General features: G+C 52.8%; 3 protein-coding genes, 1 non-coding gene and 1 pseudogene across 7 annotated transcripts; 3 read left to right on the top strand and 2 right to left on the bottom strand.

Moving 5' to 3' along the window:
• The first annotated feature begins 26,668 nt into the window (after positions 1 to 26,668).
• TRNAR-CCU lies at positions 26,669 to 26,741 on the top strand. The gene has a single exon. It is a non-coding gene; the product is annotated as a tRNA-Arg (tRNA).
• Positions 26,742 to 50,221: 23,480 nt separating this feature from the next.
• CHGA (chromogranin A) lies at positions 50,222 to 63,496 on the top strand. Its single transcript, XM_043434468.1, has 8 exons — positions 50,222 to 50,474; positions 51,257 to 51,303; positions 53,858 to 53,951; positions 54,799 to 54,867; positions 57,365 to 57,463; positions 59,203 to 59,643; positions 60,384 to 60,862; positions 63,017 to 63,496. The coding sequence occupies exons 1-8, from the start codon at positions 50,429 to 50,431 to the stop codon at positions 63,098 to 63,100; spliced, it is 1,359 nt and encodes a 452-aa protein (XP_043290403.1). The 5' UTR covers positions 50,222 to 50,428; the 3' UTR covers positions 63,101 to 63,496.
• A 4,243-nt stretch (positions 63,497 to 67,739) lies between these two features.
• Positions 67,740 to 223,082, bottom strand: ITPK1 (inositol-tetrakisphosphate 1-kinase). 4 transcript variants are annotated; one of them, XM_043489523.1, is made up of 11 exons: positions 222,927 to 223,074; positions 222,212 to 222,443; positions 184,605 to 184,629; positions 132,455 to 132,580; positions 109,949 to 110,066; positions 89,936 to 90,034; positions 89,602 to 89,642; positions 85,570 to 85,735; positions 79,960 to 80,027; positions 74,747 to 74,909; positions 67,740 to 69,892 (listed from the first exon to the last, which is right to left on the bottom strand). In XM_043489523.1, exons 2-11 carry the CDS (start codon positions 222,304 to 222,306, stop codon positions 69,543 to 69,545), a joined length of 1,251 nt encoding a protein of 416 aa, XP_043345458.1. In that variant the 5' UTR covers positions 222,307 to 222,443; positions 222,927 to 223,074; the 3' UTR covers positions 67,740 to 69,542. The 4 variants fall into 4 exon arrangements, with proteins under 4 accessions (XP_043345458.1, XP_043345459.1, XP_043345461.1 ...); XM_043489524.1 differs by lacking the exon at positions 222,212 to 222,443 and having other exon boundaries at positions 222,927 to 223,082; XM_043489526.1 differs by lacking the exons at positions 222,212 to 222,443; positions 222,927 to 223,074 and adding an exon at positions 199,678 to 199,682.
• A 13,495-nt stretch (positions 223,083 to 236,577) lies between these two features.
• Positions 236,578 to 237,580, bottom strand: LOC122419702 (complement component 1 Q subcomponent-binding protein, mitochondrial). The gene has a single exon (XM_043434489.1). The coding sequence runs from the start codon at positions 237,520 to 237,522 to the stop codon at positions 236,686 to 236,688; it is 837 nt and encodes a 278-aa protein (XP_043290424.1). The 5' UTR covers positions 237,523 to 237,580; the 3' UTR covers positions 236,578 to 236,685.
• An 8,122-nt stretch (positions 237,581 to 245,702) lies between these two features.
• LOC122419836 lies at positions 245,703 to 245,800 on the top strand (annotated as a pseudogene).
• The last annotated feature ends 4,331 nt before the right edge of the window (positions 245,801 to 250,131 follow it).

The following is a 250,131-nucleotide window of genomic DNA, read 5'->3' as shown; positions in this document are numbered from 1 at the left end:
ATTGCAGTTATTTAAGTTCTGAATAGATAATACAGTCACAACATTAAAATGTATGAAAAGACCAACTGCAGAAACCTTCTTCCCCCTGACCCCCATCTGCCCAGTTTCCACCCATCCACAGCCAAGGGTGACACTGGTCTCTACTGATCTTAGGATTCTGATCCTAGGATTTCTTTTCCAATGTGGAGCTTTGCATGTATAAGCGAATCCAAATATGTACCGTCTTACCACTTGAAAACACCTTAGCATATAAATATATTATTGTTTTGATTCTTGCTTTTTTTTTTTTAACACTAAAACTTTTCGTTGGGGCAGTGAAAGAAACTGCTCTGTGTGACATTATAATGGTGGATAGGTGTCACTAGAAACATGTCCAAACCATGGAATGTACAAGAGTGAACCCTAATGTCAACTATAGACTCTGGTTAATGATGATGTATCAGTGCAAGTTCATCAGCTGTAATAAACATACCGCTCTGTGTGGGCACTGATGGTGGAGGAGACTGTGGTCTATAGGAAATATCTGTCCCTTTGGCACAATTTTGCTGTGAACCAAAAATGTTCTAAAATATAGTCTATTACATTTTTTTTACTGCATTTTTTTTTTAAGTTGCATGGAATTCTACTGGACAGATATATCTCCCTTTTTTAACTATTTCCTCCTAGTGGACATTTAGGCTGTTCCCAGTCTTCTGCTCTGACAAATAACACCCCAGTGAATAACATCGAAGGGACAATGACTATTGTAGTCTTTCTGTGGGCGTCCCACAGCAGGCCAAATGCTGTGACACAGAGACTTTGGCTGGAAGGACAGGATGGTCCACTCTCTCTTGGGCTACTGTGCTGTGCTCCGTTTGCCAGGAGGAGAGAGAGAAACCCCGGGTAACCCAGCCCTTTAAACAGTTGTGTGGATCACTTCTGTGCCCATTCCACGGGTGAGGACGTAGTAACACAGCCACAGCTGGCTGCTGGGAACTGTGTCCAGTTGGAAGCATGCCCAGAAGAAGGGGGCACAGGGCTGGGCAGACCGCCAGCAATCAACCCCAAGGGAAATCCCCGGACCAGGGCATGCTGGATCAAAGCATTGGTTGTTGTTCAATTGCTAAGTTGTATCCAACTCTTTGTGACCCCACCTCCCCCAAGACTGCAGCACACAAGTCTTCCATGTCCTTCACTATCTCCCAGAGTTTGCTCAAACTCATGTCCACTGAGTCAAGGATGTCATCCAACCATCTCATCTGTTGCTACCTTCTCCTCCTGCCTTCAATCTTTCCCAGCATCTTTTCTAATGAGTCGGCTCTTCACTTCAGGTAGCCAAAGCACTGGATCTTTGTGCTTTGATCAGCATCAGTCCTCCCAATGAATGTTCAGGGTTGATTTCCTCTAGGATTGACAGGTTTGTTATCCAGGAGACTCTCAAGAGTCTTCTCCAGCACCACAGTTTGAAAGCATCAATTCTTTGATGCTCAGCCTTCTTTTTTTTTTTTTTTAATTAATTAATTTATTTTTTTCAGTGGGTTTTGTCATACATTGACATGAATCAGCAATAGATTTACACGTATTCCCCATCCCGATCCCCCCTCCCCCCTCCCTCTCCACCCGATTCCTCTGGGTCTTCCCAGTGTACCAGGCCCGAGCACTTGTCTCATGCATCCCACCTGGGCTCGTGACCTGTTTCACCATAGATAATATACATGCTGTTCTTTCGCAACATCCCACCCTCACCTTCTCCCACAGAGTTCAAAAGTCTGTTCTGTACTTCTGTGTCTCTTTTTCTGTTTTGCATATAGGGTTGTCGTTACCATCTTTCTAAATTCCATATATATGTGTTAGTATGCTGTAATGTTCTTTATCTTTCTGGCTTACTTCACTCTGTATAATGGGCTCCAGTTTCATCCATCTCATTAGAACTGATTCAAATGAATTCTTTTTAATGGCTGAGTAATATTCCATGGTGTATATGTACCACAGCTTCCTTATCCATTCATCTGCTGATGGGCATCTAGGTTGCTTCCATGTCCTGGCTATTATAAACAGTGCTGTGATGAACATTGGGGTGCACGTGTCTCTTTCAGATCTGGTTTCCTCAGTGTGTATGCCCAGAAGTGGTATTGCTGGGTCATATGGCAGTTCTATTTCCAGTTTTTTAAGAAATCTCCACACTGTTCTCCATAGTGGCTGTACTAGTTTGCATTCCCACCAACAGTGTAAGAGGGTTCCCTTTTCTCCACACCCTCTCCAGCATTTATTGCTTGTAGACTTTTGGATAGCAGCCATCCTGACTGGCGTGTAATGGTACCTCATTGTGGTTTTGATTTGCATTTCTCTGATAATGAGTGATGTTGGATGCTCAGCCTTCTTTATGCTCCAACTTTCACATCCATACATGACTACTGGAGAAACCATAGCTTTGACTATACAGACCTTTGTCAGCAAAGTGACATCTCTGCTTTTTAGTATACTGTCTAGGTGTGTCACAGCTTTTCTTCCAAGGAGCAAGTGTCTTTTAATTTCACGGTTGCAGTCACTACCCACAGTGATTTGCAGACTGTGACTGCAGACATGAAAGCACCGCAGGATAGAGACGGGAACATAGCAAGTTCTTGGTGAAATGTACTGGAGAGACAAGTATCTCTTGAAGCATGAGTTCAAAAGAAAGGCATGAAATTTGGGAACCTGTAACCAGATTCCAGCTCTTAAAGAGAAATCTCAAAAACAAAGCAAAACAAAAAAACCCCACAAAACACAAAACAACCCAGGAAAACACCAAGCATTGGCAAGGATGTAGAGAAATCAGAATATTTTGTGCACTGTTGGTAGGATTTTAAATGGTCCTATTGCTACTAAAATAGATGACTGTATGATCCAACAATCCCACTTCAGGTATATATTCAAAAGAATTGAAAGCAGGGACTCAGATATTGTTTGTATGTTCTTTGCTGTATGTTCCCAGCAGTATTATTCACAATAGCTAAGAAATGGATGCAACCCAGATGTCCATCAGTGCGTGAATGGATAAGCAAAATGTGGTGTAAAAATACAAGTAATATTATTCAGCCTTAAAGAAGAAACTCTGACATGTGCCACAGCTTGGATGATTATTTAAATAAAACAAGCCAGTCACAAAAGATAAATACTGTATGATTCTACTTACTTATGCTATCTTAAATAATCAAATTCTTTTTTTTCCATTTGTTTTTATTAGTTGGAGGCTAATTACTTTACAATACTGTTGTGGTTTTTGCCATACATTGACATGAATCAGCCATGGATTTACATGTGTTCCCCATCCTGAGCCCCCCTCCCACCTCCCTCCCTATCCCATCCCTCTTAAATAATCAAATTCTTAAAAACAGAAAGTAGAATGATGGTTGCCAAGGGCTGGGGGAGGAGGGAAATGAGCGAGGAATGGTGAGTTGATGTTCAATGGATACAGATTTAGATTTGCAGGATGAAAAAGTTCTGGAGATCTACTTCATAACAATGTGAATATACTTAATACTACTGAATTGTGCATTTAGAAACAGTTAAGATGGTAAAATTTACATATTTTTACCACAATAAAATTGTATTAATGTACACTTGAAACTAACACAACATTATAAATCAACTATACTTCAATAAAAAGTTAGTTTTGAAAAAAGTTTTTAATGCATTAAAAAAGAAAGAGAGAAGTGTCTGTGATATCTTTAAAACATTCAGTCTCTTTAAATTAAGGCTTCCCAGGTGGTGCTAGTGGGAAAATATCTGCCTGCCAATGCAGAAGACAAAAGAGATGCGGGTTCAATCCCTGAGTCAGGAAGATCCCCTTGAGAAGGGAATGGCAACCCGCTCCATCATTCTTCCCTGGAGAATCCCATGGACAGAGGAGCCTGGAGATCTATAGTCCATGGAGTCGCAAAGAGTTGGACATGACTGAGCAACTGAACACACACATTCCTCTCTAACTTAGCTGCTCCGTTTCTTAGCAAGTGGGAGGAGGACCTATACAATTATTAAAGGGTCAACAGTTCAAGGAAGGCTGTATTTATATTAGCATAAAATTGAAAACAACTCCAATGTGAGAAATGAAGGCACAGTTAAGGAATGGTGACATTCCCAATCAATGGAAAAATACTACAGACTTTTAAAACAATGCACAAGAAAAAATGCTTACAGAGAATCTATGAACATGAACAAAGCAAAGTCACAACTAATTAAAAAAAGAGGAATCAAAGTGTTATGTACCATGCTATGTCAAACCAAAAATGATGGTGGTGCAGTGGGAAAGAATCTGCCTGCCAATACAAGAGACGCAGGTTTGATCCCTGGATCAGGAAGATCCCCTGGAGGAGGAAATAGCAACCCATTCAGTATTCTTGCCTGGAGAATCCCACGGACAGAGGAGCCTGGTGGGCTACAACCCATAAGGTTGCAAAGAATCGGACACGACTGGGTGACTGAGCACGCTTGCACACCCACAGTCACACACGCACGCACACACACACACGTGCACAAACATGGGAAATGACAGCAGAATGCACACAGCATAATCCCCATAAAGGGTAACAGGGGAATGCTTTTCTTCTTTTTCTCTTGGCTTCCCTCAGTTTCCAAAAGTTGGTATACAATTTTTTGTCATGACTAACTCCCCATTTGTGGATAAACAAACTGCAGTACCTTCAGACGATGGAATGTTATTCATCACTAATATGAAATGCCCCATTAAGCCCTCAGATGACAAGGAGGAGTCTGAAAGTCAGATGCTGAGTGAAAGGAGCCAGTCTGAAAAGGTCACAACTTTTTTACTTGTATGATTCCAACTAGACAACTTTCTGGAAAGGGCAAAAAATGATGGAGACAGTAAAAAAAAAAAAATGAGCGGTTGCCAGGGGTTAGGAAGGCAGGGGAGCAGGACTAGATGGGGGGCCCGGGATATGTTTAGGGCAGCGAAACTATTCTATATAATCCTGTGATGGTGGCTCCACGTCATTATACATTTGTCCAAAACCCCAGAATGTGCAGCAGGAGTCAGCTCTGCGGGGAGGTGCTATTGAACAGGTACAGAGTTTCAGTTTGGGAGACGGATGGTAGGGATGGTTGCACAAGAATGTGAAAGTCCTTTATGTCACGGGACTGTGCACTTGAAAATGGTTAGAATGCTCAGGGCTTCCCTGCTGGTCCAGCGGTTAGGACTCAGCCTCCACTGCAGTGGACACAGGTTTGATTCCTGGTCAGGGAACTGAGATCCCACATGCTGTGCAATGTGGCCAAAATAAATACTTTTTTTTTTTTTTAAGGAACAGTAAATTCTATGTTGTGTGTATTTTACCACAATTGAAGAAAAATTGTGAACTCTGCAAACTCTGGACGTTAGGAATAGTAACTCACCAATTGTAACACACATGTCACACGAAAGAAGAGGTGTGTAGGGGAGCCTGTGGGGTCCGGAGGCGGGGGCTTAAAAGGGACTGTCTGCACTTTCTGCTCAATTTTTCTGTAAACTGCAAATTGCTCTTAAAAAAAAAAACAAAAAAAACAACTATCCATTAAAAAAAAAAAAAAATCCTCTCTTCGCTTTAGCCTGGATTTTGTCAACAGCCGTCTCGCAGGCTGTGTGTCTTCCCAGTGAGTCTGGACAGGCTCGTGCCGGGAGAGCGGGGTCAGCAATGAATCACTCCTTGGGTCAGAGAGGCGACTAGTCTCAGCCTGGCCTTGAGAGCAGACATTTGTCATCCTGGCGGGATGCTGCTATCTCCAGGGGCACTCAAGGGTTGGGGGACACTCGTGAGCGTCACCCGCCCTGGGGAGGTCAGCGCTCAGACAGTGTCAGAGCTGAGCTGGCGGGGTGGGGGGATGTTCCTGGATATCGGGCCCAGGGGTGGAGGGACAGAGACCATGAACCCACCACACCCCTCACTGAGGTTCCAATTCCAGCCTCCAGACCTCCAACACCTCACCTGCAAATGGGATAATAACCTTCTTTTCGGGACAATAACCTTCTTTTGCTCTCGACCCTGTCAAATCTCTCACGGTCTGTGGGGTGCTTGGAGGGGTCCAACCCTGTGTTGGATGCTACATACGTCCTGTCCCTGCTCCACAGGGGAGAAGGCAGGGGCCACAGAGAGGGCTAACGCTCTGCTTCAGGGCACAACTCTCTCCTGATTCGGTGAGACTGGGCATCGGAGCCCTGATGCACTCTGAGGATTGGCTGGAGTAATTTCCAGAGGTTTAAGGTCACCCTGAACCTTCTTCCAGAAAGATCCTGTATCCAACGGCCCTGAGGTTAAGGCTGATTTTTTTTTTCTTGCTCTGTATTTATTGTTTTTAAATAATTTACCATGGTTTAAGTAATTGCATTTATTGTTGTAAATAATTTACAAGAAAACGAATCAATGTTCTGGGTGGAACATTTAGACTATACAGATACACAGGAGAGAAGGAAATTAACTCGAGTCACACCACCCAGAAATTCTGCTCTGTACATTGTGAAGGACACCTTTTATGAACCTTTACATCATTTGGCTCTTTACTCACTCATTAAATAAACTCTTATTACCATGTTCTGGTTGTCAGGTAGTGTCCTAGGCTCTGGGAACACAGTATAACAAATAAAATTGGGGGACTTCCCTGATGGTCTAGTGGTTAAGAATCCGCCTGCTAATCCAGGGGATGTGGGGTTCAAGCCCTGGTCTGGGAGGATCCCACATGCCTTGGGGGCAACTAAGGCCGCGAGCTGCAGATACTAAAGCCCCCGAGCCTACAGCCTGTGCTTTGCAACGGGGAAGCCATTGAGAACAGAAGGCCTCGCATCACTGTTACCCAGGCCAAGCTCACTCTGCTCGCTTCACGACAGGCCAGTGAATCCAAGAGACAAGGTGCTGAGCCAAGGAAGAGGCTTTAATGGGGGAGCCGGCAGACCGAGAAGATGGTAGGCTAGCGCCTCAAAATAACCATCTTTTGGGGGTCTGGATGCCAGGTTCTTTTATAGAGCAGAGAGAAAGAGGCAATGAGGAAGTAAAGTCAAAAGGCAGAATAGAGAGGGAGATACAGTGGGGAATAAAGTGAAAGGGTCTTCAGTCTGGTGACATATCTCCAAGGGAATGTCCAACCTTCAGAAGGGGTGTGTGAATCTCTTCTATTCACAGCTGGGCAGGGACAAGCACTCTCTCCATGAGCTGAACAAAGGTACTTTAGTTTACAGTCAAGCAGAGGGGCAGGGTCCCCAGGCAAGCCACTGAGTATGATTATAATAATAAAAGCAAGTCAAAGAATCAGTTTCCAACGTGGAGTCAGAATTGGCTTCCGCCCTGCAACACCACAACTAGAGTGTAGCCCCCACTTGCCCCGACTAGAAAAAGGCCATGCTCAGCAACAAAGACCCAGTGCAGCTGAAAATAAGTTGAGAAAAGAAATTTAAACCATAAAATAAACTTTGGTTCCTGACCTCAAGGAGATTTAAATGAAGACACACCACACACACACACACACACATGTACACACACAGTCAGTTTGGTTTGGCTTTGACTAGTTTTCAACACAATGATCATCAAGAACAGGATGTCTTGGGACATTCCCCCCCACCCCGGCCCCCAACTTAATGTATTATGAAAATTCCCATGTGATTAAATATAGTTTCACAGAATCATCTAAATGGCTACACAGTGTTCCATTCTGCAAATGTTGCCATCATTAATTTCACCAATCTATTGTTGAACATTTAGTGCTTCAGTGAAATCTTGATCACCGCATCTTTGTGTGTTCTTTCTTTAGGCTAACTACATAGAAGAGGACTAGCTGGGGCAAAAGTCATGTCATTATTTATTACCTAAGTCTCCTCCAGAACACAGAACAGCCTTCCTCTCTTTTGGTAGGACAAATGTCCTCCTGCAGCACTGAGCACCGTCAAGTACTCTGAGTTGTTTTTTTTTTTTCCACTTTTTGATGTAAGTTTAAATTTACAGAAAGACTGAAAGAATGGTGCAAAGAAATTCCCCCTTACCCAGATTTACCCCATTTGTTCATCTTCTCCCTTTTTTCTGAACAATTTGAGAGTAGGTTGCATGTATCATGACCATTTACCCCCATATATTTCACTGTGTGTTTCCTAATAACCTCTTACATAACCACTGGACAATGATAAAAATCAGTAAGTTAGCCTTGATACAATGCGGTGCTGTGCTTAGTCGCTCAGTCGTGTCTGACTCTTTGTGACCCCATGGACCGTAGCCCGCCAGGCTCCTCTGTCCACGGGGATTCTCCAGGCAAGAACACTGCGGTGGGTTGCCATGCTCTCCTCCAGGGGAATCTCCCCAACCCAAAGATAGAACCCAGGTCTCCCACACTGCAGGCAGATTCTTTACCATCTGAGCCATTTCTAACCCATAACCCATATTCAAAAGTTACCAATTATTCTAATAATATCCCTCCCATCCAGGATCGATCCAAATGCAGGATTGATTATACATTGGGTCTAGTTGTCATATCTCTGGTCACCTGTTATCTGGAGCACTCTACGTTTAAAAAAAAAAAATCAGTCAATTCATTCTTGTATATATATAATTTTTTGGTTGCTGTAAGCGGGGCTACTTTTTGTTGCAGTGCAAGGGCGTCTCACCGAGGTGGCTTCTCTTGCTGTGGAACACAGGCTCTAGCATGTGGGCTCAGTGTTATGGCTCACGGGCTTAGTTGCCCCAAGGCACAGTGGATCTTCCCAGACCAGGGATCAAGCCCAGGTCCCCCACACTGGCAGGCAGATTCCTAACCCCTGGACCACCAGGGAAGCACACATGACACATTTTTAATACTTTTGCCAACGTGACAGGTCCCACCAGTCTCCTGTTGTAATTTTCACGAACTTGATATCTGGTGACGCTGCACACTTCTTCTGGTCTGAGTTGTTTATCCTTTTCCTTTCATGCACTGCATGGTGCTGTCTCTATGCCTAGGGGTGTCCTCTCTCTCTCATGGATTTATTTGAATGCTTTAGGAATCAGACATGGTCTTTCACAAGCAGCCCCTGGCCTGGAGAAAGAGTAGACCTGCCACCTCCGGCTCCTCCCAGCGCCCTATCCCTGGATGAGACTTTGGCCAGGGTTTTGAAATAGTGCAGTTGTCTGATTGGAGCGAGGACACTCCATCCATCCTTCTAAACTCTGGGGAGGACGAATGTGATTCCTGTTTGGGTTTGACATTTCCTGTGGGATCTGACCCTCCGCCAGGCTGGGCTCTGTTTCCGAGCGGCCACCTGCTAAGCGTCAGCAGCCCCCAGGGTTACAATTGATCAATGGTTCCTGGAAACCCAGGCTGCTCTTTGTCCTGGGAAGAACTGTGCGCAATGGAAAGCCCCCCAGGGCGTGCGGCAGGGACTGGACTCTGACCAGCACCAGGCTGCCCCTGCCCAAGATACACAAGCCCTTAACCCAGCTAAGCCCTTTCCTCTTCTGGGAAGAGGGTGAATGCCAAGGCTCATGACCTCTGAGACATCAGCCAGGGCATCACTGCCCGTGCCAGCACCTCTCCAGGGTACCTCATCACTTACAAATGTTACTTTGTATATGTGTTGTATGTGTGCTGTGCTAAGTCGTTTTCATCGTGTCTGACTCTTTGCGACCCCACGGACTGTTAGCCCGCCAGACTCCTCTGTCCATGGCATTCTCCAGGCAAGAATACTGGAGTGAGTTACCATGCCCTCCTCCAGGGGATCCTCCCAACCCAGGGATCGAATCCTAGTTTCTTATGTCTCCTGCCCTGGCAGATGGGTTCTTTATCACTAGTGCCACCTGGGAAGCCCTACTTTATATACAGATTTTATTAAATCAGTTATCTCTCTTTTGAGGAGTCATAAAAAATAAACAATAAGAAAAAGAAACTTCAGTATTCATGATCTGACTCTTCTGAATCACATTGTCCCCCTTCTTTCATGCAGTGATTTTTTTAATAAGGGAAATTTTAAACACATAAAAGTTTGAGGAAATAAGATAATGAATCCCCAGGCAATTGTCATCATCTCTGGTCTCACCCACAGCCCCGTCCTGGATTAGTACACAATTGAATTCAAGACATCATATAATTTCCTCTGTGAACAGTTCAGTTTTTGTCTGCAGAAGATAAGGCCCTTTTGTTTTCAACATCATCCTAATATCATATCATACTTAAAAAATAACAATGACTTCTTAATGCCTTGAATATATCAAGTCAGTGATAAATGTTATTTTTCTATCATTGGCTTGTTCAAATCAGGACCCAAAAGAAGCTTATACATTCATGTCTCTATTTTGTTGATACATCTCTTAGAAGTCTCTCTGTTATCCCATCCTCATTTTCCCCCTTACATTTGTTTGTGGAAGAAACTAGGTCATCTGTTCTGCTGAGATTTTGCATTTTGTACTTTTCTGATTACATTTTACAGTGTCATTTAACATCCCCCTCTCCCCTATATTTCCAGAAAATTGATAGAGGTTTTTTTTTTTAACACTCCAGAGAAAGACTGTCTCTCAGATGCCTCTCTTGGTCAATGTGAATTTCTTTTAAAGGGGCTTTGGAAAGCATTAGAAATGACTAAGATGTTGGGATGGTGGGGTGAAGACTCCCCCGGGGTAAAGCCGTTTGGGGTGGACAGGTCCCCCTCTGGCCTCACTGCTCCTCCCTGGTGCTGACTTTCTGGAATCATCTGGGTCAGAAGGCCTCCAGGGTGCATCTCTGATTGGCGGCGATGAGCTTGACCCGGGCTCCTCCAGCCTGACCCCGGCTCCTCCAGCCTGAGACCTGAAGGCAGTGATTCACCTGGTACGAGGTGATCCCAGCCCCCTGCGAAGCTGCTGCCACGCCCTGAACACGGTGCCCAGGGGTGGCGGCTGGGAAGCCTGCCTCTTTGCAGATGTCCCAGTAGTGTTTAGAGCCACCTGCCTCCTGGTAACGTTTACTGGAACATTTATTCCCAAGACCCTGAGTATTGCTCCTTCCTTAACTAACCCAAAGAGGGCACCAGTAGGTCTTCTCATGCACAAGTCACAGCTCCTAGAAACAGTTCTAGAAGGTTCCAAAGGTTTCTTCCCTTTCATTTTCCTTTTTCCCTTCCTTCTCGCTTCCCACCTTCTTGCTATTCTGTTTTTTCTCTCCTCTTTTTAAAAATTAATTTTTGTTGGAGCACAGTTGGTTTACAACATGCTAGAGTCTGCTTACAGCAAAGTGAATCAGTTATGCACACGTGTACATTGTTTTACACTCTTTTCCCAAACAGGCCATTACAGAGTATTGAGTAGAGGCCCCTGTGCTGTACAGTAAGTCCTCATTAGCTATCTAGCCCCTATTTTATATATAATAGTATGTGTAAATTAATCCCAACCTCCCAGTTTATTGCTCCCCCCATCCCCCTTTAATAATCAACTCAGCCGTTTTTCAGTGCACTAGAGGGAGCTGCTATTTAACAAAGCCTGCAGTGCGGGGCGATCACGTGAAGCTGAGCTGCATGAAGCAGAGCTGCCTCCATGGGATCGACCTTAGTGCCCACAGAACACAGATAAGCGAGGGATAGGTTCAAGGCCTGCTTCTGTCATCGTGTAGAAGACCTCCCTTTCATCCTCCAGCGGTCCTACATCCTGACTGCCACTCAGCCCCTGTGTGAACTTGGGCAAGTGGCCCGGCCTCCCTGAGCTTTCCTCATGAGTACTGTGTGTTAGTCACTCAGCTGTGTGAAACTCTTGCGACCCCATGGAATGTAGCCCACCAGGCTCCTCTGTCCATGGGATTCTCCAGGCAAGAATACTGGAGTGGGTTGCCATGCCCTTCTCCAGGGCATCTTCCCGACCCAAGGATTGAACCCAGTTCTCCTGTACTGCAGGCAGATTCTTCACCTTCTGAGCTGCCAGAGAAGCCCCAGGAGTACTGTAAGGCAGGTAGCAGATCCCTACATCACAAGATTAAATAAGGTAACGCTCTGAGCACAGAGTCCGACGTAAAGAAAATGCTCCACAGCTTTATGATTTATGAAGACAGAAACGGGCTCAGAAACTGTTTTCCCTCTGGGGTCTGAGTATCTGGGAAACGCTAGTCTATTCATGCTTACAACCTGTGAGCGTTCACGGTTGGGGGTGTAGCTTTATTGTGGGTTGAAGCTGTATTTCCCCCGTAAAGCGACCTCCTCCTCCCCTGGTGACGCAGACCTAACGGGCCCCTGGGAGGTGGCGCTGATGTTCTGCTGGAGGCAGGAGTATCTCAGGGCCTGCTCTCCTCGTGGTCCACAGGCCACGCTGGGTCCCCCCTTCCCCCCACACCTGCACTCCAGCCCTTTCAGCAGCGGAGGGAGGGCTTCTCCGTCGAGGCCCCAACCCAAGTGTCTGAAGGACCCTGGGGGTTTCCAGGCAGGCTCAGAGCACCTGGGTGCGGGGTCTTCATGGGTTCCTGTGGGTGGGGAGGAGGGCACGAGTTGGGGCAACAGACGTGACAGCAAACAGGCCTGAGAGCCCAGCCCAGACTTGAATAAAGCGAGAGGAACCGGTCTCTGTGGCAGGATCGCCGCTAGTGGGTTCGGATGTCTTCATTAGAGTAGGGGGAACAGGGCTGAGAACGCCCTTGTCATGCCTTCAGAGGAACCCCTCCCCCAGTCTCTGTTGGGGCAGGGACCATCTGAGCCCACCCGGTAGGTGAGGTTTGAGGCAGCTTGGAAGGAAGGGTCTTAACTCCAGCTTCCGGAGTCTCCCGTAAACCCGGAGCAGCCTGTCCACAGGATTCCGGCTTCTCAGGTACTGGTGACCGACCAGCTAGGGCTGGGCTTGGAGAGACTTCACCCTGCTTGAGGCGGGTAGCTAGGGAAGGTGGTTGGGGCGCAGGAAGGATGCTCATCTTTATACAACGGGAATATCTTCTCCCTTAGAAAAAGATGGCAATAGAGGAGAAGTCATCCTCCCTTCTTCCTTCCAATGGAAGAAACAGTGGCTGAGAATTTTCCATCACAGAGGAAAGCTCTAAATCCTTAAGTTGAGGAAGCATCGCGAGTCTTGAGCAGGGTTAAAATAAATGATCCTACAACTGGAAACGCTGCAGACAAACTTCGGGACCCTAAAGTAGAAGAAAAGAGCTTAGAAGCTCAGAGAGAAAAGACAAACTGCTTACAAAGGAACAACAGCCTGTTAACCATAACAACGGAGTCTAGAAGATAATGAAATGCTATTTTAACAATAGTTTGAAGTGCTGGGGGAAATACAAGCATTAATTTAAGAATGAGAGAGATATAGAGACTGAGAAAGCTATAAGAAGGAATCTAGATCAAATCAGTTGAGAAACCTGGATACGTTTAAACAAATATTCACTGTAGAAAACAACAATCACAAAAATGACTAATTTGAGGAAGCTAAAAAATAGAGATATGGATCAATGAAGACACTTAAGACAACACCTAGGGCAGAATTGGAGGGAAAACACTTGAAGGTCTTTTTATTATTTGGAATAAAAGATAAATTCTGGCTAACCTTAGACTTTATTAAATCAAGTGGGTTAAAACTTTAAGAGTAACCACTAGGGAAGGAAAATACGATGCATAACTTCGCACCAGTAGAAGAACAAAGGGGAAAAAGAAAATTTGATCAATTCAATGAAAGACACAAAGGAAAGAAAAAAGATGAAATAGCCAGGTAAATAGAACATTGGTAATAAAGGATTATATATAAATTTAAACCAACACTAGTCTCAATAAATGTAAATGAACTAAATTGCTGTTTAAAAGGTAAGGACTGCATTTCAGAAAACTCCACTGCCTGCTGATAACAAGAACTTAGACTCCTCTTAACCTCACAGACTCAGACCCTGACTCCAAGATACTTGTCATTTGTCACGAACATTTTTTTCTTTTTCACCATTTAAAGTGCTTTTGTCATCTTCCAACAGTCAGATCTGATTAGCTCATTTATACAGATGAGGAAATCAAGTCTGTGATAAATTGCATAACATCCCAGTTTCCTCAGCTAGAGTGTGATAGGATTTCAACCCAGGTCAAGAGGACTCCAAGTTTAATGGCCCTTTAAAGCCCTAAATCTGCACTCCCTTCTTCTTTACCTTGTTCAAATGTCTCCCTTGGGACCCTTATGGCTAAGGGTCATAATGGATGGGTCAGACCATCCATTAGAGTTACTTCAGTAATGTCTGTACAGGCCACTAACCTGCTTAGTCCCATGCACTAGAACAACATTGTCTTAATTCTTGTCCTTTTATATTTTCACACTAGGTAAGACTCATTTTTCTTTTCAACTGTTTAAACTGTATTTTTACATTTATTTTCCCATGTTAACTTTAAAATGATTATGCCAAAATTTAAAGACACAGAACTCTACTGGTATTTCATTCAATTCATTCAGTACTCACACTTTTAAAATAATTTCCCTCATTCAGTATTCTTAAATGACATTTATTCTCCACAGATTCTGCAATAACCTTCCCATCCTCACAGAGTTTCACTGAACTTGGGTTCTCTAAGTAATTAAATTGTATGTTCTTCAGATAATGCTACTGTGTCTATTCCTTTCTGGGGATTATACCTCTTATTACTGTTTATGTTTTTTTGCATTGGTCAGAACCTCCAAAACACTATCAAATAATAACAGTGACTGCAGTAGACCCTGCTGAATCACTTACCCCAACCTCCATTCTCTCCTTCCTATTTGATACAGAACCCTAACTTTTAGCTGAATACCTTGCTTCTCAGCATTCTTTGCAGCTACATGGGACTGTGTGTCTAAATTCTCATCAATGAGATGCCAGCATAAGTGTTGTGTGTAACTTCTTCACAGTCCCTGTCTTCTGCTCCCTTCTATCTGCTGTTGACTGGAAAGGTTGATGTGATGGCTGGGACTCTGGCTGCCATCTTGGACCACTTGGTAGACAGAATAATGACCCTTAAAGATGTCCATGTCCTAATCCTTAGAACTTGTGAATTTGTTAGTTACATGGCAGAAAGAGTTCTGCTGGTATGATTAAGTTAAAGATCTTGAGATGAGAAGATTATTCTGGCTTATCAAGATGGATTTAATTGTAATCACCAGGGTCCTTATGAAGAAAAGAGGAAGGCAGGAGGGTCAGAATGAGAAAGAGCAGTGTGACGATGGCAAGTTGGAATGATGCAACTATGATCCAAGTGCCTCTAGAAGCTGGAAGAGGCAAGGAAATGGGTTCTCACATAAAGGCTTCAGAGGGAATGTAGCCCTGCTGACACATTGCTTTGTGCCCAGTGAGACCTGCTAGGACTTTTGACCTCCAGAACTACAAAGTCATAAATTTGTGTTGATTTAAGCCTCTGAGTTTGTGGCAATTTGTTAAAGCAGCAATAAGAGACTCGTGCAGACCTAAGGCTGGAAGGCAAGGAGTTGGAAAATATAGCAAGATGCTGGAAAATATAGCAGAAATTTTGTCCCCTAATCCCAAGGGAGTTGCCCTGGATTGCCTACCTCCAGGTTTCTTTTGCCTGGCAGAAAAATTCTTTTCTTGTATAAGACGTTATTTTTCAGGTCTTTGTTAATTCACAAGAACAATACTTGATAGAGGGATAGAGACCACCTCATTTTAATCTTGATTTTAATGAGAATTACTCTAGTCTATCATCATAAAATATGATACAAACATGTAAGTTAAACTGCTTATTCTTTATTGTGTTAAGAAAATCTCCTTATACTTTTAATTTTTAGTTTCTAAAATAAAGACTAATTTTTATTGAATGCGCTTGGAGTATCTACTAAAATATTGTACAGTATGCTTTTTCTTGTATGTATTTAATACTGATATACTTTATTTATAGATTTCAATTCTTGAGATAAATCCTACTTGGTTATGTCATAATATTTTTTTACTGTATAACTGAATCCTAACTACTGAGAAATGTAGACATTTATTCCAGACATCAATGTTGTTTTTGTTGTTTAGTCGATAAGTTGTGTCCAACTATTTTGTGACCCCATGGACTGTAGTCCACCAGACTCCCTGTCCAGGGGATTTCCCAGGCAAGAATACTGGAGTGAGTTGCCATTTCCTCCTCTGGGGGATCTTCCCAACTGAGGAATCAAACTTGCTTTCCTGAATGGCAGGTGGATTCTTTAGCACTGAGCACCAGGGAAACCCCCCAGACATCAATATGATCAGCTAAAAAAATCTACTATAAAGAGGGGAGGAAAAGTGAATATATTTCTCTATATTATTGATCAGTCTATAGATTTTGCTTTGTGTACTTCAGATATCACCTAGGGTTATGTTAGCCTTGTAAAATAAATTGGGTAGCTCTCTATTTTTCTATGTTTCCAGCAAGTGTACATATTCCTTGGAATTTTGTTCTTTGACAGTTTGGAAGAACTCATCCATGAGAACATCTGCAATGAAAGAATTTTTAAAATAATAACTTCTCCAGTTTCTTTCCTCTCCACTAGTCCACTCAGGTTTCCTTTTTCTTGAGTGAAGTCCTGAATTTGGGTATAAGCTTTATCACTGATTGCCTGTGTTTGTTCATGCATTCATTCATTCATGCCATTACCGCCTTTTAACACTCATGGGGCGTCCCAGTTGGCACTAGTGGTAAAGAACCCACCTGCCAATGCAGGAGGTGTAAGAGAGGCAGGTTCAACCCCTGGGTCAGGAAGATCCCTGGAGGAGGGCATGGCAACCCACTCCGGGATTCTTGCTTGGAGAATCCCGTGGACAGGGGAGCCTGGCAGGCTACGGTCCATGGGGTTGCAAAGAGTTGGACATGACTGAAGTGACTTCACACATGCATGCATGCACATGCTGAGCGCATGGAGATAGAATGATGGACAAAATAAAGAGAATCTCTGCCCTCAAGGCCCTCACAGTCTTCAGGGGGTGAGAGACCACAAACAGGCCAAGAAACAAGACAAGAAAATGCAAGTGAAGGCAGTTCCCTGGTGGTTCAGTGGTTAGGAATCTGTGCTTCCATTGCAGGGGGCCTGGGTTCCGTCTCCGGTTGGGGGACTAATGCCGGGAGCCAATACACGAGACCCTACCCATGCCAAGGCCATAAGGGAGAAAACCCGACGGGCAAGGCGGGTCAGGTTTTCAGGGGTTTCGAAAAGGCCAGCTCACGAGATCCCACCCATGACAAGGTCACGAAGAGAAAGCCTGACAGGCAAGGCAGATCAGGTTTTCAGGGATTTCGAAAAGCTGCCCCTGGCGCTCACCTTAAAGATGATATCTGTCTTTCTGATGCCTGCCTCAGTGGACTACTCCCTAATTTCTGTGACACAGGCAGAAGGCCTTCCCCGATCTCTTCCCAAATAAGAATCAATTTAGAACTTTAATCAATAAGTTTCCCAGGTGGTGGTATTTTATGAGATTATCCAGGGTGAAAGGAGTGTTTTAACTTAAACTCCTTTGCTGGTAGTTTGTTAGCCAAATGCATTTATGCCCTTGGTACTAATATGCATGATTGCTTATAATATCCTAATCATAAAATAGCATAAAGAACCTGATTATATAAAAGCCCTAATAGACATAGAGCCTTTTTAAGGGGTAAAGGAGTCCTATTAGAAAACATAAGAAAAATTATTCCATAGGTGGTTATTGGGTTGAGAATTGCTTGCTGTGTTTTGCTTGCTGTGTTTTTGCTTTTAATGTGCTAAGGTTGCATTATAGAAACCATTGTTAATATAGTTAAAGATCTAGAGAAATAAGGACTTAGCCCTAGTGTGGTAACTACGAGATGGTTGTTAATTGTCAGCCAGGAGTGCTAGGCAGAAGCTGCCTCACCAAAGTTGCAGAGTCAGTATGGGGTAAACTTCTTAGATAAACGCAACTGACAACTTTTACAGAAGGATTAATTTTTGTATTAACAAGAATATAATTCTACTCTGTACTATTTCCCTATGAGACTGTTACCTTTCAGTTAAGGTCACCATAAAAACGGAAAATAGGTTTACATTCACCTGACCTGCATAAAATGTTAATAGCCCCAAGGCCAGAAGATCATGTGCTAAGAATTACTATAGAATTAGAAAGCAAAAAACATCCTGCTTTTCCTAAAAAACAAAATGATGTAATACTAATCCTGTGTAATCATGAGTAAGCATCTTGTACCTTGAAAACGTTCTGTAAAAGGGTATAAAACCAGTTGTCAAAAAGTAAAAGACAGACTTGGCCCTATCAAGGCTAGTCTCAAGTGTCTTCTCTCTCTCTCTCGCCGACGCCGTTCATCCTGAGGGTACCCCCTGGATCCTGCCGAGGCTGGACCCCGGCAGACTAAGATCCTATAACCCACATAGTGAGGCCAAAAAACGAAGAAGAAAGAAAGAAATGCAAGTGGTTATTAAAAAGAAGGAACGAAAGAAAGAGAGAGAGAGAAAGGAAGGAAGGAGAGAAGAAAGAAAGAAGTTAAGAAGGGGCTGAGACTATGAATAGGGGAAGGTCTGTTTCTGGATGGGAGTTGAGGATAACCTCTTGGGCAAACACTGTGCCCAGATACCCTCAGATCCCATCAGCTCATCCTTGTGCATGGACACTGCTTCTCAGGGCTTCCACAAGCTTTCCTTGGGTTATTGGAGTGGAAAGGGCCTGGGGTTTACGTCCGTCCCCCAGGGGACTCGGCCTCAGACTGTAGGAGTACAAAGCCAAACCCCTTGCCTGGCATCAAGGAAAACTCCAAGCTGTGATTTACTCTCCAGGGGCCCCTGTGGGGTCAGGACTGAGATCACACACTTGCTCAGGGTCTCCCCTTTGCCTGGCCTGTATCCCCAGCTCCATTCAGTCTCCTTTCCCCACTCCAGCATTGCTTAATTAATCGCTCACCCATGCCTTCCCATCTCAGGGTTTGCTCTCTGTGAAACTGAACTATGACAGTCTCTGTGAGCAGATGATTCTGAAACCAAGACATAAGGTGTGAGAAGTAGCTGATCCCAGCAAGACAGCAGTGAGTGGTGGCCTGAATCGAGATCTTAATTCCCTGCCCGGGAATTGAAACTGGGTGGCCTGGATGAGATGGGTAGCCAGGAATCCTAGCCACCAGACCAGCAAGGGCTAGAGGCTAGAAGCGATTTTTCCCTGGATCTTTGCCCCCAGTGAAGAATGCATGTATCATGGAGGCAGAAACTAAATGCAGGTACAAAGTTTATTTTTAGAGACACAGCGTAACAACAAGTGGGAGCACACACAGAGAAATGGTTTCTTAGGTAAGATAGAAGCAAGGCAGAGACGCACACCTGGAGAGAAAGGGTATGGGTGTTGCCCCTAGTGAGGAGGAGCTCAGTAAAGGGGTGGTTGCGTCATTTACATGTCAGTTCTTCCAGATCTTTGTTTACTTTCAGGCCAGTTTTCTTTTAGGCCTAAAAGTGGGCCAATTTCTTTTCCCACACCTGACCTACCTTGGGACCCTCCGCTAAGATGGATCTTGAAGTGAAGGCTTCTGGGAGGAGCAAGACTCATTATTGTTGCAGTGAAAAGGAAAAAAGAGGAATGAATTTTTTTTCTTTCCCTTTCCTGAGAACAAAGACAGCAAAGAGAACAGTGAGGAGGCCTGATCATTCCTAGTTTTTATTTTAACTGTTCCTGATCTGTAGTTTGTAACTAAGTTTGCCTTTCTGCCCCCTAACTCTGCACAAGCTACATTTTGTACCTATTGTCCTTTGACTCTATGTTAATTACAGCCCGTATCTGGTGCTCACCTTTCATGTACTCTCTTTGCAGATCACCCCTTGTAGTTTTTCTCTTTTTGCTCTATAGAAAGAAGACCCCAGGGCTACCAAACTGCCCGACTCAACTACTGGGTTATCTGACGCCAGCCTTTGACTGTTTTTGAAACAATGCAAGAGGAATAAGAATACAAGACCCCTCATGGAAGTGGGGTACAGTTCTTGAGGCACAATCCTCTCCCCTCCGTGGGCTGAGGATTAAAGCCACCTTTCTATTTCCTCCAAAGTCTGTATTTTTCTATTCTGCTTTAGGGAGCAGAGAATGCCAAGATTTTGGCCAACAACATTATGGCCTGGCGTCATTCCTTGACTTTTGACCCACAAGGAGCATTTCTGTGCCTGTGTAGCATTGCCCTTGTCCCAAAAGAAGGGGGAGCAGAGATCTCTTGATCTTTTACTGAAACAGGGTTTTGCCCCCTCTTTGTCCTTGCCATGACTATTACCTTGACTAATCACCATGACTATAAACCTTAAGGTGTTTACAAGAGACAAACACTGGCTACCTACCCTGTTTCTGTTGTTACGTCCATTTCGGAGGGCAAACAGGAAGCTGATTGTAAATGCCTTAACTGGAGCCTACCTATCTCTTGTCTCAGGAAATGTTACAGTCATAGGTATCCAGCCTGAAGCCCACTTCTTTGTGCCCCATAAAATGCAAATAGGAGACCAGTTTATAACCTGGAACCCATCTATCTCCTGTCTTATAGCCAGTTAGGGAAAGAAACCAGAGAGGGTTGGGATGAGAAAGGCTGAATTGGGAGAGGGGGAAGGGACTAGCATGTGCAAAGGCCCTGAGGTAGGAAGAGGTTTGCTAAATCTGGGGCTTGAAAATGAGATTTGTTTGAGAAATGGTGAGTGGGTGGGAGGGAAGACAGGGCAGCGTCCTGTACCAGCATCCTTAGATATTATCTTGTAGGTAGTGGGGTCCGAGGAAAAATTCTGAGCCAAGGAGAGGCAGGATGAGGGTGGTGTGCTATGCTGTGAACCTGAGAGCCGAACAGTGCATCAGAAGCGTAGAGGATATCAAGATTGGGGATAGAGAGATCATAGGGGCAAGTGGGGGTGGCAATGATTTTGGCACAAAGTTATGTGGGCCTTGGTGGCTGGGGGGAGGAGAGGGGAGAAAATTACGGAGAGTGATTAGGAGATAAACTGGAAGAGGCCCAGTAGCCTGAGTGGTATAATGGAAAATTTTGCAGTTGCAAAAAAAGATGCAGTTTTGCAGAAATGACTCCAATGAACAGGAAGTGAAGACTTGGGAATAAGGCATTCTTGGATTTGAACTCAGGTGGGGAGGTTCACCTCTTTGGGCAACAGTTTCAGCATCTGTGAGAGGAAGGTGTACCTGGGCCCTGAGGATTGTTGGGAGGAATAGATGAGAAACATAGGATTCATCATGTTTCTGCTCTCTCATCCTTTCAAAATGGAAGGGCAGAACCAGAAAGACTTTCCTGGAGCTGCCTTTCAGCACCAACATTCTGTAGCTTTTATAATCTGACAAACCAGGGGCTGAGAGTACAAAAGCCATGTGTTTAAAGAAGTGTGCTTTCCAGGTAAGAAGAGCACAATTGCTGTCAAAGGCGTTAAGTGGCTTCTGAACAGCTGCAGTGTGATTAAATTCACCACTTAACCAAATTGCTTTCTCTTGCCTTGATGGATGCAATTGCTCGGAGATGAAGGGGTTTAATGTGCAAAGCTCCGCTTGCCTGCATGACTAATGAATTAACTGTTCCTCTTCCTGCAGCCTCCTGCCTGCTGGCACCCAGCCTGTTTGCCTGACCCTAGCCGGTCCCCTGGACAGAGATCTCTGGTGTCGTAGATCACCACGAGGATGGCCAGTAAGGTGTTCTCATTACGTGAAGTCTTGGCCCCCCCGTTAGCATGTTCTCCCCAGAGCTGACAGTGTTCAGGGAAGTCTTTCAGGAAAGAGGCAGCAAGGTAGGGTAAGAAGAAATCTTAGGGTTGAGCTCTGGAGCCAGTTCCCCCACTTACTAGTGTGGGACCTCCAGCAAGTGACTTAATCATAGGGAGAGCTCCAAGTTCTAAGCATGTACGTGCACCAAGAGCCTTGCTGGGTGCATTCCCACATTTTCATATTACACTTCTTTCTCAAGGCTATCAGCAGCTCCAAAGGTAGATGGTCTGTTGATCTCCATCCAGTGTTAGTGCAACACCAGAGCCTCAGGAAATGATCTGTGTAAAATGATGACTGAAAGAAACAATGAATAATAGTTGAGGAGATGATTGGGTTCATGGCTTTCCTGGTGGTTAAGAAGGTAAAGAATCCACCTTCAATGCAGGAGATTCAGATTCTATCCTTGGGTTGGGAAGATCCCCTGGAGAAGGGAATGGCTAGCCACTCCAGTATTCTTGTCTGGAGAATTCTATGGACAGAGGAACCTGGTGGGCTACAGTCCCTGGGATCGCAAAGAGTCAGACATGACTGAACAGCTAACACTTTCACTTTTTTCACTTTGGGTGGATAGATGGATAAATGAAGGGATGGAGGATAAATAGATGAGTGGAAAGATGAATGGATTTGACAGATGGTAAGAAGAAAGATGAATGGGTGGAGAGTGAAAGGATGGATGGGTAGATGGATAGAAGGATACATGATGGTTGGTTAGAAGGATGGATGAAAGGAAGGAAGAATGAAAGGATGGGTGGAAGAATGAAAGGATGGATGGAAGGAGAAAAGAACTGAAAGGTGGATGGATGCCTGCAGGCTGGTCCTCATAGGGAGGTACCAATCTGAGAGGTCAGTCCCCAATTTTTTTGCCCAGAGACATTCAACATGTGTCTAGAAGTTACCAGGAGTCCTGAACTTCTCTCCCTGGAAAATAATGGGTTAGACTAGTTGATCTCTGAGTTCTTCATTTTAGTTCTTTCCCTTGTAACATGAATTCTTAAGAGAAGAAGGGAAATGATAATAGTCAACACAGTTTGAAAGCTTACTCAAAAACATCATTTCATATGATCCTCAAACAACCCATAGCAACTTCAGGGCAGCTGTATTTTTATCTTCCCCACGTGACAGATGGAAACACTGAGGCTCAGAATAGTCACACCTGGTATTTAGAATGTATTTTCTAGTCAGGTGGCCAAAATTATTAATTAACTTCTCTGTGCTTCTGCTTCCTCATTCAAAAAATAAGGCGAAGTGCATGGCAAGATGGAAGGCAAGAGGAGACGGAGACAATTGAGGATGAGATGGTTGGATGGCATCACTGACTCAATGGACTTAAGTTTGAGAAAACTCTGGGAGATAGTGAAGGACAGGGAAGCCCGATGTGCTGCAGTTCATGGGGTTGCAAAGAGTCAAACATGACTTAGCAACTGAACAACATCAGTGGCAAAGATTCATAAAGTCATTTATTCATTCATACCCGCTTATAAGGAAACTACCAGGCACTGTTGCTCTAGGCACCAAAGATGCAGCAGGGAACAAAAATTTCCAACCTCTACCCTAATGGAGCTAGTATGCTAATGGAGGGAGAAAACAACATATGATAAAGGAGAGTAAGTTACTGAGGATTATAGAAGCAAAAATGTTTGGAATCCCTGGAGTATTTAGAAGGCTTCACAGTGGAGGCTGTTGACCTTTGGGCTGGGTCTTAAAGGAAAAATAGGATTTTATCATGTAGACAAAGGAAAGGTAGCTTTGTAGACACACAGAGAGGAACTCCAGGCATAGAAGTGGGGAGGGCTTTTGGATTGGAGCCAGATTTGAAGGGCCTTGCATCCCTTCTCGGCAGACACAAGGAAGCCCATGAAAGACCTTAGCGAGGGAGTGACAAGATAAGGCATAGCTTTCAGGAAGAGGGGCAGCCTGGAGGGTGGACTCGGGTGTGGAGAAGATGACATGGTCCCTGGCCAGGAGGGGGTTGAAGGCACAGGTATGAATGAGACCATCCAGAAGGGCATCAACTGCAAAGCTAAGAGGGACCCGAGGCAATGTCAGCCTGGAGAGAGCATGAGGCGGACGAGTGGTCAAAGGAGGTGGATCCTTTGCTACCCCCAGCCCTGGTCCCACTGGTCTCAGCCTGGGGTCCACACCCTGCCTGTCACTCCTTCTCGGTGAGTCAGTTAAACCTTCCCCTCTTCCTGGAACCCAAGAAGCATCTGGCTTAGCCTCCATCACTGCAGAGACCCCCCCCTCTCCCCAATCCCCCATCATCCAGCTTCAGCCGGACCACCGGGAGACCAGAGAGGGGAACTCACTACCAGGAAGGGTCTCATCACCCTGGTGGGGTGCATCCATCTCCTTCCCCCTCCTGCTGGCCTGCCCCGCCCAGGCCCTGCCCTTGCTAAGCAAGGCATCTCAATCAACCCCCCTGGGCCTCTGAGAGTTCCTGAGCCCCAGAGTCGGAATTCTCCACTTTCAAAAAGAAATGAGATTCATTTTTTTATTTGCAGTTTGAAAAAGTCAAAAAGTGCTTGTCTTATTTTTTAAATCAGATAATCCAGAAAGATAGAAAGGAAATTTAAATTCTTTACAGTCCTATTCCCCGGAAAGTCACAGTTACCATCTTGCTGTGTATTCTTCCAGAATGTTTTCATTGATAGGCCCATGTGGACGCCCACACACACCTTTTTTGGTGTGTGTGGAACAATAACAGCAGCTCACCATACACTCTGTTCTGTGAACTGCTTGTTATTTTTCAGTTACATCGTGAAACTACTCAGCACACCTAGATCTCCAGCAGCGTTTTTTCTCAAGGGAAGAATATTCTGTGTTGAGAAAGGGCCTTGACGGAATCTCATCCCCTCTGACAGATATTTAGGGTCACCGCCCCCCCCAAGACACTTTTCCTGTTTAAGTAATGTTCTGTGTACATCCTTGTTCATAAAGCTTTGAGCAATAAAACGGGACTGTTCAAACTTGGGGGTTAATATGGCCTCTCTGACTCAGGTCATGAAGGAAATTGATTTTGATTTTCAAAGTCGGTAGGGATTAAATGAACAATGGTTGCCAGGCAACCGGTGAGAGGGGGGCCTCAGAGAGGAGGCCAGAGCAAATGGTAGCCTCCACCCCCACCCCCGGGGACCCAGAGCCTCGCAGGCTGTGTTTCTAGGTAATAAGTCCCCTCTCACGCTGCCCAGGGAATCCTTGGTGGCTCAGTGGTAAAGAATCCATCTGTTAATGCAGGAGACGCCAGAGATATGGGTTTGATCTCTGAATTGAGATGATTTCCTGGAGAAGGAAATGACTACCCCCTCCAGCGTTCTTGCCTGGAACAATCCCATGGACAGAGGAGCCTGGTGCGCTACAGTCCATGGGGTCGCAAAAGTTGGATATGACTTAGTGACTAAACCACCACCCACCACCCACACTGCCTGGAGCCCCCAGCTCCAGCCATAGTCCCTTCCCCACCTTTCCCTCCCGTTGCCATGGTGTTAACCTTGGACCTGAAGCTATTATCAGGGTCCTCCTGGCTGTGGTTCTGGGGGAAGGGGTGGAGCAGCCACCTGCAGGGGTGGGAGAGATGGTGCTACTTCCTTCTGGATGAGACTCACTCACGCAGGGTAAGGTGGGGCTGGTCTTTCTCTCCAGAATGGTAGGGGCGCTAGAAAGGTGGCCTAGTCACAGCCACCAGGTGGCCTGGTTCTGCACCCCTCAAGAAAAAGTTAGTCGCATAGTTGTGTTCAACTCTTCAATCCCATGGACTGTAGCCTGCCAGGCTCCTCTGTCCATGGAATTCTCCAGGCAAGAGTACTGGAGTGGGTCGCCATTTCCTTCTCCAGGGTACTCCCTGACCCAGGGATAGAACCTGGGTCTCCTGCATTGCAGGCAGATTCTTTACCTACTGAGCTATTAGGGAAGTACATACCCCTCAAAATGGCCCCTAATAATTCTCACCCACATGTGTAGACCTCCCTAGGCTGAATAAGCCAAACTGTACAAACCATAGGACATTGCAAAAGGTACAGTGAATGGCTTCTGAGGCCAGGTCAAAATTAGAAGCCAGCTGCATGTCAGGAGGACATTCAAGCAGCTCTATGAGAAGCCTATGGAGTGAGGAACTGAGGCCTCCCGCCAACGAGCGTGCATGTGTGGTAAGTCACGTTAATCATGTCCGACCCTTTGCAACCCTATGGACCGCAGCCCGTCAAGATCCCCTGTCCATGGGGATTTTTCAGGCAAGAATATTGGAGTGGGTTGCTGTGCCCTCCTTCAGGGGATCTCCCCAACCCAGGGGTTGAACCCACATCTCTTGTGTCTCCTGCATTGGCAAGCGGGTTCTTTACCACTAGTGACACCTAGGAAACTCCTCCTACCAACAGCTATCATCAATTTTCTGTGTGCAGGAGCCACCTCAGAAGCAGATCCTCCAGCTGTTGGATAAGTCTTCTGACCTGGTTGCCATCTCATCTGCAACCTCAAGAGAGACCCTGGGCCAGAACTATTCTGGGATTCCTAACCCTTAGACACTGTGAGACAATAAATGTTTATTATTGTTTGAAGCCACTACATGTTGAGCTAATTAGTTACACAGTAATAAATGACTAATACTAGCAAATCAGTCAATCCTAAAGGAAATCAACCCTGAATATTCTTTGGAACGACTAACGCTGAAGCTGAAGCTCCAATACTTTGGTCACCTAATGCAAAGAGCTGACTCATTGGAAAAGACCCTGATGCTGGGAGAGATAGAAGGCAAAAGGAGGCGGGGGCAACAGAGGATGAGCTGGTTAGAGAGTGTCACTGACTCAATGGACATGAACTTCAGCAAACTCCAGGAGATAGTGGAAGACAGAGGAGCCTGGAGTGCCACAGCTCATAGGGTTGCAAAGAGTTGGACATGACTTTGTGACTGAACAACAAAAATGCTAACAGAATTCCTTAGGGAAACCTGCTGCAGTCCAGGGACTGTAAGTGTCTGGGTGATCCTGGAAAAATTCTTTAAAACAAAGTTTTCATGTCAGAATTCAAGAATGGCGGCCCAAGAGACACTAACCTTGGTAGATGTATTAGTGAAAATTCTTTCTGTTACAAAAGACAGAAACTTCGGACTTCCCTGGTGGTTCAGTGGGTAAGACTCTGTGTTCCTAATGCAGGGGTCCTGGGTTCAATCCCTGGCCAGGGAGCTAGATCCCAAAAGATTCCATGTGCTGCTACTAAGAACCAACACAGTCACATAAATAAATATTCCTTTAATATAGAAAATTAATTAATGAGTTTACGCAAATAGAAAATGTAAGTGAGGACTTATCATTAGATGGTGTGATTTGGAAGAATGGAGTAGAGTTAGCCGTAGGCATGGTGGGATTGGGGTTTACACAGGTCCAGGCTCCCGAAAGTGCAAGGGCGTGAGTGGAGAGTGGGCCGACGGTCAGGGAACCAGAAACTCCAGTCAGCATCCTCTGGACTCTGAAAAGGATGGCACATTGGTGTCAGAGGTGTCTCTCTAAGGTCAGGAGAGTGGAGGGTTCCAACATACCTGTAGGCCATCCCCACCTGTTCCTTAAATCTCCATGTTCTCAAGCTTCGCTCTCCATCCTCCCGGCCTCACTCCACCTCTCCCCCTCAGCATCAGTACCTCCTGTGTCCAGCACCTCTGGACATCCCCACCCAGCCCAGGGCCACTGGCCCTCACCCTTGCCACGGCCAACACTGCCCTCATTTACCCCAAGCCTTCTGGATTGCAGCAACAGGCAGCACCGTCCACCTGGCCATCTGAGTCTGAATCCTCACTTCTTCCCCGCCTCCTCCCTCTGCCTCCATCCCCACCCCACCCAGATCTGTCCACACGCTGTCCCTCTGCCTCCATCCTGCTCCAAGCCATCACTTCTCTCCCGGATTACCGGAACCACCTCCCAACTGGCCTCCCCGCTGCCAGTCTTACCTCCCTGCCTCTCCCCTGTCCCTACCACACAGCACTCCGCCGCCTCCTACTTCTGCCTCCATCACTTGGCCGGAGCTATGCACTCCACCTGAAATTTATTTATTTTGGGTGGGCTGGGTCTTCATTGCTGCATGGGCTTTTCTCTAGTTGCATCAAGCGTGGGCTACTCTCTAGTTGTGATGTGTGGGCTTCTCATTGCGGTGGCTTTTCTTATTGTAGAGCATGGGCTCTAGGGTACTCAGGCTTCAGTAGTTGTGACTTCTGGGCTTGAGAGCATAGGCTTAAATAGTTGTGGCATGCATGGGCTTAGTTGCTCCATGGCATGTGGGATCCTCCCAGACCAGGGATTGAACCTGTGTCTCCTGCATTGGCCGGGCTTCCCAGGTGGTGCTAGTGGTAAAGAACCCGCCTGCCAGTGCAGGAGACACAGAAGATGTGGGTTCGATCCCTGGGTCAGGAAGATCCCCTGGAGATGGGAATAGCAACCCACTCCAGTATTCTTGCCTGGAGAATCCCATGGACATAGAAGCCTGGCAAGCTACAGTCCTTTGGATCACAAAGAGTCAGCCATGACTAAAGCAACTTAGCACACTCCCGCATTGGCAAGCAGATTCTTTACCATTGAGCCACTAGGGAAGCCTCTATTTATTTTTAAAATATTTTTTATCTATGTGGCTGCATCAGGTCTTAGTTGTGGCGTGTGGGATCTTTAGTTGTGGCATTCAACTCTTGGTGGCAGCATGTGATATCTAGTTCCCTGAACAGGGATAGAACCCAGGCCCACTGAATTGAGAACTTGGAGTCTTAGCCGCTGGACCGCCAAGGAAACCCCTCCACCTGAAATTTAATTCTCCACTCTCATCTGTCAACTGCACTCCCCTTTATTCTTTAGATCTCTGCTCTGGAGTCCCCTCCTCCAAGAAGTCCTCCTGGATGCCCAGAGCTCATCATTCCCTCCTAGGTGCTGTTGCTGAACCTACCACAGGCTGGTTTGTAGAGTGGTTATGAACGCAGTGTCCTGAGTCAGAAATGGGATGTTAGCCCCACTACTCAGCAGCTGTAGGACAGTCTGGGCAGGGACAGAGTGGGGCTGGCAGCAGGGGAAGCCCTGGTGATGGGAAAAGATGGCGTTACCCACTTTAGGCAACCAAGAGGGAGAGAAGTGCAGGCAGGGTGTGGGTGGAGAGTAAGCCCTGCCCAGAGTGGAGGCGTGGGGAACGGAACTGATATTTGTGGGGCATCTGCCTGTGCCAGGCACTGGGCTACACTGTTTACATTATCTCCCTTAATCTTTGCAATAGGAGGTGAGTATTATTACGCACATTATTTACATTTAGAAAGTGAAGCTCAGAAAGTTTTTGACTTGATGGAGACAGAATCCAAACTCCACATCTGTTGAACTCCAAAAGATTTCAGCTCTGACACACGAAGTCTGTGTAGACCCAGTTGAAGGGTCCTGGGTTTCTCAGGAGGGGAGCGAAGTGAGAATTTAATCAGCCTGGCCCACTGTGAGATATCCCTTCCCCTGTGTTTGGTGATAGGCTTCTAGTAATACAACCCAAGATGGTCTTGACTTTGAGGTTTCCTCTTCCCAGCTGTGGAATCAATTCAATCCCACTTACCTCTAGGTCAGAACAGGACAGCTTTCCCCATCCAGAACCTAGTCTCCATATCATACTTTGAAGTTATCTTGTAATTGCAATGTTAAGTCCCAATTTATCCTGCCATCCCCCCCGCCCCCACCTCCAGCTGGTGCAACATAAGCATTGTCATGGCCAACAGCTCACAGCTCCTGGTGTTGAGTGAAGGGTGTGACATGGGGTGGGGTGTACTCTTCCCTTTCTGGGGATAATTTCCTTCTGTTTCTCTGCTCAGCTCAACAACCAGCCACCTTTAGCCTCCCCAGCTAATTAACCCTGCACTTTTCATCAGCCCTGATTAGATTCATCTAAGCCAGTCCAAGCAACAGGAAGTCTGCTTTGGACTCCAGCTGAGAGGAAGTGGCTGACTCAAGGGGGTGCAGGGCAGAGGAAGAAGGGACTCAGAGTTATCAGCAGCGAGGGAGGCAGAGAGAAATCAATGGACTCCCTAGGAAGCCACATGGGACAAATTTAATCATTTAATAAATATTTAGTGAACACCTACCGTGTACCACCTCTGTTCTTGACATGACAGCAAACAAGACACATGAGGTCCCCACCTGTCCTCATGGAGCTGACAGTCTAGATAAACAAGTAGAAAACATTTTTTTGGTGCTGATAATTGCTATGATGAAAAACAATGTCTGACCCGCCTTCCTGTTAAAGTCTCATGGAGCTTTGAAGCCTGCTCTCACCCCCTCTCTGACTTCTCCTGCAGGCAAAAGCCCTCAACCTTCCGTTTTTCACTTCTCTTGACCATGGCCCGTCACCTGCTTAGCATGGTGCTGACTCTTTGTTATTATTCTTTTACAGAAAAGGAAGCTGAGCTGCACAGTGAGAGAGTAATGGAGCTGGGATTAGAGACCAGATCTCCAGGCCACCCCCAGTTCCATCTGCTTCACCCTGCCCACAGAGAGGAGGTAAAGCTAACAGGTGAAGGGGAGGCTCTGTGTTTGGCTGAGACAGCAGGAACCATGCAGGTATCTGGTGGCCCACACACCCTGGACACACAGGTCATGTCCACAGGAAGTGCCCTTATTGTACTGTTCTCACTGGGGACCTGAGGGTGACTGGGAGTCAGGGATGTGGGCCCCAGAATTTCACATTTGTACCGAGTTGGGTGGAATAGGTGAATTCAGGTGTCTTCAGGTCAAATGCCCTCATCTTGAAGAAGTCACAGGTCCTCCAGCCTGCATTTATCAAACTGCTATCAGTGGATGTTCTCTAGTGTGAAAACCTCCAAATACAAAACAGACACCAGAGGAGATGCTTTGTTCAAAGCATGGCCACTGTCCACCAACCCAGACCCACGATACTTCTGTGCAGCCAGGGCCTCGATAGAGTACAGTTTTAGAACCACTGAGCTCATCCAAATTCTTCTTTGGGGAAATGGATAACTCGAGGCCAGACAGTGGACTAGGGACAGAACCTTTAAGGAGCTCACTTGAGATTGGCCCCAAGGGATAGGATGAGAATGGCTTCCCTTTGGGCCACACTGCCCTGCTTCTAAACATGGGGAAGTGAGTAGAGGCTTCTATCAGGGACAAGAGTTACCTGGATGAGAAGAAACGCCTGGGTTTCAGGCTCCCAGGCCAATTCACTTTGGGTTTGGTTTGTGTACCTGTCAGGATGAGCCAGGTTATGCTGCAGTAACAAGCATCCCCCAAATCTCTGCTCAAAACATCAAAAGTTTATTTCTCTCTAATACACAGAAATCCACTGCCAGTCTGGGCAAATCTGGGGTCACTGTCCCCTGTGAAGTGACTCAGCAATCAAGCTGCTTTAATCTTCGGGCGCTTCCTTCTCAACACTTGACTGCAGGGTTGGTCGGGGCAGGGAAGAAAATAGGGAGACTGGCCCTGAACTGCTTTCATTCAGAAGTAAAACCTATCACTTCTGCTCACATTTCGTCGGCCAAAGAAAGTCACATGGTCACACAATTCAAGATGATAGTGTACATCCAGAAATGGTTGGTGAGCCCTAAACCTGCCAACCACTGTTTCCAGATCAGCAAAATAGGCAAAATAACATCTACCATAATTCCTTCACTCATTCGTACATCTATGTGTTCAATCCACTGATTTTTATTGTGCAAAGTGCTGGTGAAACAGAGATACAAGAGTGGAACTCGGGTCTCCTGGCTCCTAAGCCAGGGCTTCACCCTCCTCCTATTCATACTCTCTGCCAGCCTGGCTCATATTTTGGTCTCAGCTTGTCTTCTCCCTAAAGCAGAGCCTGAGACAAGGATTTGGGAAGAGGAAATTTACTTGAGAAGTGAGCCTGGGAGGCTACAGTGAGGGAGTGAGAGAGAGAGACAAGGCAGGAGGGATGCCAACACATGTGCACGCGACAGCCAGTCATCGGCGTGGGCTCCGTCCCACCAGCGATTCTCTGAGGGCCTGTGTAAAGTGCGCCTCGGAACAGTCCTGAGTTGGGGGAGGCTGGGGCTTGGTCTTACTGACTGCCATCCCCCCCGAGAGGGGGGGATGTTTCTGGGGAAGTGAATCCCCAATTCACTGGGGACAGTGCTGCTGCTGTGGTCTGATCGGGGCTGCAGGAACAAGGTTCAAGGCACCAATAGCAGCCACTATAGATGCTGACGGAAAAGCCATGCCTATCGCGAAGCCATATGGAAACCCAACACAAACAGCCCTGCATTGGCCAAACAATGGGGGAGAGCACAGCTCGGGCCAGCTGCTGAGATATTTTCTTCTAACCTCCTTTCCCAATTTGGAAGGAGGTAACTCCTCCACATGAAAACAACCAGGAGAAACAGCAGCACAGTGATGCCAACTGGCTCGGGCACAGGGACAAGATGGCGGCAGCTACAGGTGCCCTGGGCTAGGTTTCAGGCTGGCTTGACACAGCCTGTCCAGAAGTCAGGAAGATGTGAATAGGACACACAAGGACCGAGAAACAGGTCTATTAGCGCACCTCCTGTGGTCAGCATGTCTGGGAGTCAGAAGATACCACCCCTGTGTTTGAAGCCTCCAGCTTCTTCGAGAGCCTTCTACGGTAAGAGTCTGTGTGGTCCAGGCAGAAGAGTGCCAGCCTTGGGAGGAGATGCTCTAGGTTTAAGTCTTGAGACCACCATAAACCACACACTCACCAAGACGGATGGACAGATCAGAAGATTGCGTGTGAAGCACACAGTTGAGAACAACAATGGGAGTTGCCATTGATCCTTGCCAGAAGAAGGCTCAGCCTCTACTCTACAGAGGAGGCGCCTGAGATCAGAGACAAGTCCCAGGTGTTGTCCTTCAGAGCAAGCACCCCTGAATCCCTCTGAATTCAAAGTTCTTCTGATCCTGTGGTTCTGAAACAAATTCAAAGGCAGCTCTCTGGGTGGGGACATCACAGAAAGACCCCTGCACTGGCAGCATGACCCCAGGGTAAGGTTGGGCAGGCGTGGTGATCACATGACCAGGCCGTGTTCCTAGAAAAGTGCAGAAGACTAAGGGGTCTCAGAAAGAGCCAGGGAGTGAAGGTCAGGGTCACGGATGGCACAAGGAGTCTTGTTCTTGGGCTGGTTTTGGTTTTCCCATCAAGGTGGTCTTTGGAGTCCATGGGAGTCCATGATCTTATTGTTGACGAGGTCTGAGGTCAGTAGGGTGGGAGAGTCAGCGGAGGCTCCAAGGGGAGCTGACCTTTGGATTTGATGGGTAGGGGGAGGGAAGACGTCATTGTGCCCAGGGCTCCAGAGAAACTAGAGGAAATGGAAAGAGCCCAGGCCCATTTCAGCAGCGCGGACCTGCCAGCTCTGTCCTCTCACTTCCACCACATCTGGATTTCGAGAAGCGGGCTTTCCTGGCATGCCATCCTGCTCACATCCTACAACCCTCTCACCCAGCTCAGTGCCCACCTTCCATACAAAGTGTAGGAGGGAAGGGGTGTGCTGTGTGGTGGGATAAGGCTGGCGGAGAATGGAGCCACAGGTCCACACTGAATGTTTCTCAGAGACCTCCACCTGTCCTGGGGCTGCTGGGCGGGTCCCCCAAACCCACATACCTCAATCCTGAGCATCTAATCCTGTGCTTTGGAGCCAGCCAGCAGGCCCCAGGTCTATGGACCCATGCTTGTTTTTGTGGTTGCTGTTGCTCTTGCTTAGTCGCTTCAGTCGTGTCCAACTCTGTGCAATCCTATGGATTGTAGTCCACCAGGCTCCTCTGTCCATGGGATTTTCCAGGCAAGAATACTGGAGTGGGTTTCCATTTCCTTCTCTAGGGGATCTTCCCAACCCAGGGATTGAAACCATGTCTCCTGCATTGCACGCAGATTCTTTACCACTGAGCCACCAGGCAATGTTTTTGTGGAGCCTTATACAAAAGGCATAAAGTTGTGAAAGACTGATGCTGGAGTCAGGGACCAGGGAAAGGAAGCGGTGACCTTCCCTGGGGAAGGGTCTTAACTCTCAGATCAAGTCGTATTTGGATGAGCCAGAGATCCAGTGATGACTCACAGCTGTCCAATACGACCCCTAGCACACAAAATCCTCATCCTTTCTCTGTCTTCTTTTCCTCATCCTGTACAGAGAATAATGACAGTACCTTCCTCAAAAGGCTGTTGTGGGATGAATGAACGAATACATGTGACCTGCTTAGAACAGCGTTTGGCATGTAATAAATTCTCAATGGATGTTAGTTGTTTTTTGATGGCTGTTATGATGATGATTAATAACGCATTCATTCAAGTCCAGAGCCTTATAGGTATTTGGTTTGTGTTGGATGAATGATTGAAATAAATGTAAGTGGATAAAATGTTAGCAGCAAATGACATCAAAGATTGAAACAGACACTGATTTGGTCTGATTACTTATTATGATCTGGTATCCATGGAAACTGCTGAATAGTGAGGCTCAGAATAGAGGGTTTTCCTCTGTACTGAATACACCAAGGTACACGTGTGGCTTCTGCACTTTGCAAGCCACAAAAGGGGCAGATTCCTTACCCACCTTGCTCATCTCTCTCCTTGCCAAACAGTAAACTCTTCCATGGCAAGGACCACAACTCACGGGCACTCCAAAACCAAGTGCTGGCATGGTTGCTGGAACACAGTACGTGCTTATGAATTTATGTTAAGTGAATGAATGAATGTTACCTGATTAACTCAGAAAATGACAGGACTAAACCTTGAACAAAGGATTTCAGAACCTGGCCCTAGAAGGGACTGGGAAAGGTAGGGGTTAATTATCACCCCTTGAATTGTATTAGATTAGATGTTAGAATGATTCCGGTTACTGAAATTGGGGTAGGCTGTGTCTGAGTTCAGTTCCAAAGTGGTGAAGAGCTTGGACTTCAGAGTCCATCAAATCTAGGAGGAAATACTGTCTTGGCCATGCCCCAGTTTTGTAAAACTTAAGCAAGTTATTTAATTTCTCTGGGACTCAGTTTCACTATCTATAAACTAGGCTTGAAGATACTTGCTTCTCAAGGATACTGTGCAAAGCCATTGGTCCCTTTGGGAAGGGAATCGTATCTTTTTTTCCTCCCCTTTAAATTATTTTATTCAATATAAATTATGTCAGTAGTATAAGTGGTTAAAAGAAGCAAGCTTTGAGTGAATTGGCCAATTTGCCCAATAGGCTATTCGGCAAAATGATTCTTAGCAAGTTGGTTTTTGGCAAAGCAGACCTGGTGTTCTCATACCCCTATGACCATCTCTGCCAGGGGTGGGGGTGATGACCCTTGATTAAGGATTCCGTGAAGGAGAAAGCAAATCTGCTTTCTCAAGGGATTTGGAACCACTTGTGGTGTGTGTGATGGCAGAATTCTTTGCGGAGTGCAGTGCACACCTGAGGACTGTAAGGATGGCTGGAGTAGCAGAGAGAACCCAAGGCTGAAGCAAGTTTCCCAGCAACAGCGACAGGATTCAGCAAAGGAAAGACCCAGAACCCCAGCGGGAGTTTCATCCGCAAGGCCATGACCTCAGGAGTCGGACAGCCTGGGTTCAAGGCCTGCCTCTGCCTCTCTCTACCATCTGAGATCCTGGCAGTGACTTCACCTCGCAAGGCCCCAGGGCCCTTCCCTGGTTGGTGAGGTGGTGTGACAGCGAGCACTGGGTGGGGTTGGGGTTGGGACAAGCCTGTGAAGCGCCCAGTCCACCCTGCCCTGGGGCTCAGCAGCACCCAGCAAATGTGGCTCCCCCCTGCCCAGTTGTCCACAACCTCTCCCACTCCCACCTGGTCTCAGGGGGCAGTGAGTCCTCCTGCCTCAGCCGGTCCCGTCTTGATTTGCAGAGTGTGCAGAGAGAACACACCAGAAGGACAGCAAGGGAAGGGGGAGCAGGGTGACCCCCTTACCGGGGAGGTCGTTATCGCGGGAGGCAGCAGCCATCATGACACCCATTTCACAGTGGGGGTCACGGAGGCCCTGTTGGCACCGGGCTTCACATCCAGGCCTGTTTGTGCTCAAAGCCGGTGCTCGTTCAGTTCAACCAGGATCCCTCTTTGGTTCTGCCTCCAAATGCAGTGTGGGTCCCCCTGGGCCTGGAGGAGAACACACAGACAGAAACCAAGTGGGTGCTCAGCCCAGGCTGGTACCCCCATCCCCACCCTCACCCTGACTCATCCCCGGTTCCTTCCACCCCCCGACAATGACCTCTTGCCCTGGGGTGCTCTCCTGGGCTGGTGTTCCTGTCAGCCTCTCCAGGACACTGGGACAGGGGGCAGGAATCACCAGCTTGGCCTGTGTCTTCTCAGCCACAGATAACAGCGACATTAGATAATTGCATTTGGCCCTTATCTCCGTCTCACCCTTTATTACTTCCCCAGGGAGGTGCTGTAACCATGGCCTCTCTGCCAATTAAGCCAGTCTCCAGGCTGCAAGTACAAGCCGAGGGACCACTGTCGGGGAGGGGAGATGACATCTTCAGGTGGCAGGGACACCCTGTCCCTCGGCTCAGGACGTGCTGACAGGCCCTGGGTGACTCCTGGGAGCATGGCCAGAGCCCTGCCAAAGAAGGGCTGGATCCAGAGGAGGAAGTGTGGATCGTGCCGTGGGTTCTGCCCTAGGGTTTGCTATGTGACTTCAAGCATAGCACTTAACCTCTCTGGGTTCTAGGTTTTTCATGGGTCGGATGGGGACAATAGCTCTTTCCTGCATAATAATCGAGCCATCTGGAACTGGAAGACATCATGTATTCCATGTATTCTCGGTGTGTTCCGGATTCTTGTGGCAGCTTCTTTCTTTAAAACAGCTTTATTGATGTGCATATTTAAACTGTACAATTTGGTAAGTTTTGACATGTGTGTACCCCCGGGAAGCCATCACTGTAGCAAGATAATGAACACATCCATTCCCTCCCCGCATCTCCTCTCGGCCCTTTTGTGACCCCTCCTTCCCCCCACCCCCACCTCCACATCCCCGGCAACCCACCACTCATCTGCCTCTTATCACTAGAGATTCATTTGCATGTCCTAGAATTTTATAGAAACGGAATTATACACTATGTACTTTTTCTGGTCTGACTTCTATTTTGAGATTCATCCATATTGTGTATTTCAACAGTTCATTTCTTTTTATTGCTAAGTCATACCCCATTAATGGATCTGCTACGACGCTTTTGTTCATTTATCTGTTGATAGATACTTGAGTTGTTTCCAGTTTGGGGCGATTACAAATAGAGCTGCTATGAATATTCATGTAAGAGCGTTGGATGCTTTCGTTCCTCTTGGGTAAATACCTAGAAGTGGAATGGCTAGTCATATGGTAGGTGTTTGTTTAATTTTTCAAGAAATGACAAATTGTTTTCCAAAGCCGTCGTACCATTTTACATTCCCAACAGCAGTGTATGGGTTCAAGTTCTTCGACATCTTCACAAACACTTGGCGCAATCAGTCTTTTTAATTTTAATTTAATCCAGGAGGCGTGTGGTGGTATCTTATTGCAGTGCTGCTCCCAGAGAAACACCCGGGTTCCCAGGCCCCCTGCCCAAGGCCAAGTTCTCTTTCTTAGTTAGGAGGTGAGGCATGGCATGGAGACCCTGGGAGTTCTCTGCATCTTTCGTTTTTCCCTTCTGCTAGTGGAGAGGCTGTGGGGGATGTTAGGTGACCTCCCAAGTACCTTGGGATCCTGGAAAAATGCATTTGAGATCAAACTCTCATCTTTGATAAAAATTCTCTGGCCTCTCAGTATCATTGCCCTGTGTCCAGTTGGGCATTTATTATTAATTGGCATTCAATGCCTCAGGAATAAGATCTCTTGCTGGGATTCCAGGTTGAGGTGGTGGAGTAGCTTGAACCACCTGGCCTGGAGCCAAGAGGTCTGGGTTTGGGGTGGGCTTGTGGCTTCTTCAGAGCACCCTCGTCATGGGTATGACAGCAGCTGAAGGCCTCTGACGTTCTCCAAGCGGGGAGGCTCCCTGGTTTGAGGCCAAGTCAGTAGGCTTTTGCCCCTGAAACGTGTCCAGGTACAGATCTTCTCCAGAAGAGTTGGCATGCGTGGAACAAAATTCATTGTTTACATTTCGGCCCAAATGCTTCTCACCAAGAGCATTCCACTTGAAAGACAGCTGAGATGTTGTTAAAGTCACCTGGAAATAAGAGTCGAAGAATGGGAGGTTTCAGATGTCCTCCTAAGATGCAGTGGGACATAGAGAACAGATTTGTGGACACAGAGGGGGAAGGAAAGGGTGGGATGAATTGAGAGAGTAGCATGGAAACATATACATCACCCTACGTCAAATTAGATAGCTGGGGGGAATTTGCTATATGACTCAGGGGACTCAAACCGGGGCTCTGTGACAACCTAGAGGGGTGGGATGGGGTGGCAGGTGGGAGGGAGCTTCAGGGAGGAGGGGACATATGTATATCTATGACTGATTTGTGTTGATGTATGGCAGAAACCAACACAATATTGTAAAGCAATTATCCTCCAATTAAAAATAAATAAATGTAAAAAATATGATACAGTGGGTATCATAGACTGAACCCTCCCATTATTCTTAGCAATCGGAAGTGAGGCCACCTACAAAGAAACTGTCTTGAGTTTCATGTGGGAAATGTCCTAGATTTTCTTGGTTATTTTAAAGAGCTTGGGAGGAAGGATTCATGGAGACATGGGAGACATAGCCAGTGACTCAGGAGCCACCATTTCAGCAAAGAAAGAGATTGCTTAGAAAATCAAGCCCAAACATTTGGGCTTGAGATTGCTTAGAAAATCAAGCCCAGACATCATCATTTCAACCATTTATAGAGGAAAAATGGAGGCCCAGACAGGTGGATGGACCTTCCTCATCCAGTCATTATGAGGAAGAGCTTGGACAATGTCTCTTAAAATGAGGCAAGATGTAGGAGTCTAGTCCCTTGAAGTAAGGAGGGCCCTTAACCACAAAAATATCATTGCCAGGGACTTGATGGAGTATGCACATGACTCCCCTACCATCCAAGTTCTCAGAGCTGGAAAAGGTCTGACTATTCAGAAATAAGACTCCATGAGATAAACCAACTACATCAATTAAGAAAGAAAACAGAAATTCTAGTTATTCCATGGTTATCTAAAAATTTCAAAAGTTTGAACAAGATTGGTGGGGGGGGGGTGTTAAGTTTAAAAACTATGACCCCCTGAGGCCTGTCAAACAAAAATCTTCAAGCAGTGTCCTGGGTTCCCTGGAAGGCGGTCATTGTTCAGTACCATAGACAGCGGCCAGGAAGCTGCTCTCGTTAACATGCGTTCCTCTAAGAGAACACCTCCTTCATTCACAGCAGCAGCACAAATCAGAGAGCTTGTGGAGCATCATTTGAACTCAACTGCCTCTACATGAAGAATCGGGACAAGCATATTCCCAGGGTGGCATAACACCTACGGGGTTCCTAAAGCTCCCAGATCACCTAGACATCCCCCCAACCAATATCCCACCTTATGAGGAATTCCACCATCATCCTGGTATTTGAGTTAAGCTATTTTTCATCTCCATAAACACACACACACACAGAAATCATGTTCCTATGACTGTAAGGTTGAGGGTGATTTGAAGCAATGTCTTTCTCCTCCAAAGGCTTGAGATCCAGTTGAGCAGAGAGAATATTTGCCTATGAAGTTAATTCTCTGGCTAATGTGGTAGCTGATAATGGTCAAATAGTGGTGCCTACAGTAAGGGCTAAAAGATCTTCCTGGAGTGGAAGGTGTTGAGAGGAGGTGATCTGAGCCTGAAAGTCTGGGAAAAACAAGCAAGAGCAGAAGGCATTCTTGGCAGGAGCACGTGATAAAGGTCTGGAGGCAGGAGAGTCTGACAATACATGTGACACAGGGGAGGTGGAGAGGCGTCAGGACAGTATTAGGGCAGTGTGGCCGACAGGGGTGGGAGCAGAATAATAAAAAAGAAGCCAAAGAAATATGAGGGGACCTTTCTGAGGGTGCAAATTCCTTCCTTTTCTAGAAGATGAACTTCAGCACACCCTCATATTCTTAGTTCCTCTCTTCCTTGAGTGATACATCCTCACTGCCCTGGGGGTGTCCCATCACCCCACTTCCATGCATCCCCCATACTGTAGAGTATGCTCAGCTGCTGGAGCCTAGTTTTTGGCACCTCCTCTTGGGGAGTGAAGGTCAGGGAGCAGAGCTTTGAGTGCAGGGGAAAAAGCACAGAGGTGAAATCCAGGTGGAGAAGGACTGGAGAAGTGTTCTGAGGCAGGCAGACAAAGTTGAGGACGCCAGGGTGACACCTGGACTTCGGTCTTGGTTGGAGGGAAGGTCCGTGATTAAACCCCACCTGGTCCAGAATTCCCTACTGTCTCCTCCAGGGTGGGGATGCAGGAGGAGAAGGGTAGCCCTGATGGCTCGGGGTCTCTGAGCCTGGGGGGCTGGAGGACTGAACAGCTTCTGCTAATTGGATCTGAAAAAGCTTTGGGCAGCAGAGAAGTGGCTCGAGTGGCCTGCAGGCCCCAGCCAGCTAGGTGCCCCCTGTGCATCCGTCCAGGCCGGTGCTCCCAGGAGCCCCTCTGCCGGAGCCCCCGATCCCCAGCTGGGCTGCCTGGGGAGGAGCAGGGCCTGATTGCTGGGGCGTCCACTCACCACCTGCTTGTCTCTGGAGGGCAGAATCAGTACCACTCAGGGCTCCAGTGCCCCCACTTCCAACACTCCTTTTCTGGGCCCCCACTTTGTAGAGCCCTAGATGCAGCTGTGGGGAGGTTGAGAAACTTGGTCACCTGACGAGAGACTTCCCAAAGTTACAACAACGACAGTCTGAGTGACTTGGCACTCATTGCGGGCAGACCCTGTGTCAAAACACCCAGGACATAGCCACTCTGTGAGCCTCTCAAGAGCCCCAGGAGGTAGAAACAGTCATCAATGCGCCCATTTTACAGATAAGAAGACGGAGGCACTCCAGACATTGAGTTGCCCAGCCCTGCTGATGCCGAAGCTTGAAGGACGTGGCTCGTTTAGTTAGTCAAATACAAAATGGAACCACACGAGCCAAGTGCTCCCCCAGAGGACAGAGCCTCAGGCCGAGAGCTATGACAGCCACCTGGGGCCCCCAGGAACTGTGCTGGGGCTTTCTCTCCTGTTATCAGCACCCCAAGACACCCCAGATCCAATTAGCACTGAGAGATGTTGGTGGCTGAATTCTCCCCATTCGTTTCAGAGGAATCATGCCAAAAATTATTTTGGCCATTTTGTAGAATAGGAACAAGAGCCCAGCAAGGTTAAGTGACTTTTGTAAGGTGACACAGGAGAACCATGCGAGCCAGGATTCAAACCCAGGCAGGACTCTGAAGTACAGTCCTTTCCACCATCCTAAGCAGCTTCTGGAAGTTGATCAGGAGCTCTGGGGACAAGGATCATCCCCAAATCCCCTGAAGACTCTTTCCTGAGAAGCCCTAGAGGTCAACCTTTTTGGGGGGGGGGGGCTATAGAATTGAGAAGTTGGGCATCTCTGATCTCGAGGCATCACCCTAAAAAAGCATCCTGCTTGGAGTCAGGTGCCGCAGTGGCTCCCTGAGGCAGCATGGCTGCAGAAAGGAGGCAGGTTATGGGCAAGCCCTCTAGGGTGTCAGTCTGGCCCAGGCCAGGTCCTTCTTTTCAACTTCCTCTTTGTGCCTCGAGCCCCCAGGGCTTGGCCCCCATGGCACCCCCCCTCTGCCTTGCCCACCACCCTCTTGGGCTGGAGCCCACCAAACCCCTCGTTCACCCATGAGGCCTGTAAACCACTTTATTAGATCAAAACAAACATCTGCCACAGAAGAAAAGCAAAACCTTAATTAGAGGCTGCTGGGGATGTTTGCAGAGACAGATGGGAGAGGATCTAATGAAATCACCTTGTACCGGCCTCTGTGCAGACCTCACAGATAAAACACCACTGCCCAGCAACGGAGCTTCGCTACCTGGAGGCCTGATAAGGGGCTTGGAGAAGCTGCGTGTTTGGAAAATATGATTTTGTAAGCAGGGCCCAGGGTATGTTGACTCTGCCCGAGGCCCCGCACCCCCCATCAGATGAGCAGCTGCCACTTTCCCTGGGGTGCAGGCAGGAAGCTGCTCCTAAGGACCCCCTGGCAGGGACGCCCAGGTGCACACGTCCTGAGCCCCAGCCAGAGGAGCAGTCGGTCACTCCCTGGGATCTGGTGTGTAACAAAGGGGACATTTCGGAGCACCTGGGGCACCTAGTGGCAACAGCTTTCTCTTCTCTCCCTGGTGCCTGGTTCAGAAGCATCTCTGTAGGCACCTTGGAACGAAGTGGGGGGTTAGGGCTGCCAGGAGCCTACGAGGCTTGGTAGGCACATCTGCACAATGCCTTGTAGCCTCTGGGTGACCCCACCTTCTGCTGTGCATCTTCTCCCAGGGACTCCCACTTTCTCCCAAGTAAAAATCAAAATCTTCACCAAGGCCCCCTAGGCCCTAAATGATCTGGCTCAACACTCTTGTCTCATCCTTGACTACTCTCTGCCTCACTCACTCTCTTCCAGCTGCCTTGGCCTCTTTGATCTGCCTCAAACCTCCCAGGTATAATCCTGCCCCAGGGCACTGGCTATTCATTCTGCCCAGAATGTTCTCCCAGATATCCACAAGGCTCTCTCCCTTGAAGTCCTCACTCAAATTACACTGAAGTCCTCACCCAAGTTACCATCTCAATGGGGCCTACCCTGACCACCCATTTGATGAGGCCACACCCTCCCACCCTGCTTTTCCCAAGCCCCTTACTCTCCTGCTTCTTCATTTCCCCCAGCATCACTACTTTCTAACCTACTGTATAAAGTGCTTATTATGTTTTATTGTTTTTTAACCATTTGTTAAAATTGAAGTATAGTTGATTTACAATGCTGTGTTAGTTCAGGTGTATAGAAAAATGATTCAATTATTCATCAATCTATATCTGTTTATTTTTAGATTATTTTCCATTATAGGCTACTATAAGACATTGAATATAACTCCTAGTGCTATACAGTGGTTCCTTGCTGTTAATTTATTTTATATAGAATGGGAAACACTAGAGATCTCTTCAAGAAAATTAGAGATATCAAGGGAACATTTCATGCAAGGATGGGCACAGTAAAGGACAGAAACAGTAAGGACCTAATAGAAGCAGAAGAGATTAGGAAGAGGTGGCAAGAATACACAGAAGAACTATACAAAAAATGACCCAGGTAACCACGGTGGTCACTTACCTAGAGCCAAACATCCTGGAGTGTGAAGCCAAGTGGGCTTTAGGAAGCATTACTACAAATAAAGCTAGTGGAGGTGATAGAGTTCCAGCTGAGCTATTTAAAATCCTAAGAGATGACACTGTGAAAGTGCTGCACTCAATATGCCAGCAAATTTAGAAAACTCAGCAGTGGCCACAGGACTGGAAAAGGTCAGTTTTCATTCCAATCCCAAAGAAGGGCAATGCCAAAGAATGTCCAAACTACCGTACAACTATCGTGTTCATTTCACATGCTAGCAAGGTAATGTCCCAAATCCTTCAAACTAGGCTTCAGCAGTAATTGAACCGAGAATTTCCAGATGTACAAGCTGGGTTTATAAAAGGCAGAGGAACCAGAAATCAAACTGCCATCATTCATGGATCATGGAGAAAGCAAGAGAGTTCCAGAAAAGCATCTGTTTCTGATTCATTGACTACACTATAACCTTTCACTGTGTGGATCACAACAAACTGTGGAAAATTCTTAAAGAGATGGGCGTACTAGACCACTTTACCTATCTCCTGAGAAATCTGTATGTGGGTCAAGAAGCAACAGTTAGAACCAGACATGGAAGAACTGATTGGTTCCAAATTGGAAAAGGAGTACAACAAGGCTGTATATTGTCACCCTGCTTATAAATTATAACTTATATGCAGAGTACATCATGCAAAATTCTGGACTAGATGAATCCCAAGCCAGAATCAAGATTGCCGGGAGAAATATCAACAGCCTCAGATAGGAAGATGATACCATTCTAACAGCAGAAAGCAAAGAGGAACTAAAGAGCCTCTTGATGAGGGTGAAGGAAGAGAGTGAAAAAGTTGGCTTAAAACTCAACACTCAAGAAACTAAGATCATGACATCCAATCCCATCACTTCACTGCAAATGGGGGAAAAATGTAAGCAGTGACAGATTTTATTTTCTTGGATTCCAAAATCACTGCAGACAGTGACCACAGTCATGAAATTAAAAGACGCTTGATCCTTGGAAGAAAAGCTATGACAAATCTAGACAGTGTATTAAAAGCAGAGACATCACTTTGCCAATAAAAGTCCACATAGTCAAAGCTATGGTTTATTCCAGGAGTCACATATGAATGTGAGAGTCAGCCCATAAAGAAGGCTGAAAGCCAAAGAACTGATGCTTTCAAATTGTGTGCTGGAGACAACTTTTGAGAGTCTCTTGGCCAGCAAAGAGATCAAACTAGGCAATCCTAAAGAAAATCAACCCTGAATATTCATTGGAAGGACCGATGCTGAAGCTGAAGCTCAAGTACTTTGGCCACCTGATGTGAAGAACTGACTCATTGGAGAAGACCCTGATGCTGGGAAAGACTGAAGGCAAAAGAAGGGAATGGCAGAGGATGAGATGGTTAGATAGCATCACCGACTCAATGGACATGAGTTTGAGCAAATTCCAGAAGATAGTGGAGGACAGAGGAGCCTGGCGTGCTCCATGGGGTTGCAACCAGTCAGACACGACTTAACGAATGAACAAGTCACATCCAGGTCCTTAGCTGCAAGGGGACCTGGGAAATGTAGTTTTTAGTTTTCCTACCTCTGCCCCTCAACCCCTAGCTGAGAGGGTTGGAATGGAAGTTGAACAATCTAATCCACAGTGCTCTCCATATGCTCACAAGGTAAAGAGTTCCTGACTTTGCTTTGCCCCCTGCCTCTTGCTATCAGTGAGCTATACTACAGCTCCCGCCACCCACTCAGCTCACTGCTTCATCTAACATACAAAACCAAGGCAGTATATATACTTAGCTATAATCATAACACATTCTGTGCGTGGATCAAAATTTGGCAGCAAATCTGGGAAACTGTCATGGGGAGCCACAAGCAGTGGGTAGATTGAGAAATACTGGTTCCCTGGTGCTCCAACATGGGCCTAAGATGGGCTGCTAAGCCCACCTTCAGAGCAGATCCTCCTCCTCTCTGATTCCCTCTTACTGCATATTTGATGGAGAGTTACCACATCTTGGCTTTCTGTCCCAGGTCTTTGCATTTCAGCAGGAGTGATTCACAGAGAGAAGATTTGTCTGGGGGAAAAGACGAAAACTTGACCATGGGCATCAGATGAGAGGTATTCGCTTTAACCAGAAGCAGCTCCAGAATATCAAGATAAGAGGCACTCAGGAGCAGCGATCTGATTAGAAATCAGATTGCTGGCTAGAGAACTTGTTCGAAGATTTATATATAAAGCCATGACCTGCTTTTTATGGAGATCGCATGTATAGACTTGGAGCAATAAAAAGAGCCTTCCTCCACGCTTCGTCCTTTACCTAAAGCTGAAAAAACATCAATCGTCTCTCTCTAATGTGAGAAACCTTAGAAAGCCTGAAGGCAGTAGTTTGGGATGGGAGTTGTTGGTAAAGACCAGTTAAATATAAGGCTGCTAGAGGGCATAAGGCATGGCAGAAGGAGGGTGGGGTGGCACAAGACAGATGGCTGGTCCCCACACGCCACCATTTCCTAGCTGTGTGACCTTGGAAGAGTTCCTCTATCTCTCTGAGCTTCAGCTTCTGCATATGAAAAGCAGAGATGTTGATATCTTAGCCACGGGTTTATTGTAAAGATGAAATAAAATGACATGCATAAACCTATAGCAGATGTCAGTGTCCCACCTCTGAGCAACTTTGGAGGTTACCAGTATACAGTTCCCATACGTGCCAACAGCTTCCAATGTTTCTCTGCCTGAAGGTATTTTCTGGCAGTGACAGTTTGCTTGGCCCTTTCTTAGAGCAGACAGGAAGTCAGCATCTCCAGGAGAGGCCCTCAGTGAGGAAAGGGATTCAACAGGTAATATCCCAGCGTCCTCGCCCCAGCGGAAAAATCCTCGGTATGCCCTAGACAGTTTCTCAAGAAGTCCCAGCTGGACTGAGTCTCCAGTACACTCAGTAGTAACTTGCTTATCAATACTCAATTCATTGTCTTTGGTTTTTTTTTTTTTTTTCCTTTTCCTTGTCTCACTTTCCTTCTCCCTTATTGCTAAAATCACTTCCAAATGATGCATTCTCAGATTGTGGTCTTAGGGTCTGCTTTTGGGGAAATCCAAACAAAGACGAGCGTCAAACCCAGTGCCTGGCTCCTTAAAAGGGACCCAACCAGCACCACACAGGGTTCCTCCTAAGAACCACAGCCCAGAAATTATTTGAGTGGTTATTTTCTCAATCCTCCCAACAGAAGTGCATAATTTATATCATGCTAGATGCATGCAAGAGACACTCATTCATGAGGAATGCCTTAGGGTGTTTGGGCTCCATTTTCTTGTTCAAACTCCATCTGTAAGCAAGTATGATAATGGCACCTACTCCATAGGGCTGCTGCGTAAAACACTTAGAACAGTGCCTGGTTCTAAGTTTTCAGCAACGGTTAGCTGTTGGCATCACCCCCAAGGGTTAGTTGGAGGGAATACACACTGTCCTCCAGTATCCCAGCTTCCTTTAGTAATCAGAACCTGTGGCTGCTCAGTCTCCCCAAAAACTAGGTGTGTCCATGTGCCCAAGTCCTAGCCAATGGGTTGTGAGAAGTGATAGAGGCAAGGTCTGCATCAGAACCTTACAAAGAAGCTGCTTGGCCTCCATCTACCCTTTGCCCACTTTGAGACGGTTGAGAAATAACGGCAACTGGAACAGCTGGCTTGATATCAAAATATATGTTGAGGATAACAGAGCCACCCCGCAAATCCTACTTGTTCACTTTGGGGCTGTTGTGGGAGGGATAAATAAGACCCCATCTTATTTCATAGAATTTTAGAGTTTTTCCTTCCAGTCACTTCTCCTCACTTAACCAGTCCAGCCCAAAGACAAATATGGGGTCAACGGATGTGAGTTTTTGTCTTCTTTCACTTATCCATTGTGTTGACCACGTGCCCAGCACTGTGCCAGAAACTAAAATCAAAAGATGAGCAGGATGCAGACCAAACCCCAAGGAACTCAATGTGTAATGAGATAGAAGGATCGAGAGGCAAAAAACGCCAGCCTTCTGTGATAAATGCTCACACAAGTGTTGTGGAGGCAGAGAGGAGGGAGCAATTAGCTCAGGTCCTAAAAAGGATGGAAGCATTTGCCAGGCTATAGGGGAGGGAGTGGGATGGTGATGGGAGGCATTCCAGGGAGTGGTAACAGCACGTGAGAAATCATGAGAGATGGGGGTGATGCGGGGAAACATGGACATCTGAGCAAAACGAGCTCTAGGTCCAACTTTACCACTCACTGGCCTTATAGCGCCCTGCAGGCTCATGCTAGTATCCTGGGTCAGTTTCCATATCTGCAAAGTAGAATAAAAAAGTCCTGCTCTAATTTAGGCTTAGGGTTACTGTAAGAGCTCAATGATGGAACGTTTAGAAGAGCTTATAAAGAATGTGCAAATGCTAATCGCTGGCATCGTCACTTGTGAAGCTTAGTTTGGGACATTTTTGCATGTTGGTTACACTCAGCTTCAGGGAGGCAAATAGGCTCTGGGAGAAGAACTAGTGCTCCAAGGAAGGTGGCAGGGGCTCTGAAACTTCCCAGGAGAAAAACCCACTTAGCTTGGAAAGTGGTTCAACTTTCTTCATGGCTTTTGGGCAATGCACATCAAGTGTCCTAAAATGTCCATTTTCTTTGACCAAGAAGTTCACCCTCTGTTACATGAAATGATACAAAAGAATTGCAAATGCTGCAGAGGTTCGTGCACAAGGTTGCATGCTGCAAACCTCTGCACCACGTTCAGGATGACCTACATCCGAAGGGCCTGAGGTCCTTAGGCTTTCAGTGTGTTCAGCTGAAGTTTTCCACTGGGAACCGTCCTTCACCAATGGAGCAGCCTAAATACAGACTACAGAACATACACTTTGTCTATTTTTGGCATTATTTGATTATTTTTAATGACTGAATAACATTCTATTATGTAAACATACCACATCTTCTTTATCCATTCGTCTGTCAGTGGACCGTTTATTTCCATGTCTCGGCTATTTTAAATAGTGCTGCTATGAACACAGGGATATATGTATCTTTTCAAATTACATAATTTTGCCTGGGTATATGCCTAGGAGTTGGGTTGCTGGATCATATGGTAACGCTATGTTTTAGTTTTTTGAAGAACTCTCCATAGTGGCTGCACCAATTTACATTCCCACCAGCAGTCATAGATCAAAAGTTTGTTAAAATTGATTTTTATTGGAGTATAGTTGCTTTACAATGTTGCATTAGTTTCTGCTGCACACCGAAGTGAATCAGTCATACATATGCACATATTGCCTCTTTTTTTAGTTTTCCCTCCCATTTAGGTGACCACAGAGCACTGAGCAGAAGTCCCTGTGATATACAGTAGGTTCTTATTAGCTATATATTTTATACACAGTAGTGTATAGAACCCTGGAGAAGGCAATGGCAACCCACTCCAGTATTCTTGCCTGGAGAATTCCATAGACAGAGGAGCCTGGTAGGCTACAGTCAATGGGATCGCAAAGAGGTGGACACAATTGAGTGACTAACACTTACTTATTTAGTGTAGAGAACATATACTTTAAAATGATCAATACTGTCTGGGTCGTGGGAGCACGGGTGATGTTCTGTATTTCTGTGCATTTCCAAGTTTTTGAGACAGACTCCATGTTACTGCTCAGCGCTAGTTTTCAGACCATTTTCCCTCTGTCTCCCTCCGATTCCTCCCTCTGGGCATTTGGACTTGTGGTCCTTCTACCTGGAGCCCTCTGCCCCTGGAACACACAACACCTCCCCCACCAACTTCAGGGCTTTGCTGAAATGTCACTTCTTTGGTGAGGCCTCCTTAGATCCACCTGATTTAAAATATAAGCCAACTCCTCCCCCAGCTCACAGTCCCCCCTTCCCTGCTTCATTTTTGTCCACAGCATTTGTTCCCACCTGACATACTTCGCATACCTACAACAGCTGAGCGCTGCTCTAAGGTGTTCTAAGCACATGTGTGCTATTCTCTGTGTATGTGTGCTCAGTCTTTGCAACCCCACGGACTGTAGCTCACCAGGCTCTAAGTATGTAGTAGGTGACTAACAAGTAGTAGTTAAATGGATGACTAAATGCATGAACAGGACCATTTCAGTTTCTTCTGGCTTCTGCCAGGTTCTCCTTTGGGGTGGGAGTGGGCACAGGCGTGGGGCAGGTGGTGGGAAGTAGCAGCAGCAGATGGGAGGGGAGGGTTACAGGAAGAAGGTGGGGCTCTAAATGATGCCACACCAAAGGCCAGATACCAGCTTCTCTATGTTGGGGGGCCACGTGGCAAAGGGCTCTCAATGTGGCCCCCAGGTTGAGAGCAATACTTGTGACCAGAACATAAGGGCCCAGGGCAAAGAGAAATAAACCAGGAAACCAGCCTTACACACAAAGCACCCAGGTTTTGAGAACACTCAAGAGAAGGGAGAGGCTTCCCCGGTGGCCCAGTGGTAAAGCATCTGCCTGCAATGCAAGGAGACACAGGAGACTCAGGTTCAATCCCTGGGTCGGGAAGATCCCCTGGAGGAGGAAACGGCAACCCACTCCAGTATTCTTGCCTGAAGAATCCCATGGACAGAGGAACCTGGTGGGCTGTAGCCCATGGGGTTGCAAAGAGTTGGGCACGACTGAGCATGGACACATACATACCTACAAGAGAAGGTAAGAGCTGTTCTCAAACACACACATGGGTAACCAGCCACAAGAAGGTGAGCCTAAGAGGTTGCACTAGGTCTCCTGAGTAGAAGTTACAAGGGCTCTTATTTTGGTTTGGGGTCAAGAACTGTTCCCTTCTCCTCCCTTGCCACCCTCCATGAGTGCTGTCCAACATCGGCCAGAGTCCAGGCTTCACTTGTTCGTGGGTTGAACTTTTAATCAGTGCATTCAACAGTTATCAATTAAGTGGATTTACTCTGTGTCAAGGGTCCTGCTCGGGACTTTGAAAGCAATGAAGACTAAACATGATTCTAATAAATAAATACATATACAACTAGAAACTGTGAAAGCACAAAACTGGGTTGCCACAGAGAGATCTAATTCAGACAAGGGGTCAGGGACCTCTAGGGGACCTCCTAGATTTTTGAGGGAGACCAGAATGGTGAGCACGCCTCCAGCCAGTGAGATGGAGGAAGGGAGCCCCCTTCCAAAGGCCCTCAGAAATAAGGAGTGACATGTTAGAATTGGCGGGGACCTCAGCGCACTTTGGAGGAACAGGAGGTCCAGAGACTGGAAGTGACTTGCCCACAGACACACAGCAGGTCGGTGGAGCCGTCGAGAGTTGGACGATCAGCTGAGTCCCCTGTGCCGCCACCTGAAGTCATATGTCCGCCTGGCTGCCTCACCCAAGAACTGTGTGCTGTGGGGGCCACCCGCAACAGGGACGGGGTAGGGGGTGAAGCTGGGGGGGGCGGGGCGAGCTGCTGCCAGACCCCTGGAGGGATGGGGAAAGGGGTAGGGGCGGATCCGATGACGTCATTTCCGGGGTCCGGGGTATATTAGCGGGGCGCGAGCATGCCCCACTGCTGCAGTGCCCGAGCCCAGTGCGGAGGGCTGTTCGACAGGCAGACGCACACGGAGACCTTGCGCCACCATCCACCCCCCATCCCGCTCCAGCGTCGCCGCAGCCGGCCCGGAGCGAGCAGTCCAGCCGTCCTTCGCCCGAGCGCGCTCCGTGGCCGGCTTCAGACCGCCAGCTGCTCGGCGCCCCGGCTTCGCCATGCGCTCCGCCGCGGTCCTGGCGCTTCTGCTCTGCGCGGGGCAAGGTGAGCGAGTGCGGGCCCTTGGGGGAGAGGTTCCTGGACGCCCCTGACTGCCCTGAGGTCCAGGCACCGCGCAGCGCCGCGTGCCCCTCCATGCCTTCCCTCCGGCGCGGCGAGTTTTCAGCGCCACGGACAGCGCCCCGCCTCCCACCTGACCCCGCAGAGTGGCCTCGGCGCAGAACCCGCAGACCTGACTCTTTGACTCCGACTCCCGACCCCGCGGGACAGGGCTCCCTGTCGCCCCCACCCCACGTCTGGGCTGCTTCGGGGCCAGCGCCGGCTCTGAGCCGTGGCTGGCCAAGGTCATTTGGGGAGATGGGAGGACCGCTGTTGGCTCCCCTGTTCTCCCTTCTTCCTCCTGCTCCCCACCGTCTGTCTGCCCTTGACTTCTACCTCTCCCAATCCTCCTCCTTCATCTCTGCCGCTCACCTCACCCTCTTTTCCATCACCTCTGGGGGCTCTCTGCCTCTCCCTCATCCTCCCCTACCTCAGTCCCACCCAGCCACTGGCCTGTTTTCATAGCTCTTGGCTTCTGCTCCCACACTCCCTCCAGAGCATAGCTTTCCCAAAGGGAAGGATTAAGGCTCTCAGTGCAGCCTGTGGGAGCCACCCCCATGAGGGTAGCAGTTGGGAAGGGAAATAAAATCAGCTCCACATCTCATTTGAGTGGGGGTGGTGTTAGGGAGGAGCGTTGGGGTGAACGGGCCCCTGATGAACTCGGTCTGGAAGGACTGGGTTCTCCCCTCAGAGCAGAGGAGTGACCCCCGCTCTCTTTTTCTTCCTAGTCATTGCCCTGCCTGTGAACAGCCCCATGAATAAAGGGGACACTGAGGTAAGAAGGGGCGTGGGTTTGCACTGGGATGGGGGGGCAGAAGACCCCAGTGGACCCCTCAAAGCCAGATCTTGGGCAGCTGCAGGAGTCTGGCATCAAGCCAGGGGCCAGCACTGCGGCTGCTGAGCCTGGGGACAGCTTGCAAAAGAAGATGTCAAAGTCTGCTAGATTTCCCTGCTTGCCTGCTGTGGGGCCTTCCCCGGCTTCCTCTGAGCTGGGTGTGCAACCCAGCGGGAGCTGTGTCTTACCCACTGGGCCCAGGGGCCAGGCCCACTGTCTTGAACACTCCAAATCTTGTAGGCCCGCCATGGGCTGGTGGGGGTGACTTCTCTGAGGTTTTGGTTGTCCACTGTCCTGCGAGAACAGTCTTCATCTGCCTGGCTCCAGCCTCCCCGTTTGCTCTTCCCCAAGGCTCTGCCAGCAATACACCCACCCCATCCCACAGTTGCTAAAAAGCCCTGGCTCTCTCAAAGGACCACAACAAAAACATTCTTGATCATGGCTCCTGCACCCAGGCCAGTTGGGGCTTCTGGTGGAGGTCACCCAGGAAAGGACTTGGAAGACATTGATGGGGGCTTCTGTGGCCAGCAAGAGACACTGTGTGTTGGGCATATTCCCAAAATTGATTCACGTCTGAGTTGGGACTGTTTTTCCAGCTTCTGATGTTCACAGATATCTCCACTTGTGAATTAGAGAAATTCTACTCCCTGCCTTTTCAGGAACTATTTTCTTTAGAGAGGCTATAGTTGAAACCCAAAGCATCAAAGAGATTTCAACCTCAATGTGCTCATTTAAAATTTCCTATTCACTAGTTACAGACAGGCCTAAATTGAAAAAACCGCTGCCACTCATTGTACCTGTGTCCTCTTAGGAAAAATCCCTTGAATTCTCTGAGCTTTCCCTTTTCTCACTATAGTGATATTTCCTTTGAGGGAAGTTGTAAGGAATGAAAAAAAAAAAAGAAAGAAAAGTAGCTCAGTCATGTCTGACTCTTTGTGACCCCGTGGACTATACAGTCCATAGAATTCTCCAGGCCAGAATACTGGAGTGGGTAGCCTTTCCCTTCTCCAGGGGATCTTCCCAACCCAGGGATCGAACCCAGGTCTCCCGCATTGCAGGCAGATTCTTTACCAGCTGAGCCACCAGGGAAGCCCTGGTAAGTAAGGAATAGGACTCCTGCGAATTGCTGACATATAGTTGGTCCTCAGTAAATAGGCATTTTTATTCATAGCCTAGAGCTTCCTTTCCTGACCTCCCCATCATTCTTGGGACCTATACCCAATTTGTCTCTCCCAGAATCTGTCCTCATGGACTGGTGATATTATCTGATTATCTGATATTCCGAGTGCAAGGTTTGTGGTTGCAGGAAGGGTGCAAGCTATAAGCCTTTCCTTGCCAGATTCCTTATGGGAGACACTTTGGCCATCATATTTTCAGCGGCCTGGGTCAGAGACACCAGAGCAGCTGGTGAAGACCTGCATGTTCTATCTAGGATGCCATGACTACTATAGAGCCTGTCTGCCAGTTTGCTATCCTGGATCCTTGAACGGGTTGCCTTGGCATCCCATAGACACAGCCTTCCACCCCCTCACTCCTCACTGTGTTGCCTGATGCTTGTCTGACACTTCCTGCTCCTCTGCCCAGCTCTAGGCAGCTGAAGCAGGCTGGAAATTGCGAATCCCTCCCTGACTGTGTCTGGCACTCCATGCATTACAGAGTATTTCCCCATCTGTGCCCCATCACCTTGGGAGGGGAGTCAGAAGGTCTTCTCACTCACATTTTACAGAGGTGGAAATTGAGGCTCAGAGAGGTCAAGTCACTTGCCCAAGATCACACAGCTAGGATGCCACACTACAGTTGGCACCATCTTCAAATATCATCCATTTATCAGCTGTCTGATTATCCATAGCACCTGCTGGCCACTGGACAAGACTTTCAGAGAAATGGCTGCTGTTGGCCTGGGATGGGCACCCGTATATAGTAGATGTATGCCCACATCCAGCCAGGGAATTCACCCAGTGGGTGAATATGGAGCCAGGCTGTGAGGCTACCACTCCTTGCATGTGACAACCCCATAGATATTTAGAGACAATTTTCCAAGTCTTGTTTCCAGGCAGGAAAGAGCCAAGAAAGGTCTTTGTTCTCCTCTGGGTGGTCCACAAAGGCTTCCTGGAGATAGCTGACCTTTGGGGCATCTGCAAGACTAAAGTACTTTTGCAGGGCTACACCTCTAATGTCCAGGAGCAGCTTCCCCATCTGTAGAGAAACACTTGGGATGAGAGGGTGCAGGGTACCCACCCCCACTTTAGAGGGGCTCCTGCTGGCCAGGTAGTTGGAGTGCCTGGCACTTGGTAAGCACTGTATGTGGATTTTTAGTATTAGTGCTATTATTGTCTGGCTTAGAAAGGACAGCTGTGCCCCTGAGCTAGGTATCCATGGACTCCTGAAGACAAAAGTGAGCATCATTATGTCCTCCTTAGAAATTTGCCTTGGAACTTCCAGGGGCTGAGCTCCATGCCCAGACCAGCCCCAACTGGCCCCATTCTGTTCCCAGGTGATGAAGTGCATCGTCGAGGTCATTTCAGACACGCTGTCCAAGCCCAGTCCCATGCCGGTCAGCAAGGAGTGTTTTGAAACACTTCGAGGAGGTACGGGCCAGGCTCGGGGTGAGGGGCTGCTGCCTGCAGGGCTGGGAGGCAAGGACATGAGTGTGTGGTTTTTGATGGAAATCAACAATTTAATTAAGTAGTCACTGACCATGTGCCTACCTTAGCCAGGTCTGGGCTGAGGTCTGAGTGGTACAGAGAGATGAAGAGCTAACAGCCCCTGTGTGCCTGGAGCTTACAGTCTAGCAGAGGGGAGTGATATGAACACAGTTAACTAGAATTCTGGGCAGAATGAAACCAGGGCTGGGAACAGCAAGCCCGCAGAATGTGAGCTCCCTGTGGAGGAAGATTTTGTGTGCTAAATCCCCAGGGTTGAGGACAACCACTGGCACCTGGATACCCTGTAGATGTGTGATGAATAAAGGAACACCAAGGGTGGGTGAGCATGATAATGGCAAAGCTTTTGCAAGGAGGCAGTCAGTGTTGGCTGGATCCAACATTAGCATTAGGATTGGGATTTAAGAGAAAAGTGGGAAATCAGTAGTTAGCAAAATGAAAAAGAGGGTACTCCAGGTGAAGTAGACAGCACTAGCAAAGGCATGGAGATGCAAAAACAGGTTGTGTTTGGAGACATTCCTGTATCACTGCAGGAGATGCCATCTCTTGGCAGAAGTCTGGGTGCAGGGACAGTGGCTGACCTTCCTGATATGATAGCAAACTTGGAAAGGAAGTCATTTCAGAAGTGTTATCTCCAGACCCAATCTTGCTGCTACTACCAGGGTTTTGAGTTTCCAGAATAAATTCCTTGTGCTCAGCTGAAAATATTGATGGCAATCTCTTTCTCGGCTGTCTTCTGGAAACCACCCGTAACGACTCCCCTTCATTGCAGATGAACGGATCCTCTCAATCCTGCGACATCAGAATTTGCTGAAAGAGCTCCAAGACCTCGCTCTCCAAGGTATTTTCCAACCACTGCACATGATTCTGGGTGAATTCCAGTACCTAAGAGTCAGAAAAATCATGGTGGAAGGTTGAGCAAGGTCTTCTTTCTGATCCTCACTTACCACCTTTTTGTTATAGAGTGGCAAGGTGGGGTCCTCTGTGCCACTTGGCCCAGTCTATCATTCATACACTTAAAGAGATCAAGGCCCAGAGAGGTTGAGTAGCCTGTCCAAGGTCACACAATAAGTTAAGGACATCCCAAGACCAGACGCAGCTCTTCTAAAACCCTGTGGTCTCTGGAGTTCAGCCATGTTAGAGGGGGCACTTTCAAGACTCGGTTACAGAGAGGACTTCTTTTCTCTGTTTAATGGGAAAGAAATTGGTCTCCAGGAGAGAGCAGGGGTCCCTTTGCCCTTGTGAGCTTCTGCTCAAAGCGGAGATGGGAGAAGCAGGATCTTGCTTGCCCCGAAACACAGCCCAGACATCCATTGTGCTTTCAGAGTGAGGTGTGTCTTTCTCCAGGAGGTTAACAAAAATCTACTGATGCTGTTGGTGATGGAGTGGTTTTGTGAGGTAGTGAGCTCCTTGTCACTGAGGATATTCAAGCAGAGCCCAGGTAGGATACTGGGAATGGAGAGTTAGGCTGATGTCATCCCACGGAGTTAGCTACTCTGCTCAGCCCCAGGCTCCTTCCTGGGTTCCTGTGAGGAACAGAAGGCCTCCCTGGAAAGAAATGGGTCCTGGGTTCTGGCCCTCCACCTCCCTGTGGGAAGGGGCTATTTACTTGGGGGTGGGAACATGGGCATTCTCCTGCCTCTCTCTGAGAATGGGCCCTCGAGCAGGAGTCTCATATCTCCCTGCAAAGAAAGTAAAGGCTCATCTTCAGGGCTTGGCTTGGGTGGGGTGGGCTGGGGTGGAGGGCGCAAAGGCTGCCTGGGCTCAGGGAAGACCCCTACTCTGAGGCCTCTGGGGCAGACTGGGCCACATGTACGAATGGAGAGTGATTTGGGGGAAGAGGCGAGTGAAAATAACCACAGCTGGAAGGTTCCCTGAGGCCCTCCCCAAGTTAGCACACCGTTTTTCCTCTCGCAGACTTGTCCTGGAAGACAGACATCCACTGCACGTGGTTGCTAGGATACAATATGGTAATTTTTAAATTAATTACTGAATGATTGGCGTTATATTTAAATAATTAAATGTAGTGTCAATGAAGACTATGATAGGAAGATGTGTTCTGAAACATCTGTTTACACACATATACACATGTGTGTGTGTTCAATATAAACAGTGTCCAATATACAGGTACATTGTTGTTTTATGTTAAAAGAGGATGAGATAAATCTACATGTCTGTCCATCCGTCCATCCATCCATCCATCTAGCTATCCACCGACTCCCTCTTCTGTATTCTCATAATGTCTTCTGCACATCTCTATCCTAGCATTTACGATGCAGCCACTCTGTTTTATAGATGAGCACCCAAGTCTTGGATTGCCCAGGTCACCCAAGGTCATAGAGCAAAGAATTAACCGGGAGGTGTGAACCTTGGTTGGCCAGGGTCCAGATCTGGGCATAATCCCTGGTTCACAGCCACCATGTCAGGCACCTCTGGCCACCCCAGAAATTCCCATCATAGGAAAACCAGCATTGGCTGCAGAGTTGGCCTGGCCAGGGCCACCGTCAAGAAGCAGGGGTGGGTGGAGACGGTCAGAGGAGGCAGCGCAGCCTGGGCTGATGCAGGAAGAAGGGTCTTATGCTGACCTTGGGCTTGGATGCAGACAGGTGTTCGGCCTGGGCTTATGGGGGCCCATGGGGACAGGTGTTGCCTGAATCAGGAGCCCCCACGAGGGGACAAGCAGTCACTGTTGCCTCCTGATGCAGGGTCCCCTAGCCCAGGGGTCCCCAGTCTCTGGGCTGCACAGCTGGAAGTGAGAGCAGGCAAGCGAGTGAAGCATCATCTGTATTTACAGCCGCTCCCTATAGCTCACATTACTGTCCGAGCTCCGCCTCCTGTCAGATCAGCGGCGGCATTAGATTCTCTTCAGAGCGCGAACCCTACTGAGCTTGAATCATCCCCAAACCCTTCTCCCGTCGACCCGATCTATGGAAACATTGTCTTCCACGAAATCAATCCTTGGTGCCGAAAAGGTTGGAGACCACTGACCTAGCTGCCAGCCAGGTTCTGAGGGCCCCCCACTCCCTGCTCCTGCTCCTGGAGCCCTCCACTCTGAGTCTTCACTACTCCGTGAGGCAGCAGGCAGGGAGCATTCTTACTTCGCAGGTGAGGAGTGGAGTCTGGAGAGGTGATGGGGTCGTGTGATGGGCCCTAGCTGGGAGGGGGCGGCCAGCCCTCCCCTCCCGCCCCCCCCGCCCCAGCTCCTGCCCCCTCATCTCTCACTGGCTAGGCCCAGAACAGGCCCAGTTTTACAGATGAGGAAAGAGAGGCCTCCATTCTCACGGCCACACATGCGGGGCTTAGACCAAACGGGACACTTTTCTCGTTTTCTTATCCAGGAGCCAAGGAGCGGACACATCAGCAGAAGCAGCACAGCAGTTACGAGGCTGAACTCTCAGAGGTGCTTGAGAAGCCGAACGACCAGGCCGAGCCGAAAGGTCAGTGCCGACCCGTCTGGCCAGAGACCAGGGGAAGGAGAATGAAGAGAACAGTGGTTACAATAGACCGAGGGTCCCAAGGAGTCAGAAGCCCCTCCTTTGGGTCCTGGAAGGAAGCTCTTATTTCCTTCTCTTTCCAAATGGGGAAACTTGAGTCCCAGGGAGGTTGAAGCACCTTTCCAAGGCATAACTGGAGATGGAACGTCTCACTCCGCAGCCCTTGATGGGTCGTATCTGCCCACCCCAGGCGCTGGCACTCGGTCAGGCAGGAGGCCTGGCAGGTGGGCGGCTTCGACTCTTCCGAGTGGCCGAGGCAGTGCCTGTCCTCCCGGGAATTTAGCGGTGCCCTGGCATAGCCTAGGGGCAGCAAGATCCCAGAGGAGCAGGTGTGAAATACTAAATGAATCTGGATCATCTTTTTTTTTTTTTTTTAATTTTTTTTTTTGGACTGCTTTGGATTTTGGTTGCAGCATGTGGGCTTTCTCTAGTTAGGGTGAATGGGGGCTACTCTCGAGTTGCGGTGTGCAGTAGTTTTAGCACACAGACTTAGTTGCCTCACAGAATGTGGGATCTTCTCAGACCAGGGATTGAACCCATATCCCCGCACTGGCAGGAGGTTGCTTAACCACTGGACCACCAGGAAAGTCCTGGATCATCCTTCTTGAAAACAGAGAGCTTTTAGGGGTCACAGAGATCATGGCTTAGGTCAGAGGGATGCTCTATTAAACTCACTTTTCTGGCTAGAAACAGTCACACGCTTGTCCTTGCAGCCCTGCTCTTTGCACCTGGAAGGTGAGTGAACAGGGCCAGTTCCTAGAAGCAGGGACCTCAGCGGTCATCCGTCGGGGCTGAGAGGGGAAACCTGCCGGCGTGCCCTCACGTGGGCCAGGGCTCTCACCCTGGTGGCTGCTTGAGGCACGGCAGGGGCTCACATGTTCTGGTTCCATGGAAACGAGTGTCTGGCTGACCCTGGTTCTCTGCCATGGGCGGTAGGAAGAGGAACAGGGTAGCATTCATTGGGGAGACAGCCATATGTCAGTGCAAAGGGCACCCTGTACTTGGCATTTGGAGGTTTGGGTTCAAGGCTTAGCTCTGCCATCTGAGCACAGACATGTCACCTTACCTTTCTAAGGGTTGGTTTGAGTTTCTGTAAAGTGGGCATGGGACCACTTCCACCTGCAGTCCTGGAGTCAAATGGTGGAATGGACTTGGTAGTGACTTGTTTGACAGTAATCATTTCTAGCAATGGGAGGGATTTTTACTAGATGAAAAGCTGTCTTCAAAGCAGGTACAGGTAAATACCTTTTAATGAAAGTTGACAAATACTGAGGAATTGAATACTTTCACAGGACGCTCAAGATAGAATGCTTGCAGAAGGGAGAAGGACGTCACAGTAATGGTGCCCATTACACAGAGAGGTTAAGGAACTTGCCCAAAATCACACAGCAGTTCATCTGCTGTCTTAATTTTAAATTCAGGGCTCTAGCTTCTGGGGTCATTTTCAAGGGGTCATCACATCCTTCTTTGAGAGGCAGAATTACAAAGAAAGAAACACAGTCCTGTTGTGCTGAGGTCAAACCCAGACTTGGAGAGGGCAACCCTAATTCTCTCATGTGTGTGTTGGGTTGGGCTTGCTGGAAGCCTAGAGATACAGTGACTAAGATCTGAAATTGGGCCCGGGGGAGATTCGATGTGCAGCCTGGTCCTCAGGGCCTGACTTTGCTCTGTTGTTTCTGTAGAGGGGACAGAAGAGGTGTCCTCCAAGGATGCTGCAGAAAAAAGAGACGATTCTAAAGAGGTGGAGAAGAGTGATGAAGACTCGGACGGAGACAGGCCTCAGGCCTCCCCAGAGCTTGGACCTGGGTCCAAGGTTGAGGAGGACAACCAGGCCCCTGGGGAGGAGGAGGAGGCCCCCTCCAACACCCACCCCCAAGCCAGCCTCCCCAACCCAAAACACGCAGGCCCACAGGCCGAGGAGGACAGTGAGGGCCCCTCCCAGGGTCCAGCCAGCAGGGAGAAGGGCCTGAGTGCAGAGCAAGGGAGGCAGGCAGAGAGAGAAGAGGAGCAGGAGGAGAAGGGGGAGGAGGCCGAGGCTGGAGAGGCCGTCCCAGAGGAAGAAAGCCCCCCCACCGCAGCATTTAAACCCCACCCCAACCTCGGCGGCAAGGAGACGCAGAGGGGTGAGACTGTGTTTGATGTCTGAGACGTCAGCAGATATGTTGGGGAGAGGGGGATGAGTGGGAGGGCGGTGCCCTGATCCATAATCTCATTCCACCTTCTCAACAACCCTGAAAGGTAGGTATTATTCCCATTTGCCAGATGGGAAACCAAGGCTCAGAGAGGTTAAGTAATTTGCCTGTGGTCACACAGCTGATATGTAGTAAACACAGAGATTCCATCCCAGGTTTATCTGGTTCCAAAACCCTGCATCTCTCGATAGTCCACATAGGCCCTCTCCACCCCCAGGAGGGGAGAGGGGCTTTGCAGGGTGACTGGGTGGGATTTGGGAACCGAGGGGCAGCATGATGGGAGGGAAAAGGCTGGTCTGGGGACACCGTTAGCCTCAACCAGGGATTAGGAAAAGGTCCTGGCTCCCCTTGAGGGCCTGGTCAGGGCCTTTCCTTCCTCCCCAGCCGGTTGATCCCTGGGTCGGGTCTTCTGGGATGACAGGGCTAAAGGAAGAGGTGACTTGGCACTTTAGGGGGTCTTGTAAAGTGTGGTGTCGAGGTGGCCTTTCCGTCCAAGGGGAGTCTGTTGTGAGAGGCTGAGCTGGACCTGGTGGACAGGGTCTGTGGTCACAACAGCGGCTACAGAGAGACCTCAGGGAGCAGCAGGGGCCCGGAGAGGTCATTTGGGGTCCCCATTTGCTGCTGGGGTCATTTGGCAGCCACTCCCTTATTCTCCCACTCTTGTCTACCAGCTGCTCCAGGTTGGCCCGAGGCTCTGGCCGTGGATGGAGCCGGGAAGACGGGGGCTGAGGAGGCCAAGCCCCCTGAGGGGAAGGGGGAGCGGGCACACTCCCGGCAGGAGGAAGAGGAGATGGCAGGGGCCCCTCAAGGCCTCTTCCGTGGTGGAAAGAGCAGGGAGCCCGAGCAGGAGGAGCAGCTCTCCAAGGAGTGGGAGGACGCCAAGCGATGGAGCAAGATGGACCAGCTAGCCAAGGAGCTGACGGCCGAGAAGCGGCTGGAGGGGGAGGAGGAGGAGGAGGACCCCGACCGCTCCATGAGGCTCTCCTTCCGGGCCCAAGGCTATGGCTTCAGGGGTCCTGGGCTGCAACTGCGGCGAGGCTGGAGGCCGAGCTTCCGGGAGGACAGCGTGGAGGCCGGCCTGCCCCTCCAGGTGCGCGGCTACCCGGAGGAGAAGAAGGAGGAGGAGGGCAGCGCCAACCGCAGACCAGAGGTTGGTACGGGGTGGGAGCCGACCCCGGGCCCCGCTGTGGGGCAGCTGCATCCAGACGTGCTGCCCCGCATCCCCGAGGGGACACTGTCCCCTTGGAGTCAGGACTAGAGAGGCGCCTGGATAGGGGGCGCTCAGGAGACTGGGAAGGCACGGGAGAAAGGGCGTGTGGTGGTGGGGGGCACCCAGCAAAGCTGGCGGACAGGCAGACAGAAACATTCAGATCAGCACACAGAAGCTGAAGAGCTGGTGAGTGAAGCGGATCCTAGAGTCGCTGGGAGGGGCCTTTGTCCTAAAGGCAGTAGGGAGCCTCTGCAGGTTTGGAAGCAGGACAAGGATGGATGGTGTTTGGAGCTTTGAATGGAGAGAGCTTGGGAAACTAAAGGACCTGGCAGGGGCTAGCCTGGGAGGGCCACTTGCTGCCTGGGGGAATCCAGGCTCGGGGCATCACTGGCCTTGAGAGCTGGGAGGGCAGGACAGGAGGGGACACTTAGGGACAGGTGGTGTCTGGGGAGGCCCTTCCATTGGCCCAGCTGTACCCTCTCCTGACTTCCAGGCAGTTCAACCGCACCCTCCTCCCAGGTTCAGACCCTGCCTCCCGTCCTGATGGCAGAGTGGGGAGGATCTGGTGGTGACGGGTGGGAGAGGCATGGGCATGTGCCCGAAGACCGGGGGTCTACCTCCTCCTAGGCTGGGTGACCTTGGGCAGGTCACTCCCCTTCTCTGAGCCTCATCGGTTCCCTCATTTGTGAAATGGGGGTAAGAAGTCCTTTCTGCCCACCTCATTATCATGATCAGAATGCACACAAGCTTTGAAACCCTGGGCATGCCCAGGGCTACTTGGGAAGCTCAGAGGGGTGTGGAGACATGATACCATGGGAGGGGATGGGTTGGGACTTTGGGGCAGGCTGGCAACACCAGCTTGGAGCTGGGGGAGGCCTTCGGGGTGGGGGGGCAGTCCATGGTTCAGGCTTTAGTTCTCAGGGGGGCATCAGGGCCTTTTGGGGGCTGGGGTGTGTCCGAGGCCGTGGCCCCAGTGTTCTTCTCTGCCCACCCGGAAGACAATACGGCCCTTTCCTCGGGTCCCCAAACCAAGGGGCCTGGGCCTGGGTCCCAGCAGTCTGAGAGGGAGAAGACTCCTCCTTGGCAGCTGCTGCCGAGTGGTCATCTGCCTGTGTCCCCAGGGACTGAGGGGACAGGGCTTCAGGAAGCAGCCACTTGCCCCCCACCCCTCCCCAAGGCTGGGCACCTTTCATCACTGCCTTCCCCACCCTCAGAAGCTGGGGAGAGCCAGGGGCTCTGAGGGACTGGCTGGCTTCCCTTCTCCACGGGCAGAGGGGCCCTTGGACTACAGGCAGGAGAAATGGGGACCCGAGTCCTAAGGATTGGACAGGACAGGGCCCCCCGACTCAGCCCAAAGATCTTAGAAAAAATGACCCCAGAATCACAGAACTCCTGCCTGGGGGGTTACTCCAAGATGGGGGCCACTAGGGTCCCCATTTCATTGGCAACCATTGTCCGTCTCTTCTCACTGGGGCCCAGGTAGGGACTCCTGGAAAACCAGCCCTCTCGGTCAAAGCTGGGGTATGGCTGACTCCTGCTGTGAATCTGAGGGCATGCTCTTGTGGGTGTCAGTCCCAGAGGGTCCTCGCCTGCCCTGGACCGGCCTGGCAGCCAGAGCTTGGGGACCCAGTGACAGGGACGGAGGCTGGAGGTCCCGTCCAGGCAGTGCTCATGTCCTCAAGCCTGTGTGCTAGCCCCCTGCTCCTTGGGTAGGGAGGCCTGCAGCAGACAGGACACCCAGGCACGGCCTCCCCTTGGAAGCCACTATCACAGCCTTAGCCTCGGGCTGGGGGGCTCGAAGCAGCTCTGAAAGGCACCAGAGGCTTGGTTTCCCACATGCCTGCCCAGAGCCACTGAGGAGGAGGTGGGCCTGAATAAGAGTCCACCGGGGAAAGTATGAGGTCGGGGCACACACTCTCGCACGCTGGCTTCTCAGAGCAGCGCAGCAGGGCAGCTTCACTGTCCCCATGAAATAGATGAGGCTCAGAGAGGCAAAGCCACCCGTCCGAGGTCACACAGCTAAGCCGGGAGCCAACAGGCTGACTGTGCGCTCCACGCTCCAGCGCCCGGGTGACTCTGGGTGTTCTCTCCTAGGACCAGGAGCTGGAGAGCTTGTCGGCCATCGAGGCGGAGCTGGAGAAGGTGGCCCACCAGCTGCAGGAGCTGCGGCGGGGCTGAGGCGCCGACTGGCCCCACCAGCCAGGGCCCCGAGACACCCCGTGGGCCCGGCTCTGTTGTCCCTCCTGCAGGTCCCGGCCAGATGGCCCCGGGTGCTGCTTCTGGGAGGGAGGCCGCCCCCAGCCTGCCCAGCCCACCCTGTTGCCCCCACGCTCTTTTCCTCCTGCTCCTGACCCCTGCCCCAGTGCGCCCCTCTGCAAGGCAGACCCCCTGCCTTTCAATGATTGTCCTGTCTCTGAACACAGACAGGCTTCTCAAAGTTTCCCTTCCACCATTAGAGCCACTGGGCCTAACTGCAATAAGTACTGATCTTTAGGCGAAAGCTGAGGACTCCTGACTATATTGTGTATGAAATTTATCTAAGGAAAATAAATCTGCTCTGGGCTCTTTCCTGTTTCTCTGAACTTCCCCCATCTTGGCTCCAAGTGGGGTGGGATGGATGGATTCAGGCAGAAGGACAAGGGGAGGTTCAGTCCCCCTGGGGTGACTCAGCCATGGGGCGACTCGGCCGCTTTTCAATCCTGGGATTGGAGGGCAAGTGATACTGCTGCTCAAAACATCTGTTTCCTCATCTGTGAAGTGGGGGTGCTGACACCTGCCCCAAAGTGCGTGTGGGATTAAATAACACTTCCCCCATCTGCCAGCCATACGTGAGCTGGGTCAGGCAAGGACGGGGCTGGTTTGAGAAACAGCCTCTGCTCTGTGCAGGGTAGAGGCCCTGACAGCCCCAGGATAGTACCTGCCACCAAGGCCACAGGCCCAGCCAGCTCTGGACTTCCTGACTCAGGCCTCTGAGCTGCAGACCCCTCCCTCGGCACAAATCTGTCATCTCCTCTGACCTGATACATGCATAGGGCTCTGGGGCATTTGAAGTTCAATGGTTCACTATAGCGCGGTAGTCTTAGTCTCAACTTTGAGAATGATGAAACTGAGGCTCAGAGGATGAGATGACTCATCAAACTCTCAGGCAAGAGTGATGCCCCATACATGTAACCACAGGGGCTGCAGGATTATGAATCAGAACAGACAGGCTGATCTGCTGGACTGGAGTGGACCAGCTGATTATCAGGGCCAATCATTCAGTCATTCATCAAACGCTTGTGAGCCGCTGCCTTGAGCCTGGCAGGCCTGGGCACACAGAAATGGCCTGGACAAGCCCTGACTTCAAGAAATCTACCGCCTGCAGAACGTGGGTTTTGACATCAGACTGCAGTTGGAATCCCCAGCCCAGCTAGAGAGTTTGGGTGAGCATTTCTTGTGTGCCTGCAGCCTCAGTTTCCTCATCTATAAAATGGGGATACTTTTTAGCTTCTCACCAGATCATGGCAAGGATTCGAGGGGTCTAAACAGCCTGGACTAGAAAACCATTGCAGTGATGACACAAGTCGTTTGAGGGGTCTTGGCAAGTCTGGGCCTCTCCTAACCTGGAGAGCGGGCCCACTGCTGTTGACGCCTGTCCGTGAAGCACAGAGGGACTCTCAACGAGCTGGTGCCATGAGGTGTTTATTCACATTTCAATGAGACAAGTTTATAACCCCCCCCCCCACAACCCTGACAGTTATCGAAATAACAAACATGACACTAACTGTATTCCTCTAGTCAACTGTCAGCACATCCACCTCCAGGAACAATTAACAAATAAAGAGAACATGGGACACCTCGTCCCTGAAATACCCCTTCCAGGAGATGGGCCACCTGTTGCTATCATCACATGGAGCAAATATGCAACAGAATCAAAACAGCCAGTGGTTCTTGGTTTTTACAGAAGTGATGATTTTATAGACAGTATGTATAGATTCATATAAACATTATATACATACATGTGTACACAAATGAAGTACAAGTCAGCTTGGGGTTCTGACAAGCATGGCTCGTGAACGGGATCAAAACACGTAGCATTTGTCAAAAGCACAGGTGTCAGGACTGAAACTGGAGCTGCCAGCATCTTGGGAGCAGCTTTCCCAAAGAGAAAGCCTGCTGCAGAGGACTGGGATCCACACCGGACGCCGAGGTGGGTTCGGCTGTGGGAAGGAGACAGTCCCTTCCAAGTCACCAGATTGTGGATAACTGGATGTAGAGCAAAAATGCAACCATTTCCGGAAAAGGCCCCAGGGGGCCTTGGATGGGACCTGGTGGTGAGAACCAGAAGGAAGAGGGCCTGGTGCTTCCACGCCAACAGGCAGCTCTCCAGTGAACAGCGTGTCGGGGGAGGGCCATTCCGAGGCAGGGGCACCGAGCCTGTGTCGCAGAAGGTACGATCAACGACCAACGGGAGAACCACCTGTCTGGAGGCCTCTGCAGCAGCATCTCAGACTCAGGCTCTGGCAACGGTAGGACTATGCCTACAGCACAGGGCGTGGCCAGGCTCCCCGCGGGTGTGACCAGGCTTCCTGAGGGCGTGGCCAGGCTCCTTCAAGGCTGGATGCACTCCTCTGTCTCGTGGTAAGCCACGTTCAGGGGGTGTGTTCCTTCAGGACACTCTGCTCAGGATCTCTGGAGCACGGGGGCCCTTGAGCCGTGGCCCAGGAAGGGAGAGGAGCTATCGGGGGTCCCACTGGGTGAAGGGTCAGTCTCTAGGGCGAGAGGACAGGGCAGATGCAAACCCCGAGGATATCAGAGGAGCCATTCAGTGGGTTCTCTGTGGACAATGATTCCCTGAGCCAAGGCCCAGTCCCCCTCGCAAGGACAATGCATACAGTCTCCCTTGGTCTCAGAGGGGCCGCCTGGCAGACAACAGCTGCTCTTCCCAGCTGGCTTGAAAACTACAGCTTCCTGCCAGGATCCTTCAATCTGCCATAAACCATATTTGGCAGTCCTCTGGATAGAGAAGAATCCTCTCTTCAAGGTTGTTTTCTCCCTCACTGATGGGATTAACTTAAACAATACCCCCACATAACTCCTCAGGAGACAAACCTAGACAGCATATTAAAAAGCAGAGGCATTACTTTGCCAACAGAGGTCTGTATAGTCAAAGCTGTGGTTTTTCCGGTAGTTATGTATGGATGTGAGAGTTGGACCATAAAGAAGGCTGAGCGCAGAACTGATGCTTTTGAACTGTGGTGTTGGAGAAGACTCTTGAGAGTCCCTTGGACTGCAAGATCAAACCAGTCCATCCTAAAGGAAATCAGTCCTGAATATTCATTGGAAGGACTGATGCTGAAGCTAAAGAAAGCTCCAAATACTTTGGCCATCTGATGCGAAGAACGAACTCCTTGCAAAAGACCCTGATGCTGGGAAAGATTGAAAGCAGGAGGAGAAGGGACAACAGAGGATGAGATGGTTGGATGGCATCACCAATTCGATGGACATGAGAGTTTGAGCAAGCTCCGGGAGATGGTGAAGGACAGGGGAGCCTGGCGTGCTACAGTCCATGGGATCGCGGAGAGTTGGACACGACCGAGTGACTGAACAACACACTTCTTGGGACCTCCGTCTGTGTCTGCCTCCTGCGGGTGATACTGAGGAACCTCTCGCCCAACCCTACTCACCCCCCACCCCCCGCAAACTCAGACACCTTCATGCCAATGGCAACTCCTGCCACCAGGCTCTCTTGGGGAAGACAGACATCCAGCACCCACACTCAGTCGGGGCTTGAGTGCGTGTGAAACCACATTACACTGTAACCTGCAAGTAGAACTCGGCCTGTGGCCACTGCTCCAGGCTGCGCAGGGCAGAGACCTTGCAAGGGACCCTTTGAACCGACCCGAGGCCTCAGGCAAAACGTGGTCCTGCACTTGCTCCTGGGGCCCTTTGAGTCAAGAGGGCCTTCAGCAGCCCCAGCCACAGACCACAGCCAGAGATGCCACAGGGCCAAGGCCCCAACAAGCCCACCAACTAGCAAACAGAAGCTGGGGAAGGAGTCCCAACACCCCTGCCCCCGACCCCCAGTTTACCAGCAGCTCACCAGAGCAGTCCCTCCCTATGGGCCCTCGAAGGTTCTGAGACTGATCAGAGGTGGCAGCACCAAGCCCTAGTGAAGAAAAGGCTGCAACGGCAGAGAGCATTCCAGGCAGGTCTGTCTTCCCCTGGCAGGAGGCCCCAAGGCCAGGGACACTGAGGCCTAGGGGGAGACCAACTTCCTGGCTTGTGTCCTGGGACCCGGTCAGTGCGCCCAGTAACACTGAAGGGGGAGTCGCTTGGTGATGCCTCATGCTGCCCACAGCCTTGTCTACCTGACACAGCTTCCTTCACCCCTGCAGCGTCAGCTACTCTTTGTTAGATGGGGTTCACCAGCTGGGGAGAGGCCCACACACGCTCTCGAGTGGACCGGTCCCTTCCCCACTGCTCTGCAGTTCCTGGGCCGTTATGAAGCCGACCCTCATCCTTGGTTTCCACTCCTGGGAGAGGCAGTCACCCTGCTGGCCACCCGCATCGAGGCTGGTGGAAAGCGCCACGTCACTGGGAAAGTTCCTCAATATCTGGGCCCTGGATGCTAACATGTGAGACCCCGTGGGGGAGGCAGCAATTAATCTGGACATGACATGACCAGGGGCCCCACCAGGCGCGGGAGTCACCCTGCACTCCTGATCTGTCCTAAGGCGATCAGGACTGGAATTTTATTCCAGAAGGTAAAGCTGTTTTATTAAAAGACGGCAGGAGGACAGAAACGTTCAGCAACGTTTTGTAAACACGTGTGAAATGCAGTTTGATTTCAGTAGTTTATTTTGGAGACAAAGCAGTGCAAGAGGCCGGCCACGCTTTCCTGCTTCCCCTGGAGCTCGGGGGTCAGACGAGGAAAGGTGACGTACAGACATTATAATCGGGGTTCAACACTCAAGTCGTGTAAACACGGTTGTCGGCGGGCCCTTGGTTTCTAGGACAAGCCGGCCAGTTCGGAGGGCAGCACCCCTCACCCCAGCCCTTCCTCTCCTAGAGGCAGGCGACCCCCGTGTCCCTGCTGACCAGGCCTGAAGGTGCCTCCGAACGCCCGGCTCAGCAGCTTCTTTCGTGGCACCCTCCCTGGACCTCGCACGACGGCCCAGAGGCCTGTTCCCCTCCCTCTGACTGCCTGATATCTGAAGACACACGCTCATGCTTCAGGGGGTCTGCTGTTTCCCACCGGGTGGGCATACTGACAGAGGACTGATCAAGCCCCTCACTGGTCCCCTTCTCTGCCAAGGGGGCTGCCTGCCCACCTGGACTGTGGAACTGGACTGATTAGCCGGTGGTCGGCTGGTCTGCTGCCATCAGGGGCTGGGGGCTCGGACGGGAGAAGCAGGGAACGTTTTCTCACCTCTGGGGCTGCAGCCTGCTCGCCCCTGGCTGGCTCAGTGCTGGGGGTGGGCAGTGAACACGGGAGGGGTATGGATCAGGCCTTCCGGGCAGGCGTGGAACAACTGGCAGCCTCGTCCGGCCTGGGAAGAGGACCCCCGCCGATCGCCTGGGTGCCAAGGGGAGGCTCATCTGGGTGGACTTCACAGAAGGACAGGCTGCGTCGCAGGGGTAGGGCGTTGAGCCTGCCCTTGAGTTCTCTGGTCGTGAGTGCCCAGCAACTCTTGGAATGATTTGCCCAAAGTCACAGCACAAATCCTTGGCACAGGCAGGATCAGCCCAGAGGCTCTCGGCCGGGCAGCCTCCTCCCAGGTCCGGGGAGCAGCGGCCCCTGGTTAGGGAAGGGCGGACCCTTCGCACGGCCGCACAGGACATGTGTTGACGGGCCCAGTGGACTCCGGGGAGTGGGACATGGAGAGAGGCAGCCAGCCTGGGGCTGTGGCCTTCCCGGAGAAGCGTCCTCCTCCTTGGCTTTCACGAGTGGCAGCAGGTGGATCACAGCTCAGACCTGCTGCATGGACTTCCCCAAGGAAAGGGAAGCTGAGGCCTCTGGTTTCCTTGGGGTCACGCTTTTGGGAGGGGCAGCTGCACACCTGGTGGGGCTTGAGGCCATCGGTAAGAGAAATGGGCCGGGCCGGGGTGTAGGGGCCGGGCGGGAAGAGACGGGGAAACGTTTACTCGCTCTGCTCAGCCACCGACGGCCTGACCCGGGACAGCCTGCTCCAGGGTCCCCAAGGACCAGCCCACAGCAGCCATTGAGAAGGACAGATGTGGGCGTACCCAGGCACTCACACACACACACACACACACACACACACACACACACACACACACACACGCACGCACGCAAGCCCCACCTCACATTCAGACCTAGTGTTGAAAACACAAGCGTGTGTAAACTCGGTGAAGACATCTGCACAGCAGGAACCAGGCGGGATCATCCCTTTGCCGCGAGGCTGGACTACTTGGGGTTCCTTTCCATCCCCACCCCCACCCCTCATTTAGATCATGACATCAGAAAATCAGGTTAAAAATTAAGGAAAAAAAAGAAGTAGAAGAAGAATCAGATCGTTGGGAATCCTTAGTAGTAGCGTCACCGTCGTTGGGAGCTGCTCGCCCAGCGGCCGCGCTCTGCGGCCCACGCCGTCTCTCTGGGTCCCGGGCTCCGAGGCTACTGGGAGGAGGCCTTAGTGGCCAGCGAGGCCACGCAGTGCTGCTGGAAGCTGGGCGACACGGCGGCGGTACAGCCGAGTCTCTGGTGCGGCAGCTTGGCGGTGCTGCCGGCGCCCACGTCAGCCTCGGGCGTCCAGGGCGGCTCCTGGCCCATCATGCTGCTGCAGCAGCCGGGGCTGGCGCTGCACGTCCGCTCGGCCGCCAGGCCGCCCGCCTGCTCCGCCAGGAGCCTGCTGTGCCTCAGTGGGGCCACGTCGCCCGTGCCCGCCGCGCCCGCGCTCTGGCCCTGCAGCACACTGGCGATGTGGTTCAGGAGGTCGGTGAAGAACTCACTCACACCCTCGTAGCCTGCAGATGGGAGAGACAGACGGCAGGCTTAGCCGGGTGGGTGGGTGAGTGGGGCGCTCAGGGGCAGCTGGTGGAGCACACACAGCCCAGACGCCAAGTGTGTGTGGCCCCAAGGGCCAGTCCTTGAATTCTGGCTGCACCCCTGGGGTATGAGCATCTAGAGACAGGAGGATGATGAGAAAGGGCCCTGCACCCTGTCCCTCTCGGGCAAAGCTTCAGCTCATTTGATGACCCTCCACGTGGTTTGGTGGGCTTCCCAGATGGCACATGCGGTCAAGAATCCAAGTGCCAATGCAGGAGACACAAGACACGTGAGTTCGATCCCTGGGTTGGGAAGATCCCCTGGAGAAGGAAATGGCAACCCGTTCCGGTATTGTTGCCTGGGAAATCCCGTGGACAGAGGACCCTGGTGGGCTACAGTCCAGGGGGTTGCAAAAGAGTCAGACACGACTGCGTGGCGGAGCACTGTGGTTTGATGCCCTTATGTGGGGATGTGGCTCAGGGGGCGGGACCGAAGGCCCACTCCTCCAGGTCTGAATCAAACACCTCTCATCTCCACGTGGCCTGGCCCCAGCTTCCTCGTGTGTAAGTGGAAGATTCGGGTTTGGGGGCTCCTGCGGGCAGGGCCAGGAGGGGCTGGAACATGAGTGAGGCCTGATCAACAGCATCTGCTCCTGGAACTGAGTCTGTTCCACTTCCCCTCCCCCAAGCACCTGCAAGGAGGCCCCCAGGGCTGCATCCTGACCTGCAAAGCCGAGGGACAGAGATTGGGCAGCCCGGACAAGGCCATCGCACGGACACCGCCTCCCTCACACGCGGGCCTGGGTCTCCTGAACAGAAACCGCCAGGGGCCTGCGTTTCCCATCACAGACTCGATTGTGATTGTCAGCAAACAGTCCTCGGAGCCTCCCACAGAGCAAGTTTCAGATCTAGGGCGAGGATTTTGCTGACTTTTGAAAACGGCTTCAAAAGAAATTCAACAAGGGGTGGGTGCCCCACCCCCTGCCTGCCTGAATCAATTCGCAGGGATGCGAACTGGGCACACAGCTGCAAGAACAATGATCACGACAGGAAGCATGTCCCCAAAAGGGACGGTGTGCCTGCATCGGGAGGGGCTGCAGGGACCACCCCCTGGATGTGACCCCATCGCTGACACCAGGCCTGGTGCTGAGAAGGACTGACCCCTCCCTCGCACGGCCTCTGGGATGGTCTTCACAGCCATCCGAACAAGCAGCGGGGGGAATGAAGGTTCAGACACGGGCAGGTGCACTATCGCATACAGAAAAGGCTGCCCAGGGGCCGGTCGGATGGGAATGCCTCCCTGTCCACGTTCTTTGTGTTCAGCAAACAACGGTTTGCTGTTTTTGTGGTTTTGAGGGAGCCCAAGGCTGAGAGGGACAAGCAGAGGTGCCCAGAGTAAAAACAAGAGTGGGCAAGATAGCTGGCATGCACCATACTTGCTCTGCTCGACATGGTCTCACTTAATCATCACAACCCTCTGTCCCCATTTTACAGATGAGGAAATGGAGGCACAGAGTTAAGTAACCAGCCCCAAACACCCAAGAGCCATCAGCAGGTGGATACGTGCCCACTGGAGGGTGAGTGGGATGACAGTGTCCACGGCTGGGGTCCATCCAGGCTGAGTGCTGCCCCTGGCTACGTGCTTCACAATCCTCCCTCGTGGCATCCTGGGAAGGGTATGTCCTGGGGAGCGGGGCCCGAGGGTTGGCCCCATTCTACAGACGGGGATATTCAACGGAGGGACTGATGCTGAAGCTGAAGCTCCAGTACTTTGCCACCTGATGGGAAGAGCCAACTCATTGGAAAAGACCCTGATGCTAGGAAAGACTGAAGGTGGGAGGAGAAGGGGGTGACAGAGGATGAGATGGTTGGATGACATCACCGACTTGATGGATGTGAGTTTGAGCAAGCTCCGGGAGTTGGTGATGGACAGGGAAGACTGGCATGCTGCAGTCCATGGGGTCACAAAGAGTCGGACACGACTGAGCGACTGACTGAACAACAATAGGTGAGGACAACACGCAGCGCTGGGATCTGACAGGCCCTTTGGTGCCGTTTGTGCCGTGAACACACGTGGTGCTGGGCGCTCCACCCTAGCCCTGGCGGCTTCCTCGGCCCTGGGGCTGGGGTGATCGGCAGGGTAGCCCGTAGCCCCGCGGGGGCCATCAGCAGGTATGCTGCTGCGTTTCCAGGGTCGGGATGCAAGCAGGGAGGAGAGCTGAGACCCGCTGACAGGTCGCCAGGGAATATCAGCTGATCCCTCAGCAATGGCTCTGCCGTCCCCAGACGAGGCCTGGCGCACAGCCCCATGCAGCCTGGGGAGGGTGGGCTGAGGCGTGAAGAGTGCTGTGCACACATCATCTCCCCTGCGAGGAGGGGAGTGTTCTTCCCACTGCACACAAGCGAACACTGAGGTTGCCTGGGCAGGAGGTTCGTCTTGTCAGGGGACAGAGTCGGGATTTGCACCCACGACTCAAGCGGAGAAAGCACGAAGCCTCAGGTCAGGCCCCCAGACCCAGCCCTGCTACGGGGACGTGACCTTGGATGTGGCGCCCAGCCCCCTGGCTCCATGCATGTCAGTAAATGGAGATCCCAACAGTCCTTTGCACGTTGTGTGGCTGTGAGGATGAGATGAGGTGCTGGGGACAAAGGTCCCCAGGCAGGCTGGGCACGACTGCCCAGCATGCGGGCTGGCTGGGCACGACTGCCCAGCATGCGGGCTGGCTGGCGGGGGCGCTGCCGGACACCCACGATCCGAGGCACAGGGTGAAGGGCTCCAGACCAACGGGCACCCTAGATCCAGGCTCATAAATCAAGCCGGTAGAGAGCCGGGCCCCAGGCGGCCGTCTCCTGGACACTGCCTCCCTGGGGCCCTGGGCTGCACGCCCTCCCCGGAGCCTTCCTCCGTGTGGGCCAGGCGCCCTTACACAGTCTCTGGGGGGCTCAGCCTTGTCACTCAGGCCTGGCCCGTTGGGGGGCGGGGGGGGGGCGGGCTCATGGCTTCCTCTGTCCATGCTAGTTCACTGTCACTGTCCCTCCTCTGAACACCCAGGACGCCCGGCCCGAGTCGCACAGGTCCCGGCGGGGTGGACAGACTCAGGACGCGGCACGACCCACAGCTCAGTGGTTTGTGAGTTCTTCTCTCTCCCTCCTTCTAGAACCTCCACCCCAACAGCCCGGTGCTGCCTTGCCCTGCCCCCAAGTCTGTTAACCCGGCGACCTTCTTGCCTTCATCCCCTCCCTCTCCTCCCTGGTTTAGATCCTCCGATTTGTTGTAACTGTTGCCCTGACGCAGCCCCAATTCCCTCATGCTCTCTCATTCCCTCACCCGCATCCATCAGAAACCTACCTCTCCCTCCAGGCTGCGCCGAGGGTGACTACCGAGAAACAGGCCACTGTCCCACAGGGTCTCAACTTCTGATCACAAGCACAGCCCTCAGATGGCCGCCCCATCTTGCTCAGAGAGAATGGCCATGTGCTGGGCTCCCCTCTGGCCTCTGGCCTCCCCACTGCACAGGAAGCCTCGGGCCACAGGGCCCCTCTGCAGGCCCTTGCGTGGCTCCCTCCCTCCCTGCCAGGCCCTGCCCCCATGCCTGCTTCCCAGAGGAGCCCCTGTCCTCCGAGGGCAGGACCCCAGCCGCTGTGCGCACGCCACCCCAGTGTCTGCAGCAGCTGGGACACGCAGCGGGCCCTGGATAAACCGCGTGGCTGAGGGAGCCAGGGGCCTCCTCCAAGCCTGGGCTTCCCTGGCTGTGAACAGCGGGGCTGGCTGGGCCCGACCCGCGTGCCCTCCATGCAGGGGACACACATCAAGCACCCAACCTAGTGGCCCGTGAGCACTCCCCACGCACAGGGGCTCTTGGCCCCTGCAAACCCAGGGGAGCATTCTCCTCCGGCAAGCCAGGCTCTCACGCGCAGGAATGGCTTCCTGTCTTCTTGGCCACTGAGCAGGGCTGCTGCTCTACCTCCAGGGCGGGTGCTTGACACAGGTGAGAGCCGAGGTCTCGAGACAGGGACGACCGCTGAGAAGTACCTGCCCAAGCTGCTCCAGGCTGAGGGGGTGCCAAGTGTCACTCTGTCCCTGACCTGCTGTAAGGACAGGGAGCCGCCCAGCCTCAGCACACGTCTCGGTGAAGGAGCCCAGCCCAGGACTGCCCCCCACCCCACAGTCATCACTGTGGCTAACAGTCCCGCTGAGGGGTCTCTGTGATGTCTCCTACGGAGCCATCGCTGAGTGGGGATCTGAGGGGTGCTGGGCAGAGCCTGGTCATGCCAGCAGGCCCAGAGGGCCTGGCACGTGCTTCCCGCCTTAGGGCTGCAGCAGACAGCATGGAGCAGGCCCCCCAGCCGGCCAGATCTGAGTGTGTCCCCCACACAGTGGCTCAGGGCGGAGAAGGAGCAAGGCCTTGCCACCACCCTGCAGTGTGACCTGGGACAGTTTCTCCCTCCCTCCTTTCGTGGAAACTGGGCTTTGTATTCCCTCCAGAATCCTCTCAGCTCTTTAAGTAAATCTACAAGGGCCTGAGAGGTCAGCTGAGATTTGGCCAAGAAAGGCTACTGCTGATGGCACAGGGTCAGGAGAGTTCAGTCGCTCAGTCGTATCCGACTCTTTGGGTCAGGAGAAGCGGGGTAAAGGACACACATTCAGGAGCGGGCCCACTGTGAGCCCTGAATATCTGCTGGCAGGTGGGCAAAGGCTTAGCGGGTGCTGCTCTGACCCCAGGCCCCAGACAGTGAGGGATGGAGTGGTCAGGCCTGCTCTCCTGCCCCGTCACCCACCCACGGCCACCAGCCTCCAGGCAGGTGAAGGCAGCCCCCGGCCCTGCGGCTCACCGGGGAAGGCGTTGATGTCGATGACAGCATGCTGCCCCGTCTGGTTGTTGATGATGATGTCGATCCCGAAGAGAGACACGCCCAGTGCCTGCCGCAGGGCCCGGGACAGCTCCCGGATGACCTCGTCACTCGGCCGCTCGAACACGCCCTCAATCTTGTCCAGCTGCCAACACACATACACGACACACAGACACACGGGAGTCAGACCTCGGGCAGGGAGACGCGATACTAAACCATAGAGACCCCCACTGCGGCGCCACGAGGCCGGCTCTTACCTCCAGGCAATAGGCAGGACAGACCCTCTAGGATCAGCCCAAGGATGGCCATTTCCAAGTCCTGCCACGGGCTGGGCAGGCATGGCATCTGTGACCTCTAGTCCTCATGCCCAGCGGGCAGGTGAGCGTCATTACCAGCATTTTACACAGAAGAGGCGCTGACGCTCAAGGTCAGGGCTGATTCATAGCCACACAGCTTAGGGTTGCATTTGGACCCAGGTATTTAGCCCATGGAAAATCCCATGGACTGAGGAGCCTGGTGGGCTACAGTCCATGGGGTCGCAAAGAGTTGGACATGACTGAGCGACTTCACTTATTTAGCCTGCAAAAGCCATGGGCTTCCCAGGTGGCACTAGTGGTAAAGAACCCACCTGCCAATGCAGGAGACATGAGAGACATGTGTTTGATCCCAGGGTTGGGAAGATCCCCTGGAGGAGGGCATGGCAACCCACTCCAGTATGCTTGCCTGGAGAATCCCCATGGACAGAGGAGCCTGGTGGGCTACGGTCCATGGGGTCACAAAGAGTCAGACACGACTGAAGTGACTTAGCGCACACACACTGAGCCTGTAAAAGACAAGGTTCTTAGCAGGAAGGAAGGAGGAGAGTCTGCTGTGACCCCATGGGGATCAGGGCACCTAAGAGCTGCACCCTGAAGAGGGGAAGACTGGAGTGGCTGGGCCAAGGGACCCAGGTGAGAGCACGGTGGAAGCAAAAGTGCAAGGCAACCACCCACAGAACAGAGTTGGGAGCGGCTGGAAAAGTCGGGGAGGATGTGGGCAGCAGGGGGAGTTTTTGTCAGCATCACCGCACTGGCCCATCATTGTCAGAGCCTCAAGGCTGTGAGGCGGTAGGTTCTGTGGACCAGCCTTCATTTACTGGCTGGTACTGGGTGGGGGGAGGTTTGGACACAGGGCTCCTTGTCATTCTCCCCTTCCAGACAAGTTGCTAACCTTGGTGTTTCCACCCTAACTCCCCATGCTCAGTAAGCTTCCCCAGAGTCTACTCGGCCACTCCTGCCCAGCTGCTGGGTCTGAGCTCAGCTTTTGGCGATGCTTCCACAGGGCCGGGGAGCTGGCCCCGGGACACCACCGTGACGCCACTCATGTTCTGCTCTAATCACAGCTGGCCTGGGGCAGGCAAGTCTTCATAGGCTCAAGCTTGGCCCCTGGAAGGAAGCAGCACATCACCCTGGGAAGGACTGGAGCAGACGGCTCTGGATTTGAATCCGGACCATGACTTCCTAGTTCTGCAGTCTTAGAGAGAAGTACTTGGCTTCTCTGCACCTCGGTCTGCTCATCTGCCAATCTGGGCCATCGAGGCCTCTACCCCAGACAGCTGGGAGGAGTCACAAGGTCATTTAAGCAGTGGGGACAGCACAGGTCTGGCTGCAGGAGCTGCCCCACCTGCATTTTAGGGCACAGATGGCAGCGTGTCACCCCTAAGTCAGCCAGAATAGGGCTCACGCGTGGTGCTCAGTAGATACCAGAGTCCTAAGGTTGCTGGGATGGGGTCAAAGGGGAAGCACAGGGGCTGATCCAGCAGAAATAAAAAAAAAAGTTGGGTCAAAAAGTTAAATGGAGAATTATCACGTGGCCCAGCAGTTCTACCCCAGATGTGTAACTTGTATGCCAATGTTCAGAGCTGCATTATTCGCAACAGGCAAAAGGCAGCAACAACCCCAATGACTATCAACAGATGACTGGATAAACGGAATGGGTTACCCAGACAATGGAATACTGTTCTGCCACCCTTTGCTACAGTGTGGATGAACCTTGAAAATATTAGGCCAGGTGAAAAAAGCTGGACGCAGTAGGTCACCTACTGCATGATTCCCTTAAAATGAAAAGTCCAGAAGAGGTAAATCCATAGAGATGAAAAGCAGATTAGTAGTTGTCAGGGGCCAGGAGTGGGCAGTGAGGAGGACTGCTTAGTGGGTACAGGATTCTCTTTCGGGTGATGAAAATGCCCAAAATGAAAATGTTCTCTGGAACAAGACAGAGGTGGTGGTTGTACAACACTGTGAATGTACTTAATACCACTGAATTGTTCATGCTAAAATAACTAATCAGAGAAAACTTTCCTGGCGGTCCAGTGGTTAAGACTCCATGCTCCCAATTTCAGGGAGCCCAGGTGTGATCCCTTGTCAGGGAACTAGATTCCACATCCTGCAATGAAGATCTGATGCAGCCAAGTAAATATTTTAAAAAAACCCACAAACAATTGTATGTTATGTGACTTTCACCTGGATTTAGAAAAAAGAAGTGAGGCTGGGTCAGCCGGGCTGGGACAGAGCCCGGGCAGCACCCGCAGGACACGTGGCCCTCACCCCCGGCACAGGAAGCCAAGTGGCCGATGGGGAGCTTCCAGACACGCACAGAGCAGGGAGCCCACCCCTGGGCACCGTGATGCTCTGCAGGCAGGGCCCCCCTGCCCATGGCCCCGCTGCCTCGGCGTCCCACCCTGGGGAGCCACTGTCTGGGGGGCAGCGTCAGCCTGGCTGGGATGGGTACTTGTCCACTTGGCACCTGCTGAGCCCACCCCGTGCCCGCCTCCCACTCACACCCAGCGGTGCGGGCTCAGCAGCTCGGCCACTGGTCCCGCAGCCCCGGGGGACGCCCGGCACTGCCCAGTCTCCGCCGTGTGCCATGAGCTGTAATGGGCCCCGCCGGGCCCTGCTTTCTCGCGTCGGGAAACGGAATACTAAAAACACTGCCACCAAGGGACTGTGGCGAGGATCCACAAAGCTCCTGAGTCAGGCCCGCGGCGCCGGCCCGGCGGCAAGGGGACCCATGGCTGCTGCTCTGTCACAAAGCCTCGTGACCCGCTGTTTATAAAAGCGCTTTCTCAGCTCAGCGAAGGGACCTCAGACATCCTTCTGCAGCCCTCTGCCTGTCTGCAAAGAGGTGGCGATGGAGGTGCTGAGGTGAACCCCCGGGCCCCTCCGTCACTGACAGACCGAGCACCTACTGAGCGCCTGACACGGTTGTGGGCGCTTCATCTAGGGACCCCCGGAGTCCCAGGACCATTCGAGGGGCAGGGTGGGGACACTGAGGCTCAGAGGGACGACTCGACTCGCCACACAGCTGGAAGGCTGTGGAGCTTCTGATTCCGGGCCGTCTCGTTCAGTGTCGCACTCAACTAATACCCGGTCCTGGTGTGGGGGCCTGCCAGTCAGCTGGGAGCGGCGTCCACTCTCGGGGGCATCCGACCAGGGAGGGAGGCAGGGCTCCCTGCACCTGCACGAGGCCACGATGGGGACTGGAGGGACCCCATGGGTGGGAGGATGCTAAAGGCTCGTCTGGACACCTGCACCTGGGAACGGACGTGGCTGTGCAGGAGGGCCTGACATCCCGAATGGAAAGGGGACGGCCGACTGCCTTTCCCGTTCCTTGTTTATGTGTTACCAGCCCTGGAGGACCCCCGCACAGCAGTCATGAGCTGAGGGGAAGGGCAGGGCTGGGCGGTGGAGAGACAGTCTTGCGATGTCTGCAGGCTGACCTTTCCCATGTAGCAGATGGAGACATGGGCTGAGTCACAGGCAGGTGATAAACCGGGAAGGTGACTTTGCTTCCAGCCCTCACGGTGACCCTCTGGCCTCTGTTAACAGCCCAGTGGTGACAAGAGCCACACTGTGCCGGGGGGGGGGCGGCAGGGACACCTTCTCCTTAAGGTCATGGAATGCGGACCCCCTCCGAGAGTCACTCGCCAAATAAGGTCTGGGAGCCTCGCAGGGACGCTCTGAGATTTCTGAGCCTTCATGAGACCAGAACATTCCCTAGCACAGAACACCTATCTCAGTCTTACAATGTGCATGGCCAGGTGCCGAGGAGTTCTCTTTAGAATCTGGTTGTTCTCCAAGCGTCCCTGACCACAGAACTTGTTCCCGGGTTATGTCTGTCAACATCCCGAGGGAGGCTGGTGCTCACTCCAGGTCCCTGCCGTGCCTGGGCTCCGTTGAACCCTCGGCAAATGGCCGGCTCCTCAAAGGAACCAGGAACAAACGAGAAATGGGACCGGCGGCCTGGGTCGGGAGACAGCGGGTCGTGGGCAAGCACAGGCCCTAGCCTGGAACGGAGGGGAATGAAGCCCGGAGGTGGGGGTCCGCTGCAGAGGGGACATGGCTGAACCCTCCCAGAACGGCCAGGAGGGCTCTGGCATACGGGAGCTGGAGACCTGGCAGAAGGCTCGGTTCAGAGGCAGGGGCAACAGAGGCCACGGGCTCTGGAGACACGGCGGAACAGCAGGGCGTGCCACAGCACTGATTTCTAACTGCTCGGCGAGTGCCAGGGAGGTAAGAAACCCTAAATTCCTGCAAGACCCAGCTTTGGAATCAGACTAATCTGGGGTCAGCTCTCATCTCTGTCCCTGCGTGAGAGCCCTGTGGGTTTAGACAAGTTATTTAACCTGGTTGAGCACAGCTCTCCCCTCGGGAAAGCAGGGACGTCTGTCCACCCCTGCAAGGCTGTTTCGGGCCGAAGGATGGAGCCTGATGCCCACTGACTGAACAGCAGCCCCGAGCCCACTCCCCACCGTGAGCCACCCCAGCAGCCGCAGAAGTACACAGCAGGAGCTCCACAAACGCTTACTGGACTCCCATGGACAAGGAAAGAAAAAAGGAAAACTGAGGTGGTGCTGTTTCTTGCCTCCTTTTTTTAGTAAACCAGGAAAAGGCAGCTTAGAAAGCAGGTCTTCAAATTCCTCACAACTGGGGGATTTCCTCACGTGGGAGAAGTTAGACAACCATCCACCTGAGTAACCAAATGGTGAACGGGCCTGGCTGTGATGGCCGTTGCCATGGAGGCGCAAAGCGAGCAAGGAAGAGGCGGTCTCTGGAACCCCTCCCTGGGGTCCCCGGCCTGGCGGGGAAGGTCCTGCCACCCTGCCCTGCTGGGGAGCCAACGTCACCCCACCCCCAGGCTCGGCGGGAGGGACATACCGCGGTCAGGACCGACGAGGACTCTGGCTTCGACACGTTGTGGCTGTTGAAGAAGATGGACTCGCGGTCTGAAAAGCAAAGACGGGAAGGAGCCAGAGTTAGAAGCTCCAGGCAGAGACGGCGATTCCACCACCAGACACCAGGGGGCAGCACCACCCGGCCACAGGGCTCAGGGTCCGGCAGCAGCCACCTGGGCTCCCTCCCACCCCAGAGAGACACGACACCATGGAGGGACACACGCCGAGTCGGGGCTCCTGTTTCAATTTTTCTTCCCATATAAACATGAATGGCTTGACGAGCCTACCTCCCCTCCACTCTCATCTCATACCTGGTTTACCCGATACCTAGGCCCCTTCCCCAAAGTGTGTCCAGCGTGTCTAATGAACGTGGCACCAGAAAGCGGGGCTGAGTGAGAAAGGGGAAATGCTGCATATGGGAACATCAAAGGCCCAGAGGAAAGAGGTCAACTGATGCCACTTCATCCCGCATCCCCAACCCCTCCTGGTTCTGCCCATGGAATGCCTTTTCAGGCACATTTAGGCTGCCACGGGGCACGTGAATGTTTAAAACACAAAGGGTTCTGCTGTTTCCCAGTTATTTAGGGGAAAAAAAATAGGAAATCAGAACATGGGCTTTTGTAGGATCCATCCAAGAAAGCATAGAGAATAATTTCTGTCTGGCTTTGGAAATGGGCACAGCCGCCTGAAGTACCCTCCACATCTTCCCACACCATCTCTCCCAGCTCCCACTGCCCCCAGGCCCCCTCAGTCCCATGGAGAGGCAGATTAATAATCTCAATCCCAAGATTATTAGAGTGATGAGCAGTCGGTTTGTTCATTCATGCCCTGCAGAGGAAAGGCACGTCCGTTGGTCAGAAACATGCTCTCCAGTACTTGGAAGTATGCAAATGCATGGATCACAAAACCAGGAGCCTCAGGATTGAGAGATCTGGTAAAGACCCTCATCACACTAGGACCCCACCCCCCCTCACCCCGAGAAGGACACAGGCCACGAGCCCCCACGTGGCCCGGCAGCCTCTGCTTTAGTCCTTCTGGGTGAGGTGTTGTGGCTCCCGTCCCCCAGGACACATTGCTCAGCCCTGAAACTCAGGACAGGAAGGGCCCCGCCGGGCACCGCTGTGTGCCGGGGGCTGAACCACGGGGGCACCTGCTCTGATTGCCAATGTTCCCCACCCCCCCACCCCCGGCAGCTCCAGGGTTACAGCGCCGCAACAATCATGCATGAGGAAGTGATTCGGGCGGAGGCCAAGCAGGCAGGCGCTGAGATGTACCTGGCGTCTTTCCCGCTAGCGGGGCACGCAGGCCCCTTGCCGCCCCGGTGTGCCCGACAGTCCTCCTACCGCTCCGACCAGAGCCAGTCCAGACGGGGGGCACGAGAGACGGTCCTGGGGAGGAGCCTGGGGAAAATAAACACCCTGCGGGACTTGTGCCAAGCAGCCCCACTGACCTCTACTCTTGCGCGCCGACAAGCAAGAAGACTGAGCCTTCGGGGGTAGCAAGCCCCGTGGGCCAGAGGTCAGAGCAGGGCTTGAGCAGCTGGGGTGGGCCTTCCAGACTCTGCAGGCACTGCCCACGTTCTCATCCTGTAGCCCAGCCTGGCCCCGCTGAGCTCAGGGCACCTCCCACCCAACCAGTGGGACCCAAGGGCAATGGCCCATGTGGCAGAGTAGGCCTGGGGAGAGAAAGGCCACCCAGGGCAAGTGGACACAGCCAAGTTCAGGGAGGCTGAGAAGCCACAGAGAACAATGTGGATGCTTAGCTATGCAAGGAAGGGAAAGAACTGGGTGCTCAGAGGGGTGTACCCAGCGCCCATTGAACTGGACAGACCATGTCACCCGGCAGCTTCTTGGGGCAAGATCCAAAGTGTGGCCCATTTCAAAGGCGACTTGTTTCTCCTCCTGGCTAACTCTGACCTGGGGGCTCTAGCCAGAGGACTGTTCAGCAGGGCGATGGGAGCTGCCCTTCGCTCAGAACCCTCCCCACGTGCAGCTTGAGCAGGCCCAGATGGAGAGGGAGCAGCTTTCAGCCAATTGGTGATCCAGGAAGGTTGTGGAAGCCAAGACAGGTCAGGCAGGATTGGAGCATCCCCTGGCACCAGCTTCTTGGGCAGCTTCAAGATCCCCTGCTGATAAACCTGGCAGGGCCCTTGTACCTTGATCACAGGAGCACCCTAGACGGGGGGAGCTCGTCCCTTCTCTATTCCCGGGCTAGTCCCACAAGACACATGGAGCCCAGTGAAGAACCACCATGAATGCCCACAGGAGACGGGAGACAATAAAAAAGAGGAATATGGGTGTGTTTGTGCCCAATTTACAGATGAGGAAAACAGGTTCAAAAGAGGAAGAGCAGGGCACACGTTTAGCCCCCAAATATCCCCGTGACTCTGTAGTGCAGCTGTGAACTGCGGCCACACCTTCTTAGCTTCATTTGCTTCATCTTCACATGTCTTCTTGGGGGAGGGGGTGGGCAGCATGTCACAGCGCTACAGACAGTGGTCCGCGTCTCCTCCCAGACCTCTGGCCCCAGCTGCCCTGTTCGAGTGGTCCCCTCACCCAGCGGTGTCCCAGGACCCCCCGCTTCCTCTGGGGCCCCTCATCTGTGCACAGTTCATCCTTTCATGACTTCCCTGTGCAGTTTCTCCCACTAGAATCTGAGCACACGAGGGCAGGACACCTGGCTGACTATCCAGTGCCCTCTGGATCCTAGCCCCGGCACAGGGCTGGGCACGTGGCAAGTTCAAGGGTAATAAGGCCTCTGTTACACCCACAGGGCTCTCAGTGATGCAAGATCACCAGATCTGGCCCCGCCATCTGCAACTGTAAATAGAGGTTTATTGGAACGCAGCCCCGCCCATTCACTTACATGTTGTCTGCAGGGGCTCTTAGGCAACGTTAATTATGACGGAGCTAGAAATACTTATTCTGGACTTTTCCAGCAAAAAAGCCTGTTGACCCCTGCCCTATGTCGTCATTGGTATCATTTCTTTATGTACATACCCCTAAGGGAAAAAAGGCCCAGGATGCAGAGACAACAAAGGCGCTGTGTCTGCAGGGGAAAAGAAATGGAAATATTTCTCCCACTGTATTGAGGGGAGGGGGAGGGGGAGGGGGGCGGAGCCAGGGGTTGCCACAGGCCAGCCTCAACCCTCTCCGTAAAATAACTTTGGTTCCAGCCAAGGCAACCGCAAGACGTTGGCTATTAAGACACTCCTGACTTCAGAGGTGCTGACAGGTGCAAACCAAAAGGACACCGGAAAACCAAAAGAACACAGCAACTGTGGAGGGGGAGGTGGGTCCTCATAATCACTGCAGGTCAAAAGAATCCCACTCAAGGAGCCCCCACCTCCCTGTGTGGACAGGGGAGCCTGGAGGGCTTGCCATGCAGGACTGCAGGGACCAGAGAGATGGGAGGAGGCTGAAACAGCCAGAGGCCCAAAGCCCCCTGCTCAACTGGTCCAGTTTAAAGGGCCACTGTCACGCTGTGCTTTTCATCTGTTAAGAGCACACACGTGTGAAAAGGACAAAACCCAGGCCAGCAGACTGCCTGATGCCCTGAAGACAGTGGCCACGGAAACAGCTTTGGGGAAGGAGGGATGGACACATGGAAAGTCACTCAGCTTCCCTGAGCATAATAAACACTCCTCCATCAGCCCTGTGTTTGTCCACTATCTGCTCAGTCCCGGTCAACACATTTGGGCTTTCCCGGGGGCTCAGTGGTAAAGAACCAGCCTGCAATGCAGAAGTCACAGGAGATGCAGGTTTGATCCCTGGGTCAGGAAGATCCCTGGACAGGGAAATGGCAACCCACTCCAATATTCTTGCCTAGGAAATCCCTTGGACAGAGGAGCCTGGCTACAACCCATAGGGTCACAAAGAGTCGGACACGACTGAGCAAGCAGCCTGCATATTACAGTAAACTCGCAACCAGAATGGCCACAAGAAGAAACAGATGTGGAGCCCTTGTCCTGAGACGGGACATAGAGCCCACGCCCTGCCACTGGTGGTTCCCAGATGGAAACTAGCCAGCCCTTTGCAACCAGGGGAAAGGGTGGGACAATTGTTGTGTGGAAAGGAAGGGAACCAGGTGGTATGTTTCTTTAAGAGATGGAGTGATTTAGGGTAAAACAAGAAAAAAGGAACATGACTGTATAAGGTATACTTTTTCTTCCCTTAATACATTTGCTGTAGATTTAAACATATTCTTAAATACCAGGAAACAATATAGAGAGGATTAAAAAATACTGGCCTTACCCTGCCCACAACTGCTAAGAATGTTTCTTGCTAACATACAGTCACATACAAAAAGACCCTTCCCGACATTGGTCCCCCACCGCCAGTCACTCCATCACCCCAGTGGGTGGCGGCAGGGAGTGGTATGTGGACCAGTCCCGCCCGGGAGGGTGGGCCGCCCGGCACTCAGAAGGTCAGGGGAGAGAGACACACGTTTCCAAAGTGTCTGCTCTCTGGGCTGTGTTAACGGGAAGAATGGCTGAGAGAGGACGGGAACAGCTGGACTTGGTCCAAGAGGAGTGGCTTGCAGCCACGAGGAGTGGACGGTGACAGGCAGTCCCGGGATTTTAGGCGGACACGTCTGTCTGCTCAGCGGCCTGGCACTGCGTCTGCTGATGGCGGGTTTCCCGTGCAGAGAGAAACGCACCACGAGTGAGACCAAGCCAGGCCAGGGCGACCCACGTCCTCCAGCTGAGGGGACACCATGCGTATTCCAGAGACACTGCCCCTGTCCCAAAGACTCCTGGAACTGACCTTGAAGAAGCCTCCAGAACCACTAAAGCAATCTTTTGAGCAGCCCCGATAACACCAAACCCTTGTCTTAAGTGTCAGTTTTTGCGATAGCCAAGGGTCACCGGGAGCTGGAGAGCAGCTGAAGAAAAGCTGAGGGCCTGGAGCCCCTCAGCCTCCCGGGAGGACACCCTCAGATGGGGCAGCTCCCCGCAAATGCCACCACCGTGTGACAGCTGAGGGACCCTTAGGGCCATCATTCACTGGTCCAGAACATGCTCACCGACATGGTCCTCACCCCTGAGTCCACTCCTGACCCACCTGGGGCCCCACAGCTGGCAAGTCCTGTGCCCCGAGCGTAACTCCTAACAGAGCTCGCGTCCACCTCAGGGGCTGCAGAGGCAGCAGCTGACTCAGTGTTTCCCAGTTGGAAAAAGGAGCCACGATAAAGCAGCCAGCGCTCTGGCCCTCAAAATACCAGGGGCCCCTCCCTTCCTGGCTTCCGTGAAAAGCCCATCACCCAGTCCAGCATGTTCTTGGTAATCCTCCTTATCACGACGGGCCCCGGGAAGCAGCCTGGGTGCAGAAAGCTTTCAAGTTCTTCCCGGAGTTTATGGTAGCTGAGATGCACGGAGCCCTTTCGGCGGACCTGGTTGGGACAGGGGTTTCCCACTCATGCTCCAAGACCTCTTCACCTACTGGACACAACTCTGCCAACCTTCAGATCACCTCTCCTCCCTCCAGAAACAACCTGGGGTGACCAGGGTCAGTGCCGAAGGACAGGCGGCCGGTGCCGTGTCCTAGCCACGCCCCTGAGCGCGGGCATCCGTGACAGTGTGAGGCCCACTTACCTGACGTGCCCGCGGAGAAGTTCTTCAGCGAGGGCCTCTGGACCACAGTGTAGGACTCGCCAACCACAAACACCTTGTACAGGACAGCGTTGTGGTTGATGAAATTCTGGACCACGCAGGGCGGCTGGATGGCGCTCAGGCCCTCCTGGTTGAACACGATGGCCATCTGGGGAGACAGGGGGCCAAGGGCTTGGTCAGCGTCTTACCACCTCCTCAGCCTTATCACTGTCCCGAGCACTGCCACCAAGGGCCATCCCTGGCCCGGTGGCACGAGGCCTCCCCAGGAAGAGTCTCAAGCCAGAGTGAGTGGGGTGGGCCTCGAGCAGAACACCTGGGTATCCATCCACTGCTGCTGCGGGGGGGTTGGAAATCCTGCACTGTCAGGCCTGCCATGTAGGGTTGAGCTGGTTGCGCACTGCACAGTCTCACTACTCACAGTGTACCCATGGAACGGGCCCCCCTGGGGTTGTGTACTACTCACCCCTTAGGACCTCTTTGTAGAGGTTCCTCTACAAGGACTTTGGCGGTGGGAGGTGGGGCACCAAGGGGGTGGGGGCAAGGAGTGGAGGACAAGGGATCAGGAATTGGGAGGCCTTGCGTTCAAAGCCTGTACAATGACAACGGCTGCCTCTTGAGAACTCATGACACGCCTGGCCCTGGTGTGACCACTTCACCTGAGTCACCTGGTGTCATTCTCACACCCTGACCCGAGCTGGGCACGGACATCATGCCCCTTTTACAGATGAGCAAACTGAGGCCCTGAGGCACTTAGAGGCTGCTGGCAAGTGACAGAGCCCAGAAAGGGATGGGGTCCAGCAGCCCCCAGCCCCGCCACGTTATACACTTTACACACAAGTGCTTACGGAATGGGAACATTCCACTCCTGGGTCCTGACTCCTCTGGGGACAAAGGCCTCCAAAAGGAGGACCTGGCAGGGGACAGAAGTCGAGGCGGGAAGCGGGGCGGGGTGGAGGGGGCGACTGGAAAAAACCTCCCCGCGTTGGCTGAGGCTGGGTCTGCCCAGGGCCCACCAGAGCCAGCAGCCAGTGCTGGGGCCCTGATGAATGTTCCTTCCAGTCCTCAGGGCCACAGAAAGGAGCCATCAGCTGCCCAGGGCTCCTGCCCAGGGAGGGGATAACAGGGCTGGACAGCTGGCTGCCCACACTAGCTGTCGTCTCTCAACGAACCATCACAGAGCACCACCCCAATGTATCTGGGGCCCAGCTGGGTGGGGCAGAGGTAGAGACCCAGGCCACATGGGGAAACAAAATGTGCATGTGTGTGTATACCACAAATGTGAAACAAATGTGTATGTATATACCATAGGGAAACAAGTGTGCATGTGTGTGCATGTGTGTGTGTGTGTGCACGCGTGCGCACGTACATACCACAGTGAATAGCTCCTTAACCTGCCGATTAAAGTAACAGAGCCAGACATGAGTTCAAGTCCCACCCCTGGCACTTGCTGCATAAGCCCTGTTTAAACTCCATTTTCATCAGCTATAAAACAGCATCAGCCTCATGGGGTAGCTTTGGGGGGTCCTCTGTGCTTTTGGCTCAATTTTTTTTTAAGGAGGGGTGGTATTTCACTGTGGAACAAACTCAAGGGCTTACACCAAAACAAGAAATCAAATCATAAACATAAAATAAAAACAAACAAGTCCTGATTTTGGGTGACTGAGCTAGGGACTGAGGAATCAGAAGCAAGGCTCAGCAGGCTGGGGTCCGGGTGAGGACCCCAATCAGAAAGCCCCCTTTCCTGCGTAAAGCTAACCATGTACACAGAGGTGTCCTCCGTCCTCACTGCACTCAACATCCCCAGGCACCCCTGAGGTGGGATGGAGCCTGGCCCCCCTGGGCTCATGCCATGGAGGGCACCCCACCAGAGGAGGCACTCCTCTGATGCAATCAGCCTCCCAGAAGGCAGGTGGCCTGGAGCACAGAAGCCCCCCCGGGAACCTGCGACACTCCAGACCCCAATCTTGGAGCTCTGTTCTTGACGCCCACCAGAGGAACCCCTCCCAGAAACAGCACACAGTGGGTTGGGGAGCCCCAGGGATGAGGAAGGGGAAGAGGGGCCATGGCACACATGTGTACATCTACGAGCCAAAGTCCGGAGAGCTGGACTGAGGGGTGAAACACCTTAAGTCAAGCTGACCCCAAGGAGTCAAGACTCTCCCGGAGGAAGCAGGTCACCTCAACCCAGAACCCTTGCCCCTTCTGCAATGACCCAGCACGCTGCAGGGCAACTGGCTACACCTCTTCAGTCGCTTCAGTCATGTGTGACTCTTGGACTGTAGCCTGCCAGGCTCCTCTGTCCATGGGATTTTTTCAGGCAAGAGTACTGGAGTGGGCTGCCATTTCCTCCTCCAGGAGATCTTCCCTAAGCAGGGATGGAACTCATGTCTCCTGCATGGCAGGCGGATTCTTTACTACTGAGCCACCGGGGAAGCCACTACAACGTATCAAATGTTCCCTGGCCCAGAGCCCACAGCAGCACAGCAGTACGGGCACCTCCCTCACCCTCCACATCAGCCGTCATACCGCCAGTGACAAGTGTGGGACAGAAACTCAGAGAGGCTGGGTCACCTGCCCACAGTCACGCAGCGGGCAGCGCACACAGCCAGATCTGGTCCCAGGCGGGAGTGACTCTAAAGCTGATGTGTCCACAGCAGAAGCAGCTCCCTCCCAGCAGGCTGACCTGCTCTGCGTCTGAATGGTCTACTCACACTCCTGACTGCAGTCGCCCTTCTGTCCTGAAAAACCCCAAGGCGCTGACCAGCAGAGGAACGGTTCGGTGGTGTAATGGGTCAGGTGGAAGGTCGGGGGTCCGGTGCTGGTGAGGGGACCGTGAGTTCCAGGGCCGTGGTCTGGCTGCTCTGAAGCCTTCCGGTCCCCCCACCCCCGGGTCTGGCCCAGGAGCACACCCCAGGCATGGAGCCCAGGCAGACCCAGACGGGGAGGCTCCACGAGGGCTCCAGACCTCAGGAGACAGCTGACCTCCGCCGCAGGCCGGGATTTCCTGCCCCCACCTTCCCGCCCGCAAGCAGTGGGACCCCTCAGCTTCATCACAACATATTCCACACCACGCGGACACATCATCTGTTTAGAGACATTTCCCCATAGGTACGCACCAGGGACAAAGACACTACCTAAATCTACAGGGTGCCGCTGCTGGGCTTGGCCACGTTTAGTCATGAGGTCGTGGGGGAGCACTTCTGATGGTGGGGCTGCCCAGGACAGGCTTGCCCACAGGGCTTTCCAGGAGGGTCAAACCTCTAACACCCAGGGTGTCCTCCCACGCAGCTCATGAGGGGGTCACCAGGCTGGGCTGTGCCCCTGGAGGCAACGTCCCAGACGTGATTCCCCAAGATGGTGACAGACCCAGCTGAGCCCCTGCCTGGCCACCGGCTCCTCTTGCCCCCAGAAGGCCTCTTCCGCCTGGCCTCCCACAACACGCCTGCTGGCGCTCTCTGCCTCTGGGACCCCGTTTTCCCCACTGGGGCAGCGCTCTCATCTCAGGCATCCTTCCCTCAGCACCCAAGGTGAACGGTCACTGGCTGAGTACAAGAATGAACACGAGGTGGGGGGGGATCACGTGCACAGCAGTGCACACACAGAGAAGGGTGCCCCTTCCTCCTCCCACCCCCTTCCCCGATTCAGCAGGACCTGCAGACTTGTGGGCAGTGACGGGATCTTTGCAGGAGGGCGGCCAGGCCTGTGCCCGGCCCAGAGCAGGAAGTGACCGACGCTGACGGGCCAGAGGAAGGTCAGATGGTGGTGTGGCTCGCATGGGCTCAAAGGGGACAGGCACGCCCATCCCAGCCTTGGGCAGAGGAGAGGCCCAAGGTGCAGGTGGAGATGGGGTACCAAGCCACCAGCAGGTGCGGTGGGACCCAGCAGCAGGGCTGTCAAGCTCCCAGAGAGACACTGTGAGCTGAAAGGATGGCGGTGGAGGTGGGGAGGCAGGGGCAGGGAAGCGGGGGGGCTGGAGGGGGACAGGGCTGTCAAGTCATCAACTCCTCCACTCACCTCGTGAGAGTTGGTGCCATGAGCCACTCTGGTTTTGCAAACTGTGGGTGGGGGAGAGAAAAACAGGAGTTAGCAAGGTTACTCACCTACAAAGCCCAGCCTGGCAGATACGGAGAGAAACTCTCAAAACCTCCTGCGGCCCCTGGGGTGGGGAGGGGGGTCATGGGGAGCTGGGGGAGACAGGCTGACTTCACCAGGGCCAGCATCTGCCCTCAGGGGCGCCAGATGGTCACCATCAGGCCAGGCCCTTACCACCCAGGGACCCAGGGACCGGGGCTGTGCCCTCCCCGGATGGCTGAGGCCTCCCTCCACCCCCAGGGGTTCGGGTGCTCACTGAACGGGAAGGCCAGGCCGTTCTCCTCCAGGAGTCGCATGGTGTCGTCCCCGCACAGGCTCGTGAGCTCCATGAAGGGCGGAGAGCAGATCCTGTCGTCTGGGGATGGAGGAGGAGCCCGCGTCAGCACTGCCTGCTCCACGGGGCCCCTCAGCACCCCTGCCCGCCTCATCCAGCAGCCCACACCCTGAAGTCACCCGTGGGCGTGCAGACACACACGCTCACACGTGCCCCGGGAACGAGGGCACAGTCATTAACTATTGTCAATAGCATTCCCGTAAGGACCGGCCTGATAACGGCAAAGCCTGAAGATCAAAGAAAAGTGAAAACGAGACCCAGGCAGGCTCTGACTCAATCCCACCTCCTCAGCCCGCACTTGGGCTTATGACGTGCACACACACAGCACTTGACATCGGGATGCTGTTTTGTGACTCGAATTTGCACTCAATCAACTATGAACACTTTCCATGGGCAGTGACGACGCCCCTCCATACAAGGTACTGGTTTAGTGATTGATCATCGGAGGATGACGCCAGCCCTTCAGCTCTTAGCCTGAGGCCCACACTGCTGAAGGCTTTGCATACATCACATCTGAAGTCTGCAAATAATCCTATGGGGACAGGGTGGGGGGCGTGGAGGAGTCGCTGAGGAGGGGTAGGGATTAAAGAGGGGCTCACTGTCACACAGGGACCCCTCTACTGGAGCCTCTCATGCCTAACAGAGGGGCTTCTGCCACCGCCGTCACGTGGATGGGCCACAGTCAGGCACACACTCCCGACCTCCTCTGGCTGCCAGACTCCAGCCCTGCCCAGCCCCCACCCAGCCCCCCTGCCTCGGCTTTGCTAAGTCCTCAGTCTCAGGGGGCTGCCGGCCTTCTCTGTACACCCAAAAAGTGGGTTCCTGGCATGTTCGGTTTTCTGAAAAGCTCTGGAAGCTGGGTGTGCTGTTTGTCAGGATGATCCTGGAGATCAAGTGAAGGCAGAAAAAATCATTCATGGGGAAACCAAATGCATTCTGAATCTCTCTGCGGATTGCTGAATTGCACCACTAGCTTGTTATTACTACTTTGTCTACCTCCATCTCCAGTCAGGGCACCGGCTTCTCAGGAGGTAAGACCTCCCTGTATTTCTGGGCACAGGGGCCGGGAAAGGCTGAGCGTTAGTGGGATGGGGATGACTCCCCTCCACACACACCCACAAACTTGGAAACCAAACCAAAAGCAAACAATAAAGCAGCTTGTCTCCAACAGCTTCTAGCTACTTGGCTGGCTAGGAGGTCAGTACATTAAAACATTAAAACCAAGGTAAGATCCAGCTTCACATATCTCATAAAAAGCAAGTGCCAAGAATTACACAGGGTATATTAAAAGTGCTTTCATTTCCCTCCTCACCCCCCACCAGCAAAGTCCAAAGTCCAAACAGGCTCAGAGTGATGGCAGATGCTGGGGTGGGCAGAGTTTCTCGGGGACCCAGGGAGGGAGGAGCCCTGGTGGGCGGCGAGGCAGGCCCTCTGCTTGGAGCATTCATATTCCTCACAGACAGAGGCTGCAACAGAGGCAGTCCTTGCCCAAGGTCACTGGACAGTCACATCCAGGGGAGGACAAGGAGCCGGGCTCACATGGCAGGTCAGGAAGAGAGAAACCAGGGAAATCAGAGCACCAAGGGAGGGAGCGAGCGGGTGGGGTGTCCTGGCTCTCAGCTGTAAGCCGTTATCTAAATGGGGCCCCATTTCTGCACCCCCTGCCCAGAGTCAGAGCTGGGGTGGAAACACTGGTGAGGGGCTGGCAGGCCATGGAGGGAGGCGGTGGTCTGTGCAAAGACTTCCTGCTGTAGCCCCTCCAGCCAGGCCCTAACGGGGTGTGAGACTCCAGGCCAAACAAACTAAAGGGTGTGGCAGCGGGCGGGCGTGCCGCAGCACCCACCTGGTCTGGCAGGGGACCCATCCTGGCCCCAGCCCTCCCACGGGAAGACTCAGAGATCCCTGGAGGCAAACAGACGGGCTCCTGTTAAGAGCTTCCAGATTTTTTTGGAGCAGGTGAATAATCTGCCTGGCTTTTATCATTTGTTGTTCAGTCACTAAGTCATGTATGACTCTTTGCAACCCCATGGACTGCAGCACACCAGGCTTCCCTGTCCTTCACCATTTCCCAGAGTTTGCTCAAATTCATGTCCATTGAGTCAGGGATGCCATGTAACAATCTCATCCTTTCTCGCTCCCTTCTCCTCTTGCTCTCAATCTTTCCCAGCATCAGGATCTTTTCCAATGAATCAGCTCTTCACATCAGGTGGCCAAAGTATTGGAGCTTCAGCTTCAGCATCAGTCCTTTCAATGAACAGTCGGGGTTGACTTCCTTTAGGATGGACTGGTTGGATCTCCTTGCTGTCTAAGGGACTCTCAAGTCTTCTCCAGCACCACAGTTCAAAAGCATCAATTCTTCAGTGCTCAGCCTCCTTTATGGTCCAACTCTCACATCCATACATGACTACTGGAAAAACCATAGCTTTGACTATATGAACCTTTGTTGGCAAAGTGATGTCTCTGCTTTTTAGTACACTGTCTAGACTTTTACTATAGATTCGCTTTCAATGCCCTCCCCACCCCAGGCCATCAAAGCTTTCCACCTAATGTCATGGCTAATGACCAACAGTCAAGAAACCCCACTTGTTTACATGGCAGACACTGTTCCATGTAGTCTGCAAAACAATCATTTACCCTCACGAGAGCCCCATAAGGAGGTGCTGTCACCCCCATTTTACAGATACGGGGAATGAGGCACAGAGAGGGGAAGTTCCCTGTCCAAGGTCACACGGTTGAGTAAGAGGTGCAGTTGGGGGGCTTATCCCCAGGCAGCTGGATCCCAAGTTCAGGCTACTGACCATAGCCTCCCTAGCAGAAAAGTGCCTGCTCCTATTAACAGAATAAAAGGACTAAACTCACACAATCCTAGCAATAGATGTAGCGAAAGCATTTCAGCTAAAACAATAAAACGTTTGGAAGAACACACAGGTGTAGGTCTTTATGACCTTGGATTAGACATGGTTTCTTAGACACCAGAAGCACAAGCAATCGAAATAAAAATGGACATATTTGACATTGTCAAAATTTAAAACCTCTGTTCTTCAAAGGATACTATCAAGAAAAGACAACCCAAAGAATGGGGGGGAATATTTGCAAATCATATATCTGGTAAGAGTCTAGTATCCAAAATACATGAAGAACTATTAACAACCAAACAATAAACAAGACCAGTAACCCAAGTTAAAAACGGGCAAAGGGCCCAAAATGGACAGTTCTCAAAACAAGACACACAAATGGCCAGTAAACACAGGGAGGAGTGCTCAACATCATGAAGCATCAGAGAAACGAAGATTAAAACCACACGTGTGAGGCTGGCTACAACCAAATCAGACAGACAATAACGAGTGTCCTGACACTTGCTGGTGGGCACGTGAAATGGTCCAGCTCCTCTGAGAAACGCTCTGGCAGTTCTTCACACAGTTAAACACAGTCCCAGTGTGACCCAGCGGTCCACACCTAGGTGTTTCCAAGGGGACGGAAACACACGTCCACACAAAAGCCTGTCCAGGAATATTCACAGCAGTGTTATTCATAACAGCCAGAAAGTGGCAGCAACCCAAATGTCCATCAACTGATGAGCCGGTAAACAAGAGGTGATATAGCCACACAATGGAATATTATTCAGGCATAAAAAGGAATGAAGTTCGCATGCGTGCTACAACATAGATGAATCTTGAAAACATCATGCTGAATTGAAGGAAGCCAGTTAGAAAAGCCACAGAATATATGACTTCATTTATCTGAAATGTTCAGAACAGGCAGCTCCATTGAGATGGAAAGGAGACGGGTGGTTGCCAAGTCCTGGGGGGCAGGTGGAATGGGGAGTGACTGCAGGCGGGTCCATTTCTTTTTGGGGTGATGAAAATGTTCTGGGATTAGATAGTTGTGATGGTTGCACAACTTTCTGAATATATTCAAAACTAATGAACTGTATCTACACTTTAAGAAGGTGGATTTTATGGTACGTGAATTATATCAATTCAAAAAAAAAGGGAAAAAACCCCAGCAGCAGCAGTTGAGATTCATCAAGCACAAGCACTTGACCTGTGCAGGAAACTGGGCTAAAGAAATGCAACAGGTACAGCGTCTCCTTCAGTTCTCCAGCAAACCTGCAGAGTCCCGTCCCCCACCACCGCCCCTGCCAAGTCTCAGGTGAATCAGAGAAGGACGAGGGCAGTGTTCCCCCAGAGATGTTTGGGGTCCCGGTGAAATGCAGAGACGAGATATTCCTAATGAGCGGGCCACAGTGAGCATTAGACCAGACACCCCCACCTTTCTGGAGTCTCGGGCTCTGGCGTCAGAAGTGGTACCCTGGGTGGTAGCAGGACCCAGCAGAGATGTCAAACGACCGAGTGCATCAAGAAAGAGGGGCCACGCGCAGTGTCGCATTCTTCTTCCTTTATCCTAACTTAAAGCTGGCTGACCACACCCTGAGCAGCAGGCATGACCAGCTGCCGACCCTGCACCCTCTCCAGGGTGGGCCCAGGACTGGAGACCATCCAGGTCACGCTGCCTGAAAGGCCCACAGTTCAAGCTCGGTCACCCCCCCCCAATGGGCCAGGCTTGAGGGAAGGCAGTCCTGAGCCCCACAGGGCAGAGGCTGGAAGGGACCCATGTCCCTCGCTGGGCTGCCGGCTGCTCCACGCCCGGGGCTTATCCCAACTCTAGACTCAAGGACTGTAGACCATGATGACTGTAGCTTGCCTCAATTTCTGGCAGCTTGTAGCTAAAACCATCCTGCAACGCCTGTGAGATCACAGTAAATTAGAAACTACTACTGTTCCTATTTTGGTTTTTCAACCACCAGTCACCAACGACAACAACAAAAAAAATATGTTGCATCCTAGGAGCCCGAGATCCAGCAGTGAAGGAACACGAGCCACGCTGCCTCGAGGAGCCCACGCTCCAGGTGCAGGGACCAGGCCGCAGCCAGACGGAGGAGCAAAACGGACAGCCCGACGGGGGCGGCGGGTGACCTGGGGCTCGCGAGGGGGTGCCAGTGGAGGTGGGGTGCGCCCAGGAAGTGCCTTGTGGAGCCAAGACACTGGAAGACGAGCAGGCAGGCCGGGCATCTGGGGCACGCGTACTCGTGGCAGACAGAACGGCCGCTGCAGAGGCCCTGCTTGAGGACACGGCGCCGCCCGGGCGCACACACTGACCCAGCCTTGGAGAGGAGGATGCTGACATTGGTCTAGCCTGTGGACTCAGAGGTCACCTGAGTGGGAGGCGTCTTGGTGGCACGAGACACGTCAGCCCCGTCCCACGGGAGGGACAGTGACAGCAGCAGTCCCTGCAGCTGCCCCCCGCCCCCAACCCCGGGAAAATCCCAACAGTGCCAGCTCTTCTCCCCCAAATAGTATAAAGACTCTTCCTATCAGCCAGCACTGGAGCCCAGGAGGCTGTTTCTGCTCCCCCGAAAAAGGCTACTTCTTTATCTGTCATTGTATTTCTGGATGGGAGTTGGAAAGGAAGCTTTTTTTAGTTAGGTGGTGGGTTGTGCTCTGCTAAGAGCTGAAACAGCAGCCCCTGGGAACCTGAAACACCCCCCTCTTCCCTGTCTGCTGGCCTCGTCTGAGAATGTGAAGTCAGAGGTCCTGGGAGACGGCAAGTCCCATCACGTCCAGAAAGGGGAAGAGAAGAGTTCAAGGTCACGCACAAGTCATGGGCAGGCCCAGGGTGAGAAGTCAGGTGTCCGAGTCACACGCCTGCCTTGTCCAATGTGCCAGGTGGCCACGCTCCCATGCCACGGGGGACAGATGCCACAGAACTAGCAAGAGGACCAAAGACAATGACGAACAGGTGCCCCACGTGCCAGCTGGGGGAGGCGGAGAGGGCACTTTGAAGGTGCAGCTCTGAAGCCTGACTCTGAACCTAGCTGTAACTTTTGGCAAATGACTGATCAATGCTGGGCCTCACTCTTCTCATCTCTAAAATGGGAACAAGGCCTCCCGAGAGGGTTGTTGGGAGGCCTGGCACATAATAGCAGTGGTGATTTCTCTTACTACACTAAGCGAGCCCAGCTGGGCGGCCCACAGGAGAGCACGTAGATTCTAAATCGTAGCTACCGGCCCACGTCCAGTTTCTGGGGATGACAGAGCTGGGTCTCCCCCTCCGTGGCTTCCTGGCTGCGTCCAGCAAGGTGCCGGCACCAGGCTGTGAAGGAGGCCTTGGCGGGGCTCCGGCAGGGCAGGCAGGGCCTGGTGACAGCCGTGACAAGACCCTGCCTCAGTTCATTTCTTCCAGACGACACTCGAGAGAAACAAAACCTGGGGGCAGCGACGGTCCCCAAGGACACACAAAGGCTGGAATCCTCTGAAGTTTCCGTGCAGGGTGGCACCCCAGAGAACGACACTCGTGAGTGAGGGCTGTGCTGAGGCGAGAGGAGCTGAAGACAGGCCAGCGAAAGAGCCCGCGGGGCCTGGAGCTGGCTGTGTGGTCCTGGGCAGCAGGGAGGACCCACCTGGCACGTGTTGGGAGAGAAGTCACTATATTCTCCCTCTCTAGAACGGTCCCATGAGGGCAGGGACCGGTGTGTTTTTTCAGTCCTGTGGGCCCAGCGCCTAGAACACTGCCGGCACACAGTAGGTACTCAACAGGGGCTTGTTGAGTGAACGGACTGACCTTTGACGGCGCCCTGTGCACAAGGCCGGCTCCTCGAGCATCTCGGCCACATCTGGTCGGATGCAGAGTGCGTGGTTGGCGTGCCTGGGCGCCGCTGACCCACATTCCGGGCCAGCCTGCCTGCCTGCCATTGGGCCCTCTGGTCACTGCCGGGTCCTCAGGCTCCGCTCCCCCCGAGGCTCGCCCCACCCCACCCCGCCGCTAGTTGTTCCATCTGAAAACACAACAGCCCTCACAGGCCCTCAGTCTGGCCACTGGCTTTTCTGGAGGACTTTCCCCTGCAGAGGCACCTTGTTTATCTGCTTTGCTATAACCGTGACTGGACTTTCCTTTTTAATTGTTTTCCACTGGACGCTGCTGCCACCAGTATTTTCCCATGATTCTGCATTTCCTGGTCACCCAACTGCTGACATTTCCCCTCAGGTCAGACATTTATGTTTGTGCCAATTTTCCTCCACCGTAGACAGGGCTGAACATCTCTCATGCATGATAAGGCTTGGGGCTTGAAATAAATCATTTTCTGCAGTCACGTGCCCAGGAGCTGGGGGCCCGGGGCCCCCTGGAATCAGCATTTCTATGGTTCTTGCCACAGAGTCATGTTGTTCCCCAGAGCGACCACAGGAGTTTCCTGGGGAACCAGCAATGAGGGGTCTTGACCATGCTTTTCCAGCCCTAGGGAGCACCGTTTTCAGAAACTTGGGCAGAACTTTCATGAGGGAGGGTGACATAGTGAGTGGTCCCACCCCCTACACAGGTCACTCTGGGGCCTGCAGATCCCATGGCAGAGGGAGCGAGGCACAGAGACCCAGGCTAGCTGGGGGAGCCCCAGGGCAAGGCCCGTGCATGACCCAGGGAGCAAAAGCCTGGGACGGGGGGCCTAGAGACCTGCATGCAAGTTCCAGCAGCTCTCCCCTGAGCCTGGGCAAGACCCAACCGTTCGAGTTATGGGTTCCTGATCAGTAGTAGACTGGCGGTCATGATTAATGACTCCTGTCTACTTCCTGGAGTTGCAAGGAAGAGGAGAAAGCACTGTGGAATCTGTACCCACTAAAGACACCAGCTCCTGCACTTTCATGGTGGTCCAGTGATTAAGAATCCACCTGCCAATGCCGGGGACACAGGTTCGATCCCTGGTCCAGGAAGAAGATTCCAATGCTGAGTGGCAACTAACTAAGCCTAACACAGTGATTTCACAGGCCCTGGAGCCTCTGCACACACCGGACCCTCAGCCCTGCAAGCACCTTTGAGCCCCTTCTCGGCATGAGATGCTCTGGCTTGTCCTCCAAGCCTTGGGTCAGGCCACCTCCCTCCTCTAAGCATCACCTTCCCCACACCTGGTAGGAGCCGTCCCGCTGCCCCCCAGTGCATTCACAGGCCCCTGTGTGCCTGGGGTTTGAATCTTGGCTCCAACCCGTATCAGCCGCGTGACCCCAGCCAAGTAACTCTACTTCTGCCTCAGCTTCCTCACTGAAAAGAGGACAAGGGCAATAGTATCTACCGGTGACTCAGTGGTAAAGAATATGCTTTCAATGCAGAAGATGTGGGTTTGATCCCTGGGTTGGGAACAAACCCTGGAGAAGAAAATGGCAACCCACTCCAGTATTCTCGCCTAGGAAATCTCATGGACAGAGGAGCCTGGTGGGCTACAGTTCATGGGGTTGCAAGAGTCGGACATGACTTAGTAACTAAATAACAACAGATATTTAAATGATGAAATAGTTCCTTAACACAGTTTCCTCTGGGAGGAGCAGTCCCATCCCAAGGGTCTGGGTAGCTGTATCGGCTTCAGCTGTATCACCCAACACAACACATCCCAGGATCAAAGCTGGATGATCCCCTGGGACAGACAGAACAAAATCGGTAGCCCAGTGCCGGGGTTTCTTCCTGGCTGCTGGAGTTTGTTAACCAAGGAGCCCCCTTCTTGACACCCTCCCCCCTGAACCATCTTCTCCCCACTGCGGCTGCTCTAACCACACACCGCTGGATTCCTGGTGTTCTGCCCACCTCACCTCCAGAGCCCACCAAGCCGGCACCGTGCACAGCGGCGGGATCCTGGATTGTCTTCTTAAAGTTCCCACCTACATACTGAGCAGCCCTCAGCTCGATAATCATCCAAGTCAGATGTGAGTGAAGGTTCGAAGCCTTTTCGGGTCCCGGCAACCTGTTCCCGTTACAGGCTGCATGCTTAGTCACTGCAGCTTGGCTGACTCTTTGTGACCCCAGGGACTGTAGCCCCCCAGGCTCCTCTGTCCATGGGATTTTCCAGGCAAGAATACTGGAGTGGGTTGCCATTCCCTCCCCCAGGGGATCTTCCTGACCCAGGGATCAAACTCGCATTTCCTGTGTTGCAGGCAGATTCTTTCCCACTGAGCCACCTGGGAAGCCCGTGGGCTGCACACCGCGTCCCCGTAAATCCACATGCTGAAGGCCTGACTCTCAGGATCTCAGGACGTGCCTCTGGATTCGCAGACAGGACCTTCCAAGAAGTGATTAAATGAAAATGAGGTCATGCGGGTGACTAACGTCCTTGACAAGAGGAGACAGGACACAGATGGAAGACTATGAGAAGACGGAGGAGGGCACCTACAAGTCAAGGAGAGAGGCCGCAGAGGAAACCAGCCCTGCCAGCACCCTGACCTTGGACTCCAGCCTCCAGAACTGTGAGAAAATTAACTTCTGTAATTTAATTGCCCAGTCCGTGGTGCTCCGTTGAAGAAGCCCCGGCAATTACACTTCCCGCCTCCTCTCAGAAGGCACAAAGAAGTTCACTCCCAGCCAAACCACAGCACCAAGCAGAGTGGTCTCCCCGTCATCCCCCGGCACACCCCTGGGACTCTCCTCCCCCCGCCCCCACCAGTTGGCAACAACCTACCCTGCCAGCATCGCCCAACCCCTTGAGGACAAGCTGTCTCATCACGATGACGCCTCCCAGCAGACACCCCCCAGCATCTTCCACCCACAGTCCTGCCTGTTCCACCATCATCTCTCTCCTGCGCGGCTACCTTGTTCGGTCGCTCATCTCTGGTACCCTACTAAATGCCCACATGTTTGGGTTCTGACTCTGCAGCCAGATGGTACATTCCTTGGGGTCGGGACCTGGCCTGACCTCCCGCCCAGTGCTGTGCAGAGGAGGCAACCCTCAAAAAGAACTCTCTGACAAGTGCACGTGTCAGATGAACTGAAGATGGAATAAAAGTGAGCTGAGCCTGGAAACGAAAGGAGAAGGGGAGCGCGGAGGAGCACAACTGACCAGCACAGGGAAAGAAAGGCGGCGGTGGCCTGCAACTCCTCAACCGGCCGCCATGTGGCGCTGTCGGTCTGGCACAGCCCTGGTGACCGTGGCCGCGGGACCTGCGGGCTGGGCCTGGCCTGCCAACCTGCAGACCCCAGTGTCGATGACTCATCCAGTGCCAGATCATCCAAAGTCACCCTCCCCCCGCCGTTATGCTGCTAGAGGGCAGGAGCCCCGTGTTCTTGAATCCTGATGGGGAAAGACACTCTCTGTACATTCTGGGAGAACCAAGTTTCAGCCTGACAGCAGCTCTGAAAACAACTGGATGGCTTTTTGGCCTGTGGCGATGGCAGCCTCAGTAATTCAGGACAGTCAGGTGGGAGGTGGGAAAGCACCACAGGCCTGGGCCAGGAGGAGGCAGTCAGGAAGGGCAGGACTGACAGGCCCACATACGAGAGGAGACAGAAGTGAGAACTGGCCTCTGTGATGTGGAGCCAGGCCTGGGCATCAAGACGGCACTGCCTTCCTGACCTCGATTCTCCTGTTCCCGCTGTCCACTTATGTCTCGTCCACCGGCCCGGCCAGGAAGGGCTTTAGTGTCCAGTCACTGCACCCCGCATGCCTCCCCCAGGCAGTGCTCCATCCTCACCTCCTTGCTCTCTTCAGGAGGCATGCTTCCTGGGATGACCCCCATGACCCCCCCCTCACCCCCCAATAAACCAATCTCCGCTGATTCCCTCCAGGGACACTCAGGAACTATTCCCTGCTCTGACCCAGCACGTCCCCTAGCACCTGCTTCCAGTTCACTCTGCATTCCCTTTACCAAAGGTGACTCAGCTCTGCCTGCAGCCCCAGGGGCCCTGGAGGCGCAGGGGCCTGGATCTGTGTGGGGATTTGTGTCAGGCTTCAAAAGGCTGGAAATACCTGGACGATGGTGACATCATCACGCCTCTTCAGACCCATCCATAGCCCCAGGTGAGATGAGACTGAAATAACATGTTTTAAGACAGTAAAGTTCCAGCCGCGTGCCCTGGGGATGCGGGGACTGGGGAGCCTGACTCACGGGAACCATGTGGAAATCTGCCAGGGCTTTGGGCTGGATCCCAGGAGAGGCCCACCCTCGTCCATAGAGCCCCTCGCAGGTCATGGGTATACGCAGTGGTGAGCAGGGTGCCTGGGTCCCGATCATGGGTCTACTCTCTCTCCCTGGGCTGGCCACCTCTTTGTGCCTCTGTTTCCACAGCTCCAAGAATTGGGCGGGGGGGGGGGTGGGGGGGTGAAAAACATTGGTAACTACTCCCTAGGCTGCTGGTGAAGACGTGAGGACCCCTGAGTCACCGTGAGTGGTCGTGCAGGGAGACGCGCCATGTAAGGCTTGACTGCCGTGAGTTGGCATTGGTCTGCTCCTCCTTGGGCAGAGGTCCAGCCTGGGCGTCCCTTCTGAACCCATGATGGGGTCAAGGGCCCCTCTGGAGCAAGGGCTGTCTCAGGTGCCACTTGCGGTACCCACTCTGGTAAAAGGGAGGAGAGGGGCCCTGTCCACTGCTCAGGCCCCGAGGGGCTCAGACAGAGCTGGAGGGTGAGCGAGGCTCACGGCCAGCCTTGCAAGGGAGCTGGGTCCCGAGGCAGCCGGGGCGGGCCTTCCCCAGGCACAACTGGGCACGGCTCACTGTCCAGTTCACCTGGCGTGTCTGCGGGGAAGCAGGGCCTGACACCTCGGAGGGTCACGTGAGGACAGTGCATGTGAGGAAGGGCCCGGGCTCCGTCCACTCGGGCCCCTGGCCACACAGATCAGGCAGTGACCCGGGGGCCTCAGGGCCCGGAACCAGCTCCGACGGTGCCCCTCCCCAGAGCCCTCTAAGGGGAGGCAGAGAGAGGCGGCATGTCCCAGGTGTAGACAGGCTCACGCTGTCTCCGTGCCCCTTACAAAGGGCAGGGGGCGAGGGGATGAGAGGGGGCCCGGGAGGACTGCTGTGCGGGGGCCCCGCCTGGGGCTGCCTGAGGCACCAGGAGGGCTGGACACACGCCGAGGCCGCTTGAAGGTGGGGGGGGACCGTGAGACGGAATAGGGGGGGCCTGTACTCTCTCAGAGAGCGCCCCCTGCTGACAGCCCACAGGGACACTGCACCTCAGTCCTACAGCCGCAAGGAACTGGGTGCTCGCCGCCAACAAGCGCAAGCCCGGGCGCGGGTTCTTCCTCAGGGCGTTCGGATGAGAACTCAGCCCTGCTGACACCTTGATTCCCATCTGTGACTTCCTGAGACCAGAGACCAACCATGCCAGGTAGAATTCTCACCTACCAAACTGTGAGATAACAAGAGGCAGGCCTGGGGGTGGGGGGGAAGGCGGGGGCGAAGCTGCTAAAAGTCACTCAGCTTGTAGTGACCCATCATGCAGCAATAGGAAACTCATAGACTTGGTTACTGAGAGTCTTCAAAGAGGGACCTTCACTGTGCTATTTGGAGACACCAGGTAGCAGGGTGGGGGCATTTCAGTAATGCCTACTGTCCCTACCCTGCTTCCTGGAGGCTTCTGAAGGGCCTCCCTTAGGCCCAGCTGCAGCTTCCACCTCCCTGCTAGCAGCCTGATCCTTGGCTCGCCAGCTACAGGCTTGCTGTGGGGAACCAGATTGAAATTATTGGAGGGGGTGGCTTCTGGGCACAGACAGAGGGGAACAAAGGCCACAGGTCTGACAGGCCCCGTCTGACACGGTCCTGGTCAGCTGGACAAGCAGTCTCCCTCCCGTCTGACTCAGCTAATGACCTGTTTCATCTTGAGGGGACACAGTGCTACTTGCGCCGGGCATGCTCGAGGCCAGGATCGAGTAAGCCAGACACGGGCTGGCGGAGACAGGGACATTCCTGAGTCCTGTTCCAGCTTATGGAAACGGCTGCTGGAAACGCGGATTAACTCTGTGGCAGCTGTTTGCGCTGATTTATGGCCCCTTCCGGACCCAAAGGCTTGCTGCCCCACTCAGCTCTGACTCCCAAAACGCAGCAGCCTTTTTCATTTTCAAAACGTTTTTAAAAATATTTGAAGTGCTCTCTCTGGCCGTACACATTCTAAAAGCTGAACAGAAAATGTTAGCTTGGCCCAGTGCAAAGATGAAGCTGCCAGCAACAAAACAGTCCATATTTTAAAACAATGACACATGGGACTTCCCCGGTGGTCCACTAGTTAAGGCTTCACCTTCCAATACAGGAGGTGCAGGTTCGATCCTTGGCTGGGGAGTTAAGATCTCACATACCTCCTAGCCAAAAACCCAAAACATAACACAGAAGCGATATTGTAACAAATTCAATAAAGACTTTATATATGGTCCACATAAAAAAAAAATCTTAAAGAAAAAATGAGACAACATCCTTAATCCCAAAAGTGGCTCTAACCAATCAATAAGAAAAAGACCACCAACCCAAGAGAAAATGGGCAACTAACATGAAAAGATTCATACACAGAAGAAACGCAAAGGGCCAACAGACACATGAAGAAATGTGCGATCTTGTCAATAACAGAAGAAATGTAAATGAAAGTCAGACAGCTATCATTTCTCCAGCAGCCGTGTACAATGGGGCGAAAAATTTGTTCAGGCTTTTTGAAGAACAATCCAGCAATATCCACAAGGTGAGAGATGTTTACAGTAGTCTTTGGGAAATTCCACTTCTAGGGATTAATTTTACAGAACTCTGCAGAGACCTGTGTTGACTATAGCTCAGTCAGTTAGAAAAAAAAGTCCAAATCAAACTGGAATGACTCAATGAGGTCAATATAATTGAATAAACTATAATTTTTTTTCCCCATTCACGTGCTGAAATATGATGTTGCCATCAAAAAGGGCAGACCAGACCTACTCCTCTTCATCTTTGTGGGCTGACATGGAAAGAAGCCAAAACATATATTCAGTGGAAAAAGGAAGTTATATGAGAACATAAGTATTAGGATGCCCTTTCTTTCTTTCTTTTTTAAGCACACACATATTTGCACATGTATGAGAAGGGCCTAGAAGGATGGATTCCATACTTAAGACGGGCAGCCTCTGGGAAGAAAGGAGTGGGCTCAACAGGTGTGAGAATCACCAAGAATCAGGGCCCTGCCTGCTGACAGAGGGTATTCAGGACCAGTTACCGTGCAGGCCTGGGGGAGAGCAGCCTTCCAGTCCAGCAATTCCTGGGGTGTGCTGGGTGGAGCAGGCCTCTTCTCAGAAGCACGATAAAAACAAGGAGGGGGACCCATAACCCATGAGGTGGAAAGGGCTAAACACTGGAGGTGTGGCTCCCCCAGAAAGAGCCCTGGACTGAGCTGGAGACCAGACCCCGGTCCTGCGGGGTGGGCAGGCCGACACCTGGGGGGCAGGGCAGGTGGCTGTCTCAGGGGTCAGCTCCTCACAAGCCCACTTGCAAGGTGTGTGTGAAGCATCTTCCTGTTGGGTTCATCCAAAACTTCAGCCTCCTGCACAAAAGCAGGGCTGGAAGCGGATCCTAAGTCAGGAGCGACGGTCCGTGGGGGCTACACCACTCTCCTCTCTGTCCTCCAAGACTCCAGGCCCTTCTACTAACCACCAGTTCTGCCGCGTGCTTCCCACCCGAGCCCCAGGCGCCCCGTGGGACCCAGGAGAGGAGCTGAGGGCACCTGGGCGCCCAGCTCTGGGCTGCGGCCCCTGCAGAGGGCAGGGCCAGGCCTTCCCCACGCTTCCCCGCTGCCACCCCCCAGCTTGAAGGGAAGGCAACCTCTGCATCACAGATGAGCGAACGACTCAGAGAGGCCCAGTGACTGCCCAGGCCACACGGGCAGGGCTGAGATTTGAGCCCAGGCTTGTCAGGGCCAAACCCTGTTCTTTTCCACTACCATGTGTCACTAACCTCAAAAAAGGACAGCACTTTCGTTTCCTCAATAAACTGTAGGAGGCAGAGACTCCGTGATGGAAGCCGGGCCCCTGTCTGGACAATGCCATCGCCTGGACACCAGGGGGCGCCCAGGAGCAGAGCCAGAGCCCCCAGCGCGTCCACCGTGTCCTCAGTCCGAGCGCAGGTGAGGAGAGGCCGTCCACGCAGGGGCCAGGAGCTGGATTCAGGAAGCACTGGCCAAGAGGATACCCGGAGGGATTGGTTCAGATTCCAGCTCTGCACACAGTAGCTCTGTGGCCTGAACCAATTAGACTCAAGGGACATCAGTAACCTCACCGCTCCGGGGGGTAACCATAGTGCCTTTCTCACGGGGGTCACCGTGAGGATTAAATTAGCTAATATAGTGCCTGGCATGCAGCCAGTGAAGCCAGGGTCAGCTTCTTGAGCGCTGACAAAACGGCCCCGGAGACCTGCAAACCGCACAACACAGGGGCTGCAGGCAGACCCGGGCCTGGGCCTCGAATCCAAGGCCTCTCTCGCTGTCTCCTCTCCAACCAACAGCCCTTGCAGCTCCCCAAGGGTGGACAGCTGGCCCCCACCCCTGAGTGAGAGCCCCCTGGCTTGACCACACACACCCACCCGAGGCAGCTGCTCTGCGGGGATCATTTCTCCCAGGCTCTTCGGCAAGTTATTTTCTCTTTGCTTGGGGTCTGGATTATTCCAATTTAACCCGGCCTCCAAACGGCCTCCAAGATGAGTCCTGATTAAATTCCCACAAAACCCACGGGCAGAGATGCTCGATCTGCAGAGGGCACCCCTCTTCCCCGGGGAGGCCCAGCATCCGATGGCCATCTGTTACCACCCAGAGTAAGCGTGTGCGGGAGCTGCCGGGGGAGCTGCCTCGCGCCCACAGCCGTCTCGGAAAGGCCTCTGCGCCTTCCACTCGGTGGTCTGAGACCCTTCACCAGCTGCTGCCCCCAGGGCCAAGGACACACACCCACATCATCTGGTAACAGCCCAGCTTTCTCAGCCATCACTCCAGCCAGTTTAAGAGCTGGCTAGAGCCTCGCCTGGGATTGCGTGGCCTGGGGCAGCAGGGCCAGGCCTTGGGCTCTGGACTTCCGCCTCAAAACCCCAGCCCCGGGCAGCAAAGCAGGTGCCCGTGAGACGAGGCCTGCAGATGCGTGTCTAGCAATCTTGGCTGGTGACGCAGCCTCCCCACCTCCCCTCAGGCCTGCAGCAGGCAATGTTCAACCTCCGGGAAGCTCCTGTCCTCGGCTTGAACTGGATCCAAGTTCAGGGCCATCTGTGCCTCTGGTAAAGGGTGTGGGTGCAGCCCCACCCAGAAGGCATCATCCATGTGGGAAACCTGTGGCCCAAGAACCCTGGGGTGGGTCCCTCTGTACGCCTACTGACCTCATGCTCTATGTTAGCTGGGCACACGGTTGCCCAGAATAAAGACCATAGTCCCCAATTCCCTTGCACCTCAGAAGGTAACTCAGTTTTGGCCACTGAACAGAGAATCCCTGTAGCTTCCAGAACTTTTCCTTAAAAGATAGCCTGGGCTGTTTCCCTTTGCTTCCTCTTTCTTAGGCCCTCTCTATCCTAACATCTAGATTGTGGGTGTGGCAGGTGGAGTTTCAGCACCACCCTGGACCAGGAGGGGCCACACCAGAAGAACAAGGAGCTGGGGAAACTTGGGTTTTTATGTGAGAGAGAAATGAAGCCCCTCTCATTTAATACACCCTCCCCCAGGTCTCTGCTGTGGCAGCAACTATCTATGGGTTTGGGACAGACAGGTCTGAGACAAGAAGGAGCCAGTCTCCCACGGCCAGCTCTGAATTAGAAACGATGAACTCTAGGAGCACGGAACTGAGATGGTGCCAACCACGCCGAGGTCCTCAGACAGGTGAGGCTGGGAGCTCCCCGCAGCTGATGCTCTGCAGGGAGATGGATGGCCCGCCTCAGTCCAAGGGCTCTGCCTGCTCTCCCCGGGGGCCCTCCCACATGTCACAGCCCACCGGGCCACCCCCACTGCAGAGCAGGGGGCCTTGGTCCCTCCCTGCAGCGCCTCCTCCATACCGCCCTGGCTTCTGTGCAGCCATCCGGGCTCTCTGAGGACAGGGACAGCCACCTTGGCACAGGGGTGGCGACAACTCCCAGGAGCCTCTGCCAAGCCCCTTCTCCCAACACAAAAGCGGTGTTGCTTGGACGGCTGTAATTGAGGAACTTAGAGGGTAATTACGGCCCTTTACTGCAGGGCCTCCAGGAATAGCGGGAGCGGGGTGGGGGCGGCCAGGGATGCGCTCCCCAGAGAAGGTGCTCTGCGACTCACAGATGCAGCCTCACCTCGGAGGACGGGACGTGGGAGCCAGCAGTGAACTGCCCTGGGTGAGCAGGAAAAGGCTCCAGGAAGCCCCAGCCTCTGCCTGCCCTCCTGGAAGAACACTAGCCCGGCTCGGCGTACACGATAAGGAAAACCCCGGGCGCAGCAGTCACGGCCCACCCACACAATTCCTGCTGGCCCAGGACCAAGCCGGTCTGGAGACTTGGGTCAACAAGTTCTTGCTGGGCCCTCTAGCGGGACACCCCCGCGCTGACCTCTCTTGCATTTGAGCTGAGTGGGGTCTGTCCTGTGTCCCCACTGGGGGCCAATCACCTGCCCCTCACACCTGTGCACTTTCCACAACAGGATAGAGGTGATGGCCATCAAGATCCATCCCTAGGCCATGTCTGCACTGCCTATCTAAAATGAATTCTCGTCTCACTCACCAGCTCACACACTTTCAAAGGCTGCTCACGAATGGGGTCCCCCAACCGTCCGAGGTGTTCCAAGTCTCCCCACCCCTGACCGGTGGTCCACAAGTTGACGCAAGTACCCAGTTCAGCTCCCTCCCCACTTTGCTCAGACCCCTGCCCTGTCTGGGAGGCCCAAGCTGTCACCCCCTCAATACTCGCCCTCCCGAGAGTTAGTCCTGCTTCCTGTGTGCCCTTTAAGGGGTGAGCCTTTTGGGGGTGAGCATGTGAGTCTTGCCCCCAAACTCACGTGCTCACACACTAGACCCGGGCTCACCTTTGACCCCCAGCTCTGTTTGTCTGCTCATAAAAACGGAGACAGACTCTTAACAGCCAATCCGGACACCTCAGCCCTTTCCAGTGTAACAGGAGCAGGAAGAGTAGACCCCGTTGCTGGGTGACCCCATGGGCCAAGGCCCAAACTAAGAGCACTTCAGACATTATCCCAGGTACCCCGACTCCGGGCCCTGTGAATAAACCACTTTTTATCCATCTTACAGAAAACAGGCAAGGTCAGGTCAAGTGACTTGGCCAAGACCACAAGGCAGCAAGATTTGGAACCAAACTTAGTCTGTCTCCTCCTCAAAGTCTGAGCCTTTTGCTCTACAAAAGCCCTCTCGGCGGTACCCTCCCTAATCCCATCAGAAAGCATCACTCCTCTAATGGATTTGTTGCCTCTGCTGACCTGCAACTCTGCCCATTTACTGGGCCTTCTCATCTTTTACGGTCATCTCCTGTCCCTTCACAAATAGTTGGTATCCAACGCACACTCTTCCTAGGAAGAGGCAGATTTCCATTCTAGAAGCATCGTTCGGCCAAAACATCATCACAGATCTTCCTTCTGCTCTAGGAGTACTGGTTGGACCCAGGAAGGAACGCAAAGAGACCAGAAGTTGAGATGGTCACCGATCACTCCAGACCCAAGGATGGAAGGATGCTAGCTAGCATGCTGAAGAAGCCTGCCTGCTTCGGGGCCTTTCAGGAAGTCACGTCCATGCTCTTTGTTGCTGTTGTTCAGTCACCCAGCTGTGTCCGACTCTTCACAACCCCATGGACTGCAGCAACGCCAGGTCACCCTGTCCCTCACCATCTCCCAGAGTTTGCCCAAGCTCATGCCCATGCTCTGTGCTTCCTGGTAAAGGCCAGCCACCCACAGCAAAGGGCCTTAAGACCTCCTCCAGGATGGCCAGGTCCAGCACCCAGCTCTTGTGCAGAGCAGGTTCCTTAGAGAACCAAACGGGCATCGATTCCCCTGGCCAGGGTCCACAACTGCACCCGTGCCAGGGGCTTGCTAGATCCAGGGCCCTCTGACTACAGACACGGAAGTCAAACTTAGGTGTTAGGAGCCAGGGAGCCTGAGGGGGAGAGACCTGGCTAGATTCTGGCAGTTTCCAGGCTGTGTGATGCTGGTACATCAGTGAACCTCTCAGGACCTCCTCTGCCACCCAGGGAGGATGACCTGGCCCACCCTGATGAGCACCAGCAGGGAGAAGGTAAGAGGAAGGCTAAGCCCAGTGCTGGGCACTCAGCAAGTACCCAATAAACGCTGCTCCTATCTCCCATGCTGGTGCTGTGAGCCAAGGCACCCAGCATCACCTGAACAACACACGCCTGGGGCCAAGTCACCACCCTGGTCAGGGTTCAAGGCAGCCCCCTGAGGCCACACACACACGACCTGGATAGCAGGAACAGGGGTGCCTCTCCCGCCTCAGAGATGAATCCTCACCCATCCCCAGGGCCCAGGAAAAGCACTTTAAAAAAAAAAAATTTTTTTTTAAAGAACTCTATGCAGGGACTGTGTGGACCAGGCGGAGAATTAAGAGCTTACTGAGCATGAATCTTTCTGAAACGCCCTTCTCGTATAAACAGACACCTTGGGAAGGCAGTCTGACTTCTCTGGCGCTGCCCTGCCCGGGGATGCAGGGAGCATGAGTCCTCTAGGGCAGAAGCCGGCAGCTGGCAGGAGACACTCCCGCAGCTAAGACGGAGGTTCCGGCCTGCGAGAACAACACGTACCCCCGCGAGGTCCAGCCACCACATGACATATCTCCACACATTTGATTAAAGGCCTCTAATTTCTCTGTTTGTCTCTTTTGCCCGGTTACATAACTCCCCTCGCCTGCCTGCCGCTGAGCTGTTCACACACTTCTGCTCTCTAACCACTGTGTTATCTGGATATTTCATCACATGCATGGGTTTAAGACAACAAAACAAAACCGTCTTGAAGTGGCGGGAGCTACTCTCACAAAAAGCACCCTGGGGCTTTCACTGTCTAACTCTGCCGGTCACGGAGGGAGAAGAAAAGGCCCTCCCCAGAAAGTACAGCTGCTTTCCTGTGTCAAAGTGCTTAAAACGACCAGACCCCATCTCCCACCCAAGCAAGGACCACCTTAGGTTCACGAGGTGGGCCAACTGCCATTGGGGCCAAGCCACTCAAGTCCGTACCTTTCATGTAGGCCTCGATCTTCCGGATGAGCTCGTAGGACTTGGACCGGTCAAGCAGGGTCCTGATGGCAGGAAGAGGGTCCAGGACAATGGTCTCCGGGTGGGCATCGATGTATTCCTGGAAGGAAAACACACTCCTGGTTAGAGAAGGGAGACCGATGCTGAAACGGGGGGTGACAAGCAAGATTTCATCCCGTGTGTGCCCTCCCTGCATCCATCCCTGCGTTCTCTGTCCCCTCACCAGCCCTGACTTCTGGCTGAGGCATCACCTGGTCTCAGGACACAGGCTCCATCCTTAGCTCCACTGGGATCACATGACTTTGATTAGCCCAATCAGCGCCTTCCACTTCCTGGGGCAGCTGTCTCAGGAGAGGACATGTGACCAGAGTTCGTCCAATCAGAGGCAGGCTCAGCACTCTTGCAGGGAATGCTGGGACACTCTCCCTCCTGGAGGACAAGAGGAAGCTGGGAGACTGGGCAGCTGCGAGCAGTCATCCTAAGATCTGAAGGAGACAGGCCTGATGGAGCCTAGCTCAAAATAGAGCCCAAACTGAGAAACCAGAGCTGAGAAAAGGAGAACCACTGGGTTCTCATCAGCTGTTCAACTCCTGGATGGAGCCCCACCGGAAACCAGACCTGCTCCCGGGGTGGGTTACATTCAATGAGAGTGGTCAGGACCCTGCCCTCATAAGGCTTCTGAGGCAAGGCTGGGGAGAGTGGGACGCCAGGATTCTGTAGGTCTGTGAGAAGTTGATGAGACATGTGACATGGGCCAGCCACCTGACCCTCGGGTGCCCACTCCAACAAGTGCTTGTTAATACCCACTAGCTTCACAGTAGGCCATGGACAGGCGAGCAGAACTGTGATAAGATGAGCCTTTACAGCCTTTATTAGTCTTTACAGTCTTCTTGGGGAAATAACATTAAAGCACATGAGGAACAAGAAACCATTATCTGTTAACAAGAATTCAACAAAAGACACAGGAAGATGTTTTCAGGAAAAAAAAAAAACACAGGGATCGTGGCCCTGCCATGGCGCTCCTCAGTGACTCGAGGATCCCTAAGCCAGTGGGCGAGAGCGGTCTGTCAGGCAGGCAAAGTAGAGAAGACCATCCCTCTGGCCCTAACACTCTATGATGCTAAGGACAAAAGTGGGGGATGCTGGCGTGACAGGAAATGGGCTCAGAGAGGAGGCTGGGTATAAGGAAGGCCATTCACCAGCTGTTGTTGTTACTGTGGGTTGAACTGTGCACACCCAGCCCGAAATCTGTTCAAGTCCTAACCCCCGGTCCCTGTAAACGTGACCATGTTTGGACAGAATGTCTTCAGAGATCGAATCAAGTTAGTGAAAGTGAAAAAGTCACTCAGTCGTGTCCGACTCTGCGACCCCACGGACTATACAGTCCATGGAATTTTCCAGGCCAGAATACTGCAGTGGGCAGCCTTTCCCTTCTCCAGGGGATCTTCCCAACCCAGGGATCGAACCCAGGTCTCCTGCACTGTAGGCGACTTCTTTACCAGCTGAGCCACAAGGGAATCAAGTTAACGTGAGGTCATACTGGATTCAGATGGACCCTCATCCATCGACTGGTATCTTCAAGATGAGGAAAATGGGGACACAGAGACACACAGGGAGAGGGCCGTGTGACGATGGAGACCGTGAGTGAGGTCAGCTGCAAGGCAAGGATGGTCACAGCCACCACGACCCTCCCCCTCAGGACCTTCGGGAGGAACCAACTCCATAGACACCTGACTTCAGACTTCCAGCCTCCTTAACTGAGAGAATGACCTTCTGTTGTTTTAGGCCACTCTGGTACTTTGTTGTGGGAGCCCCAGGGAATAAACACACCAGCTTAATTCACCCTCCCCTCCAACTCCACAAGCTCCGTCTGTGAGGTCAGCAGAGGCCAGGGGGAAAAGCCATAATGCTTCTTTTCTAGCAAACCTTATCAGCAAAAAGAGTGCACCATTTGGATTATTCTTTTTTTTATCCCAGTGAACCTGTTTTGGTTCCTAGGAATCATTTTTTAAGAGCTCTCAACACAAAAGCCAGAGATTCATATCTCCCTCTCTGAAATCTGCTCCCGCCTGGCGTTCCATACCAGAGTATCTGGTGATGGGCTCATTGGTGTCTTTGATTTTTTTTTTTTTTAATGTCTCTGCTCCCGAGGGGTGGCCAGTACACACATCTGAGGAGGCCGTCTTCCTGTCCTCACACCTGTGAGGTCCACGGGACCTACACGCTCTCGCCCCGAGAATGTCCTCTCCAGCACACGTCTGCAGACCCAAGTACAGAAGAGAAGCTGCCTTCATGCCTTCTCCTCCTGAGAGCCTGGCCCGCTGCCCGGCTCATACAGACGGGCCAGTGGCTGGTAAGGCAAAGCCTGCATCTGGACCCAGAGGGGACGTGGGGATGAGCTCAGAGGAGTCCTTCAGGAAGGTCTATTCAGGGCTGTCCTCAGGCCAAGGAGCCGTTCTCTCTGCTACGGCCGCAGCCTCACCTGTGTGCCTGTACCTCTCTGCTGCCGGATCCCCAGAGACAACTCTCCCTGTCGGTACGGTTCCTTCCCCAGAGTGTGTTTCTCAGAACTAGGCCTACACTGACATCAGGGCCTGTCACTCATGAGACACCAAGACTGACATATATGATAGCAATCAGACCAATGTCCTCATGATAAAGGTCATCCACTCAAGTAAAGCAACTACATATACTCCAATACAAATTAATTATAAAAATAAACAAAAATGAAATGCTAAAATATTTTTTTTAAATACAGTTTGAAAAAAAATAAAAATAAAAATACAGTTTGAAGGGTGAATCTAAAAGAATAACGTAGGTAAACTTTGAGAGATTACTTGGAATTAGATTATGATGAACTTTATGATCAGGGCTTCCCAGGTGGCGCTAGTGGTAAAGAACCTGCCTGCCAACGCAAGGAGACATGAGAGACGCTGGTTCAATCCCTGGGTGGGGAAGATCCCCTAGAGGAGGGCATGGCAACCCACTCCAGTATTCCTGTCTGGAGAATCCCATGGACAGAGGAGCCTGGATGGCAACGGTCCCTAGGGTCACAAAGAGTCAGAGATGACTGAAGCGACTTAACAGGCACACACATGAATTTTATGATTCAGTTAAAGCAGATTAAACTCTACACTAAGGATTAAAGAAAAAGAAAAGGTTATCCACTCAAGAAACTTCACATCACCCACAGTGCATCATGTATAGGGTGCAAACAACAATGGACAAATGACAGCCTTTGAGGGTTTCCCCTACTCAATCTGGCTGATGTATTCACGTTCTGAGTTATGAACTAAAAGTTCGTGATGCCCTCACCACCACTGCCCACCCCCTCACCCCTGAACCCGCAGGGAGCAGCCTGGCACAGAGGGAAGAGCGAGGGACCGAGAAACCCTGGCCCCTGGTTGCAGCCATCTTCCACTGTCACCCTGGATGAGCCACTTGGCATCTCTCGTCTGGATTTCCTTATCTGTGAATTACGAGTCTAAGCTGGAGAAGCCTAGGAACGGTGTTTATGCAGCATGCTTCAAGGCCATACATGAGGCTGTTCTGGAACAAAACGGGCAGCCACGTGGTAGAGACACTACAGGTAACGGCAGGGACACACACGCTCCCTGCCTTCCTTCAAAGGGGAGGCAGCATCGGAGACGTTGCTTCCGCCAGGCTGGCCCACTTCTCCCCCAACCAAACGGTCCAGCAAACCATGACCTCCTCTCCCCTCAAATGTCCCCACTGCAGTACTGAGAAGACTATCTGCAGAGTTGCCAGATAACACAAAGCTTGTTCTGGTCCCACTTTTGTTCATTTAGGGCAGTGGCCTCTATAGAGAGAACTCGGGCTCATTAAGACGTGAACCGAAGCCAAAGATGCTAGAAGAAACCAAAGTGGGAAAGATCTGACAAGCAGGCGCCAACAAGCTTTGGACCTGGGATGAAAGCATCAGGATTACCAGAAGAATTATTCCTGAACACGATCTCTTTCAGGACAAAGAAGGAGTTTTTTCCAATCACCCCACTATCCACAAGCGGATTTTCTTCCAAGCCTTTCAGTTTATCTATTGTATCGCGGGCCTCATGCATTTTTCACAAGTCTCTTAGAATTACCAAACACACTGCTGGAAGGGTGAGCGCCCAGTATCATTTTATCACCACTTGGAGGAATAAAGGCCCAAACCATCTCCATGGCAAATGGTAAACACATTTCTGTTAGAAAGCCTGTCTTGAACACCTAGAAAGGGATTCTGGAAGTTAACTAGGAGGAGCCTGGCTTTGAGAAGCCAAGGCAAAAGAAATGCAGAAATACACAGCCTGGGGTCAGCAGGGCCAGGAGGAGGTTTAGATAATACTGACAAAGGGGCGCAGACCAGCCAGATGCCCCCCAAGGCCCAAGGGGTTGTGAACCTGAGAGGGGGGCTGGGGAGGAGGCAGGCTGGGGTCAAGGTTTCCCCGCAGAGAATCTGAGCTGAACGAGAGGACTGAGATGAACACAGGAGATCCTGTTTCCTCTGCATTTACAGCCTGGCAAGGAGCAGGAATGCAACATGAGGATTAGCTCTCCTCTGAAGACAAAATGCAGGTGGGGTCCCGGGTTCAAATCCCGCCTCTGTCACCCTATGTCCGTGAAGAAGAACCTGGAATTAAATCTCTGGTGTTCCGTTTCCTGTGGGTAAATGTACATTCTGAATAAAACCTCTCTCAGGAAGCTGTGTGGACAATGAGGAGAGGATAGATATGAAAAGGGTAGGGGGAGTTCCCTGGTGTCTAATCGTTAGGACATGGTCCTTTCGCCGCCGTGGCCCAGGTTCAGTCCCTGGTGGGGGAACTGAGATCCTGCAAGCTACACAGTGCAACCAAAATAAATAAAAAATTTAAAAAAGAGTTGGCAGATATAAAACAAAAAGAATGCTCATGACTCTGTGGCATAGGGACCCTTAGGGCCCCACCTGACTGGAGGGTTGTGAGATGCTGTGCCCTGACCCATCCAGCAGACAGAGGGGCCAGGCCAGCTCCGCACTTAGGGCTGAGCAACTGGGCTGCCCTGCCCCAGGCTGGCCCCGCGGACACCCGGGGCACGACACGGTCCCCCGTCCACGGCAGCCACCCTCCACGGGCAGCTTGGGTCCTGACGGAGCCCAGCTGCCTGCTCCTCACAGGGCAGCAGGCGAGGCACCCAGTACCCGCCCCCTGGATCCTCAGGGGGTAACAGGGCTCTGGCCCACTTCTCCCAAACGCCACAGGTCTCTTTAGAGAGTGGTGGCACAGGGAACTGGGGCTTCCCTGGAGGCTCGGATGATAAAGAATCTGCCTACAATGCAGGAGACCCAGGTTCGATTCCTGGATCAGGACGGTCCCCTGGAGAAGGGAATGGCAACTCACTCCAGTTTTTTTGCCTGGAGAATCCCATGGACAGAGGAGCCTGGTGGGCGAATCAGACACGACTGAAGTGACTTAGCAGGAGTGGCACAGGAAACTATATTCAATCTCCTGTGATAAGCCATAATGGAAAAAAATATTTAAAAGGAATATATATGTATAACATCATACACACATGCTCTACATTGTGCTGTAGAGCAGAAATCAACACATTGTAAATCAACTCTGGTTCAAATAAAAAAAGAGAAAGTGGTGACTCACATTTTAGAGATGTGTACTAAAGCAATTTACAGGTTAAACACAACGTCTGGGATTTGCTTCACAAGGATCAGGTGCACGGGGTTGGGGAGGGAAGTAGGTGAGACAGAGGTGAGAGGAATGCGCCTGTAAGCTGCTGACCAGTGAGGCCAGTGATGGACGGGGGAGGACACTGCCACATCCTCTCAAGCATTTTTAAATTTTCCAAAACAAAATGTCTAGGGGTGGGGAGGGAGGTGGGAGGGAGGTTCAAGGGGGAGGGGACATGTGTACACATGGCTGATTCATGTTGAGGTATGGCAGAAACCAGCACAATACTGTGAAGCAATTATCCTCCAATTAAAAATAAGTCAACTTGAAAAAAAGGAAAAAAAAAAAAGTTTGGGGGGAAATGGGGGGAGTGGGGGAAGTAATGAAATCCTCCATCTTCAACTCCCCATCCCCCTAGCTGTGCCAGAAATGAGTTCAAACAGCAATGTGAACTTTCAGGAAGGAGCAGGAGGAGGCCACCCAGATGGGAAACACAATGAGAGATGACAGGGTGAAGGTGATAATCAATAACAATAGTTGATCATAATTCGAAATACTAGCAGCTCCTATTTGCCCAGGACTGGCTACATGCAGGTCACTGGATAAAAGTGGTTCACAAGAACCATTATTAAGAAATCCCATGAGGTAAGAGCTAAAACTATAAATCTCTTTGAAGAACACATTTGTGTAAATCTTCGGGACCTTGGATGAGACAATGGTTTCCGAGATATGACACAAAAAGTACAGGCAAAAACAAAAACAATAACTAAACTGGACATCATCCACATCAGGAGCTTCTGTGTCCAGGATGCCACCTGCCTCGGACCTGGTGCTCTGGATCGAGGGAGGGCCTGGGCACGGCCTCACCTCATCACGCTCAGGACCCAGGAAGGCGAAGCCTGCTCACGGGGTCCTCTAACCCCGACAGGAGGACTCGGGATTCACACGTGAGGGACAGGTGGAAATCAACGCCTCTGAGGGTTGGGGGAGCTGGGATGGAAGAAGGACCACTGCACAGCAAGTTGGGCATCCCGGCTCTTCCCTGGGCCTCAGCTTCCTGCTCCATCAAGCAAAGGTCACTGCTGGGAAGAGGTTACACGTGTTAAGAGAGCTGAAGCCACCAGACTCGGTACAGTCCTGCCTTCCCCACTTTCGAGGCTGGGCTTCCGTGAGCCTCAGTCCTCACCTGTGCACAGCTAAGCCGGGCAGGTCTAGAACAGCAAACAGAAGACGGAAGCCTGGGGCCAGCAAGGGGGAGGAGCATGAAGAGCCTGGGAGCGGCCCAGACCTCCCACGAACGAGCAGTCTCCTACTGGGTCTCCGGGTGGCCGGCTGTATGAAAGATGGTTTCCTGGGCAGTCACATCCAGCAGACATTTAGGCAAGCCCCACAGCAGGAGGAGCCGAAGGCCCCGTCCTCGGGGTGCTCTCAACCTCCACGGAGGCTGGACAGGGAACAGCACGTGGATGCTAAGAGGGGAGCACGTGCAGGGCTGAGTGAGCTAAGTGCCCGCTCCTCAGCAAGCATTCTGCATGTTAACCTGCAGCCTGGAGGGAGAGGCAGAGGAGTTTTTGGAAGAATTTCAGAAAAATTCCTGCTGGCCAGGTTGGAAGCCATTCCTGAAACAAGGGATTTGATAGCACTTAGTTGGCTGGAGAAAGTCCATCTCTTGGTTTAGTAACCAGCCTCCTTCCCTCCAGCGGCCTGTCCCCCACCCCGGGAAGAGGATGTCACATGGGAGGACAGGAGCTCTGCACCCTGAGCAGGAGGGGAGCTCACTGCCCGAGGCTGAGGACAGAGAGGGGCGGGGCAGGGCAGGGCAGAGCGGGCAGGGCTGGGCAGGACCAGGCTCAGGGGAGTGGCACTGCTCCTCTGCTTGATGGGGTGCTAGGTACACGGCCTATCTCTGTGGCAAAAAGTCATCAAGCTGCACACAACATGTGCACTTTCCCCTATGTATGTTATACTTCAGTTTTTAAGGGGGCGCGGGCGACGTGGGAAGTAAGCATTGGACTAAACAGCAAGGCTCTGGTTGCAGTTCCTGCTCTGCACTATGGCCTGCCTGGTGCTCACCCTGTCTAGGACTCCACTTCCCACGTAAAGTGGATCAACAAGGGAAAATGGGACCCAATTCCACCATGCACCGCACCCCCCTCCCCACCATGGCCCTGGCAGCCATCAACGGATAGTGGCGGTGACCCCTTGGGAGTGACAACAACCTTCTGTGCTGACCCCAGGGGGATTTCGGAATCTGGGTCATCACGTGGTTCTAGAAGCAGATAAGCATCGGCATCAGATAGATTCCACATGCCACACACAGAACACACTCTCCAGGCAGACTCCCAGGATCCCAGGAATCAAGGTCTGCGTTTCAGTTAACAGCCACCAAACGAACACTGAGGAAGAACTGAAATTACTTCCTTGTGGCTGTTAAAAATTACTTGCGGGGGTTTTTTACGGGAACGGAGGTGACCTTGGGCTTACTCAGCATAATCTCACTCCTTCTGGCTCTTCCTGAGAGCATGACCCGAGCCCGGATGGTTGAGCTGATGCCACAAAGCCTGACCATTTAGCGGGCTCCTCCCACACCAAGTGGTGGGTGAAAGCCAGGAAGCTTCTGGTTCCTGAGGTCTTGATATCACGATGGGGGTCCTGGCAGGATGCTCGGATGTGTGACTACTATTGACAGTTACAACAGTAATCATGATAGCAGCTAAGTTTTCCTAAACACTCAGCAAGCGCAGGACAATGTCCTACACCTTGCAGGAACTGACCTTTTATTCGTCACAACAACCCTATGCAGTAGGTCCTATGAGCAGCCCCATTGGACAGACAGAGAAACTGAGGCTCAGAGACCCTCAGTACCTTGCCCAGGCTCTCCCAGCTAGGAAGTAGACAAGCTAGGATCTGAATCCACGCCCTTCGGCTCCAAAGCCCTCCAGCCTGTGAAACAAGGTGCGGCAAACCCGGCTAAACAAAAAGAAGCATCTCAGTTTTAGCTGCAAGCCCAGGTCACTCAGGTTCATTCATTTTTCTAGAATTTTCCATTATTTATTTATTTATTTACATAAAACAGAAAAGACTGGGCACTCTTAACACGGGCCCACAGATAACCATGCGGTGAGGTGGAACCTTTCCTTAAGCATCAAGTCATGATGGTTTAGTGGAAAGAAAACTATACTGGGAATCGAGGGCCCCAGGGTCTTCGACTCTTGGTGTCATGAACTAATTTTGTGACTTGCAAAAAAAATTACATTTTCTCAGATATGAAAACTTTAAAATTTATGTTAAAAGGAAAAAAGCAATAAGCCTTTCTCATGTTCTGCCAAGCCAAGCTGAGGCCTTTAGCCTGGTGGTTCTGCTGTGAGGCCGGGCACCTGCAAGTGGGGTCAGCTCAGGGAAACGATAAAAGAAGAGGAAAGGCTGTGGGCTTACCTGCTCCTCCTACCACCCCAGGGACTGCACCCTGGTTCACCCTGCTTCCAAAGGCCCCCAGGGACCTGGGGCAGTCTGCATCTCTCCCCAACCCTGGGTCCAGACAAACTGGAAGACAGACACTTCCTGGAGGAGCAGGCAAACGACATGGCCGGACGCCAGAGTCCACAGCGGCCTCTGTGAGGAGAAGCCACATGGCACCGAGGGAAGGACACATGCTGGGCACACAGGCGGGTGGCCGTGGGCGCTGCAGGCTGAGGGAATGGGCCCCCGGAGGGAGGTCTAAGACTGCGGCAGCGGCAGCAGCAACGCCCCCTTCAGAGGCACACACGTGCTTCTGCAGAGAGTGAGACTTGTCACTGAGAGGGCGGCTCCAGGTGACGATGAGATCATAAGGCGGGCTGAGCAGAGCTTTCTGGAAAACCACCAACCAATCCTCTGGGCAAACCACTGATACCTGTCATCAGCTGAGGCCAGGACCCGAGGTCTCCCCAGGCAAAGCCTTCTGACACCACTCCAAATACCTGCCTGTTCATTAGAGCTTACAGAAAACCACATATCAAACATACTCCTGAAGAATCCACGTTAGGCCCCAGTGCCATGAGGTCACACAATGTGCCAGGCAGCCATGGCCCTAGCTAAACCCTAGCAGGCAAAGCTGCTCAACACTCATACGCTGAGGGTCTAAAGAGGTAGTGGGATTTGGGACAAGGCTGGGTCTGACTCCTGCAGCTAAGCCTTGAGAGTAGGCTCCCAGGAGCCAAGAGAAGGTTGTGGCAGCATCCAGAATATACCAGAATATATATATTCACGTATACCAGAATATACAATGGACTGCCAAGTCCAGCCACACAGAGTGTCATCTGCAGTTTACTGACCTGTGCATGCAGTGTACAACCTGCGTGACTGTCCCTGACAGTCAGCCAAGGTTTCAACCTTCCAATCACTGGCAGACCACTTCTATCAGGCCAGCCACAGCACTGGGACAGTCCTGATCTCAGCACCAGGACTCTGAGACACTGTGAAAGGTCAGGTACAGGCAGAGTCTAGAAATTTGGGTTCAAGTCCTAGAATCGCCAGTAACTTCACGTGTGCTTCCGAAGGTCACAAGCTATTTGGACCTCAGTGTTCTTATCCATAAACCAAAGAGTCAGCATAACATTTATAATATCCATTCTGACTCTTAAATTCTAGGATTCATTGGTTCCACGATGTGATAAACAAAGAAGACAGCTCTTCAGGTACCGAATGGAGCCAGACCAGTACACAGGGGCCCCGGGCCTGCTGCCCTTGAGCGCGGGCACAGCATGGTGACCGCAACGGACGACCTCGCCGGGGCGGTAGGATGGAGCAGAGGGAAGAAAGCCAGAAGGACGGCACATGAGCGACAGACAGACGACGGCTCCAGGTCGGGGACAGATGCCCACCTGCTAGCTCGACTAAGCCCACACGCACCCCGAGACTTTTCTCTGCCATCACCAGATGCCTCTCCATCCCCCCTCAAACGAGCCGGGCATCTAGACGACACCCCGCACTCACTGCTGCCTCTCTAACTCTTCCCGAATGGCTCCCGGGGAGAGCAGGGCCTCCCACCAGCAGGCGCCTCCGTCTTAATGAAACCTCGTTTGTATTCCAGAGAGCTCTCAAGTGTCTGAGCGCCCAGCCTGAGGCCTCCCAGACAGCCTGAGGCCTCCCAGACAGCACGAGACCAGGGAGAGTGACAGCCCGTGTGTGTGTGTGTGACGGCGTGTGTGTGTGTGTGTGTGTGTGTGTGTGTGTGTGTGAGAGTGACCAGGGAGAGTGATAGCCCATGTGTGTGTGTGTGACGGCGTGTGTGTGTGTCTGTGTGTGTGTGACCAGGGAGAGTGACAGCCCGTGTGTGTGTGTGTGTGTGTGTGAGACCAGGGAGAGTGACAGCCCGTGTGTGTGTGTGACGGCGTGTGTGTGTGTGTGTGTGTGTGTGAGAGTGACCAGGGAGAGTGATAGCCCATGTGTGTGTGTGTGACGGCGTGTGTGTGTGTCTGTGTGTGTGTCTGTGTGTGTGTGACCAGGGAGAGTGACAGCCCGTGTGTGTGTGTGTGTGTGTGTGTGTGTGTGTGTGTGTGTGAGACCAGGGAAAGTGACAGCCCGTGTGTGTGGTTTGTGTGTCTGTGTCTGTGTGTCTGTGAGTGTCTGTGTCTGTGTGTGTCTGTGTGTGTGTGTGTGAGACCAGGGAGAGTGACAGCCGTGTGTGTGTGTGTGTGTGTGTGTGTGTGTGTGAGGACCGGGAAAGTGACAAGACCGTGTGTGTGTGCTGTGTATCGTGGGTGTGTGTGTGAGACAGGGGAAATGACAGCCCGTGTCATGTGTGTGTGTGTGTCTGTGTGTGTGTGTGTGTGTGAGAGAGAGAGACCAGGGAGAGTGACAGCCCGTGTGTGTGTGTGTGTCTGTGTGTGTGTCTGTGTGTGTATGTCTATGTGTGTGTGTCTCTGTGTGTGTGTGTGTCTGTGTGTCTGTGTGTGTCTCTGTGTGTCTGTGTGTCTGTGTGTGTGTCTGTGTGTCTGTGTCTGTGTGTCTGTGTGTGCTGGGGCTGGTCTGTGTGTGTCTGTGTATTTGTGCGTGTGTGTCTGTGTGTGTGTCTGTGTATTTGTGTGTGTGTGTGTGTGTCTGTGTCTGTGTGTGTCTGTCTGTGTGTGTGTGTGACCAGGGAGAGTGACAGCCCGTGTGTGTGTGTGTGTCTGTGTGTGTGTGTGTCTGTGTGTGTGTGTCTGTGTGTGTGTGCTGTCTTCAGCCACAGAGCAGCCACATCCCACCCCCCCAGGGGGCTCATAAGTGGAGACATGGGGTGACTGGTGATAACAGAGTGGGGCAGTGTTGCCATGTTGAGGTGTGGGTGGGGGGAGTAATCCAGCCACGGGGGAGAGGGGAAGAGGAGAGGAGAGAGGGTTTCTGGAAGCCGGTGACGCCGAGCCACAAAGGGTCGCAGGCATGGGACACACGAAAAAACATTCCAAGCAGAGGAGACAGCAAAAACAGAGGCCTGGGGCGAGGCCGCCCACGTGGCTGGGCGGACAGAGCTCTCAAGGGGAGGTTACGTGAAGACAGCGGGGAGAGACAGCTGGAGACGGACCAGCCACGGGGTTTGGACTTGATCCTAAAGCAACAGGTTCTGGGCCGGGGAGTGACGAGCCAGCCCTGAGCTTGGCGGTGACCCATCCAGCGGTGTGCAAGGCTAAGCGGCTAAGCTTGGAAGGGACGCGTCCTGGGCAACGTGTCAGGCGAAGCCCTGGCCTTGGGGGCACGTGCACCAGGCTTTGCTGGGCAGGAAGAACCGAGATGCTTCCCGACCTTTGGCACAATATTGTGTCTGACCTGGCAGAGGGGTTGAAAGGAAAACGACGGTGCAATTTACCCCTCGGCCTATTTTGCTCTTCAGACCCGTTATTTAAACCCAGGAGCTCAGGCCAGGTGGCCAGGCCCTTCCCACACAGGGAGCACAGAGGAGAAAGGCTGGCTGTGCATGGGCACTAGACAGGGCAAGGTGACCAGGTTCAAGGCCCAGGCAGGCTGAGAGAGCCCGGCTCACACACTGCCCTTCCCAGGACCCTGAGTGCCCGGCAGGGAAAAAACAACAGGATGAGGAGGTGAGTACTAGGTCCCGGCACGCTTGGATTCTCTGTGACGTGGTGCCAAATGAAACTGATTAGAAACACCTCCCAAAGGGGTGGAACAGGGGCCAGGACCTGCTTGGTGGGAGTGCTGCTGGCACAACTTCTATGGAGAGACGTTGGGCAATGGCCAAATTAAGAAGACATAAACTCAGCATTTCTATTTCTAGGTGTTTTTCCCACATAATTCCCCACATGGTCACGCAAAGATGTATGTTCAAGGATATTTACCTCTGTAGCATTTCCAAAACATGATGGGAAATGTTCTAAGTGTCCAGCAGTAGAGGATGGGTTAAGAAAAGGATTTAAGGCCATTTGGTGGAATACTATGCAGCTATTAAAAAGAATAAGGCAGCCTGAAGGAAGGACTGCTATGGAATCATTTCCAAAACAGACCACACAAAACAATGGCTTTACCCCATAACCCATAACAGCCATAACCCCCACCTGTCCCTGTTGGGGAACAAGCCCCAGAACAAGGGTTTCAGAAAGGGCAAGACACTGGAGGAATCCAGGGCTGAACTGTGCATGACCCATGCCACGGATAGAGCTGAGGGGGAACCCCTTCTAGATGGGAAGACGGGAGGACAGTGGGGGGCTTAGGGAAAGACTGCCTGACGGGGTGGGATGGGCCTGAACATCTTGGGTGTGCCAAGTGCCCACCAATGGCTTCCAGATCACAGGCCCTCATCCCATCCCAAAGCTGGATGCCACCGACAACCATCCATCCCCCGGGTCATCTTCCCAGACAGTCTGCAGTGTCACGCGCCTCGCTCAACCATCAGAGGGAAAACCATGGTCCCCATGGCGGGGACACTGCCGTTCACAGAACTGATGGAAAGTTCACGAAGAAAAGCAATCCCACCGACGGATAACCCCGAACGCTGAGGAAGAGAGGGCGGGGAGGAAACGGAACACTTGACCATCTGAGACAACAAACACCTTCTCCCCTCCTTCCCAGGCCCCGGACTAGAACAATACCCTTCTTTCTGCCCCTGGACCTCAGCACCAAACTTGTAGGCGTCCTCCACCTCCCGTCTGCGGGAGGCTGGCAAGGTGCCTGGCCAGGCTATGCACCTGACCATCGTCACATGCCCTGTCACAGTGCCAGGGCACTGCTCAGGCCCTCGAGCAAGCAGAGACTGCGGCCACAAACAGCTTTGGGGCTGGTGGGGGATGTGCAGGGCTGGGTGCGGCCGGGAGAAGGCACCTCCCCAGGGGCTGACTCTCACCCAGGACAGGCTGGCATTTCCACTCAGCGGCCACTGGTGGGGCTGGAGGGGGTCCCAGCAGCATCACAGCGAGCACAGTGAGCACCAGAGAGGGGCTGCCTGGTCCCAGGAGCTCGGTGTCACCCCAGCTCAGCAGCGGCCCCCTCACTCCCTAAGCACCTGTCCTAACCCCGTGCACCTTCTGCACCCACATATTCAGGTGAACTGGTGGAGCAGCCCCTGCCCTCGGGCTGCGTCCCAGCAACCAGGCCACAGGCCGGCTCTGCCCGCCCCACCTGAGCCTGCAGCCTCCAGCCAGAGTCGGACTCTCGGCTCCCCGAGGCCTGCGGGGTCCCTGGCCTGCTCCGCTGGGTATGCCACGTTACAGCCAGGACTCGGGACGCCCATGCCAACTCCTCCTGGAGTTGCCTGGAATCACAGCAGAGTTTGCGGGGTGCTGTTGAACCCTGGGACCCGGGGCCACTCAGGCCGGGGCCCCTCACCCCTGCACTCAGCCACCCCGCCTTCCCAGCCTCTGGCTGCAGGAGAACAGACAGCTGTGGCTGCCAGCCGTGACCCTGACAGGGACCCCAGGTGCTGCAGACCACCGTCTCACTTCCGGCCACACATCTCCGCCCTCTCCTGAGCAGTGGCCATCGCAGGCCCAGGCTGCGCACTCTCGCCCGCCGCTGTGCTGGGCTGCACCAGCCTGTTCCAGGTCCCCAGGCCTCTGTGCTGTCCTGCAACATGGCCCTCGGCCTGCTCCACAACGTCTCCCTGCCTACCAGGCTTTTAGGCCCTGGCTCAAGTGTCACCTCTTCAGAGAGGTGATAAGAACCTCCAGGTTATGACAGGCCTTGATTCTTCTTCCTCCTAGAACTTGCCACAGGCTTCCCCAGGTGGTACAGTGGTAAAGAATCTGCCTGCCAATGCAGGAGATGCAAGAGACATAGGTTCAATCCCTGGGTCAGGAAGATTCCCTGGAGGATGTGGCAATCCACTCCAGTATTCTTGCCTGGAGAATCCCATGGACAGATGAGCATGGCGAGCTACGGTCCATAGGGTCACAAAGAGTCAGACACAACTGAGCGACTGGGCACACACACAGCACAGAACTTACCATGACTGGAGACTATGTTGCTTTTCCTCCATTTACTTGTGTTTTGTTAGTATCAACCCTGCCTCCCCTATATCAATAAACACACACACACCAAATACAAATCTGTGGGGACAGAGTCTGTGTCCACCTAATCTGTCTTACTTTTTGTATCTGTGATGTCTTTTAAGATTCCTAGCACACAGTAAGTGCTTAATTGAGGCTCGTGGAATAAAGGACATAATGGTTATTTGACAAATGATCTCACGGATCAATGGAGAGACAGAGATACAGGCCAGGACAGGGACTAGAAGCCAGAGAGTGTGCGAGGCCTGAGGCAGGGGCCCGGACCCAAGCCAGCATGGGAAGGTCCTCCCGCCCCACTCTGTCCGTCCCCAGAGGACCGAAGTTGGCTGGGGCCCAGCACGTGGCCACCAGAGCAGCTTTATTCTCGGCTGGTGAGAGGCTTTGTGATTTATTACACGAAGTTCAGGGAAACCACACAGGCCTTTATCGTGGGCACACAGACCACACGGGTTGCACAGAAGCCAACTCAGGAGGTCATGGCCCCAAACAGGCCAGGAGGAGCGTGGAAGAGACCTTCCTGCCATAGATGTTCCTGAAATGACGAACCCACCAGACTACAAACCTCTTGGTTGGGAGTTCTCGATTTCCAAAACCCAAAACCCAGAAGCCCAACACATCCACAGGACCAAGCTAAGGAACCCTGAAATGATGTGTACATCACATCACTTGGACACAAACACAAAACCTGTACACACTTGTACACATCACAAAACTTGTACACAAGTTTTCCCTACCATTTGGGGAAAATGTACTATTAGCAAATGTTCTAAAAGCCAGCACACCACCAACCCTGTGCTGTCTACACACTCAGAGGGATGGCGGCCAGCTCCCGGAGTGAGCTCAGGCCCTGGGGCGGCGTCCCTTCCCCGGCCGTCCAAAGTCCAGCTCTGCTCCGGGCAGGTAACAGAGTTGTAAAGTCGAGCGTCTTCCTAGGGGGCCGGCCTTCCTCTCCACAGAGAAAGGCCCTGCAGACAGTTAACGGCCCCAAACAGCACCACACTCCCTGGGGCAGAAAGAGCGATTCACAGCCACCGCCCGGCAGCCTAGCCTGGGCGCACAATGGCCAGATTGTTCGGCCACCTCCGCCGTGGGAGGAGGGGCCTCCCGACACAGGGCAGCTGTCACGGGGAGGCTGACCTCAAAGCCACCCCCGGAATCCTGTCCTGGGGCCAGGGCCACCAGATCCGCCCAGCTCTGCCCCCCTGGCCTCTGCCCGGCCAACATTTATTTCATCATCAGGGGGCACCAGCAGGGTCAGAGTCTGGCACGGCCAGACAGTGACCCAGCATCACTGGCCCTCAGCCCCCAGGGGTCTGTCGGTGGGCCGTCAAGGCCCCTCTGAGGCATCTCTAAAAACAATGCAAGCTACCTTCTTCCTGAGGACTGCAAGCACTCAGCTTTGTCACATGAAAAATGGGGAAGTAATTCCATTTTTCCATGGATTGATGTAAGCACCAAACAAGATAGGAGATGTGGAATGCCCACGGCCAAGAGGGCCCCTTGAGATGTGCTCTGGAAATGGTGGCCTCTCCCGTGGCTCCATGGTGATCATCTAAACCCTTCACTGGCGCTCAAGGTTCCTATTCTGACCCCTCTCCTGAAGGTCGATAGATTACCAGGTGCCGCCCCCAAAATGGGCAGAAACTCACTTAACCTTTGATCGGTTCAGATGTTATCTTCTTAATCAGACTAGAAGGCCTCCAACAGTAAAATCTGTTGCTTCTGTTAATTCCACTGGGTGCCTGCCGCACATAATACACAGCCCCGTGCTGGCGGCGGCTCGGTGCACGTCTGGGGGTGACAGGCTTTGAGTTAACACAGCTGTGAATCATTTCAGAGCCGCAGGGGCTAGAGGAAAACGGAGCTGGGGTCTTAGAGGCGATCATCCCTGTTCATAGCAACCGCCTTTCAGCTTAGGTACCACTGTTCTCAAGCCACTGTCTTCTGCTGCCATCCTGGCGTCTTCCCGGTGCGGCCGGGGGGCAACCAAGGCCTCGGTGGGTCAGCTGGTGAAGAGTAGAACCTGGCACAGTACCCAGAGTCCCCCAGAAGCCCACCCGGCCCTGCCTCTAAGGCTACAATCAGTCCACTCTTCTGCTCAACTGTCACAGAGCTCAGATTCCATTTGGGGACACTTTCATAATCACGGTCTCATTGACTCCAATTACAGTTAAGAGCTCTCAAGTTGGCTGGGACCGATAGCCACAGATAAGGCTGCTAGAGTGGTACTATTGCCATGGAATAATAATAATAACAAGGACCTCCCTGGCAGTCCAGTGGTTAAGACTTCTCCTTCCAATGCAAGGGTTGTGGGTTCAATCCCTGGCCAGAGGGCTAAGATGTCACATGCCTCTCGGCCAAAAAACCAAAACATAAAACAGAAGCAGTACTGTAACAAATTCAACACAGACTTTAAGAATGGTCCATATTTAAAAACAAACAAACAACAAAAAAAAAACTTCAAAGATGTATTTTAAAAATACCTTTAGAAGAAATAAATTATATAAATTTAAAAGGAATAACAATAGTAATAGCAATAATGATAATCCTACGTGACTCAGGGGTCACTAAGGCTCCACCTGGGCAGACGGCTTACACCTGCTCTCACACACCAGGCACTAACCGTAAGGGTGGTGAACGCTTCCACACACTCATGACTGGCACCCGTCTTGAGGGCATCATGCCTGTGAACATGTTTCAGCGCCTTTTTTATGTTTTCAAAGAAAAGGGCCCCAGGTATTGTTGCTCACCGTGTTCAGCTCCCGGGCCTGCAGGCGGCTCTTACTCCTCTGATCCCAGCAGGCACTCACGGGCCTGGAGGATCTGAGGGGCCACTGGACTGTCAAGAGTCCCTGAGCACCTGTCACTTTGGGGCAGAGACTAAGAGCCAAGACGAGCCTCTCTGAGGTGTTCTAGGCAGTGAAAAATGCATGCTCCTGATCACTGGGCCACCAGGAAGTTCCCAAAGATGGTGTCTTATATGATTCCAGAAATATCAAAGTCCAGAACAGGGCAAGAGAGCGTCGCGGGTATGAGTGGGTGCAGGGGACCCTGGAGGGACAAAGGGGCTCCAGGGGTCAGCTCCAGGGGAGTGGGCATGAGGAGGGACGGGGCTGGATGGGCAAAAACAGTCAGAGACAGAAACTGGTGGCTGTCTACAGCTGGGAGCATGTGGGCTGCAGTGGCCCGGGCTGCTCAGAGGCCGGTCTGTCATGGCCGAGCAAAGCGCGCCGAGGACGGCGGGGGTCCCAGGGTGAGCAGGGGGCGCTGCTGAGCCTTGGATGGCATGTGTCCCTCTGCGTGTCGGAACACCACCAGGTGCCAATGACTGCGGGGTCCCTACTGCCCCGAGCTCACCCGCACTGGCAATTTCCCCTCCCAAGCAGGGCCTCTCTTTCCGCTTAAACCTGATCTTATCATTCCCACCCCTAGCCTGCAAGATAAAGCCCAAGCCCTGCAGCCTGGTGTGAAACATGCTCTCTCCATTCTTCTTGCCACCGAGCAGGTCCCCAGATCCGAGGGCAGGCCCATATGCAGCCAACAGATCCGGGTGAGCCGGCCCAAGCCCCCTCCCTCCTTGGGCCTGCTCCCAGCTGCCCCCCTGGAGCCGCTTTCTCCCTCCAGGGACCTGCCAGGGCGCCCTGCGCTGCCCACACCCACGATGCTCTTCAACTTCACAGACATGTGGGCACCGTGTGCAGCAAAGGGGGAGCTTGAAGCAGATCCCCAAATGGAGAGACTGGCCAGAACAATCCATAAAGAATTACAAACCTCCAAACAGACGGAAGGAAAAGCTCAAAGTTTTGGAGGCCTCGGACAGGGAATGTGCCTGCAGTTGGCTAACTGGAGAGACTTACCCCAGGAAGGGGCACCTGAGCCTGGGGGTGGGGACGAATTCCACTCCAGGGAACAGCCTGTGCAGAGGCAGTGAGCTGGAAAAGAGCTCAGAGCTTGAGCAATGAAGGGATGGGTGGGACAAGATGAGGCTGCGGAAGGAAGGAGGCCGCAGCCAGCCTGCAGGCCCCACGGGCCACGACAGAGCCTACAGTCTTTATTATCACCGCAGTGAGACAGTTTCTAGCCAGGGCCCTCAGGGACCAGGTCGGGGTGTCTCCCAGCTCATCACTCGGGGGGCTGCAGAGGCAGTTCCTGGCTTGCCCAGGCCTCTCCTCCGGGCTGGGAGCGCAGGGTGGGAGTATGGATGGTGCTCAGCAAGTAGTAGCGTGCCGCTGTGGAGAAAGCGGTCCTTGAGTCCACACTGGGGGTCTGGGGGCCATTAGGAGGACTTAACGTCCTGCCAGCTAATGGAGATGGGCAGAAGAGGTGACAGTTCAAACTCAAACCTCTTCCCCGCAAGCTCATTCAGGGAAAATCCCGGGAAGCTCTACCTGGCTGGAGGCGCTGCCCTGAGGAAGATGATCGCTCGGTAATGCTTCTATGCATTCTAGGACGGCAGCGGCAGACCCACGCCCCAGGCGACACCTGAGAGCCGGCCCTGGATGCTGCGGTCTCGCTGCTCCCCTGAGGCAGCCGCTCTGGATGCCAGGAGACCCCTGAGTGCTGGGACCGGGACCTTTGCACCACCCTAACCCCACTCGCCCACATGGACGCAGCCCCCGAGGCACCTCTGCCCAGGTCTGTTCACTGATAACTGAATCTCGGGGCAGGGCCTCAGCGGCACCAGGCTGCCGGCTCCACAAGAACCTTGGTGCAGAAAAACAACTGAATCATCCCCATGATTCTCCAAGCCAAGCCCTCTTGAGACCAGTAGTTTTTTTTTAAAGGAGGGGGATGGTGAGGGGGCAGGCTGCAGCTTGGGAGCTGGTTTCTATGGCAACCAGCTTCAGTGATGTGTATAAACCCCAGACCCCTAGTCCCCAACCTGTCCTCAAGGGCAGCCAGAAAAAAAAGCATAACCTCTCAGCTCTGAGAATTCCTTTCAATCCCTGGGCCCTGGAGGCTTAGTGGGAGCTTCCCATGAGCACATCTCAGAAACGTATCTATCTTAACCCATGCAGCCCCAGGCCACTTCCCCAGGGACTTGAGCTGTGCCTTCAGAGAAGGCCCTTTGAGCTGCTCCCCTTCTGGGCCACATCACCTTTCTCTGTTTTCTTAGGACAAATGGCAGAAAGGCCAGTGCTGCGAACCCCAGCACCAGGGCCCCACTTCCAGGCCTCTGATGTCTGAACACGCCTCGGCCTCTACTGGCCCTGGGCCCCTCCCCCCATGCCTCCTCATTCGTGTCCCGAGAATAAACATTAAAACAGGCATCTGAAAACAACGGCCTGGTCAAGGTCAAGTCTGTCAGTCTACGGCCTGGCTCTGAACTTGAACCTCGTATTTCGTGCCGGGTGAGGGCAGCGCTGACAGCACCAGGCCCCGCGGCGCTGAGCGGCCTCACCTGGCACCTCTCAGCGCTCCTCTCTGCCAGCCCCTGCCCATCTCTTCTCCTCTCGGGGCCTGCACGAAGCGCGGCCTATCACCCTTCTCCCCAAAGGATTGTTCTCTTCACAAAAGAGGAAACGTCCTGGCCTTATCAGATATCTGCTTCATGCTCAAGCACAGATAGATAAGTGAAAACTTATCCCAGAGATACCCAGGCTGGAAGGTTATCCTGAGGTCACCCCAGGCATCTGAGGGCAGCGGTTCTGTGTGCCCTGGGTGAGACAGACACCCGAGACCAGCTGAGACCCCCCTGGGACATGCAGCTGGTGGCTGAAACCCTTGAAGCTGCATGTCCCCACGTCCCCCACAATGAGCTCACTAACCTTCTTTGCACCAGAACGGGAACTCAGGGCACCCAGTTCCCCTTTACTGTTCACCACCTGCCTGCGCTGTGGGCTGTGTGTCTGCTTGCGGGGAGCAGGGGATGGGAGGTTCCCCAGGGTTGGTCGTTCTGTAACCCCCCAGGGCAATGGGGTGGGCGGGGGCTGCAGTCCTTTATCTAAAAAAGTAATGACACAAGCAACAGTGGTGGGGCCGCCGGAAGAGCTCAGCAAACATCAGACCCGTCTACGTCCTCGGACACTTACTGCTCACGGCAACCTTCTCATAGCATCCCAAGACGTAGGAGCTAGCAGCAACCCCATTTCACAGAAGAGGAGAAGAAGGCACGAGGTCATATGCTCACACTGGCCTTGACCTTCCAACCAAGCACTCACTGGGAACCGAGCACTGTGTGAAGCACTTTCACACGCATCGCACTGTTTACTCCTCCCAACACAGTACTGACACCATTGTACAAATAAGAAAACTGAGGCTTTGGAGGAGCCCAAACTCGCCTTCCTCCACAGCCCCCAGCGCTTTGGGAGAAGGAGGGGGTGGATCATGTCAGGCTGCTGGCCAAAGTCACCGCAGGGCACCACCTGTGGGCAGCACACCTCTGCAGGTGCGTGCGGGAGGGGAGGGGACACCCGCTGGGCCACCAACAGGCCACCGAGGCTCACGGGAGTCTGACACGGGCAGTCAAGAAGGGAGCGAGGGTGGCTGAGGTCACCAACCCTGGACTCAAGGGCAAAAGAAAATGCTGTCAGGAGGAAGGCTGCTGTGTGGCGATGAGATTCCCCTTTGTCCTGATCAGGAAGGACAGGATGTCACCCCTCCAGTCATCACGCTCTGAAAAGTGCTGGTTCGAGCATCCCTCCCACTGGGGAGGCCCTGGATCTCAAGTGCATTTTTCACTGATAACATGACCTTGTTTTTCATGACCCCGAGCCGCTTTCCTGAGGAATGAATCACGCTCTTGTCCACAACAGAGAAAAAACACAGGGCAAGTCAGTGGGGGCGATGGCAGAGGCGCTCAAGGCGGCGGGCAGGTCACTGTGGGGTCAGGGCCCAGGACACTGGGAAACAGGGTGAAGGGAGGAGGGAGGAGACAGGGAGACTTGGTTGGAGCTCAGAGACACGCCTGCGGGTTCAAAGCCATGAGCAAGCAGAAGGGGTTCTCCACCAGGGCAGGACTCAGGGGCCCAAGGGCGGCCATTGCAGCTCAAACACCCTCAGGGGACCTTTTCATCAAGGGTGGCAAGAGGGTTCCCACCTCTGTGCCAACACAGCACCTGTGGCTCTGGCCATCTGTGCACGGAGGAGGCAAGGGCATGATCGGACTGGATAGTGCCCTGATCAGTAAATCGTATCTCTAAGGGTAGGCGGCAGACGGGGGTGGGGACAAGCGGGCCCATCTCACCTCCAAAGACAGAGGCCCCGGCAGGGAAGGGCCTGACCACAGGCCCACGTCTTGGCAGCAGCAGAGCCGTGTCTACGGGGAACCCAGCAGGACAGCTCCACGGCCTCAGAGGCACAGAGCCGTTCCCTGCACCCCCACCCCCACCCTGACCCCTACGCCCGCACACCTGGAACCTGTGCACCAGCTCCAGGGACTGGCTGTCGTTCTGATCGGCTTCAAGGATGACATCGGTCAGCTTGTGGATGATGACGTCCAGGGGGCCCTGCTCCTCGATCGGCCGGCTCAGGTTCAGCTGCAAGCGGGAAACACAGAGAGAGAAAGAACAACTTGAGCCCGTGAGCCTGCTGCCCTGTCTATCCCATCCCCTCTGCACGTCCCCAGGGCACGGAGAGCGAGGAGGGCCCTGGAACTCCTCCAGGGCAGGCCCCCTGTCTGTGCTTCCGTCCCCGAGCGCCAGGCTACCCGGGACACAGAAGACACACAGGTGGAGTCGGGGTGACCAAGGACCTACGGGTCCAGCAAGAGTCACTGTGAGAGCGTTTACTGGCCACCCTGCAGCTGCCCCACCACCCGGGGCCTCTCGGGTGGGGACACCAGGGTTCGGCAAGGTCAAGTCCAACGACTGAAGTCACACAGCCAGACCTGAACTGAGATCCAAGCAGACACTCTCCCCACGAAACTCCCCACGGTCTCGGCAAAGCTGTGATCTGTGCGAATCTAAGAGCCGTCGCTCTGCGAGGCTGGCCGCCAGCACTTCACACTGAGATCAGGGCTGGCCTTTGATGACAAAGCGAGGGATGCAGGGCCACCTGGAGCCCCTGAGTCCCTGGCTTGCCCTGCTCCACTGGGGGAACGTGTTTATTTTTTCAAGAGCGTGGGGTTTGGAAGATCGGGTCCCGGGGGAGCCAAGGCTGCTGGCTGACAGCCGGCATCCCAGACCCCCAAGACGGAAGCACCTGCCAATAGCCGGGCCGCCTGACACCGCCAGATGTCTACCGCCCGGCACGCGGCCGCCACCACCTGCAGGGCCTGCGCCCTCGGAGGCGGCGGCGCCAGTCGATCACCTGGCTGACCCCCCGCGTGGCCTCAGCAGAGGCCAGAGAAGGCCACCAGCCCCACCCCTGCCCTCCGTCCCACTCCCCAAGTGGGGCTCCCTCCGGGATTCCAGGCTGTTTGTTTCAAAGTCATTAGGGAAGAGATCATGATGACAGCTCCAGGGAGGCTCGGTGCTAAAAACGTATGTCCATTTGTTTCTTTTTATCTTCCAGCCACACAGTGAGAGGCAATTCCACACATGACAGTGGAAAACACAGACTTCTAAAACCTGCCAAGGATTTCACAGTGAGGAAGCAGAGCCAGAACTGAAGCTGGGCCGGTCACCCAGCCCCCATCCTGAGTCCCGTGCCCGCGCTGTGCCCTAGAGCCACGATCGCCTGGGTGCCTTGCCCTCTGGCTGCTGGCCACGTCTGGCCCTTTGGAGGCACCAGCAGAAGATGGGAGAGAGGATGGGACAGGAGTCTGGGTGCTTTTCCCCACCATCCTCACGGCCCCAACATCTCCCTTGAGCAGGACGGCCCCTCTCCCAAGACCACCACTGTCTCTAGGCTCTTCCCTCCCCTCGTCCCCTTGGGCCTGGGGTGATGACACCCCACCACTTTGGGGGTGCCTCACCACCTCCTTCTGGCTCCTTTGACCCCGCCCATGCCATGTCATCCTCCTGATTTAAACTCTTTTTCCATTAAACCTTCAGAATGCACCAGGTCTTTCCTGCTGATAGCCTTAACTCCTCTTTTTTATTGTCTGCCAGGAAAGATATTAAGGGATTTTCCCTATTGAAGAAAAAAAAAAGTCTCATGGACTTCACAAAAGGAAAATACTGAAGAACACTGATCCCTTGATGTTCTAGCCTGTGTACAAAACAAAACAGCAAAATCAGACCAGCTGAGCAGCTGCCCATCTTCCAAGACTCCTAGATGGGGAAGGGAAGTGGTACTTGTCCTCACAGGATGGCCAGGAGCTGGAGGTGACAGCTACACCTTCACAGACCAGGACCCCAAGAGCTGAGGAGGAAAAATGACTGGGTGAGGCCTCATGGTTGGGAAATGACCCACTGGGACCTGGACAAACAACAACACAGATGGGCTTAGCCTGCAGCCAAGCTGCCCATGTCCGGGGGCCTGTGCAAAAGCCTAGCAGCATCCCAGGGCCTCAGTTTCCCCTTCGATAATAACAGGAACTCCAAGGATCCTTCTGGTTCTGTCCATACATTGTCCATCCAATACCATTTCTTAGGGGAAAAAAAAAGAAAAAAAACAGGATTGGAAGGAAGGCAGAGCAGCCAGTGGCAAGTGGGAACACGGGCAAGGAACAGCTCATTCTCAGAGATGCCCATCTGCCCTGTAAGCAGTGGCTCCACTGTGACAGGCACCAAAGCAAGAGGCCAACATTTTCAGACCGAGACGGCTACGGGCGGAAGAGCCTGGGTCACGTGGGAGGCTGGGCAGGATGCCCCAGGCCTCGGAAACCCCATCCCAGAGAGAATGCTTCCTGTGCAGCAAGAAGGGACAGAAGCCAGCCCCTGAGAGGACTCTGGGGTCCCCACGCCTCTGGGGAAGGAGGTGGGCAGGAGAGCCCCTGGGCTCGTGCTCGCCCGGCATCACCCAAGGTCTGTAGACCTGACAACTGTGGGCTGTTTGCAAAATAAGATCCCCGCATTCCCGGCCACTCTGCTGAAGGTAAACAGTTGAGTTTTGGAAGCCAGCCACTGTCCTTTGTGTATTTTCCAAGCGTTTTTTGTGCCAGTGAAACCCTTTCACGAGAGCATCGGCTCTGGACACACGTCAGGCCTGGCTAGTCCCCACTCTGCATCCTCGCCGGGGCCCAAGCAGAGCTGTCCATGGCTCCAAAAGGCCCTCCTGGACCAGCCTTCCTCAGAGGACCGGACGAGCCGCCGAAGCCCTGAGGGGGTCTACCCCAAGGAGCCGGAGCCTTGGCAGTCCTGAGGGGGTCTACCCCAAGGAGCCAGAGCCTTGGCAGTCCTGAGAGGGTTTACCCCAAGGAGCCAGAGCCTTGGCAATCCTGAGGGGGTCTACCCCAAGGAGCCGGGGCCTTGGCAGTCCTGAGGGGGTCTACCCCAAGGAGCCAGCCGTCTCTCCCCACTGGCGGGGAGGGGGAGAAGGTCTTCCGGGGCTGCACCCTCAGAGTCCAGGGGAGCCAAAACTGCTGTCGGTCAGCAGGCTCCGGGCACACGCAGGAGAGAACCTAGGATCCTGCAGAGGAGGGGACCCTCAGAGGGGGCTGGGGATGCCACAAAGGAGGGGACCCCTCACAGAGGGAGGGGGTCCCAGAAGAGGGGCCCTTGGCTGGGGGAGTTGCTGCAGAGAAGGGAATCCTGGGACCAGCGGGGTGGGTGGGGGGAGGCACCTCAGAAGCCTCGTTTCCCAGATGGGACGGGACTGGGGGCCAGGACGGAAGTGAACTCACTCCGAGTGTGTCATTTGGTTTTTCTGACCACACTCTGCTCACAGAAAAGGAAACTCTCCTGGGGGACCTGTTCTCCTCCTCAGAGAGGATCCAACTGGGCCCCCTCAGCCAGTCACTGGGGGTCCGGACGGAAGGGCCCCCCTGCGGTGGCCGGAGGCGCCACATTTCCAAGTCAGGCCACCCTGAGAGGCCGGCGCTGGATGGTGCTCTGCGAGTGCTCAGAATTCAGAGAAAACAAGGGCCCGCTGTTTCCTCGGTGGCGAAGGCGATGAGGCAGGCGAGGGTGGAGGGAGGCCCAGGAGGAGATGGGACAGAAGCCCGCAGACCCCAGAGGCCCAACAGCCACCTCCGACCTTGGGAACAAGCCACCCCGTCGTGATCCAAGGGGAGCTGGGTGCTTGCCTCCCGCCCACCAGCTGGCTGAGGAGGACAGGATGCGACGGTGGGCACCTGGAGACCCCTCCTGGCTGAGCGGCCTCTGTGCCTCGGTTCCCCCCTTCATAAACAAGGATGTCAGAACTACACCTTCCAGGGCTGGTCTGTGAGTTAGAACATTCCATTTATAGATGTGGCACCTAAGCCCTCTAGACATCTCCCCGCCTCAGCTTGATCACTTGTTAACTTGACAAGTATCTTCTGGGCCCCTCCTGTGAACGAGGCACAGACGCCCCCTGTCCTCTCATCTCAGGGCCTCAGGGGGACCGTAGGAGCATCTCTGTTCACACTGGGCACAGTCCCAGCCGCCCCAGTCCCTGCACGGGGTGGTGCTCCTCTTCCGCAGTGAGTCCTCTGCCTGGAGTGTCTACCCACAACCTGTAGCCTCTCGTCCACACATGAGCTCTTACTGGTCTCCCAAGCCCCAGTATAGAAGTTTTCCAGACTCCTGAACTCCTCGTTTCCCAAACAGGAAGCATTAACAGCTCCTTCATCTCAACCGTGTCCCCGAGATGCTGTGCACATCCCTCCAAGACTGCACTGCAACTTCCCAGCATAAAGTGGTTTCTTTAACCTTCTGTCTCTTCCACAAGATCCTGAGATTCCCCAACGACCAGGGCTGCAGCCTGGCCTCCCCAGGACCTAGAACCAGGCCCCAGGCAAGAACTAGGCTGTTGCTGTTGTTCAGTCACCACAGTTATGTCCAAGTCTTTGAGACTCCATGCACTGTAGCCTGCCAAGCTCCTCTGTCCAAGGGATTTCCCAGGCAAGAAGAATGGAGTGGGTGGCCATTTCCTCCTCCAAGGGACCTTCCTGACCCAGGATCGAACCCGGGTCTCCTGTGCTGGCAGGTGGATTCTTTACCAGTGTACCACCCAAGAAGCCCAAGAGCTCGGCAGACATCTGCTAAGTGCACTGGCAGCTTCAAAGAATGGAGTGAACAACGCAGACCCAGAAGGGACCTGCCACGGAGCAGGGTGACTCTTTCCTGCAAAGGGGGTAGATATGGCCTCCCGGAGGAGAAGGAGGTGTCCAGACCAAGCCATGGAAGGGAGAGGGAAGAACGGGACCTCCAGAGATGGGCAGGGGAAGGAAGGCTTAATGCAAGTAGAGGGGCAGCTGCCAAGATGCAGGACGCACCATCTGCATTAAACCCTCTCCTTTATCTATCAGTTCCAAACGCCTCAAGTGCCCTAAGCTACCACCTCTGTAGAAAGAGCTTTTCCCACAGCACTGACCGCTGACTGGCACCTTGCAGGGGGTGGCCCATCACCGCTCCCCCTTCTCATGCTTCATCTGTGGGCTGGAAGCAGAGGAACCAGTAGAAGATTCCAGTGCCTAGGGGACCGGGATTCAGCTGTGGTATAAACAATGAGCAAATCTTCAGTGCATTAAGCCACCAAAAGTTTGGGGCTGTCTGTGAGCCAACCCGAAGGCAGTCCCCACAGGAGAGATCGTGGGTGGGGGAAGGGCGGGGGTGGGGGGATGCCAAGATGAGACGAAAGGCAGAGAGTTCCAGCTTTCTGGAGGGTTCTCTGGGCTGTACTTCCAGCTCTCCCTTTGCTCCCAAACTCCCCCACGCACTTCCCTGATGTGATCAACAACCAGCTAGATGTGAAAGCATGTGCATCGGGAAGGCTGGGGACTCGGAAAAACTGGCTCCCACCGCCCACCCCATGCTGGGGCCACTCACCCTCTCTGGCTGCAACATGCAAGGTATGCTAGCAGAGACCTGGGCTGCGGAGAAAAACCTATGCTTTCCTGAACAGCCAGACAGGCTGCAACGGCCCTCTCTACTGCAAAGGCCGCAGGTGAAGCCGGTGAGGATGTCAAGCAGGCATGGTTACTATTTCACAACCATGCTCGGTGGCCGGGTCCTCTAGGAGCGGCTGTGAAGCTGTGAGGCCTGGCATGTTATTTAGGCTCTGTGTCTCTCTCACGGGTCCCCACCTCAGGCTGCTGTGAGAACTGAGTTAATGTGTATAATTACTCAGGACAGAGCCTGACACAGAGCTGGGGTGCTAGAGCCATGCACTCATGCCAGACCATGGCTGCTGGCCTGAAAACACGGGTTCTGAAGTGGGGTGACCACACAGGCTTGTCTTCAAATGGGATCTTCCTGGGTGACAGGGATGTCTTTTATTTGAATGAGACAATGCTTGGTGGGCTGGATGGGGGTGGGTCACCAGAAAGATCAAGGCATGATTAGAAGCTTGGAACTTTCAGCCCCACTCCCCATCCTTGAGCAGCGAGGGTGCTGGAAAATGAGTGAGTGACAGATCATGCCTTTGTGACGAAGCCTTCATAGGAAATCCCAGGAGGACAGGTTCAGGCAGCGTCCTGGCTGGTGAGCGGAGGAGGAACCGAGAGAGAGGCTTGCCCGGGGGGTGCAGAAGCCCCTCCCCACACCTCTTGCCCGATACACCTGTTCCACCTGGATGTTCAACTGTACCCTTTCCCACAGTCCTTTATAATAAGCTGGTAAATACTAAGTAAACTGTTTTCCCAAGTTCCAGAAGCCAATGCATCAAATTAATCAAACTAGAGGCGGGGAGCGTGGGAACCTGTGATTTACAGCTGCTGGCTCATGAGCACAGATATCAACCTAAATTTGCAACTGTCATCTGATGGGGCGGGGGCGGGCGGGACCTTGTGGGGCTGAGTCCTCAACCTGTAGAGCTGATGCTCATCTCCAGGTGGTCAGTGTCAAAACTGAGTTAAATTGTAGGACACCCAGCTGGTGTTGCAGGTTTGCATGGTATGGGAAAAGCCCCCAGTCAACTGCCATCAGACGTGGCGAGTGTGCAGAAGTGTGAGTAAAGGAGAATCCCAGGAGGTATGCTTTTCCTACAGTTGTGCACTCAAAAAGCTCAACTATTCCGTTTCTCTCGCTATTCTTACTCTTTACATTATTACTGCCCGGTAAAATCTCCCGAGTACTGTTAACAAGGCGCTTCCCTGGTGGCTCAAGTGGGAAAAATCCTGCCTGCAATGTGGAAGACCTGGGTTTGATCCCTGGGTCAGGAAGATCTCCTGGAGGAGGACAAGGCAACGCACTCCAGTATTCTTGCCTGGAGAATCCCATGGACAGAGGAGCCTGGTGGGCGACAGTTCATGGGGTCGCAAAGAGTCAGAAATGACTGAAGTGACTTAGCATGCAGCACACATGCACCATTACCAAGACACACCAGAATCTGCATTCTGCAAAGCTAGGTCACGTGTCCTGGCTCATATTAGGCTTCTCAATGCATTTGTTGCCACATTTAAATGGACCATCCCCGTTAATGACGATAAGTAACACAGAGTTCTGACTCTGGGCCACAGCAGGTGCGCGTGAGGACACCAGGTCACAAGACAAGTTAAGTAGCCTGTCCAGGGTCATCCCATCATAGCTGCATGGGAACCTGGTCTCTCTCCTGCCGAAGTCAATTGACTGCTAAGCCAAAGGGTGTCCCGGGCACCTGGGGCTTTCCTTCTATTCCTTTTCTCCCTCAGTTCACGCCACGTGGATGGTGTATTTTCAGCTGTAAGTCACTAGAGGAAAAGTTTTTTGTCTCAATTGAAGTCCTGACTCAATGGTCCCAATGAAAAGCAAGTGGGCAGAAGATCCAATTTATTCTCTGGCCTCTCCAAGGTCTGAAGATGGAACAGAACTGCCATCTCCAACATTGAAAGGCCCCAGTGGGTAGGAGCAGCGCTCCCCTGAAAGGCAAGTCGGAGCTGGTGCCTTGGGGCCTTGGAGGACGCTGCCCTGGTCTTGTGCTTCTTGGTGGGACTGGATCCAAAACACGACGGGCAGGCAGTCCTTCGCTGGCAAGAGCGACTCTCCCTCCCGAAGGAGCTCCAAATGGCCCTCAGAGGGGTCAGGAGCTAGACGTCACATGCGGCTGATCCCCAAAGACCACAGGCTGGGCCAAGCACAGTACAGGTTGTCCCCGCGGCCTCCGCCCCAGAACCCCCTAACCCACTGCCCCAAATTCTCAGTAACTGGATTCCAATAATGAACATAATAAACCACTGTCCGGTTAAGGCAGAGCATGGATAACCTTTCTCCCCCAAAAGATGAGGGGTCAACTCGATTCAACAGCCCGAAGATGAAAGTCCCTTGTGTGCAGCTCCAAAGTTCTGGGAATTTGCAAGCCAACTTTATTTCAGAAAAGTAGAGCCAGAAAAGTCACTGCCTCCAGCACTTGACGAGAGTATTGGTACAGCCTTGGCACCATGCTAGGCCCACCACAGGCCCTCGGGCAGTCACGATCCCGAGGAGCGGTGTCAGCCCTCCCTTCCTGGAGCCTTCTCCGCTCTTGGTGCCTAGAGACCTCCATCGGTCTCAGGTCTGGCTGGACCCTCTTCCTCTGACACCAACCAGTAACTGCCCTTCAGGCTCAGGTCACTCTTTCCTGGGTCCCAGGCAAGACGCTTACCTGCCTGGTGAGTTGCAGAGAGTTCTCCTCGGCTGAGGCACCCTCGCTGAGGTCAGGAACTGCCTCCTGTTCCACAGCCCAGCTGGCCTGGGCTGAAATTCTTCCCGGAGGCTAAAGACTCAGACCATCCACCCGTCCACCTACCCACCCATTCACACAAGGTTTATTGAGCACTTACACATCCACCCCTCCAAGTCAATGTTATCCCCAATCTGCATGGAGAAAATGGATATGGGGCGGGGTAAGGTGAGCTTCCCAAGGGCACTGCCAGTGACAGGCAGGCCCAAGGGATTTCTGACCCCAAATCTACATGCTCCTTTCCCCACAGCCACCACCCTCATCCTGTTTTTAGTATCTGTCCCCCAGAGCAGGGGCTGGGACCCCCAAGGCCCCCAAGCGTATTATGCCTATGTTGGATTCAGGGAGGGAGGGTTCCACAGGGCCCATCGGAAACCCCGATCAAAGTCCCCACAGAAGTCCCAAGTAGCCTCAGGAACACGCTGCAGACACCCTGCAGGGGCGGGTGAAAAAGTCGAGGGTGCCTCGGGGCCACAGAGCAGAGAAGGACACAAGCCAGGGGACGAGCAGGGTGACGCAGCTCATAGTACTAGGACATGAACCTTCCAGAGGGGAGGCCCAGCCTCCACAGGGAGCCCAGGAGGCCGAAGGTCTTACCGCAGCTGTGCTCTAAGCCTGGCTAGTGGTGGCGGGTGGGGGGTGGTGTCTCTGCCTCGGGGTGTCTGTCTACAGCCAAGCAGAATGTAGTATCAGAGTCATCAGACATGTGCCTGCTAAGACACTTCAGTCGTGTCCGACTCTTTGCGATCCCCTGGACTGTAGCCCACCAGGCTCCTCTGTGCATCAGATTCTCCAGGCCAGAATACTGGAGTGGGTTGCTATTTCCTCCAGGAGATCTTCCCGACCCAGGGACCGAACCTGTATCTCTTATGTCTTCTGCACTAGCAGACAGACTCTTTTTAACACTGGCACCATCGGGAAGCTAGTCACCAGACACTGACCCTCAATGATCTAAGAGGATAAATGAGGAAAAGAGGTACGGGGACAACAGTCCCCCAGAGAGGCTCCTGTTCACTTCTCTTGACCTTCCCAAAGCTAAAGCCTGGGCTGAGACGAAGCGAGGCGCTCCATCTGAGCTTCCAGCCAGCTGAACCCAAATGCCACCACCCCTCTTCCAGACCCTTCCCCACCCACCCCATACACACGTTGGCTCTCAGCTTCCTCCCTGCATTTCCAACTGAGAATTTTAGATCAAGTGTGAACTGACCTGGACCCCAACTTCCCTTCTAGGTGGTAAACTCAAAGTCGGTACCCAAAGCGTGGTGCACATCCTCCATGCGGACAATGTGTGAGGCCAACGAGGTGGAGGAGGTGTGAGAGGACGGCACCCCGCGGGCCACAGGGGTGAGCGTCTGCAGGGAGCGGAACGGGACTGCAGGAGGTGTAAAAGCAAATGGGCTGAGGCGTGTCTCATCTGACAAACCCTCAACACATCAAGAACGTGGTAACACCGATCTGTGCTTCTGCTCTTTGAGATTTAAATAGAAGAGAAACCACCACTGTTTCACGAACCCGACACAAAAGACTGTTCTTTATTCTGGTCTTGTTTTCTCGATATCTCAGCATGTGGGGGTGGTGAGTGGGGATGACGAGAGGACCTGCTTCATAGGCTGTGTTTTCAGCCATTCACTCCTCCTCTCACCCACCCACCCATGCACCCAGCCGAGCACTCATTCACTCACTCCTGTGAGTGGACGCTCTGTGCCTGGTTTTGCTCAAGCGCTAAAGAGACAACAGTGGACAAGATGGTCAAGGTCCCTGTCTCAAGACCTCATATGATTCTCATGGGGGAAGATGGACAATAAACCAATAAAGCATCACAACATGAATAAAATCAGTGTAGAGAGCATGACGCGGCGGGGGTGGGGGGCGGGGGGGGGCGGTGGGACTCAGCAGAGAAAGCCCATTACGAGCTGAATTCTGTCCCCCCAGATAGGTGACAGGGCTTCCCTGGTGACTCAGATGGTAAAGAATCTGCCTGTAATGTGAGAGACCTGGGTTCAATCCCTGGGTTAGGAAGATCCCCTGGAGAAGGGAAAGGCTTCCCACTCCAGTATTCTGGCCTGGAGAATTCCATGGACTGCATAGTCCACGGGTCGCAAAGAGTCGGACACGACTGAGCGACTTTCACCTTCACAAATAGGTTACATGGAAGTCCTAACCTTCAGTACCGTAGAATGTGACCTTATTTGGGAACTGGGTCATTTGCAGATGTAATTCGTTAAGCGGACATCATACAGAAGTAAGGTGGGCCCCTAACGCCACATGCCTGACATCATTATAAAAAGGAGAACTCTGGGTGCTGACACGTGGAAGAACATCACGTGAAGATGAAGGCAGAGATCAGGGTGATGCACCTACCAGCTTAGGACACTGAAGACCACCAGCCACACAGAAGTGAGGAGAGAGGCCTGGGACAGACCCTTGCTCACAGCCTCAGAAGGAACCAAACCCGCTGACACTCTGGTCTTGATTTCCAGCCTCCAGAGCTGGGAGACAACACGTTTATTGTGTAAGCCGTACAGTCCTGAATTCATTTTGGCAGCCAAGGGAACTCAGGCGAGGCCCCTCTGAGGACGCACCATCTGAGCTGAGACCCGACCAAGGAGAAGGACCCAGGAATGATGGAGAAGGAACGGGGAAAGCCAGGTGGGGCCCCCAGCCCAGGCTGCATTCAGTGGGTCCCAGGGAAGGGTGACCAGGACATGGGGCAGCTTGTGCAGAGCCTCCAAGGGCGGGAAGGAGTTGGGAAGATGTCCTCTGGGGGAGGCGAAGCCCCTGGAGGGCGCTGGGCAGGGAGTCACATCTCAGATCTCTCTGAAGATACCAGCCCGGAGGTTAACACGTATGAGGCGCCAGTGCCCGCCTCACACATGTTGTGAGCACTTAACAAGCCCAGCTGTCATTTCTATGGCCTCATCGAATAGCTGGCTTAAGAAAGAACTTCCAAAACCAGGACGCTCTGAAGAGGGCTGCTCAGGAGCCTGGCGCTGACTGGCCAGGTGACCCAGGCCAGCACTCTCCTTGTCTGTAACCTGGGGGCCCTGTCTTTATTTTTTTAAGATTTTTTTAACTGTTTACTTTGTATTGCAGTATGGCCCATTAACAAACAGTGTTGTGATAGTTTCAGGTTATCAGCAAAGGGACTCAGCCATATGTATACATGTATCCATTTTCCCCCAAACTCCCCTCCCATCCAGGCTGCTGCAAAGCCTCGAGCAAAGTTCACTTGCTATACAATAGGACCTTGTTGGTTATCCATTTTAAATATAGTAGTGTATACATCCACCCCAAGCTCCCTGACTATCCCTTCCTCCCATCCTTCCCCCCAGCAACCATGGGTTCATTCTGTGAGTTTCTTTCTCTTTTGTAAATAAGTTCACTTGTATCATTTTAAAGATTTGGGTTTTTTTTTTTTTTTTAATGTGGACTATTTTTTAAGTCTTTACTGAATCTGTTACAACCCTGCTTCTGTTTTCGGTTCTGGTTTTTTGGCCAGGAGGCATGTGGGATCTTAACTCCCAGACCAAGGATTGAACCCACAACCCCTGCATTGGAAGGCGAAGTCTTAACCACTGGACCACCAGGGAAGTTCCAGGGCCCGTCTTTAATATGAGACCCCCGGGTGGGCATCTAGAGCTGGTGGGATGAGACTGGCTGCCCACCCCCAGCTGGGATCCCCAAACAAGGCTCCCTCCTTCCCTGCACAGCCCTGGCTCCTGGCCCTGGAGGCTTTTTTTCCCTGCTGACAACAGAAAACACATCTCAATGTTGCTTTTATCTCCACGTTCCTCCTGGAATGACAACTGGCAGCCTCGTCACAAGTGGCTAAGAATTCTCCAGGCCAAAAATACATCCTCTTTGTGCATCCTTCTTACCATAAGGAAGGAAAACTTTGAGTCAAACTTCTACAAAGCCTGCAAAGATTATTTTTCAAGCCCTGAAGCAGTTCCCTTTCTACAGTCATTTATTTCCAGCCCAGAGAGCATTCCTATCCCTTGAGGCGGTTTCCAAACTGGTATTTGATATAATGTTAATGAAGGAGTTTTTTTAAAAAAATTAAATACATCCCATGAAAAAGAAAAGTTCAGTATTCCAAATTGCTTCAAGAGGAGCTAGGTGGTGTCAAGTCAAATTGGCATCTTTGGCGCAGGGCTCAGGTATTTTAAAATGCTCATGCGGTGACTTCCCTGCTGGTCTGGTGTCTAAGACACTGCACTCCCAAGGCAGGAGCCCAGGGTTCGATCCCTGGTCAGGGAACTAGACCCGCATGTGGCAACGAAGACCAGGCGCAACTCCATACAGACACACATGTATGCATAAAACGCTAGTGTGCACCGGCGGGGGACAAAGGGAGACGTTGGCGCTGGCACCCTTCCTGAACTGGCTTGGAGAACTCTGAGAATAATGCCAGGTCACAGAAATGTAGAAACTTGACCAAACCACCACCAGACATCCTAACCAACACGTCTGCCCACCCGTTCTGGGTGATGGGAAGAAGTCCCCAGGGACCACCACTCGCCACGCGGGAGGGGCAGCTTGCTGCGCTTGTGATGAGCAGTGCCCCGAGGGGCACATGGTGACCTTGACGGGGAGGCTGCACTGCACTTACTCGATGCCTCTGAGCGCTGTTTTTAAGCTCGGGTCAACGAGTCACAGGGGTGGCTGACGGGCAGCTCACGCAGCCTGCGAAGCCAGCCCTCCTGCGCAGGGGTGGGCCTGGGCCCAGGCCTTCCATCTCACTGCGGTACCAGCTGCTCAGGGGCGCTCGGGAGGCCTCGACACAGAGACACCCAGGGACTCGGAGCGGAAAGCGGGGAGGTGGCAATGCCCGCCAGCACAGAAAGGTGCCGCTCTCTAAGGCGGGGCAGAGGAATGAAATCCCCGGTGGGTTTTCCCCGGGGTTTACAGATTAAATCAGCAAATGCAAATGTGCTATCACAACTTCTGCTCAGAGGTCAGTGACTAAGTGGTCTCTAGGATTCCTGCAGTCCTAGAGGTGAGGGGGGAACCCGAGGGTCCCCCACACGAAACTTGGGGGTGTGGCGACTGGGTTCAGGAAGGTCCCGGAGGAGGTGACATCGAGCTCAGGCTGTGTTAGCACAGTTGCACCTTGGAGGAACTGGAAGAAACAGCCTCGTATCTACTCACGGGGTTGCCAAACCTAATGCGCAGTTCCTTTTTCTCATCTTAGCAGGGGCCTTTATCAGTGTTCCACATAGAAGCCTGGGCTTTCCAGGTGGCACAGAGGTAAAGAACCCACCCGCCAACGCAGGAGATGTGGGTTTGATCCCTAGGTTGGGAAGATCCCCTGGAGGAGGAAATGGTAACCCACTCTTTTTTCGCTATTCTTCCCTGGGAAATCCCATGGAGAGAGGAGTCTGGCAGGCTACAGTCCACGGGGTCACAAAGAGTCTGATGGCTGAGCACGCACACAAGCACCCAGGGGCCCCTGTGCCCATCAGACATCTCCCAGCATCTCCTCTGGGCCTGGTCCCTTCCCGGGTCCCAGCACAAGGACCAAAGCCGAGAGCGGAGAAAAAATGGACCAGGAATCAGGACCCAGTGACCACAGGGGTGGACAGGGCAGGAGTGCAGGGCTGTGCAAGGGGTCATACCAGGAGAGGTGGGGGTGGGGAGGTGTGACCCGAAAGAGAGTGGGCTTTGTCAGGGCAGAGGCCACGTCAGAGGCCATCCTGAGCAGGGGGCACTGGGCCAGTGTGTGTGAAGGGGCTCAGGTCAGAGAGCCTGGGGACAGAGGAGAGGCTGGAAAGAGGGCACACAGATCCCCAGGGGCCTCAGGAGCCAGTTGTTCAGTCGCTAAGTCGTATTTGACTCTGCGACCCCATGGACTGCAGCACACCAGGCTTCCCTGTCCTTCACTATCTCCCAGAGTTTGCTCAAACGCATGTCCACTGAATCGGTTCCTCTGTCTAACCACCTCATCCTCTGTCGTCCCCTTCTCCTCCTGCCCTCAATCTTTCCCAGCATCAGGGTCTTTTCCAATGAGTCGGCTCTTCGCGTCAGATGGCCAAAGTACTGAAGCTTCAGCATCAGCCCTTCCAATGAGTAGTCAGGGTTGATTTCCTTCAGGATTGACTGGTTTGATCGTCTTGCAGTTCAAGGAACTCAGAAGCCAGGGAGGGTTTGTAATGGGAGGGAATGGCCGTAGGGGGAGTATGTATGCCTATGAGTGTGGAGCAGGGTAAGACCAGAGCTGTGTGTGTGTGTGTGTGTGTGTGTGTGTGGGTAAGACCAGGATACAGGAGGGCTCCCAGGGTAAGACCAGAGCTCTGTGTGTGTGTGTGTGTGTGTGTGTGTGAGGGTAAGACCAGGATACAGGAGGGCTCCCAGGGTAAGACCAGAGCTCTGTGTGTGTGTGTGTGTGTGTCAGGGTAAGACCAGGATACAGGAGGGCTCCTGGGCAACATGGGGGTAAAGACAATGGTACAGAACTAGGACAGTAATGGGGGTAGGGAGGGAAGAAGCAGGACTGTACAGTGACCTAGTAGCCAGGGATTGAGGATGGGGTGGGCATGTGCCCAAAGGACAGATTCCCTTCAAGCAAGGGGGTAGGGGGTGCCGGCCCCAGACTTTCTCCAAAGCCAGGAGTGGGGAGAAAAGAGTGGGCTCTGACGTCAGGGTCTCAGGCCCCCAAACAAGGTGTGAGCCCCCCAAAACGACCTAATATTCTGCCCACGGATCCTCCGAGCCTCTGATCCAACACCTGGTCACAGTGCCTTCCCTCAGCATCCTGCCCCAGGGACTGACTGATGCAGGAGGGAGATCCAGCAGTTCCTATGGCAACCACCCCTCCCTCCCTGCAGGAGGGGGAGACTCTGGAAAACCCACAGATGAAGCAGCGGAATGTCCTGGAAGGCAAGGAGACTCCCTGAATTCCTTGATCCTGACCCAGAAAACTCTTCTTCCCTCTGGGGAGCCAGCAAGTGTCCTCAGAAGGTGACTCTTGTTGCTCTGCCTGGCGGTGCCTCTGCTCATTTATCTGTGTGCATTTCCAGAACCTTCTGCCCGGAATGGACTCTGGAAAGGTGGGCTCTGCCACAGCTCTGACTGTCCTGGGTGGGGAGGACCTGTCTACTCCGCTTCCCCCTCAGAAAGTGGGTGTGTCCAGGTCACCCATGCGGGGAGGGTGGGGGGACTTGGCGCATGTCTGTGCTGCCTGAATGGATGCGCGCTGACCTGCTCAGCAAGGTCAAGTCAGAAAGTGAGGCGACAGCCGTTAGGAGCGAGCTCACCCGGGATAAAGGACAAGTCACACCTGCAGCAGAGGAGGCTGAACGGCTCCGACACAGGCGCGGCGGGCCCTCACCGCTGGGCCCTTCGGGCTGGACATCCCCGCCCTCCTGCAAACCCCTCACCCCTCAGGCCCGGCAGCTCCTCCGCCGGCCTTTCCCTCCCCACCCAGCCCGGGCAGTGCTGAGGGGGCTGGTTCTCTGAGCGACCACAGCCTACAGGCCGGTCCAGGGTGAGCACACGCCTGTCTCCCCGGGCCTTAGGTCTCCCAGGACAAAGCCCTGCTCGCCTCTGAGCATCACCCCGTCTCATCCCCTCACTGATCCCTGGGACCTGCTCAGGGCACTTCACCATCTTTCAATCAACACACAGGAACCGGGCGCTCACTGTGTGTGCCCCGGAGCCCATGCCAGGGCAGTGGGGAGGGTCCTCAGGGGCAGATGTGGTCGCCAGGGGGCCATGAGGCAGACGAGAACAGCAGCTCTTCCAGACTGACCAAGAGTGTGGCAGGGTCACCAAGGAAGATGCAGTCATTCAAGGGGGCGCTCAGAAAGTGCACTCGGAGGAGGTGGCTGGTGAACTGAGCCGTGAAGGCAGAGCTGGGGGTGAACACCTGCCCATGTGTACCAAGGAGTCCCACCAACAGTGCAGACCACAGGGCCACGGAGAGCCTGCACCTTGAGTCCAGCAAGAATGGGAGGCCAGCAGCTGGCCAGGGCGGCGCTGCCTCGGACAGAGGGTTTGCAGAGCAGGGTCATTGGAAAAGGGGATGAAGGTGTTGGGGGCTGCTTTTCGGCCCCTAGGGATTGGGACTGACTCAGCGGGACTCTGTCCCAGAGGAGGGAGCCACCCGGGGAGCCGGGAACCGACCTCAGGGCCAGCCTTGTCCAAGAACAGCCCTGACAAGTGGGGTCACTGCCTGAGAAAAGGAGCATGGTTGGGTGGAGGAGGGTGGGGAGAGCGTCAAGTCATCACTAGCCCAGGGGTGGCAAGCAGCAGTCTACCAGGCACCAGCGAGGCCACCTAGGACAGCAATAATTGCTGGCTGAGCGGTAACTGGTGCCCTCTGCACCCCACCGCACCTGTCTTGCCCTCCTTGGCACTAGAAGACAGCAGAGCCAGGGCTCACCCAGGTCAGCCTGGGACCTGAACGCCAGGACCCAGAGCGTGGCCCAGCCAGGGGTCCCTATGGGTCTGGGGCCCATGGCATTGAACCGTGGGCCTGGGTGTCCCAGACAAAATCTGGGGGGAACAGGCTTTTGGTGCCAGGTGTCTGCCCCTTCCCAGCCTTGACCTGAGCATCTGATGGCTAGTTCATGGTTCTCTGGGTCCCAAGGAGCCTCCTAAGAGAGAATGGAGATGGGTGGCAGGGGGTGTTCACCGAGGCCACCCCTTCCCCAAGCCTCGATCACGAAATCAGTGAGATCTGTCCCGTCCCCAAGGAGCTCACCATCAGCAACCTGGCAGGCTGCAGGGAGCAGACGGGTCACAAGACGGACACTGTCCCCATCCCACTGGGAGCCCTGCCCCAGGACACCAGCGGGGTGCGGAGGACTGCTGGGTCAAAGGGCACGTGGTCAAGGCCACAGTGACAGAAGCTGCAAACGTCTCGCTGAGGTTTAAAATAAACTCAAAGGCACAGAGAGAACAGAAATGGAGCTCAGGTTCCTCTTTAAGCAGCTGATTACACGCTCTTCTGACATTGCCAACAATTAATAAACACGACTTCCTTGGAGATGATGCCCAGCAGGGTGGGGGCGGGGTGGGGGGGAATCGCAAGGCCCATCTGACCCTCCAAACTTGTTCCATTCGCCACTGGCCCCCTGCTCGCCCACAGGTCGCTCAGCCCCCACCACCTGGAGAGGGAGCGGTGTGACCCCCTTGGGTTCAGCCCCAACTCTGTGGTGGAGGGCTCCCTGTCCAGCTCTGTACTAGCCCCTTCCCCCGCCAACACCCCCATGTTTAGACCCAACGCCTGAGAACACTGACCCTATTCTCTCTGCTCCGGGATCACAACCAAAAACACAAGCTGCCTTCTCTCCCACTCATCTCAGCACCAACGGGCAAGGGGAGGACAGCTCTCCGAACAGGCAAATGCTAAGAAAATTCTCCCCGGAGTAGAGCCGGGGGAGCTGGGAGAGATGGGCAGCTACTGGAGCAAAGCGACCGCAAAGGAAAAACAAGGCTGTACCTGCCAGGGGTGAGGCCCAGGCCACAGTGGGGATGGCTGGGGAGTGGGAAAACCCTCGGGCTAGTGACGACTCGACGCTCTCCCCACCCTCCTCCACCCACCCATGCTCCTTTCCTCGGGCAGTGACCCCCACTTGTCAGGGCTGTTCTTGGACAAGGCTGGCCCTGAGGTCGGTTCCCGGCTCCCCGGGTGGCTCCCTCCTCTGGGACAGAGTCCCGCTGAGTCAGTCCCAATCCCTAGGGGCCGAAAAGCAGCCCCCGACACCTCCCTCACACACCTCCGACACCTCAGCACACCTCCCTGCCAAGCCCCTGGCCCCTGGTCAGCAGGGCAAGAATGAATGATAAGGAGACAGATGCAGAGCGCTTCCTTACCCCAGAGGTCAGACCCCACCTGCCTGCGTGGGCAGGGAGGGGGCACATGCCTTTATTTCAGACATGGCTGGCGGGTCAAACTCATACTGACTCTTGAAAATTCAAAATTCAATAAGGATTCTTTAAGGTATTTCAAGAAATGTGAAGGTTGGGTCTCAGTGTTGCAATGAAATGGCAGCTGCAGGTGAAAGCCCAGCTCAGGCTTCTGTCCAGCCCCAGAATGGAGCAACACACACACACACAAACATGCACACACACACACACACACCCCTGAACTTTGCAGCCACCTGTGGGCTCGGTCCCTTCATGCAAGGGAGCCAGGTCTGGGACTCAAGAAACAGCAACTAGAGGTGGCAACGCCACACACACACACACACACACACACACACACACACACGAACAACTCCAGAGGGTGCGGTCTGAAAGTCCAAGACAGTAATGCCACTTGGCACCCCATGAAGCTCAAATGGGATCCAGAGCCTCTGCCTGCCAAAAGCTCAGATTCTAGAGTGTTCTGCCGTGGAGACAGAAAAAAAGCAGACAGGCTAGAAAGATACCAGGTGTGGCTGTAAAGTAACACAACTTCCTGATCAAATTAATATCTGCTTGTTGTAAGAGACGTTTAAGTTCCAAGTAACTTATTCACATCAGAAAATTTGTCCTTGTTTTCAGAGGTAACTGATTCTATTTTGGTATACATCCCTCCAATTTTTAGGTCTATTTGCCCAAAACTGGGATCATACTACATAAGCAGGTTTGGATCCTACTTTTTAATAAAGCATGCTGTAATGATCGCTTTCCTATGGCATTATCTGTTCTTCTAAGTCACTGTCATTTAAAGACCAATAAAGAATCATTTACTTCACCAACTCCCTATCACTGAACATCTGGTTGTTTCTAATTGTACAATAATGATCCCTGGGTTGGGAAGATCCCCTGGAGAAGGAAATAGCCACCCACTCCATGGAAAATTCCATGAGCAGAGGAGCCTGGCAGTCTACAGTCCATAGGGTAGCAAAGAGTCAGACAGAACTTAGTGACTAAACAACAAAACAACAAACATAAGAAAAAGCATTAAACTGCATCCTATATACTCTCTTTTTAAAAGGAAAATAGGGGTGGAACATATGGTTAAACCTGTAAAACCACTTTTTGGAAGACAAGGGGGTATGCTCCAAGCAACTACCTAAGAAATGGAATTAGTGGAAAACCTCATTACTTGGTCCTGCCAGAAAATAAGATGTTCGGCAACTATGCATGGTACCTGTGACCTATTTCTTGCTCAATTCTTCTCTGAACTGAGCCCCAAAAGACTTTCCCCAAGCTCTGCAGTAAGTTCCCTGGGCTACCACTGATCTGTGCCCAACCCCCTCGGCGACTATGGCATCTTCTTGCACGCAGCTCCTGTGGGGGGTGCACTACCAAGATAAAAGGTCAGCAGTGCCTGGGCTGGCGTGTGGCCTCAATATCACTGGATGGGCTGCCCCACTGCCATCCACAAAGCTGGGGGTAAAAGGGAAGGGGCATTTTCACTTCTCCAGGACCTCCTCTGCCCTCAGCAACTTCTCTGGAGGGGGCGCTGCTCTGCAGACCCACCATCTCTCCACCCAGCTCCCCAGACCCCGAGCTGAACACTCTCTGGATGGCGTGAGAGCAGACACTGGTGTCCCCTGCTCCAACCATGCTGGGAGGCACCTCCCCTCCGAGGCAGGCTGCCCAAGGAATGCCCAGCGCATTTCCCATAGGTCCAGGAAACGATTGGTACTTCTGGGGTTAAACTGACTTAATTTTATTTATCTTAATATTCATTTATTCGACTGCACCTTGTATGGATGTGAGAGTTGGACTATAATGAAAGCTGAGCGCCCAACAATTGATGTTTTTGAACTGTGGTGTTGGAGAAGGTGATCTGCAGTCCATCGTAAAGGATGGAGATCCAACCAGTCTATCCTAAAGGAAATCAGTCCTGAATATTCATTGATGCTGAAGCTGAAACTCCAATACTGTGGCCACTGGATGTGAAGAACTGACTCTTTGGATAAGACCCTGATGCTGGGAAAAACTGAAGGCAGGAGGAAAAGGGGACGACAGAGGATGAAATGGTTGGATGGCATCACCGACTCAACAGACATGAGTTTGAGTAAACTCTAGGAGTTGGTGATGGACAGGGAGGCCTCGCATGCTGCAGTCTATGGGGTCGCAAAGAGTCGGACACAACTGAGTGACTGAACTGACTGACTGAGGTCTTAGCTACAGCATGTGGAGTCTTAGTTGAGGCATGTGGGATCTAGATCCCTGACCGGGGATTGAACCCAGGTCCCCTGCATTGGGAGCATGCAGTCTAAGCCACTGGACCACCAGGGAAGTCCCCAGGCCAGGTGGACTTCAGAAGGAAGGAAGGTCAGCGGGAAAGCACAAGTCGGGATAGAGGTCACAAAAGCCGATGTGCTCCCTGGGGTCACTGCAGGAAACACTGAACACATGCATGGCTCAGCCCACTGACCATTCTTCCTTCTGGGGCTGCTACCACCAGGCAATTGCCCACAACCCTGTCAAGCAGGGGGAAAGCCATCCTGGGTCCACACCAGCCGGCCGCCCCACCCGCCCAGCCCTACCCACCTGCAAGGGCAAAGTACAAGACACACCAGTGGGGAGCGTGTACCCCGGGCTGGGAGAGGCCACTTCTTCTTATCTGTACCCTGATTAAAACCAGACTGGATGTCCAAGATCTTTAAGTCCTAAGGCCAGGGGTGCTATAATCAGGTGCCTCTTCCTGAAGCGTATCAAGACCCAGGGGGCCACGTGCAAACCACAATCTCTTCTTGACCTGGTGGGACAGGCCTGGCACCAGCCTAGGATCCTGCAGGGAGCTGCCCAGGGCATCCCCTGCCCAGCCCCCACCCCCGAGAGCCCACGTACACCTTTCAACAGCTCTGCGGTCTCAACTCTGCCCCTGAGATAGTCGGTGACTAAGAGCCCGGCGTGCAGACACCTTCCCCACCCTGAGTTCTGAGCCCACGGAGAACCTTCTCCCCTCCCCCAGGGCCCTCTGCTTCGGTCATTCTGGAATCCGGCTTGTGGATGACCAGCCTGCTACCTCTCCTCTCTCTGGCCCTTCACCCAGGAAGGTCAGAGCCAGCAGCCACAGGGCAATTCCTGTGGGGACAGGCCTGGGGGCAAATGGAGGAGCGCAGACGAAATGCCCCCCAGAGGACACGTAAACAAGCAACCAGGCAGTCGCGTGGGGCAATAGGGAGCGGCGCAGACTGTTGGGCAAGTGGTTTAGATACTGGCAACAAATTCCAAGAGAAGAACGTAAAAATTCCTGTGTGGGTCAAGCGTATCGCTTGCAGGCCAAGTCCACCAGCCCACCCCCCTCTGCAGAGATGTGGAGACTGAGGCCCAGCCACAGGAGGACAAAGGCCTGAAGCCTGGGCCAGGACTAATTAACCACCCTCCCCCCACCTGCCGAGCTGCGGCAGGTGGAAACTCTGGGGTGTGGGTGATCCACAGGGCCTCCAGGTAAAGGACTGGAAGCTGCCACCCAGGGCCTGGGGTTCATCACATGTGACAGCGAATCGATGCTGCCCATCCCCCCACTCCATGGTTGGGGGCGGGGGTCGCAGATTCTGGAAGAAGAAAAGCAGGGGTTGGGGGAGGCGGCACTGTGGGGTGAGAAGAGGGGTGTGGTCTCACACCATTTGGAAGGACTGCCTCGGGCACCCAGGCTGGTTGGGAAGGAAGGGGGCGCGGGGGGCAGGGGTGGGCTGGGCTTCTCTGGTGGCTCAGTGGTTAAGGATCCACCTTGCAACGCCAGGGGTACGGCTTCCATCCCTGGTTCGGGAAGATCCCACAAGCCATGGGACACTACGCCCATGCACCACAACTATGGAGTCTGTGCTCCAAAGTGTACCTGCTGCAACTATTGATACCTGGGCACCCTAGAGCCCGTGCTCTGCAATGAGAAGCCACTGCAGTGAGAAGTCCGCAACAAGAAGCCACTGCAGTGAGAAGTCCGCAACAAGAAGCCACTGCAGTGAGAAGCCCGCACACCGCAACTAGAGAGGAGCCCCCGACTGCAACAACTAGAGAAAGCCTGCACAGCAGCAAAGACCCAGCATGACCAAAAATTAAATAAATATTAAAAAAAAAAAAAGAGGAAGAAAGAAGAAGATTCACACTGTGCCAGCTGGGTCCAGCCCTGAGGACCACGGCCAGGGCAGGCTCTAGAGCTCTGGGGCTGGAACCAGTCCAGCTATGGAGGCCAGCAGGTGGGGGAAGGCACATTTAAGGCTCCCATCCCCGTAAGTGGTCCCATAAAGAACCCTGAGTCCACAGCTCTGGCCGCCTGGCCTTTCAGCCCCAGATGACAGTGCATCTGAAGTCCCGGGTCTGATGACGCTGATTCACTCGGCACCGGGTCCTCGCCTCGGCACGCACAGCGTTTCAATATCAGATCAAATCTCTAAGCTTCGCCCTTCAGAAGCAGAGAGGCCTGGTACACATCTGGGCAAACCCTCAGGCTCCTGTCCTTGCCGCCAGCATCCACCTCCCACAGCTCCTTACGGGGCTGGGCCAGCCAAGAAACAGGGCACGTGTGTTGGGAGTGGGAGGGCGGGGGCAGATTTCAGTGCAGCTTCTGAATTCAGCTCCAGGCAGCTATGCTGCCTGCTAGCCAAGGCTCTTCAACCAGTCACCATGATGAGGGGAAAGGTCAGAGGAAGGGAGACGGAGCCTCTTCTCGAAACGTATGACAGCACTTAAGGGCCGATTAGGGCCCCTAGTTACAGGCGAATACGGGAACTGATTAACAAGAGCCCGTAATTAAAATTAAATTATATTTTCACTACAGTTCATTAAACTCTCTAATTCAGACAGTTTACTGTTGTGGAACTAAATTCTGAGTCCAGTCTCTAGCCTGGGAGTAACCCAGTCCACCTTGGGCCTGAACTGCCAGGGTCCCCTGGCCCATTCAAAAACCTTCCCCAGGGTCCCTAAACAAAGAGCCACACCGCCTCCAGCTTCCTGTCCACACTTCCCCCTCACTGCCTCCCACAGCAGCTCCTGGCTCTGGTTGGACGGGACCCCCTCCTGGTCCTTGAACCCGGCCCCAAGCCGCAGCCTGCGCACACACAGCCCGTCTGACCCCCACTCCCCACCAGGCTCCTTTCTGCCTGTGTGTGATCTGAACACAACTCACGGCCCTAACTCTCAGGTCATCTTGATCTCATCTCCCAGGCTGACCATAAGCTCAACCTAACGCCTCTCTGTGAGCTGTGCTCAGGGTCCCAGACACACACAGGCTTGCTCACAGGAAGTCGCTCACAGGAAAGCCACAACCATCGAGCAAAACCACGGCTCGTTCCTTTCCTATCTGGTAGAGGAGGAATCGTGCTAACCCAGGGCCCCAGGGCGGGGGCACCGGGACCTGTGCTGGGTCCTCCTGGCTCAAATTTCCTCCCCCACGTGTCCTCCACCGGGCGCCCTCGATAAAAGGGAACCATGAACCATGTCCCTGTCATAAAAGAGATAAGCCCAGCGTACCGGAAGTGGTGAAACGGCTGGACACGATTTAAGGCCCAGAGGCTCCTGGGTGCTCTGCAGCTCTGGGACCTTTGGGGAAGCGCCAGGTTGGGAGGGACAGGCCCGACAGGCTGCGGAGGAAACAGCACAAAATAAAGTAGCTCTAAGTGAGTGATCACCCGGAAAGCAAGGGGCAGAATCAGAGGTTCGGTACTTTTCCATTTCTCTGTGGACGAACACCCCAACCACCTTCTTCTGCCCCATGACTTGGCCTCTCGAGGCAGCTGACAAACCCTCAAGCAAACAAAAACAGCAAACGGATGGTTCATTCCCGTCAAAGCCCGACTGCAGGCAAGTCCCCACATCAGTAACTCCTGCCAAGGGAAAAGTTCAAAGCGTGGACAGGCAAGCAGTGTACAGCACCCAGCATCCAGCCATCCGATGCCGTGAGATGTCCACCGTGAGCCGCGGTCCAGGGTGACGGCGAGTAGGGACATCACTGTGGCCTCTGCACTATGGCTCTGCCTCCTCTCCAACCTCCTCCCAAATGAACTAACCACCCTCTCCCCGAGGTCAGAAAACGGAAGGGCAGAGACAGGTACTGAAATGGGCAAGAAGACACACAGGAAAAAGTCTGGGTCCTCAGAAGAGGCAGGCGGCTGGTGAGCCGCCCTCCACACAGTCCCAGGAGAACCTCTCTCTCCCACTTTGACGCCACCTAGTTCCCGGGGATTGACCCCAACTCACTGTCAGGATGGGCGTGGGACTCAGGCCTGGCCAATTACAGCATCGCTTCATCCAGACCCAAGTGTCTGATTCAAGAACAGGTGTGACAGGTTGAACTGTGTCCCCTAAAAAAACAGGCTGAGTCCTAATCCTCATTTTGTGAATGTGGCCTCATTTGTTACAGGGTCTTTATAGACATAATCAGGTTGAGATGAGGTCATTAGGGTGGGCCCCAACCCGACATGATGGCATTCTTCTACGAGGAGGAAATATGCCATATGAAGGCGCAGGCCCACGGCGGGAGGAAGGGTACGGAGAGATGGAGGCAGAGATTGGAGGGATACTGCCATCAGCCAGGGAACTCCTAGGGCCGCCAGAAACTGGAAGAGGCAAGGAGGGGCCAGAGGGAGTGTGGCCCTGCCGACAGTTGGATTCCCAACTCCTCGTCTCCAGAACTGAGAATAAATTTCTGTTTTAATCTGTTATGGTAGCCCCAGGTAAGGAACATAATAGACATGTAACTCAAGTCAAACTAATCAGAACCAGCAAACAGCAGCCAGCCTTGGGAGCTTTGCCAGAACTCACGGCAAAAGGAAAGTCATACTTGCTTCCTATGAGGTTGTTGAGCTTTTGGGATGGAGTTGCTGGCAATCTTTTTCACACGTCTTGGCAAAGCCTGCCTTGAAAGAACCTACACAAAGAGCCTGAAAAGTGAAGAAACACTTCTGATGACATAAATTTGAGTCCTTGATGGCCTAAAACCCTTCACACTTAGATTTTCTGAGACATCCATGCTAATAAATTCTATCGGGTTGGCCCAAAAGTTAGTTCAGGTTTTTTGTAAGGTGTTATGAGAAAACTCAATTTTTTTGGCCAACCCAATATGCATTCACATTTCCTTAAGTCTCTTTTCAAGTTGAAAATTTGTAGCTTAAGAGCCTAAACAGCCTTTAAGTTTTATCATACACAGAGGACAATTTGTGTGGTTTTTTTTAACATATGTCCAAATGTACATAAGTCCTAATAGTCAACCCCTGGGGCATCCAAACTTTCCACACTAACACCACTGGTCTGTGGCTTCTAAGTGACCTTAGGGTAAAATCAGCAAATAGAATCACTCATCAAGCCTCTCCCCATGCCCACACGTGCCAAGTTCTTCACTAAGTACTGAAATGAGTGCCCTTGAGGACCTCAGGGGTAAGGTGGTGAGGTGGTGGGGGTGTTGGTCAACTTTAGATGGCTAAGGGTTCAGAGGGAGACCAGGGATTCTGGGCCAGGCCAGCAGCCATCCCCAGGAGTGAGTGGTCTCCTGGTGTGGGGTCGGGGGTGGAGGAGGGTACACAGAAGTCACACCTGACCTGCATCTGAAGAATGAAAACAGGTGTGCCAAGTTAGGTCACAACAGGTGTGTGCAGGCACAGAGATGGGGCTGTTAAGGGTTTGCTGCGTGTGACTTGGGGAGTGGCAGAGGCAACACTGGGAAGAGCATGGTAAGCGGTTCTTGAGCTAGACTTTCACCCGAAGACAAGGAGGGCAGGGGTGTGACACAGGTAAGCCTTGATGAGTGATGACTCCACAGGTAAGGACTTGGCCAAGCAGCAGGGACACCCGTCAGAGGGGTGGCAGTGCTGGGTGAGGGGTGACAGGGGACCCGCGAGTGAAGGATGGAGGTGGGGATGGGCGAGGAAACATGCAAAGGGAGAGATCAACAGGGCCTGAAATTGACAAGCTGTGGACAAGGAGGGAAGAGGGACCTGGGCCAGCTGCCTGGGTGGGAGACGGGAGGCAGCGCCTTCGTTACGATCCAAGAAAACAGAAGAGGAAGCAGGTTTGGAAGGGATGGTGGGGAGTCGAGATACAACACACAGTGCCTGCAAACAGAGATACTCCCCAGACACTCTAGGCCTGCTCGGGGTGGGGGCAGACAAGTGCACCCCCACTCAGCTTCACCCGGGTGCAAAGATCACGTGAGGACCAGCCTTCCTGGGGCAAAGCAGAAGCCAGGGGGACAGCCGAACTGGAGGAGAGCCTCTCACTGCCTTAAATAGAAGCAAACTGCTCTGGCTGATCTGCAAGTTTATGCAAGTTTACACGAGGAGGGCTGGGCTGCACTGGGGGCCCCCACAAAGCACATTTTAAAGAAAGCCCAGTGGTTATGCTAGTTTTCCCATCTTTGCTGCCTGCGTGAAAAATCAAAACTGAACTGGCGTTTGTAAAAGCCTTGTCTTGCAAAAGCCTCGAGCGGGCAGGATATGGCCCCTCCTATCTGGGCCACGTCTGTGCAGTGGGGTGGCAGGTCCTTCCATGGCAGCTTGCCCTGTAATCCACCAGGTCTCTGTCCTGCACACAGAGCCCTGTGCTCATGAGCACCACTCGTTCCAGACAGTTCTCCAAGATCCCCAAGTGGCCACTGCAGCAGGTCCACCACAGGAGAACCAAAGGCTGACATCAGGAGTCGGGGGTCTCTGGTGGGCATCTCCTGCAGCTGGTCTCTGAAAGCTTCCACCATCCACACCGCGAGGTCCTACTTGGCTCCCGTGCCCCTCCTCGGATGAGTAACACTTCCTCCTTTTATTCCCTCTCCCACTCAGAAAGACGGCACATCAAAGTCCTGGAGAGGTTTGGCAAGCATAATTCTTGGAAGATGGAGTCAGACTCCATCTGGGGACAAACTCCACAGCAGACCCTGCTGCAGAGCCACCACGACCAGCAGTGTCCAGTAGGTGGTGTCACCATGGTCTTGGATGAAGTTAAGTGATGGTGACCCGTCAGCAGACACGAGACCTGCAAAAGTACCTGCGCAGGAGATTAAAATGCTCGGCTCTTGGAAAATGGTGCTGAGAGGTGCTGAAAGAGATTCAGGGTCTCCCAAAGCCAGGTTCTGTCTTCCCACTGCCAGGAAGCTCCCTGAGGACTGTCAACGACATCCCAGTGCTCGGCACAGCGCCCAGCTGGCCCAGCACGCAGATGAATGAATGCCTGACGGACAGATCAAGCCGACAACAGCCAGACTCCACGCCCCGCACCTCACTGCCCTGGCCATGCCGCTCATCTCACCAATAGCACTCTGCACACACAGTACCGGAAAGCCTGGGGCCTGGGGGAGGGGGCCGCCGGTTCCAGGGCCCTGGCTCTGCTGCACCCCGACCTCCAAACTCCCCCACCCTGCTCCCCGCACGCGTGGTTTTCAAACCTTCCCTGACCTGCGATGTCCGGCTTAAAAGAAAATCCCCCTCAAATCAAAAACAGATAAAAGAGTTGCATCTATGACTGAAGGGAGCCTGTTGCATGTGGGGGACAGAAATGCCGCCCTCAAAAAAGTAGGTGCTCCTTCGAGGTTCTTGAGGGTTCTACTCAAACTGCTGGGCTGTATCCCCGCTTGCCAGCCCTAATCCAACGAGCTTGGAAACCACCCTGGGCCTCACAATTCCTCAGCGTGGGAGATGGGAAATAGCAGACGTAGCAGGTCTTTCCATCTGAGAGCTGAGTAACCTGCCAATCTCCGCCATTGTCGCACACGTGGGGTGGTGGTTTCCATACCTTTTGAGTGAGGACTGTCAGGAATAACCCTGTTATGAGAAATTCTAGCACACACTACTCCTGAGAGCATTAGTATCTTCAGTTCATCCTTTTGGTCACTGGAGCTTGCCGGGGAGGAGCCTCACTCTCTGCCTGGGGATCCACATGGAGGTGGGGGAGGATTGAGAGCAGAAAGCACCGTGGGTTCAGGTCCCAGCTCTGCCAATTAGCAGCTCTGTGACTCTGAAGTCTCCACATCTGACAGACAGGGTAATTAATCACCTCCACGGCTTGTAAGACTGTCTTGGGGTTTACATGAGGGATTTTTTTCAAGTGCTTTATAAACCACTCCCAAATGTTAGCTATATTTACATTGATTTTATTGCCGGGCTTCTAGAAGGCCGAGCAGAGCAGACTGAGTTTCTCCTGAAGGTCTTTTATTCCTGATGCCAGGCAGATTTATGGCAGCTTTTGCTTCTCCCACCAGGATCCCGGGACCCTGGACTCTGCACAAAGTCTATGCCTTGGTGTCAGACGCTGGCTGACACCCCCACCCAGGGAGGCTTGGTCTGGGGTATCCTTACTCTGGTCGGGGGGAGGTCTCATTTATCCTGGTGAAAGTACAGAAAGAAACCCCCAGGGTTTGCCTGAGAGTAGTCCAGAGAGCTGGAAGTAACCAGCCTCCTGGCTTGTGAGCAACCCACCCCTTCCCCTGGCCCACCCCGCACTCAACATAATACCTGCCTGCATCACCATCTTCCTCCCAAACCCAGGATCTCCAAGGGGCTGATGACAGGAGCACGTGAGCTCAGGCACAGAGCAAATGCCCAGTCTCCCACTCTGACAGCAGACATGCAATCTAGGAAAGGGCCTTGGGCACAGTCCCCCAGATGCCCCCAAAGGACTCAGAGCTTCTGAGGCCTCATCACATCCTTTGCCACCACTGCTTAAAGCCAGTGGTTCCCAGATGGGGATCCTCAGACCAGCAGCATCAGCATCACCAGGAAGCTTATCAGAGACGCAAATTCTCAGCCCCTCAGGCCTGCTGGTTCAGAGACTCTGGAATGTGGCTGGCCGTCTGGTGGAAGACACTCTCCTGGGGATTCTGGTGACACTCAAGTTTGAGAATCACAGCCAGCCTCAACCTGGCTGCCTTTCAGAATCACCTCCAGGAGACACTGAATGACGGGGAAGCCTGGCGTGCTGCAGTTCACGGGGTCGCAAAGAGTCGGACACAACTGAGCGACTGAACAACAAATGTTCGGGACCCAACCCGAGATCTTGACTTAATTAATGCTGCCTCATCAGTATAAGTGTGAATTTTTTTTTCCTTAAATACTTTAAAATGAATATGAGGAACACAGAGGGTTCTTAGGGCAGTGAAACGACATGACACCATAGAGTGTATGCCACAACACTGTAATGATGGATACCTGCCACTATATTCTTGCTGCTGTTTAGTCGCTTCAGTCGAGTCCAACTCTTGTTGTGACCCCATGGACTGCAGCCCACCAGGCTCCTCTGTCCATGGGATCTCTCAGGCAAAAACACTGGAGTGGGTTGCCATTTCCTACTCCAGGGGATCTTCCCAACAGGGATCAAACCCAAGTCTCTTGCATCTCCTGCACTGGCAGGAGGATTCTTTACCACTGAGCCACCTGGGAACCCACTATACCTTTGTCAAAACCCACAGAAAGCTCCACATCAAGAGAGGACCCCAGTGTAAACTGTGGACTTTGGGAGACGATGACGTGTCTGCGTGGGTTCATCAGCTGTAACAAATGAGGAACTCTGGTGGGGGGTGATAATGGGGGAGGCCGTGTGTGTGTGTGTGTGTGTGTGTGTGTGAGTGTATGTGTGTGTGAGTGTATGTACAGAGTACACGGAACTCTTGACTTAATTTTGCTCTGAACCTAAAACCACTCTGAATAATAAAATCTTAAGAAAAAAAAAAAGGTGATTGTGATTCAGGTGTTCTGTGGAGCCTGGGGTGACGCTCAGGAGGTGGGCAGGACAGCCAGGTTTCAGAGTCGGCAGGTAAGAAGACCACACAGCTCTGGGGCTCAGGGGAGACCTCCGGAAGAGAGAATTAACAGTCACAACTGACTGATGTGTGAGGGAAAGATGGGGCATGGACAAGCGAGCGTTCCTAAAGGTACCTCCTTATAGCCCATCCAGCGGCTCATTCATTCCAACTGAGCTTTCACCATCTTCCCTCCCCGTGTCTGCCTTAACAACCCAGGGCTGCTAACTTCCTACCAGACAGCCACTCCTTGGAGACTGTCACCCACGGTGAGAGGAGCCCCTTCTCCCAAGGGAACCCCCAGAGGGACACCCATGTCCCTGCTCCACCAACGTTCTACAGAGAACCCAAGGGTGCACGTTATAGAAAATAGCACACCCTCTGTCTCCCATCACTTGTTTTTTGCCTTTTATGTTTTATAAGCTTTTATAAGCCTTTTACTGAAGTATAATATACAATAAGGAAAAAAGCATATCACAGCGAGCAGCCTGGTGAATACTCACAGGAGGATGACCAAGGTCAAGGCTGAGAAGAGAACATTTATTTGCAAGACCCCAGCAGGCCCAACAGGTCTCCACCCGGTCCCTGTCCCCAGAGGCACCACTAGTCTGCCTACCACACCTCCCCACTCACCCCCGGTAGTGTCGCGGGTTCAGGAATTTACGACCAGTGCTCTACCGGGTCCGAGCCGCGCATCCATGGGACCCCGTGTTTTGCACGTGGTGGCCTTTGGTTCATCGTCATCACTGCACAGGATTCCGCCATGTGACTGTGACGCCCACTCTCCACTGCGTGGACACTGGGGCTGCTTCCACTTTGAGGCTATTATGACTGCTGCTGCTTAGAACAGCCTATGCCTGTCCTTCAATGGGCACAGCGGTCCTTTCTCTTGGGGAGATGCCTGGGGTGGAACTGGGGGAGTCAAAGGGCAAGCATATGCTTAGCTTTAAGCAAGCCATGCTCCAAAATCCCACACCAATCCCCAGCACTTTACCCTGCTTTCTCTCTCTCCCTATTGCTCTGCGCCTTCTCACTCACTTCATACGTTTTATCTGTTTTCAGTCTCTTATCCTTCTGGACGTGGACACTCCAAGAGGGCAGGGACTGTTCACTGCTGAGTTATACTCAATGAAAGCAGAGACTCAATGAACGCACACAGGCCAGGCTCCGAGCGCCAGCGTTCCCACCTGCACAGGGGCACTGGACATCTGTCAGCTGTTCCGCTGTCTTTCCTCCTACAGATGCCTTTCTATTCTCACCCAGTCCTCAGCCCCAGATGCCAATCAGGCCTTGACTAAAGGCCAAGAGCCCTCAGAAACTCAAGATATGCCATGGCCCTTCCTCAGGACAGAGCATCCAGGCTCCTGGGAGAAGTCCAGCCTCACGTCTCGGCTGTGTGAAGGCCGGCTGACTGCAGGGCATTCCTGAGTGCTGGCTGCAGGCCAAGCCCCCAGGAGGAGAAGGGACAGTCAGAGCACCCAGAATGAGGGGAGAGAGCGGGGCAAGCAGGTCAAGCAGCCCTTGGGGCTCGGGCAGCTCCGGCCTTTGGATCACAATGGGTCTGGAGAAGCTGGACCCGACCCGGTCTGGGGAAAGCAGAGAGGGCTTCAAGGAGGAGATGTCTCAGGAGCTGTCAGTTCCAAGAAGCCTGTAATCCCCCAAAAAGAGAAGGCTGGGTAGGCATGGCAAGTGGAGATGGGCGTGTGCAGAGCCAGGGATGGCGGGGCTGGGGAGGGTAGCGGGGGGAAAGATGCAGCAGGGCACAGGGGAGTGGGGGAGATGGAGCTGGAAATATCTCAGGGTAGGGTGGTGGTGGAGACAGAGAACTGCCAGGCTAAGGCCTCTGGGCTCTGCCCTAAGGACTGGAGCCCCGGGGGTGCCCCGAGGAGGTCGCCCAGTGACACTGTGGTGGGCACAGGTGAGTGGGCACCTGCTGCCTTGCTGCCCTGCAGGCGGCAACCTGGCAGGTCTGGGGAGCATGTGCGTTCGTCCCCCTCGGGTGCCCCAGAGGGCAGGCGCTGCCCGTCCCCAGACCCACTCGGAGCAGCAAGGACCAGGGGGCACAGCTCAGAGGCGGGAGCGGCACACCCCCCAGGGGAAGGGGGGGCCCGCAGTGGGCAGGTAAAGTTGGCACGGAACCCGCAGTCTTGACCACCTCGCCCGACCCAAGTGCAGCAGCCACAGCTCGACCTCACACCGCCCGCCCTTCCAGAACCTTCCACGCCACCTTGGGGGCGGGGCCTCCCCTCTGGAGCTCAGACCCTGGCGTCGTCAGGGCAACAGCCCACAAACACGGGAGCCCAGGCCTCAGAGCCATAAACAATCCTGACAGATTCAATAAATATAGACATACTACAGCAATTTGTGGGGAGTTTATGAGAAATTAAAAATCCAACTTGGACAATAAACAACCCATTTCAGAATGTGCCCCCTCTTAAAGTTGAATAAGCCACGTGCAAGCATTTTTTGAGCATGATGCCACGAGGCTGAAAACCGGGCTTTGCCAGGACTGCTTCCTGAGCCTCCGAAGCTGGATGCTGTTGGGAAAAGCGCATCCGCACGTCCGCTCACCTCACAGGGCGCTTTACAGTTTATTCAGCACCTGATCCTCCCAAAGGGGAGAGTCTGACCGACACCATCAGGATGCTGAGCCTTGCCGTCAGCACAGAGCCTGAAGCACAGTGACTTGCCCAAGGTCACCCAGCTGGTCAAAGTTCCCAGAGGGAACCCGGGGCAGCTGATTCCAGACCACTGCGCCCACAGAAGCAGCCGCAAGTGCATTTGCTACACACAACAGCAGCTGCACCCAAGTGAGGTCTGATGTGGGGAGCTAGCTGAATTCTCGAGAAAGCTGCCCTATTTAAAGAGCATCAAAGGGGCCTGCTTCAAACAGATCAACACATTCTCACTCACACACTCACACTCATGCACAGCCCAGGAGGGCTCAGCTCTCCGCCTCTGCAGGGCAGGTGCGGCAACCTCCGCAGGCTGACTTCGAGATGAAAGGCTGAGAAGTGAGGAGACAGAGATGGAGAGGATGACTGCGAGGTTTTCTACCCACTGCTTTCTGAAGAGTCAGAGATTCACAGGAGGGAGAGTGAGATCCCATCAGGGCCAGCAGCCCATTCCACAGAGGAGGAACCAAGGCCAGCCCAACCTCCTGGGGAGAATGGGCCCAGGGTTCCCGCTGCCCAGGCCTGGGGCCTCCGGCGCCAGCCACCCTGACTTCAAGCATCACACGACGTGGGGACGCCCGCGGGTGCCACCTGATCAGACTCTCCAAGTCACCGAACATTAATTACAGGATTAGAACAACGGGAACAGACATGGGAGGGAGAGATGAACACAGGACCACCACGCAGGGCGGGCAGGCGCGGGCCTTCTCAGCAGGAAGGGGTGACAGGCTGGAACTGGCGAGCAGCAGCATGGGGCACAGTGGACGGAGCTCAGGAGCAGGGGTGACTGCTTTGCTGCAAAAGCCCTCTCAAGACATCGGGTCTGCGTTTGTAGCACCCTCGGAAAATTCACGAAAGGCACAATAGGTTTTTAAAGGGAAACCAGGGAGGTCCAGTGGGCACTGGGGAGGGTGGGGAGCATGGTTAGAGCAGCCCAGGCCCATGAAGTTCAGGTCTATCTGGGTTCAGAGACCCCAGTGGGTGATACTTGTGAGCTCTGTGACCTTAGATATGTCCTTAGGCAAGTGACATAACTGAGCCTCAGTTTCCTCATCTGCAAAATGGGGAGAAGGATAAATAGATCCCACCTCACAGAACTACCAAGATAAAAGTATAAATGCCCAAGAAGGACAGGGACCCAGGCTCAGCAAGGACAGGAACTGGTTCAAAGTCATGTGGCCAGGATTCCCTAGGACACTGGCCCATACCCACGCCGGAAATCCTCCTCCAAAGTCCGGGCTGGACCCCTTCCACCAGGGAAGGAAGCACTGCAGGGTTTGACTCAGGGCTACACTCAACTCTCCCACCCTGAAGGGAACTGGACATGCGTGTGGGTGTTTGATATTCTTGCTCGGGAACTAACTTTCCAGTCCTCAGTTCCCCGAAAACGAGCTGGCAGCCAAAGGACAGGGGTGAATCCCGACACACGGCCGCCAGCCACAGATTTCTGAACACGGCCTCCGTGCCGGGCGGGGGAGCAGACGCTCTGATTCCGGCTCAGTGACTCTTCTCGACCTCTGAGGCAGGCGCCGTGAAAACCCCATTCCACGCGAGGAGTCTGGAGTCAGAGGCCAAATATCTCACCCATAGCCTTGCGGCTAAAGGAGCCACCAGCACGTGTGAGGATAAGGCTGCTCCCTTGACCAGGATGCTCGCCGCCTCCAAGCAGGGTAAGGTTAGGGAGACAGGCGCTCTCTGCTCTCAGCAGTGGCCTGAACCTCCCCTCGGCTGGAGAACTGCAGGCACGTGCGAAGAGGAGCAGAGCAGCTGCCAGCGAGAGGGGCGGCGGAGGGGGGCAGGAGGACCCTGGGGTAGATGGACGGGCCCAGAGAAGCCGCCTGCAGCCCGGCAGTCCTGGACGGCACCCACCCAGAGACCAACACCTCTGCACTGGTCCCCGCTCTCTGTGCCTCTCCCCAGATCAGAAACACAGCAGGGCCTGTGAACAGGGCTGCAGCCCCACCCCAACCTCCAGCTGTGGAGGGCAGGGGCAGGGGGTTGCTCCAGGGATGGGTGGGTGAGAAAAGAAAGGAGGGGAGAGAGAAGATGCATGAGAGAGAAGCAGAACCTAAGTGCAACCAAAAATCCAGAAGGACAAACTCCAAACACAAAGTCCCTTTCTGCAATTCCCGAGGATGTTTGGCTTCCCTCCCCCCCACCCCCAACTCCAAGGCATACACACTTTTCATAAGCTGTAAGAAAAAACAAATATGATTTATTATTCATATAGCCCACAGAAATAACCACCGACTTGCCCCAACAATATCAGAACCAGATGTTCACCACAGCACTATTTACAATAGTGACAAACCAGAACCATGGCCAACATCCACCAGAATTCAGAAACTTCGCTGACAGAGTATTATGCAGCCATTAAGAAAGCAAGCCTAAGCAGAACGTTTAACAAAACGGGAAACGTCAACTGAAAATAATTTTGTTTAAAGTGTATAAACACATTTCATTTCTACACGGAGAGAAAAAAAAACTCAAAGGATGTTCGGGAAGGTGACTGCTGGTTATCTCTGGGCCACAGGTAAATAGATTTTGCTCCTACCAGTCACAAAGTAGGCTCTTCTGGACCTTTCCACTCCCGCCCCAGATCGTTTTGAAAGACATTTTCAAGTCGCTTCTGGAGGATCAGAGAGTCACGTGGGATGGAGGTGCTGCCCTGGCAGGGGCCCAGGCCCCACGGCAGACTCATGTTCTTTGAGGCAGCAAACAGGTCCAGAACGGCGTGGCTATAGAAGGTTCCTGGGCTGGGCTGTGGACAGACCGGCCTGGCCTCATCACACCTCGGTGTGTTTCATCTTCTCCCCATCAGGGGTCCTTGTCCTCATCAGACAAATGACCGCGCTGAGGCCTCAGACAGCAAAGTAAGAAGGCAGAGGCCCAGAGCTGGCTTGGGGACACCCCTGTCCTCACTGCAGTGGGAGCCGGGAACGGGCAGCCTGGGATATTCACTCAGACATAATCTTATTAAGCCCTGGGCTTAGAGGAGGGCTGGACCTCACATTTATCAAGTTCAAGGAATGGGTGCCCTCACCCCCACCACATATCTCCCCCTCCTCTTGTGCCAGGCTCCCTTCCCCTCAGGCCACACTCCCAGGCCATTAGCTCAGTCCCAAAGGCATCCTTTCTCATCCAGCCTTCTGGGGCTCCTGTCAAAACACTGTAAATAACGTATTTCCACTTGGCAGGGCCTGCAGCAAAAATACTGCCCGGGCAGGGAGCATGCAGTGAGCCAAGGGCTGCTTCCATGCCAGGAAATCCACACCCTGCCCGCCCAGGGACCCAGCGGACCCACCCACTGGGGATGGGAGAGACTCCGAGTCCAGGTCAATTTCTGCCCCCACTGGACAAAGGGATGGGCTTCAAAAGACCCCTCAAGTGATCTCAGGAGCAAGAAAACCGGTGAGCTGTGGGAAGATCCTTACCAGCGCCCGACCTGGCTTCAGGCTGCTCACGGCTCTCCTGCAGCAAGGCCTTCCTACCTACTCTGGTCTCATCACATTCATCAGTCTTGTCACCATCTGGTAGCTGAGCCTCAGAAAGGTTTCGCCACTTGCCTAGGACTGCACAGCTACAGAGGGGAGAAGCTGGTCGGAGTAGGAGGTGGGGCCCAGTCACTGAGTTCTCAGTCCAGGGGGAGGCAAGGAGGAACAGAGCAGGCGCTGGCTTTACCACTGCGCTCCCTGGAATCCAGTCCCAGCTCTGCGGCCCACCCTCTGGGCGGCACAGGGCAAAGACCCTCTGCCCGCCTGAACCTCGGTGCTCTCACCGGGCAAGTGGGAACATGGGCAAGGCCCAGACTATCACTGCAGCAGCCTGAGCTGGTTCATGGAGGCCCAGCCCAGAGACATCGGGGCACTGTGGAATCATTCTGTGAGCATTTCAGAGCTCCGGGGCAATCTCCCTGGCTGATCGCTGCCCAAGTGCCCAGGCTGGTGGCCCTACATGATCCCCCCGGGACACCTGACGAAGGCCACCACCCTCCCACTCCCACTGGACCGCTGAGCGCCTCCCAAGTGGCTTCCGTGGAAATGGTGAGTGAGCCCCGCTCCACGCCAAGTTCCCGGGCCACAGTGTGAGCTGGAATCTCCTTATAGGGTATGCTCTGAGGGCACTTGAGAACATTGAGAGAGAGCAAGACTCAGGCGGCTCGTCGGCCTGGAAAATCGGCCTGCAGGGAAGGGGGACGGGGCAGCCAGACCCACTGGGTCCCTGGAAGGGCGGCCCCTGCCTGTCACTCATACAGAACCATCAGAGACCTTGGGAGAGAGGCGCAGGGACCACGGGGGTTCCCAGGGGCCTTCTCGAGGTTGGAGTGGCTAAAAGGGAGCCAAGCTGTAGCTCTGGGTTGACAAACTTTGGGACAGTCATGAAATCTCAGTGGTGTGCGTGCCTCCTGGGGCCTCCCCCAGCCAGTGGGAAGCTAGCACGCAGGGTTGGGGAAGCCGGGGGGGTCAGGAGTCAGCACGCCTCAGAGGTGATGCCTTCACCCGATGATGGCTGAACACGAGGACATCTAGAGAGAGGAAGTAAGTCAGCCTGCCCCCAGCCAGGGCAAACTCAGCTCCAACCTCAGAGGACACGCCATCCCAGCGCCAAGGAGACGCCTTGGGCTGCCATGTCCAGGAAGGCACCCTGAGCGGAGACCCCACAGGACCCCAGCAAGAAAAACATCCCAGTCAACCCTGTTCTAAGCAAACCAGACAAATGCAACTTACACTGTAGATATTTCTGGCTTCTTGTCTCTTTCTTTACTTGTGATAACAAATCAAACAAGAGAGATCCTTCTATTTTGGCTCATCTACCAATCCAATCGCTCACCTGCACAACATTCAGACTCATATTAATTTCCATGGGCCCCAAGGACAACGAGGATGACAGTTCCAGTAAATAATAACGAACAGCTGCTTCTGAGGACGGCCATGTACCAGGCCCTGTGCTGTTCCCTGGCGGCACTAGCTCAGTCTGACAACAACTCCCTGAGGCTGGTTCCTGTATTACAGTAAGTCCCCTACGTATGAACCTTCAAGTTGCAAACTTGCAAAGATACGAGCGTGCGTTCCATCAATGTCAGACGTGAGTGAAACTGCAGCTGGCCCTCAGCTCCTCTTGTTAACAAACCTTCAGCTCCACCATCTCCCACTTCCGCTCCCTCCTCCCGCCAGTACCTCTTCTTGCCTGTTCACTCGATGCCAGCCCCTGTATGCCAACTGTTGTACTGTACTAGTGTACTGTAAGATTAACAATGTTTTCTTTACTTTTGTTTTTTTATGTATTATTTGTGCAAAAAGAATTATCAGCCTATTCCGGTACAGTACGATATAACCGATTATGTTAGTTGGGTACCTAGGCTGTGTTGGACTCTCTCGGAATGGAACTCATGCGTATATAGGGGACTTATTGTATTGCCTGTCAATGGCTCTTTGAGGGTAACTTGTCCAGTTTGAGGGTAACTAATTCCAGAGCCTGAGTGTGCTGGCAGAGCTATCTGCAGCCCAACATCCAGGCCCACTCTCTTCTCCGAATACATGCGAGGTGACGGCATGCCCAGCAAAAAGGCTGCCAGGATCGAGTGCCTGTGAGAACACTTCTGACCCAGGCGATGTAGGCAGCAGTGTAACGTGGGACTTCTGTGGAGGTCACCGAGGGAAAACAGGCTCAGGTACGAGGCGGGGTGCCCTATTCCCTGACCACTTTCCTACAGCCTGGAATGTAAACGCCATGGCAGAAGCCCCAGCAGCTGTTTTCAGCAAGGAGGTGATCTGGAGCCTAAAAGTCAGGGCAGAGGATGGTGTGGCACAAAGGCAAAAGGATTCTGTGCAACTTTATGGAGCCCCCACACCAGCCCTAGGTTCCTACATCCAGCTTCTTTGACACAGAGAGAAATAAACATGGTATTGAGTTGGCCAAAAGAGTTTGTTCGGATTTTTCCATAGGATTGCATCCAATATTTCATTTTAGCCCAGGGTCCCCCACCTCTGGGCCATGGACCAGTACTTCCTGACATATCGGCAGTGGCATCAGATTAGAAATAGAGTGCACAATAAATGGAATGTGCTTGACTCACCCCCAAACCATCCGTTCCCCCTTCTCCCCCCGCCCCCGTCTGTGGAAAAATTGTCTTCCATGAAACCGGTCCCTGGTGCCAAAAAGACTGAAATAAATATATTTTAAGCCACTGTTATTTTCAACCTGCTACTGGCAGCTGAATGCCAATCCTGATGGCTCCAGAATGAAGCTGCAGGTGGACAGGGGGCTGGAGAATGGGCACTGGCCAGGCAGAGGGAGTGGGGAAGTGGGGTCCAGGAGAGCCCCTCCAAAAAGGACAATGACCCTGCACCAGGGACTCATGGAAGATGTACTCAGGCCACCAAACTTCTGCTTCTCTTTAATTCCCCTGTCTGTCCAGGGCAAGAGAAAAATTTCCTATTTGTGACACTGACGAGGTTCTTCAACATTTTAGGAAGGAAGGTTCAGTCCTCTGCATGGTTCTCTACTCCCCCTCCCAGGAACTCGGAGTTCTCTTCCTCATTGGCCGCTAATCTCATTTCCTTGCCTGCTCTCACTACCAGGAACCTCAGAACTACCCCGGTGTACACTCACAGCAGCGGGCTTGACAGTTAACATTGATCCTCCTCCATTCCTCAGCCTTGATTTAATCCGATCTTACTAACCTGTCCTTCAGGGAAAGAGACAGAGTGTGACGCATACAGAACACTAAAAGGCAGGAACATCCCTAGACTATGAAAGAAATGAAAGTAACCCAGCTTTCTCTTTCTGGGAATAGTTAAAATGGCAAACTATTAAAAAGAAATTAGCGCTTCATGAGTGTAAGGGGGAATTCTCTGGTTTATGTATACTTTCTGACCTTTCAAAGTGGTGTTCTGTGATACAGCAGCCTGTTACTGGAAAAAGAAAAGAAAAGAAAAAAAAAACCCAAGGCCTCTCACCCAGCCTCAGCCTTCACACACCATCAAGCCCAGGTGAGGAGCCCTCCACAGTGTACAAATATGTTATTACACTACTTCCTCTACTCAAAAGCACATTAAATGTCCACATCCCAATTTCAAACACATTAAAAGATTTTTAATTAGGCGTTAGAGAACGAAAAGAGGAAAAAAGGAGGGGGGGCAAACTCCGGGAGATACTGGGGGACGGGAAGCTGGTGTGCTGCTATCCACCGGGTCGCAAAGACTCAGACACAACTTGGAGACTCAACAACAAGTTAGTACAGGCGTACGTAGGGAGGGGAAAAAAAAAAAAAAAGAATTGTTAGCAGTGCTTATTTCTGGAGAATAAGACAATAGGGAATTTTTCTAATTCACATATTTCTATGTTATTGAATTATTTTCCACTGGCTTCCAAAGATTCCTTGATAAGTAGTGTCTGCAAGCTAGACTGCGTGCCAGGCTGGCACAGCCCCCAGAAGACATGGTCCACGGCATTAAGGAGCCTCTGGAGAGAAGGAAAAGCTGCCAGATATGTAATTACCCCATGAAATGGGAGCTTCTGTGCCTACGAGGTTGGGACCACAGGGTGGATGTGGGCAGAGATGAGGGAGAGGCTCTCTAGGCCTGGCCGGGGGTGGTCCATGAAGGCTTTGAGGAGCTAGTAGCTGTGAGCTTGGTCACACAGATGAAGGAGTTATCCAACAGGAGGAGGGGTTAAGGCAGGCTGCCAGGACAGGATACATGGAGGAGCAGGCTAAGGGTCTGCATGGGGTGCTCTGGGGTGTGCCTGAGGGTGTGGCCCGGGTTGGAGTCCTAGAGTAGGAACCAACCGCCAAAGGCTTCATGGACCCCTCCAAGGAAGGGTCTTCCCCTGGAGCCTGGGCACTGCAGCCGCGCTGTGACGAGATGGGGCTTGTCTGAGAAAGAGCACGTGGGCATCAGACGCATCAGGACAGGAGAGAGCAAGACACCGGGGCAAAGGACCTGCAAGGAAGCGCTGGTTTCAGAAAAGAATCACAACCAGCAGCGGGGTGTGGAGGTTAAGAGAGGAACCAGAGCGCCAGCGAGCTGGGCTCAGCTCTGCCTCGTGCCAGCTGCGAGGCTGGGGCGAGCTCTCCGGGACTCGGTTTCCTCAGCTGTGAAGCATGGAGAATAAAAGTCGATCCGTCGGGAATTTCCTGGTGCTCCGGCGGTTAGGATTCTGCGCTTTCACTGCCATGGCCCAGGTTCAATCCCTGGTCATGCAACTAAGGTCCTGCAAGCTGCACGGCACAGCCAGAAACAGAACACAAACAAACCAAAACAAAAAAAGTTTATCCATCAAATAAGGCTAATAATAGCGCTAATAACAGTCCTTCTCTGGATTGTTGTAGGGATTAAATTAGTTAACATACGTAAGCGCTGAGAAAACTTCCCGGAACACAGTGAGGCTGTGTCCACATTACTTTGAACCACTCCCCCACCCTGGTGGCTCAGACAGTAAAGAATCCGCCTGCAATGCAGGAAACGGTGGGTTCAATCCCTGGTTTGGGAAAATGCCCTGGAGAAGGAAATGGCAATCCACTCCAGTATCCTTGCCTGGGAAATTCCACGGACAGAGGAGCCTGGCGGGCTACAGTCCCCACAGGGTTGCAAAGAGTTGGACACGATTGAGCGACTTTCACTTTCTCACTCCCTTATAATGAACACTCCTAGGGAGGCACCAATTTGAGCAATTCCTGGGACCCAATCAATTCACACACATCCCAGACTTTAAGATTTTTTTTTTTTTGATGTGGACCATTTTTAAAGTCTTTATTGAATGTGTTAAAATACTGCTTCTGTCTTATGTTTTGCTTTTTGGAGGCCACGAGGCATGTGGAATCTTAATTCCCCAACCAGGGACTGAACCCACACCCCCTGCATTAGAAGGCAAAATCTTAACCACTGGACCACCAGGGAAGTCCCATGTCTCAGGTTTCTAACAGTCACCCTTGGCCCAGAGGTCAGACGGAACATAACGCGGCCCCTCACTTGCTTCCCAGAGGCCAGGGAACTGCCACAGTGCAGGGGCCAGAACCATCACCTGGAAGCGTCCCAGCCCCCCCCCTGAATGGCCCGCCCAGAGGTTAAGAATAAGGGCTGGTCCTCACTTTGCAGAGACACATTCTCAGATGAGTTTACAGAATGATGACACTGCTTCAGACCAGCCGGTGGGGAATAAGGTCTCCAGAAGTGATACTGGCCAGGTGGTCACGGACACCAAGCTGAGCGACAGGTACACAAGGATGCCCTATACTCCCCTCCCTACTCTGCTAGGTCACATGAGTGTCCCCTAATAGCAAGTTCTCGGCTCAGTTCAGCAAACTCAGAGCACACACAGGGCCCGGTGCCACCCTTCTCAGAGACGGCAGGGTCTGGCCCAGGAAGACGGGTCCACGGGCAGCTCCAGCTTGGGGGAAGGAGGTCTGCTGGGGGAGCAGGGAAGGGGTCACCTGCAAGGTGACATCTGAACGGGTCTAAGCCTATAAGCAGAAACATGAAACTGGGGAGGGTGCTAGAGAGGGAGATGCCAGCTTCTTGGATGCAAGGATGCCCTGTGGTCCGTGAAGCTGAGCAGAAGACAACGCCCGCCCGTCTCCACTCCTGCTTTCCCACAGCCAGTTGTGCGCCTGGGATCTTCACGTCAATTCACCATCTCACAGAGTCTCAGCCCCAGAAGGCGCCTCCTCCCCAACTCGAATGGGCGCCAACTGTTTGCACTGGAGCTTCTTGCAACTGTACCTTGCACCCCGCTCAACGCGGGATGCGGATTCGGGTTCAGCAGCTCCAGCCTGGCACTCTAGCCCAATCCCGGGCAATGGCTGGTGGATCACGCTTTTGAGTAACACTCTATAGACAACTTCACTCCAGAACAACCTCGAAACAGGTAGCTACTTTCAAAGTGGAATCTTAGCTTCTGGCTCGCTCTAACCCTTTTAACCCCTTCCTATTTCCCCATGTTCCTCCTGGCGTCTCTTTGCTTTTATGTGCTTGTTACAGCCCCCAAGTGGCCAGAGAAATCACAAAGCCAGCCAACGGCAGAAGGACTAGGAGATGGAACCCCGACTTGTGGAGTGGTGTGGAGGGGCCAGGCTCCCCCAGAGGCCAGCTTCCCTGACCGGAGTGCTTTCTATTTAAAGGACTTATGCAAGTGGACTCAGAGAGTCAAAGGCCAGGAAAGAACACCTCAGAAGTGAGGTTCACAGCCCTCTGAAGTCACACAGGACCGCTCTGATGCCGGAGATGGTTTCTATTTGTAACAGCAAGCCTGAAAAGCTCAAGAATAAAAATAAAACTGGCAGAACTGAAACCATTCAGCAGATGTTGACAGCACTTACATCGACTTATGAACATTTTCCCACGCTGCCCTCCAAAATGTGGTCTCTGTTTCATGGCTACTAAAAACATGTGACATGCTCAGACCCCAATACACGCTTCCCTAGCCCCGTGGATCATGATTATATATTAAAAAAAAACACTTTTGATAATCATGCTTACAGATAAACATGTCTAACTCCATTCGTTAAATGTATGTTAAGTAAAATGAGAATAAAGATAATTTTCAGTGTTTTGAAAATGATATAAATATCTGTCTCAAATTTTTAACAACAAAATCTATCTTTTAAAAAGGAATTAAGTTAAAAATCTACAATAGTTAGAAACCCAAACGTGTTAACTTAGGCAAGGGGACAAAGATCCCACGCTTTTGCACAAGACAACATATTTTTCTAAGCAGCACAGCTTCACCTGTAGCCGTATCCCCACCACACACACACATAAACCACACCGTTCCCTCAAGGATGAGGGAAAATAAGCCCATAATCCTTGAGTTTCTATTAGGTGTCTTAGGTCCTATGTGCTAAGGGTCATCCCATTCCAAAGATGAGGAAAGTGAGATCACACACAGTCAGAAAACAGACTAATGGCAACTCAGACCCAGACCTCTTGGCTCCACGGGAGGTTGCACTCAGCCAAGAACAACTGCAGTCTGTTCAGTTGCTAGGTCATGTCCAGCTCTTTGCAACCCCATGGACTGCAGCAAGCCAGGCCTCCCTGTCCCTCACCAACTCCCGAAGTTTACTCAAACTCATGTCCATTGAGTCGGTGATGCCATCCAACCACTGCATCCTCTGTCATCCTCTTCTCCTGCCTTCAATCTTTCCCAGCATCAGGGTCTTTTCCAATGAGTTGGCTCTTCGCATCAGGTGGCCAAAGTACTGGAGCTTCAGCTCCATCATCAGTCCTTCCAATGAATATTCAGGGTTGATTTCCTTTAGGACTGACTGGTTTGATCTTCCTGCTGTCCAAGGGACTCTCAAGAGTCTTCTCCAGCACCACGTATATCTCAACAATGGACCCAAACGGCCATGTGAAAACATTCTGTGCGGAACCAACTTCCTAGCCCCTTGGCCACTCTCCCCAGAGGTGCTGGGGTCTGCTGTCAGAGGTCGGGGTCATACTTAAGTGGCCTTCAGGAAGTTCCTGCCCATGAGGAGCTGGCCGGCTGGCTGCCCTGGGCTCTCCTGGGATGTCAGGACTCCAAGAAACACCAAGGCAATCGATATTCCCCACGTCCCTTACATGGGGCTCCAGAGGACCCAGCAGAGGGAGCAGGTGGAAGGAAGGATGTTCACAGGTGTCCAACCCTACCTGAGCCCCAATTACCTGGAAATAAAACCAGGAGGCGCCAAGGTCAGCCAGCTGGGCCACCCTGGAGAGAATGTGGGTGGCAAAGGGAACCCAGCTAGGGATTAATCACCGGACCCCTTTAACTCCATGCTTTTTAAAACTGTTTTTGAATCATGTGAATCATAGATCATGTGAAACTATTAACTAAATAACATACTTTTTTTTTTTAAAGCTGAATGGAGAATTCCGCATCTCTAATCCTTGGAGGCAAGCGTACCACTCCCCCAGCCATGTGACCCCTCCCAGCTGTCTGTGGGAGAGGGGCTGCTGACCTGAGCCGCCTGCATTGAGCACAACTGTCTGAACCAGCAACCCCTCCCCACGGCTCCGCCTCCTGCACCAGCCACACCCTCCCCCAGTCTAAGGACTGACCTCCTCACTCTCCAGTACCCCCCCACACCCGCCCAGGCACCACACCCTGCCATCTGTCTCCCCTGCCACCCACTACTGCGTCCGTTCTGCCCAGACCCCAGCACCCTTGATAAGCCCTGGCCCCAGCCTCTGACCAGAAGACCCAGCACTTCCCCCTCCAGTCTGGCCATGTCTAATCCCCGCCTCCACCGTGTCCTCCCGGCGGGACCCTCCCCCATCACCTCTCCCAGGGAGAAGCCCTTTGATGCCCCCCTGACCCAGCGGGCCACCAACAGCTCACCTGGCCCTCCTGTGGTCTGGCCTAACTGCTTGCCAACTCCTTCGTGGCCAAGGCCTGGTGCTTCCACACCACTCCACCAGGAGACAAACGACCCTCTCTCCCAGCCCCAGATTCCTTGTACAGGCTGTGCTCCCTGCCCACAATGGCATTCAAATACCTCACCTCCCCACCCACACCTGTGCCTGGTTTATTCTGTATCCAGAGGCCTGAATTTCCCCACAAGGCCTTCCCCACCTCCTGCCCACTCCCCTCTTTCCATGCCCACTGCCCCCCGTGTCCTTGCAGGCCCCCACGAAGGCACAGACAAGTCCTCCCACCCTCCAGGCTTGCCCGTGAGCTTGGGGCCACTGTCACGGTACCCCTTCAACTCCAGATGCCCAGCACCCAGTCCTCCACGTGCCCTGGGCACATGGCCTGTTCTTGGCATCAATCTCTCTTTCTTAGTCTTTCCTTTCTACTTCATCTTTTGCCACCCAACCTCCTGCCCTGAACAGCTTGTGCAGAAAAAGGGAAAGGCGCGCACAAAGAGCTCCAACATCTCAGGCAGCAATAACTCTGGAGAAACCTGAAGGAAGAACCTGCAGCCCGCCCTTCACTCCTGCAAGCTGGGAAAACAGATTCACTTCCTCAACCTGCTTGAGAAAGAGCGGCTGCTCCAGAGACTGGGGGGTTTTGTAATTTCTGAATTCTCAAGGAATTTGGAAAGGGGACCATGAATCTAGAAGCAGCAACTGTACTTCTCACACTTACAGCTTGCTCATTTGCATTTTAAAATAAGACTCCAAGCCCTCTCCTGCTAACAGCCATCTCTTGCTCCCCCCTGCACTTTGAAAATAACTGGTGAAAGACAGCCCTCGGAACCTGGCGGGGCAGACGGTGGGATGCAAAATACATTTTCCCGAGGATGCTGCGGCTGAAGGCGGGTGGGACCACATAGGCACGATATTCCCACCAGAACTTCTTCCACTAAATTCAGGGTTGCCCTTGAAAAGAGAGATAGGGTCCAGGGACGGAAAACCCACCGGCTTCCCTCCCAAGCCTTCCCCGTGGATCAGGTCAGAGTGAAAAATGTTCCCTGGAAGGGCATCCTGCAAGGCTGACGTTTTAGCCCCAGGCCACAGATGACTCGAGCGTTGCAGCATGTTTTCTCCCGACAAAGGTTCACTGGGTGGAAAGGCCATGAGAACGTGCTGTGCTCAGCCCTAAGTCACTCAACACCTAGATGTTTCAGGAGCAGAAGGGGCTGTGGGCTTAACCCTACCTCTCAGCTGGGCTCGGTCAAGTGGACGAGGCTCATCGCCACTAGCCAGGCTCACCCTGCCTTCCTCCAGGAAGCCTTCCTGATTTACAAAAGTGGGGTAAGCACCCTCCTCCATGCCTGTGCCGACAATCTGTGCCCACGATTCCTACCCTCTTTGGGTCTGGATGACAACAGTAGGCTTCAGAGAGCTGAAGGGATGTGGCCTGGGCCCATGAGAGTCCCCAGCACCTACAGCCTGGGACCCAGCAGGAAAAGGTTTGCTGAATCCTGTAGCAAGGGGCAGGGGGAAGGGGCAGTCTTCCCAACCAGCATTTACCAGCTATGAGGGACCCTCACGCTCACTGGGGCTTCCCCTGTGGCTCAGCTGGTAAAGAAATCGCCTGCAATGCCGGAGACCTGGTTTCGATCCCTGGGCTGGGAAGATCCCCTGGAGAAGGGAAAGGCTACCCACTCCAGTATTCTGGCCTGGAGAATTCCATAGACTGTATAGTCCAAGGGGTCGCAAAGAGTCAGACATGACTGGGCAACTTTCACTTCACTTCACGCATATTGGTTCAGTGAGGCCACCTGAAATGGAGGAGTCAACGGGGTCTGTGCATCCGGTGCCCTCATCACAACAGTACAGAGGGGGAAACTGAGCCCAGCGGGGACCTGGGGCCATCACCACCATGACAGGCGCCCCCTGAGGACACGGGGGTGGCCGGCCTCCTGTCACACTCTCCCACCCACGCTCTAGCCAAGTCCAGCACTGATCACAGGGCAGGGCTCCCAGTCCTCCCAGCCCTGCTGGACTCGGGCTCACCTGGGGCTTCTCAGGCTACCTGAGCAGGTAACGGCAGGTGTTCATCAATATCAAGCATCTCTCGGCCTAACAGACCCACTTCAGGGGAGGCCAGTTAGCCTGCAGACGAGCCCACTACCAAGGCCTTTCCGAGTCTCCGCAGAGGCCCAGGCCCCAGCGTCCGAGTGGCCCCCTCGGGGCAGGGCCACTGATGGCCTGAGAGCCGGGCTGCTGACCACCCCCCTCTGGGACTGTGTCCGTCTCAGGGCCTGGTTCTGGGAAGCAAATGGGGTAACACTCAAGCACGGGCCTTCAATCCAAACCCCCCAAAATAAATGTTTAAAACTCTGTATCTATTTGTACATTTTCAAGCTGACATCTAAATTTCTCATCGTAAGTTTAAATACTTGTAGAGGATGTAATTTCCAACATATTGTAAATATTAACATTTCAAAATAAAACTGTTACTGTGTCTCTTTCAAATGGACCCAGTGGAATTCTAAATACCATAGCAATTCAAGATCCACCGTCATCCATCTTAAAATTACAGAATTGGACGCTTCTTAAACACTTGGAAAGATAGCAAGGCTTCTTCTGCCTCCTCAAACTCCAATTTCCAATCCACATGCCTGAGACATTTCCACTATCACTGTATTTCATGTTTGAAGGCCTTTTTCATTGATTAGTCTAACATACTATGAGACAAAAAAGAAAAATGTATATAAATGTCAATTTTTTAATTTCATGTAAGCATAAAGGTCTAAGTGTCAAAATTTTTCTTCTGGATTAAATTATTATTACAACTACTATTAGCACATAATAGTAGAATCAATACAGCAGAAATATAAATCTATATAGGTAATAATCATAAAAATTAAACTTTATTAGAAATAAATCTTAGACGAGATGAATGGTAATGCTTTTAAATTATTTCACAAAGCCACAGATGACTATTACCTACTGCCAGAATAAAGCAGAGTTTATTATCAATTCTATCTCCATTTTTCAAATTTTATAGTGCTGAAACCACCTAGTCAAATACATAGAAAGATGGAAAGAGATTTACCATAGCAAATTCTCTGAATTCCTTCAGAATTTTATGGCAAGAATTACAGTAATTTATTATCAAAACTCAATTTTTTTTTCCAATCTGGATGCCATTTGTTTCTTTTCTTGTCCTTACTGCACTAGTTAGGACCTCCAATATAACACTGGATATAAGTAAAGTGTCAGCCGCTCAGTCGTGTCCGACTCTCTGTGATCCCATGGACGGTAGCCTGCCAGGTTCCTCTGTCCATGGAATTCTCCAGGCAAGAATGCCATTTCCTTCTCCAGGGGACCTTCCCAACCCAGGGGGGAAAATGTTTTTTCACCATTCCCAACCCAGGGAAGAAAGCTTATTTTTTCACCATTACATACGATATGAGCTGTAGAAATTTTACACAATGCCCTTTGTCAGACTGGGGAAGTTTCCTTCCACTAGATTGCTTAGGATTTTATGCTGAGTAGACGCTGGACTTTGTCAAATGTTTTTTCTGCATCTAAGGACTTGTACCTAGAATATAGAAAGAGTTCCTAAAATTTAGTGAAAAAAAAAACAACCCAACTTTTAAGATTTAAATAGACACTTCACAGAAGATATACACGGATGGACAAGAAGGACATGAAGAAGTATTGAGCGTCATTAGTTTTGAGGGAGATGAAAATGGAAGTCACAATGTGATACCGATGTACACATACTGAAATGTCTAAAATTGAAAAGACAGAGGATACAAGGTATTGACTGGAATATGGAAGAACCAAAAGCCATGAGATCAGCTGTGGGAACGGACAGATGAGGAGGCCGAGGGTCTGCAGGGCTAACTTTCATCCGTGTGTTCCCACCCCTGCCCTGGAGAGGTCACACACAAATGCTTCCTTCCAGCAAATGGCATCACTGCCTGGTAGACAGTGGTGCCCAATAAATGCTAGCTCTCTTGCTAGAGTAGTAGTAGTGTTACTACTGCTGCTCAACAGCAGGAAGAATAACTCTTGTGACCAGGACACACGCTGCAGGTCTCACCACCATTTTACAGTCTTGGTTCCCAACATCCTTTTTCATTTTAAAATATTAACAGGAGCCAAAGCCCAGGTAACAACAGGTATGAAAGCATGCAGTAAGCAGAGCAATCTATAAACATGCAGGAGAGACCCCGTTATCAGAAAAACCATGGGCTTTACAGACAAACCAACTGCACTCAAATTCAGCTCCACAAACTTAACCAATTGAGTTCCTCGAGGGGAAAAATTCTGAGTCTCAGTTTCCTAATCTGTAAAATGGACATGAAAACGCCATTCACATCACTGGGTGGCTGCACAAGGTAGGACCATGCCCTTCAGAGCACCTGGCACGGGAAATATTGAGTGGCAGCTATGGCCTGCTTACTCTGCTCCTTCCTCTAATCACTGCCCCCCAGCGACTGGCTATTGCCCATCGCCAGCATCCAGGGACCCACCAGCCTGGAGTCTGGTGCACAGAGGCTTGGCTGATTTGGGAAAAAAAAAAAAAAAAAAATAGGCCAAGTGGCTTGGTTTCCAATTTCTGCAAAGAGTTTTTACTCTATATCCTGAAATTTCAAGTTCTCCAAACACGCAGGGATGCCAGGAGGAGGTGAACAGAGAGGCATCGTGGTGGGTTTTATTTTTAGATCCTGGCGTGGAAAGCATCCAGCCTGCCTTCATGCTGGTCCCCAGCCGCCACTTCCTCCCCCAAGTCATCGCCCAAATGAACAGCAGACCCATCAAGAAAGATTTCACAACTCTTCTTCTGCCGGGTACATTCTAAAACAATGGCTCCAGTTTCCCGTTCCACCCAGAGACTAAGTGGATTAAAGGTCTTGGTCTTCCTGGGAAGCCGTGCAAAGCGAACACACTGACCCCTGGGTTGGCCCTCACATCCTGAAGCTCCAGGGGCTCCCTCCGCCTGCCCTCCTCCTGTCCCGTCCCATGGGAGGGGTAGCATCACACTGGGTTATAGCCTGGGATCTGGTGTGAGCAGGGATCAGCTACTGGGGACAGGGCCTACTTCTTCACCTTTTAAGCAGCCGCTGTTCATGAGCACATGAATTCATTGCCTCTAAAAACAGCTCCCAAGAGAAATTTCCCCGTGGACCCTGATGGAGGCTGTAGCTAACCTCCGGGAAGTACCTGGCCCTTCACAGTGACTTCCAGCTATAGCTTCAGCTATGGGTCTAGGTTTTGGTGGTGAGTACAGCAGCATCTACAAAGGATCAACGGCTTCCAAGAAAACCATCAAAGACGACTAAGAGATGAAATTAAGCCAAAGTGTCCTGGAGCAGGAGACACCAGGCTCCAGAAGGACAGCTGCATCTGCTCTGCCCACCGCTGGACCCCAGGCAGGCATTACCAATCCATCCCTGTCCTCAGCCATTCACAGGCTTTAAAATCCTCTGGGCAGCCACTACTAATCAATCAAAATGGTGCTGAAAGCATTACTTTTAAGTATCCTTTGGACCTCCCCATCTCGATGGATGGAGAAACTGAGGTCCACAGAAAGAGTTCAGCGCAGATCATGAAACAGCAGAGCCAAGATGAGGCAGGATGAAAAACACACAGCTGCTGAGAAGCTTCCAGAAACGACCTCCTCTTCCAAAACAAACCTCAGCCTCGGGGTGACAAGTTCAACCCACAAGCTATGAAGAGGGAGGCCAGGAGGAAGAATTCAGCAGCCGGCCCACCACAGTGGCCAGACGGAGGCGCCCAGCCCCACCCCACCCACCACCCACACTCTCTGGGTCCCAGGGGCAGAGCGGCTTGACGGCCCCACCCCCTGAACCTGCCAGGTGTGGGGAGCAGGAGGGGAGCCGAAGTTAACAAGGTGGATTCTGAGAACTTCTCAGCAGGCTGTATAAAAGCCTTCCTCAGATATTCTAGCGGGTGGGCAGGCTTTCATCAGCCCTGATGCAGCCCTAGTCTGGGTTCCGCTCTCTGCAGCCCCAGGTAGAAGAAGGGCCGCCAGCCAAGCTGCACACACAGGCAGACTCACTCTGGGTAAGGACAGGGAGCCCAACCAGGATACCTTCGGGACTCACCAAGCATCTGTTAGGTGTCAGGCAGAACCTCTGGTGCAAACATCACAGCCTGCCCCTGACAAAGGGTCTGAGGGCATCTTCACATCCACACAGAGAGAAATGGCCCTCTTCCCATCCCCCCACGAGTCATCACTGCCAGGACGAACAGAGCTGGCCAGCGGGCACCCCTGGCGTGTCCCCGCCCCCCACCCCTCCCCACTCTCAGACAGACCCAGCCTCCTGGCATCACTGCTGCTGTCCGAGCTTGTCATCCATTTGGGGCCCACAGGGCAAGCTCCACACCCCAGGAGAGCTTCTCTCTCCAACTATCCTTCCTTCTCCAGCTAATGAACTCATCTCATGTATGTGTATGTGTGTGTGGTCAGTCATGTCCAACTCTTTGCGACGCCAGGGATTGTAGCCCGCCAGGCTTCTCTGTCCATGGGGTTCTCCAGGCAAGAATACTGGAATGAGTTGCCATTTCCTCCTCCAGAAGATCTTCCTGATGCAAGAATCGAACTGGCATCTCCTGCGAATCCTGCATTGCAGACAGGTTCTTTACCACAGAGCCATCAGGGAAGCCCCAGTGAGCTCGTGATCCAAGTCCAACCCAAAGTGAGGCAACACAGGGGGTCAGGAGGCCCTGCTGACTCAGTTCACGCCCCAGGGGCCAGGGGAACAGAGCGAAGATCAGATGCGGCCACAGAGAGCAAAGGACTGACGGGGGAGGGGACGCACCCTGGGGCAGGAGAAGAGAGGTCTACGGAGATGACACCACGTGGGTCATGATACAAGAACGGCCCAGGTAGGAGGAGGCTTGTCCCCAGAGGGCTAACAGCTGAGGCACCCAGGGCTGGAGTTCCCCTGAGGATGCCACAGACGGGCCACAACAGCATCCAGGACCAGGACGTGGGGCGACGCCCCCTCACGCTGCCCACCCGGGCCCAGGTGCCACCGCTCCCCCACCGACAAAGCACAGCAATTCCTCAACCCCTCCAGACCGCCGGCCCCAACTCCTGTCCAGCCTGGGCAGCAATCACGTCAATTCCACAGAAAGAGAAGTTAAAACAAGAGCAGGTGGAGAGAGGCCAAGCGCCCAGACTCCTCCGGGAGGCAGGAAGGTAAGTGCTGCAGGCCCCTTCCACCTGCACAATGGCGAGGGCATGGTCTGTACTCACCTGCACGACTTCTATGCCTCGCTTCCTGTGGAGAAAAACAAAGAAAACACAGGTTACTCCGGCAGGGAGTAAGTACCCTTCCAGCACCTTCACGAGAGCCAGCTGGAGGCAGGGCGGCGGCTGCACCTCTCAGGCCGTGGTCCCCGGGATGACCTCGCTCTCGAGGGGGACGTTTATGAACCCCCAGCCAGTCCTCGGAGCCATCTGCTGGCTGAGAGAGAAGGCTGGGTGCCTAGAGGAGGCCGGCTGGAGTCTGCCCATCTGGCCCACAGCCAGCTGTCCCCCACTCCAGTCCCCGGGGCCCGGGCTTCGTGGGCACAGCTCCAGCTGAACCACCCCAAGACGACCCTCCGCCCACCGATGGCCTTAAGCCAACCCCCCACCCCCACTCCCACCTGGGCACCCCCAGGCCTGCCTCAGCCCACCCCACTCCAGCCCACCCACCCTCCCACAAGGACCAGGCCCCCGGGCCCTCCAGTCCTGCCCAGCTGCATGTCCACCATGGGCCATCTCAGCCTACCCTCTGACCCTGGTTCAACCACCACCGTCCTCACCAGTATCCTCCCAGGCCTGGACCTTGACCCCTGCCCCCAACGTCTCCCCCACAATCCAGGACCGTGTGCCCTGACTCACCCCACCCCATAGAGCCGGGGTTGGGGTCCAGATCCCCACAGAAGCACACAAAAGCTCCCTGCTGCCTCGCCCACCCACATTCCTTACTGCAAGCGGTTCGGGGCACACAGGATCGGCTGGCATCTCTAAGCCTCAGGCCACACTCTCCATCCCAGCGCTTGGGACTCAGCTCAGCTCCGACAGACGCCCTCCCGGGAAGCTTTCCCTGACTCACGACGCCCTCCCCGCCCGTGCACACAGAGTGAGCCTGGGGCACCCTTCCTTCCCAGTCCGTGGTTCGGGAGCAGCAAAGGGTTGTCACCCGGGGGCGGAGCCCACGTGGACCACAAACAACAGCCAGGCCTGTGTGTACTTTCCTGAGAACAGAGACTGGGGGCCCCCACCCCCCACCCCCCTGACGCTCAGAGGAGGCTGTGACCAGGCAAGGTCAGGATCCGGGGTTCCCTCGCCCACAGGGCCTCCTTGGAGCGGGGTCGGGGTCAGGATCACTAGCTGCGCCCGCTCGGCATCCAGACGCCCCCTGAACTTCAACACATGAGCTCGGTTCCTGTGCCCGGCCTGGCCCGCAGAGGACCAGACAAATGAAACAGCCGTGGCTCGGGTCGCCAAGGGGCTCACTGCCTGAGGCAGGCACGAAGGCCTGGGGACACCTCGGGCCACGGTGAGCAGACCCACCACCTCACGCAGCACAGCGGAGGAGACACCTGCCGAACCTGGCATCTGTCATTTAACGGCTCCCACGAGCGTTGCCCAGCACCTTCCGAGCACCGGGCACCGAGCGGAAACCCACGAGGAGGCTACCAGGTGAGACGGTAAGACGCATCTGAAGGGTGACCGGGTCACATGGCGGGGCATGCCTGCCGCCCACCCCTCCACCCTCAACCCCTCCCCGGACCCGGGGCCCCGAGGAACCCCAGCCAAAAACCACAGCGGCTGATGGTTTCACGGTCCCCACTGCGAGCTGCTCTGCAGTCCTGGAAGGAACAGTGGCCGATGTCCATCAGTCTCCCTGATTTCACGAGGGGTCGGGCTGGACACAGCAGCACCGCCCTGGGCCACCAGGGCCCGGGAGGGGGACGGATGGTGTCACTTGGAACCTGAGCCGCCTCCAGGCATCAGCTCGCAACCCGCGCCGTTCCTTTCTGAGTCCCAGCATCCCGCCTCCATCCCCGATGGTCCTGGCCCCCCGGGAGCACCAGGAACAGTAACTGGCCACGGGCCTGTGACTGGCCAGGTGAGGCTCGTGTCTCCTCGCCCTGGCTCAGCCCCTGCCCCCAGCCTGGATGGAAACCTCCAACAGCTGAGGGAGAAAGAAGCCTCAGGTGACGAGACTCCAGACAGACGGACGGACGGCCTGGAGGACATGGGCTCCTATGCACATAACCCACGCCAGGTGGGCAGGGTTTCTGCCAGGTGCCGGCCCGGCCCGGCTTCTCCCTCTGAGGGAATTCTCTCCACATCCAGACTACCCCGGCATGCGGCTCTCACGTCCTTAGGAAGCCAGCTGCTGCGGTCACTTCCGATCCGTCCACATCACACAGCCCAGACGGTTCCCACCCTCCTCCCCCATTCTAAAAAACAAACAGGGCTCCAACTTTGAAAACAGATGGAACACATAAAATAAAAGCAACAAACAACAACAAAAAAGTGGTCTTGAGGACAGACTGAAAACCTCAAGTGGGGCTGAGCTCCCAGGAGCCGGCGCAGTTTCTCTGCAGCTCAAAGCGTCAGAAACAGGATAAATGGTGCTTCTGGCAGAAAAGAGGGGGCTCGGCTCCCCTTTCCACACACACCCAGCCACACGTACACCAGACATGCTCACGGTGTGAGGAGGGAAGGCCCACTGAGCGCTCACATCGCCTTCCACAGTGATTGCCCATTACTCTGACCAGCAAGCTGAGACCCAGTGGCCTCCGGAGAGCAGCCAGACTCCCCACCGGCCATGCGGTCATGACACAGCTAGTTCAGAGGCACCAAGAGGGCAAGCCTCATCTCTGCGCCCCAGGGCCTCGGTGTAATGGCGGGGCGGGGGGGGGGGGTGGGCGCCTAAAGAGGCAAGCAGAAAACCACGTCCCGAGGGTGGGATGCCGCGCCCTCGGGAGGACAAGGTCTAAGCCTGCCAGGGTTCAGACTTCTGCACCTGAAATTTCTGCAGAACAAAGGTATCAACAGCCCCATTTCCCAAGCTCCTGAAGTCTGGTCCTAACTAGAAAGTTCAGAAATTAAATTGTGACACCAAAGGAGAAGCGGGAGGAGGGGGCGAAGGAGGGAGGGAGACGGGAGTGGGAGAAGGGAAGACAAACCAAACCTGCCGTCAACTGAGTAAACTGCTCCTCCTGAAAACCCCAGCTCCACGACCCCGCCCCACAGACATACTCGGACAAGCAAAGCGTTTTGGGCTGTAAATGTTAACTGCCACACTGCCCGAGAGAGCAAAAGCCCGCAGCACCTAAACCCCCCAAGAGGGGCCACTAACAAATGGCGTGTGGTCAAAGGAATACTATGCAGCAGATTAAAAGAACGAGGAAGTGCTCCAGGCCCCGCAAGGCCTGCATTCTCTCCAAGATACTGCTATCGGAAAACCCTGTGGGCCGCACACGGTGACCTGGGTTCAGAACAACATCCTGCACCAGAAGGCATGCTTGTGTCCATGCGGAACGAATCTGAAGGAACAACCAGAAAACAGTTTTGGCCCGGCCCCTGGTCATGAGCAAGGACAAAGGTGTCTGAGAGGTAAGGGGGAGGAGACCTCCTTCTCACTGTGCAGCCTCATGTATTTCTTGAGTTTTGTGCCATGTGCCTCTAAGGCATGCCCCCAAACTAGAGAAATTACTGTTTCAATTAAAAAGCAACACAAAACAGTTGCCAGCATTCCAGGGTCTGGCATAAAGATGCCTGATGTAGACATGGGTCAATCAACCAGTTGATGAAGTGGAATAGAGGACCTCAGGATTTATCTAGAAAAGCTTCCCAGTGTGCTCAAAGGGGAGCTGCCATGTCACCCTCTCCAGGGCCTGGCAGGCAGCAGAGCATCCAGTTAACCAGATGTCTAAGCCCACTTAACTACTTGGGTATCTGAGAAAGAGATATGGAGGGAACTGCAATGTTAGGGTGGCGCGAGCTGTAAAGAACCAGCCTGCCAAAGCAGGAAATGTAAGAAACACGGGTTCGATCCCTGGGTGGGGAAGACCCCCTGGAGGAGGACATGAAAACACACTCCAGTATTCTTGTCTGGAGAATCCCACAGACAGAGAAGCCTGGCGGACTATAGTCCATAGGGTCACAAAAAGTCGGACACGACCGAAGTTACTTAGCATGCATACACGCAGCGGTAAAGTCATGTGTGCTTCTTTTTATTTTATTTATTTATTTATTCTATTTATTTTATTTTCTGGTAGTTTCTAAGTTTCTAAGCATAGATACTACGAATACTTCTAAAATTATAGAAAAAAGTAACAGTAAAAGTTAAACAATAAAAGAATTTTACCTAAAACCTGTGCCTCGAGAAAATCCCAGCTCTAAAACTGTCATTTCCTTGATAAATATTAGATTCATAAGTTTTGGACAGAGGCCTACCTCACCACTCATAAACTTGCTTTTCCAAAAGCTGGCTATCCGATAAAGGGAGAATCTGCTTTGCAAAAGGGACCTCCGTCCCCAGACATCCAAGGGAAGCATACCCTTGGGGAATTTCAAATCCTTCCAGACCTTTCCAGAGCAGGTACGAGACCCAGGGCTGCAGGTGAGTAAAGCAGAAGCAAGGGAAACGGGATGACGCCCTGTCAGAGGTGCCCTCTGCCCCACAAGGCAAGAAAAGTCCTGTGATAGCTGGGAGAACTCCAGAAGCTCCGAGAGAACAGAGCAGTGGCCGAAGAAGAGCGAAGTTGCCAAAAAGGGGGCCCCTCGGGTTCATCAAGAAATGCTTTCTCACAACGGGCGCGGCCATGGCCACCGGCCTCCCCCCCGCCCCCCAGGCATGGCGGAGGCTGGAGAAGCCCGCTGTGGAGGGAGGACGGCCAGGCCGCCTGGCAGTGATCTCACAGCAGAGGGAATCGACCCGGAAACAGGGGCTTCCCCCACCACCCCCAGTGGACTTGGAAAAAGGACCTGCACCTGCACCAGAGCTAAGAACCACTTGGAGACAGGAAGTGTGTAATTATCTAAGTGCGAAGCCAGGCATCGCTTGCATCCCAGCCAGCTCGGTAATTACCAGATTTCAGGAGCCCCGCATGACACGACCTTTAGCACTATGAGGCTGGCAGGCAAACCCCCCACACCCCCATCTCTCCCTGGCCAGCAGATGGCAGGGCCCTCAAAATGTCTCCTGAGGACTTGGGGCTCCCCGAATGGGCGGCCGGGCCTCCTCTGTCAGCCGTACACGGAGGGACACTCTGGTCCCACGGCCCCAAATGCCACGCTAGCATCACCACCTAACCCACGGCCCAGATCAGCTCCTGAGGGTCCCTCCTGGGCTCCCACCCTCCTCGGAGCCCCCAGGCCCCAGCAAGGTGCACTGACATGGAGGCTGCCTGGCTCTGGGCCACCGACCCCTACTAGGCTAAGAGCTAGCAAGGTGGACCTGAATGGTGTCCACCATTATGACAGTTCTCCTCCTGGACACTCCCCTGGACACACACACACACACGCACGCACACACACGCACTCACCAGGCTAGGCACAGCCACGTGGCTCGCTCTGGCCAAGGAAATATGCACCGAAGTGACCCATGTCACTCCCAAATAGAACCATTTGATGGCTGGTGGTCGGCTGTCCAGCCTGTCCTCCTATTGCTCAGAAACTGTGGGAGCACGGGGGCACAGACGGCCCCCAAAGCCATCCCAGATCCACTCTTGGAGGGAAACCTGGCTGGGTGGCTGTGAAGAGAGGCTGGGAACCAGGGGGAAAAAAAGAAGATTTTTTTAAAGACTTTTTATTAAGAAGACTTCCAGCTTAGGAGTAGTTCTCAACCAGGGCAATTTTGCCCTCCAGGGGACGTTTAGCAACACCTGAAGGTATTTTTGATTGTCACACTGGGGCAGGTGCGCCTGGCATGTAGAAGGCAGAGGACATGCCTTCTACAATGCTAGGACAGCCCCTGAAACAGAACCATCTGGCCACGGTGCTGAGAATATGAGAGATGCCGAGATGCAGAGGACCAGCGCTTAGCGCCACCAGGGAGGCCACATCCCAGGGAGGCCCCCAGCCCTGGAGAGTCACTCGGGCCCAGAGTGGACTCTGAATGAGTTATAAATAAACCTGTTGTCGCCAACCTCTCCAGAGGCTTGTTACTGCAGCCTAGCCAGGCCCATCCTGACGGACAAACACTCCTTGAGGAAATAGGGCCTGTGTCCTCTATCTGCACCCCAGATTCCTAGCACAGGCATTTGGAGGTGCCGTACACAAGGGCTGGGGGAGTAGCGCAAGCCCCTCCTTCCATCACACTCTCCCAAGAGAGACCCTGTAGCTGTAAAAACACCCAGACCTGACCTAACTCTGAGTCTGCACAAGCTGGTCCTGCTATGAAACGCCTGTCCTTGGGCAAACTCCTGCTCGTCCATCAGGAGCAGCTCAAACATCACACACGCTGAAAGGCTGTTCCCGGCCCCTTCCCTGGACAGAAACGACGGCCTTTTGGCCACAAGGCCATGGACACTTAAGGCCACCCTGTGCTCAGTCTGGGGCCATGAGCCCCTGAAATCTGAGAGTCTGTTCTTTATTCCAGCTGCCCCTGCCCACCACTGGCCCCTCCCCCACACACCTGGCAGGTGCTCACAAGCACTTCCCGAATGAGGGTACTAGCCTCCACTCCATCCCTGAGCACCGCTGCCTGTCTGCTTCCAAGGCTGCAGCCTGGTTCACTCGCCGATGGTTTCATAATTTGGATTTCCCTTCTCTTAGCAGCGCCAGAAACTGAAATGGCCCAATACAAAGGCAACAAACGAAGAGAATTTTTCAGCCAGGACAAACATTGGAATTGTTTGGACAGCTCCAAGAAAGAACCAGATAAACTGAAAGCTAGCATATGTCTTTTTGCTTGGGGTGCAGTGGGGGGGGGGGGGGCAGTGGTAAGGGGGAGTGTAAAACCCTTGTCAAGACTGGACAGTCAGCTACTCCAGTAACTGAAGCCCTTCCCCATAGAGGTGTCCCACCTGGAGGAGGCGGGAGGGCCAGAGGGTCCTCACAGAGGCATGAGTCAGCATACTCTTTCAGACCTAGAACAAGCCCACGGGATCCCCAGAAGTGGCTTTTCCTCGTGAACCCAGGATGTGGGCAAGAGGCAGGGTTAGTGACTCACTTTCCCGCGCCTCCAGAAAGAAAGCAGAACCACCCGGGCCCAAAGGCCTTTGCTACGGAGACACCCGCAACAGTACGGAGGCCAAGACACTCTAAAAGCCCACTCCTCAACTTGCAGGGTCGGGAAATTGAGGCAGGGGCGGAGACGACCCAAGAATGTGCCCCGCTGCCTCTGAACCATCATTGCTTCAGATTGGAAATGGCCCTGACTTTTCATCTGAAAACAAATGTTGAAATTCCCTAATGGCGCTTGACACACCTCCACTTTTCAGTATAAAAATCCTCTACTTGAAATTCTTTTCAGATCTTTGACTACCCCTTTGCACGTGGGTGCTATAATTTTTCCTTATCATAATCAGGGAGGGGCCCTAAATTGCAGGCAGGAGGGTGTTACCAGGAACAGGAGACCCACAGGGGCATCAGGAAGGGTTGGTTCCAGTGCCTTCCGCCACCCCCAGCTCTGGGCCTCAGTCACTTGCCTTGGGGCTAATAATGACTCAGTCGGTTCTCTTCTGAGCAGTTTCTTATTTCCAAGAATGCAAAGCCATTTTAACATCAGCCCAGTGATCAAGGTAAGCTCCAGCAGGAAGGGAGGCAGGAATCCCTGCGTCATATTTCTGTCCTTTGGACCCACTGGGGGAGGGAGAAGCCTGTCCAAGGTCTGGATTGTTTTCAGCAACTCTCCTCAAGGTACCACACATGCTCAAAATAACTGCACAAGCTTGTGCCAGACCTGCTTCTGGGATGCCGACACTCTTTTAAAGGCTGCATTCCACAGCAGATTAAGTATCTCCATCTACCCAGATCCTGCTGCTAGTATTCCCTTACCACTGAAAGCTCCCTCCAGGTCTGAGGGCTGGAATCCAAGACCAAGAGAAGGGTTCTTTGAGCCACCTTCTGTGGCTGGGGGTGGGGTGGGGTGGGGTGGGGAGGACGGGGAGGTATCTGTGCCCTGTGCTGTCCTGAGTTCCCAGTCATCAAACATTTGCTGACCTTCTCCACCCAGCTCTGGGCTGGCCTGGGAACAGACGTCCCCCGCAAGCCACGAGCCCTGCCTAGAGAGGCTGGGAGCCAGCCACAGGGCCCTTGAACAGAGCAAGCCTCTGGGGGACGGCAGTGACAGGGGAAGGTTTCTGAAGACTGCCGCTTGAACTGAGCTCCAGGCGCAAACAGGGGGGCGGCCGCAAAGCACCAGCACCCGCGAGGGCAACGCCAGGGCCTCTGGGCACTGGGTTCCCTGGGCCCCTCTGCCACAAGCACCAAGGCTGCTCTCACATCAAAGCAAAGGTGAGGTTGGCCCCACTCCCAATCACTGAAAACTTAAACCACAGCACCTGAATCAAACATCTTCCCAACCTCTATCTACTTGCAGGATGGGGAGTGGGAAAGCAGGCCCTGGGAATCAAACACCAACCTTATCCACGGGTCTGTGACTAAGGGTAGGGAGTCAGAGCCTGGCTCTGACCTTGACCCAGTCCCTCCCAACAGGAGGTTCCGGAAAAGGCAGTGCATTGGAACACTGTATTCATTTCCCATTACTGTTGTAACAAATTACAACAAAGTACCTCTGAAAACAACACAAGTGTGTTCTCTTGCAGCTCTGAAGGTCAGGGGTCTAAAATGGGTCAGCAGCTGAGCCATGTTCCTTCCTGAGGCTTGGGGAGAAATCACGCCTTTGGGTTTGAGTTTGCTTTTTTCCAGATCTAGAGGCTGTCTGCATTCTTTGGCTTGTGGCCACATCATTCTGACCTCTGCTTCCATTGTCACATCTCCCTCTGACCCTCCTCTTATAAGGACCCATGAGATTACACTGGGCCCTCCCAGATAATCCAGGATTCTCTCCCATCTCAAAGTCCCTCTGCAACATAAGGGACCATATTCACAGGTTCTGAGGACACCTGGAGGTAGCAAGACATTATTCTGTCTATCCCAACATCAAGGCTCTTGCAGCTCTGCCATCCCCTGCATCTCAGACACCCCCTCAAAGTCTCCATGTGTGGGCTGTGGCTAATTGAGATTTGTCCAGAGGTTCACTGGGGGCCTCGACAGTCACCAAGGGGGAAACTGGAGCTTAGCCCCTACGCTGCCCACAGGACTCTAAAGGGGGCACTGGTATAACCAAACACCGATACAGGGGTTCTTGATGGGAAAAAGGCCCAGGCCCTGGGTGTCAGAGACCTCAAGCCCCAGGCCTGGAAGTCTTAGCTGTATAAACTGGGGGAAGGGATGACATTCCTGACCCTGGGGTCCACCTCTAGGCCTAAGAGAGGTGCTCAAATCACCGAGGCTTTCCTACCCCCAACTCCAAGGCCACCTGGCTCCACTGAAGGCCACAGCTCCAAGCTGCCAAGAAATGCCTCGGCAGACAGAAGCTGGAACTGGAGCCTAGCACCCAGGCACACCGGGGCCAGCAGGGGCCTGCCCAGCCCCCATTTACAGGCCCCAGGGGTACCAGGGGTACCTTCAGATGCCCTGATCACCCAACTCTAGAAAGAGGAAGGGGCTTCATCTGGGGTCTCTGAGACCCTCAGATTTCAGGGAAGGCTCCAAGGGCTTGGACACAACACAAAGGACTGACCACATGAGTAAATCCTGAGCCCCTCACTCCCCACTCAGGGGAAAGGGGGGTGGGGGGAGAGGCAGGGGAAGAGGTGGGGGCCAGGAGGGGCCTAAGAGATGCCCAACAACGGCCGCTGAGCGTAACTTTCAAAGGCTGCACGAGGGGGGTATGACTGTCCTGTTTTTTTCAAGCGCGGACATTTAAAGAGGTCAAGAAACTCACCCAAAACATTATGCTAAGTGAAAAAAAGTCAGAGAGAGAGAGACAAATACTGCATAGTATCACTTCTGAGTGGAAACTTGGAAAAAAAAAAAATCAAACTCAAAGAAACAGAGAATAGAAAAATGCTTGCCAGGGGCTGGCAGGATGAGGCAAATGGGGCAAGGTTGGTAAAAGAGAAAAAGTGTCAGCTAAAAGAAAACGGCCTGAGGATCTAATGAATAATACGGTGACGGCAGTTGACAGCCCTGTACCATATGACTGAAACCTGCCGAGAGTAGCACTTAATCGCTTTCACCCAGGAAAGGAAGAGGGGGAGTAAATAAATATGTGAGGGAACAGACCCGATCAATCCTTCCACAGTGCGCACACACGCTGAGTCATCACACCAGAGACTTCAACTACATCACGATTTCTACTCTGGGTTTTGTTGGGTTTTTTGTTGTTTTTTTTTTCCAGGTCATATCGCCTTTTTAAAAATATATTAGAATTTTATTTGTCAACTATACCTCAATAAAGATGAAAAAAATACATATATATTAAAAAGAAAGAAAGAAAAGGAACTCACCCAAAGACCCATAGGAAATCAGCCACAGCGGAACCACAGTCTCAAGTCTGGTCTGTCAGCAAAGACCATACCCGTCCAGTGACCTATGAGGGTGGGGTCCAGCCGGGTCTGTCAGGGGTGAAGCTGCTGGGATTTCCGGGGAAGGACTTGTTCTGGACAGACCTGCCTCTCAACTGCCCCCCACTGCCCAGCCACTGCCCCAAGTCTGAGCTGCAGTCCCTCCACAGACCCCTGACCCCCAAGAGGCTGGAGGAGGGAGTGCCATCTCCCCTGAGAGGCCCGCGGGTCAACAGCCCAGAAGGGGCTTCCTGGGGAGCCGTGACTGGCCACAGGCATCCCGAGACCTCTGCGCAGTGGCGACCCAACACGCCTGGGTCCCCCGAGGCCCAGAAGCAAGGGGAGGCCTGCTTTCCCCTTGACGCCACCTTCTGACCACAGGTCAGCTCAAAGCCACACTTCCCGAGCAGGAGGAAGCCGGTTTAGGCTCAGCTGTAGAAGGGGCGTCCAGCCCCCCAAGGAAGGCTGTCCAGGCAGGTAGGGAGGTGGTGACTGCCCAGGGGTGGGAGAGATTCGAGCAGAGGTCGGATGCCAGAGTCATGGAAGGGAGACAGGTTCACAGGGGAGGGGACGGGCTAACGTCTCAGGAGGGCTTCCCCATCTCTAAGCATTTCTGACCCCCATGAGAAGAAGCAATCGGTCCTCTGGGCCTCCCAGGGAGGAGAGGACAGGCCTGGGGCCTCAGAGGACCCCAGCACTGAAAGCTGAAGCCCCAGAGCCTCCTCCCAGACGGCAGGCATGCACCACACCTCCTTCCTGCCCGGCATCCCACCCAGCCAGGCGCTGCAGCTGGCAACCATAGCAACAGGCCCCAAACAGCCCAAGAAATCCCTCAGTCAGCCCCACGCAGAGTGTCACGGCAGCGGCCAACCCGAGGCTAAGGGGAGCCAGGCCCAGGCAGAAGTAAAAACACCAAAAAGAGGAAGCCCCATCTGGCCAGAGGAGAAGAAGGCTTCTGGGTCGGCAAAGGGCAGCCTCCCGACCCCAGACACAGGCCTCGGTCCTGAGGGCCACCAGGACCACCGGCCACGGACCCGCCGACCCTGCCCACCCCCAGGGGTCTGGCCTGTGACCCTCTACACCTAGGCTGTGTCTCATCCCTGCCCCCCAGCATTCAAGACCTCCGCAGCAGGTGCCCACTCCTCACCACCCCATCCGCTCCCAGCACAGCTGGCTCCATGCCCTCCCCACCACCTGCCCTCGCTGTCAGCCCCCTCGTGTGAACACCCCGCCCCTTGCCCACCATCCACAGCAGCGGAAGCCTCTTGCCTCGCACGGCCCCCCTCAGAGGGCAGCCCATGAGGAACGTGGCCGAGGAGCCTGCAGAGTCAAACCCCGACTAGAAGGGCCAGTACACCGTGGCTTCTCCTGACCTGGGTGCCCCCGGAACTAAAGACCCTGCATACAACCCACCCTGCTCCAACCCTGGCGGGGAGGCTTGGGGTGGCGGGGGGGCCCCTACCTCCCTGACTCAGGATGTTAACCCGCTGGACGATTCTCCAGGGATGACCTTAATTTGCAGGGTAAGAACTCAAGATAGAGAAGAACGGGTCCAAGCTGCAGGAAGTGGGGAGACGAAGCCTCTTCTTAGCCAAGATTTTTCTTAAACTAAATTCCTCCTGATGGTTGCTTTCTCAAGAACCACCTTTACACCCGAGGCCACCTTTTACTCATTCGTTTATTTCATGCCTGTTTCTTGAGCCCCTACCGAGTGCCCAGCATGCTGGACACATCACAGTGAGGACAACAGAAATGGCTCCTGTCTTCAAGGAGCTTCCAGCACAGAAGGGAGGGTGAACAAGAAAACCGCAGAATCAAATACAACGAGGTATGACATGTTCTGAAAGGAAGGCTCCAGGGACCGACAGAGAAGTGGGGGGGACTATGCTGAGGTCAAAAGGCCAAGGAGCAGCCAGACGTGGGGGGTAGGAAGCCTGTGAGGCAGCAGGAATAGCACATGCAAAGGTCCTGAGGTTGCAAGGAATTTGGAGCAGCTAAAGAACTCAGCAAAGATCATGGAGGCTGATCATGGGTGAGGAGCGAGAAGGGCAGGAGGCATGTCTGGGGCCCTGAGGGCCTGCTTCTGTGCCATTTGTTTCCCTGGTCCAAGAAATCCTCGCTTTGTTTAAGCTCTTCGCAATTGGGTTTTCCCGTCACTTGCATCCACGAGAATCCTGGCTCCTACAATATCCAAACCAAAGCATCATATTCTATCACCTTCTCCGACAACCTGGGCCTCAATCTTGGAAGCAAACACTGCCACCCATCCAGCTGCCCAGCCCAGAGTCTGCAGCAGACTCCACTTCTCTCCCATCGGTCACCAAAGAAAGGTTTCATTTGGGTCTCCAGGCAGCCAAGGGCTGGGGGTCCCCCTCCCAGGGAGGTAGGCGACTGCATGACAGAAGGAGGGGCCAGGAAGAGAATCGCAGATGGTCTCTTGGCTGAGGGAAAAAGAGAACCCCCATCAACACTGGCTGGCTGATTGCATATAATTATGAAGGAAAAACGCTCTTTAAAATTAGCTTCCCAAATGCGAATGTAATTTCAAGTGTCCCTTGCAGTGTGATTATAGCGTCAACCGAGGAATGTTTTATCGCTGGCACAGACCAGGCAGGCCCCTGCAGGCAAAAAATAACAAAGCCAACCCGGGCACCAGCGTGAAGCAGCTCCCCGAGAAGGGCCCGCAGCTGCCCAGGGGAAGCACCAGCCCAGGAAACCCAGCCCAGAACCAGCCTGGCTCCCCTCCGCAGCTGGCTCAGGGCCTTTCCCAAGAAAGCCAGAGGCACATCTTTCGTCTTTCTCTGTCTTTAGAGTCTTTGGTGTTCAGACTCAAATCCCAGGAAGAGCCAGTTCATAATAACAAGGACGGCTTCAGTCTCTGTATGCCTCCTAGAGCCAGGTGTTGTACTCTGGGCCTCAGTTTTCCCATCTGTAAATCGGGCATGATGATGGAGTTTAACCCACAGCATGCTGGGGACTGAATGACGACCCGGGAGCCAGTCAACAGGTATCCGCCTCCCATTAAGCCTCAGAACAGCACTGCTGGCTCTGCAGACGTGGAACCTGACCTCAAAAGGCTACACGAGCCATCTGGCTAGTGGGAGAGGAGCAGGGATGCACACCCAGCTAGGCTTGGGTCCGAACTCCACACTCTTGGCCCCCTGGGGGCTCAGCTGGCCTTGGGAGGCTGCGGCAGAGAAGGGGCCACTCAGAGCTTCTCAGCGTGCCCTCCTGGCATAGCTGCCAGGCCTGTATGCACGGTGACCTCAGCCTGCAGCCCGGCCCTCCCCATCCTCAGCCCACGACCCTCTCGGGGACTCAGGGTTTTAAAACACTGCAGCCTCTGACGGAAGGGCTGACCCCCACTATTCCCCTCTCCCCTCAGGATCCTTCTAGCCCTGGGCCCTCTGCCTCTGAGGGGCCTTCCCATTTTATACACGAGAACCTAGGTCCGGAACTGAGAGGGACTTGAGGTCACACGGAGGTCTCACCCAGGATGAGCCCGGCACTGGGGGGTAGGGGTATCACACCCTGGCCTCCCCAGTCTGCACTGGCACCCAAGGAAGGGAAAGGCTGTGTCAGCCCCATTTCAAAGATGAGAAAATCGAGGTCTGCGGAAGAATAAAGGGACAGGTTCAGGGTCTCCATCAAGGGAACAGGAGAGCCATGACCCCCAGGCCAGAGAACCAGTCACGTGAAGTGCCCACAAGCACACTGCCACGTGGGCCTCGACTGTATGTGTGAGGGCAGGGAGCCCCCAGAGGGGCCACCAGGGCAGGCCAGACCCACACCTGGTGGCCGGGTGGCCACAAAGCCAGCCTAGTGGTGGTTCTCACTGGAAGCGATTTTGTCCCCGGGGGACATGTGCCCACGCCTGGAGACATCTCTGGTTGTCATAATGGAAGGGGTAGCACCCAGTGGGTGGAAGCCAAGAACACCGCTACATCCCATGACGCACCGGACAGCCCCTAACAAGCAGAGGATCTGGCCTGAAATGTCAACCGCGCCAAGGCTGAGGAGCCCTGAGCTACAGAAATCTGAGAACAAGGATTTGGATCTGCCTGGACATGGGGTTGGGTCAAAACAACAAGACTTTCAAATAAATAAATATGTACGGGTATATTTTTCAATTGTTGTGCTCGCTTCGGCAGCACATATACTAAAAAAAAACAAAAACTTTTCAATTGTTAAGTCGTGTCCAGCTCTTTGTGACTCCATGGACTACAGCACAACAGGCTTTCCTGTCCTCCGCTATCTCCCAGAGTTTGCTCAAGGTCTTGTCCATTGAGTCAGTGATGCTATCTAACCATCTCATCCTCTGCCACCCTCTTCTCTGGCCCTCAGTCTCTCTCAGGGTCTTTTCCAATGAGTCGGCTCTTCGCATCAGGTGGCCAACATACTGGAGCTTCAGCTTCAGCGTCAGTCCTTCCGATGAATATTCAGGGTTGATTTCCTTTAGGACTGACTGGTTTGATCTCCTTTCAGTCCAAATACACAAATGTAAATATGGTTATAGGTATGCATACGTGTTTGCTTGCGTTTGCTGAAATATCCTGGAAACAAAAAACTAGAAACAATTCCAAGAGACAAGCTAGGGCTGAAAGGGCACGGCTAGGACCAGACCTTTTCACTTGCCTCTCGATTTGAATTGTGGCTATACTGTCTATTCCCGTACATTTATATTCTCTGAAGATATAAAAATGACACATCCCTGCAGGTCCTCCAGGCGAGCTGGCCTCCACCTGCCCAGCTCACACGCCTGCTGGGCTCCGAGAGTCCTCAGGACAAGCCCAACTGCCACAGGGGGCTCACCGAGGCACCCGGCCTCCACTCAAGCGCACCCCAAACGCCAAGTCCGGATGGACTGGACTGCACTGGGTTCCTGGGACGCTCCGTCCAGAATCCATGGCCTCGCTTCATCCCTCCCAGGGGGAGGGTCTGGGGGGATCACCCAGCTCTCACACTGGGACAGAGGCCACTTAACCTCAGCGAGGGCCTCCTTGTTTCTTGTCTAAGGGCCTGGGGGGGCCCCTCATCCCTCCACTGCCCGGTGGGTGGGGGTGGGGGATGGGGAGCTGCCAGGCAAGGGGCTGAGGCAGACAGAGGAAGGGAGCTGCCCTGCAGCCACTGAGAACAAGAAAGAAAGGAAACAAGTAGAAGGGCTGTATCAGCTCCGTGCCTACAGCTCAGAAGGCTGAGAGGGACGTCCCTCCACCCTGCACACCACCCCTCCCCTAAACCAACAAGAGGCTGTCAGACAGGCTCGGCTTCAAGGACTCCGTTTAAAAAGCCACCGTTTCATCATCAAGAGCCTGCCGTGTGCTAAGTACCATCCACGAGCCTCTCATCCCCCTGCTGGCCCTGCAAGTGGGGAGCTCTCACCAACCCGAGTGAAGCTCAGAGATGTGCGGTGACCTCCCAGAGGGGCAGCCAGGCTCCGTGGGTGCGGGGGCACCTCCAGGGTCTAGCCTGTACGCCTGCACGGCCATACATACCTGCCACTCAGAGAGCGGAGAACCAGGGGTGCTCCCTCCCCTGCACCCCATCTCAGTGCGGTCCAGATGCTCAGCCCAGCCTCCAGGGGCTCCCTGCAGCCCCCCTCTGTCCCCACCCCGACACATCCTGAGGCCCTGTGTGAGAACCCTTGATCTTAGAGCATCACACCTTCCCACGTGCCAGCTCCCTACCCGATTTCCTTAAGTCCACTCTCATCTGTCCACTGCGCTTGCCCGGACCCTCAAAGGTCACCTGCAGGGTGAAGCCTTCCTGGTCTTCCTAGATGGAGAAAGCTGTCCCCCCCCACCACCACCGTTCCAAACTTGAACATGACTAGTCTAACCCTTCAACGCTCCCATCTGCCCCACCCAAGTGAGCTCCGGTGCTCCCAGCTCTGAGGATGGGCTCTGACCCAGACCCATAGCACCACCTGTTAACCCCACCCCCACAATAAGAACACCATCTACCTCCTGTTGTTAAGGACCTGTGATGGGGTATTGCTGATATTTATAAATAAATAAATGTGCCCAGCAGTGAACAACGGGGCTTTACACCCATTACTTCAACTGACACGCCAGCCGTGAAGGTTAAAAAGTGCTCTGCTTATCCAACAGATGGAGAAATTGAGGCTCAGAGAAGCTCAACAACTTGCTCCAAATTACAGAACTGGACAGTGCGAGAAGCAGCTTGAAGTCGAGGTCCCTCCTTCCCAGAGCCTACTTTGGGCATTTTGTTATTTAGTTGGAGGGAGAGAAGACCAGGCTGCCCCCAAGCACACAGGGGGGGTCCCTGGGAGCACCCAGCCAGGAGGAGAGCCTGCTCCAGGACACAGTCACACATGCAGGCGGTCACCCACGTGAGGACTGAGCGCAGCCCAGGGGCGCTGGGAACGACGCTTTGCAGCTGACATTTAACATCCTCAAGGATGATGTGCACAGACAGCCTCAACACCTTGGCCTGGAGCTCGGAACACTTGCCAAGGCTTTTAAAGGGGTCATCGATGTTCAAGGACTATTTTGTGGGGTGATTTGATGGGCGCCTTCCCTCTCACATAAATAAAAGTCAAACTGCACCCCATGCATGGCCTGAGCAGCCCTGAAGAATATGGCCCCCGCCTCCCTCCCTATCGTTCCCTCCCTTACAAGGCACAAACCTGGCTCTGGCCAGCCCTCCTCCCCGCTGCCCTGAGGCACCCCAGGGCCTTTGCACTTGCTTCTCCCCCGGCCTGAGATGCTCCGGCCTCACTGCAGCTATTATAACTCCTCTCTGATCAGTCACGTCACAGGAGGAGTCTCTCTTTTAGAAAGGCCCTCTCTGACCACTCTGGGGACAGTCCCCAGACCCCTTTGCGTCACTGCTCTCACTTCATTTCCTGTTCCCCCTGGACTTACCCCCTTTAACTCACTGGTTGATATGTCTGTTACCCACACAGACCTCCCCCCACAGACCAGAGCTCATCGGATGGGGTCCTGTCCACCCTGGCCACAGACGGATTCGCACACTAGCGAACAAACACTTGACTTGGGGGCAGGGAGGGGGGACCACAGGAGCTGTCCTGGGGAATATACACAGAAGCAGACCGACAACAGGGAACGTGGCCTGGAAGCGCTCTGGAAATGACCGGTCCCCAGCAGTGCGGGGGCCGGGGCGGGGGTGGCAAGAGCTACAGCCTGATTCACTCTGGCTTCCCCTGGGACACCCCGAGGGCTCGCCCAGGTGGAACGGTCAAGAACTTGGGGCTTCTCTGCTCTAAGCTTGTCTTTTTCCAGCTGAGAAAAGTGAAGCTCATCAGGTGGGGGGCAGGGCTGCCACAGGTAACACCAGGCTCCCAAAGGGGCCCAGACTCCCCCCACCCACACCCTGCAGTCCTGCCTGCAGGGCTCCCCGGGTCAGCCAGCCACACCAGCCTCCTCTCCTTACACGGACGCTGCATTCCCAGAGGACCAGGCCTCAGAACTCCTGGCTTGAGCTGGACATAAAGTGGGCACTCATAAAGGATGGATGAAGGATGGACTTTCTTTCCTTAGGGAGTCCGCTCCAGACTGAGCACCCTGAGGGCCCCCAAGCTAGGGCATGACTCTGCCACCCCTCACCCCGCCAAGCACAGCACAGCTGGGACCTCCTGGGTCCTAAAGAAGGGTCCATGGCCTGCCCGGTTGATGCTAAGGCCAGATCATACACTCATCTGCACAAGGGTTCCCAGTCCATGACCTCTCCCGGTATCTGCATCCTTTGCAAGGACTCTGCTGCTCTGACCAGGCCAATGGAGTGGCATTCATATCACTGTCCCCATTTCACAGATGAGAAGCCAAGGGTCACACCATTAAGCTCTCTGTAGAAAGTCACAGAGTGGATACTGGACCACGTTGTGTCTCCTAAAATGTCTTCTCTGATGTCAAGGGCAAAGTGTTAAGTCAAACGAAGACAAAAGGTTTCTTTCTGGCAAGACATCAGGATTTTTCATACGCTCTTGTGTACTTTAAATCTCCAGGTATTCGATGCTCCAGAAATTCACGTGACCACAGAATTGCTCCCTGGAGGATGAACTTGTAGAAACCATGTTCTAAAGGACACCTACATACCATCTCTCCTGAAAATCTAGGCCAAAGGTGTGGAACAAGGAGCTATCACCTGGGACCCATAGGACCTCTGCTTCAGAAAACCTGCGGCCTTCTCTGAATTTTGGTGGATATATATTAGCGCATAATGCAAAGTGGTTTCTTCAGAATAGGCTCTATGGCTTTCATCAGAAACTCAAAATTCTGCACAACATCCAACAAAAGTTAAGAAGCAACCGTTTTACAGAAACAGGTTTATGTGACAGCCTCAATCAAAAAAAAAAAAAAGGTTAAGTTCACTTTCTCACCCCTTGAACCTGGCAGGGCCTTGAGCCTTGTTTTGGTCAACAGACCATGGTGGAGAGACCATGCCTCCAGGGGCCTTGGAAGCGCCCACTGTCTTGGACCCCTGCCCCCCAGAGCACACCCAGGCAGCCTGCCAGGGGATCAGACACACGTGGCCAGGTCACCCCCATCGCCCTGGCTGACCAGAGGCCAAGCCCCAGGAGCAGAGACCCTGAATGACCGGCCGCTGACCGCAGACACACGAGGGAGCCTGGCCCAAACCACCACCCCACCGCGCAGTGGGCGCGCAGTGGTTACGCTGGGGACGCTCTGTTATTCAATGATAACTGATAAGATTCTTACGCGTAATGGAATTGATAAAAATCTTAACTACACATACGAAGTAGGAAGGCAACTGCATTCACAATGATATCCAACGCATTATTATCTACACCAGCAAGAAAACTGGAAATAATCTAAATAGTCAATCATAAGATTACAGCTCAATATATCACAGCATAGACGCCCAACAGAGCTATCACGAAGCAATGAAAAAGGATCATCCTCTATTGTACTTTACTTTCAGGTGTGATAGCATCACCGGGATTAAGTTTTAAGTCCCTATCTTTTTTTCTAGCAGGGTTGGGGTAGAGTAGATGGTGGTGAGCTGACACTTTTATCATCTTTTAAGATATTTGATGTGTGAAAAGGAAAATGAAACTATAAATATATTATCATATGGATTATGAAAGTCCTTAGCTTTTAAAGATCATACTGAATTATTTACATAAGAAATATGTCTGAGATTTTTCTCCAAAATAATAATAAATAAAACAAGAGAAGTCATAACTTATGGTTAATACTTGGTATGGGGGGGTCATTTTATTATTCTTTTACATATGTTGGAAATGCTCATAATAAAAGTTCATAAAATTTTTTTAAAGATCACTCTAAAGACTGTAGCAACATGGAATCTGTTTATACTATAAGGCTGCCCTGCAGAAAGCAAAAATCAAAATGCTACCCACACAATGTTCTCAACTCTGCAACTTTAGATACAAAAAGGAACTAGAGATGGTTGGGTTAGGAGTAGAGGAATGATCTGTCTCTTCAAATTTTGCTTTCATGATATTACATGGTCTTTACAGAGGACCAAAAATTCCAAGAAAAAAAGATGACATGCTTTCATTTCCTTCAGCTGGGGCTCAGCATGAGTGAGGGGCTGGCTGGTGGGGAGCCCTTCCCAGCAGCATGTGGGGCTGGGAAGGGGGAGGGCTCTGCGGAAAGACACAGGAGAAAACCCAGATTCAGCAGGGCCGTCGAGGGGACCCTCACCTGCTCTCAATGTGCCCCAGCAAGAGTGCTGGGCTGGGGGATTTATCATCCAAGAGAGGTCCTTCCCAGTTTAAGGGACCATATCAGATACCCCTTTCTTTGACCAGTTTTGAGGTCAGATATGATTTTCAGCTCTCTATTTATCTACCAGGAGAAAAAAAAAATTATTTGGAGAAGAGAAGAAATTATTTATAATCAGATCCCCCATTATGTGTCAAAGACCACCTCCATCAACTCAGCTGTCACCGCCTCTGATCCCCCAAACTGCCCAATTAGATGCGCACCCATTTTACAGATAAGAAAAGGGAGGCCCGTCACCTGCCCAGGTCAGTCATGCCCTGGGCACTGGGACTGGGTTCAGAAGCCAGCTGGTGGGCTTGGCCCAGCACACCTGTCGGCTTCCTTCCCCGGTAGCATCTGCACTATGGGCCACATGTACGCAGACGGGGCAGGACCCCAGCCTCAGGTGGATGTACCCCTGTGCAACGCCTGCCAGGAGGGGTGCTGCTGGCTTGGTGTTTGTGTTCCCCACAAAATTCATGTTAAAGCCCTAACCCCCAACGTGAGGCTACAATAAGTCCCCTACAGGCAAACTTTCAAGTTGCGAATCTTCTAAGATGCAAACTTGTTCCATCAGCGTCGGTGTGAGTAAAACTGCAGCTTGCCCTCTGTCTTCTATGGCTGACGATTCTTCAGCTCTCCCGTCTTCCTCCTCCCCTCCCCACTCCAGTCACATTAAGCGTAGGAAAGCATGGATAATGGATCATCTCTGTTTCAGAAACAAAAACGGGGGCTGTGCGTGTGTGTGTGCACGCATAAACATGGGCTTGTATAGACACAACACACATCTCAGAGGACAGGCGAGAACAAGGCAATGTGGCTGCCTCGAGGGCCTGGGGTGAAGTCTAAGGGAGACCAGCTTTCCACAGCAAGCTCTTTGGTGTGGTTTAAATTTTGATCAGGTTCGTTACTCCTTTGTAATAAGAGTGTTTTAGTGGTATTCACAAGTCAGATGCGAACCTGCCCAAGAGAGACTGCAGAATTTCATGCAGATGACTGACCTTCTCAGCTTAGTTTGTTTCCAAGTGCTGTTTTTATCAGCTGATAAACTGAAGTGACCCCTCCTCGCTGCCTCGCGTAACAAACCTGCCGAGCTGACAGCTCGGGCCAGCGGTCCTGCCAGCTAAACCGGACGCTTCGGGTCACAAATTTGCTCGCCGCGGCCTCTGAGCTGGGGGCCCGCAGAAGGGGACTCTGGTGAAGGCCGCACAGCTCATAGTGAGAATGAATGAGATCTGAGCTTCCTGACCCCGCTCCCTCCTCACACAGCCTCAGAAAGCCCTGCTGACAAAGGTCAGGCCAGGCCTGCAGCCCACGGTGGCCAGGGCAAAGGGGAGGGCCGGGGACAGCCCTCTTTCCACTGTTTTCCCACCCACATCACCGCTATCTACCTGCCACCAAAGGCTATGCCCCGAAAAAGAACCACCGGCCCATGAGAGTCCGGCAACGGCCAAGAAGAGCGGCTGGCGGGCCCTGACAAAGGCTCTGAGCAGGGTGGCTGCTGGCTTCTCAAGGGTCCTTTGAGAAAGGAACCATGTGGGACCAAAACCAGACCCTAACCAGACCCCCTCTCCCAGCACCTGAGCCTTCTCCCCATCTCTGGCCCAGCCCCTTCACCGGGGGCCTCGGGACTGAAGGGCCTGGGTGTGGGACCACCAGCCAGTCACCAGTCACCCCCTCTGCTTCCCTGTGGACTCCTCCGGCCAGGCCTCCCGGGACGTGAAGGGGCCGGCGGGGGGTTCCGCGTCCAGCACTGACGCGCCCCTCTGCAGGAGGACTGACCCCCACCCACCCACTAATTCACAGGCGAAACCCAGCGGGCTCCCCGGTGAGCATGGGACAGGGCCAAACAGCCACAGGGCAATAGCGTGTTTACATAACACAAGACTGTTTCACCCCAAATACTTGGTGTCAAAACCCACAGTTCCTCCCAACGGGACGCGGGGACGCGGACGGGCGGAACAGGGAAGACACCAGCCCTTGCCCTGGCCTCCAGGCAGCTCCGCCCCACACCCCAAACTCCATCCCTCCAGGAAGAGTTACATAAACCCTTCCTCCAGGACGCCCCGGCGTGACCCTGGGCCCAGCACCCTCAGAATCTGCCTGGGTCCGACCGACTGTGGAGATAAACCAGGGATAAGCGGAAGCCAGGGGCCCACTTGCAGGCCGTCACCCCGCTCTTGGGAACAGCGCCCTGACCCTGGAGTCTGGCTGCAAACCCTCCGGCAGGCAAAAAGCCCCGACCCTCCCACCAGCCGGCCCTGGAGCCCAGAACCGGGGAGCACCCCCCCTCCCCTGGCTGCCCAGTGGCCAGCCCGCTGTCTGCAGGGAAGTCCCCAGCTTCTGGTGTGGGCCCACCCTGCCCACATGCTGACCATGGGGTCAGGAACCGGGCACTCCCCGGCCCCCACAGCTGCTTCAGGGACGAGGGTGTGGCCCAGGCTGACCCTTCCGAGGTGGAGGGGAGGCCCCAAAGCCCCCAGCCCGGGTTCCCACCCCAGCCCCACCACCCGCTAGCTGTGACTCTGAGCTGGTTCCTTAACCCCTCGGGGCCTCCACTCCTTCCATTAGGAAACAGGGGCACTCCAAGCCCCCACCCCCAAGGGGTGTAATGTAGATTAAAGGTGATACCACACGAGGACCTCGGCACTCTGAATAAAGGTCAGCTGTGAGGACCCATCTTGCATCACTTGGGCCTCAGAACGAAGCCACACGAGGGACACTGAGGAGGGAGAGAGACCAGGTCCTAAAGACACCATGAGAGCCCCTGGATCCACTGGACCTGAAGCCGCCTCGGCACGGTGTTCACACTCACAGGAGCCCCTTTACGACTGAACCTGGTTGGCCCTGAGGTTTCTACCGAAACACAAACACTGCTGCGACTCGTAGGAATCAGCCAGAGAGCTGCTTTTCTGCTCAGATCATTAACTTCACCCCAATAACTCTCCACGTCTGCCGGCTGATGGAGAGACAAGAGCCTGGAGGATACGGCTGCCCTGTGGTGTCCTCCACCGATGAAGACAGACTTGCGGGCACCTGGCCAGTCCTCCGGGCTCACCCCCAGGGGAGTCCCCATCCTCCCCCCTCCCCTCAGAACTGTCCGTGTCCCACATGGCCACCCACCCCCCACCCATCCCAGTGGAGCATCTCAGAGAGCTCGCCCCTTTGGCATTCCTGGCAAGGCTGGAGGAAAGACCACCGGGATGGAGGCAGGGGGACACCAACTACCTGGATCTGTGGACCAAAGAATTCATCCTGGTCAAGGAGGGGCCTGCCAACCATGACCCGGAACAGAACAGAACATACTCTGGCCTCGCATTCGACCTGCAGTTCCCTGGAGGCCAAAGGAGGCGCGCTCGTGGACTCCAGGATGAGGGCCCGGCACGTTGTGCTTGAACCTGCAAGGCCTGGTGCTCTGAGCTGCAAATCCTCACCTGCACGGGCCCCTTCTGGCTCCGAGGCATGGGGAACCTGCTGCTCTACGACGGTGAACCTCTGCATCTCAGCAGCAACGGAGGGGTTTCCCTCCATCACCGGGCGACACAGACAGCCTGACTACCGGTCAGGGGAGTGAGAGGCAGCCCTCCCTGCTTCTGGCACAGATGGTCTCTGGCCCAAACAAGAAAGGAGACGCTTGTGTGCTGAGCCCCTCCTGAGCACAGACACCAGGTTGACTCCTCTCAAGCAGGAAATCAAGGCCCAGTTATTGTTATTCTTCTTTAATCACTAAGTCGTGTCCGACTCTTTTCGACCCCATGGACTATAGCACACCTGGCTAACCTGTCCTCCACTATCTCCCTGAGTTTGCTCAAATTCATGTCCATTGAGTCAATGATGCCATCCAACCAGCTCATCCTCTGTCACCCCCTTCTCCTCCTGCCCTCAATCTTTCCCAGCATCAGGGTCTTTTCCAACAAGTCAGCTCTTCCCATCAGGTGGCCAAAATGTTGGAGCTTCAGCTTCAGCATCAGTCCTTCCAATGAATAGTCAGGGTTAATTTCCTTTAAGAAACCAGGGAGGGGCCACCCAAGCAGTAAAAGGCTGTGTCAGCATTCACATCCCATCACTGACCAAGATACACACTGTCCCTGGGACATCATAAGCAATCTAGCATGGCCCCACCTAAGAGGCTTCTGGAACTCAGCTTCCCAGCTTCTTCCCAGACATGAGGACTATTCACACATAAGCTCAAACATAAGGTCCATCAACCTTTAATGGCTGACTAACACGAACAACGGTATTTACCATTTGCCCATCAAGGGCCAGGCTTTGTGCTAAAAAAGACTCAAGCGGCCTCAGCTCACCCAGTCTGTTAAAGTATTCTGCTGCAGGCTGGCACTAAAATTCCCATTTCGGGTATAGAAACGAAAGGCTCAGACAGGTTAAGTGGCTTGGCCCAAAGTCACACAGAGAGAACCCAGCACCTCTGCCTCCAAGTTCTTCAAGTTCCTTCACAAGCATCTCCCACTTCTGAAGCCAAGGATTGGCTCCAAAAAGAATGCTCCCAAGAGCCTTCCAGGGCTTTGGGGATCTTTCCAAGGTGCTTCTGAAACCCTCGAGCTTCAGTGAAAAAAAAGCACCAAGGTTCCCCAAGGTGACCCCAGAAAGGGACACGCGTGGCAACTTAAACGGAAGTATAAGTCAATTTGCTGACAAAGGTCCATCTAGTCAAAGCTATGGTTTTTCCAGTAGTTATGTACAGATGTGAGAGTTGGACCATAAAGAAGGCTGAGCACCTAAGAATTGATGCTTTCAAATTGTGGTGTTGGAGAAGACTCTGCAGAGTCCCTTGGATAGCAAGGAGATCAAACCAGTCAATCCTAAAGAAAATCAATCCTGAATACTCACTGGAAGGACTGATGTTGAAGCTGAAGCTCCAATACTTTGGCCACCTGATGCAAAGAGCCGACTCATTGGAAAACATCCTGATGCTGGGAAAGATTGAGGGCAGGAGAAGGGGGTGACAGAGGATGAGCTGGTTGGATGGCATCACTGACTCAATGGACATGAGTTTGAGCAAATCTGGGAGATGGTGAAGGACACGGAAGCCTCGAGTGCTGCAGTCCACAGGGTCACAGAGAGCTGGACATGATTTAGCAACTGAACAATAACAAGGCCATGGGGCCTCATCCACATGGGCTCAGAGCATTTCAAGGAAGGAGCTTGAGCGGCAGGAATGGGGCGATTCTGCGAATCTGAGTGATGCCGTCTGGACAGAGCACATCACAAACCGGCAGACCCAAACTCAGCATCCACAGACGGATGGCAGTGCTGTTGAAAGGCGTCTCAGTTGATGCCCAGCCTGAGTGAACATCACCTGAGCTGGCACCTAAATTTCCTGATTCCAGACAAGCCATGTATCCAAATGAAACTGAAAATGAAAAGGAGAAAAGTGAAAAACTGAGGGGTGCTAAGGACAGGTCATTAGCAAAGAGCTCAGACAAAAGGAAAGCCATCCTCTCATCCTCTGCCATCACTTACAAAGAAAATAAACTCTAATGGTCAAAAGTCTGGGCTCTGGATTCACAGGAAGTGCTGTTCAACTCACACTCCAGCTATGGAGGGACCAGCTATGAAACACTGGGAGGTCAGTTACTCTCTCTGAGGCTGTTTCCACACATGGAATGACAGCCTTAAAGCACAGGATCAGGCCGGTGACCGGAGCTCGAGGATGGGGAGCTACTGTTATGCCCAGGGTTCAACTATTCTTACAACACTGGAAACAATGCCACGACATCCACAGCCTCATGCAAAGGAGCCCACTGTCCCCTCCCCACCAGGGCAGCCACAGCAGCACCTCCAAGGGAATAAGAAAAATAAGTACATTTCTCACCAGCAGGGGCTCTGATGCCCAGAGGGTCAGGTAGCAAAGGTCTGAGAACCCACAACCCCGTGAGCACAGGCAGCACCGTGCCTGTGTGCAGGTCACGGTGAGGGTGGGGGGCTTGGGGCTGATTTCGAAAGAAGCAGAACTCTTTCCTGATAGGATCCAGGCGTCCCTGCCCAGACCTGCCCACGCGGAGGCAGGAACAGATCTCTGATGAAATGGCCAGCATTCCTTTTCGGTTCAAGGAGCCCTTGCAAAGGGCTTGAGCGCTAGGACTTCTAGGATAAAATCTTAAAGAAGATATGCTTTAGTGTCAGCAAGGCAAGGTTCAAATCCAAGCTGCCCCATCTACTGGGTCTAAAACTCGGGGCTCACTCTGCATCTTTCTGGGCCTTCGTAACCCGGGCTGGGGCGCAAAGAGGAAACTCCATCCACAGAGAACCCAGGAGGCCCACAGCACTGAACGGTCCTCAGAAAGATGCCCAGGGCCCTGGGAGATGAGAGCCAACCCAACAGCCCCTGGGGACTCACAAATACCCCCACACCTGCCAACATGCCCCCGTTCTCTCCAAGGTCCCCGATCCCCTCTGGGAGAATGGAAGAGAGCCCCACAACCTGGACACCCCTCCCTACCACACCTCCCTCCCTCAGACCCAGCCCAGCGCGCACAGTGAGGAAGAGCCTTCCATGGCCCCAGGCTGCCCTGGGGCGCTCACTGCTGCATGGATCCCAAGAGTGTCCAGCATTCAGCAGGCACTCAATAAATACACACCGTGTGACTGCACAAAGGAATGAATGGGGTGCTCTGCAAAGAGAAGACGCCTGGGGCCACCCCCGACTCACCCTCTGGGAAGTGGGCGACGAGCAACCTGCACTGGGACGGGTGCCCCAGGGAGGGGCCCGAGGGTTTTCCACACCCTAGCCCTCGACTGTTGGATGGATACGGGTGCGAGGTAGAAGTGAAAGCGAAACTCCCATAGTGGCCTCCACTCAGCACCCACCTACCACTCCCAGCCCCTCCCAGGAAGCAGAGAGAGAGAGCCGTGTCCTGGTCACGGGTGCTGGAGGACCCCACACCAGAAAAGGAGGGAGGAGGGGGCAGGGGGGATACCTTGTCTGCCCTGGGCTGGGGGCTCCGGCCAGACACGTGTCAGAGGCCCCAGACCCTGGCCTGGTTGGGTGGGGGGGCCAGTGGGGAGGGCGAGTCCCAGCACGTATGAAGCACTCCATGCTCAGTAGCCCTGGAGGTGGGTGTACTAAGCCCCCCTTTACAGAGGCTCGGGGAGGTGGAATGACTCACCAGTCATCCACAGCCAACCGGGCAAGTCTTGTTGCTCCAACTGCACAATCATCTCACCACCCGCCACGCCTTGGGGCCCAACCACTACCCTCAGAGGATGCTCAGAAGAGAACGCCTCGACTTTCTTCTGAAACTGGGTTTCAAGCCAGTGGTACCCGGATAAGATGAAGGCCACTTGGCAGGGTGGAAACAGCACAGTTTCAGGAGTCAGTGGGCCCCAAGGGTGAGTCCCAGCCCTGCCACTCACAGCCGGGTGAACCAGCAAGTCATCTCCCCTCTCCCAATGCCTCTGTGTTCTCATCCGGCAGATGGAGACACACCACCCGTCTTGGAGAGGAGATTCCCCATCTTCAATAGTGCCTGGCCCGTGGAAGGCCTCACCCCTGCTCGGAAATTGGGTTTGAGTCACTGGAGGGAGCAGGGGGCACTGAACACAGCCCTTCTGCAGCATCGGGGCCTCCTGGATGAGCCCCCAGTTCTGGTTTTAGGTCTCAGGCTCCAAGACCCGAGCAGGCAGAAGGCTGATGAGCCAGTGAGTTTGCAGACAACACTGCAGACCAGGGGCTGCGCCCTCCGCCTCTGATCCCGGCCCCCTGCCTGATATATCAATCAGCGCGCACCTGGCTGAGCCAGTCCCCAGGAATGTCTCCTGAGCAAAGACCATAGCAGCTCCTCCCCGGCCCCGGGATCCGCCTCTAAGGAATTTCAGTGCAAAACAGGCACCGGAGGCAAGCCATTTTTAAAAGGGGAGAGCTGTTGTTGTTCAGTCGCTCAAGTGGTGTCCAACTCTATGTGACCCCATGGACTGCAGCACGCCAGGCTTCCCTGTCCATCACCAACTCCTGGAGTTTACTCAAACTCATGTCCATTGAGTTGATGATGTCATCCAACCATCTCATCCCCTGTGGTCCCCTTCTCCTCCTGCCCTCCATCTTTCCCACCATCAGGGGGGGAGAGAGCACTGCCCACAAGGTGGCAACCAGCAGGTAGGGCAGCTGGGGGGCAGCCTGGTGCCACCACCCCATCCCCCCCCACGTGATGAGGATCAAACAAGGCAGTGGATGGCGGGTGCCACACCAGAGCTACCCAGGTGGGCTCCAGGGAACATGAGTCCTGCACAGGGGTTCTGGGGACAAACCAGCCCAAGAACCTTTACATCCCAGATGCCTTCTTGGAGGCCCCTGTCCCAGAGAAGCCCCACAGTAAAGAGGCTGCTCTAGCCTGTTAACTCAGCGCCAAACACGCCTGATGGTTCTGGGGTGAGGCCTAGCAACACCCTTCGGGAAGTGACAGTGTCTGTTTCCCAGAAGAATCGTCAGGCCACTTGTTAAGAAGAGGCTCCCAGACCCCTTCCCTGGAGGGTTTTTAGGGGGGACAGGTGGACTCAAGGATATGCTTTTCACTGGTGCCCCAAGTGCTTCTTCTGTTGGGCAAGTTCAGCAAACATTGGCCTAGAGGAAGGTGCTGTGATCAGTCACTCAGTCCTGCGTCCGACTCATGCGATCCTATGGACTATAGCCCGCCGGGCTCCTCTGTCCATGGAATTCTCCAGGCAAGAATACTGGAGTGAGTAGCCATGCCCTCCTCCAGGGGATCTTCCTGACTCTGGGATCGAACCTGTGTCTCTTATGTCCCCTGCACTGCAGGGAGACTCTTTACCCCCTGAGCCATCAGGGAAACCCCTAGAGGAAGGTAAATGAGTGTAAAAGAGAACAAGCATCCTTCCCCTGCTCCCTGGGCACCCAAGGCCTAAGGTGAACTTCAGGAAAGGTCGGCTGGCCTAGGGTCTACACAGGTCATAGGGTCCCCCATCCATCCCTCACACCAGCCCACCCTCAAGGCCAGAAGAGCTCATTCCCGAACACAAAGGCTGGACTGAACCAGGCCAGAGGGGAGTATTCATCCTCTTGTCTGGTCCCGAGAACACAGCCTCAGGTGGAGGAAGGTCCCAGGGCCACCCACCTGGTCCCTTTTGACACTGTCAGGGAACAAGGCCACCGGAATAAACACTGCTGCCTCCTCTGACCACCACCTGTCCAACATGGAAACTGACCGGCCCTTACCCAGACGGCTGCCCTTGGTCCTCAGGGCACCCAGGGCCACAGCAGAGGCAGGCCAGGGCGAGTGACCTCCAGACAGCAGACCCCACCTGCCCTGCAGCTCTTTGCCTCCCAGAGGAATGGGCACTTGCTCTTACTAACATCACCTCCTCAGAGAGGCCTTCTCTGGCCACACAGTGCTGAAGTAGCTGCAGCTGCTCCTGCCACGGCTCTCCCATCCGCAGGCTTCCTGGCTCTAGCTCCACCGTGCAGCATTTTAAATGTGTCTGTGTGCTGGTTTCCCTTCATCTCCCCACCAAGCCTCTGGGCACAGGAGGGCAGGGACCAGCACTTGCACAGGGCGGGCCAGGGTGGAGGGTCAGGACTTGCTGAGTGAATGAAAGAATGAGGGAATGAGGTGCGCCTGGTGGCTCAGTGGTAAAGAATCCACCTGCCAATGCAAGAGACACGGAGTTGATCCCTGATCCAGGAAGATCCCACATGCCGCAGAACAACTAAGCCCAAGTGCCACAGTTATAGAGCCGGTGCTCTAGAGCCTGAACTACTGAGCCCGCGTGCAGCAAGTACTGAAGCCCTCGAGGCCTAGAGCCCGTGCTCCACACCAGGAGAAGCCACTGCGGTAAGAGGCTTCCTGCACCCCGTAAATAGAGTAGCCCCCACTCGGTGCAACTAGAGAAAAGCCCATGCCGCAAAGAAGACCCAGCACAGCCAAGTAAATAAATAATTTTTTTTTTAATGAAAGAATACCATATGTAAAATAGATAACCAACGGGAATTTGTTGTATGGCTCAAGAAACTCAAACAGGGGCTCTGTATCAACCTAGATGGGTGGGATGGGGCGGGAGACTGGAGGGCGTTTCAAAAGGGAGAGGATATATTATACCTATGGCTGATTCATGTTGAGGTTTGACAGAAAACAAAATTCTGCAAAGCAGTTATCCTTCAATAAAAAAATAAAGAAAAAAAATGAAGGAATAAAGCCGATGACCCGACCTGGGACCCACCACCTTCAGCCTGGGGTTTCCTTCCTGGCCCAGGGCACTCCAAGGTCACAAGCCACTCTGGCTGAGCCACAGGGACCTGGCGAAGGCTTCAAGCCCGCCGGTCAGCTCCTTCACCCACTAACAGACACCCTCTCTGAGCGCCTACTGTGTGCACGGGTGTAAGCACTGGGGGGTTTCACCAGGGAACAGAACTGCCCGAGTCTCGACCTTTATGGAACCCACCCGGCAAAGGAAAGAGACAGACAAGGAGCAGGGAGAAATAACGAGGGCAGCCAGGAGGCACTAAGGGTTCGAGATCCTAAGTAAGGGAAACACAAACCTAGCATCTCTCAGAAGCCGTCCTTGGGAGGACTTTGGCCTGTGTGTCCCGCGGCTCCCCCAGGGCGGCTGGTGGCTGTGCAGAGTGGACCCAGCGGGTTCTGCCGGCGGGGACCACCAAGGGCGGTTAACAGGGTGGGCACCCCACACCCACGGGCCTGGGAGGGAAGGGGCAGGAGTTGGTGGGGGAGGGAGGGTTCCTTCATGGGAGTGGTTCTCAAATCCCTACGGCCAGCATCAGATCCACCCCCGAGCCCTCAAGATGGGGGGTGGGGGTGCGAGGCACCCCCAGGGGCTGTCACGATCCCCCGCCCCGCCACCATGATGGGCCCGGCTGGAGACAGAGGCCCCGGGCCGCAGGGGCAGCTGCCTTCTCAGGGTGGCTGGGAGCCGGCAAGACAAAGCAGCAGGCAGAATTCAAACAGCCCAGTGGGAACGGCCTCATTCACAGCTCCGGAAGCGCTGTTTGAAAGCAGGCGGTGGGGAGAGGGCGCTGGTCTAGGAGTGAGGTGACCCCCCCACGCCCCACATCCCACAGTGTGACCTGGGACCAGCCACCCCACCCAGCCTGGGCCCCCCTGCGGAGCTCGACGCTCCCCTCCCAGCAAGGCCGCACACACCCAGGCCGGCCAGCAGAGAAGGATTCCCGCACCAAGAGGGATGGTGCTTTGAGCCCCACACGGTGGCTTTGCCAGGCAAGGAGTAAGTGCTCAGCTCCTGGATGACCACATGCTTTCTAAATGAATCTGGCTTTCTAAAAAGAAGGTACCAGAATATTCCTGCAAAAAGCCGGCTTACCAACTGAACTCAAAACACAAAGAGGAACAGAAACCCTCTTTAACAGCCAACTCTCATGCGGCACTTCGCTAAGTGGGCCTTTGCTGAATGCCCCAAACCTGCTAAACCTCGAGGAGAGGAGGCAGGAGGGCCCAGGGGTTGGGAGGGAGGCCCCAGCCTGACGCACAAGTGAGCCGAGCTCTGCCGGGCAAGCACGGCCACCCCTGCTGACGGGAACTCAGTCCTCCGGTCAAATGCAAACCAACAGTATCATTTCTCACCCATGTGTGTGGCCAAGATCAAAACTGTCCACCACTGCGCTGGGGAGGGAGTGGGTGACAAGTCCTTCCGCTGGCTGTCACTGGCGAGCAACGCCCTGTCCTGGTGAGTGGTTTCAGAACTGCCCCGGAAAAAGTCAAACGCCTGTGCCTTTGACCCAGGGCTCACTCATCTGGCAATGAGCACCCAGACCAGGGGATGGAGCACGCCCTGCCTACCATCTACACCGGCAGATGCCAAGCACAGGGCAAGAAATAGGGTCCATTGTTTTAACACCTGGAATCCACAGCCGTTAAAGAAAGGAGGTAAGTGATACAGAAGAAGTGTCCCCAGAGAAGCAGTGACAGGCAGCTTCTCTAAGACACAGCGTTTCATGAAAAGAGTCAAGGACAGAACAATACGTGTGGAAGAGACCCATACATGCGTGCCCTGTGTTTTGCACAAAACCCTCGGGGGGGGGGGGGCATAGGAATAGGGGATTTTTTAAAAAGGTTATTATATGATCATACAAAATCATGTGGGGCTTCCCTGGTGGCTCAGACGGTAAAGAATCTGCCTGCAATGCGGAAGACCCAGGTTCTAGCCCTGGATCGGGAAGATTCCCCTGAGGAGGGCATGACAACCCACTGCAGTATTCTTGCCTGGAGAATCCCATGGACAGAGGATCCTAGCGGGCTACTGTCCATGGGGTCGCAAGAGTCGGACATGACCTAGCGACTGTCACACACATACAAAATCACATGTGTGAAACTTTTGAAAACTGTAAAGTACCACAGAATTTCAAGAATCATTCAATTTTTTTTTTAAGTTTAAAAAAAAAAAACCACCTCAAGAGAAAGAGACTGCCCACAGCGCGTGTCCCTGAGTGACCAGAACTCAAGAACAAGAAGGAAATAGACTGACTTTTCATTGTGTATTTTGAGTCCTTTTCATTGTGTATTTTGAGTCCTCTAGGTTTTAACACAGGCATGTATTAAATATTCAAAAAGATAAAACAATAAATGTGAGCTAATAATAACAGGAGCATGATTGGCATGGAGACTCTTGGGCATTTTCAGGAAACCCAGTACAAACTCCTCTTAAATCTCCAAACTTGAAAAAACAAAAGTGTCATCTTGCGTTAACAAAATTTCTTCAGGCTCCACATCCATAAAACAGGTGAAGACAGCAGGCCCGACTTCCCAGGGGCTGTAGGATCCCCGCGGGCTGGGTGTGTAGGCAGATGCTGGCAGGGCAGCAGGCACGGTAGGCGCCCCCCACCTGCACCCCCAGCCTTGCCCCAGACCCACACCCAGGCAGGATGAGCAGTCAGCCTCCCTCCTGGACTTCAAGGTCGCTCAAAAACGGCCCCAACCAGGAACACTCAACCTGCAAATGCCCAAGATCCAGGAATAGACAGACATTTGTGGGCAGACGCCCACTCACCCACTCCCCAAGGACCAATTAAAAAGTAACAGCAGCAACCACCACCCACAGAGTTCCAGGCACGGTCGGGGTCCCCCATAACCCTGAGAGAATATTGTCATCAGCCTCACTCTACAAGTGAGGACACTGAGACAGAAGCCCAGGTCACATGGGTGGCCCGCTGTCGAGGCAGGCCCGGCAGTGGCAGACGGCAGTGGCCCTTACGGTCCATCTTCTCCCACGGGAAGCCCAGTTCACCCCCGCCGGAGACTGGTGGAACGTGTTTATTTGAAAGGCTGAGTATGGACAGTCCCAGTGAGCAGCTACAAAGGATACTTAAGTCAGTACCTCCTCTCACCCCCATGCCCCCAAAATCATACCAGATCCAAACATTAAGAGAAACAGAAAAAGAAAGGAAAAAAAACCCACTCACAGACCAGCATCACTTAACCCTGGAAACGATTCTCCTTCCTCCCCACTATGAATCTCCCAAAAGAATACCAGTATAGAACCATGCTAAATCCTCCCAGCAAAAAAAACGAACCTTCTAGAGTCCTCCATTTAAAGAAAGGAATGAAAGGAATGGGGACTTCCCTGGCAGGCCAATGGATAAGACACAGCGCTTCCACCACAGGGGGCGCAGGTTCAATCCCTGGTTAGGGAATTAACATCCCTCATGCCTCGCAGCATGGCCAGAAAGCAAAAAATTTTAAACATTAAAAAAATAAAATAAAAATAAAGGTATGCAGGCCCTGAGGGTATGGGCCACCTGAGAGGCCAGGTTCTTGTTAACAGCAAACTCCCAGCCCCCTCCTCCTGCAGCTTCCCAGAGCCCCGGCCTAACCTGGGCAAAGAACTTATTAATAAACAAGGCAGCCACATCCTCAGGTGTAAAGGCCTGGGGTCTGGGCTCAGGGAAGCCCTCCACTTCAAATCCAAGTCCTTCATGTGGCCTGAGCCTCAGTTTCCCCATTCTGCCACCCTGGGCTGCTGAGAGGATGACGTGAGATGAGGTTCCAGGAAAGAAAGCATTCGGGTCAGGTGACGTGACGGTAAAGATGGACAGAGGACACATTTTACACCAAAAAGCTGTGCGACGTCTTGTGTATTTCCACCACCGCCTCCAACACAAGTTCAGCCACAGGAAAGAGGAACGGTGATGCGAGGCGCTGGAGGGCTGACACAGAAAACGTGGACACAGTGAACCGGGTCAGCCAGCACGTCCACACGGGCCACCGTGGAGGACGGAGCGCATTTAAAAAAAAAAATCACCCGACATTTTCAACTAACAGCTTTACTTTTCGGCTTCCCCTCTGAAGTCCCTTCTGCGTGTGAGAAAGCCTTGAGGCTGCTCCAGGGTGAGGGGAAGGGGCAGGCAGGCGGGAGGCCAAGAGGACACAAGCAGAGCCATCCCCGTGGAGAGGGGGAGACTCACGGGCAAGTGTCGGGAACGAACAATCCCGCCAGAAACAAGCCGAGTCGAGGCGCATCTGTCAAGGAGCCAGAGGGAGGTTCCTTGAGACACTTGCTTCCACTGCAGGGGGCGCAGGTTCGATCCCTGGTCAGGCAACTGACATCCCAGATGCCTCCCAGCGCAGTCAAAAAGTATAGAATTTTTAAAATTAAAAGAAATTAAAATAAAGGAATGTAGGCCCTGAAGGTATGGGCCACCCTAGAGGCCAAGTTACTGTTAACATCAAACTCCCAGCTCCCTCCTCCTGGAGCCTCCCAGAGCTCTGGCCTATTGTAGGCCAAGAACTTATTAATAAACAAGGCAGGACCAGGGTGTGAAGGGGCGGCCCTCCCGCCTGCTAAGTGTCCTGGTGGGACCTGCTCCAACAGCCCATGGACACCTGCAGGGGGCGATGCTCCTCGGAGGGCAGACAATACGCTTGCTGAGGCCACAGCTCAGGATTGCAAGGCAGAATCTCCACGACAAAACGGCAGCATGCCCCTGACGATGATGAGGGGGTCCGCCCAACTGCTAGAGGCGCCCATGGAGAAAGGGCTTGCTTTCCGTATGGATCTCGAGGTGCCCGGGGTGAAGCCATTCTAGTAGCCGAACAAAAGGAACAGAGTATGGAGCCTGCCCCGTCTCGCGCCTGTGAAACAAAGGGGCTGGGTAGACAAGATCTCCCTTCCCGTCCTAAGATTTTCTTTTTTACAAGGCCTGACATTTGGCTAAACAACTCACCCTGCTGCGTTCAGGTCATCCTCCCCGCTGCTGATACTGCCCCAAACATTTGCAGCAGGGCCTCAAGCCATTTTCAAACATCTCTGGACTTTTTCACTATGGAACTCGGGGATGATTCTTCACCCATCCAAATGGGAACCCCACGTGACAATGTCCGTCCACAGCCCCTCTCGGCCACTGAAACTGCACCAGCACTTTCATCACACCCACCAGCGGGCAAAGGACTCTGGCCACTCTAGAGGGTGGGAGTACTTTGCACCCAGTACAGACACGCGGCCACCAGGGGGCGCCGCCCTGAAAGTATCCATAATAAAGGAGAGAAGAAACAGAAAAATTCTTTTCGGTGTTTTCCTTTCCTTCCTAAGCTTAAGCGACAAAATAGCTAAGGCTCCCCTGATGAAAACACAAATTGGGTTTCCTGAGGTTCTAGAATGACCCAGATATTTCCCTTCCCCTCTTTGAAGTCAATATTTTGGCCAGAAGAAGGCAACTAGACTTTGAACGCAACCACTCTTTCAGAGAAATGAACACTCCAGGCTGGAGCTTCCCCGGAACGGTTGACATCACAGCTTGCCCTGAACCCCCCAGTGTTTAAGGGTAGGGGGGTCTCTGGGGAGGGAAAGGCAGTCTGCAAGTACAGCCTGAGGACCCAGCCACAAGTCTCAGTCTCGGCTGGGACTGTGTTGCGAGAGCCTCCTAATTACCAAGCAAAACATACCAACCAGATGATAAGCCTCGTGCTTCAGCTGCAGGCACAGGACGACACAAATAGAGAAAGACCTCAGGAGAAAGGGTGCAAGGTATCAGTGGGGATTTCCCAAGTCTCAGATGACTGCAGGGGGAGCTCGGGCACCCAACACCAGAACCAGATTTCAAGAACACGTCAAAGGGGTTTCTGCACATGTCTTCAGTGTCTAGGGCACATCGTCCACATGTGTGTGTTCAAGCGCCCCTTTCTAAGGCTGCAAAAGTCCTCACACTTCCAGGGCTCTGGCTGCAAGTTCCTCCCCGTTTCCTTGTGAATTTCCCGGTCATTTGGCATGCCCTCCTGAAAATGAAAAGCGTGCTTTCTCCCAGGGAAGCCAGCAGGAGAGGCAGCAGCCAACTCCATCCCCAGACCGAGGGATGCGCAACCAGGAGCTGTTTTAGACAAGGTGCGCCCCTCTGGCTGCGGGGAGCAGGGCGCCTGCAGGGCTGGAACAGGCCAAGGAGCAGCAGGCCCTGGGGACAGGCATGAGAGGGGCACAGAGGTGCTGTGCCAGCCTGCACAGGCCAGCTCAGACCAGCCACTCGCTCCGCATGCCAGGAGATAAGGAAACTCAATTGTTCAATTCATCATTATGTTTGGTGACCCAACAGGGACAAAAATGCAAGGGGGGCCCATTTTTGAGAATCAAATCTACCAAGTGTAGACACGGCATAACAAAAGGTTTTCCACCTGGAGTTTGCAAAAGGCTTGGGGAGCTAGATTCTCTGAAGCTTTCACTGAGACCAGGATTTAACTAAGGGCTTCTCAGAGGCAAAGCCACCATAGGGGAACAAGGTGAGGCAAAGCCAACCCAAGACTGGATGCATCTGTAATGGACTAAGAACGTGACCCCATCTTATTAAAACACCTGGAGTCTCCCCCACTAAGGAACTGTATGGAGTGGGGGGTGGGGACCTCGAGGGAAGAAGGCCATTCTACACAAACGTTTACATTCTGCACCAGCCACTCCCTGGCTGTGGGACCCCGGGCCAGGTACCCACCTCTCTGCGGATGGATTTCCCCCCCTCTCAGACACGTGGCCCAGAATCACCAACCCAGCCGATTCTCAAGGCTGGTGCGAGGCTCTAATGAGACAGCAAATCACCTACACGCCAAGTACTGCTACTCGCTTCAAAGAGGCTTAATCCAGTGACATGCAATGACAGATTCTTGCAAAGAGAGCTGCGCCGGCGGGGCACCTAGTAGGTGCTCCGCAAACACACAAACATGGGTGCCCTCCTCTACGAAGAGAACGGGGACGAAGGAAGAGGACCACTCCAGTCCAAAAGTAACCTCCAGCCACGGGCAGACAGCGTGGATTCCCCCCATTTCCCAGGTCCCTCTGCCACCTTCAGCAGCGCTCCCGTCACGCCCGGGGGAGCCAGGGGTCTCCGCACGCGGGGTCCCCGTGCACGTGAGAGCCCTGGTCCGTGCCACACCGCTCGTACTGCCCACCGCTTCCCTCGAACACCACAGCCACCTGGCTACTCGGACTCAGTGTCCCCGCGCACCGTTTCTTCCCGTTTCGCTCTAACCTCCGGAAACAGCCCCCCGCCCCCCGAGGCTGAACCGGGGGCTCAGGCCGGGGGTCCCCGGGGGGTGGGGGGGGCCGGAGCCCCGTCCCTCCTTACCTGCACAGCTCGGCGAAGGCCTGGAAATTCAGCTTCTTGATTTTCTTCTCGCTCAGCCAGTAGCCAACTCTCTTCCCTTTCAGAAAGGTCTGCATCTTCCTCTTCGGGCGGGGAGCTCGGGTCCGGAGGAAATCGCCCACAGGCCGAGTCTGGCGGCCCGGCGCGCGCCGCGAGCGTGCGGGCACCTCCTCCCGGCGGCGGGGACGCGGAACGGGGCTCCGGGCGCGCAGTCCTGCCGGGAGGGGCGGGCCGGGGCGGGGCGGGCGCCCGGGCGGAGGGAGCGGCGCTCAGCGCGGCATTCCACTGGCTGCCACCGCGCGGGGGCCGCCCGCGCCGCCGCCGCCCACGCCCCCGCCGCCTGCGGGGCTCCGGGCGCGCAAGTTCGCGAGCGCCGGGCCGGGCCGGGGAGGAGAGGAGGCAGGCCCTCCCTCGCCGGCGCCGCCCTCCCGGCGCTCGGAACCGAGCCGCACGCCCTCCAGCGGCGGCCACCGACGATCGGCTCCCGAGCTTGGGCTACGCGCCGCCCCCAAGTCCCTCCTCCCGGCCCTCCTTCTCGCTCTCGATCGCTGGGGGCCCTCCCCTCCGAGCCCCCGGCGACGAGTTCGGCCGATCCGAGCCGGGCGCGTGCCCCTCCCGACGCGCTCGGACCCCGGCAGGGCGCACGCGGCCGCCGCGCCACCGCCCCCCCCCGCGCCCGCGCCCCCGCCGTCCTCACCCGCCGCCGCCGCCACTTCCTCCTCGTCCTGGTCCTCGCCCCGGCGCGCGGCCCGCCGCCGTGGCCACCACCGCGCTGACCAGGCCAGCCGGCCCGCTGGACCCCGCCGGGGCGGAGGAAGCGCGTGAGCGCCGGCCGCCAGGGGGCAGCACTGCCCGCCGCCTCTTAAAGGCGCCGCGCCCTCCCCCCGGGTCTGGTTCTTTGGTGCGTGTTTCTGTGAAAGGCTCAGCGGCGGAGCTTGGGGGTCGGAGGGAGCAGGGCTGGATTTACGGCGATCCTTGCCAAGTGCTTTTACTTTTTTAAAGGAACGGGAGGAGTGGCGGTGTGGGCACTTTCTGCCTGTCCTTTCGGAGTGATCGAGCCACTTGAATTTCATTCATCAAAAGCATCTCTGTATCCTGAGCAGTATTCAGCCCCAACTGCAGCAGAGGGCGCGGGACGAGCGGGGGGGGGGGGGGGGGCGTGGCTGGGGAGGGGGGGGCGGGGGGGCGCGGCAGATGCAGACACTCGATGAGATCATCTGTCTTCCCCGGAGGGGACAGACCCAGGCCCAGGATGGGGGCCCCTGGGGTTGGGGACATAAACTCCCAGGGGCCTTCTCAGGCTTAAGGAGGTTAACCACTAGACACACTCTGGGTTCCCTCCAACGGAGAGGCAAGGAGGGGAAAAACTAGAAGCTCAAGCATCAGAGTGGCTAGCACCCTTGGTTTCCCTGTAGGGCCCTAGGGGAGCATCCTGCCTTCAAAGAGTCTGGGCCAAGTGGGCATCACTCCCCAGGCCACAGCAGGAAAAATGGGTGGGGTGGAGTGGAAAGGGTCTCCGGTTTTCAGGGAAGACATTTAAGCTGACCTTGGAAAATAAGGATGAGGCTGACAGGCCTGAGAATTGGGGGTGGCTTGAATAGAGGCAGGGAGAAATGGAAGAACCAAGTGGTTAGGGGTGACCAGGCTGGAGCTTATTCTCTAAGGCCCAGCCCTACGGGCCTGCCTTCTTCCCCTAATTACAGCTTCCCTATCCCTCTTCCTGCAGGCCTTCCGAGCTGCATAGGTGAAGCTTGTCCACACCAGATTCCAGGAGGAAGCACAGAGGTCCTCGTCTCCACTCTCAGCTAGCTCCACCCTTCACCCGTCTCCCCTCCCCTTACACCCTGGCTGGGTGACCTTGCAGGCCACTTAGCCTCTCTGGGCCTCAGGTCCTCCCTCTTCCCTTAGGAGGTAAGCCCTGCCTCCTGAAAGCACCGCAGAAGAGCAGTGACTCTGAGGCCTAGAATGTGTGGTGTTATGAGAGGGTCTGGTGCAGAGTAGGGACAGAAGGAGCAATGCCGCTCATTGTACTGGGAAGAACAGTCTTTGGCTTCAGAAAGACCTGCCTTGGGGGGCAGTGCCAGCTCAGTTCCTCCCAGCTTGGACAAGTCATGTAAGTTTTGCCTCTGATCTCCGTGTTGAGAAAGTAACGCCTGCCTTAAAAGCTTGTGGGGAGGATCAGGACAGGGTATTAGACTGATCCTCCTATCAGGTCATCAGAAATGGAGCTTGTTACTGTCTCACCAAGAACTCTTTTGTTTTTTTTTTAATTGAAGTATAATTGACTTTCAGTATTATATTAGCTTCAGGTGTACAACATAATGACTCAATGTATTATGAAATGATCACAGTAACTCTAGTTACCATCTGTCACCACACAAAGTGCTTACAATATTATCAGCTGTATTATTGACTATATTCCCTGTGCTGTTCATTACAGCCCTGTTACTTATTTTATAGCTAGAAGTTTGTCCCTCTTAATCTCCCTCGTCTATTTTGCCCATTCCTGCCCCCTGACCCCGCCCCACAACCACAAGTTTGTTCTGTGAGTCTGTTTCTAGTTTTGTTCATTTGTTTTTTAAATTCAGCATATAAGTAAAATCATATGGTATTTGCCTTTCTCTGACTTATTTCACTTACATAATAACCTTTACATTCGCCTGTGTTGTCACAAATGGTAAGATTCTTTGTGACTGAGTGATATACGTGTATGTGGATCTGTACCACACCTTGATCCATTCATCTGTGACTCTTCAGTTGCTTCCATACAAGGATTCTTTTTTTAATTTAATTTTTATTTTATATTAGAGTATAACTGACTTACAGTATTGTTAGTTTCAGGCGTAGAGCAAAGTGATTCAGCTATAGTATTAATATATCTATTTTTTTTCAGATTCTTTCCCCATATAGGTTGTTACAGAATATTGAGGAGAATTCTCTGTGTTATATAGTAGGTCCTTGTTGATTGTTTTATATATAGTAGTGTGTATATGTAAGGATTCTTAACTTGAGGTCTAATTAAGTCCCCTCCTTGCCCCACCCCAGGACTTCAGGAACCCCTGAAGCTGCCAGAAATCACGTGCATCATGACCATAGCTTCAACAAACCCTCAAAGTCTGAGTCACTGATTACTCCAACTTCCTGTCTTATCAATGAAGTAATGGACCCAGAGAAGGAAAGGGACTTGCCCCAGGTCACAGAGCAGAAAAGTGGGAAAGCCTGAACCAGCATTCCAAGATCAAGAGTTCCCTCACCCCCGTAGCCCACCACCGTTTTGGAGATGAGAGGGATGTGAGAGGAGAGGAATGTGTTTTGAGGGCCAGGACGCCTGCCCAGGGAAAATCAAGTTCCTCCCATGCATTGGTAAGACCAGGGACCCACCAACCCACTGACCCACCCACATGTCTCTGGAACCCTGGGCAGATCCTGGCCTCAAACCTCCTCTCCATGAGAATGGGAAATTATGCATTTATACCTCTGTTTTAAGATCTTGGTCATCCCCCAGGGAGCTCCGGGGTTGGAACCATCCTTCAGAGCTGCCCCACCTCGACCAAGGGAGTGGGCCTTTCTGCTGTCCCCGCCCCTGCTCAATCAACCAGACTTTGAGTATGGCTGACCCGAGGGAGGGGCATGACCTCAGACCAAATATTCCTCAGGTTCACTCCTCGCTCCTTTCTTTCTGTGCCACGGAGCCTGTCAACCCTTCCCCGCACCCCTTGCCCACGTGTCGGTCCCCTCAATTTGGCCAGTCTGTTCTTTGCACTTCAGCCAGGAGAGACTTCAGACGGCAAGTCAGATTTGATCAGTCCAATCAGGCTCCTCACTGCGCTCCCCCTACCCCACCCGGCTGACTTCCCACTGTGCTTGGGATAAAATCAAAACTCCCTGAGATGGTCAAGGCCTCCCACCCTCATCTCCCACCACCTCCCTCTCACCGGTCCCCTGCCACCCTGGCCTCCTCTGGCCCCTGCAGTCCCTAGAGCCTTTAGACATCCAGTCATTTTTTTCTGCAGTGTTCCACCCTCACTCACCCAGCAGCTTTCAACCCAAGTGTCCCTTCCTGGCATCTCAGCCATCCAGCTGCCCCTGTGAGTGGAGTGCTTGACGAATGTGAGCCCCTTGAGGGCAGGGACTGTGTTTTTCTCTGCTCGCTATTGTTCTCGTAACACAGCGGTAGATAATGCTGGCTGGTGCTGGCTGGATTCTAAAGGAAGCCAAACTGCCTCCAACAGCGCCCTACGCAGATACGCTCAATAAAAGTGACTAAATGAACATCAGGTAAGGCCCTCCAGATGGTCACTGACCTCTCCGAGGTGGGAGACTCCGGAATGGAAGCCTAGAATCATCTACATTCCCTTTGGGAGGCAGACAATAAGAGAGATTAAATGGGCTTCTCTGTGTGTTCATGGCCAAGGGCCGTCAGGGAGAGGATTCCAGAGCTGGGAGAGGATGCCAGACCTAGGAGGGGAACTGCAGGAGACGGCCTTGGGAGAAGACTGCCAAGGGGCAGAAGCTGGCCGCCACCCTTCTTGTTATTCAGTTGTTCCATTATGTCCGACTCTTTGAGACCACATGGATGGCAGCACACCAGGCTCCCCTGTCCTTCATTATCTCCCTGAGTTTGCTCCAACTCATGTCCATTGAGTCAGTGATGCCGTCCAACCATCTCATCCTCTGTCACCCCCTTCTCCTCCTGCCCTCCATCTTTCCCAGCATCATGATCTGTTCCAATGAGCAGGCTCTTCACATCAGGTGGCCAAAGTATTGGAGTTTCAGCTTCAGTCCTTCCAATGAGTATTCAGGGTCAATTTCCTTTAGAATTGACTGGTTTGATCTCCTTCCTATCCAAGGGACTCTGCAGAGCCTTCTCCAACATCACAATTTGAAAGCATCAATTCTTAGGTGCTCAGCCTTCTTTATGGTCCATCTCTCACAACCATACATGACTCCTAGAAAAAACATAACTTTGACTATACAGACCTTTGTCGGCAAAGTGACATCTTTGCTATTGAATTTGCTGTAGGACTGCCCTCCTAACCCCAATCCTTTTCCTTAGGGAGAAGTCAACTTTGGGAGATGAGACAATGTAGTCATTGAGAGTTCCAACCCAGGATTCAACTGATGGACTTGAATTCTAGCTGTGTGACCTTGTGCAAGCTTCTTAACCTCTCTGAGCTTTGCTTGCCTCATCTGAGAACCAAAAGATGGTGTCCATTTGTAGGAAACTGGTTAAGTAAACCCATTCTGCAACAGCCTGGCACAGAAATTAAATGTGCTAGTTCAAGACAGCCAGAATGGCATGATCATGTATTGTCTGTGTGACTGGGGGAACAGATGATAAAACTAAACCTCAGTTTCGCCATCTATCAAGTGGAAGTGATTATCAAACCTAGCTCACAAGGTTGGTGAGAAGCATAAATGAGTCTGAATTCATAAAGGACCTGATCAGACATGCCTTGTGAATATTAGCCACCACTGTGCTGTCATTACATCATCCATATAGTGGACTCCTGTGGCCATTTAAACAATCAAATAGAATGAGATCTGTTCCATCATTCAATCAGTAAATAATTATTAAGCATCTCCTATGTGCCAGGAGCTATTCTAGGCACTAGGGATACTGCAATGATGAAAACAGTTCAAAAGTGGGAGGCAGATGGATGCCTCCCCAACTCCTGCCTGTCCTTGTGGAGCTTATATTCTCATAAATGACCTAGTATGTTAGTAAGTGATGCATGCTACAAAAAATTAATAATAAAGCAGACAGGGAAGATGGGAAATGGCAGGTCACCGTCTTAATCCACTAGTCAGGGTAAATCCCACTGGAAGGCCACATTTAGCAAAAATGTGACAAAGGTGAGCAAGTAAATCCATGCAAATATCTGGGGTAAGAGCTCTCAGGCAGAGAAAAGGCAAATAGTCTAAGACAGCCTTGGTGTTGACAAGGGACAGTCAGGAGGCTAGACAGGCTGGAGCAGAAGAAGCAACGAAGGAGGAACAGGTGGAGGAGGAGTCCACAAAGAGATCACATGGAGCTCCCGGACCACTGCAAAGACATTGCCTTTTACTGTAAGAGAGACAGGATTCCTCGGAGGGATACAGGACCTCATCTTGCTTAACCATGACTACTCTGCTGCTGTATGGAGGAGACTGGGTAAGGGAGCAAGGCTAGGGGACAGAGGACCAGTTAGGCTTCTATTGCAATAATCTAGGTAGTGACTGATGGTGGCTCAGACCCAGGTGGCAGTGAAGATGGTGAGAATTGGTCGGATATTGCTTGAAGGAAGAGTCGATGGGATTTGCTAGTGGGTGGGATATGGGATTTGAGAGCAAGAAAGAACTCGTGGATGTCTGAGGTTTGGGGTCTGAACAACTGGGGAAAAAAAAATGGAGTTGAAATGGGGAAGACGACAGGAGGTGAAGAGGTAGGGGCTTAAGTCAGGAGTTCCATTTTGGACAGTTTCCGTTTGAGTCATTGGTCAAACATCTGATGGCGACTCAAGCAGGCAATTTGATAAGACATCTGGGGTTCAGGGCATGACTCGGGCTAGAGATATAAAATCGGGAGTTGTCAGTATAGGGGTGATATCAAGCCCGGATGAGATCATCCAGGGTGTGAGTGTAGGCAGAGAAAAGTTCAAGGATGGGGCCAGTAGTATGACGTTCGGAGGTCAGGGAGGCGTGACGGAGCCAGCGAAAGACCTGAGGGGGTAGGAGGAAACCCAGGAGAGTGCCAGCCCTGGAAGTCGTGGGGTAAGGGAAGACTGACAGGTGGCCTTGGATCTGACCACGGGGAGACCGTCGGTGGCCTTCATAAGAACAAATACGTAAGAGTCTCTCAGATACGTTAAATCAAAGCACCCAGGTATAATACACCACTGATACAGGGGACCACATATTCATAGAGATACTTGTGTGGAAAAGAATACTTCGTTTCTGAAAAGATACACAAGAAACCATTAACAGTGGCTGCCTTTTGGAAGAGGAACTGGAAAGAAGAGTTTCCTACTGGGTGGAGAATCGTGTTTCATTGCCTATTTGTTAAGTGATTAAAATATTTTTCATCAAATTTATATTGCTTTTTAAAAAGTTTATATTACTTTTCCACTAACCCTAATTATAAAAAGGAAAAACACATGGCTATTATGAAATGAGAAGATGCATAAAGTGCTGGCATACAACAGAAGTCCAGCAAATGTCCATTCCTCGTTGAAAGGTTTATTGACAGAAAGGGAAACTTCCAAGGAGGTCCCATGGGTTGACTTGTCTTCACCAACCTGAAAATGAATCCTAATTTTTTGGCAGTAAACATCTTTCGAACTATGGTGCTGAAGAAGACTCTTGAGAGTCCCTTTTACAGCAAGGAGATCAAACCAGTCAATCCTAAAGGAAATCAACCCTGAGTCTTCACTGGAAGGACTGAAGCTGAAGCTCCAATACTTTGGCCACCTGATGTGAAGAGCCTGCTCATTGGAAAAGATCATGATGCTGGGAAAGACTGAGGGCAGGAGGAGAAGGGGGTGACAGAGGATGAGATGGTTGGATGGCATCACTGACTCAATGGACATGAGTTGGAGCAAACTCCAGGAGATAGTGAAGGACAGGGAAGCCTGGCGTGCTGCAGTCCATGGGGTGGCTAAAGAGTCAGACACAACTGAGTGACTGAACAAAAAAATCTTTTGAAAATAACGTTTTCTAATAGAACCAATTTAGCATTATCATACTTTAAAACAAAACCGGGGGGGGGGAAATCCTTGACATCAAGAACTTGATCCATATTTAAATACCCCTATGTGCCTCTATGGGTATGAGTTGAATTGTTACAATTTCCATAGAAGGCAAACTGGTAATCTCTATCAAAAATTGAACAGATTTTTCTTTTAGAAAAAATTTCTACAGATATTGATATTTTAATTAATTGTATATTGTGAAGCAAGCTTCCCAGGTGGCTCAGACGGTAAAGAATCCACTTGCAATGCAGGAGACCTGGGTTCAACCCCTGGGTTGGGAAGATCCCCTGGAGGAGGTCATGGCAACCCACTCCAGTATTCTGGCCTGGAGAATCCCCATGGACAGAGGAACCTGGCGGGCTACAGTCCATGAGTTCGCAAAGAGTCGGACATGACTGAACAACTAAACACAGCACACAGCGTGTGCCTCTCAAAGTTTCCTTTACAACTGGTTTGTCCAAACCAGGATCCAGACCAAGGCCATAGGTCGGGACGTCTCTTGAGCTCTTCTGACCTCAACCAACTACCCTCGAGAAAGATACTGCATTGATTGTCCTGCAGAAGGGCCAGCCTTCTGGAATTGTCCAGTTGCTTCCTCGCGGTACCATTTAGCTCGTCCATCTGTCCCTACATTTCTCAGAAACCAGAAGTTAGATCTAAAGTCTTGATAAGATTCGTTAAAAGTTTTCAACTAAATTACATAATAGAGTGTTGTTTACCAGAAAATGCATTAGGTTCCTGTTGTGCTAAGATATTTATGTATGTTTCCACTCACATAATCACAACTCAAATGAAGACTGAGGACATTCCTAGTTCCCCAGCAGGCTCGCATTCATGCCCCCTCCCAGATAATAGCCCCCAAGCAAAGGAAAACTCTTCTGACTTTCTTCACACGGGTGAGTTTTGCCCCTTCTACACTTCATATCATTTCAGTTCAGTCGCTCAGTCATGTCCAGCTCTTTGTGACCCCATGAACCACAGCACGCCAGGCCTCCCTGTCCATCACCAACTCCCAGAGTTTACCCAAACTCATGTCCATTGAGTCGGTGATGCTATCCAACCATCTCATCCCCTGTCGTCCCTTTCTCCTCCTGCCCTTAATCTTTCCCAGCATCAGGGTCTTTTCAAATAAGTCAGCTCTTCACATCAGGTGACCAAAGTATTGGAGCTTCAGCTTCAACATCAGTTTCTCCAATGAACACCCAGGACTGATCTCCTTTAGGATGGACTGGTTGGATCTCCTTGCAGTCCAGGGACTCTCGAGAGTCTTCTCCAACACCACAGTTCAAAAGCATCAATTCTTTGGCATTCAGCTTTCTTTATAGTCCAACTCTCACATCCATACATGACCACTGGAAAAACCATAGCCTTGACTAGATGGACCTTTGTTGACAAAGTAATGTCTCTGCTTTTTAATATTGCTGTCTAAGTTGGTCATAACTTTCATTCCAAGGAGTAAGCGTCTTTTAAATTCATGGCTGCAATCATTATCTGCAGTGATTTTGGAGCCCAGAAAAATAAAGTCAGCCACTGTTTCCACTGTTTCCCTATCTATTTGCCAAGAAGTGATGGAACCGGATGCCATGATCTTAGTTTCCTAAATGTTGAGTTTTAAGCCAACTTTTTCACTCTCCTCTTTCACTTTCATCAAGAGGCTCTTCAGTTCTTCTTCACTTTCTGCCATAAGGGTGGTGTCATCTGCATATCTGAGGTTATTGATATTTCTCCCGGCAATCTTGATATACTTGTACTTCGTATAAGTAGTACCTTATGATATGCACTGTTTCACTCAACATTGTCTGTGAGATGCACACATATTGTTATGGGTATCAAGATTTTTCCCCATGATTGTCTTATTTCATCAGATGAATATGCCACAATTGTGCTTTCCATTCCCTTGCTGATAGACTTCCTAATAGTTTTAACACCAGTAAGTAATCTTGCCTGAGCTGATTTCCTTGAAGATTGTAGAACTGATCAGACTCTAAAGTCAGCTGTCATTCCCAGAAAAAAAGTGGCAAGGAAGAGATTTAAACTCACATCACAGGTCTAGTAGGAGAGAGATGATTCAATCCAAGAGATGTTCGTTTAGACTATACACAGCTACTGATACCATGAACCTGGTTCTCAAAGAGCTTTTTAAAAAAATTATATATTTATTTGGTTGCATCAAGTCTTAGTTCCTTGCGGTATCTGGGATCTATCATTGCAGCCCAGCAACTTGTGGCTTGCCAGCTCAGTAGTTGCTGCACGCCAGCTTAGATGCTCCACGGTATGTAGGATCTTAGTTCCCTCACCAGGGATCAAACCCTCATCCCCTCCATTGCAAGGCAGATTCTTAGCCCCCAGGGAAGTCCACAAAGAACTCTTCAATACATTGCTTTACAGACTTCTATAGCCACCTGCAAAGAGGGATGTGTTCTCCCCATTTTCACACTGAATGAGGACTCGGATGGGCAAAATGCTTAGCGGAAAGTCACAGGGTAAGGGCAGAGTAGGACCTGCTGCCTCCTGCTGCGCTCTCCCCCCATTCCCTGTTTCCCTGGGAAGGGGCAGGGAGGTCTAGGACAGGAACCCTCTTCAAAAGACCTCAGGTGGAAAGAAGGAAGGAAAGGCCCAGAGAAACAAGGCTGTACTATTGAGTTTTGCAATGCAGCTGGCTGCAGCAACGTGCCCTTTGTACAGGCCAATAAACCGAGGAAAGGGGAGAAAGCCAGCAGTGTTCAGCTCTTCCTTTGACCTGAGTAAGGCCAAGTTCCAAGGACTGCAAGGTCAAAGTCTCCTTGGGTGATGCCAGCTCTCTGCTCACAGCATTATACTCGTGCCCAGAGCCGAAGTGGTGAAAAAGCAGTGACCAGGCCTGAACACAGGGATCTGTCTCCATGATGGCCCCTTCTGTGACATCTGTTCTCCTTCCAAGGCCTGGGAAATGTCCCTCTCAAAGTCATCAGTAACCTCAATGCCAGACATTTAAGTGACATTCTTTTAGTCCTCTGTGGCACTTAGAAAATACAGCTATTGACTAACTATATTAAGAAATGCCACCCACAGCCCACCCCTGACAGCCCATGAGCCCCGGTGACGTCCACCCTCTGGGGTCATGGGGAAAGAGGCCCCTGGCGGCCTCTTGGGTCCTAAATTGCTTTTCCTGGCACAGTCCCGCCCCCTGCACTCTGCCAGACAGAGGACGACAAAGGGACCTCGCTTTACGAGAAACCAAGATTTAAAAAGGAAAAAAATAAACAAGCACAAAACCCATGTGCCTCAGCAGTTGACGTTTTCCCAGCCCCACCTCGGATCTAGAACACAGATCTGTCTACAGCATTGAGCCTCAGACACCACTTCCAAGTATACATCAATTACTTAAAGGGGGGCATACACGCACGACGCAAGAGCTGTGTGCTTTTTAACTTATTAATAACTGAGCCGACGATCCCCTGGAATCTTGTTCAAGTGCGTGTTCTGGTTCAGGGGGCCCAGGGTGGTGCCTGAGACCCTACAGGTCTAGTCCCTGATGCTGGAGGAGCAAGACATTAGAAACTGTAATAAAATGCAGACCAGTGGGTCCCTGGCTGCATTTAGAATCACTGAGGAGCTTTCAAAAACAAATACCTCTGTCTGTTCCCCACCCCAGACCAATGGATCAGAATTCTTGATGAGGGAGAGAGGAACATGGAGAGAGAGTGAGACCGAAAAATAAATGAGCGGCACCTAGTGTGGGTGATACTATGCAATGACACGAAGAGTATACTTTTATTTTTTAAATGTTAATTGATGTATGTATTTGGCTGCATCGATCTTAGTTGCTGCACGTGGGACCTTCATTTCGTCACGCGGGATCTTTTATCGTGGTGCACAGGTTCTCTAGTTGTCGTTCTGGGGCTCAGGGGCTTAGCTGCCCTACGGCACATGGGATCTGAGTTCCCTGACAAGGGATCGAGCCTACATCCTCTGCATTGCAAGATGGATTCTTCACCACTGGACCACCAGGGAAGTCCTGAAATGAAGAGTATACTTTTAAAATCATCTACCTCTAAGACCAACATAAAGAAATGCCAGAAATAAGAATCTTCCTGAGAGACAGGGAGAGAAAGAGAGAGAGACAGAGAAAGGGTCTTCTTCCAAATATTTGGATGCATGTGGGGACTGAGCACTATTTCAAAACACGGGGAAGACATGAATCACAATATTATCATCATTCTTTATAATCAGGCACAGTTAACAGTTTAAATCAGGTATTCTTTACAGTTTGAAAGAACTACCAAGCATGCGTTTATAGGCTCCTACAGTGTGCAGGAGGAATCACAGTCTATCCTTATCACAGCCCTGTGCTAGGTTCACATTTACTTTCCTCTCAGAAATTGCCCTGAGGTCAATGCAGGGACTTCCCTGGTGGTCCACTGGTTAAGACTCCCAATGCAGGGGGCCCAAATTCAATCCCTGGTCAGGGAACTACATCCCACATGCCTCACCTAAGAGTTTGCATGCCACAGTGAAGACCAGATGAAACCAAATAAAATATATATTTTTTAAAGGTCAGGGTGGGAGGTGGGAGAGAAGCTTAAGAGGGAGGAGACATGTGTATACCTATGACTGATCCATGTTGATGTATGGCAAAAACCAATACAAAATTGTAAATTATCCTTCAACTAAAAATAAATTAGAGAGAGAAGAGAAAAAAAAAGGTAAGTGTAAGTGACTGATGAGGCTGGAGCTGAACTCAGGGCCCATGAAGTAAATCCACCACTGGTCTTTGTACAGCCCAAGAGCTGAGAATGGTTCTTCCGTTTTTAAATGTTTGGTAGGGGGCAGGGGAGGGAGAAATCCAAAGAAGTGAAAATGACACAGAATTCAGATCTCAGCGTGCACACATCAAGGTTTCCTGACACACCCACTCTTTTCTGTCTTGTCCATGCCTGCCTTCTTGCAACAATGGAGTTGAGTGATTGTGACAGAGACCGCATGGCCAGCAAAGCCAAAAATGTTTACATCTGGCCTTTTCCAGAAAAGGTTTGCTGACCCCTGCTCTAAATGGTTACACAGTTTATAAATTCTCCACTTTTCTTTTTTATACTTAAACAAGCACTGTTTTTATCCCCAAAATTGCAAAATTCGAGCATGTATAAAGTTGCTTTTATAGGGTCATATAACAATAAACTAATCGTCTGAGATTTCTGGTGGATCAATTCAAGCAAATGAATGAAGTCAGTGAGTGTTCAGATGCGTGAGGCCATAAAAACATTTACAACAAAAGGAAATCTTAACCTTTCTCACATATGGATAGGTAGCAACTGGAGGCTAGACCAGGCCTGGAAGAGGCAAGCAGCTAAGAAAATCAAAATGACAAACCAAAGAGGATGAAGTACGCTCCAAGTCATTTCCATGCATTTGTAGGATACAGGAAACATTCCTTTAGCAGACACATGCTGCTGCTAAGTTGCTTCAGTTGTGTCCAACTCTTTGCGACTCTGGACCATAGCCCACCAGGCTCCTCTGCCCGAGGGATTCTCCAGGCAAGAACACTGGAGTGGATTGCCAGGCCCTCCTCCAGGGGATCTTCCTGACCCAGGGATTGAACTCGCATCTCAGGAAAGTTCTTTACCACTAGTGCCACCTGGGAAGCCCTACTCTCACCTATCTTGAGGCCAATTACTTGCTCTAGGGAGTCAGGAGAAAGAGACGGAGTCTTTGACCTTAAGAAGCTCATGATCTTCACCTGGGAAATCAGGTGAGGCCGTAGAGCCCTGTGAGAGGATAGGAAGAGGGTATCCTGGCAGACATTCTGGAGGAGGCGAGTCTGGGGGTTAATTAGCAGGTGCTGCATAACAGTGTGGCTGTTAAGACCCTCAAGGGCAGGTTGGTGTGTTCTCCGCTCAATATTCCAACTACTCTCTTTGCAGGGCTGTGCCCAAGAGGCATTTCTTAAGTGCTTCTGATTCCCTGGAAGGCAGGGAGGAAAGGCAAGAGAATCACAGTGTGGACCTTTGTGAGATAACCTTGGGCAGATTCTGGGTTCTGCATGTCTATCTGGGAAGACAGGGAGGGTCCTGGAAGCCTTTTCAGTTTTGTTTTGTTTTAATGATAAAGTGAATTGTTGTTGCTGCTCAGCCGCTCAGAGGTGTCCGACTTTTTGCGACCCCATGGGCTGCAGCACCTCCCGGAGCTTACTTAAATTCCATTGCTTAAATGTCCATTGAGTCGGTGATGCCATCCAACCATCTCATCCTCTGTCATCCCCTTCTCCTCCTGCCTTCCCCAGCATCAGGGTCTTTTTTAATGAGATAAAATAAATACACACTCTTTAAAGTGCCTTTAGGAAAAAGAAACTATGGAAGAAAAAATTACCTAACAATCACTAACAAATTAGCAATCCTATAAATCCTATAAAACAATCCTAATAAATTAGCATTATTTCCTTCCAGTGTCTTTTCTCTCGACAGCTAACAAGCTTTTTTTTTTTTTTTTTTTTTTTTTTTTTCACCTTGGAGATTTTATTGTCCATCATTATGTTATACAAAAATCCAGAAATAATGGGTTTGTAGAGAATAAATGAATGGTAAATAAGAGACAACAGAAATAAGTTAAAAGTGAATTATTTTCCATGATATTGGGATTTAAAAAAAAAAAAACCATTTCAAAGCATGTGGGTCTGACTTCAGAGTTAGGTTTTGTTCACTGGCCAAAGCCTGCCATAAAATTAAGGTGTTCAGCACCTTGTTGCCTGCTCTACTGGCTTTTGACAAAACCTTTGAGATCTTCGAGGAAAGAAATATACTCCTGGTGCTCTAGGGCTGTGCTGAGCTCCACCAATTCATCGGCAAAAGTGTTGTCCACCCCTCGGTCTGCAAGGAAATCCATTAGGTGGTCGTATAAACCCCAATCCAGGGAATCTGTGTTGAGTGTGTAATTTGTGTCCTTCCAGTCAGACTCGCCGGTGGCCTGAAAACTCACTTCCTTGATGGAGAAAATGTCACTCTGGTCATCCTCTTGTCCAATCTCGTCTTCTGGATAGTGACAGTCCAGCACAAGGGCCCTGCTGCTGCCATCCTTTGTAACTTCGACCACGAAATTGGGAGTGGATGTCAATTCAGGCTCCTGCTCCTCAGCCTTCTGCCCTTGGGAGGGTTCCTCCTCCTCACTACCAAAAGCGGGTGGGATGCTATTGTTAATGTTGAAAGTGACAGTGATCTTTTCTCCAGCAACTTTCCTCACTAATTTGGCTTCTGTCCCATTCACTTCCAGTTCCCAACCTCCTGACATTTTGGGGAGAGACTTATATTTCTGTATCTTCTTTTCCTCCTTGATCTCATCGCTGAGGAAGTCAACGAAAGCTTTGTCTCCTTCGGTGTGCAGTCCGCTACAGCCGCAGCCACAAGCGCAGGGCCCCCGAGGCTTCAGAAGGCCGGGCAGCTGCACCGATCCCGCGCGCACGCTGAGCAGCCCGAAGGTTCGGGCGCATGGCCGGGACGCGGGCTGCAACAGCGGCAGGGAGGGCGCGGCGGTGCGGAGACCAGCGACGGCAGTACCCAGAACGCGGGGCACGCAGCGCAGCAGCTGGAACATTTTGGCAGCGAAGGAGGTGGCGAACACGTGCAGATGCGAAATACAACTCTCGTTTAGAAGCAACAAGCTTTTATTTTAATTTCGTGTTCTGTTTTGGCCCCTCTCATCATCAGATTTTAAGCACCCTCTGTGTTGTAACAGCTTTAATAAGCATTGGTTTTGATGACTGCCTAATTGTCTAGTAACTAGACCATCAACTCACATAACTGGTCCCCGGATATTGGACCTGAGTTGTTCTCTGGTTTTCAATCTTTCTGGGAGGATTCGGCAATTCTCTTATATACAGCGCTGCTATGAACATGTTACAATTATTATAGATAGTGCTGGATCCCTAAAGCTTACTTATGATTTTGTCCTTGGAAATGACTCCTCAGAGGGCAATGACGGGTTCAAACTCCTTCGGTAACAAAAAGTCAAACGTATTTCCCAAAGGCCGAAACTGACTTCAAACTTCCAGGGTAGCTTTTAAAATGGTGAAAGCTATTTTTAGTGCAAAGAGGCTGAGTTTTCATATGTAAATGACATCAGGTACTAACTCTCAGAGTTACCTGCACGAAGTCCTTCTTTGAAAGGGGCTCCTTCCGTTACAAATGAACTTACAGAACAGAAAGAGACTCTTAGACTTACGAACTCATGGTTGCTGGCAGGAAGAGATAGTTAAGGACTTTGGGAAGATCATGGACATACTGCTACATTTAAAATGGATAACCAACAAAAACCTCTTGTATAGCACATGGAACTCTGCTCAATGTTATGTGCCAGCCTGGATGGGAGGAGAGTTTGGGGGAGAATGGATGCATGGTTGGGCTTCCCTTGTGGCTCAGCTGCTAAAGAATCCGCCTGCAATGTGGGAAACCTGGATTTGATCCCTGGGTTGGGAAGATCCCCTGGAGAAGGGAAAGGCTCCAGTATTCTGGCCTGGAGAATTCCATGTACTGTATAGTCCACGGGGTAGCAAAGAGTCGTACACAACTGAGTGTGTATGTGTATGGCTGAGTCCCTTTACTGTTCACCAGAAACTATCACAACATTGTTAACTGGGTATATCCCAATACAAAATGTTTTTGGTGTTTGTTTTTTTTTTTAAAGACGCCAGTCAGACTCCAGTTTTCTTCACTGTATTTACATGCAGCCCCCAAATGTTGCCAGATCCAGCAAATAAAAATACTGGAGGTCAATTAAATTTGAATCTCTGATAAACAATGGATAAGTGTTTGACATAAGTATGTCCCAAATGGCCTGTGAGATGTACTTATACTTTATTTATTATTATTATTTTACTCTTGGTGGTGCTGGGTCTTCATTGCTGTGTGTGGGCTCTCTCTAGTTGTGGCGAGTAGAGGCTACTCTTCATTGCGGTGTGAGGGCTGCTCATTGTGATGGCTTCTCTTGTTGCGGAGCACAGGCTCTAGGCTTGCAGGCTTCAGCAGTTGCAGTGCTAGGATCAGTAGTCATGGTACACGGGCTAAATAGCTCTGCAGCCCATGGGATCTTCCCAGACCACGGATCAAACCTGTGTTCCCTGCACCGGCAGGTGAATTCTTATCATCTGTACCACCAGGGCAGTCCATACTTTTAAAAAAGTATCTGTGGTTGAGATTCAAATTTAACTCAGCCTCCTGTATCTTATCCAGGTATATTTAACCCTACCCGTGAAGAGCCCTTGGAAGCCGAGCCCTTCCAAGCCAACCTTGGAAGCCAACCCAGTGTGAATGTGACCTTTATCTGTCACCTGGGGTTAGTTCCTTTTTTTCTCCTGGGAATGGGACTATCCATGTTGATCGGATGCCAAGGGTCCTATCCCGATGCCATATTAGGAAGGCTGGGCATGGCCTAGAGGAACTGGGTTTGTTTTGTTGGGTAAAGATTTTGCCTGCTTATATTAGTGGGCAAGAGCTTGTTTTCTTTTGGGAGAGCCAGAAATATCTAGGCAGGCCTGGCTCCCGAAGGGCTGATGGACTAGGTCAGAGCAGCTTCTTCCACACTGTCCTTGAGGAAAGCCTCTCGTGGATTTTCAAGGCCCGGTGGCAAGAGAAAAGAGGAGACAGGAGCAGTTTAGCCTTAAGAGCAGACAGTCAGGGGCCATGGGAAGGGGGTATCCAAGCTTAAAGACAAGTCAGGGACCGTCTCTCCAACACGTTGGTATGAAAATACTCAAAATCTGCCAGAAGCTCTCTGGGACTCCTTTCCTGCTGACTTCTGCTCATTCACAGTGCCCACGTTCCATCCAGGCTTCCCTGATAGTTCAGTTGGTAAAGAATCTGCCTGCAATGCAAGAGACCCTGGTTTGATTCCTGGGTTGGGAAGATCCCCTGGAGAAGGGAAAGGCTACCCACTCCAGTATTCTGGCCGGGAGAATTCTGTATAGTCCATGAATCCTGTATAGTCCATGGGGTCACAAAGAGTCAGAAACGGCTGAGCAACTTTCACTTTCGTTTTCATGTTACACCCACACCCCAACTTCCAGAAAGCCCTTCTGTCTTTAGTACCCAGCCTCAGACTCCCTCTGACTCCCTCCTTAGAAGTTTTCATCTTTAACCTAAGACAGAGTTCACCATGAGGAGCCCCCTCTCCTGACCACTGCACTGTGGACATCAGCCTCCCCTCCGGACCCTGACCCTTGGTGAGGCACACCAGGCACCGCTGGGACACCTAACAGGACTCTGTGCTTTGATTGTTCTTCGGAGAGGAGCGGATGGTCATCACACCTTTGCTGGATGTTCTCTTAGAATTTGCTCCAGGCTCTCCCAGGCCCACCTGGGTCCTCCTGGCTGCCTCAAGGCAGAGTCGAAATCTCTTGCCTTGAGACAGACAATAATATGTCTGTTTACCTGGCCTTGCATCAAATTAGCTTTTTTGACTGGTTCCACCACTTCCTTTGATAGATAAAGGAGCTGAGGCCAAGTGGCCTGCTCAATGTCACACAACAAGTGGGTGGTCAAACAACACCTTGAACCTGGATCTCTGGCTCCTAAGCTGTCACACACGCAGCCCTGCCCAGCCTGTATCAGGAGGGGTACACAGCCTGAGGAGGGCAAGAGGAGAAGCAGGCAGCAGAAGATGAGATGGTTAGATAACATCACTGATTCAATGGACGTGCATCTGAGCAAACTCTGGGAGATGGTGAAGGACAGGGGAGCCTGGCTTGCTGCAGTCCATGGGGTCGCAAAGAGTCGGACACGACTCAGTGAGTGAACAATACAGCCCGGCAGTTCTGCGTGTGGACAGCGAGTGCCTGCTTTTCAAAACCCAGGCCTTGCGCTCCGTGGATGTGTGACACCTTGCCCAGCCTCTCTCCTGAGACGATTCTGCACCCACTTTAATGCCGAGTTCCAGAGATGGAAATCAGAGTGGTCTTGGGCTGCACTCATGTATCCACTCCCTTTCTGCGTGCCCTCCACGTGCCAGGCGCTGCTCTGGGCATTGGGGATGCAGCGTCGAAAGACACAAGCCCTGCCCTCCCGCGGCTTTTGCCTTAGTCTCAGACACAGACAAAAAGTGTAGACCACTGTACCAGATAAGGGAGTGGTGCGTGCGGAGAGGAAAAATCAAAATGGTGGGGCGGGGGACCACCTATGGGTCTCACCCTGGATTGTAGCTCCACCTAGTGGACACTTTGACAATTTCCTGGGCTTTTTCTGCCTGTCACAATAATGGGGGAGCGGGCAGCTTTGCACACCAGATGTTTAGCGGGCGCACCAACATTCATTGGATCATGGAGAGAGCAAGGGAGTTCCAGAAAAACATCTACTTCTGCTTCATTGACTACACTAAAGCATTTGACTGTGTGGATCACGACAAACTGTGGAAAATCCTTAAAGAGATGGGAGTACCATACCACCTTACCTGTCTCCTGAGAAACCTGCATGCAGGTCAAGAAGCAACAGTTAGAACCGGACATGGAACAATGGACTGGTTCAAGATTGGGAAAGGAGTATGTCAAGGCTGTATATTGTCACCCTGCTTATTTAACTTACATGCAGAGTACATCATGTAAAATGCCGGGCTGGATGAAGCACAAGCTGCAATCGAGATTGCGGGGAGAAATATCAACAACCTCAGATATGCAGATGATACCACTATAATGGCAGAAGGTGAAGAGGAACTGAAGAGCCTCTTGATGAGGGTGAAAGAGGAGAGTGAAAAAGTTGGCTTGAAACTCAACATTTAAAAAAAAAACAGATCGGGCTTCCCTGGTGGCTCAGCAGTAAAGAATTCACCAGCCAATGCAGGAGACACAGGTTCGATCCCTGACCCAGGAAGATCCCACATGTCTCAGAGCAACAAAGCCCAAGCACCGCAACTACTGAGCTTGTGCCTTAGAGCCTGCAGTCTGCAGCTACTGCAGCCGCACACGCTAGAGCCCATGCTCTGCAACAAGAAGCCACCTCAGTGAGAAGCCCGTGCACCGCAACTAGAAAGTAACCCCCCCACTCTCCACAACTAGAGAGAAGCCCTCATAGCAACAAAGACCCAGAACATCCAAAACTAGAAATAAATACATAAAATTATTATTAAAAAAAAACTCAGATCATGGCATCCAGTCCCATCACTTTATGGCAAGTGGAGGAAAAGTGGAAGCAATGACACATTTTCTTTGCTTGGACTCCAAAATCATGGTGACGGTGACTGCAGCCATAAAATTAAGACACTTGATCCTTGGAAGGAAAGGCATGACAAACCTAGACAGTGTATTAGAAAGCAGAGACATCGCTTTGCCCACAAAGGTCCATAGAGTCAAAGCTATGGTTTTTCCAGTAGTCATGTATGGATGTGAGAGTTGGACCATACAGAAGGCTGAGCGTGGAAGAATTGATACTTTCAAGGTGTGATGTTGGAGAAGACTCTTGAGAATCCCTTCGACAGCAAGGAGATCAAACCAGTCAGTTCTAAAGGAAATCAACCCTGAATATTCGTTGGAAGGACTGATGCTGAAGCTGAAGCTCCAATACTTTGGCCACCTGATGTGAAGAAGAGACTCCTTGGAAAAGACCACGATACTGGGAAAGATTGAGGACAGGAGTCAGGGGTGGACAGAGGAGGAGATGGTTGGATGGCATCACTGACTCAATGGATGAGTCTGAGCTAACTCTGGGAGTTAGTGAAAGACAGGGAAGCCTGGAGTGCTGCAGTCAGTGGGTTCACAGAGTCAGACACAACTTAGCAACTGAACAACAAGCAGGCACGCCAGACATCCTGAAGTGCACAAGACAAATGAAAGAATGAGAGGCTGAAAACTGACTTCCTTCGTGCAACTCTGGAGTGTCCGAGCAGACATCTGTAGCTGAAAACTCTGCTTATAATTATATGAGCCTAGAACCTAAAATGGTTTTATAAATAAGCAGAAAGTATTTTGTACACAGATTTATCACTCACTGCATCTTCAGGAATTCAAGAACTATGTATTTAATACACAGAGAGAAGGTTACATTTTGTCTTGCTTGGGACTCCACCAGGAATTGTTCACTGTTTTAAGAAATCACATCTCTGTGGAATTTGAGTCAACACATTGCATCTTTGTGGTTGTCACATTTATAAGAACTCTAGGTATAATAAGTGCAGAGAGCTGCCAGAGGATCTGCTTGTTAAAATACATATTAAATGATTAAACATTCATTTTCTTTTATTTCTCCTTTACATTATAGTACATCCTATTAATTTTTTCAAGTATGTGCTTAGGTAGGTTTTATTATCTGTGAATTTATCTTACGCTTATAAAATGTGATAAAAGGCGAGACTTCCTGGTGGTCCAGTGGCTAAGACTCTGCCCTTCCAGTGCAGGGGATGCAGGTTCAATCCCTGATCAGGGAACTAAGATCCCACATGCCATTCAGAAAAAAAAGAAAAAAAAAAGTGATCAAAGGAAGCAAAGATGCCAGTGAGCAGCGGCCCTACAGGAGGAAGGAAGGAGCCCTGAGCGCACCTGGGGAAAAGTGTCCCAGGCAGAGGGAACAGGGTGTCGTGTGTGCAGATATCAGAGCGGGGGTGGGGTGGGGGGGCGAAGAGGAAGCCATGGAAGTGAGCCTTGCGAGCCTTGGCAAAGACCGTGGCTCTGACCCTATCCCTAGGTCAGTGCGAGAACTCAGGATTGAGCCGGCAGACAGACATGTCCCAGGGGCCAGGTCCGAGCAGGAAAGGGACATAATCTGATTCTTTTTTTTTTTTTTTTTTAAAGCTCACTGTGGCTGCCTGATAGACAGTAGCTAAGAGGCTACTGCCAGGATCCAGCCTTGCCTGTGGCTTGGATTAAGGAAGGAGGCTAGAGGTGGCCAGATTTGTGATGTATCTGAAAGTAAAGTTGGACAAGACCCATAGGACTTGTCAGAAATGTGATTGAAAAAACACACACAGCAGCCTAGGACTCACCCCTCAGAGAAAAGATGACAGAGGCAGGGAGCTGGCTAATCCACGGGGGATATGCCGCTTTGCAGTGAGGAGATTAAATTGAAAAAGGTTTTGCAATTTGAAAACACAAAGGCTCTCTAAAAATATAAAAGATTAAGCCTAATTAAAAAGCATTTGTTAGTGTATGTTTAAGTTGGCAGTAAGTTTGGGGGCATTGGGATTCTTTTATTACTGTCTTATGACTTACACATACAGGTTACATCGGGCTTCCCAGGTGGTGCTAGTGGTAAAGAACCCACCTACTGATGCAGGAAGATCCCCTGGGGCAGGGCATGGCAACTCACTCCTGTATTCTTGCCTGGCGCGCTACAGTCCATGGGGTCACAAAGAGTGAGACAGAACGAAAGCGACTTAGCACACATGCATATGTATGTTACATATCTGGGGAGGCTTGTGTTAAATATCACACAGTGGTATTTTTTTAAAAGCTTGGCACTGACAGCTTTTGTGCATCCAGGACTCAGTCTCCTGGGCAAAGCTAGAACTAGTCAGAGCATGGGCAGCGTCGGAACGACAGGTGGAGGTCAAGAGAAGACTGAAGTGAGAGGTCAAGGGCTCAGAGCAGGCTGGCGGAACAGGCAGAGCTGGACTTCAAGGGCTCAAGTAATGGCCTTGATGCTGTCACGTGACCTTGGGCAGGTTCACTCACTTTTCTAAGACTTATTATCCTCATCTGTAAAATACGGACCATTATGGTGCCTCCCCCTAATATTACTGTGAGGACTGAAAAGAAATAACACACACAAAGCTGCCAGCATGATACCTGGCAGGGATGCTCTTTGTGTGGTGGCGATGGTACTTGAGGATGGGATCAGAAGACGAGAAGGGCATTAGCTGGATACTCTTGAAGAGCAGCTCTCTGAGCGCCCAGCTGCCCAGAAGGGCTCGTGCTAGAGAATTGTCCAGGATTTGTGCTTCCAGCGTCCTCCTTTAAAGGCTTCCTGCAGTCCAGTCCCTTTGATGAGCACCTTCTTTCTTCAAGCAGAAGGCAGATCCAATCTCAGCTTCCCCGTGGCCTAGAGATTACTTTGTTCTGTACATGTGTGTGTGCGCGCGCTAAGTTGTTTCAGCCGTGTCTGACACTTTGCGACCCCATGGTAGCTTGCCAGACTCCCCTGTCCATGGGATTCTCCAGGCAAGAATGCTGGAGTGGGTTGCCATTTCCTCCTCCAGGAGATCTTCCTCCAGGGATCAAATCTGAGCATCTTATGTCTCCTGCATTGGCAGGTGGGTTCTTTACCACTAGTGCCACCTGGGAAATAAGTACCTAGAAGCAAGCTAAGGCTTCCCTGGTGGCTCAGATGGTAAAGCGTCTGCCCACAATGTGGGAGACCCAGGTTCAATCCCTGGGTTGGGAAGATCCCCTGGAGAAGGAAATGGCAACCCACTCCAGTACTCTTGCCTGGAAAATTCCATGGACAAAGGAGCCTGGCAGGCTACAGTCCATGGGGTCGCAAAGAGTCAGACACGACTGAGCGACTTCTCTTCTCTTTCAAGCAAGCTAAACGGGAGCCCAAATTGTAACAAGGAGGCCATTTGATGGGGAGGGGGTGCGGCGGGAGGAAAGCAAAGGGATTGATAATATCTTAAGATGTGCCTCTGGTCTATCCCCCTTTCCCTCGGTCAAGCTGAGAACACGGCAGGGCCGGGGAGTTTCGGTGGTCAGGGAATTGGTACAAACAGGGGAGCAAGCAAACACGGAAATAGAGCGAAGATATTGGGATCCAGCTGCTCAACACCAGAGAAGAGAGTAACGTCCTATTGGAAAAGAGGGCGTGCTCACTTCAGCAGCACATACACTAAAATTGCAACAATATAGAGAAAATTAGCATGGCCCCTGGGCAAGGAATGCTGGGAAGCATTCCATATTTTAAAAGAAAATAAAAGAAAGAGAGACTAAATTCTGAGTGTTGAATTGGATTTAGAAATGCTGGTATAAATTCATGGTTTTTAAAAGTATGTGTAGATGGAAGAGTTTGCATTAGATGTGTATATTAGCCTATACATGCATATGCACACACACACATATATACATGTATATTGCCTAGTTTGGTCTGCCAGAAAGCCAGGAAGCAGTGTCAGCTTGGTATCAATAAGCATACATAGCACATAGGTCATGGTTTCTAATCACCATTCTCCACTAAACCACTGAAACTCATTATTCAAATGAATAAGTCCAAGGCTAAGGCATGGGAATTACAAGAAGAGCCTGGAATATCTTGTGCCAAATGTTAGGATATACTGAAAACAAACAAAATGATGTGTGTCTATCAAAGTAACACAAGAGTCAGCTGAATAGTCACAAAGACAATTGTCACAAAGACACTGTCAAACTGGCAATAGTTAAAGTCAAAACAATGTAAACGTTTGTCTGGCTCTTTTTTGGATACCATGAGTTCCTTATGGTTTACTAAGTATCTTAGTCTATTTGCCTGCTAAAACAAAATTACCATAGACTGAGTGTCCTGTAAACAACAGAAATTTATGTCTCACAGTTTTGGAGGTTGGGAAGTCCAAGATCAAGTTTCTGGCCAGTTCTGTTTCTAGCAAGAACCTACTTTCTGTCTTCTCACTGTTTTCTCACATGATGGAAGGGGCAAGGGAGCTCTCTGAGGTCTGTTTTATAAGGACACTAATCCAGTTCATGAAAGCTCTGTCCTCATGACCTAATCACCTCCCAAAGGCCCCACCCCCAAATGTCACCATATTGGAGTTAGCATTTAACATACAAATTTTAGGGGTATATAGTCTAAGGCACTGTGTATTAGATAGTGTATAGGTTTGGCTGCTATAACAAAATCCAAAGATTGACAATGGCTGAACAAATAGCAGTTTAATTCTCTTGCCCTTAAAAGCCTGAGCTGGGACAGTGCCTCCCTCCAGTAACTCATTAGGAACCCGGGCTCTTTCCATCTTTTTTCTCTGCATCCTCAACACTCAGTTGCTACCTCATGGGTCAGTATGGCTGCTCTGCCTCCTGCCAGCATATCCCTGTTCCAGCCAGAAGGACAGAAGAAATGAGGAAAGAGGTGAGTATGTGTCCTCCCTTTAGGAACATGACCTAGAAATTGTACAAATCACTTCTGGTCACATCACATCCTCTAGAGAATACTGTCACCAGGTCAGGCCAATCTGCAAGGGAGGTTGGGGGAGAAAAGGTAGAATTCAGCCAAGCAACTATGTTCCTAGCTAAAAATTACTTTACCATGTGGGAAAGGGATAATAGAAATTCGGGGACACTAAGCAGTCTCTGCCACTCTTATGAATAAATTCCTCGTTTGGCTTTAGTTAACAGAGTTGATTTCTATTACACATGACCAACATGACAGAAATACAGGAAAGGAGGACACTAACTTTTATTGACCAGCTCCTGTGTCCCAGGCACAACCTACAGATGATCTCTTTTCTTCTCAGCAGTGACTCAGTCAAGTAGGGTTTGACAGGTGAGAAAACAGGCTCAGAGAGACAAAGTGACCTGCTCACGGCCGAAAGCCATGAGTGACAGAGCTAGAACCTGAATGCAGATCTCTGAGACCCAGCATTCAGGCTCTTCCCGTGGTGCCACACTTGAGGCACTTTTCCTTCGCCCAAGGCACGCCCCCAGACCCCTGGTTGCCAGGAATACACCAGCCACAGAGATGCCTGATTTTCACCCTCCACATGTGCCTCGGCCTGACTCTGGTTGGCATCTTCTCCCTTTAGCAGTGTTGACACCAGCCTCAAAGGATGCACGTTTGTGCTTAGGCAGGGGCCTGTGTCTGCAGCGACACGCTGATCTCATGATTAAAACTCGGTGTCAGGACACACCTCGGGCATCCCCTGGTCGCTCATGTTCTCTAAACAAGACAGCGACAGATGCTTCCCCGAGGAGCAGCCAATGAAGCACAAGACTCAAAGTTAAATCTACGTGGGATTTCCCTGGTGGTTGGCCCAGTGGTTAAGACTCTGTACTCCCAATGCAGGGGGCTGGGGTTCGATCCCTGCCCAGGGAACTAGATCCCACAAGCCACAAGTAAGAGTTCTCATAATGCAATGAAGATCAAAGATCCTGTGTGCCACAGGTAAGACACAACACAGCCAAATAAATAAATGTTTTTTAAAACATAAATATTTAAGAGCGTTGAAGGTGCTGACATAGAGCTATGTTTGGGGTAAAGTGGGGCACGTGGGATGTAGGAGTCAGGAAAGGCTTCAGAGAAAAGGGGCTTTCCTGGGGGCTCAGTGGTAAAGAATCTGCCTGCCAATGCAGGAGACATGGGTTCGATCCTTGGATCTGGGATGACCCCACACTGCACGGAGCAAGTAAGCCCATGCGCCACAACTACTGAGCCTGTGCTCTGGAGTTTAAGAGCGGCAACTACTGAGGCTTTGCACCTTAGAGCCTGTGCTCTGCAACAAGAGAAGCCTAAGCGCCACAACTAGAGAGTGGCCCTCACTGTCCAAAAGTAGGAAAAATCTGTGCAGCAACGAAGACCCAGCATAGCCAAAAATAAATAAAGAACTACATACAATTTTTTTAAAAGGGAAAGAAGCTGTTTGGTCCATAAAGGCCCTGAAACTATAGGCAAGTCTTTATGTGTCTGTATGCGTGCTTCCTTCAAAGCGAAGGTCCATGATCTTTATCATATTCTCCAAATGGCTGAGAGCTCACGGGGTAGGGACTCTGGGCTAGAGGTTGAGAAAGCTGAGGAGGCCAGGGCGCGGCGATGGGGTGGGGATGGAGTGGGCAGGAACGAGATGCGAGGAGGGCAAGGGCCACGGCTCAAAGGAACAGTCGACCTTGCTGGGGAGCCTGGACTTCACTCCAAGGGCAATAGGCGATTATTGCCTAGGTGGGGTATCTGTCTCATGCCTGGCCTATGTCACGTAGCCCTCAGAGTTCTGGACAGTCTCATGGTGTCTCATAAGCTCTGGGAATACACAGGGAACCAGCTTGCCACAAACACCAGAGGTGGCTTCTCATGGGAGATGCATTGGGCCACAGAGCCTGAGTAGGAGCTTATCCAGCAGAGGCTTTAGTCAGAAAGACTGTTTGGGCTGTACCTTACAGAAGCCCCCTGGAATTATCTTAAACCCAGTGATGTGCTTGTTAATATTTAATAACCAGTTTTTATTACTGGGGGTACTGATTTGTAGCATCTTCTGATTTCTATGGTGTAACTGTTGCGGCTATGGCCTATGTCAAGTTCCCCAGGTGCTCCCATGGAGAAAGATGTACATTAGCTTTCAGGAGCCAGTGTAAACCAGCTCCAGCACACCATTGCTTGAGCCCCATTTATTATAAGAATACAAGTGGGGGAGGGCAATCTAGGGATGGGAGAGTATTGGGTATAAGATAGGCTCAAGGATGTATTTGTAACATGGGCACAGCCAATATCTTGTAATACCTGCAAACAGAAAGCAACCTTTAAAAGCATATACAAATTTTTAAAATATACACGTGTGTCTCATGGGGATCAAGCTGGAGCTGCAGCCAGGTTCAGATTGGACAGGAAGCAGGAACTGTGGGTTTTTGCAAACTCAGCTACCCTTCCCCTCTCTCTTCCTTCTCACGCCTGTTGGGGCAGACTGGCTTTCTCTGCTCCCCAGTCCATGGATCAAAGAACTGCCACTGCAAACAGTTTCCAGATTTCCAGGACCCTTTTGGCAAGGAAGCAGCCAGACTGAAGCCTGGCCTCTCTTAGTCCCATTTCAAGTTCCTTGGAGCCCATTGGCCCATCTTGGGTCAGGTGCTTGGCCCTGATCCAATCAGCTGTGATGAGAGGCAGAATCGTTGTTAGACCAAGATGTTGAGCAAGCCCTCTGTTGTAACCATAAGGTGTTGGGGAAGGAGAAGTAACCAGGGGAAAAGAAAGCAAGCTCTAAGCAACCAACATCTTAGGTATCTTGTGGCAGAAAATGGGGGAAATGAATCATATGTTCATGCCGTCTTCTCTAGTCTTTTGAATTATCCACCCAGAGAGTTACTAATTCATTCATTTACTCATCTACGCATGCCTTCAGGGTTAATTTGACATTTTTTGAATGTGTACTCTATGCTAGAGAATATGTGGGCCTAAAAAGGAAGGGGAAGATAAATAAGGTTTAGTAATTGTCCCCGAAGAGTTTGCCATCTGGGAGTGAGACTGGTGTGTGCATGTTAAGTCACTTCAGTCCTGTCCAACTCTTTGAGACCCCATGGACTATAGCCCACCAGGCTTCTCT

The sequence above is a fragment of the Cervus canadensis genome, chromosome 17 (assembly GCF_019320065.1).
Source record: "Cervus canadensis isolate Bull #8, Minnesota chromosome 17, ASM1932006v1, whole genome shotgun sequence".
Lineage (NCBI taxonomy): Eukaryota > Metazoa > Chordata > Mammalia > Artiodactyla > Cervidae > Cervus > Cervus canadensis.
Note: the sequence above shows the minus strand (reverse complement) of the source record. Positions and strands in the feature narration are given on the sequence as shown.

Coding starts and splice junctions, on each gene's coding strand:
- LOC122419702 (XM_043434489.1), bottom strand. CDS start 237,522: ATGTTCCAGCTGCTGCGCTGCGTGCCCCGCGTTCTGGGTACTGCCGTC.
- CHGA (XM_043434468.1), top strand. CDS start 50,429: ATGCGCTCCGCCGCGGTCCTGGCGCTTCTGCTCTGCGCGGGGCAAG. Junction 53,952..54,798: donor TTTTGAAACACTTCGAGGAG/GTACGGGCCAGG, acceptor CCTTCATTGCAG/ATGAACGGATCCTCTCAATC. Junction 60,863..63,016: donor GCGCCAACCGCAGACCAGAG/GTTGGTACGGGG, acceptor GTTCTCTCCTAG/GACCAGGAGCTGGAGAGCTT.
- ITPK1 (XM_043489523.1), bottom strand. CDS start 222,306: ATGCAGACCTTTCTGAAAGGGAAGAGAGTTGGCTACTGGCTGAGCGAG. Junction 89,643..89,935: donor CGGCCTGGCCTTCCCGTTCA/GTGAGCACCCGA, acceptor CCCCACCCACAG/TTTGCAAAACCAGAGTGGCT. Junction 80,028..85,569: donor CTTCTCCGCGGGCACGTCAG/GTAAGTGGGCCT, acceptor TTTGCTTTTCAG/ACCGCGAGTCCATCTTCTTC.